This window comes from Elaeis guineensis, chromosome 12 (assembly GCF_000442705.2).
Source record: "Elaeis guineensis isolate ETL-2024a chromosome 12, EG11, whole genome shotgun sequence".
In the NCBI taxonomy this organism is placed as follows: Eukaryota; Viridiplantae; Streptophyta; class Magnoliopsida; order Arecales; family Arecaceae; genus Elaeis; species Elaeis guineensis.
In genome coordinates, this window is record NC_026004.2 from 21,157,809 (window position 1) to 21,446,166 (window position 288,358).

The following is a 288,358-nucleotide window of genomic DNA, read 5'->3' on the forward strand; positions in this document are numbered from 1 at the left end:
GCGCCCACATCGCGAAGACCAGCACGGCGCTCATCGTGTACACCGCCGCCGCCAGCCCCCCCCCTCCCCCCTCGCCACCGCGCGGGGCGGCGAGGTGCGCCGACCAGTTCCTCGACACGCTCCAAGACGAAGATCTCGAGCTCGCCTCCCGCCGGCCGAAGGATCCCGATCGCTCGGTCCGGAGGATGCCGGCGTCGGAAGGGAGGAGCTTGGAGAGGGCGCGGTGGGCGCGGAGGAGGGCGGGTCGTGGGAGAAGGAGAGCGGAGGAGGCGATGCGGGCGTGGCGGAGCCAGTGGCAGAGGGAGTGGAGGGAGAGGGAGACGGTGTTGCAGAGGTCGAGGGACTTGACGGCGCGGTCGAGAAGGTCGGCGACGGGGCGGGAGGTAGCGGCGGTGGCGGGTGAGCCGCCGCGGTTGAGGAGGAGGAGGAGGAGAGGGCGGAACTCGGCGTCGATGGCGAGGAGGGCGTCGAGAAGGTTGGAGAGGAAGGCGAGAGAGAGGAGAGGCTGAGGGTGAGGCTTCTGGGGGGAGTGTTTGGGGGAATCCGGGGGGAGGAGGGAGAGGAGGCGGTCAGCGACGTGGGAGAGGAAGAGGTCGAGCTCGTGGAGTTGGTGTTCTTGGCCTTGCTCCATGGAGGCGACTTGGTTGCGGCGGAGGCTGATGAGGGAGCGGCTGCGGAAGGACATGGAGAGGGAGGACCCGCCTTGGTACTCCGTGGTAACGATTGGCCTGGAGAGAGGGAATTAAGGAGAAGAAATTTGAGGGGAAGCAATATGAGTTCACTCGGAGGAGGAGAAACTGGAGTATGGTTTCAGGCCATGATTGTGTGGAAGGGCGTGGAGGAAATTTTTGGTGAAAGATTTGGATGGCCGGCTGAATTTTATAGTGGGATGAAGGGTAGAGAGAGAGAGAGAGGGAGATTGGCTTGCAGTGGACTGGACCGTTTCCTTGCATTGCAAGCTGACTTGGTTAGCGCTCTGCTATTTTTCTTTTTCTTTTTTTTTTTTTCTGTTTTTTGTAAGGCTGTATTTCTAATTGGACCGGATCAAGGTCCATGGACCGGTTTTGGTCATCAATGCTACTCAGACCATCTCAGTTGAACCGGTCCATAAATAAATCTCATTTATTGATTGGCAACTCCTGTTACTATGGTATCCATTTTTGGTAGAAGCCCAGGACTGATAGTTATAATAACATCGGGCAAAGCTATTGCCTAATTCATTTTTTTTTCTTTTTTTTATTTTGGATGAAATTGAAGGTATGATTGCTCGGAGGAGCAACTACCTCATTCCTCTATTTGATGCAATGGGTTTTGCTAATTGTCCTATTATACTAATCTTGAGCTTACTAGGTAAAAATTTGTACGAGAATGGAACGAAACTTGATAGTATGACTTTATTTTTGAATAGTAAAATAAAATATTAAAAATTATTTGACCTTGATTCTTTTTTAATGGTTGAATGAATCAAAATGTTGAATTATGTAGGCAAACCAAGCTAATCATCATGGTCACTTAATTTAGGACTTTGTTACTAAAGAAAGAAACAACTGAGTTAGCATAAAATAAAAGATAAATTTAAATAACTTTGACTAATATATTGATACATTGGATCAATATTTTGACTTGTGTCAGACTATATTCGCCGGAAAATAAAGCTTATTTGATTGTCAACGAGAATATGCGGACAAAATTTAGAAGATAGGCTGGGATTTGACCAAGATTTTTTTTTTTTTTTTTTTGTCTATATTAGGCATGAACCGAAGCAGATCGGACCGGAGTCACCGGTTTGTCCGATACTACTAAATTTTTTATGTGAAATTTAGGAGGCAAAGACCCGGCCAAAGACGGGACGAACACACCCACTATCCCTCCAAAAATGGCGAGCCAATTGGGCCCGCGATTGCGTCAGATGAACGCGGCTCCTGCCTGACCCCAAGTCTCCGAGCTCGCATACAAATTTCCAAGCGCACTACTCGACCCCGTCCCATCCATTTGTCTCAACCATCACCGGTGGCGGAGCTGACATTAAATGTTGGAGGGTCAAAATAATAATTTATTAATAATTTTTAAATAAAATATTTTATAATAAATAATAAAATAAAAAATATATATATAATCAAAATATTATAAAAATATCAATAAATATTTAATTTTATATATAAATAAAAATAAATAAAAATATTATCTTATATCATTTATAAAATAATTTTGATTGGGTAAAAATCGTAATAATTTATTCAATCCAAAAATAAATAAATAAACAATTAAAAAATAAATAAATATTTTTTTAAAAATTATTATTATTAATAAAAAATAAATATATAAATTAATTATATAATTTTTTTCAAATTGATTAATTTATAATGTATGTGAAATTAAAATATTAAAAAAATTATTATATATATAAATATATAAATAATAAATATTTTTAAATTTTTTTAGAAGGGACAGTATCTCCTTCCGGTCCTTCCTACGCTCCGTTACTGTCCATCACCCAACCGTCAAAGCGTGGCAGAAAAACAATATAAATATCATCCTCATAGAATCTGTAAAATATCATTTCTATGGAATCCATTCATCTGACATTTAGGAACCTTGGCTTTTGAATCGTACCATCGAGTGCTGACCAGCTGCAGCAATTCAAACCGGGTGAGTCCAATACACCAATGCCTTAGTAACTAAGCATTAAAAAAAAAAAAAAACGCTGTTTCGTGTTCTAAATATACAGCAGAACATCTCCTAATGCTTCCGAAAAGTCTAACGGCAGTATTTGTTTCGTGACCAGTAGCACTAGGAGACAACGGACCCTTTCGTGTATTATTAAAATAGGCTAACTACAATACCAAAGCCACATGGTAAGAGCGGACTGGCTCACTCAGTAAAACTCGGCAATCTTTATATGCCACGTAATGGTGGTCATACTGGGTAAATGATTTGGGCCCCGAAACATTACCTAGAATAGTCAAAAGGACGAGCACGCACGTACTGTCCACGTGCCATTGTGAAATCCGTCCGTCCATCCTGAATGGTTTAGTGGTTGGACGGTCAAGATCAGTCGCTGCCGGCGCGGGCCGGCAAGGTTTAGGAACCACCCGACTGTATTGAAAGGGAAATAGGTCCCACAATCAGGCAACCAACCGCTGAACGCATTAAAAAAGATTGGCGATAAAGACCCGTTCAAGAGAATCTAAAGGAGATTGCATTACTTCGAGGCTTTGAGCTTTTGTATGCTTTCTAAGGATCCCTTCTCTTTGTTTATTGCATCAAAATAGCAGAACGGATAAGGTCACTTTCGGCTGTTATATGCTGGAGAGATTGTTCAAGATCTTGTTTTAAGATCTCAGTGATCTTGATAGATAATTGTAGGATATTATAGAATTCTACTAGGCTTCAAGTAGTTCAATGTAATGATGATTCTAGATAAAGTTGATTGGATGATCCCCAAAATCAAGAAATAGTGAAATACCAATAGAAATATACAGAGCTCTTGGTGCAATATAAACAACATGAATGATGGCGAAATATAAACGATATGCCTGAGAAAATTCATACAATCAAAGTCAGATTGGATGAGAATTTTGGGAAGATGTGCCGGCCTCTAATCCATTATAATTTTGGTGATATTATTGGATATTAATAATTTCTAACATGCAATGTTCTTCATGAAGGACTATAATTAAAACTATAATACCAAACCTAAGACCTAATCAGACCGGAAATTCAGGCGGCTGTTTAGTGATGGACAAAGAACTTGATTGTTGCAAGGAAAGTGATTTTTAGTATCTTTCAATCCTTTTTTGTGTAACTTATCAAAGAATTTTTCTCAAATCTTTAGGTAGTCGAACATGGAGGCTGTAGGAGCTATCTTTTATCAATGTGAAAAGAATGAAACCAAGGTTTCTGCCCTTCAGGCTCAAGAAGATGTAGAAGTTGGTCTATCTACTAAAGATTTGGCTACTTTTACCTAGGTATATTGCCCTTCTTCATCAATAAGAAATTTTGAGAGAGAGAAATCTCGAATCAAATGGTTGGCCAAAGGACATCAGAACACTCCATTATTCCTTCGGTCTATCATTCTTCAATGTCAAGCCAATCAAATAACTCTTCTGATAAAAGAAGATAGGAATTGTCAATCCAATGATTCTGATATCAGGGATGCGTTCTTGTTATATTTCAATGATAGATGGAATCCTCACTTGCAGCCTTCTAGTGGTGATCTCCCTCTGTCCAACTACTTCTTATCTGTAGATAATAATTTATCTCTTGCAAGATGTGTCACTGTTGTGAAGATTGAAGCTAGTCTCAAGTCTCCTTCTCCAAACAGAGCCCCAAGTTTCGCTGGTTTTCCTGCATGCTTTGTTAGGTTTCCTGGCCAATTGTTAGGAGTGACGTAGATAAGGCTGTTTTACAGTTCTTCCTAAGATTCCTAATCCCACTGAACCCTCCCCTTTTAGGCCAATAAGCACTTGCAATTATCTCTATGAACTGGTTTCTAGGATCATGGTTAATAGGCTGAAGCCTCTTCTTTCTGACTTGATTTCAGAAGATCAAGCTGGTTCTGTGCCCCACCATTCTATCATAGATAATATTTGGCTTGCTAATGAATGATGCATAAATCTTCTCTAAGTCAACATGGAAAGGAATCCGAAGTCAATAATTTCTTCTCTTACGCAACTATAGTTGGAAATGCTTTAAGTGCATATTGATACTTCTTAAGTTGAGGAGGTTCATGATAGACTGAGATGGGATTTTGCTGAAGGGGTTCTGGTGCACCTTGGCATCAATGAAAAATGGAACTCTTGGGTGAAAGGCCGCATTCTATTCCATTTTTGCTATTCTAGTTCATGGCATGCCAACCAATTATATCTCTTCTGCTCGGCAGGGATGTCCTTTATCCCCATTACATTCATTATTTGTGCCCACACTCTATCTTGGATTCTGCCTCAAATAGTCTCAGCTGGCACTCTCTCTGGTATTTCTTTCAATCAGAACGTGGGACCTATTGCTGATCTTTTATATGCAGATGATTGACTCCTTTTCTTTCCAGCTGATCTCTTTTGATGCCATGAGCTTTTAGATGCATCGTCTCTCTACTGTTTTCTCTCCAGTGAGATGGTGAGTATGGACAAATTCCTTTTTACCTTTTATTTTAAGCTTCAAAGCACTTTCAGCGTCAAGCTTAGTATCACATACTCCTCTACTCATGTAAATATTTAGGTATTAAAAATGTGTGATTTCATGAATCTCATTGAGAAGGTGGAATCTCAATCCTTCTCTTGGAGATGGAAAGCTCTTAACTATGGCTGGACACGTTACTTCCGGTCAGTCAGTACTGATCTCTATCCCTAAGTACGCTATGGCACCCAATTCACCCTTATATGTCGGTAATTGATCATAGAGATTGATTGCTGCAACCTTTTTATGGCCGAACCTAGTGTTTCTGTGAGGGCCCATGCAGGCATGCGTTGAGTCCTATATTGGTTATGCAGCGAGTAGATCTTAGATACTTATACAAATATAAGGAATCCAAATAACATCTTTTGGTTAGTATTTTTGGATGAGGTATTAGATTTTCACAGTTACCAATGATGGCCTACATCATATTATTTTACTCAATTAGTATTTTCACTACAGGTAAATGCAATGGATGCATTGGCAAAGTGGCGACCACTGAGCCTGTGTTCAAAATGATGCTCAAGTTCAGAAGATGTTTTGATGGAGTTAGGCGCCCTCTTCCGCCAAGTGTCTCACTTGGCACACTCTGGATGATTTCCTTCAGGCACTAAATCATGGGAAAATGGATGAAGGTAAGCAGCTGTCTTACCTTCTCTGCTTTGGTGCCTATAGCATCTGGTTCGCAATCGCCATAGCTTTGAAGCTGAGCACATATCAGCCCAAAGAATTGTTACAGATACTATGAATGTGTCTCAGGAAATATGCTCTGAGCCTTTGATCTTCACTTTTTTTCTTTGGCATCTTCGTCTCTATGGGGTTCCTCACCTGGCCTTCGCTGCTCTTCTTCTTTTCGATGGCATCAGCAGATGTACTCGAAGTGAATTTTGATAGTGGAGTTAAGAACAATGAAGCATGTGCTGGTTTTGTTGTTTGGGATTCTCATGGTGGAGCATTTTTATTAGTTGTGGAACTCTCTTGCACTGGGTGTTTGGTCCCCAAAGCTGAACTACAAGGAGCTTGGGAGGGTTTCAGGTTGGCTATTGTACTCCCACAGGTAAATGCTATTCAACTGTAAGAAGACCACATTACTACAATCAACTGGGTCAAGAAAGCCGAGGACAAGGATAGTCCATGCCAACCCATTTTGTTTGATATATGCATTTGACTGAAGGCCTCACTAGTTTTGAAGCTACTTGGTGGTCACTAACACAGTTTTAGGTCTGTTTATGTTTATGGTCCAAGCTCATGCTAATTACTTGCATGTAACCCAAACTTGCTCCAGTTAGATTACATATGGGGATATATAACTATAGAATCCATGATGCATCCACTTTCTCTAGGAATTTGCTCTTGGCTTAGACCTACTGAACACCAAGTTTATACTTCAAGGTTTGACATGGTTAAATCAATTTTCGAGACCGAGCTGGCGCCTTGTTTACAAATTAGATGTGGATTTGGAATTTGAATACAAGAATGGTTTAGACTATAAAGCTTTAGATTCTATTTGTTTTCAGAACTTGCAGTCCAAATTAATTTGACACAACTGGCCTGGCTAAAGGTTTTTATGCTCAGGCCGATACCTAATTCCTCCAGAAGAAATATTTGCCTGAGAAATTTTCTAGGCATTTTCCACTGAGACAGGATTTTCTTTAAGGAGATTAAAAGAACTGGTCCATGAAACAAAGTCACCAACCCCAACAAGAAAGGCACAGCTAGCTGTAAAGGCCCCTTATGGAACAAACCATAGCTCCCCCAAACATTAGGAGCAGCCTTACCCTTGGCAGTAGTGAATTTTCAACTCTCCCCAGTTTTACTTTCCACCACATTTCCTGGGGATGTACTACGGGTGCATAGATAATTTATCCTTTCTCAAATCTCATTATTTTTTGCTTTGACCTACTTAATCTCTCTATAATTAATTCAAAAGCGAATGACCAGCTTGTTCTGGTAAAAGATCCAAAGATTGGAGCAATCAACAAATAAAAAAGCATAACATAACACAATTTGAACGAGGAATACATTTGAGGCAATCTCTTGGGGAATTTGAGCCAATGGAGGGGCAACGAATGCCATCATTGCTGATGTTAGATCATAAGATCCACTTAAAATGAAAGGCTCTGTTCAAAGAAATTGGTCAAGGGGATGCCTATGCTGATGGAGTATTATACCTGCCAGATATTTTATATACATCAGAATAAACAGCTGTCAAGAGGTGGATGACAGGTATTGGCCTTCTGATCCTTCCAAGTGGCCAGCAAACAGAAGTCCTGGCAAGGGGATGGGTGACCCGCTCTCACATCGATAGGGACAGGATCCAATAGACGTGATGAGCCACAGAGATGAGAATTGATTGCATGGTTTGTCTGTCATGAAAACAACCCTTTGTGGATTTGAAAAGTGTGAGAAAAATATAGAGAATGGTATTGCACCAATATGTTAACTTGTGTCACTTCCAATGCATGGAACGAACAAAAAACTCGAACCTAAAATACTAGATTGAATATACTTTTTGAAGTTATGCCTTTTAAGTCTGCTTATTTTACCTTTTCTTGGCAAGAAATTATGATTAGTGTGGCTACCAATAAAAAGTGCGTTTATAAAATTTGAAAAACAAATTGCTTTCATACAGTCCGATGAAGTCATAATTTAGGAAAGGTATGCTGCAAATGCTCACTGGTTGTAGAGTTTGTGATTTGAGTCACAAATCAAACATCTAGACTTTTAGATATAGTATATAATTGAAATATGCATATAAAATGAGTTGATACACAGACTAAAAACGTCAAGAAACACAAAATTATATATATATATATATATATATATATATATATATATATATATATATATATATATATATATATATATATATATATATATATATATATATATATATATATATAATCTAGATTACACCAAAAATTTATATTTTTTCAGTTTGCAATTTGAATTTTGGATAATGAAATTTTGTAGTGGATGTGAAGACTTGTCTTTAAACCTAGAACATTTTTACACTCTGTGTGTAAGGATCCATCTAAATTCAAATCCAATATGGAACTCTTAACATTTGGACCTAAATTCTATATTTCGGAAATTTTGTAGTGGATGTGAAGACTTGTCTTTAAACCTAGAACATTTTTACACTCTGTGTGTAAGGATCCATCTAAATTCAAATCCAATATGGAACTCTTAACATTTGGACCTAAATTCTATATTTCGGATGGGTTTTAAAATATATTAGGAGATTATCAACCCCATTGACATCCCTTAGGACTGCCATATCATTATAAATTAAATCAATAAATTGTTTTTGTATCGTTTGATGAAATGACACTTTGGGAAAGGTACGTTCATTAATAGTGCAGAGAGTGTTACAGGGGCAAATCACGAAATGGATATCTAATCTAAATAAAATAAATGTATCTATAAATATGAGCAAAAAATACATCCTTTTGTTTCACAATATAATGTAAAATGCTTACTATATATATATGGTAGTCTCTCCCTCCAAAGATCAGCCAAAATAAAAAATAAAATAATAAAAAAAACACCTCATATAGTATGCAATGCCTATGAGGAAGACAACAAGGGCTATTTTACCATATACTCCAGAGTGTCTACTGTCTCAAAACCAATCGAGAGAAGAAGAAAGGGATGGAATGGAAAATGTATCACCAGGCCAGACCTGCGATTCCTGACGTGCTTCAGCCAGAACAGGCCACCAAAATATTGAGGTGACATCCATCTGTAAGACATTATAACTAAAGTAATTTTGGAATGAATGCTGACAAGGTTATTGATCAGTCAACACTGAACGTCTTAAAATTTTGTCGTATTTAGGAGAAGAATAGCTCAACAATGAAGGACACTTGCATTCTACCAAAAAAATGAAGCACACTCGTATGTGCAACAATGCAAATATAGCGTAGTGAATTATAACTAAACCTTATTCGGTTGGGATGTACTTAGCTTTTGAAGCTTAATTCCCCACAAAATTGGAAAGGAAGGAAACAAATGAATCATCCCATTAGACTGGCAGAAACCTCACAAAAGTTGCACTGAAAATTCCATTCCTAACAATAAGTGACATAGAAATGAGAAATTACAAAATGCATAGAAATTGTAAACTTAGAAATAGCTCATTGAACAGAAAAGGTAAGATGGATGAGCATAATCAGAACACCTGCAGCTAGGAATAAAGCGGCAATCATATTAGTAGAATCATAAGTAGAAACTGTACGTTCACACAATTATATAGATATATGTCCCTGTAGAGATCACACATAAGATATTTCAAATAAAACACTTCAAATTTAATTGTCCCTCTCCGATAACTAAATTATTAGATTTCGGTGACGCAGTAAAATATAGTTTTCAAAAATTTTTATATGCATTCAACTATTTAAAATAAATTCTAACAATTAAAACATAACTACCGGAATACAAACCCTAGGAACTCCTTGATGATCATAAACAAACAATTCTAGCATGCATATTAATGAGAGATTTGAAATCATATACCAAATATGAAGACAAAAATCTAGTAATAAAGTGATCTCCACAAGGCTCCAAAGTAGAAGTCTTCCAATGGTGATCCACATTGGACAGATCAGGATCCTACCCAATTCGACGTAGTGCTGCAGCCATCTTCACAAATCCACTGCCAATCGTCCTTCTCAAAAATAGATTGCACCACTGCCTGTAAGCCTTCAAAACCTCCATTAGAACTACACTAGAGAACTTTTCTCCAAAGATCTCACCACACAAAAGTCAGATTTTAGATGTTCAACACTTGAACAATCTGAATTTTAAGACAAGCATCACATGCTTTCTAATTTTTTCTTGCCTTCCTTTCTATTTTTTTTCCTTATTTTTTCTTGTCTTTTTTTTTTGAATTTTTTTTATCTTTTTCTCTTCATTCCCATGCCTAACAATTAGAGAAAATCTATGCCTTATCACATAAGGGGCATCCTTTTTATAAGGAATAAAAGGGCACATTTAAGGGACGCCAACAATTGGCATCTCATTGTTTTTCACTGGTGAATTAATTCTAATTAAGAGAGTTTGTTGGGTTTTTAATCAGCAGAAGGACTCTCCTCTACGCACACCTCCCAAGGCACCATCTGATGCCGCCACTTTTTAGGAATTAGCATGGAATAATAAGGAAAATGGAAGGTGGTTAAGGGTTTTAAATGAGATGGACTCTTCCATTCTCATCGCACAAAACATGTGGGCATCCCAAAATTTTTTGGCGTGTGAGTCCCTTCACAAAGGACTCTTCCTTCTCTTCTACGTCTACACATTCCAAGGCACCATTTGATGGTGCGAGAAATAAAAAAACATGTGGAAATAAGAAAGAAAAATTAAAAGGAGTAAACCAGAAGGACTCCTCCTTAACGCCAAAAATAAATAGGGTGCCAATTTATTTTGGCATGTGGATTGGCATGAAGGTAGTTGACTTCATATGGAACACTTTCAAAAAAAATCAAATAAGCCACCTAATAATTTATAGGTTCAAATCTAATCCCATTAGGTTAAGGCATCAAGCTTTAGGATTAGCACAAACACCTTTGCACCAAATCCAATTGAAAACTTAGATTAATTCATTTGCTAGCAATTTATTTAACCCATAGAATTTATAATAAATCTAAATAGATTAGACCAAGATCAAATCTCTATTGTGTGTGACCCATTGGGTTCCATATCTAACCAGCAGTGGACTTAGACTCATGACCTAATCCGATTAGATCAGCCCAAAGGCATCAATTAATGAGAACACTTTCTAATTAATTCTCGAATTAAACTCCTTTAATTCTTGCAAGTCTACAAGTCAAGATTGACGTCTAGCAATATGTCATGACTATCCAGAAGATATGAAATTTGATAAAAATACCAAAATTATCCTTCCGTGACGAGTTATCGTGCAATTCAATCATTCAATCACACAACATTTCAGATAGACCATGGGCATGGAATCATGTGAAGCCCAAATACCTATCCATATGTATCTCGATCAGATAATGATGACTCGATTAATGAATCAGTAGAAATCTTTTCTACTGTTCATCCCTGCTCTGGTCAGAGACTCAGAATCATCATTCTATGAGATCACATAGGATATTTTCTCCTCCTACAAGAAGTGATCGATTCCATATTGACCACTTACAACCTCCATGCATACTTCACCAAATTTAGAATATTTCATACACATCTTAAAATGGCATACTAAGGAATCAATCAAAGTAAAGATCTATATACACAAGGTACCATGGTGATCTCAGGTCAAAAGATCACTTGCACCACTTCTACTGGAGAACCATCTATCGACATGCTGTAAGGCTCCATCAGATGTTCTTTCTGTAGATCAGTTCAGTGAACTCATTCTCTAATGAGCACCTACATCCTTGTATTAGTGTCACCACACAAGTAATTATGAGATTAATCATCCTCTCCATTGAGCATACATAAGATGTACCAATCTTACCGGCATCATCGATTCCCGACACGATGATCCAATGATTGAAAATATTTTAGATTAGGACTATCAAGATTTTAGGTCTCACTGGCATGATCTCATCATAGTCCTAAAATCATTTTTCTAATCTATAAGGTTTATCATAATCATAAAATATGATGCAGTAAATGATAAAACATAATATCTCATAAATAAAATAACTAATATCATGTAAATGAGCAAGAAGATAATACAAGAAAGTCCCTATTACATCACTCATACGATTGGCTTGTAGGACACTATTCTTTCAATCTCCTACTTACACTAAAACAATCGCCCTGGTACCTAATGCCCATGCAATCAAGGTGGCAAACATACTACTGCTGTGTAAAGGCTTAATGAACTGGTCCAGTATACTGTTCTTTATATCAACTCATTTTATGATCTAATCATGAATAAGGTGAAAGTGCCATAGGATGTTTGTGGGTTTCTGATGAGACCTCACCCAACTTAACGATGAACCCTTTCATCGGACAACTTTTCTTAGCAATTTTTACTAACAGCAATTAACTAAGTCCAACATAATTTACTGTTTGAAACTCTTCCAATTTACAGCTCTTCTAGTACTTCTCAAGTACTTTGAGAACACTTCTCAAAGTTTTCAAAAGATCCTATCATAGATCTGCCTGAAATCAATGATTATGCATAGGGCATAAACTACATCAGGCTTGGTACATTAAATATATGGGTAAATAAACCCTTTTACATCCATTCATATTGAACCTCTTCAACATAAAATCTATATACCTAGATTGGGAAAAGTCTAGCATCCACTTAGATCTATCTCTATAAATACCAAGTATATTGGATGCTTCATCCAAGTCTTTCCAAAGAAAACTTTTGTGATAAGCATATCTTTGACCGATTGCAACATCGAGAAAAGCTTCCCAATATGCTGCATGTCATCCACATACAAAACTAAGAAGTTAATAGGATTTTCACTTGTCTTTCTACACACACATGGTTCATCTATATTTTGATAAAGTCTAATATTTTGACTATCTCATCAAAAATAGAAGTACCAACTCCTCAATACCTATTTTAATCTATAAATGGATTTGCTCTTCCACTAGAGACAAACTATCTAGATGGTGTGCGGCTAAAGCAAGCAAAAATCCGGATTGACATTTCTATTAGCAATCAATTGGGTCATACTCATAGATGTTTCAACCAAAATTCATACTTGGTTGATGTACAAAGAGTCCATTTTAGATTTCATGATTTCAAGCTATCTGTCAGAGTCTCTACTCATGACTATTTTCGAATAGATGAAGGAACATCATTCACAATGATGTGTGGCATATTGTCATTCTCAATGACAAACTCATATTATGAATGGTACATTACACACTTTAATTGACCTTCGGAGAGGAGGTGTGTGTCATGATAGTGCCTCATCAGTGAGCACATCAGGTCGAAGATCAACTTGTGGACACTCCACAGGTTATGATGGGATAGTTTGTAGGTCTTGAATTTTTCAAGTTCAATTATCCTCCCACTGTCTCCTTCTTAGATAAATTTTTTTTTTCAAAAAGTGGTATACCTACTGACAAAATACCTTTTATCCAGTAGGATAGTAGAAGTAGTATCACATACTACTCTAAGAATAACCTATAAACTTATACTAATTTGATCTAGCAAAAAGCTTATGTATGTCAACTCTTTTCACATGAGCTGGGCAACCTATCTTTTTTCTTTTTCATATCTCATATGAAGTACTAGTAACAGATTTTGATGGTATCTAATTTAGAACACATGCAATAATTTCAAGGGTATATCCCCAGAAAGAGATAACAAGGTCTGTAAAGCATATTAAGAAACACACCATATCTCATATGAGGTGTCCATCTTTGGATCGAGATATTATTAGCTTTCGAACATCCATATGTACAAGGCCTAATAGCTTGCTCGTCTTTTTTTCATGTCTAATCAATGGGATCTTGGTTATTTTATCCATGAGATAAGATTTACAAGTTCTATATGATTCAAAAATCATACAGATCAAAGAACTCTTTTTTGTATTACTTGTTTATCTTTGACTCACAAAAATGATCAAGTTGGTAATACCAGAGATATGTGACCATCACATATTCTTTTCTTGTTCTCATCAACATGAAGAACAATATCATTGATTGATAGAAACACGAAACCACCATCATAAATCTATGCCATAAAATTTTTAGAAGAAGAGCAACTTTTGCTCTTTATGTTAATTTCAAAACCATGCTATAATAACAAAGAATTAAAATAATATTTCTGATAAATTTAGGCATATAACAACAGTTTACTAGTTTCTCAATCTTGCTAGAAGGTTATATATATAAGTAGGTTCCTTCAGCCTTAGCTTAGATGGACTATCTATCAAAGACAAAAAGACATAAAGTCACCTCTCTTCAACTTTATAGGCCCAGCAATACTTTGCATAAGTGGGACCCATATAAGGTATCACATATCCAAAAATCTAAAGCTGAAGCACTCAATGATAAATTAATTTGTATCATATGCAAACCATTGGTAGATACAACTTTTGCATCCTACTACTGCTTCACACTTGCAAAACAACTTTTACAATTTCTTTCTAATGTTGATCATTGTTGTAATGAAAATTGATACTTTTGGTGAAGATATTCTTTGCTTTTTTCTCCTATGATATGCTAAAGCAAGAATCCGGGAGAGTTAGCAGGATCAAATTCTGGATTAACTCACCATCCATGATAAGAACTTGATTGACTTGATCACATGATTAAGTTAATCAGGATACACTTGACAGTCATACTATCAACCCTCGTCATATCTCATATGCGATTATTTTTTTTTATAGTATCATCTCCGATCAAATCAAAATCAGGAGAATAGAAGACTATCTCCTACATGAGAACTATTCTCAGGTTCTTCAACCAGTCCATGAAGTTCGATCAATTTAAAAAACATCAAATATACCATGCAATGATAGTGAAGATGTAGGTGAATATATAAGAATATAAAAGGACTACTCATGATGATATACACAATTTAGACGAGATTTTTTATCTAATTGTATCTCCCACTATTTTAGCAAATTTCACAGCCCTCAAATATGAAAAACAAGAAAACCTATCATCAAGTTTCTTAGTGAGGTTGAAATTTCAATTCCTCATAAAAAGCCTTGTGGATAGTATAATAAGTTTCTATGAGTTCAAAGGTAGATAACTCTTTACCAATTGTATCTCATACAACTCTCAACATAGCTTTTACCTCTAAAATATTTATAGCCTTGTGGATAGTACAACAAACTATAGTATTTTAGTTAAATCTTATCCTTCAATCCTATGTGGTCATATCTGAATAATACTACCTTTGTGAATAGCACAACAAGACAGCACTACTAAAATATGCCATAAGCATCATCAAATCAATATCATATCAATCTCTATAGCCAGTCTTGTGGATAGCATAACAGACTTACTACAGTTTTTGGCATACTCTATTGATTTAGTATAAGCTAAATACCATTAGCATCATTATGCACCAAGATAGTATCACATCAATCCCCACAGCAAGTCTTGTGGATAGCACAACAAACCTACTATGGTTCTTCACATAATACTGGCTTGTCATGAAGAAAGGCATGGATAGTGTTCTCAACACTTCGCCATTATGACTTAATATAATTTAAATGAGGAACTTAGGTCTCATGCACATCCAAAATATATATAAATACATCATACGCAATTTTAATTTTAACTACCAGTATGTAAGAGCATATAAAGGAAATCAAATGGTTATGGACTTTTGAATAAAATCATCCGACACACAGGATGATATATGGGTCAAACCTTAGGTGCATCATAGATTGAACCATCTCAAGGTCAATCTTAATGCGCCTCTGCTCTCCAAATACCTGGTAGCCTTCATCTCCATGAAGTCTTTCACATATGCTCCACCTTTATCAGAAAATAGAAAGAAATAATTTTTATCTATTTTCAAATAAAAAAAAAATTTCTACAATTTTACATCTATATGTAAAAGTCTCAATCAACAGTTGAAAACAAACAAAAGAAAGGTACAGTCGAAAATACAATATATCAAAGGCACTCAGCCCCTATTGTAACTATTGCAGATACATTTATATAATTAACCAACATGAAAGTATTCATGCATACATCCATCATGGATGTACCATAGTCCATAACCACTCATCATATATTTTATAGTAATTATAAATCATAATAATAAGCTTCTCATGTTATTCTAATTGTAATATCATTCAGGAACATGTCAATGGAGATGTTTAAATATATGGGCATAGGACTCATGTAGAATTTTTGATTCGGGTTCAACTTTTAATCCAATTTTTTAAGTCAATCATTTGTCATCCTTTCAAATTGAGTTGACCAATTCTTAGATTAAATCATAATCCAATTAGATTAGCAAAAGATCCAGTCAACCATAACTCAAGCCCTAATCAAATTAGGTCAATGACAATTTGATCAATCTTAATTAAATATAATTTCTAATCAAATTAGAACTATAAATTTAATTTAATCAATAATTATAAATTTTAATCACATTAAATCAATGAATTATAGTTAAAATGAATACATCAGCAAAAATCCTAATCCATGTCTTGAAGCATCCTTTTCATGATCAAATTTTTTTGGCTCCACACATACCTAAGGTAATAATCATAATGAAAGATCCATAATGATGAATGCCTAATTACATGATGGTCGGCCCTTGGATCTTGGATGAATGCATCATATGCAAGAACCGTAAATCTTGGCAATGTACATCCAATGTATCATTCCAAGGCTCCGCGCATCACATGCACAAGATTTACAATTTCATAAAAAATTAGATAATAGGATCTAACCTAAACTCGTCTCATAAGTCTAAAGACTATGAAATCTCATACCCAAGTTCAATCATAAACTGATAACTTTTATCCTTAACAAAGGATGCATCAAAAACATCAATTAAACATCGTTCAGAAAATTTGATTTTTGACATAAAATGAACTAGATCTAATCCATAACACAATAATAACATGATGTTCGATTGAATCAATCAAGGGTGGCTCTGATACTACTGTTAGATTCTAATGACGCAGCGAAATTTAGTTTTTAAAAATTTTTACATACATTCAACTATTGAAAATAAGTTCTAACAATTAAAACATGACTATCGGAACATAAATCCTAGGAACTCGTTGATGATTGCAAACAAACAATTCTAGCATGCATATAATTGGTGCAGAATTTTGCCGACGTCGGAGAAGCTGGAGTCGAGGGGATCGCGTCCGCCATCGGGTTCTGCAAGGAAAGTCTAAATCGGAGTTGGGGGTGCTCCGACAAGACCCTCCGATGCTCAAGTCAGTACTCTGCCTCAACAGAAATGGAGCACTCGAATGGGATTTTAGCAGAGTTTTGAGATAGAGTTTAGAGCTTAGAGAAGAACGTATCTGGAGATCTCTTTTATAGACGGAGAGCGTAACTGATTGACAGCGACGTCTGTAACTACCTGGTAGTAGGCCGTTCAGGGCCACGTGGAGTTTGTTACGGAGAATAGTGGCATCAGGGGGCCGTTCAGGGCCACGTGGAGTTTGTTATGGAGAGTGAAGTGGTGTCCGTTGTTGCGACTTTTCAGAGAGTGGTGGGGCCACGTGGGATCTGTTACAGAGGGCGGAGTGGGGTAGTGTCCATTGTCGCGATTTGCCAGAGAGTTCGGGCCTGACGGCTGAAGCTCGGCTGGAACGTCTGATGGAGCGGAATGGCTCTCTGTCTCAGTAATCTAAGAGAAGCTCGAATATTTTTGAGATTGCTGACGAATCCACTGTTGTCGGGTGCCTTGGGCGCTGATGCTGCAGGCGAAAGTCATCTGCTGTAGAAGCTCAGACGGAGACTTTCTGTTGGAGAAATCTGGTAGGAGTCCGATTGCTAGAGAAGTCCATTTGAAATTTGCCTGATATGGAAGCTCGTCTGAAGATTGTCCGCCGAAGAGGTCCGATTTCATGAGGAATCCGGCAGAGGGTCGTCCGACAGTGGAGTTCGAATGGCGCTATGGAGGTTCATCCGCTGGAGGAGTCTTGAGGATACTGGGCAAGGTCGAACGTTGGAGGAGTTCGGGATTCAATTCTGTTGTAGAAGTTCGGACGGAGCCCGGCTCTTGTAGGAGTCTGAAAGGAGGCCGCTTATTGTAGAAGCTCGGACGAAGATCGGTTGCCGTGGAAGCTCGGATAGAGACTTCTTATTATAGAAGCTCGGATGAAGTTCGCTTGCAATAGAAGTCCGGAGTAGAGATCCGACTGGTGGAGCCCATCCGTTGTAGAAATTCGTTTGGAATCCATTCGCTGTAGAAGTTCGGCTAGGATCCGGCTCTTGTAGGAGCTCGGATGAAATCCGAAAGGCGATCAACCACCGTAGAAATTTGGATGGAGTCTGGTTACTGTAGAAGTCCTGCTGTTGGAGAAGCTCGGACATTGACGAAGTTCGAAAGAAGTTCGGAGTAAAGTCGTTCGTGGCAGGAAGAAGTCTGGAAGAGATTCAGAGGGTAGCCGATCACTGTAGAAAGTCGGCTGATAATGAAGCCCGATGAGCATTTGGAGCAGTCCGGTATACGAATGGGGGAGCTCATTATTGGAGAAGTCCGGATGGTATTATGGAAGCTCGGACAGCCAGAGGAGTTCAGAAAGACACCGTATAAGGTCGGAAGCCGGAAGAGCCCTGGGAGGGTCGGCCTTTTACGAACTTCGGCTGGGGGTATTTTATACCCAACACATATTAATGAGAGATTTGAAGTCATATACCAAACATGAAGACAAGGATCTGATAATAGAGTAATCTCTACAAGGCTTCAAAATAGAAGCCCTCCAACGGTGATCCACATGGGATATATCAGAGTCCTTTTCAATTTGACGTAGTGCTGCGGCCATCTTTGCAAGTCCACTGCCAATAGTCCTTCTCAAGAATGGATTGCACCACTGCCTGTAAGCCTTCAAAACCTCCATTAGAACCATACTAGAGAACTTTTCTCAAAAGATCTCACCACACAAAAATCAGGTTTTAGATGTTCAACACTTGAACAATCTGAATTTTAAGACAAGCATCACATGCTTCCCAATTTTCTCTTGCCTTTTTTTTCTCTCTTTTTCTTATCTTTTTCTTTAAATTTTTTCTTTCTTTTTCTCTTCATTCCCACGCCTAACAACCAGAGAAAAATCCACGCCTTATCATATAAGAGGCGTCCTTTTTATAAGGAATAAAAGGGCGCCTCCAAGGGATGCCAACAATTGGCGTCTCATTGTTTTTCACTAGTGAATTAATTCCAATTAAGGGGGTTTGTTGGGTTTTTAATCAGCAGAAGGACTCTCCTCTGCGCACACCTCCCAAGGCACCGTCTGATGTCGTCACCCTTTAGGAATTAGCGTGGAATAATAAGGAAAATGGAAGGTGGTTAAGAGTTTTAAATGAGATGGACTCTTCCATTCTCATCGCACAAAACATGAGAGCATCCCAAACTTTTTTAACATGTGAATTCCTTCACAAAGAAGGACTCTTCCTTCTCTTCTGCATCTATACATTCCAAGGCACCATCTGATGGCGCGAGAAACAAAAGAACGCGTGAAAATAAAGAAGGAAAATTTGGAGGAGTAAACCAGGACTCCTTCTTAACGCCAAAAATAAATAGGGCGTCAATTTATTTTGGTGTGTGGATTGGCGTGGAGGTAGTTGACTTCACATGGAATACTTCCAAAAAATCAAATAAGTCACCTAATAATTTGTAGGTTCAAACCTAATCCCATTAGCTCAAGGCATCAAGCTTTAGGATTAGCACAAACACCTTTGCACCAAATCCAATTGAAAACTTAGGTTAATTCATTTGCTAGCAATTTAATTAACCCATAGAATTTATAATAAATCCAAATAGATTAGACCAAGATCAAATTCCTATTGTGTGTGATCCATTGAGTTTCATATCTAGCCAGCAGTGGACTTAGACTCATAACCTAATCCGATTAGATCAGCCCAAAGGCATCAATTAATCAGAATACTTTCTAATTAATTTTCGAATTAAACTTCTTTAATTCTTGCAAGTCCATAAGTCAAGATTGACGTCTAGCAACGTGTCATGACTATCCAGAAGACATAAAATTTGATGAAAATACCAAAATTATCCTTCCGTGATGAGTTATCATACAATTCAATTCTTCGATCACACAACATCCCAAACAGACTATGGACATAGAATCATGTGAAGCTCAAATACCTATCCATATATATCTCGATCAGATAATGATGACTCGATTAATGAACCAGTAGAAACTTTTTCTACTGTTCATCCCTGCTCTGGTCAGAGACTTTCAGAGTCATCATCTTATGAGATCACATAAGATATTTTCTCCTCCTACAATGAGTGATTGATTTCATATTGACCACTCACAACCTCTATGCATACTTCACCAAACTCAGAATATCCCATACACATCTCAAAGTGGCATACTAGGGAATAAACTAAAGTAAAGATCCATATACACAAAAAACCATGGTGATCTCAGGTCAAATGATCACTTGCACTACTCCCGCTGGAGAACCATCTGTCAATATGCTATAAGGCTCCATCAAATATTCTCCTGTAGATCAGTTCAGTGAATTCATTTTCTAATAAGCACCTACATCCTTGTATTAGTGTCACCACATAAGTAATTATGAGATCAATCACTCTCTCTATTGAGCATACATAGGATGTATCAGTCTTATCGATATTATCGATCCTCAACTCGATGATCCAACGACTGAAAATATTTTAAATTAAGGCTATCAAGATTTTAGGTCTCACTGGTATGATTTCATCATGGCCCTAAAATCATTATCCTAATCTATGGAGTTTATCATAATCATAAAATATGATACAGTAAATGATAAAACATAATATCTCATAAATAAAATAACTAATATCATACAAATGAATAGGAAGATAACACAAAAAAGTTTCTATCGTATCACCTATGCAATTGGTTTGTAGGGCACTATTTTTTCATAAATTAGTAACCAAATTGATATGAATAGCATCTAAACAGTAAGTGATCCTTTCCAAAGTCTGCAAACTACTATATACTATTATAAATACAAAAATTGCAATAACCAACTACGTTTTCTTCACATAAAGTTTGACAATCAACTTCAAGTATGTAACTTAGACAAAAGCTATCTTCCTAAAATCCACAAACATTCCTGCATCCATCCTGCGAGAACAAAACAGAAGCATCTTCGCAATTGGCATGATATGGCTAATCTGTATATAAATAAAAAAATGTCCTAATATTAGATAACTCATTTTAACTCAAGAGATCTAATTTATATGTTTTTAATAATACAAATATAACTGCTATCAGAACCATGCATAATTTGACAAAAAGCAATCAATATAAATGAAAAAATAGTAAACCAAGAAAGCATATGATACCAAACGTTTCTAAACTCAGGCTTAGCTAATGCCTCAGAGAAGCAGAAGCACTATATTTAGCCAATCAACTGGATTGCCTGGGCATTGGTCGATGCATTGAAGAACAGGCATCAGAGACTTGAGGTGGTGAAGTAGATGAACAAGCATCAGAGGCAGGTAGTGAAGAACTAGAAGAACAAGCATCAGAGACACAAGGGGTGCTACCCAATATTTTAGACAACGAGTATATATTAATTTTATGACCATCAGATAAGTCAACTAACATTCTCAATACATCTTCATCTGTTTTTAAAGGTATATACATGGCAATAGGATAGCGATGATCTCTATAACATATGTCTATCATCTCGGATGAGTTACAATCAATTGGTTCATCCATAAATTCTTGAAACATGAGTGACAGCTCGAAACAACAGATGTGATCTTTTGGTATCAACCTTTCCTTGCCATGACCATTTTTCCGTTCAAATCATACTGGTTGTATTTCTTTTATTCTAACTTGCCATCTGCAACATGAATTCCCGAACAAATCAATTATTTTTTGCAGACGCTGTTTACCAATATGTACTTTCAATAGAATCAATGTAAAATAAAATGAACTGAAAAAAGGAAATGCTTTTGGTTTACACTCCGCAGCTATCACGCATATGATATGATACTCAACAAACAAACTGAATGCACATGAACCCAAAAAATTCCACCAAGTACCAAAAGCTTCAAAAGGAACACAAAGAGAACAGGAAAAAAAATATAAAAAAGAACATCTACAAAACTAAATTCTAAACAGATTATTCCCTTATAGTTATTGATTCCTAAAATTTCATAGCAAAAATCAAGCAGAGGAAAATATAATAAAATTAAAGCAAGGAAGATAGTAATGGGCTAAGATCTTGAATATATCAATGAGGCATAGATCAGCATGTAATCAACATAGGCTTCAAAAGAATAATGCAGCAATACTTGTACCAGTGCTTATTAAAAATAGGAAAAACCAAAATGTAAATTTTAAGTAAAACAATTAGCATGTCTCCACAAAGCAATTAACAACAAGCCAAAGATCATTAACAAGATAAAAGATAACAGGAGGTAACCATAGGTACTTCAAGTTAAAGAGGTTCTTGATAGCAAACAGCTTAGAAGCTATACAACAAACTACCTTCACACAAAAAGGGGACATTTGCATCCTATCATAGAAGCCACAGAGGAAGCAAGGAAGGAGAAAGTCAACTCTCTAACCTTAAGATCATCACTTCCTACAACATTTCAACAAAATATATGCAAAATTCATATTAGCAAATAGAAAATCTAAGAATGAAATATTATTTGAGCTACACTTAATGCAGTTAGATTTGCCCTAGCAAAAGAATACTATGTCAAACGAAAACCAGGCATCCACACATGTATTTGAAACAAGAACATTAACTGTTACACCACATAAAAACTTAGAAGAACATAGTGAAAATCTATACTTTAGAGAGAGAGAGACCGGGTGGGGAAGGGGAGGGAGAGAGAGGGAGGAAGGAGAGAGAGCCAAAAAAAAAAAAGAGAGTTGGAGGGGAATGGTGAAAGGGCTTGAGATAAAACCCAACAATCATAAACTAAAATATCTTCAGTTTCCATGATGTCAGAATAAAGGGCTAGAAAGACTTCAATGGAAGAGTAAAACACAGAGCATTCTGAGTATAGCACAAATATGTGGAAGCAAGATGCATAAAAAATTAGCTACTACAATCTTTACTTGCTAAAAATTTTGTAGGGTACATGTAATGCCCACAAAAGCAACAAGAAAATAGCAAAAATAACTCAAACCAACATGGTTGAGAAAATATTAGTTGCCGCTGGCCAATCACAGTGCAAATGAACATTGCTGAGCCATTCCAAAAATGAAAAATTCACAAAGCAAGCAACAGATAAATCTACAACCTCAAACCGGAGATTAGCATTGTCCAAGACACATTAATTTCCTATTACATCCAGGTAGGATCAAAAGCGACAAAGAGTAATTCGAAATTTGAATCAAAAACAATGCTCAAGCCACAAGCCAATCTCATGATTAGTTGCATCATAACAGAACAAAACATGCACACTCATATAAACACTCAAAGTTATCTTGAACTGGAGGTCAATAATACACAACTATATAAATTGTTACACGTACTCTTAAAAAGTTAAAGACTAAAAGCAAAGACAGACAAAGAAGTATGGATTAGACTCTCATCCATTAGTCAAAAACTACAATGTGCTTTCATTACCTGTTCAACAAATTAATAAATACATAGTGCATGAAGCAAATCTTATTTGATAAATTATTATTATGCTGCGATGTTTTAACAGTAAACATTCTAATGATAATATTATGGCCATGCATAACTGTGGATTACAAGTTCTTTACAAACAAAACTATTGTCGGGCATGTGCACTGCACATGAGGGAGCATGGACAACTATCGATCCGTTGGATCAAAGAACTTTTTCCTCATTATGTACACCATATGATAAATATATTTCTGCTTATAATGATGCAGTTTTCTTATTTTTCTTGCTTAGGGAGAGTGAGAATTAAAGCAAATTGGATTCCCAAAGTGAGTTCTTATAGAATTGTGGATTGTAAAATGAGATGTGAGAATGGAGCAATAGATGGGAGGCTTCAAGGTGGCTTCTTATGGCTGATACTAAAAGATATAAATGCCCCAGCACCTCTCTCTCACGCACAAAGTGAAGTTTGCTTAATTATGCCTCCCATATGATTGATATCATAATTTTTCTGAATGTTGTCTTCAGCATAGGCCATAACCAAGAAAAGCCAATAAAAATCCCCTTAAATGTGGTCATATAAAAAGAAAAAAAATTAAAAAAGATGGATTCATTAGCTCATGCCTTTGGCATATTTGCTATCATGAATGCCTTTACAATTATGTATGATCTATCAATATTTGATCTGTTACTTTAACTAAGTTTGGTCCGTTATGGAGATCTGTTAGATTTCTAGATTTATTGTTGAAATATGGTAAATTTTAAGTTTTTATGGTGTATATTGTTAGATTATATGCACCAAGAAGTACATCTAAAATATGGTTTTTTCTCTATCTCATTGCATTAATTATTTGACTACATTATGGCGTATATTGTTAGATTATATGTACCAAAAAATACTCCTAAAATATGGCCTTTTCTCTATCTCATGGCATTAATTATTTGACTACACACTTCTCATTAAAGCTTTCATGATAGAGTTCATATTTTGACCATGTATGTGAGTCAAGATAGGAGCCTATATAAGCTTTTAGAGTTTCAAAAGAATTTCATTTAATTGATCCATATCACATACCTTTATCAAGATTTTTTAGGCACCAATGTTAATGTACATTCATGGCTAAAATGTTAGTTCCTCCATTGTCAAAGATTATATAGGAAGTAAAGTTTTAAAATCAACCATGTCTGGGGGCAAGGAGGGTCGCATCACAGATGAGCTTGTGGACTTCAGCTAAAGATGAATAGGTTTGAACCAAGAATTCTTCAGTTTCAGAGCCCAAATTGAATTTGAGTCAAGCCTAGGCTAACCTTGGAATATATGAACACAATTTCGACAGAAACATGCATGCAAGCATACACATATGAGCAAGTGATTATGCAAGTTTAGAGGGGAAAAGATGCTCACACGTATTGATTCCATAAAATGCAATATTTACTATGATAACTAGACATTCCATTATTAAGTTGTTTGAAAGCGTTGACACTTTGGACACTTGGACCCAACACATGACATGACATGGCTAGACACTCCATTTTTGAAGAGTTCTGCTAATGTAAACTTGGCACTTCTTTTAGAGTGTCATGCAGGAAATTCTTAGTTTTAAATGATGGATACTTGAAGTGAAGTGTCATGAAGAGTTTTATGTACATTTCAAGCAAAATATATATATATTTTTTAATCAAGAGTAAACACACTCTAAACAAAGTGTCTTTGATATAAAGTTGTCCAAGTTATGTAAACACTTTATGGAAAATGTCAGTTTATGCAAAATGTCATTATGCTTAAATACAAACATATCATGGTTACCCATCAATTAAGTATCTCAACATATCTTCATTAACTTTAAATAAATCTAGTTAATAAGTCAAACAACCTGAAAACTCATGGATATTCCATTGAATTTATTTGTCAAATAGAATATACAACTCTGATTTTCTCTTTCTTCGAATAAGCATCAGCACAAACACATATTTGTATTGTATATGCACTGTGTCCTCATGCCTAGGTTTCTGGAGAATGCCATGTCCAACATTTTGAAACTTCTCATCCTTGCCGATTGTCTAGGTAACATTGCATATCTATCAAAAATTCTGAATAGGTGTATGTATGATGGAGTTTGAACACATATAGGATTGATGAAACCTAGGTATAGGAAATGTAGTTTAGCAAGTGAAAATACTTTTTCGTATACTTGCACTAATATATTATCAGAATAATGTCTTTTAATCAATTCTACTTCAAAAGCTAATGGCAATTTCAGAATAAAAATTTACAGACTTGCAACTGAACTAGCTAAATTGGACCAACTATGATGTGTATGCTAAGAATCAAATTATAATATGTTAAAGTTCAAAATGTCAATTGGCTGAAAGAACATTATATTTTATAGTATCTGTTATTTAGCTTTTCTTATTGCCAATCATATTAATTTTTTTTTAAAAAAATTTCGAATAGCCATATCAATTCGAATATATATTTTATTCAATCAAAATTTCACGAGATAATTTATTGTACGGACAGAAACTTGATCATGTAAAGCGAACATTTTTCCAGAACTTTTTGCAACAGATGTCATTATAATGACCAGCATTCTATACCCAAAAAATCCAATAAATCAAGTGACTAGGCAAATAACAGTCGTTATTTTTATTTCAACAATGATAATAGAATGACCTAGCAAATTGCGAACACGTCCCCTACAAAATCTGAATAATATTTTACAACCCACTTTATTTTCAACTTTCATGTTCCTGATCAAAGCATCCATGAACAAAAGAGTACCTTGACATGAAACAAAAAAGGACCGCTTTTATTGAATAAGAAATACAATAACATACCTCCTTGGCTAATGGGAGCACACTTGTTAGGCATATAGAGCATAAGCCTCGGCTACTTCCCTCTAAAATCCCATAGCTTTAGTACGTAGAAGAAACCAATCAGAGGAAAAAGCACTTCTTCTGCTTCCTTTTGTTCATCTCCTCCCTCTTCTTCTCATTCCAATCCTCCTCTTCCTCATCATCATCAGTATTTACCCCATCAACGTCGTCATCATCCTTGTCTCATTTAGAAGGATCGAGGCGAGCTGCATCCATAGCCCATCGCATCACCTTCTCCGAAACTCCATCATCACCATTGGTGCCGGCGCTGGCTTCGTCATCGAAATCTCCAAGATTCGGCATCAAATACGGTCCCTGGAACCCTGAATTGTGCTCCGAGGAAGAGCCCTTGAGGGCACCGAATCTCGCCAACAAATCGTCCCCGAGGATCCTCCCCCACTCATCATCACCGCCTTCAGTTGCTGCCGCTGCTACTGCTCCTTTCTCCGTGGGTTTGGAGGGTGGGGGTGGCAGCGGCACCGCGCTTGGAGGAGGGACGATTTGAGGGCGTCGAAGCGGCGGACGAAGTCGGGGTTCAAGGCGGCGGAGGAGGCGGAGAAGGAAGAGGTGGGGCGGGAGGAGATCGGGTGGGAGTCGACGTGGAGCTTGAGGAGGGGGTCGTCCTGGGCGGCGCGGAGGAGAGCCTCGACCTCTGTTTCGGGGTTCGGAGGGGAGCTATCTTGGTTCTTCCTCTCTCCCTTCGTCGAGCCGCTCATCATACGCTGGTCAGGGCTACGAGTCCCAGAGAAACACTTCGAAGAAGCCCGCGCAAATTGAAAAATTGGGTCTCTCGGTAAGCTGGGCAATTTTGCAGAAACATCCGCTTCATTTGATTATTTACGTTTTTCCATGTGCTTCAAGCCACATTTTTCTTTTAAATTAAGAATTATCTTCACTTAAAATTTTCTAATTTGTGCACCATACCACTATGTAATAGAAATAGAAACCCGATCTTATAGAGTTTTTAAATTTTTCATGTAGGATTTATTTACAAGATTTATCATTTTGTATTTTATTATATCTCTTTTTTATCTAATATAGTAATTTAATATATAATTTATTTTTGTATGCTAGATTATCTCTAACAAAGCAAATTCTTAAAGTTATATTTTGTAACAATCCAGAAATGATTGTCTTGCTATGGGATTTTTTTAATATTTTTTCAAAAATTCATATTTGTTCTAACCAATTAATTGCCAACTAGCTTTTTTTAATTATTTTGTTTCCTATAGATTTTGTTTTATAACTATATAGGAGTCAAGAAAGATCAGAGAAATTTTATAAAAATGGATTACCTAATAGATCAAAGAGTTGACCATTGCTCATCTCTCTCCATAACTCTCTCTCTCTCTCCAAATATAAAAAGAAAGAAGACTGCAAATTAGCACTCCATTCTCACTGCCTCTCTTTTTCAACATCCTAGCCTCCTCTCTGACGCTTGCTCAATATAGCTTTCTCTCTTCTATATACTTGGCTTTTGGTTAAAATTAATTTTATTATAATTTATCTACTTAAATCCATCCAGATGTGGCCTACATTAATACACATTATGATTTGTTTTACATATTTTAGTTAAATTAAACTCTGACTAAAGATAAACTTTCAATAAAGTGATAGGGATATATTAGATGGTTTGATAAAGTTGAGCTCCGCATAATCATTATTGATAAAGTCCATCATTCAGTCTTTGTGACTGATTTAGATACCACCTTTGATGGGTGAGGTACTTTATAAAAGAACTTTTACAGACTTAGTCTCCTGCTCATCAAAGAGCTTATGAGATCCTCTCCATTGGATATACTCGGATTAGAATTTGAGAAATCAAGGCACTGCTCATCGACAACGATGAGCATTTAGGATTAGTTTTCTTATAGTTGCAGGATTGCAGATTGCAGATGGATTGAGTTGTTTGAGCTTGAACAACAATGGTTAGAGATATGATTATTTCTGCATTAAAGGTTAAAATATTCATCATTAGTGGTATTAGAGCCACCTTTATGCTATTCTTTTTGGTCCATGATCTTAATAGTATATGAAAAATTTTATATGCCATATGTTAGATTTATTCTTGGCATATTAAAGATTATTGTTTATGAATAGAATGAAGAAGAAAAGATCAATGTTTCTTCATCGGGATCAATCATACATCTGATCTGGCCACCTTAATTGGTTCCTAATGATTGGAGTCATCAAGATCCGAATATGTTCTTGGATTCCATAAAGAATCATGATTTTTATTTATTTATTTTAAAGTTTGTGATTTATTTTTGGGTTTGATTTATTGAATAAACAAATAAAAAAAGGAGGGAAGAAGAGGGCTGGCCGCTCGCTCCTCCTCCCATGCTGGACTCTGATCGACCTCCAACTGCTGCAGGGACAAGCTGATGGTGAGTCCCATGAAGTCGTGGCATTGAGGAACTCTCCTCCATTCAACTAATAAAAAAATGAAGAATAGGAAAGAAGAGAGAAATGATCCGTCAGATCTTGCTAAACTGACAGTTCTCCATCTTGATCGTCGGAAAAGATAACCAGAGTATTGGAGAGAGAGCGACAGACTGCCAATCGGAGCTTTTCCAGCAGTCATCAATCAAATTTTAGAACCCCTTCGATCGATCTCCCATTGATCGAGTGATTGTTAGCACACCCACCAGGAAACCAACGAACATCCTTAGGGAGAAGATGGCAGTCTGCCATACAGATTTTCCGATAGCCGTCGGCCAAGATTGAAAAGGAGTTTCATTTTGGGCCCCCTCCATCGATTCTTATGCATTTGGCCTATCGTCAGCATGTTGACGATCGAAAAAGGTTGCCGGTGGTTAAGGATGGTCAGTGCCTTGTCAAAGGTGAATTGTGTGAACAATTAGCATCGGCCATGGGGATTTTTGGGAGTCATCGAGAAAAAGAGGAAGGAGGAAGAAAGGTAGATTAAAGAGTTTTGATTTTGACTTTCGGGTTTTAACTCGTAAACATGGATCCATCAACCAAACCAATTAACCCTTTTGATAATTGACTGAACCATATCAAATTGAGCTGGTTCAATCTGATTTAAGGGATTTTATAATTTAACCCTCGATAAAGTCCATATTTAATAAAGGAGCTTTTCTATAGTTATTTAACTTAGTTTAGGGATTTTTGCAATTTAGTTCTTAATAAAGTATCAAATTTCATAAAGATCTTTAAAATTGTATTTTGATCTTGGATTATTATTTAGTTTCTATAATAAATTTTATTATATAAAGATCCTCTGATAATTATGATAAGATCTCTGTTATATGGTTTTATTGCAAATTTGCATATTATATGGTTGATTTATGTGCTTTTTGATTTGTTTATATACAAATAAAAAATTATGAAATTATTATCATATTGACCATAATGTTTCAATATCATATTAAAGTTAATGAATCTATTATGTTCAGGAGTAGCCATAGCATCTTGGATATGATAAAAACCATATAAAGACTATAAAATTAAAGTGTAATGGTATGTGAATAAAGTTATAATTAAATCATAAAAATAATTGACTTTACTCACAGGGAGTAGTTATTTTTATGATTTAATTAGAATAAAATGATAATTTAGGTGTTAAGAATATTATTTTTTCTAGATCCATAGATATAATTTTTTTTTTAATACCTATGTTACTGATCTTATTAATAAAGTATTAGTAAATTCTATATGTAATGTATCTCTATCCACAGAAAGATTAGAATTTACTACTAAAATAATATTGATTATTTTAGGCTATAGTTAATTAGTCTCATTATTTGATGATAATGTGAGTATATGTATTTTGCAGTATTAATTTCTACTATTATTGATAATAGTTATTATTGATAATAGCATAGAAAAAAAAAATTTTAATGGATTAAATTTCTTAAAATGAAGAGAATAAAATAATGCTCATATTAAGGTGTGCTGACCTTGATATGGTGTTTTAAGTGAATAAATTTTTATCATTTATGGATGAAAGTACATCAGAGCAAAAGAGCTTTAAAAAAATATGAGCAATCTAATCAACTCATTTTGCTCTACAAGAAATTTAACATAGCACATTAGGAGATTCATCCATTCATATTATAAGGCATGTATTTTCTTGAATATTATAGAGTAGAAATTAGTACAGCTCTAATAAGATAAAAGCCGACATCCATGAGCATATTATGGAGATAAGAAATATCATAGCATAGTAATATGATATTAAAATTTTCATATTAAATATCTTTTTGGTCCACTTTATTCTCACTTCTCTTCCATCAAAGTATGATCTCTTTAAGATCACTTATAAGTATGCACAATGAGGATTGGACAGTTAGTGAAATACTGACTAAATGTGTGCAAGGAGAGAAGAGATTAGAGAATAAGAAAGTAGAGAATGCAAACTTTGCTTCACATTAAGTTAGTGAAAAAGTAGATAAAGAAAGGGTGTACCCAATGCAAAAAGAAAAAAGTATTTATTGTAGCATTAGGTGAAGCCATTAATTAGGTTGTCAAATGATTCTTTTGTATAAAGAAGGGACACTTAAGAAAAAATTACATAAAGTGTTAAGAGTCACTGCAAAAAAAAATATCTTTTACTCTTGTGTATGTTTTGAATCCAATTTATTAAATACTCCTAATTCTATCTGGTGTATTGACTCTAGTACATTTATGCATATTAACAATAACTTATAGGACTTCCTATTAAGAAGACCTCTAACTGAAAGTGAACGATCTATTCCATTGAAAATCAAGCGTGTTCACTTATCAAGATAGTTAGATGCTGCAGGATAGTCTTAAATCCTAGAGTAGGTTTTTATTTTGAAAACTTTTTTATGTTATGTCATCGGATAATGGGGTATATCTTCAAAGAAAGAGTCATAAGGCTAGTAAAATATAGGATATGAGGATCGTTAAACTTCACTATTTTTATGTCATGTGTTGACTGTATAAAGATAAAGTAGGCATACACATTTAAGAAGAATGTCAGGATGAGTAAAGAAATTTTGAAAATTATTCACACAACTATTGTATGCGGACCTTTTTCTCTTATCTAATAGGTAAAAATATTTCATTACACTCATTGATGACTATTCACGATATATATCTATATCTTCTATTTAATAAGGTTAATAAGTTTGAGGCCTTTAAGGAATTTAAAACAAAGGTAGAGAGAATCAAAAAAAGTGATTAAAGTAATCAAATTCGATAAAGATGATAAGTATTATGGTAAATATATTGAGATAGAACAAAGATCATGACTGTTAGTAAAATTTCTAAAAAAATATAATATTATGTATATTCTAATACATAATATCATAGTACGTCAGATCAAAATGATGTTACTAAGAGAAGAGATAAAATACTTAAAAAAATGATTCAGACTGTAAAGACAGCTAAGCATATCTTGAATAATGTTCTTATTAAGGTAGTTCAAAAGATTTTTCATGAGTTATGGACTGGTAGAAAACTTAGTTTGAAATATATGTGTACATAGAGTTATCCAGCTGAAGCGAAAGTTTTTAACCGATAAGAAAAGATGTTTGACCTCATTTAGACTAATTATTTTTCATTAATCATCTAGAGAGGTAAAAAAGGTATAGATTCTATTATCCATCTAGTAAACTACAAATAATAAAAATTAATTAAGCTAGATTTTTAGAGAATAACATGTTTAGTGGGAGTGGAGAACCTTGAAACATTGTCTTTAAGGTAATATCGAGTCTATAAAGCAAACTAAAGTGATAATTTTTATTATTATTTTTTAAGATAATATTTAGGAGGGATTACCACTTTATCAAGTTTCACTGTATGAGATTTCTATTATTGAGAAGTAACTATCTAACCACCATCATAAGCGGATCAAGGGACAGCTCTCTAAAGATATATTAGAAAAAGATTATATGGTATATTTGATAGATATGGATGAAAAAAATATGACTCAGAGATATTCTTACAAGCCATAAAAGGTGAGAACTCCTTACAGTAATTGAATACCATAAAAGCAAGAGCTGAGCTCTATGAATAACAATCATATCTGAAAACAAGTTGACTTATCTGAAGGGTGCGACAAATAAGTTGCAAAAGGATCTATAAAATCAAAAAAAATCCCAATAGAAAGATCAAATGGTATAAAATCAGACTTATGGCAAAAGAGTTTATACAAAAGAAAAGCATTGACTATTCCTTTTTAAGAATTGTTATAATCTTAATAGCTCATTTTTTACTTAGAGCTATATCATATGGATGTAAGAATGGTCTTTCCTAAATAATGACCTTAAAAAAGGGGTTTATATGGAACAATCCGAGAATTTTTATGGTCAATGGATAAGAACATATGGATTGTAGATTAAAAAAATTTAGTTACAGACTTAAATAGGCTTCTGCATAATGGTATCTTATTTTTAATGAGATAATCATTTTTTTTGAATCTAAAGATAAATACTATTGATACCCAAAGGTCAATAAGAGTAAATTCATAATTTTGCTATTATGTGGATAGTATTTTACTTGCCAATAGTGATTTTGATCTACTTAAAGAAACCAAACAGTTTCTATCCTATGATTTTGAGATATAAGATATAGATGAAGCCCTTATATTGTCAACATTAAGATTCACAGAGATAGATTTTTAAGGCTACTTGAACTATCTTAAAGGACTTACATCTCTATAATATTAAGTTTAGGATAAAAAAATATTTCTCTGATGTACTCATATTGTAAAGAGTGATAAATTTAATAGAGTGCAATATCCAAAAATTAAGATAAAAATAGAGAAAATAAGGTTTATAACATATACATCTAATGTTAGGAGCCTATGCATATATTTATATGGGTTCAGTCTCACTTATATTGCATCGATCTTTGGATATTATTAACATAATTCAAAAATAGAGCATAGAAAAGTTGCAAAGAAAGTTATATATTATCCATAGGGTATAAAAGTTTACATGCTTATATACAGACGGTCTGATCATCATGAGTAAGAGGCTATTAAGATTCATATTTTGCTGGATACATCAATAGTAGGAAGTCTATTACTAGTATATCCTTTTACTCATATGAGATGCTATATCATAGATGTGTGTAAAATAAGATTTTGTTTACTACATCTATTATGAAAATAGAGTATGTAGCCTATATAAGACTTTTCTTATAAGCTATAAAGTTATAAAATTTTATCACAAGACTTAGAGTTATTGACTATATTAGCAGATCGATAAAGATATACTGTGATAATTCTATAGTAAGAGTCTCCAATAATATGAAGAGTACAAGCGCTTGCAAACATATTAGTATCAAATATTTTGATCTTCGTGAAAGAATAAAAAAGAACATAGTATCTATGGAACATATTAAAGAAGAGCTGATAATTATAGATCTGTTGACTAAAGATTCATTCTCCGAATTTTGAGGATCAGCTGGATCATATGGGATATAGCTTATTTTGTGATATGTATTGGATACTATATATAAAATCATCACATTAAGTTCATGATAAAGTTTTGTTTATTTATGCTGATCAGCTATTTACCATGTGATAAAAGATGATCAAAGAATAGGCATAAGGTTTCGTTTATTTATAAAATAAAATTTTACATAAATAATTTGGTTATAAGGTACCATTAGTATTGTGATACATGGAGGATTGTATATTGATTAATAATATATTTGTCGTCATGATTTGCACTGATGATTATTTTATAATCAAATATATAATATATATCTTGCAAAAGAATTAAATTTTTTTTTTTAAAATATGACCATATCAATTTTTTAATTATCAGATTCAGATAAAATTTTATAAAAAATTTTCTGAAATACTTTAAAAAATTAAAACGAAGATGCTTATGTTACGTTAGCCCAAGTGGAAGAATATTATTATTTATCTGCTTAGATCCATTCGAATATGGCTCACAACATACATTGAAATTTATTTTATATATTTTAATTGATTTGTGCTCTAATTAAATATAAACCTCTAATAAAGTGATATAATATATTAGATAGTTTGATAAAGTTGAGTTCTATACAATCATCATAGATAAAGTTCATCTTTCAGTCTTTATAACTGCTTTAAATATTGCCTTTAATAGGTGAAGTACATTATAAAAGAATTTTTATGGATTTAATCTCCAACTCATCCGAGATCAAGATACTACTTATCGACATTGAAGAACATTCAGGATTAATTTTTTTATAGTTGCAAAATTGCACATTATAGATTGATTAAGTCTTTTGAACTTGAACAATAATGATTAAAAATATAATTATTTTATATTAAAAATTAAAATATTTAATAGATTTTACCTCTCATTTCTCATTAGCCTTTGACCCTGGTCGACTCTGATCTTACCAGGTCTCGAAGGACACCATCCCCTCCACCAACACCCCTCGACCTCAACCTCTTGTCTCTTCTGCCATCGTCTCTCCACCTCAGCACTCAACTCTCTTTCACCACCACCTTACACGTCTTCCACCACCTCCTTTCCGCTATCGAGTAAAACTCTAATCATGTACTTCTCCTTGTTAGACTCGTCTTCACTTTGCCTGATTCCATTCCAAGCCATCTCTGGTATCTAGTCAGATTATATTTGCTGCCAAGCGACTAGAATAAAGTGAACGAGATTTCCTCGGTTTCCCAGTCCCATGTAATGTTTTGCTGACGGCATGTATGAAACTTCACACAATAAGAAATGATAGGACATTACGACCCACTGCAGAAATGTGGACCACAATTTTCACATATGGTTCCATTGTGATAGATGAGTTTACGGTGGTAGATGCCCAAGAACAAATTAATGTCTCATCCTCTGCCTTTTGGTTCCATGGTGATAACCTCTCGAAGCGTCCGCCTCCTGAAACATGGTCTCATGACGGCACGTGACCGCCACGTCTCTGAAATAGAAATTTCATTCTCATCTCCCTGCCCCCATCGAACAGCAAACGGGTAGACTTCCTCCAATAAATTCTTTCCACGCACGTGTGGCTGCGGGCCTCACGATTTTTTTGGCTTCGAAACCGCTTTCGATTGTAACAACCAAATTAAACCGCGTCCTCTCGTCCTACCTCTCGTCGGACAGCGGATCCTCCGGCTCGAAATTTATACAAAAATATCTTCTTCTACTTCCCTCCGGAATTGCAATCCGTGCAGTCCCCACAAAAATCCACTCCGTTTCACGAATCTCGATAACCGGAAATTTCAGCCACTATTGTCGGTTCCTTATAAGCTAAATACGAAAAGAGGAAAAGTGGAACCCAACCCAGACGACCCTCCCCTGTCGTGGAACAGTCGCAGGCTATCTTCCAGTTGTGGAGTCACCCCCCTCGCTTCGTATCGCCTTTCTCGCAAACGCCCTCCTCGCCCTCCCATCTCACCTACTCCTATCCCAAGAACCCTAACCCTAATTCTTGATTCAAGCTAAGGGCAGCGACGAGGGGGAATTCGGAATCCATGGCGGAATCATCGTCGGCCGGACGCTGAATCAGTCCCCGATAGGGCGGCGATGATGGATCCGCCGCCGCCCGCTGAAGAGGAGAAGAAGGACCAGCTGCGGTCTCTGGCGATCTCCCTTCCCTCGCTGTCCGCACCCCCGCCGCGGCGGGGCACCGCTGGCTCCACCACCTCCTTCCGTGGCCTCCTCCCCAACGGCCCCCCAGCCTGCCCGGCCCCCTCCTCCTGGCTCGAGATCCGCCTATTCTACGTCCGCATCACCCCCTGCGCCGCCGACGCCGTGCCCCACCGCCTCACCCTCTCCCACCTCCGCCGCGAGATGGGCGCTGCCCTCGAGATCAACGGCACCCGCGTCCCCAACTCGGAACCCACCTACCTCCCCCTCCGCCGCGACCGCCTCGATCGCGACGCCGCCGAGGTCACCTACGTCAGCACCGAGGGTGTCCGCCTCACCGGCGCCGTCGATTTCGAGGTCTGCGATGATAGGGGCAATTTGATCATCTGTGGCTCTTTCGAGAGGGTGGAGGCCCCCTGGAGCAATGGGGTCATCGGGTTCGACAAACATTCGGGGTCGTCCGATAAGGATCCGAAGACTGGGTGGAGCATGGATTGCTATTCTGCGGCATCGATTGCTTCCTCTGCGTTCGTGCAGCCAAAGCTTGGGATCTCGTCCCCTTCGATTGAGGTCTATGTGGCTGGATGTTATGCGGGGGTTCCTTTGATTCTTACGCAAACCGTTCAGCTCAGCCCGAGGCGAAAGACCGCAAGGCCGGGAGCGCTGGATGCGATACCGGAGGTTGAAGAGGCCGCCGGGAGGGAGCAGGACAGCCATGAAGGATTGATTCATCGCGGAACATCATCATCGGTAAGTCGATCTTTTTTAAAAAAAAATTATAAATGTTCTATATTTTTCTATTTTCCTCCGCATTTCACATTGCCAATACATGGTGAAACAGCTAATTCGCCTTTTTTTAGTTAGAACTTGCGAATAAATATGTGACTTTTGCACGACATAGGGTTATAAAAAATTGAATTGCTAGAGCATTATATTTTTGGGATAAGAATGTCAATTATTGCTAAACTCGTACTGCTGCAAAATGGGTGTTTTAAAATGGAGTGTCTCATAGCTTCAGCAATTTGTGCACCACCTGAATTTTAAGGAAAAATTTATAAAAACTTGTACATTTAAGATGAATGACATTTTGTAGAAAATTAAATCATCCAAGATTCTGTCATATTCTCCTACTTGAGGACATGATGTTGAGGAAGGATGTTATGAAAAATAATGTCAAAAACATCTGAAGATGGATATTATGTCGAAAAAATGTGAAGATGGATATTTGTTGCATTCTATAAAAAATAATTTATGCATCTTCCAGCAGTTATTATTATTTTTTATTTTTTACCCCCAGGGGGGAATCAAGTGTAAATTACCTAGTTTGAAACACTTCGGGATGCTCCACCCAAGAAAAGAATAGAAAACTCCTTTTGATGGGAGCGGTGCAAAGGCTTTGGCTTGACCATTTTACAAATCCTAATTTGAATACTATTCCATGGATATGAGGTTATTGTGGACTAACTTGACATTGGCACCATTTGTGAGGTGGCATTTATTTTTATTCTTTAATGCATAAGATGATATAATGTTTGGTAGAGATAAGAGGAGAAAATTTTCACTCATTAGGTATTCACCAAGAAGATGAAAGAAGAGAGTTAAAAAGAAATTCCTTCTTCGGATGGTCAAGTGAGAAAAGAAGAGAGAGAAATAGAGAGAAGTGCTTTATTTCTGATCCACATTTTTGATCTCTTTGAAATTGGAGAGATTTGTAAAGAAAGAGATTCCACTTCTCCTCTCCTGTAGCCAAGGCTGTTGTTCTGTTCCTTCCTCTTTTTTTCAGATCCATAGTTTTCATCTCTTCCTTTCTTTCTCTTGCTACCCTACCTTTTTTTTCTCTCCTCCCCTATTTATCTAGACAGGGCTCTATGATGTGTAGCTGGAAGTAAAATTTGAGCAAAGTATATTACTTGAGGTGCCAAATGTGGAAGAGAAAGATCAAGCAGCAGCAGGATGATTACTGGTCCATTTTTGCAGGACTCTATTTATCTGTCAAGTGGTTGTCTAACAATTAAGTGAAAACCCAAGACATGAAGCATAAGAACCAATAGCAAAGCTAGTAGGTTCACCATTAAAAGCCATGGTGAGGGAAGCATGATGGTATATGGCTTGTGAGTAGGATTCATGATGATCTTAATGGAAGGTCATTGTGCATAATTTCCCTTCATTTTGATAATGTAGTAGGAAGTCCAGTAGGAAGGTTCGGATAAATACTAGTATTCTTGATGTTTGCTAAGCTAATTTATTGGCATAAAGGATGGTGGTGCCACAAATTTCATGGGTTGAAGATCCTCCTAGTATCCAGACATGGGTATAATAAACTCCTTATAGTTTGCTTGTACAACTTAATGAAAATGAATTGCTACTTATTTGGAAAATGAATTGCTACTTATTTGCTTTATGTGAAGACACGAATATAACCGAAAGATACTCTCAAAATAAGAGATGAAAAACTAGGAGATGTTTCCGTTATATCTATTGAAATTAGTTTCTAATAAGTTTTGGCCAAGATCAATCCTTGTATCTAAAGTAAAGATTAGGCTCGCTTGGTCTCTTCCGTTAAGTTAATGAAAGGAAGATTGATCTATTCTCAAGCCTAAGAATCCTTGATAGGGACAGAGTTAATTTTTTCTTTAGTTCTTTCTTTTGACAATGATGCTTATTTGATGCTGGGCTTATGTTCTTGTTACTCCAGTTGGGTGCCTTAGTGTTATTAGAGGTAGTTTTTGCATTGTTGGACAACTACAATGAACTTTAAATATTTGGGACAGGGTTGAACATTACTTATAGTTATGATACAAATTTTCAAGTTTGCAGTGCATAGTTTGCAACTTGATAGGTTGGTCTTTCATTTACTATACTGCATCAAGGTAAGTTACTGTGGAGAATGAAAAATGTTAATGTAGGTTAATATAGGCAGGTAAAAAATGTTACGAAAGAAGGCATGCTGGTGGGTTACTGTAACTTTTTTCTTAAAGAATTCAAATATATGTCAATCATTAGATATGATATATACTCTTGCCTGCTTTGGTTACATGTGTTGCAGTGGACACTTAATGGTTTTGGCATTTACGGAGTGGCATGAAACTTTTTAAATTTACAGCATATTGCTTGATGTTGTCATATTGTCTTATTTGTGTTCATATTTTCCAGATGCCCTAGTAGAATGGCGTAATTGTATGATGCACTTCCATGTAACATTCATGAGGAGGATATTGATGGATCACCCATAACAAGTGCCAAGCAACTAATATAGGTTAATCAAATTTTGAAGAAGGATGTACATTCAAAAACAAGTCCTAATCAAAAGGCTAGGTCAATGTGATTGTCTAATGTTAAGATTCCTACCCTTGTTGAAAAAGGAAGATAAGGAACCTATAGACCTGCTAATGAAAGAACCATTCCAGGACTGCTAGGTGCTAACATAACTATCATAATGGGGCTTCCCCACAAGTTGAAATATATATGTTCTTTTATGAGAATTAACTAGATGTTAATAGTTTTCAAGAATAGAAGGTATTTGAATCGTATCTGGTTAAGTTAATGTGGGTTCATTTTGCATGTGCGCCTTTGTAGATTCAAAAGACAAAATAGGCACTCATATTTATGAAATTTAATTCATTTGTTCGGACTTTAGCATGTTTTTTGAGTCATCCAGATGTAATGATTTGGTGTTTTGTGCATCACATAAAGATTTACCAAACTTATTCACAAAAACTAAACTTGGAAGGTAAGTGGGGAAGGAGTTAAAGGTTGGCTAGATGGATTATTAGAGATTGGGTATCTCAGTCATCTATTATGTTGGTTCCCCATTCTTGTAAGATTTTATGTGCATAATTATGACCATATCTTGTTTTCCCTAATTTTTAAGGGGTTCCCATGTGTCATCTTATGTTGGTTCTTCGATGCACCAAACAGACTTTTGCAGTGACCAATCAGGAAACCTAGTCATGAAGTAGGTAGGAGGGGAAGAAGTGTCAAGAAGGAAGAAGTTGTATGATTGCTGATTCAATCTTAAGATTCATGAAACCTGGGTGTATTGGTTCTGCTTTATATTATTTAAAGTAATATATGCTCATGGAAGGGGAGTTTCATATAGAAATATGCATTCTTGGTTCTTACTGCTTGAAACAGTTCTGACCTCTAGTTCCTGAATCTGAGGAAGATGTCTTTTCAAGCAATGTGCACATTAGATAGACAGGGTCTTTAGCAAATTGCAGCAAATAGCTAGATTGAAGAAGGAATATCTCATGATTTTATCCTTTGATGTCAAAAACTTGTCTCTTTAGAAAAGTTATCATAGAACATTTAATTAAAAGATCAAGTTTGATCATGATCTTTATAGCGACATATCATCCATAGCATGTTGAGTTAGATATGCTGAATTACATTTGGTTTTCAAAATATTTAGTGGAGGATTGATGAAGGTCGAAGCACTTTAGGTCATTATAAAGGTGAAGTTCTTATGTGGAGATAGCTACAGCTAACAACACAATTAAGAGCATATGCATGAAAGTAACCTCTAATATGTTTATGAAATAGAGAGTTTTTGTGTGAATGTATGTTTAGTTTACTTATGGTACTTGTAAGATAAATAGACTATATAGATGATACCAAAGGTAGATGCAAAGCCAAAATTTTTGGGAGAAAAATTATGTAGGTTGTCAGGTGGATGAACTGGAGACTGCTTGAAGTTTTTTGGTGAAATTTTGATGCACAGATAATTTTATGTATACTGTACACAAGGTGATATTTTTTTTGTTAACTATATGATGAAATCATATAATGCAACCATATTTTTGGGTTTGGGATGTTGATAAAAATGTGGATGCACATAAAATGATATCATAGAAAAATAAGAGCATTGACATGAATGTTCATCTTATCAGGAAAAACTATAGTAGTTATATGCATGTGTTGATCGAAATTGCACTAGAGGATAAAATGACTAGGAGCCAATCAGGATTGCATGAGCATGTGCATGAAAGCATGAAGATGCCTGGGTAAGACTGGATTAGGTTTATACGGTGAGTTTGTAAAAGATATGAAGACTTCAAGAACATTAATGGAAGATACAACAGAAAATATGACGAAGCTTTGTTGGCTGAGCTCCCTTAGTAGAAACATATGGAAAAGGACTGTTTCAGGAAGAAGAAATAGTACCCTTTTGGAAAGTAGCACAGTGTTGTGCATAAGACAGTGTTTCAGTATGTCTATAGCTAGATGGTGTTGGCTTGTACAGATTACTTTAGTGTCTGATGGGAGGAAAACTGAAATCTGTTACTTTTTTAAATGATCGAGGTTACTGTGGATAATTAAGTTATGTAAGTTTCTAATGGAGATGTGACATGATATCAATTTGAGTAGTTAGATTTTGGAATAAAAAAAGCTGACGGCAACACATAATAGTTTCATTAATATGGGAACTAAGTCAAAAATATGTAAATTTAAATCCTTTTGAAATTTTGTGAAATGTTCCAGTGTTTGAGTAAAAACAGATTATGGTACTAGGTGAGTCAATGGTCTGCACTGGCCTGATCAACTTGAAGGCCCATCCTAAAAATTCCAGGCTTAGGCTCAGATTTCAGACAGTTGGGCTTGTGGGCCAAACAATGTGAAGCCTGGATTTGTTCTGGCTGCGCATTGGCTTAGATTCAATAAAAAGCTTAATTAGGCCTGATTCTAAGCTTCATTCAGATCTTTAAAAAAAAAAAGAAAAAAAACAAATTTGGATTGAATTTGGAGCTGAGCAGGCAAAATGTTTTTTTAATCAGGTCCCAAGATGTCATCTCTCTATATATTTGTTTCAAAAGCAAAACTGATCTAGTGAAGGGTGTATCTTGAAACTTAGTTGGCAAAGTGATGGATGAATGATCCTTCCTTGCCATGTTGTTTTAAGTGTAAAGCAACCTATAAGGTTTTCCCAAACTTGATTAAACATTGGAGAAAGGAGGGACTGATGATTGACAAATAATTGAATCTTTTGCTGTTGTAGGGAACTTCAATAATGATATATTCATTTGTTTTTATTTATTCTAATGAGAGGAAATTTTTGTTAAATTCTACTTTTAATTATTAGCATTTGAAAATGTTCAAAAAACTGGCTTCATAATCCTAGAAATACTAGATGCAAGAAGTTGGACTCCATAGATGTGTTTCAAGATACTTCTGCTCATGTGCTAAAAATAATTTCTTTTATGTAATTTAACTTGGTTTTGATGATTATGTGAAGAGTTTCCACCAATCTAGAAGCTTTGTATCTGTGCTATAAGATGGTGGATATTGGGCTTTGAAGGGGAAGAGGGTGCCGATTCTTAATCCTTGACAAGGCTAACCTAGGGGAAGACCCCCTGGTGACCAAGGCAAGAAGAGTGATTAATTGGTGGATATTGGGTTTGGAACTTTTCTGTAGCCAATGAACCAACTCAAATTACCTACATGCCATCTTTCTGCATGATCAATGATTATAAAAATAGTTTTCTTGCATGTTGTTTTGTTCATATATCATATATTTAAGCTTCTAACATGATCGGACATAATCAAACTGTACAATTTTTTTCAGGTTACAGAAGAAGAGGTTGATGAATGCGATCCAGATATGAAGGTTGGTCATAGCTACTACCCTGAAGGTTGGTACTCAGATGATGATGATGGCCAATTAACATGGTTCAACGCCGGTGTTCGAGTTGGTGTTGGGATAGGCTTGGGAATGTGTGTTGGGATAGGAATTGGTGTTGGACTCCTCATGCGTTCGTACCAGGCAACTACCAGAAACTTCAGAAGAAGGTTCTTCTAAGTTCAACCAGAATGCCCGACTACACTTCTCGCGGTAATACTCCTAGAAAATTTTGACTGCACCATAAGCTCCTTTGGTGTCTCCGGTGCCGGCACAAGATTCCGCACTGACTGTATAGTTCATGGTTTGTTGATCAGCTGGTTTTTCTGTAAACGCTCTGCAGTAGAGCTGTTCTGTGTCTCTGCAATAGAGAGCTGTTCTTTGTCTCATTTGTGTGTGGTCACACTTTGTTTCTGAGTGAGATCGTCCTCGCAGACAGAAAAGTTGCCCGACGAGACTAGCTAGGACTGCACTTGATGGGTTTTTAGCACAGAAGGTTCTCTCTCTTTTCCACCCTGTGGCTTTAGTAAATTTTAAGTCGGATTTAATGATGGACACAATGTCTTATTGACATGTATTTATGTTTAGGGATAATCAGTGAAAATTTTATTTAGTTGTATAGAACACTACCATAATTAATCTATTTTGTTAAATTTATTTCGAAATATATCTCCTTTGTTTAATTATATTTTGATGTCTAGGTTCACTATTCCATAACTATATTGATGTTCAATTCCGCATGAATTGCTGTAGCAGATCTTAAGCTCGGAGAATGTACTGTCAGAAAGGGAGATTACACGGCTCGACTAATTTGGAGAGGTGGAGTCACGATGTATCAGTTTAACTAAAGTAACCTTGCATTTTCTGTCTATCTTTTGAGTCTTTTTTTTTTCCACACAACACGGCCTATCGTCGTCTCATTTCTGAAATTTTGAAGGTGTTAAATACAATATGTTTGCAAATTCGTTCCCTTAGAAGTGAAATGTTTTATCAAAATAATATTAATTTAAAAAAAATATCAAAAAAATATTTTTTTAAAATTATTTATTAAAATACTATCGAAAATAAAATCGTTCTATAATAATATAATTTTTCATGTTGATTCTCCACTCTTGCAGCCAGTTGGAGAATAGATGGATGACAGCATGAGTCGTCCTATCGTAGAACATCTATATGGATCGTTATTTATATGGGCCGTCTTATGATAGAGCGACTCTATAAATCGTCCTATGATAGGGCGTTTTTATAAGTCGCTCTTTAATAGGGCAATTTTGAAACGGTTCATGGCAACTTGGCATGGCCCGACCCAACATGGCATGGATCTAAATTTAATTTTTGAAATTTTTAAAAAATATTATTTGCATCTTCAACTTGGTGAAAATGCTAATTTTGACATTCTCCAAGCATCTTTATCTATTCAAAAATACTTGACTTTTTTGAGATACAAATTCAAATTTCTCCAACCTTGTTTATAATTAACATGGCAGGATATCTTAGAAATAATGAATAATCCCAAACTCCAACTATATAATCTGTATTAAGCTCAACAATTAATTTTTTGCACAATCAAAAAAAACTATAACATATGCATTTAGATTAAAAAAAATTATAACATTAATTTTAAAATAATGTAATTCGGTAGTTGATGATTACAAAGTATTTTAGCTAAAAAAATATATATATAAATATCACAACTATCAAGAGATATATATATCAAGATACTGGAGTCTCCTCCACGTCCGCCTCTTGTAAACACATGTCGCCTCTGGCCGTTGTCATGATGGCTTGGGCACGATATCGACCGGTGGGGAGAGAGATGCTGGCATGCTTGGCCTATCAACATGTGTCTGGCATCTACCTCGAAAAACTCTTAGTCGGCCTTCACCTCTAGCCCTCTCATGCTGATCGACATGCTGCTCATCGGGTCAATATGACGTGTCTCCTAGCTTGCTCATCCTCTGCGATATAGACGCATCATCTATGAGGAGGTCGAAGTCTGAGAAGCCAGGGTATAAGGTATGATGGGCATATGATGAGGTACTCGGATTATCTGTCGATGGTGCAGAGTCTGAAGTGGTCTATCATCTTAGATGACTCGCATAGTATCGACAAGACAGTCTATAATATCAGCAAGTGCTCGATCCTTGCACCCAATAGGAACCAAATGAAAGCCACTTTTTGTCTGATGGTATGGCGATGTGATCCACTGAAATTGTCAGTATGAAAAGAAAAATAAATATTACTCATAGGATAACCATAACAACATAATAAAGTGGGGCAAAAGTAAAATGTACTTACCACAATGTCCATCACGCTGTCCGAAGGATGGAACCTCATCTCGTGCTGCTCACTCATCAATGGCGAGATGAATCGCTTAGTCATGCTCCTATACCACACCAAATATGGATTATAATAATCCATCATGGGGAGCATGGATGGACCATCCACAATCAAATCCTCCCACCGCTTCCATACGTCAATATGCTCCCGATGCTCTCTACCTCAATCGTGGCGATGCCGCCCTCATCGATCAAAACTACGGAGACCGTCACGAGTGCGCATGGTGGGGGGACGTCCTGATGTATGCCAAATTATCGCATCACACACTCCGGACAATAGATCTTCATGATACTGAAGCAAATTAGAGGTGCGCATGTCCTTCATACATACTGATTTGATCGGCATATCTCGGACAATGCGGCTAATATCTCTAGTGTGTAAGGCACCCACACTATTTGATCGTCGCGCTGCTAGTCAAGCTGATCTATATAGTATATGACTGTGTGCGGCATCGGATTGCTAGCACCAATCAGTCGAGTCCTTCATCTGTCTAAAACAAAGTCAATATGTTAGCGTGCTAAAACGTGTAGTCATTTATCATATAAAATCAATGATACCGATTGCATACCTGCATGCTAGTAGATCAGTCTGGTCGTACTGTATGCCGCCAAATGAGCCCTCAAAACCAGCATCATCCTCATCTATCAAGCCATGTCCTACTACATCACCTCCCACCACCGGTTGGTGGGCTCCTACCTTAGGGAGCACTCTATCTAGCCATCCAACATGTAAGTGCTCCCACACCCAAAGCTGTAGTAACACTAATGGTCCAGCTATCTCACGTGCATCTGGTCTAATGGTCCTGCAGAGCTCATGATACAAGATGGCTAAGATAGCGCTGCCCCAACTCAACTGTCCACATGCGTGGAGAACATGTAGTGGGAGTAAATACAACAACTGCACGTGGGAATCAGACTTACTGGTGAACAGATGGCCAACGATAAGGCAAAGAATAAATGCTCGAGCATGCCTCTGCATGGTCTCATCATCTGATAAGTCATGGAATATGTCGTGAAGCTAATGAAATCTCAGCAAAGATCCCGACAACATCGACTCTAGTGGTCTAATTCTGAATAACTCCTCACATAAATCCGACCAGATGAATCCTGCAGTACCAGTGATGGCAGGCTCGTTCACTCGTAATTTAAGAAGAACAGCAACATCCTGCAATGTGATCGTCGCCTCCTCGACGCGCAGGTGGAAAGTGTGAATCTTCTGATGCCATCACTTTACCATGATTGTGATGAGAGCCCAATCCAGCTGTATATCACATACTCTAAATACTCCATAAAAATGAGCCATATGAAGATACTCCCGGATTCTCTCATGTGGCCGTCAGGCATGCATAACGATCGAGCTTCAGTATCTATAGTGTAGGGGCCCCATATTCTCCCCAGAATATATAAGGTCACTTCGATGTTGAGTCTGAAGATACAACACGGTAGGATCTATCAGCCCCGAGTGAACATCGAAATCTGAACCTACCATGTCTAAAGCATAAAATAAAAAGACTATCTTACTGTCAAAAAATATCAAAGATGATAAGCAACACAAATGATATATAGGATAATTTGAAAAATATTTACATGACATGATTACATAACCAAAATATTTTAAAAGGAACACAAATGATACATAAAGTCTGTCTACATAATATGAACAAATACATAAATCAGCATTGTTGGGGGCATCTGCATCGATTGTGCCCAATCTTTTTGTACAATCCATATCGTACAATATTTTGGCACTCCATTGTATCCATATCATTTCGGATCCTTTTCGATTGTAGATGTCCCTTTCCTTATCTTCTTGTGGATGGGTGCAATATGAGTCTAGGTGCAATACACTCAGGCCAATAATGTGGACTCTCTGGAGGATGAAAGGTAGGTGCATATGACTGCTCAGAATGTGCAATAATATAACAGTGATCAACGAACTACTTTCAGTCCAAATTTTCACTGGCATATACAGCAAACAAATGGGAGCATAGGTAATGCAGTAACTGCCATTTCCTACATGTGCATGTGCATATCCCTAAGTCAACTGTCTATATATAATCAGGCTCATCGGAGCTATAATACCTACATCCATCCGTGCCATGCACCAGCATCCATTTACTCAGATCGTCAAGTAGATATGATTTCAGATATTAGAAACAATTGTGTCATGTTCTCTCAATATGTTGCATGCTTTGATCAAACTTTCAGAACTAATTTTGCTTTGCAATTTGATAAAAATAAACCAAAAATGCAGCATCATAGAATCGACCGTTTAGGTTAGCCTCAATATGTCTAAAATATAATCTGCATTGCCTAGAGGTAGCAATCCAATAGGGGGATGAGTTGGGTTCTTATTAAATTTTGACCAAATTTAAATTCTAAACAAGTATATGCTTCGAATTAACTCAATTAAAGTGACTGCAAAGTGTGTGATTCAAATAGTAGCAGATTCAAGATATAAGTATGAAAGAATGCAAGAATTAAAGCTATTCTAAATAAGTAGTAAAATAAGCAAAGCAAGAAGTAAAGCCACAACACAAATGCATAAAATTTATAGTGGTTCAGTACAATCCACACCTACGTCCACTCTCCAAGCTCTATTTGAAAATTTTATTATAATTTTTCTGATACAATATATTTATTTTTTTCAGGCTCACAAATAAATCCAGTTGATTTTTTAGGATCACCAACCAAAATCTTATACCAATAGTTTTTCAGGCTCACTATCAACCCAGTTGATTTTTCAAGCTCATCAACCAAAACCTATAATGTCCTATTATGGGCTTGAACGGACTTTAATCCCAAGTTTCTTTTTCCCAAAAAAATTTGTAAAGAAATCAAAATACAAAATATAAAATTTTAACACAAAAAGAAAAATAAAAAATGAAACTCTTTTGAGCACGGAGAAGAAGCTGGAGCTGGTGATTTGCTCATCGATGTTTGATTTCTTCTTCAAATGAAGCTTGAGAGGATGTGAAAGATAATGAAGAAGATTACTTTTGAAGGCTTGCTGAAATCTGTGCATAACTTTCCTATCTTTTTTTTTCTTTTTGGATATTCAATGTTCCTCACAAAAATAAAAGATTTTCTCTTTAAATCTCTTAATCTCACTTCCCAAATGATTCTCTAGCTTTCTATAACCTTGAAAGTGGCTGAAGAATGAGTTTTGACCGTTGGAGCCTTTGAAATAGCTATTAGGAATAAAAACTAGCTGTTGAAAAAGTACAGAAAACTAATCATTATAGTGCAGTCTCAGGCCACGAATCGACTCTATTTTCATTTGGAGTTGACTCGATTTTCGAGTTGACTCAATTTTTATTTTGAGTCAGCTCGATCTCAAACATGTAGATTCAGCTTTCTATTTTTTTAAGAGAGAGTTGACTTTTACTGTTCACGAGTCGATTCAAGCTTTGTGCCATATGACACCAATGTATCGGAACCGACTCAAAACTTTTTGGAGTCATTTCAAAATCTTTCAACTTTATTCTTTTATATTTTTGCCTCTTAAAATTGAATTTCTCAACCCTAGTACTTTCAAATGATGTTTTATTCTTTTAAATTTATTTTCTTCATAATGAGCCATCCAAACTTGTGAGAATTTATTCTTTTAAGTCTTTTAGTTTGGCATCTTGAGATGATTTCCTTCAAGAATAATTTCTTTATTATGAGCATCAAAGAAATCCTACATTCATTCTTAAAAAATATGATTAATAATTTTTATGCTCAAAATTTTATGATCATCAAAATCAATCATAGGATCAACAATCTTTCTCTTTTTTATGATGATAAAATTTTGAGTATATGTACAATAAAATATAATATATTTCAACCAATTTATAAATATGATCATGAAGTGAATAAACGAGCACTTGTTATAAATATATTCCTTATGAATGTTTTAATTCATCTTAAATTCAGATTTTAGAAATCAATGATCACTCTAAGAATATTTGATACTCATTTTATATGATTATCTCCATTTAAACAAATGAGCTTTCCAAGTATTTCAAACATGTGATCAATTTAAATAATTCAAGCATATACTCAACATACATCTCTCTTTTTTTGACAATATCAAAAGCTCAAGAAAAAGATCAAGAAAAATTATTAAAATCAATTTAAATATAAGAATGTATCAAATTCAAAATGCATCAAATTTAGAAAATGTATCAAAACTTATCTCTTTCTTTTTTTTAAGATATGTTCAAAATATTACTTTCTTTTCAAAAATTAGCTTGAATTCAGATATCAAAGAGCTTTTCTTTTTTTTTTTTAAATAAATTTGACTCTATAATCAGATTTTCAAATAAGTACTTTGGAGCTTTAAGAGGAATAGAACTTTTCAAAGACTTGAATGGTAAAATCAAGCACAATATTTAATTTAATATTTATTATTTTTTTCTTAATAAACTTCTGTTAATTAAATTCAGAAAAGACATATATCGAAAATATATTAAGCAAATCAATGATAGTATCAAAATAAATAAGAGTAACTTTTTCAAATTCATTTCTTGAGTAAAAATTATTTTGATACAGAAAATTTTATAATAATTTCTCAAAGCACATCAAAAATTCTATATTATATTCAAATTTTCAAATATATTTCAAAATTTGAAGTATGTGTCAAAATCATTTCCTTGAGCAAAATGGAAAAATATCTTAAATTTAGTTTAACTCTAATTAATTATCAAAAATGATGAATCAATTAAATCAAGCAAATCAAATTGAATAAGCACATGAAAGCTCAAATTAAGAAAAGTAAAATACAATGATTTAAGAATTTAAGATCAACATTCATTTTTCTCAACACAAATTAATCAGAATTTTCAATCAAATCAAGATAAAGCACTAAAAGCATTTCTCCCCCTGTTTTTGAGATTAGATACTAGAAAATTTATTTTTCTTTTAATATATCAATAATATTTTTCTCCTATGTTTCATAATTAATGCTGCATAATTTTACTTTTCAATTTTTTTTCTCCTTTTTATTTTAAATTAAATATATTTAAATTTAGATTATCAAATTCAAATATATATTCATTTGATTAATTATTTTAATATTTTCTTTCCCTTTATCTTGTAAGCAAGTCCGTCTTAGAAGTATAAGCATCAATAGCAATCAAACATTGGATTCGTTCAAGTAGAGACTAAAACTTCAAAAATTCTTCTTTTCATTACTTTGCAAGGATGTCTACATGAGATGTTTACAACAACAAACATCAAAAAGTCCAAAATGTATAGCATGTACATCTATAATGTAAGTCCTAGCATCCTAAGGATGAAGTCAAAGGCTTTAAGAGGATGGTCCGGGTTGAAAAGGTAACGGTGAGCATTATTTTAACTTTCTGTTCAGCACACGAGTCGACTCCTCTTATTTCAAGAGTCAACTCTTTAATACAGAAACAATTCAAAGGAGTTTCAAAAATTAAAATTTAGCTCAAATTAATTGATAACTAATTTTCAATCGAATGAGAGATATTCAAATTGAATTGAAGGATCAAAAATTAATTTAATAAATAATCAAATCAAAGGGATCAAAAAATAGGAATCTAGATAATAGCTCATGTATTTGGTTCAACTATGAAATTTCAAAATCTTAGGAGTAAACCTAAGATGCAATACAAATCATCACATCAAGTATTTGATCTTTTATGATCAGAATTTCTTATCTTCAAGTATTTAATTCATACAATTTTTTAGGAGAATTTCAATAACTAAGCATTTTAAGGGGGAATGTCAAAATTTAGTTCAATTTATCATTTTTGCAATTAAATAGATCTATGTATAATCATGCTTCTTTTAATTCAAGTATTCAAAGAATGAAGTGATATGAGAAAGCTAAAAGAGCATACTGAAGTTTAAAAGAATTTAAGCTCATGTGAATTAAATATTATCCATAGAAGAGAGCATGTTGATTTTGAGTTAAGTATAAAATCAATAGATTCAAACATTCAAATTATAAGCAATGATAAATCATCAAAACCAATCACTTTCTCTAAACAAATTCAGAAAATATTGATGGTATGATGTAGAAAAAAATTTAGGTTTGACCAAATACCATCACCCATCCATCCAAAGCATCTATTTCCAAGATTTGACTCTTTTCATACCCTTGGATGCTTGACATTTCTGCAAAAATTATTTACTAAACTTTGATACCCAAGTCAACTTGGGTCCACGGGAGTTAGAGCACATGGTTCCTTTTGAAATCTAAATTTGTTTAATTAATGTGTGGTCAATTCTTTTGGTATTAAATTTTAAAATTTTGTGGCCAACTTTATTGCATTTAAAGTGTTTAATAGAATAAATTTCAATTGAAGCTTTGATGAATATATTCTTCAAAAATTTTTATTTTCTAAATGAATTATAACCGATTCTTGCTTTATTGAAAATAACCTTTTGATTGTTTAATATTGTTTGAAGCTTTTGAGATTTATAAGTGAACTTTTCAAGCATATGCTTCAAATTTTTAATCTCTTTTCTTAATTTAGCATTTTCTTTCAAAAGAGAATTTTTAGATTTTAGGAGTTTTTTTTTCTTCAATGTAAAGTTTTGATTTTTTGAATTCCTCCTTCAACTTAATGTTTTCTTCAACTAAAGATTTTTTAGATTTAAAAAATACATCATTTTCATTAGCTAAAAAAAGATTTGATCTTTTAAGCTCTTTATTTTTCAGCCTTAAATTTTTGAATTCATCTATTAAATCATTGAAGGCTTCATATAGTTCATCAAATGTAAATTCAGAAAAATTATCAAAGATTACCTCATCGTCATTGGCCATGAGGCAAAGATTTGCTACTCCATCTTCCAATTCTTCTTTATCGGAGCTTGAAGTGTCGCTATCTCCCCAAATACCCATCATTACTATCTTTTTGCTCTTTTTGGGGTTCCTTTTGAGTAGGAGACAATCTGGTTTATAGTGTCTCCTTTTGTTATATTTATAACATTGACACTTCCTTTCCTTTCTTCTCCATCTTTCTTTTTCTTTAAGCTTTTCTTCAAGAGGAACTTCTTGAATTTTCTTGTCATATCCTCATCTTCTTCACCTTCAACCTCTGACTCATCTCTTTCTTCATAATATGTAGTGGATTTGAAGGCGATGGTCTTCATCTTTGACTCTTCTTCTTCTTCCTTTTGATGCATATTCAGCTCATGAGTCATGAGTGAACCAATTAGCTCTTCTAAGGACAGCTTGCTAAGATCTTTAGCTTTTTGTATGGCTGTCATTTTGGCTTCCCAAGTCTTTAGCAAACTTCTCAAGACCTTGCAAACAAGTTCATGGTTAGTATATGTTTTGTCAAGACCATTTAAAGTATTAATAATATCCATAAATCTTGAGAATATATTAGAAATAGACTCATGTGGTTCTATTTTAAATATTTTATATTTATGAATAAATATATTAATTTTAGATTCCTTAACTTGGTTTGTTCCCTCATAAGTTACTTCTAATTTGTTCCAAATCTCTTTAGCCAATGTGCAAGTTGATATTTTATTAAATTCATGCACATCTAATGAACAATAAAATATATTGATGGCTTTAGCATTTAATTGAGCTATCTTTTTGTCATTTACATCCCAATCTTTTTCAGGCTTGGGAAGGAGCACTCCATTTACATTAATAGTGGGTGTGTAAGATCCTCTAGTTATGATTTTTCACATATCATAATTTAGAGCTTGTATAAAAATTTTTATTTTTATTTTTCAAAAAAAATAGTTTGTTCCATCAAAAAGTGATGGCCAAGATATGGATTGTCCTTCGACAAATAAAAGACCACTTCAGGTTGCTATGATCTTTAGCTCCAAGACCATTAGGTCAACAACTAATAATAGAGCATCTGTTCTGATACCACTTGTTATCCAGGGATAACAACCCAAGAGGGGAGGGGAGGGTGAATTGGATTTTTATAAAATTTTGATCAAATTTAAGTTCTAAATAAATATGTGCTTCGAATTAACTCAATTAAAATGATTGTGAAGTGTGTGATTCAAATAGCAGGATTCAAGATATAAGTATGAAAGAATGTAAGAATTAAGCTAATCTAAATAAGTAATAAAACAAGCAAAGCTAGAAGTAAAATTTATAATGGCTCAGTGCAATCCGCATCTACATCCACTCCCCAAGCTTTTCTTAAAAATTTTACTATAATTTCTCTGATTATAGTGTGTTTGTTTTTTCGGACTCAAATAAATTCAGTTGATTTTTCGGGATCACTAATCAAAACTTTACACTGATAGTTTTCTGATCTCACTATCAATCCAGTTGATTTTTTGGACTCACCAATTAAAATCTATAATATCCAATTTTGAGCTTGAATGGGCCTTAACCCCAAGTTTCTTTCCTCTAAAGAAACTTGTAAAGAAATCAAAATATAAAATATAAAATTTTAGCACAAAAAGAAAAATAAAAATGAAACTCTTTTGAGTGCGGAGAAGGAGCTGGTGATTTGCTCTTTGATGCTTGATTTCTTTTTCAAATGAAGCTAGAGAGGATGTGGAAGATGTTGAAGAAAATTGCTTTTGAAGACTTGCTGAAATCTGTGCACAACTTTCCTCTCTTTTTCTTTCTTTTTGGATATTCAATGTTCCTCACAAAAATAAAAGATTCTCTCTTTAAATTCCTTAATCTTGCTTCCTAAATGATTCTCTAGCTTTTTATAATCTTAAAAGTGGCTAGAGAATATGTTTTGACCGTTGGAGTCCTTGAAATAGCTATTAAGAACAAAAACTAGCCGTTGGAGAAGTATAGAAAACTAGCCATTGTAGTGCAGTCCTAGGCCACGAGTCCATTTGATTTTTATTTGGAGTTACTTGATTTTCGAACCGACTCAATTTTTGCGTCGACTCGATTTTTATTTTCAATCAACTCGATCTTAGATATGCAAAATTCAACTTTCTATTTTTCTGAAAGAGAGTCGACTTCTACTATTCATAAGTCGATCGAGCTCTGTGCCACATGATACCAACGTGGCAGAATTGACTCAAAATCTCTCGGAGTCAACTCAAAACCTTCCAACTATACTCTTTTTATATTTTTGCCTCTTAAAATTGAATTTCTCAATCTTAGTGCTTTCAAATGATATTTTATTCTTTCAAATTCATTTTTTTCATAATGAGCTATCCAAACTTGTGAGAATTTATTCTTTTAAGTCCTTTAGTTTGGCATCTTGAGAGGATTTCTTTCAAGAATAATTTCTTCACTGTGAGCATAAAAAAAATCTTATATTCATTCTTGAAACACATGATTAATAATCTTTATGCTCAAAATTTTGTGATCATCAAGATCAATCATAGAGTCAACAATCGCTGATACCTATATGATGTGGTCCACCAAACAGATTCATCTGAAACAGCTGCTAATATTCTTTTATGCTAATATGAAATTATGTCAATCTTTATATGGTCACGTGCCTCATAATGGCACAAACGCTATAAAAATCATGATCAGCTACTACGACTCTCACCTTCACAAATGACAAATGCTACAGGATAGATACTTTTATTTCCATCCTTTCCCACAGCTATCACGAGAGTACCTTTATATCAGTCATATAGATACATTGCGTTGATACTAATCAGTGGGTGACAAAACTGAAAGCCCTGAATGTATGGATCGAATGCCCAAAAAACTCTGTGGAACACCTCTGTGTTTGCTTCTATTGTAAGAATTTTTGCAAAATCTACCACGGTCCCCTCGTTGGCACGACAAACTGCAGCTAGATAAGGATCCAATGTGTTATAGGACTCTATCGAATTTCCAAATAGCTCGCCCATAACAAATTATTTAGCTATCCATGTTTTTCCGTAAGATACCTCGCACTGCCATATATCATGTACATAAGCCTGATAGGTTGATATGGATATAGATATTTCTCCCTTAATTGATCCTTTAATGATATCGACAATCATACGTGCATCAAGCTATGGATAATCTCGCATCATATCTGTATTCAAGCATGTGTGTGATCCTTTATATACCATAATCTTTCATCGCTGCATCTTGGTCTGAAGGAATGCATGGAGATGCATGCATCAAGTATCAGACTATTTACACATGATGCTCCATTTAACTTTATCTGACTCGATGACTTTGAAAGAATGGTGGATGCAAATGGCATACTGTTTCACAGCACGTTGAACTTGTTCTTTCAACCCGAATACCATTCTCTTTTTTAACTCTTCATTTTTACCAAAAAATGGACATTCTGGCAATGCTCTATGAGATGCAGCCTCATCGTTGTTGGATGCATCAACTAACCCAAATTTAGGAATAAAGAATACCTCGTGTGATGGAACATCTTCTTCTACACTAGACTCTTCACTGTCACTGCCATTAGACTCCGCATCATCATCCTCATCTTCATCATCAGTAAGATTGAGATCATAACTGACAACGACTTCATTTTCGAATAAAGTTGTATCGGCCGTTGCGGTTTCCAATCCTTCAACCCAGGCATGGCATGCATGTGGTTGATTAAGTGATACAAGGTCGTTAGCTCCATGCTCAACATACTCCATGGTAGCTGCTACATAACTAGGACCGATCCCCACATCATCAAATGCGGCATTACTCCACTATTGATACACAGCCTCTTCCCCTGCCATCCACTGATGACTATCAGTTACAGATACAGCTGGGGTGCCATCAAACTCATATCTAGTTTCATCGATCATTGGAGATGCATCAAGTAGAGATCCCCCCATGCCTGACTGTGCAAGTGGAGTAGATACAAGCTGAGACATACTTACATGCTGTTCACCACCACCTGAAACTTCAACCGCTGCTGGTTCGATAAAAATTTTAACTGTCAGAAGCATCTCTTGTAATGGGATGCCCAAGACGATATACGTTATCTGATCATCTTCAATAGGTATAGCCAAATATTGTCCAGCCGTATGAATTGAAAATCTATAAATTAGGAAAACTTCACATTCATTGGGATCCCATCTAGTGACAGCATAGTAGACCCACACAAATTCTTGATATACTGCATTACAATCTACCATAGCCATCCAGGTCCTTCCACTATCATAATATATACCATTAATATCATGACTGATCCTTCAATCTTAATGGAAGATAACAGTGATAAGTCTCAAATCTATTTTTCAAAAATTGCTATGAAAACTAACTGCATAAATATACAAATTGTAAGGCACATTTTTTAAAATGAATCCCTAAGTTTGAAATGCAGGACAGATGCATTTCAAACTTGAGTCCATAAGTTTGACAGGCAGATCTTCGGCAATGAAGAGATCCAACCCATCTTACAATAGGAAAAGTCTTAAATTTGAAATGCAGACGATGGATCCAACCCAAAAACTATAGAGCAAGTCCTAAGATTAAGCTTCCAAAACCTCAAGAAACCACACCAAACAAAACCTAATAAATCCCTCCAATCTCCCTTAGGTGCTCTCTTTCCCCACATATCTACCCAAAAAGAAGAAAAAACAAGAATAACAAGCAAAAAAAAAAAAAAACAACAAAATAAATGTCTTACCTCTTAATACTCCAATGTAGATAATCGAAGATGGAGAGCCGACCGCCCACACACATGAGAGGGAGAGGGGGAGAAAGAGGGAGAGGCTGTCTACACGTATGAGAGGGAGAGTGGAAGAGAGAGGGAAAGGGAGAGTTGTTGCTCGACTGCACACACGAGATGAAGAGGGAAAACCTGATTACTCGACCTCACGCACAAGAGAGAGAGGGAAAGCCGATGGACGCACGAGAGCGAGAGGGTGCAGAAGAGGAACAGAGAGAGAGGTCTCGGATTTTTGAATGGTTAGGCTCTGAGGAAATCGCTACACGACCCAAAATACAAGACGGACGGAAGTCTCGAGTTTAAGAGTTACCTTTTGATAAGATGATTCATATAATCACCCTGACATAAAACGACTTTGTTGTCCAATGCATTCGATCCATCTGACATTGGATGTGATGCATCAGCACAAAAAATCACCTTATGATAGAACGGTTTTGCTACCATAAATAATTTTAAAATAATATTATTTTAATAAAATATTTTAAAATTAACCTTATTTTGATAAAAAATCCAAAATCCTCAGAAGTGAACACGTATCTCCAACAATGATTCAATTAGTATCACCATCACATCTCCCTCGGGATAGGGTAATAGGGCACGTTTTAGTTGCTTTTATAGACATTTATACACCCTGATTTTGTGAGTTATTCAAAATTAATCTGGAAATATCCAACTTTCTAACTTCAAATGGTCCAACTCGTCCTGTTTTTTATGAATGTTTTTATTTGGTTGTCAAACAGCTCCACCTAGAATCTAGAAATCCAAAATGAACACTACCTGAAGCTTCAGCATCAGATAGGAACTGGAAAACTATTATCTGACTCCCAATTTGTACAGGCTTGAAACAAATAGTCAGAGAAAGAATTGAATAATGCCATCAATTTTAATGAATAGAGAAGCAAACAACGAGGCCTGCAGTTCCAAGATATAAAGTTTAGCTGATCTAATAACATGCCAAATGGCCAATCTAGGAAGAGCAGCAAGTACTCTTCTGGTTGACAGGTTGTCCACGAATCTGCACCGTTGGAGGCCTAGCATTGTTCATAGTTGGTTGGCTCGCCATCCTGAAAACAGCAAACATGCATGTTTATAGTTTATGATACATGATATGCTTAACATGAGGTTTCCAACATCCCTACCTATTCTTAATTGCAGCAGCCATGGCCATGAAAGCCTCCTCCACATTGGTTGCATTTTTGGCACTAGTCTCCATGAAAGGGATACCAATTTCATTGGCAAACGCCTGACAAAATGGCATCAGGATTAGATCTTTCTAAGATGTTAGACAAAATCAAATACAATTTCTAACGGAATATCCATAGAAGGTAGATAAAACATGGCATGTATGAATATATCACCTACTACCTTAATGATAAAATTGATTCATCTAACATGTTATTCTTTGCAATCAGCTACTAACAGAAAAAGAATAGATCACCTTGGCTGTCTCAGATGACACAACTTTGTTTGCAGTAAGATCACACTTGTTTCCAACCAGAAGCTTGTTGACATTTTCACTTGCATAACGGTCAATCTCATTCAACCACTGCTTAACATTATTGAAGCTCTCCTCATCTGTCACATCATAAACCACCTGTACATCAAGTGAGTATAAATAATCGTCAGGAAGCCCTTCAATTCCATAGAGTAAGAATAAAAATGATGCGGGATGTATGGAGAAATAACTGACAATAATTCCATGAGCTCCTCGGTAGTAGCTGCTAGTAATTGTCCTGAAGCGTTCTTGTCCAGCAGTGTCCCACTGTAACAAACAGGGCAAACGAAGAGGCTCAACATAAACAAGAAATCTCAAGGTAATTCAGAACAACAATATAGTGATTTTATAGATAGGGTTGGATCAAAATGTGGAACAATTTTGTACATAGGGTCCATGTACATATTTTTTTTAAGAACATACATGGGGTCAATATGACAATACCCCGAACCCACCAACCCTAAATAAGGAATGGACCCAAGAAAACTAATAAGAAAACTAGAGAGTTTCTAATCTAGATATATGATAGCTATACTTCTCCAAGACTATAAGCTAGCTTTCTGTCAATCATAATTCTAATTCTTTAGGACCTGGCAATATCTAATCAAAATCTTTTTTTTTTTGGTCAAACTAATTTATTATTTTTCCAAAACAAAATAACAATAAAAAACTTAAATGTAATTACTAGTCGTAAGAAAATTACTAGCAATGTAGTATTCCGGATCATACTACAAGTTGGAAATAAACAACTTTAAAAGAAAAAGGAATCAAGCATGTCCCTCATATGAAAATCTTGGCATTTGTATTTGATGTGAGCAAGCGAACGAGCGAGCGAGAGAGAGAGCAGCAAGGTTTAATGGTTTGTTCACCCCCTTATTTTACTCGCAGCATAAAAAGCTAGAAATCTCCAATAATTGAAAAGCCCAGCTGGTGTGCTCCAAGAGACAGATGCAACCATTAGCTTTCTTCTATGGTCTATGTGATCAAAAATTCCTGAAAGAATGAGGGCGAACATACTCACCCAATATTAGTCCCAATTAAAACCCAAACCAGTGGGACCAGATATGGATCCAATTAGACCATCCTGACTTGATAATCCTGTTGGATCTTACTATTATACTTTTCACACGTCACCCTGCTACAAGTCCGATCTTAAAATGTTTGGACACTACTTTGCAGAATATACCATGATAAAATACAAGCCACTTCAAACCCTAAAGGAAGCATGCATTTTCTTTTATTTACCCAAGCATATTATTATTATATGTGCCTTCTAGGAAATATCACATCCACATTAATCACATTAAACAAGAATGTCATACTCACGATCTGAAGTTTAATGGTCTTCCCGTCCTGCTCCACAGTGCGTATTTTCTATAAAAAAGAAGACTGCATAAGTATAATTTACACATACTCCATCCAGTCAAAACCATCATCAAGGAAAAAGTCATACTTACAAAATCAACTCCAATGGTGCTGATATAACTCTCCAGATACGAATCATCCTAACCAACATAAAAGAGAATGATTAGTAAGGCATGCAAACAATCACTTTATCGACAATACAGAATGATGCCATTTTAATAAGAAAATAAGACCATAAGTCCTAATATGATAGATGGAAAATCATATAACTCCAATTTTCAAGGCGTGCTTTACAATACAGAAAACATATCGCTAGCATCTTTCCATTCTAGATAAAGTAGCAGTCCGGAACACCAAAGAACAAGGAAAAAAATATTTAAAAGTTCCCAGCAAGAATTTAGACTGAGAGATCCTTTCTTCTTCTAATTAGTGCCTATGACCAGCCTGCATATACTCAACCACATTGATGTTTAAAAGGTCATCGCCATCTACAAGCAAACCAATGGTATGTATTACCATAAAGTGATTCCTGATAGTGGTCGTGTGTGAACACAAGCATGTAAAGTTTTGTAACAACTTCCAAATTTGTTAAGAAGAGATACAAGGCTCTATTTTTTCTTTCTTGGGAAAATGATGAATATGCATGATATTTAAGCATTATTATGCCATTGTCTCATGCATAAAGAAAATCAATGTCCTTCCATGTTCTTCATGATTCAAAAGAAAAATAATCACCACTTAACATACAATTAAGGGAAAATTAACTAGTCTCCTTACCGCAAACCTTAGAAGAAGACATGATTTGCCAACACCAGAGTCACCAATAAGCAGAAGCTTGAACAAATAATCGCTGCAAAAGAGAAAAGCTTCAGGGGTCAATTCTCTGTGAGATCATTTTCAAGACAAATAAGAAAGTAAGGAGATCATCCATTTAACTATTATGAACTGCTATAAAAATTATTTGGTTATACTTTATTTGATTCACCGCATATCATGACGTGCAAACAAGAAAGGAAAAATAATCTATGCTACCAGTTAGTACCATGGCTTTTATCACTGTAATGATGTGGTGAACTGATTGAGATATGCAGCTAAGACCAAAAGTCCAATAAGTAAAAGACTCAGGTTTGTGGCACACAGGAGCAGAGCAAGGAAAGACATAGAATCGTGGATGGAAATCCTAGACAGGACAAGAAAATGCAAGTGTTGAGAAGATAAGGTGATAGAACTCCTCATGGATGGCAAAGAAGAACAACTCATATATCCAACCCAACAAGTTGGGATATATGTAGCCAAAATCAATAGGGTGCTGGATTCACTTTATAACCTCACTTAACTCACTAAAACACCTATTTCATAATGTGTTCATCCATCTTACCATTTTTTTTTCTTGATCTATATCAAAAACAATCTCAGTCTAGCAAAAATAAATTATTCATTATTTTACCATACCATGAGCAGATTCTAATTAATTCAATATTACTTAATTAGACGCTTCAGTTATGCTTCTACAACCTAATTTTGTTTTAAAAACCACTGCTTCACCACACACACCCAAATTCACTTTTGCACCTGTTCTTTATTCAGGTATCTAAAGTTACAATGTGGCTTATTGGCTTCTTTCTATGCTCAGCTTATGCCATCATATAATAAATCTAGCTTGTGCTCTTTTGGGATTTGACCAGCCTCAATGTATAACTGAATAGTATAAGAATCTCTTGAATAAGTATTTTTTATTGACAAGAAACCAAGGACTACATATCACCAATATAGGTTTAACTATATATCACCATTAAGGGAAACATATAACTTGTGAATGCCTTCCTAAAATGATTCGATAAACAACAAAAGTTACAGAATGGTTTCCTCATTAGCAGTAATCTACAGAAAAAGACCCATAATGGTCACAACATGCAATTACAGATGTTTAATTTTCACCAATCTCTAGTCACAGTGACACCTTAAACATCAAACATATATCTTAGGACTTAGATATTGTGATAACTGGACACCTACATCCAAGCATGAATGTTAAAAACCAGTCTGAGATATGCTGCCAAATGGAAGAGTTCATAGAAGTTAGAGCAGCATCTATTCCAAAAGTGAATATTCAAATTCCCAATGGGACCATCACATCTCTTACAAGAATCTATTACTTAAGCTAACAAGTGATACCTTGTACTGCTACGGCTTCCACTATATAATACTTCAAGCAAGCGCATCATTACAGTAGACATAGAATGAATCAAAAGCATAAAACAAGGTTTACAGTATTAGGAACAGTGCCTACATGAGTCAAGAACTGACCATGCTAACACTTGGCATGCAACAATATCGGAAAATACACAACTTCAAAGAAAGTTTTGCAGTTGGAAGATTAGGATATGCTCCTTCATTCATTTATCTATAAACGATCATTTTTTACCACTTTATAGTAGTATGTTTATATGCTTAGTTAGACATAACATAATCTTTAATTCATCTTTCAAAAGTTAGCATCATAGATCATCACAACACTCTGTTCTTAAATTGTTATACCAAATGCATTGCACAATTTTGCTAATTTACAAATAATCATATTCACATGTTAACAACACAAATAAGTGTTCCATTCATAACAAAACTATTAAGGGGGGCATATAACTATGACAAAACATTGCTAATTTTTACATTTAACTGCTTTGTCTGTAAGAAGCCTATATAGGGATGGTACTATGGAAAGCTGATATGTCATCTTAAAATTTTTCTTTTGAATAGTTTCTGATCGATAAATCAGATCTCAATATCTCCAAAAAACAGCAAAAAGAACAATGAAGTGAGCTCCATCCTCCCCCAGATGGAAACAAGATTATCCAGTATGCTTGTGCATGAACTTAAAAATGGGAAAGCAAGCTAATAACCCATACTACTGTTTATCAACCTGCACCATGTGTATGAAAGAGAGATGTACCGGAACAAGGTCGTATGCAGCAATAAAATCCAATGTGAAAGGTTATAGATGAAATCCCATGTAAGGCACTGAACAATTTTGAATGGGGCTGAACACATATGACATGAGTTGAATATCAGCTGCATTTTTATTTAGTTGATATGGAGATGGATATGTCATGGGAAAAAAACTAAAATTTGGATCTATATTTGTTCTAAACAGATATAGGTGTACTATTAGCTACACCATATTTTGTTTGAACTTTGAAATGAATACAAGTTGGATATTAGTCATCCCCTTGTCATACATTGTTTAAAAGAATTAGATGCGATATGGGTATTGGTGTGAGGGAACTAGAAAAGCTGGAAAACATAGAACTTCTACTGGGTAAAGTTTTTCGGTCTAAAAAATGACCTAACAAAAGAAAAACTAAAGTGTCTGAAGGATATCTGGGGACAAAAAGAACCGAAACACAAGCAACCAATTGTCATCCTTAAATTAATAACACCTCCACATTTTTCCTTAAAAAAAAAAAAAAAAAAACACATACATGTTCCCCAATATTGGTCGCAACATTAGAGATCTACAAGCAGATAATTGAGGCTCATGAAAGATATTTCCTACAGCATTTGTAAAAGAAGAAATGAAAGAAAAAGAAAAAACTTAGGTATCATTTGAGATCACTTCTATTTTTCTTATCTTTAGAAACAAAAAAAAAAGAATTTTTGTTCATACTTTATTTCTAAATTATTAAAAATATAAACATATTTGGTATAGTCAACTAATTTTGAATATATAAACATGATCTTGGTGGTTGAGATGGTGATAGTGGTGTGGGAGACAATGGAGACCGTAGTGGTGGTATCAACGTGGTAGAGGCACTAATGATGTGGTGGGAGCAATGATGACGATGATAGTGGTCTGACAGAGACATAGTGGCAGTGCTAATGTGGCAAAGCTGGAGGTGCAGCAGTTGTGGTGGTAGTGGCAAGTTGGCAACAATGTCAGAGGTGGAGGCGACGGCGATGCCGACAATAGTGGTGGTAACAATGGCAACAGTGATGGCAACGATGATGATGGAGACAATGATGATGACAATAGTGATGATGAGGGTAAAGGATATGCATTTCTTGTTTTTGAAAATAAAGTAAGAGTTTCTTACTTTCATTTTTTAGAAATAATGAAATGCCTTTGAAAACAAAAAAATAAAACAATAGCACCAAACATGTTTTTTTGTCTTTATTTTCATATTTTTAAATAAAAATAAAAAATAAAAGTGATGCCAAACAGGCCCTTAGTTAATGTTTGAAGCAAAGATATGACTAAATGAAGGCACATACTATTGTACGTATTAAAACAATATGAAAAAGGAATATCAAAACACTAGCCATATTTATGTGTGCATGTCAATAAACATTCCAAGGCCAGCTATCGTATGTTATATAGACCATATTATCTCCCATTCATGACAGTTCCAAAACAACTAAAGGGGGTGTGCTTGGTTCGCGACCGGAATCGAAATCGGAATGAAAATCAGAATGGCTTAGAATCGGAATCGAAATAACCAAATTCTCCTAAGTGCTTGGTTTGTGACCGGAATCGAAATCGAAATCGAAATTGGAATAAAAATTTGAATCTATAGAGAGTAGGGATTGAGTTCTATATAAATTGGATCATTCCAATTCCATCCCAGAATCGAAATCGGAATGGGATTCCTCCCAACCAAACGGTTGGAATGGGAGTCACCCATTCCCATTCCGATTCCATACCCCACTCCCCCCAACCAAGCACCCCCTTACATCATTTGAAAAGCAACATAAAAGCAAATTGTATCCAATTTATAATTATAGTAACTTGACAACTTATATTAATTGATAAATCGACCACTACCCAGAACCATGTGAAATCCTAAAACATCATTATGAAGCAGAAGTCCCAAACAAAGACACAAAGTTGGAAACCAGTACCTAGCACAACGAAAGATAGAACCCCACAAGCCAAATTGTGATTCAATTGTTTGTAGTAACTCCCAGCTACCAGCTACCAACCACCCAAGAGCCATTAGAGCATTTTCTAGCAAGGCACCATTGAAACCCTTGCCTTCCTCGTACTTCATTCTACAAAGGAACAGCATTTTTTGCCACCCACCTATCGAGCATTAGAAAACTTTGACAAGTGCTTCCCACCATTCAATGGGAGGATTAGCCCTACAAACTTCCAGAAGCCACCATATAGCCACAACCCACGGCCCCAACATGATTAGTGGGCTTCTCTTAGGCTTAGTGGCCCTTAGGCCCCCTCAGAAGAAGAATGGTCCACATTGAAGAGGAAGTAGAGGAAGGAGGATGACTTCATGGCACCAGAAGCAATGCAGAATGGAAATCCCAATGCCATCCATAGTAGGTTCCTTTAGGGTCCAATGGAGATGGGGCAGACTACTTAGGCAAGACCGAAGACCCATCACATTGGGCCTATATTATATAATAGCCATTCCAAGGCTCTATGTTATATAAACTATATTATCTCCCATTCACTCTGGTTCAAACTTTGACACTAAATTTACATCATTCTATAACCAACACCAAAGCAGATTGTGTCCATTCTTATAGTAAATTGATAACTTGTACTAGTTGATAGTTCAGTCCTAACCCTAATACCATGCCAAACCCTAAAATACCACTAGGAAGCAAAAGCTCCAATTCTCCAAATAAAGTTAAAAAGCTGGAACCTTTGCAAGCCAAACTTTGATCTATGACCTGCCATTGTTTGAAGTAAGTAATGGCTCCTAGCCAGTCCAAGAGCCAACAAGAGCATTTATTAGCAAGGCACCATTAAAAGTTTAAAACCCTAGCCCTTGTAAGTTTATTTCATTGTAGAAAGGATCGCTATGTTTCCCACCTCCTATTGACCATAAGAAATGTGGTTCTCATAATGTTTTATTGAAGGACTAGAGGTTTTCAATTGGCTTAAACTATACAAATACCCAGATCTGAATCCAGCAGAAAATCATCAAAGCGATATCCAGATTTGAAAAACTTTTAAGGAAAAAAAAAAAAACAATTTGGATCAGAGTTGGATATGTGTACACATATCTATGTCTAGCAGAATTTGGATACGGAAGTGGATCCAAGCAGATCTACAACCAGTTTTCAGCCCTACCAATGGGGCCACTATGTATCTAAGACACAATTTGGTGCAAATTGGGACTTCAATCCTAACATGAATGAAGACCAATACCATGACATACCCTAGTTAGAAATTCCTGAAAAGCAACATTAAACAATGAACAACCCTCTTAAATTAACACTTATAAAATGGAGTTAGATGACCTAAAACGTCTACTCATAGAGGGGTTCCACCTACGTCGCCTTGACACCTAACTCCAACACTTAGACACTGCCTCTATTTTCCAAGGGTTGTTCATGGTTATATCACTATCTAAAGCTAACTAAACTAAATGAATTCAGCTCCTCAATTAAATAACTAAGAACTGAAATTTCCTTCTTACCTTGACAACTTTGACTGACATAAACAAAGAAAGAAAAATAAATTTTTAAGTGAAAAACAATCAAATAGGATGAGAAATAAAAACAAACCATATCACATATGGAACAAAAACAATTTCAACCGTCATGTTGATTGATAAAAAATTGTGATATTTTATAAATCAGAATGTATACCTTGATGAGGTATTATTCCAATAAGTGAATAGATAAATATGCTAAACCCTATATATACCAAGATTTTAAATCCCATGGGACGGAGGTATTCTAGTATCTCAATGAAATGGGATACCTACTGTCCCATCCTGTCCCGATAGCCATCCCAGTTATACATGCGATAGATATCCTCCATCTCTCTCCCCTTCTTTTGGTCTTTCCTACCTTCTTTTTTCGTCTTCCTTCCTTTCTTTCCTTTCTTTCTTTCTTTTTGTCATCCCTTCATTTTTTTTTTCCTTTTTCTTCTTTCTCTTTCCTTCCTTTCTTTTTCATCTCCCTTCGTTTCTTTCTTTTGCTTTTATTCTTCCTTCTTTTCACTCTTCTCTTTTTTTCAACTTCCTTTCTTTCTTTTCTCTTTCTTCTTTTTTTCCTGTATGGATGGATTTTAGAGTCTTGACCCATCCTAATCCCATTTTCTCACAGAAATGAGATGGAAGGACTAGGACACCCCTTTCCCACTGGGACATAAAACCTTATATATACAACCAATAAATGCAAAATAAAACTAACTAGCACCGGCTAGGTCAAACAATTTCCTCAAAACAACCCAAAACAAGTACACTATCCATTTATGCACCGTGTTCTTTTCAATATGACAAAGCTCCTAAAAATAATTGAACAAAATGCTTCATTTAAAATAAAAAAATTACAAATAGTGCTGCCTCCTCTAGTTAATACCCTAAAGCCTAATTTTTTTTGGTAAAAGAGAGATCAAATTGATGAACATGAATGATGTAAATCTGAATATTAATCTCCATGTTAATTATCCAATATCCATTGAAACACCAGGTTAAATTCTCTTATGTGCTTATTATGTGACCATAAGAAATTTTTTACATCATTTCTACACTATTTCACTAACGAATGTTGACCTGAAGAAATTATCAAGATAAAACATTATTTCTTCTATGACAAAACCTTCAAAGAGACAGATCTAAAACGTCGGTTACACCTTTAGCTAGAAAGTAGCTGGTCGGTGAAATTTACAGCAATAAATGCTGCCACTAAAGTCGAGTACAAGGTTGCATGCTGTAGATTAATAGCACAAAACAGGTTCGGAAAAAAATCTCTATCAATATGGTCAGATTTCTGAAATTGGTATGCTATAACTACCACACATCACAAGCCAAAAGTATGATGCCTTCATAAACCACTTTTAATAAGGGATCCCATTGTGGTATCATGAGATGCTTTCAGTGCAATGAAATTATGAATTCAAAAAATTTTGGATGTACACATCCACCACTTTTTCTAAGGAAAAAAGGAAAAAAAACTTGCACCATATGAGTCCGACCACCATGTACCTAACGTACTCTAAAACAAAAATAAATTGGAGTATTTCCAGGATATGAAGACAACAACTATCGCAATGCAAATTAGGGACAAAATTCCACCATATTTCACTAATACACCAATATAGCAAAGGCATGAAGGCTAAACTCATCGCAACACAATGGATGTCAACCAAAGATCAGTCCTTTAACTAACACGACAAGTATATCCCAATACAATTTGAAGAAAAAATCATCAATCACAATACACACCACCGTCAGTTTCATGCACACAATTAACACAGACAATAATAACCAAGCTGGGTCCTCAATCCAGATTCAAAATCCAATCCCACGCCAGATCTGGATCCAAAACATCCGATCCGGAACGCACAACAGGTCAACGTCCCAAATTAACCATCTAATCCGCCCCTTCCAATCCCATTTCCCAACCGAAAGAGATAACAGACGCCAGATCGCTTCAATAAACCGGAGTAAATCTGAGCAGAGGAATAACTCAGTTGGCCAGATCCTACCCCAACACTAGCGCAGCCGATCAAAAATCGAAAACAAATCTATCTATCTTCGAATCGAGACTTATAGAGGAAAGATACTAATTGGGAATTTGGGGACTTACTACTCCGGATTCATGGAGGGAGATCGAGGTAACAGGTCCTCCGGCGGGATTCGCAATGAGTTTTTTCGCCGGAAAAGGGATGCAGACGATGGAACCGTCCCTCTCTAGGGTTTCGAGAAGAGCAATAGAATCAGGAACGAGGAAAGAGAGAGAAGATGGTGAGAAATCCAATAGCGAAGGGAGACGAGGGGAGAGCATTAATAAAAAAACTGGCGTGCGAGGAAGGTAAGGTTCAAGGAAAGCGTAACGCCGGAAACCGTGCGAGATCAAAACAAAGGACCGAATCACGTATTTAGCCTTGTACTTCTTTTGATAGGCACGCGAACTACAGGCGAGTTGCTACCGTTGCGTGCATAACTTGAACGTGGATAAGCATAATGTGGTGGTTTTTTTATCAGGAATGGGACTTCTGACTTGTGTAATAATCCATTCTAGACAACTGTGTTTTTGCATACATTGATGTGATTTGGCTGCAATTTATTTGTGATTTCGGGTCTTAAGGCTTGGTTATGAGAGTTCAGACTTGTCTAGAAAATTTAAGGCACGTTTGATCGGAGGAAGTTGAGCTCTGGACTTAGAATGAGGATAAGTAACTCACGTTCCAGCTGTTTGTTTTAGAGAGATTTCATTCTCATTCCAATTTGAGGGAGAATAGAATGTCCTAATACTCCAAAATCTAATCCACTTTTACCTAATGTTCAAATTCTATTCCGGCTCGACTCCTATTACAGTCATAAACTTCAATACCGGTCATAAACCAAACATACATACCCCTAATTTCAAGTGCTCTTGCTTAGTCAGGAGAATGGATTCTAGCCTAGATGGGATCAGAGGGTACACGAATAGGGTGGTTAGAGCACCCCCGCTCTCTCATTGTTGCCAAAAATGTTATAGCGTACGTGATTGGACTCTGCCGAAAATGCTGATACCCAACGTAACATATGTGTTCCTTTAAATTGATGAGCATTACATGTAGTAGATAAAAAATGCATTTATGTAGATCAGCCTAACATGTAACTGGTGTACCGTGTTGAGCAGTTTGCACTGAAGTCACAAATGGATAGCTGTATATATCTCCATCCCAACTGAGATTACAAATACACAAGAAGGAGAAGCTACATGGACTGATGGTTGGGCAGGTGCCTGCAGGCAAAAAATTCCGCTCAAATTGCATTGTGATGCCCATAAATTTCTTTACCGCAAAAGATCATGAAGAAATTGTAATCCTCTTTTGCTGCAAATGAACGTTTCGAAATACAACTTCCAGTATGCATCAACTTTGATGCAATTACAACCATCCTATAGGTAGCAGTAAGTAGAAACTATTACTACTGAACAATTGCTGATTGATTGGCTTTTGCGTAAGTTCTTCTGGATCGCTCTTGGAAGTTTGCAAGGCTTCCAAATCCAGAGGAAAAAAAAAAAAATAGTTGAAAGCATTTCTGTCAGCACCATTATTTTCCAAATGGACTGTACTTCAAATATCAGGAAGCATAAACTTGATTTTGGTAAGGCAATGTTTCAGCTCAAGTAAACAGGCAATACCTGCTGTAGAATGAAATCTAAGGCCTGAAAAAGACTTCCATCACATCAATGTTTTGTACCTGCATGATCCTCTTCCAAATTCAGTAGAATAATTACTCTGCCTGCCTTGCATGCTCGTCTTGCTCAGATTTCTAAGTTCCAAGTTTCTGAAGCTCATTCTGGCAACAGCTTTCTGGTAGATTACTCAAATCTGCCAAAGTTTCTATTGCAAAATCAAGGACTTGTCGACCAAGAACCATACTTCAGGTGCAAAAAAAAAAAAGCATAGAGCCATCAGAACATCTTTTAAATAACTTTAAGAATTCCATGAAATTTCTGGCCTACTGATCTTCAAATATTCAATTCAGATTCATAAGCCACTATTTTGTATTCACTCTATATTGCTAGTTGACTATGCATTTTCAATTTGCAGAGCTTTAATGTTTTGGTCCCTATGCAGCAACCATGCTTTCTTGGTGATTGCCTCTTGTGTCATAAGTTGGAAGCTTCTTCACCAGTAATCCCCACAAGAGCAACTGCCATTGCTGAAATGATGAAACCTAGTAGTATCCCTCAGGATAATATCCCGTCCTTCAATCATAGAAATAAACTTGGCAGCATTGTGACAATCTCCACATACCCTGAGGTTTTTGAATACCCTCAGTGTAGTCCCAGAAAATGTGCTAATCAGCCCAAAAGCAATAGCAAGCTTCTCACTATGCCGCATCAGCATCATCTCCTTCTGCTCCTCACCAACGTCGTGCAATGCAAACTGAAGATCTGGCACATAGCCCACTTTCTTCATCTTCTTCTCCAACTCAGATAATTTTTCATGGATCAAGTTCAATTGCGAGTGAACTCTGTCTCCTGACCTGAACTTATGAACGACACCCCTCACCTCGATCCAACTATACCCTGGTGTTTTTATCACCTCATTCTCCTTCATCAACCTCCTCACCCTAGAGACATCACCCCATCTATTCATGGATGCATAAATGTTAGCCAATTGGACATATGACCCTGCACCCCATGGCTCTAGTTCAACTAATTTTTGAGCAGCAAGCTCAGCAAATTCCAAGTTCTTGTGGACCCTACAAGCCCCCAACAAGGTCCCAAACATGGATGGATGTGGCTTAATGGGCATTGAGTGGATCAAGTGTATTGCTCTCGCCAGCAAACCAGCTCGGCAGAAAAGATCAACCATGCAAGAGTAATGGTCTAATTGAGGCATGATACCATAATCCTTCTCCATCGATTCAAAGTACTGGATTCCAAGATCCAGCAATCCCGTATGGTTGCAAGCAGATAAGACCGCGACAAACGTGATCCAATTGGGCTCCACTCCCTCACTCCTCATCTCATCAAACAATGCTATTGCCTTCACCCCATGTCCATGTTGTGCAAACCCAGAGACCATTGCATTCCATGTGACAATATCCTTTCTACGCATTTCATAAAAGATCTTGCACGCATGATCTAAATCCCCGCATTTACAATACATGCTCACTAGTGAAGTACCGACTGTTGTATCAAAACCAAGCGGCAACTTTAAAACCAACTGGTGGATCAACTTTCCCAATTCCAGAGCTGAAAGATTGCTGCAGGCGAGCAGAGCACTGCTCAGGGTCGATGAATTTGGCCTCACCTCAATGCTCCCCACCATTGTCTTGAAAAGCTTTAACCCATCCTCTGACCGACCATTCTTAACATACCCCGCAACCATAGCATTCCAAGACACCAAATTCCTTACAGGCATTCTGTCAAACAGCTCCAGAGCCTTGTCAATCTTACCACAACTCATGTACCCAGATATCATCGCTGTCCACAGCACAACATCATATCTATCCGGTGCTCGCTTGAAGAATTCCTCCGCGGAGCACATATCGCTGGCTTGCACATATCCAGAGACAATCGCATTCCAAGAAACAGAATTCTTCTGATGCATTGCCAAGAAAAGGTCTTGAGCCTCGTCCATCGCGCCATGCCGGGATAGCCCAGAGACCATGGTATTCCAGGAGACGAGGTCCTTGAAAGGCATGGTTTGAAAGAGGAAGCGGGCGCCGCGAAGGTCAGCATTGAGGAGGTGGCAAGAGAGGAGGGTGTTGTAGGAGACGACATCCGGTTGGGGAATTTGAGCGAACAGTTGGAGGGCTTGTTTCAGTTTTCCGGGCTTCCTGCAGTATCCAGCGAGGAGAGAGTTCCAAGAGATTGTGGTTTTAAGAGGCATGGAGTTGAAGACTCTGAGGGCGGAGACCAAATCTCCATTACGGATGTAGGTAGATATTTCTTTGTTGGAGGAGTGGAGAGACTGGGGCTTGGGTTGGTGGTTGTGGGAGCTTGGTTGTAGAGCGGTCGTGGAGAGGGGGAAGTATTTGTTTGTTATTATTCCGCGAGGGAGGATTTGCTTTGTGCTGCTTACGATGGAAAGGAGCATGTATGGTTGCTATTGCCAGAGAGCCAGCCTGCGTTTCTGTTTCCCCAGATAGTAGAAAGCCAATTTTCATCACAATCACCACTTGGAGGCAAGTTTTCTTTTTCTCCCGCCAGTGGAAAAAAGAAAATAAAATATTTTTTATATTTTTAATAAACTAACTATAAGAAAAAAGTCATTAGGATTAAAAATATTAAAAAAAAAAAAAAAAGCTTTGCATTGATTCTTAACCGATGGAAATGTTGGTTTTCTATATCATACATGATTTTTTATTATCCTTGAAAGATAGAAAAATTATTTTCACAAAAAGACTACTTTTTCTCTCATTTGAAATCTCCAATCAAATATCTCTGATAAAATTGGTTTTAGATCTTAAGCCTCACCATCCTACCTTCCTTCAATTTCATCCGCAAGTTTTGTGATCAAGGATTGTTATTGTCAGGACTTGAGAGGCTCAAACTACGTCGGCCTTCTCAAACTCCCCAAATTTAAGGATTAGATCCCAACACCAATCTCTCACCTTAGAGTTGCCACCAAAAAAAAAAAATCTCTCACCTTAGAGTTAGTCTCGCTCTGCCCCTCCACCTTGACATGCCCTTTTAAAACTTCATCCTCCTCTCCCCAAATATTAATTGTGGAGCCCAGCAATCTTAGAGAATTGGAGACTTTGCAGTTAAGAGATTGGATAGTTTTGATGAATTAGTCTTTGTGCTTATGCTCGTAAGATATCGTTCACTTTGATCCATATCAGATGCTACACAGTTTTATCCTATATACAAGATGTCTCACGAGAAAGAGAGAGCCCCGATCCCATATAAGCCAAAATCTTTCTTGACAGTAGCTCCCTAGTCAATGGAGACTCTGTGTTCATGGATAGGAGGCAAACCCTTCCTTTAACACTCATATTATGGTTAAGAGGTCGGATAACTCAGATAGCTCGAATGAATCAGTCTTTGCATCTATGCTCATGAGATATTATCCATTTTAACCCATATCAGGTGCCACACAATTTTGTCCAATATAAAAGGTACCCATGGGGTAGGAAAAATTTCAATCCCATATAAGCCAGAATCCTCCTTTATATGGGATTGAGAGACGTTCTCTCCCATGAGATGCCTTTTACATAGGACAAAACCGTGCGGTACCTGATATGGGCCAATGTTAAAGAGAATCATAAAAGTAATCCAAGAACACACAAAGAACTCAATGATTAGGAACCAGAGAGAGAGTATTATTCTCTCCTGCATTTGTTATTGATCAATTTCATATCCCACAATGATTACAATGGCCTGTATTTATTGTAATAGAAAACAGAGTCAAACAAAGATGCAATTTCTCTTTCATCTCCCTAACGATCTGCCGTCAATCAAGCTATGCATGACACATGTATCTCCTTTCTTTCTCCAGTAACGACCTCCAACAAACAAAACAAACATTCCCACCTATTCTCATTAACTTCTATGCACCATTTCATAACAAATACTTCCCCCCTTAAGATTCTTTGTCCTTAAGAAAAATTTCGTAACAAATACTTTCCCTCTTAAGATTCCTTGTCCTTCAGGAAAAATGAAGGAAACCTGACGCGCAGTTCATTCGCGAACTCCTATGAGGCATCAGCAGGAGAGTGGCCTCTCCAGTGAATCAAAAGCTGTGTGGCTGCACTATTTTTACGCTTAACCATACGTCGATCTAAGATTTCTTGAGGATAATCATCTTGAATGTGAGAGATGGATGGCAAAGGGAAAACAGGTGCAGTGGTTGGAGAGCCAGGTTTCAACTGAGAGACATGGAAGACATTATGAATGGAGGCTTCCGCAGGCAAATTCAACTTATAAGCAACCTTACCAATTTTATCCAACACCTGATAAGGTCCGTAATACTTAGGTTGGAGTTTTTGATGGAGAGTACAAAGGAAAGTCTATCGATACTATTGCAATTTAAGATATACCCAGTCTCCCACCTCGAACTGCCTGTCTGTTCTGTGTTTATCAACTTGCTCTTTCATGCGATGAAAAGCCCACTGTAGATGGTACTTGAGCACAGCTAAAGCAAATTCACAATCTCGCAGATAAATGTCCACAGCAGAGATGTTGGAATCACCAGAAAAATAAGGTAGATGCAACGGGGAAGGTATGCCATACAAGGCTTCAAAAGGAGTGGTCTGGATGGTGGAGTGAAAGGTGTATTATACCAGAATTGAGCCAAAGACAGCCATTGAATCCAGGAATGGGGTAAGTCCCCTGTCATGCAACAAAGATAACATTGCAAGCACCTGTTGACAACTTTAATTTGCCTATCTGTTTGTGGATGATAGGCTGTGGAGAACTGCAATTGAACTCCCTACAATTTGAAAAGTTCCTTCCAAAAAACTTGTGATAGTACTTGGCAGGCCATGCATCTTATACACATTATCAAAGAAAAGTTTTGCCACCTGTTTAGCTGAGAAAGGATGTTTGAGGCTTATAAAGTGACTGAATTTTGACAAACGGTCCACCACAAAAATCACCGTGCGCCCTTGAGATACTGATAAGCCTTCTATAAAATCCATGGTAATATCACTAAACAAAGTAGATGGAAGGGGTAATGGCTGCAGCAACCCAGGAGAAGGAACCAGCTCATGTTTGAACCGTTGACAAATGGAGCAAGTTCTAATACATTCTCTAACTTCCTTGGTCATACCAGGCTAGTAAAGAATTGAAGCAAGGTGCTTCAATGTTGCAGTCACACTAGAATGGCCACCAGTATTAGAATCATGAAACAACTGTATCAATCCTTTATGTAATTGCTCATTCTTGCCCACCACCAATCTTCCCCTTCTTCTCAATTGCTGATTGTTCCAAGTATAAGCTGGATGTGTAGCTGGATCCTCTAACTTGTCCTTAATCAATTGGGACAAATGAGCATCAGTTTGCCAAGTATTGCTGATCTATTCAAACAAAGCAGCTGGTAAAATTGTTGAAGTTAAAACTTGCAGAGAAAAATGAGGAGCCTTAGACAAAGCATCTGCAACTTTGTTCTCAATGCCCTTCTTATATTTAATCTCATAATCAAATTGCATTAGTTTGGCCATCCATGCCTGCTGAGTGGGAGTACGAAGTGTCTGATCCAATAGATACTTTAAGCTATGGTGATCTATCAGAATCGTGAAATGCTTGGATTGTAAATAATGGTGCCACTTCTTCACTGCAAGCAAGATTGCCAGAAGCTCCCTCTCATAAGTTGATAATAATTGATTTCGATGAGATAATGCCTTACTGATAAAAGCAATTGGATGGCCTGACTGCATGAGAACTGCTCCTATTCTATGCCCCGAAGCATCAGCCTCCACAACAAAGTCTTTAGTAAAATCTGGTTGAGTCAAAATAAGAGCTGTCACCCTGGCTTGTTTAAGGAACTGAAAAGCTTCCCGTGCCTCAGCTGTCCACACAAAAGAGTCCGCTTCAATAAATTTGTCAAAGGCTTGGCTATGGATCCATAATTTTTAACAAACCTTCTATAATATCCAGTAAGGCCTAAGAATCCTTTTAATTGTTTAAGATTTCTGGGTTCTGGCCACTTCTTAACAACATCTACCTTACTCATGTCAGTGTGAACCCCTTTCGAAGATATTATGTGACCTAAATACTCAACCTCCAAGCTGCTAAAAGTACACTTGCTCCTTTTAGCAAATAACTGGTGATCCCCCATGGCCTGCAATACCAACTTAAGATGCAAAATATGCTGGTGTTTGTCAACACTGTAGATAAAAATATCATCAAAGAACACTAAAACAAACTTCCTTAAGAAGGATTTAAAGATAGAATTCATAAGGCTTTGGAAGGTTGCAGGGGCATTAGTCAAACCAAAAGGCATGACAGTGAATTCATAATATCCTTCCTGAGTTTTAAAGGCTGTTTTATAGATATCCCTTTCAAACATTCGAACTTGCCAATAGCCAGATCTAAGATCAATTTTTGAAAAAATTGCAGCTGTTCCCAACTCATCCAACAACTCTTCAATTACTAGAATGGGATATTTATCTTTGATTGTTAAACTGTTAAGACTATATAATCAATGCAAAGCCTCCAAGATCCATCCTTCTTTTTAACAAGAACCACTGGACTAGCATAGGGACTTATACTGTTTTGAATAACCCCTGCCTGCAACATGTCTGATACTAGCTGCTTAATTGCATCTTTTCGAGCAGATGCATATTTGTAAGGCCTTACATTCACTAGCACTGCTCCTTCCTTCAGGTTAATTCTATGGTCATGTGCTCTTTTAGGAGGAAGGTTCGTAGGTTCCTTAAAGAGATCCTCATAGGACTTCAGAACTTCTTCCAATTCAAGCCATGGTTCTTGCACTGTAGCCATATAATAGTATTCTTTTCCTTCATTCTCAAAACTGATATTAACTTCTAGTTCAGGTAGTAAACAAGCATACTGACTACTAAGTTGCAAGCTGTTTAGTTGGCCCATAATTGATTTTCAAGCCTCTCCAAGCAATTCACAAGCTTCCCCATTTAATTGAAAAGTCATCCTCAGGGTTTGGAAGTTCCAAGAAATTTCTCCCAATATAGAAAACCACTGAACTCCCAATATCATATCATAATTATCAAGATTTAAGATATAGACCTCTACTACAAACTTGTTCTCCTGCATAAACCATTCAAATTGCTTGCCAATATATTCACAAGGCAGTTTCTATCCATTGGCTACCTTTACTGAAACTGCAACTGCTGATTCTAGTTTACATTTAAGTTTTTGAGCTACTTTGGTATTCAAAAAATTATGAGTACTGCCTGTATCTATCAATATTCTCAACCTTTTGTTTTAACATCTTTCTTTCAATCTCATTGTCTAAACCCCTTCTATTCTCCACATAGCATTCAATGATAACTGCACATCTATCATTTCTTGAATGTTTAGATCAGATGCCTCAATCTCTTCTTCTTCTTCATCAACTAGTTGCATGATATAAGCCCTCTTTTTCTTGCAATTATGATTAGGTGTATATTTTTCTTCACACCAAAAGCAAAGACCCTTAGCCCTCCTCTCGTCCATATCTTTATTGGTGATTCTGGAATTAGAATTTTTACTTACTGGAGGGTTAATTTTTGGTGCTGCAGCAACGGATGACCAGTTGGTCTTTGGGTCCAAGGTTGGTAATGGTCATTGGTTTAATAGACTGAAAACTGGAGTTTAAGTTTTTTTGATTAGTAACAATAAGACAAGGGATGGTTTTATAAATTGGTTTAGGCTTGTTTTGTATAGTTGCTACGGTTATTTCTTGTAATCTAGCTAAGGAATAGGCTTCTGCAAGAGATTTAGGTTTAAACATCCAACAGGCATTTGAAGCTCATCAACCAATCTAGAAAGGAAAAAACTCAGGGCTTGATCCTCTCAAATTCCAGCTTTAGGATATAGTTCATCAAAAGAATCCAAGTAACTTTGCAAAGAGCTTACCTATTTAAGGTTCCACAAGTCAGCCAGAAGGTCTTCAAAAGCATTACTCCCAAATCTAGCTATCAAAGCAACAACATATGTTTCCCAATCTTCATAGGCCACATTTCCCTTAATCTTGATAAAACCTTGGTGCCGTTGCAGAGCTTTACCTTCCAAATGTAATGCTGCAATCTTGACACGTTCATCCACGGGAACACCAGCCACTTCAAAGAAGTAATCTGCCCTGAGAAGCCACCCTTTCAATCCTTCACCATCAAATCTTGAAAATTCAAGCTTTGTGGAATGGCTCCACCCACGCTTGATTCTTCCATCTCGATTTTCCCTCTCTTCCTCTTCAACAGGCCTTTCACCCACTCTCTCCATATTCTGTAAGCTGAGACCAACAATCAAGCTCTTGATCTCATCAAAAGCCTGTTGATGTCTCACTTTTGTCCACCTTCGCAATTGATCTTGTCGAAGCTCCAGCTCCTCCATCATTGCGACCAGTCTTCTTTCTCAATCATGCAATCGAGTTCCTTCCGCCATTGCCAAGGACCGCAAGCTTTGATACCAATGTTAAAGGGAATCACAGAAGCAATCCAAGAACACACAAGAACTCAATGATTAGGAACCAGAAAGAGGGTATTATTCTCTTCTGCATTTGTTATTGATAAATTTCACATCCCACAATGATTACAATGGCCTGTATTTATTGTAACAGAAAGTAGAGTCAAACAGAGATGCAATTTCTCTCTCATCTCCCTGACGATCTACCGTCAATCAAGCTATGCATGACACGTGTATCCCTTTTCTTTCCCCAGTAATCTCCGACAATCAAACAACGCACCGTTTCATAACAGCCAAAGCGGACAATGCTTCATGAGCATAGGCATAAAGATCAATCCCTTCGATCTCTTTATTAGATGTATATCCTAAAAGTTAATATGACTGATACATTATAATAAATCTAGAACATAATTTTATATTTAATATATTAATATGATCAATAAAAAGATTTTTTTTTTCATTCAAGTGTAATGTGTCCTTAATCGTCCATGAAATTAGCTTCGATACATATTCTCAAAGTGTTGAGAATTAAAGATATATATTTAATTTCTAAATACTCTCGGTCATAGGATCATCATGAAGACGATGATGGATCCGGACAGACTGACGTACAAATCACTTTCTTTAGGATAGATGGATCTCTAATCTACTGTGTAGAGACACAGGACGATAAGTGCGGATGGTTGTTAGAGAACAACTGACACTGAGCGTGACCATACGAGAGATCATTTGGATTTCTATTTAATCGTCAGTGATTATCTCGATGCTGTAATTGTGTGACTGGTCTTTTGACTTAAGATGGTACTGCTACTCGCAGTGAGACTGCTGGAGTTTGATTGACACATAAACATGGATCTCAATGAGCCTTTGTAGTGGATGTTGACGACAGTTGGTCCACTGTAGGAGTGGGGTGCGCATCAAGATAGAATCTATCGACCTTGATAGAGAGTAGTCCTATAAGATTTGAAAGGTTAAGTCCAAGAGTCTGTGGCCACAGCAGAGTGATTGATGAAAAAAAAATTTCATAGACATCACATCTGGATTTGAGCTAATCAAATCTATCATATGACTGATGTTGAGGTTTGACGATTTATCTATGACCTGCCATCTAGTCGGGACTCACGATAGAGGGACTGAATCACATGTTAACTGCACCTAGAGGTTCATTTCAGTTCTACTGGATTGCCACTATATACTGCTAGGTGTCACTGGTAATTATGAGAGCTCACTAGGGTTGTTCCAGATCGACAATCTTTGTTGAGTTAGAATGAAATTATTCCGACCCATTGAAAAGAGTTTCAATGATACGATGATAGAGATCATTGTATGTCTCACTACTAGATAAAATTGAACCTATGAGGTTACATAACAAAGAGATTAGGCCTGAAATAAGTAATTGAGCTTATGAAGTATCAATTGGGTTTAGAGAAACTCATTGAGTTCATGGTAACCTTCCTAGCACATAGTTGGACCTAATTTCTCTTTCTGTTGGGATTACTTATTTGATAAATTAATTCTAACTTAATTATCTACTAATAACCTATATGAATAAGATTCATGAGACTTCAATTGTTGGGTATTCAAGGTTATGGATTACATAAATTAAAGGTGCAAGTCCCTTATGAATCTCCTTGATAGTTATTATGGGGTGCCACTTTGATTTGATCAATTTGGACGTGTCCATTAATTAGAGAGCCTTTGATTTTCATATGGGGTGTCTCTTGGATGCAAAAGAGGATGTCTAATTATGGATGCAAGGGTTCCAATAGTTGGCACCTAATGAGTTTCTTAATGTAAGTTGGATAACTTAAGTTAATAGGAATCCTAATGCAAGTAAGACTTGTATTATAATATTGAATAGGATTCAATCCTTATGCTTATTTAAAGAAATCTCCCCTAAGGTCTCTAGAGCATCAAAACTAGTAGCCCCTCATACCCAAAGGCTCTCCCCACGCCCTCTCTTCCTCTCTCTTTCTCTTCTTTTGGATGTTCTATACACTCCTTTCTTGGGACGCGCGTCCTAAGGAGTTCCATGCCCAAAGGAGTTTGGGTACCTCTTCCTTGCTAGTTTCTAGCATCTAGTAGCAGTACATAGCAAGGAGAAACTTTAGAGAAGAGGAGAAGAAGAAAATCAAGGAAAAAGATCAAGTGTTGATCGTGATCTTGGCTTCGTTCAGATTCAGCGTGCTGAATTTTGAAAAATCAAAATTCAGATTATAGAGGACTGTTCCAAACTGATCCCAAATGGATACTCATAGAGGCCAGATATTTGTGCAGCTAACAAAGAGCCTCATCTCTTTCAGATTCAGTTTTGAAAAAAGAGACTGCGAAACAAATATGTGATTTGATCATAATTTGAATTTCAGCATATATCAATTTTAACAGATGAAATACATCCATGTAGTTTTATGTTTTTATGCATGCAAAATTCAGATTAAAAATATTTTAATCTTATTTTTCACTGCAGTGTTTAGAAAATAAAAATTTTGAAATACATATGCATGCACCAAACCCCGAATTCCAACACCCTTGATCCTAATATTGATGGTAGAGAAAGGGTCTATTGGAATAATATTTAAAACTAGATATAATTTTAAAAAAGTAATAAGAATTTTGATTGCAAAAAATATTGTAAATAACTCACGAAAATTTAAAAATAAAAATTGATGATTAAGCAAACCGAAAGCATGCGAGGCACTACCTCAAGACATTCCCACCTGTCGTGAGAAAAGTAATAAAATTTTTTATTATAAAAAAATATTATAAATAACTCAAAAAAATTAAAAATAAAAAATGATGATTAAGCAAATCAGAAGCGTGCAAAACATCGTCCTAAAGCGTATTCCCATCCCTTATATAGAAATATCTAAAAAAACCACCTCAAGATACGACTGGCTCCTTTAGTAAGGAGCCCAACGATCAAAATCTTTAATACAGAATCCAACGATCATAAAAGTAAAAATAAGAGAAAATGCACATGACCATTGGTAATTAAAAATCCAACAATCAAAAATTAAAAGCATGATAATAAAAAATTAAAATATTTTAAATTAAAATATTTAAAAAAATATTATAAAATTTTTTTGAATTTTTCTCCGACAAAATCTACCTTCTATCCGTGAACACAGAGTCCTCCTTGACTAAAGTAGTTATAGTTACTATTATGAGAGAACGGCATCTTTAATTTTACATCGATTGTTAGTCAAAAAAAATTTTATCTTATATGAGATAGAAACTTTTTCTCCCTCATAAGATATTTTTTATATAGGACAAAATATGTAGTACTTAATACAGACTAAAATCAATAATATCTCACGAGCATAAATACAGAGCTTAATCCATCCGGTCCCTTGACCGCAACGGAGACCATTGCTTGGTACAATGATAAATGCTTGGGCTGACAACCAAAAATTAGATTTGTTGCCAAGAAAACATCCAGGTAATATGTTTTTTTAAGCAACCTCGCGGTATCCTACCACCACTACCCACCTATGAGATTCCTGTTTTCCTTCTTTTTTATTGTAAACATGTGTTCTTAACTAAGTATGCATGCCCTTTGGAGTTGTTTGAAATTGTAAATAGATTTACTTTGAGAAAGGACTGATTTTACTCCAACTGAAACACAACCACGTGCTCTCACAAATTACCTTCTTACATCACACATGACCTACAAGTCCATTAGCGCATTTTTCAAGTAGCTGAAGAAATAAAAGATGATAATCAGCTGCATTTAAATTATTAATTTATTGATTAAATAATTAATCAATTTATATAAAATTGAAAGAAATACAACACTCGGGAGGAGAGGCTTAAAAAACTCAAAGTCTCTACAAGGTTATGTTGAAGGAAAAAGAGAGAGAGAGAGAGAGTATTGAAACCCTCCTCCCATGGAAGCCGCTATTATACAACAATAAATATTTTGAGACTAGATATCTCTCATTTGATCTGCCTTGCACCCATAATATGAAAGATGTCGGGGCTTCTAAAACCCTGGTAAAATTGAGAGGTCTGCAATCCCTTTGGGCAGATCAGCAATTCTCTTAAGAAGTGCAAGCCTGTTGTTCCTGATCTTTTGGTCCTCCTGTTGAGGGACACAAGTGCATGAGATTTCACTTCCACCCAAAATGAGGAGAAAAAAAAAGGAAAAGTGAACTATGGTTGTCGAAAGCTGCAACCAGGCATGCAAAGAACAATAAATAATGATATGTTAGCAAGAACTGATCCATGAATCTAAAATTTTCCTATTGACCAAGGTAGTGAAAAGGACTAGCAAGGCTGGTCGATGAAGGTGATAAGGCAGCTGCCTAGGAAGGGAAGTCTCGAATATTTCAAATATGCACCCCTAAGCTTACATGTATGTACATGAACTGCATACACGAGGTATGAAAAGCTGATCTAATTGTGTGTGTGTGTGTGTGTGTGTTGCATCCTTTTTCAGTATAGATTCATTGTCAAACATATAATTCACAAGAAGACAAGTTCAAAAATCACCAAATTTTGTAAGAACTAAACATTAACAAAAACATATTGTCAAGATAATGTTACAATGCTAATAATAATATTATTGATATGTGGACTTGAAACACACAAATAATAACAACAATTCGACTGGAAAAAGCATCCAGACTGCAAACAGGGAAATGAATATAACAAGCGTAACAAGAAGGCTGGACTGCTGTGTGCTCGAGATTGGAAACAGAGGAAAAAGCAAGGAAAGAAGGAATGGCTGAACTGGGACAACAGAGAAGAGAGGAAGAGGAAGGGACGGTGGGACTTGGAAACAGAGAAAAGAGGCTCCTGTTCTTTTCCTGTTTTACTTTCCTGGCGTGTAAAATTGATGCAGCTCCACCTGGAATGGGCTACAAAGATAGATCCAAGTCTAAGTTACCCTGCTAAGTAGTGATTCAACATAGATTTTACATCTTAGAACCAAGCCACTTACGCAACTAGTAACAGAATATTCTCAGCAAGTTTCTTTTACCATTAAATTAGAGTGATGAATCTAGATCATGTTGCCAATAGACCAGGATATATCAGAAGGCAATAAGAAGGAAGCTTACCGCCATAACATAAACATTGTCAAAGAAATCTTCAAGTGGTTGTAGCAACAGTAAAGATGCCATTACAAAAATATCAATATCAACACCTGAAAGATGTACATAGAATACAGAAGCCATGTGAGCATCGCATAGAATACAGAAGCCATGTGAGGATCGCACTAGGAAGCACAGCATAGGAATCAAGATGGTGATGAGAAATAATACCACAATGGCTTTAAGATTATAATTCAAATTACAAAAGGAATTGCAGGTACCAGGATGGATTTTAGTTGCTACAGCCAAGTATGCACTCCACAATGCTCGTTCTTCATTTTTCTCAAATGCAGCCTCATTTACCTATTCAACAATTTCACTTGAGGTTACTGGGCTGGATTTAGATTGTTGTGTTCTTTTCTTTTTTTTTTTAAAAGAACTTTGTAGCTTGTCAACTAGATTAAAAATGATTTCTGTACTGATCAGGATTCTCACACACCCTCACTGATATCCAAAACCAACACTGCCACAAGAATGCATAAAATTATTTTGTGTTGTTTGATTTTATCAGCAGCACCATATTACAAACTCCAAGCCACAGGATAATAAAAGAATGAAGTCTTACTTATACAGTGTTCCAATTTTATTGCAAGAAACAAGAAGGCTTTCCAGATTAGTATATAACAAATTACAAGGAGTTTAGCAAGCAAGAATTTGAAACATAACAAAGTACAAAACGTGATTTTAGATAAGGATAGTATTGAAACTTGAATACATCAGCTTGCATATATGAACTTGAATCACATGAATATGAATTGATCATCTTATGTTTAAAGAAACAATTATTCTCTTAAAACTTCCTTTAGTTGTGGAAGGTGAAGGCAACCAATTAGTCTAGCTTACTTGTTTGCTTTGCAGATATTCCATTTTAAACGTGCCTTGTGTTTTCTCCCAGAAACCAGTTGCATTTTCATAATTTCATGGCAAGAAGAAGGAAGGGCATTCTAAAGCATTATCATTTATAATTTCTTTTTGTCAAAACAATAAGTACTCTGATATTATTTCACTAAATATCAGGTAGTGTTCTTACATTAGCTGCTCCTTTAAGAAGGATTTTTGATCATGGGCAATATGTTGGACAGCTTCATGTGACTATTTCTCTATAGTTTATAAAAAAAATCCATTTATTTTCAACACACTATTGCATCTTCATATAAAGGCTGGACAAGAAAGTAGGGAATCCATAATGATGACCCTATATGTGACTCTTAAGAATGCAATTTGCATAATAATTCACATAAACCTGGCTTAATTAAGACATAAGATCACTTCTTGAAAGCAAACTTCTTTATTTAGTCTCTGTGGTATTGTATCCTACTATTCATAACATGATGATAGGTCATACTATAGAGGTGATTGACATTGCAATATCAATGCCAACTCTTTATGGTCAATACGTAACCCGACCATTGCCTTGACTTATTTATTTCTTCACATGCATGGTTGGGGCCGCATGGGAAATTTAGGCAAGTGTAGCTTGATAAACATTGTCAATCTAGATCTCATCAGCTTAAGCTTTTGGAATCAAGGCATTTATTAGCAAGCCAATAGGTTGTAGACTAATGTAACTGAAGGACCCACATAAGTCGCAATTATTACCTCCAAATCAGCATTGATGTCCTTCCCACGAATAATTCTTGTTGGCCGTGAATACGCTTCAATTACTTTTGGAAAAATATCACCTCTAGACAAGACTTCCATCTGCATTGAGAATAGATGTTCGTGAGCTGATATTCATTACTTTACTAATTAAAATAAAACCTTAAATTGATAACATTCAAGAAATGTTCATATGGATGATTTGAGCTATACACTACTAGATTGCTGTAATAGTGGTAGCTTGATTGACAAGTGGTGCCTAATCACTTAAGAAGTGCCTTTTAAAACATCAAGTAAATGTTTAGTCAGCAAAGTCCATTAGATATCTTCTTTTACATATAGGAGGTGTTTATATCAGTAATACATTTAAATTCTGAGACAGGAAAATTGATGAAAGCCTAGTAAATTCAGCTGTTTATGTTTTATAAATCCAGTACTCAGAATACCCATAAAAAAAAAAAAAAAGAGAAAGAGAAAAGCTAACAAAATGTAATGATTGCATTGCAATTTTTTTTTGGTTTATTTACATGGCATGCATTGCATAAGCTTGAACTTTTGCATGTAAACACATACATATACATAAAAGAGATGAAGCATCCTTTCCAGCAACTATCTACAAGAAAGCCACCTAATTGCTTTTCTCAAATCAAGTACTTGGCTAAATCATACATACTCTTTGCATCCTTCCTCTAATTTTCAATTTCTTCAGCGTTTTTTGTTTATATCTTAATATGTAATATTTTGTTCCCATCAAGAACTCTATTCTTTACCATTTCTCATCATCACTGTCATCTTACTTTTTTGTCCCCATACAGGCCCATATTTTTGTTGTCTCTTTTTACTTCTAATTTTCATAATAATGTTACCCCACATGCATGCATCTACAGCTTCTGAATCATGAAGCCATCCTTTTAATAATTATAAATTTAAAGTCACAATTCCAAACAAGGCTTACGTCTAACAAAATATACAATCTTCCTATATTCTTACATATTTAGCAGTCCATTTTAACCATTTTGACAATTATATCATCATTTAAATGTCAAAAGAACTTATCAATTTTATTTGGCACTCATAATACTTGAAAGTTTAAATAGTAAAATTTGGACTAAAGCAACCCGTAGTGAGAATTCCAAACTTGTATGCTGAGTGTTAAATCTTTAGGTTGAAGCAAGCAGAACACTACACCTCAGAATGCCAGTATGCTACAAGTATTATTCTGTTATCTTGAGCAGTCAAAAAGACTTCATAGGTATTTTTGCTTTTGGTACCATCACTTCCCAGCTCTTGAACCTGTATCTATTGCATCCATGTGGGAAGATCTAAAAAGAACTTCATGGAGGCTTGTACCTTATGAAAGAATGCATGGAATCTTTTAGTTTGGAAGGGAAACTTTGGAAATTGATATTAAGCTAGTCTGTTGCAGCTTTTGAAAATGTAACATAAATTGATAGATAATGATATTTTTCATAGTCCTACTCGGTGATCGCTGAACCGACCCAAACCGAGAAGGTTTGGCCCATATTGAACTATATTGATGCTGGCTCGGGATGGCTTAGCCGCTTAGGTAGGTTCATATGTAAAATCTCTCCCACCTCACCCATTTGATGGTTCGAGAGAAGGCTCTCTCTCTCAATTGCTCGCTTCATGGACGCTGAAGGCTCTCTCTCTCTCTCATTTGCTCGCTTCATGGAAGCTGCCTTCAATAGTAACAAGCCCTCGTCAGTCATCGCCATCAAGGCCCTTGTCAGTCATCCCTATCGAAGCCTTCATCCCCATCGAAGCCCTCATCCGATGAGTCTCTTCCTCTCTCCGTCTCCCTCCCCCCCAACCCTCCGCCCCTCTCTCTCCCTCCCTCTCCTTCTCCCTCTCCCCCTTCCTCTCCTTGTATCGGTATACTCCAGCACAGCACAATACAGACCCATACAGTAACATACTGGTATCCAACTGGAACAAATCACTGTACCATCTCGGTGAACCTTGGTCCTACTAAATTAGAGAAATATATTTTCACAAATCCATCACAAAGAACAATAGCAAAAGAGCATAGCTTAGCAAGAAGTGTTTGAAGGAAAAACATGTAGAGCATGTCTCTTGGATGACCTTATATGTACATGATGAAAATTTGAAAAAACAAAATCAAGACTAATGATGAAGGTTGCGATCTTTTAAAGGAATAGATGAAAAACTGTAGTTTAAAAAGCGGCCCTAGGAAGTTGAAATTAAGCTTAAAAAGTGTCATAACTAATTTGAGAATAAAAAATGAAAACATTGATCCATTTGATGACACAACTACAATTAAGATGAATACTTCTTGCCTTGATGAATATGCATGAGTAAGCCCACAAATTGATACAAAAGAAACTTTAAAATATCAAAATGACCAAAAGTCACTTACTTCCATTGCTGATTGTGCTGCCAGACAAGGCCAATTTGCACGCTCTGCAAGTATGGAATGGACTATTTCAGCACTTATGCCCTTATCCACCTGAGATAAAACATAATCACTAAATATAATTCCAAAACAAAATCACCATACACACACACACACCAGCACATGCTTATCAAAAAAAATAATAATAAAAAAATCAAAAAAAAAGTGGGGAGGGGAAGCTGGAGAGAGAGAGAGTTTAAGAGAAGACAAGATTTGTTGAAGATTTTGCTGGGAGAAGGAAAAGCTGCCATATTTAAAAGAGAGAAAAAGAAAGAGATAGGGACTTTGCTGGAGTTTTCTTTTGAGTGTGGTTTCAATGTGTCATGGAGTTCCAATATGTATAGAGATTATTTTATTTTAAGAGCTCAATTTCATTAAAGATTAAATTTGTTAAGAGGTTTGAAAAAAAAAGTCAAAATTTCCAGGATAGAAAATAAGACTCACAGCAGATGAGCAAAACACACCTTTTATATAGCATATTTAAGAGGTAGGGGCACCATGTCTCCACATTTTCCCACATTGGCTCCATCTACAAAGTCATTTTCATTTTTTTCTCTACTATATTTAATGTGAAGGTTTCTTTTAGAGTGCAACTATAGGAAGGAGCCTAATCACACCCTAAGTCCAGCTACAAACCTCCTGTCATTATAATAGTGTGTGTGTGTGTGTGTGTAGATATATAGATATACATATACTCACGTGGATTGTTCCTGAAAAATTAGTTCAATAGCATTTAAATAGGATAATGTGGTTGTTATTCATCCGCAATCAGGGTGCTTCTTATTATTTTAATGTGAACTTTGCTACCAAATGTGTTGTAAATTAAAATTTTTAATTACTAAATTCAAAAAGATTAGTTAACAACAACTCATCTGCTGACAATGACTAAGCATTAAGAATGATGGTTATTAATTACCCTCTAACCTGGCTTCTGATAATGAAATTCATACTTTGATCTTCATTGGTTAATGAACAGTGGTCTTAGTGAAATTTTAAAAGAGAAGTCAATCCTTAAAATATATATATATATATATATATATATATATATATATATATATATATATTAGCAGCATACAAAATATGGCTGTTTCATTAACATATTCCAAACAGGCAGTACATAACATATGACTTTGATCATTAATCATAGGAAAGAAAAATATCTCAGGGAAAATCAAGTCAACATTCAAGAGGACAACTAACTGATCTAATGCAACTAGAAAACAAGTTACCGTAAGTCTGGAAGCAGCAATATCAGCTAACACCTAGCTTGTTAATTAAGGCAAACATCAATTGGAACTAATGCAAAAGATTATGACATAGGTCCAAATGTCCAATGCAAATACTATAAATGAGATATGCACAGTTAACTGGTTTGATGTTTCCAAGAATGATATATAATCTTCTGTAGTATGCAGCAGCTCCATCCTCTACAACAGAATACCTTTTTTTTCTGAAAAAAAAATGAAGACCACACGTTTACCATTTTAACTCATGATATATCATAGTGGATTTTTTTTTTTCTCAATTGGCTCGACGGAACATAAGCATAACATCCATGCGGTAGAGATCAGAACGTTGCAGGGGATATTTGGATTCATAAAACGAGAGTGCAGTGTCAAATTCAGTAAATAAAGTTAAACCCTGAACTCATGAAGGAAGAAGAATGGAACAACAAGCTGAAACACTCGGAAAAACATCCATTAATGCCTTGGAAACTTCTTAATAATATGCAAATCACCTTTTGCAAATCATCAAGTTGTAGAACATCCAAGTTGTAGTGCCTCACAATGGATTTTGTTGCTATTTCTTTCTTTTCTCCTATATTGCGGTTGACATCTCAACTATATTGAATCGCAAACATATCTTTCTTCCTCAAAAAGAAATCTCTCCATGGCAAAAAGCTGCCCCCCTTCCTCCTCCATTCAGTCATTTAGCTAGGGTAGATCTCTCCAACTATTATAAAGAAATAATAATAAACAAAATATAAATTTCAAGCAAAAACACTAAAAGAGACAATGACCTGTTCACACTAGACCAAACTGTATCCTGCTATGAACATAATTGACAATATCCTTTTAAATGATAGTACAAGTTTTTATTTCTTAGTTTCTAACTCAGCCATAAAAGGATCCCAATAACCTAATCTAAATGTGATCAGAAATCTCTCATCAGAAACAAACTATTAGTTCTGATATAGATCCTCAAAATTGGCTTACAACCTAAATGGTTTTAGATCTGACCTTGGTGGAATTAAATTGTGATAAATGATAATAAGATGAACCTTAATTATCATTTACAATACTACAAATTTTCAGTAATATAAGCCATAGCAATAAAGAGGAAACCATTTCTGAACCAAATCCAGATCACACTGACTCCAAATTTTGCATTGTATTCGTATCTGGTTTGGACCCGACATTTCTTACAGTGATTGTCTCCAGATCCAGAACAAAAATCCCAAAATCTGCAGCAAAAATCTGCCAATATACTCTATAGAAGTAGCATCCAAGGAAAAGAAAGAGAGGTCTAGGAGATGGTGCTTTCGGGGTTTTCTTACATCAGTCAAACAAAGCATGGACATACAATACAATGTGATGGACAAAATCTAGTGCCACTAATCATGATAAACTTGCTATTAAACAAAACAATCAAGGATTGGTGTGTACTGCATGTCGATTGTGTGCTAGCTTGTCACTGGCATGATAAGTCCTTCAGCATGCTAAGCCATCTTAGTGCTTGCATGCACTGACAAAACAACATGCGAGTGGTACCATACCAGTGTGTGGATCAGTGAGGCAATGGCACAGCATGATGCACCATACCAGCCATCACTTAAAACCATGAAATAAACACGATCTTCTTAAAGAAAAGAATGAAACAATAATACATACCAAAATGGGGAAAACACAATAACTATTAGTTCTGATAAGAATAAACATCAAACACGCAAAAAGAAGGCTCGACGCTAGCAAGAGGACCAAAAGCAAAAGCAAGCATCTTAGATGGAAAACTAATCTTTATGTCAATACATACCAAAAGTTGTTCTAATCTCCGTGTGACAAATTGTAGTACCTGATGAAAAAATAGCAATTACAAAGATGCAACAAAATTAATTTTAATAAAACCAAAAGTTTGACTACATCCACTCACATGACTTATAATATTGGTATCAATCTTTATAGGTTGCACATCTGCCACTAGACTCAAAGCACTTCTTAGGTCCAAGTTCTTTTTATTTTCCACTAGTATCTGGACCTGAAATTAAGAGATAAACAAATCAATTTGATGAGAACAATAAGCAAAAGCTATTTAGCCCCCCCACCTCCTTTTTCACTTACAAGGCCATAGGAGATTCTTCTCAGACCAAAAGGATCATTTGTGGAACTTGGTTGACAGCCTGCACCAAATAAACCAACAAGACTATCCAGCCTGTTTGATGCACAAAATTATCATCAAACATTACTATAAGATTATAAAAAACACTAGGAACACTAATAGATAAACAACAGTACAGTTTGAAATGAAAGATCAGAATCTCAGATATTAAGCTTGAGCATGGATAACAGGAACATATAAGGACAAACTCTAGAAGGCCAAGTCCAAGTAAAAATAGTTCCAGCCGCATTCTGAGGGAGTTTCACTGCCATATTACTAGAAAGCCATACGAAAAAGTAAATAGGGAAAATTAAGTCAAAAGCACCACAGAAACTAGAAATACAAAATTATACTATCATAGATTTTTAGCAAATTGCCTCTCTTTACGTCTGTCATAACATTGTCCCCCAAAAAAATTTAAAAAAAATGCTTATTTTGATGAATTAAGCTATTTATTAGTGTATCAATTATTCTCCATACAAGTTAATTATTCTCTATACAAGTTGTATAATGATTGTATATATGCATGTCTTCTTACAGCGAAGAAATGCTCATTAACCCTATGTTTGGTATGAAGGATAGATTGGAGGAAGGATGGATAGGAAAGAAAAAATGGATGAGAAGAGGATGGATGGGTCCATATGTTTGGTGAAACACAGAAGAATGGATGGGAATGATTTCATCCTCTATTTGGTATAGAAGGAAAGAAAGAAAGGATGGATAATATTGTATAATAATTTTATTAAAGTATCCTTTGATAAAAAAATATTATTATCAATTTATAACACTTATTTATACTAAAATAATAAGACAATATATATATTTATAATCTTTATAATTTATAATTATATAAAAATTTATATAAATACTTAACTTTAATTTTAATTTAAAATAAATAAATAATTTTATAAATTAATTATAGATGGATAAATTTATTTATATATTAATTATGAATAATAAATTAATCTATAACTTAATTTATATAGTTAATTAATTTTACATAAATAGCCAAATAAAAAATAGTGAATATAAATAAAAAAGAAGATTGTTGTAAATTTCTAATTGCTTATAAAATTTAATAGCATAGGATAAATAGAATAGGTATTAGGTAAAATAAAAACTATATATATAAATAAAATGAATAAAAACGTGAATAAGTGTTAGAGTTTAAATTACTTAATTTTACATAAATAGCTTAATAAAAGATAATGAATATAAATAAAAAACAGAAGATAGTTCTGATTCTTTACTTCTAATTATGGTAATTATGTACTAAAATTAAAAAAATCATTAATAAAATTTAATAGCATAGGGTAAATAATATAGGTAAAATAAAAAATATACAAACAAAATGAATGAAAGTGAATAAGTGTTAGAGTTTCATCAAAAAAAAATAATGAGGATAATTTTGTTAACATGGAAACCCACGTTTTACATGCTCTATCCTTCCTTGCATCCTCCCAAATTGGAAGGATGCAAATTGATAGACCAAAATGGATAGACAATGCCTCCTTTTCAGTAATCCTTCCAAAAATTTTTTGAATCAAATGATGGGTGGAGGCCATCTATCCTTCCAATCCCACCCATCCTCCCTCTCATGACCCCAAACAAACATAGGGTAAGCGTGTTCTCATGATTAATTAACTATTTGATTGTAGGCCAAGTCAATTCCTTCCTACATTTATCTGGTCAAGTTACATGGTACCATATATAAGCCATTGCAACTCAAGACTTTCATACGACTTCAATGATGACTAAAGGACATATGCCCAACAAAAAATAATTGTAATCCAAGTTGCCATCAACTAATCAATATATATTTCTAAATTCATGTCAAAATCTAGCAACATGCCAGATTCCTAAACATGAAGATTTATATAGACCAAAGTTTGCCATCTTGATAATGGATCCCGTATCGGTACTATCCTGTTACATTATTGGCATGTGGTATGATACGAGACAGCGAGGCATACCGAGTGTCGGTATGATACAAGACTATGTACTATTTGGTACCGACCGGTATAGTGAACCTTTATAGACAATGAGAGTCTGAATCTATCTTGTGATCTCCAAAAAATTGCTCAAGAATATTTGACACAATTTCTTTTGGCTGCTAACAGAGCACATTTGTACCTTTCTGCACATTTGCACCATTCTTTTTCACCGACTACTGTTTAGGCCAGGAAACCTGCCCTGTTGGTTCCCTTCTTATCCCTTTGAAGCAAGGCACAAAAACAGAAATAAGAGCGAAAATGAGATCAATAGGAGAAAACATAAGTTTTACATTGTTTATAGTTCAAACTTCAGAGTGGCGTAAGTTATGGAGGTGGAGTGGAAGCATGACCTAAAAGTGGACCAAGTGAGATTAATATTTGAGGGTGTAACTACTGTCTCATGTCTACATTCAGAGAACTGCTCAGCATAAATCTTATTTTAATGAAAAAATGAAAGCTTTTACCTGGTCTAACCGACAATAAGGCAAACTGGGAATGAATCTATCAGCCACTTTCTGATCATAGACCTATATTAATGACAACCAAGGATAAGACTGACATGACTGGGGCCCTATGCCTTTGAGGATGGATCAACAATGGCTTCTGAATGATAAAATTCTTTTTTGAGGAAATGTTGAATGAAACTCCCAGGAATTTGAATGCATCATCTTGCATATGGTCTATGATTTCTGTGGATTCTAACTTCCATTGTGTTCCTGATAAATTCCACCTCCACTTTAGATTATGCTTTTTTATTTCGTACTTGCATCCTTCAACTATTGTCTTTCTATGAGTTTAGCTTCTCAGCTCTAACATCCTTTTAAACCAAAAAAATTGCTGCTGTTTCTTCATTGGTTTAGTTCAGCAGCACCTCTGTATGTAGCAAACCATATGCACCGATAGCCTCTTGCTTTGTTCTCATGGTATGCGAGTATTTGGTTCCCCAAACAAAAGCCTTCTGCACTAGACAATTTCCCTATTGGTACCTAATTAACTAAGCTTGAAAGAACTTGATTTGAAATCGATTTTAAGCTTGAGAAATAGATTAAACTTGGCCTCCTCTCCTTTGAACAAACTTAATCGAGTTTAACATAGACCGTAGACAAAGACAGGTTTATTTTAATCAGCTTGATATCCCTTAAATCAGGCCATATTCAAATCAACCTTGAATCTAAGTTGATCCAAACTCACTTTAAGCTTGAACAACAGCAAAGTTTAAAACATATACCCATGACATGATCATATTTGTAGAAAAAATAATTAGATGGAATTCATCACTATGAAAGTCTTTTGAGCTTTAACTGAATATGCATTTGCATTTTTTTGAAGTGAATCATGTAGAATATTTACTTTCAAATTGTTTGCAAGTTTGAAGGACTATATGTTTCCATAGAGGTAATCTATTATGGATGGGATTGGGGACTCGTGTGGGCATGCATTTAGTCCACATTGGTTATTCGTTAGGAAAATCTTGGATATTCATATAGGACCAAGGAACCTAAATAATACTTTCTGGCTAGTCTTTTTGGATTAGATCCTGAGTTGTTATAAATGGTATTAGAGCCGATCTAACCCAAAGCCTTTGTGGACTAAGGGATACTATAGCATAGGTTCATTGGGTCTGACCATCAGTTGATCGTGATGTTTATGAATGGATTTGCATGTATTTAGATCCTTGGCGAGAAAGTTATGATTAAGCAGGAGGAGTATATAAGGACTTGTGTAGGCATATATTTAGTCCCACATTGGTTATTCCCTGAGAAGATCTTGGATACCTACCTGGAGCCAAGTAATCTAAATAATATCTTCTAACTAGTCTTTTTTGATGAGGTCCTAGGTTGTTACAGTGATGAAGATTTTCTGAGTTATAAAAAGAAATAGCAGCATATATAATCCAGTATACTCAACCTGACTACTGCCATACAGGGACAAGTTGCAAAATAAGCACATAATTGAATTTTCAGCATTAGGTCAAGGTTGCAATGAGGCTAACAAAACAAACAAAAAAGGTTGGAAAAGAGACTGCTGCCAAACCAAATTTGTGATAGGTAGAAATCTTTATAATGGAAGATCAAAATAATTATACTTGAAAATAGAGTACCTATCAGCTATGGCCAAAACTATTCCAGCATCAGATTTTGGAAGAATATCTCCAGAAAATCTTGGGAGTGTGATCTCAAAAAGGGCATCTGCAATCTTCAACAATGAAAGTCAGTCAGTCCAACTGATAGCTGATAATAACCTGTTGCATTTAATAGAGGTAGGACTCATACATGAGGAAGAAAGGAAGCAAACAAAGAAATTATGGTCGCATGACCCAAAACAGATGGTTTACAGACATTTACAAGTGATCATTGATTAATTAATACTTAAACAAAATGACGTCACTGCAGTGGTCAAAGCTTTTTGTATTAGGATTGGATATTAAAAGTCAGCATTCAGTTATCATCCTGCTTCACAATAACTAACAATTTGATAATGAACAAGAGTAACCCCTAAAGAATTAGCTAGTTTAAATAAAGGCCCAAAAAGACAGTTTCACCTTCAGCAGGACCAAAAGAGTTTGAATTTCAGTAAGTTCAATGGTTTTATTGGTTTCCCTCTAGTTATGGCAGTTTCAATTAGAGACTTTAGAGAGATTTGCAAAATGAAAAACAAATTAAGAAAAATATGAAGAAAATCAAGAAAATTAGATCAGTCAATGAAATGAATAGACATCATTTCAAAAAATAAATTATATTGTTTATGAACTTTAATATGTATTATTTTGATAGTCTTATGATTTTTTTTTTTTGAAATAAAATGTTAAAAGAGTTGTCTAAAGTGCAGTATATCATTGCAATGTAACATAACACCATGAAGGCATGAACATGTAGCAAGCTCTAGGGCAAACCTATGAACTTCGCTAGATTTTGATATTGTTTATGAACTTTACATGTATTGTTTGATAGACTTACAATATCTTTTGCTTTGAGATTAAAATGTTAAAGAACTTATGTCACAATTGCACTGTATTATTGCAATGTAACATGACACCATAAACATGTTGGAAATTTGAGCTCTAGGATACCCAAACCCATATACTTAATGGATTTTTAGATATCCAATATCACAGTGCTTCGAAATGTTCTCAGAACTTGTAGAGTTTTTGAAAAGACTACTTAACATTTAAAGAAATGAAGAAATGCAAAGAGTAAGCAACTTATATATGGTTTAAGCCTATATCACAGAAAATGATGCCAGTTTCAGTTCTAGTCCCAGCCAAAACTGAAATCACTTCCAGTTTTGGTTTTGTGGCTGGACGAAGTCTCATGCTATTTGAATGAGACTTCAAAGGATGATCTAGAGGTAGATCTGGTCACTGGCTAGATATTAAGTCCAAGCCTATGCTTCATAACTTGACAGGAACCTACAATATGTTAGCTCTCCAATGACCAAAATATTGGTCGTTTCCATTATTTTGTGTTGTTGCAATGTGCCACACATCATTATTCATTACATCAGCCTGGCAGGGCACTTTTATACTTGTGTATAGCTAAGAGTTAGTTATGCAACAGTATTGGTTTGCAGTTGAATGTCTGTTATTGATCATAGATCAATAACCCATTCACATCAGGAGTGGGTTTAAATTTAATTGCCCTTTGCAGTGTCTCCTTGTCTATGAATAAAACACCAAGAGGTTGCCCCCTTGGCCATAGGCATACTTATTCATGTAGCATCACATCAACCTTGTACAGCCAACTTGAGGAGCAGGCAATTCTTAGTCAGCATCTGTTCATGAACCTCAATTCTTTTGAATACAACAGAGTAGTCTAAAGTCTAAACACATTTCTGTTACAGCAGAATAGTCTGCCTCTGAAATTGATATCTTATGCATAACATTTTAATCATAAGTAAGCAAATATATATATATATATACACACACACACATACACATATATATATATACATATACATATATATATACATATACATATATATATATACATATATATATGCATTTGACAGTTGTTTGCATACCTGCTCTGAATAACCATCCCTTAAAGCATAGTGGCGTGCCATTATTCCAGATAGGGAAGTAAACTCTGTAACAATAGATGTAGCAAGATCTGACATGGCCAAAGCTGCAGCATCTTCAATGACTGGGAGATTACTTTCATCAACGCCAAGAGCAAAGGTTAATTTACCAACAGTATTTTGGACACGAGACATTTTATCCAACATTGTTCCAAGCTTTTCCTGATTAAATATCATGTTCAGCATATTAAAAGACAAAATGAAACATAATTATTAGTTCAATTAACAGTTCTGCCCCTCACCAAAAGGAGGAAAAAAATGTTCCAGGATATGCCATAACTTACATGAAAGAGAATGCCATTAAGATGGACTCTAAATTCAGAAAATTTCTTTTGAGTGTCCATTCTATAGAAAAATTTTGCATCTTCATATCGGGCCCTGACAAGCAACAGCGACAACAAATTTCTGATAAAAGATTTAAAAGCTTGATAGTTGGCTTATAAACAAGTCACAGCATAAGGAAAGTTGCCTAAAGCCTACTTTGCAGATATAACAATAAAGTGGGGAGTCAGCTGCAATTTACTTTGGACTACATCTGAACTCCAAACTTATTCTGCTTGATTTTTTATCACATTTTCAAAAAGTTCTAAACTTTGCATCAAAGAATCAGTTATTTGCTCTCTGTTGATAACACAATGGACAGGAATCCATAGCTGACCTGAGTACAGCTTCATTCCCCTTCTGGACTGCTGCTTCACTCATTATGCCATTTGCAACCTAAAAGCAAAAACCAACAATAAAATACTGGCACACAAAATGACCAAATGAAGAAAAAAGAAAGGCAGAACATAGTGATAATTTAGTTCTCCAAATGTACAGAAATCCTAAGCATTCTCACAGTGACAAAGAATGGCAGCAGCTTTCCAGTAGATATGTTTCTTAAGGGAAAATATTTCTGGTGCTTTTGCATAACCTGTAAATAAAGTGAACCATTATTATCAGAATGAATCACATCTGTCATATGAATTGTTCTTCAATATTCTTTAAATTGTAGTTTAGGGAACATGACAAATCCAAAAAACTGCCAATTATCTATGAAAGTTTAACAAATAACAGCATCAGTACTTCAGTAGAAATGATGGTTGTTAGTTAATGTCCAATTAATTAACAGTAAATCACTATACACATTACACATGACATCTAAGTTAGTTGTAACTTGTAAGCGCGAAAGGCATCCCAAATATATACACATAAATCATGAAAAGAAAAATAATTTCTTATATCTGCACTGCACCTCCCAATTGTTAAACGCTGTCAATATAAACACACAAACTATACAGTTTTACTAGAATGAACATAACAATAGAATAGATTGTATACAAAACTCAAGAATAACATTAAAAAATCAAAAAACTCCAGAAATGATTATATAATAAGCCTAGTACAATGATTCAATAGTAAAAAAATTAATTTTTCTTTATCTTTATTGAGTGGATAGATATAAGTGATCATACAAGGAAATATGAGTATTATATTCAAGAAAATGTAGAAATTGAACCTCCAAAAAAACAAACCATTTGTCATGCAGTTGTCCTAAAAGTTAAGGTCGCTTTTTCCATTTTCCATTTAATAAGCATGCTTCAGTAAATAATAATGATGGCTATGACAATATATTTGCTGCTTCCACAACTTGAGCTAAGTACTTGAGGTCAACTAAGGGGAACAGAACGCATAACTGTGATTACAAGAAAAGGTTTGTCCTCACAAAGATTCAGAGCAAAGTATCATTCTCGAATAAGCAGAGCTAAATAGCAAACACGATAATACATGGAGCAATTATGAACTGGAGCTTACCCCTGTGGTTGCTAGTGTTACCTGAATATTCTCATCTACCTCCTACCATGTTGGATGGGGATGACAATTTACTCCATCCGATCGGGTACCCGACCTGACCTGTTCCTAATGGGAAGGGTTTTACCCGACTCGTATTGAATCCAAGGCGAATGTGGATAATGGTAAAACCCACCTTGAACTCGACTTGGATATATATAACTCTTCACAGATCACCCCCCCCCACTTTTGTCCTCGTGAGAAAAATTAAACATGTGAAAGGTTACATGCTATGATGCCTAATCGTTAATTTTTTTAGTTGAATGCTTTTCTTTGTTTAAGGGACATTTAACGAACAATATTTTTGCTTGTTATGCTTCTATTATTGTTAAAAAAATTGGTTTGCTATGTTCTGTGTCTTTGCTTCTTATTTTGTTTAATATTATGTGAAGTACTAAGATTTATTTTTATATTTTTTTTATTTGTTTGATATGTATGCAAAAGAAATTGATTTTTGCAGCTTTCCCTGACCCGATCTATCCAACCTACCCCACTAAGCTCAACCCACCCATCTTTGCTACGAGGTTAGTACGGGGCAGGTATGGGTAAAGGACCTACCCAACCCATTGCCATCCCTAATGTCGGATGCATATCCAAGTCAGATATGCATCAGACACTTGAATACTTATCAAAATCTATTTAATTTTTAGAAATTGGTAGAGAGTTAACTCTTCCAACAATTATTTTGACCCACTATAATAATATCTAAAGGGAGGTTTTGCTCTTTTAAGAGATTAGTTAAGAATATACATACTAAAATAATTTTACAAATTGTCTTTTTCCTAAAATCATTGAGTTGACTAGGAAATTTGGAAAAGAAACATGTATATTGAAAAACTTTAACAAATAATATCTTTCAATGTTTTCTTTAATATGATACTTAATTAGTTAATTATGGATAAAAAGCTATCCTTATGCACAAGGCTCCTGCTACTATAGAGTCTAGGGAGGGTCAAATGTACACAAACTTAACCCTACATGCAAAGAGATTGTTTTTTGTTTCGAACCTATGACACCTAGGTTACAATAGAGCAACCTCATCATTGCCCCAAGACTGACCCTCACGATATTTTATAATATATATATACAAGGATTGCCGTACCGGGTTGAACCGCTCGGTACAGGGCATGCCGAACCGTCCCGACGGAGAACCGAGACGGTTCCGGCATGCAAAACGGCACGTGCCGGTGCCAAAGAAGAAAAAGAGAAAAAGAGAAAGAAATAGAGAGAGAGGGAGGGAGGAAGAAAAAGAGAGGAGAATCCGCCAGAGGGGCCATCGGAGGGCCGCCGGAGGGTAGTCGTGGCCGTGGGGCGACGGAAAGCGCTCCCGCGGCTCTGCGCGGGGAACAGGGGCGATCCGCCCCTGTTTCTCGGGGCTTTTTTTTAAAAAAGCCTTTTCAAAGTGAAGTCGGCATGGGTTTTGCCGGCTTCACTTAAGTGAAGCCGGCAAGGATTTTGTCGACTTCACTTTGAAAAGGATTTTTTAAAAAAAAGCCCCGAGAAACAGGTGCGGATCATCCCTGTTCCCCGCGCGGAGCCGCGGGAGCGCTTTCCGCCGCTCGACGGCCACGGCTGCCCTCCGACGGATTCTCCTCCCACTTTTTCTTCCTCCCTCCCTCTCTCTCTATTTCTCTCTCTTTCTCTCTTTTTCTTCCCCGGTTCGTCCGTGTTTTCCTTCGTCGGTTCGCCTCGATTCGAAATGGAACAGAGACGTGCCGTACCATACCACCGGCCGGCCGATCCGGCCACCGGTACCAATTCCGCCAACCTTGTATATATATATATATAGATACACACACATATATGTATATGTGTGTGTGTATGTATATATATGTATATGTGTGTGTGTGTATATATATATATATATATATATATATATATATATATATATATATATATATATCTATATATATCTACACAACACACACACATATATATATATATGTATGAATATGTGTGTGTATATATATATGCATATATATGTGTGTGTGTATATATATATACATGTATATGTGTGTGTGTATATATACATGTATGTGTGTGTGTGTGTGTGTATAGATATATATACATACATATATACACATACATACATACATGTATGTATGTATGCCTCAAATCCCTATATCTCTTTTTTCTCCTCTTGCTAAGTAAGACATTTGGATATGTGCTGAATTCAACTCGTGTGTTCGTGTCCAAGCAATACTTGTGGTCACGCCCCTCCCCTTAGCAACTAGAGATCTTGGGCTCAATACTTAGGTGGCGCATCCTCAAAATTTTGAACTTAAATAATGATAATATGGGTAGTCACCCTTTTTCTCTCAAAAACAATAACACACAGAACAATCTTTTGTCAAATGCAATAGAAGATTGGATCATTTTCTTCTAATCATAACTTGGGTAGTAACCTTACTAATGGGACTAAAGGATAAGATGCCACAAAATGTAAATATAGACCCAAGGATCGCCAACTTGGAACTGGACCATACCAGCCGACCGATGATATGAGCCAGTACGCCCCCATACCGAACCATACCAAGTCCAAACTGATATGGAAATAAGGGATGAACCAAGGAGAAAAAGAGAGAGAAAGAGAGAGGAGGGGAGGGAAGGAACGGGTGGCCAACGAAGACGCCTGTGATAGCTACTGGAGGGCCACAGAGGCTGCCGAAGGGCTGATGAGGCCTCCCTGGCTCTACGATCCACGAGAGAAACTAAACAGAAAGAAAGGGAAAGGCGGCAGGGAGGCCGTCGGGTGGCCATCGAATGGCCCAATCCCCATCCCCCTTGTAGCCGCTGCAGTATTTCGTCAGATTTTTTAAAAATCCTGACACACAGTGAAGCTGGCAAATCCATTGCCAACTTTACTGTTTCATTGGATTTTTTAAAAAAATTCGATACATATTTTGCTGACTTCACTATGTGTCGGATTTTTTTAAAAAATCCAACGAAACTGGGGCGAAGCCCCTATTTTGAACCCCGCAGTAAGTCGTGGGATGGGGCATTTTAGGCTGCCTGGCAGCCACTGCGGCCACTCGACGCCCTCCCCACCGCCTTCGCCTCCCTCTCTCTATATCTCTCTCTTCTCAATCTCTAGTAGAGGACCGTAGAGGTCCAAAGTCTCGACGGACCACCATTGGCCACCACCGGCCTTCTCCTTTCCTTCCCTCCCCTCCTTTCTCTCTCTCTTCCTCTCTTTCCTTCTCCCTTGCTTCGTTTTCGCCGGCATTCCAAATTTAACAACCGAACCACACGGGTTAGCCATCGATACGATTTTGCACACCCCAAACCATTCAGTTCAGACCATATCGGCGAACCATATATAGACCTCTCATAGACTTTTTATTAGAGTAGATCAAACTGTGAGAAAAGTATAGGGTGATGAACATTTAACTAAATATAAAAGGACAGCCCAGTGCACGAGGGTCCTGCCACTATGGAGTTTGTGGAAGATAAGGTGTATGCAGCTTTCTACTAGATGCAGAGAGGTTGTTTCCATGTTTCAAATCCATGACACCCAAGTCATAGTGGAGCAACCTTACCATTGTGCCAAGGCTAACCATTAATTAATGTTTAACCAAGAAGATAGAAGAAATTCAATATACCATTACTCATATAAGACTAACATGTAGCACTATTTGCATTGGATTACCCTATGCATACTCTTTGGCTCTTACCCTACTGTGTAATCAAGTTAAAAATAGGTTATAGGATGTTTAACCAAAGAGTCATGCCACAAGATCATGGTAACTACAAGTGCCAAAAATCCTAATATAGTAGATTCCCTAGTTGCTTATGTTATCAACTGTACTTCTGAAATTAGATGTCTGTTATTACTTTAGTACAGGGGCATTTTTGTCATTACACGCCTTGTTCAGTGGTTGCCCCTGATTTAATAATATAGAAGTGTCCAGTCAGATATGTAACACAATAACTCATCTATATTCACTATTCCACCAGCCCCTCTTATTTCTTATTTTCTCTATTCTCTCGTATATTCATGCCTATTCTCTAATATAAGATGATCTAGATTTCTACTGTTGAAGGAGATAACAGCAAATAAAAGAACAGCACAGCAGGCTGTTCTCTCTAGAGATTGGATGATCTTTATTACATCTAGTTCATGAAAATATCATAATCTGGATTACTGAATATTGGAAGCTTTGTTTCAGTGAACAGGGTAATGATACACACAAAATAAAACAAAAATTCCCAAAGCCATAGGCAAATTGAAAATTAATACTGCATATGCATATTAGGCTAATAGCAAGTCAGAATAAAATATTTCTGGCAAGTGTGATAGCTTACCGTGATTAATATATCTTCAGGAAGTTCTAAGAAGGATTCATCAAAACCTCCGAGTATTGGAACAGGTGCCTCAACAAGATTTACAACCTAAAATCATAATTTAACAAAATTTAATATTCTCCACCAGATAATACAAATCATTGTGAAATAAAAGAAAAGGTACCTCCTCAAGTAAATTGTCCTGCATAATAAGATGACCACCAACACTCATAGCCAATGGAGTTGAGTCACATAAAATTTTTTCTTCGCGCTCCTGTAAATTGAAAGCTCATTACTACTCCCATATATTTAAAACTTGCAATTTATTTAAGAAATAAAATGTATTATTATGTATCTACCTTTTAAAGTGATATAGATGATTGTTCCGCGTTATTACCAAAAGCATGCTTGTATGGGGGCAAATTAAAGAAAACCATGCAACTAAACTCACAAATCACATAATGCTATGGAATGCAAACAGAAAACAATAAAAGTAATGCGCATAACTGAAATTAAACATACATAATTATGTTTCTCATGCTTCATACTACTTATGAAAGCAATTGTAAAATTCAAAACAGCAAGCCATTACAGTATCACATAGACATACCTTGATGTCAATCAGAATTCCAGCATTTTTCACTGTACCCAGGTAAGACTCAGCACTTTCTACCTGAGATTGCAAAACCTTTCACTTAAGGATCTTTCATGATCCAATACAAAAGATATCAAGAAGATAAATGAAATGGTTAATCATTATGTAAAAACCTATAAATCAAAAACATTAATTGTATAAAGCTAACAAAGAAAATGGGCTGAGCTAAACAACACATTTCACAATTTTATTGTTAAGAAAGTCATATTTGTAACAATTTTATATGGAAAGAAGATTGAAATTAATGATTGCTTAAGAAAAGTAAGAGCAACTTTCAACAGTTACTTTTCCATTACGTATTCTATTAACCATGCCCGCTAATATAAAAGATACAAACTAAATGACCCCAATCCCAAACTAATAATAATAAATAATTATAACAAAAGAAAAAAAAATGAAGCAATTTACGCTGTGTTTGGCATTGTTGTCACTTTTTTTGTTAAAAAAATTGGAAACAAGAATGCTATTTTCCATTTTTTCTCATATTTCTGACAATAGAAAATATGTTTGGTTAACTCACTTTTTTTTTTAAACAACAAGAGGGGCAATATGATTGGGGACGAGGGAGAGCTTGATGTCGGGGAGAGAGGCAGCCAAGCGAGCGGTAGAGAGAGGGAGAAGGGATGAGGCTGGCAATGTGGCTATGGACAAGGGAGAGCTCAGCATCAAGTGGAGAGGCGGTCGAGTGAGCAGTAGAGGGAGAGGGATGAGGGATGGGTCCGGCAACATGGCTGGGGACGAGGAATAGTTTGGCGTTGGATCGAGAGGTGGCTCATGAGGCCCGACGAGCTGGAATCAGCCAAGGCGACAGGGTCGAGGGCAAGTTCGGGCAGAAGAAGAGGGCTCAAGAGAAGAAAGCTAAAAACCCACTTTTAAAAAAAGTGAAAGTGAAAAATTTTCACTTCCATAGTTCCACTTTTTTCAAAAATAATGGAAGTTGTTTAAAAAAATAAAAACAAAGTAACCAAACATATTTCTTGCATCAAATTCCGTGTTAAAACTATCAGATAAGGCCTTGACAAACTCAACTAAAGTAATTAATCATTTTGAAAACCCAATATGATTAGATCATGGTATTTCGTACAGGCTCGAACCAGCCGGTACACCCCATACCGTACCTACCGATGGAGAACTAGTCCGATTCAGATCGGATTTTCAGAAAATGGCCTAAACCGGACTGAACCGGTCAGTTCGGTACGGTATCGATCCAAACCGCTCGATACCGGACGGTTTGATCCGGTTCAACCCAATTTTCTTTTTTTTTTATGCCATTGGATGAGATTGTTGGAAGATTCTTAGAATCCCATGAATCTCAAACAAATTTGATAGAATAAGATAAAAATCATAATGATATCATAGAATCAAGCCAAAAAAGAATACAATCAAGCCAAGATGCTGACAATCAAAGGTCAACTATGATCTCAGCAAATAAGAAAATCTATCAAGAAAATTTGTCACAACCAGCAGTACTATCTTTGAATATTTTTTTATGATTTCTCACCTTTTATTGTATAGTTATTTACTATTTTTGTATAGCCATACTTAATTTTTTTTGTGACTCATTGTATTTAAATTTTGACCCATACATTAGAAGAATAACAACTTCTGTAATTGAAATTATTTTCTCCATTTTTTTTCTTCTCAACTGGACCTTTTTCCACATGATATCAGAGCCGGCAAACCCTAGCCATGCTCCACCATAGCCGCCGGCCACTCTCAAAAAACGTCCCACCGCCGCCGACAAGTCCTGAAAGAGGCTCTCTTGCCGCCAGCTAGCCGTTGTCCAACCTCTATCGATTCTTGTTCTGATAATGATCATCTCCGATCTATTTTTTTCTATTGCAATCAGATCTTGGTTCAGTGTATTTCTTGATCTAAGATGGTGAAAACAGCGATGCGGGATCAATCGAAGATAAAAGAAACTCCACATCCGGAGCCACAACAAAGAGTAATATTGTCACCGGCACACCTCACGGGACAGATTATTCCATTGGATCTGCTCTTCCACTTACCATTCACACAAATTTGAATAGTACAAATTACTTGAAATGGTCGCAATCGATCGAATCTGACTCGGCCAACTTCACGAAGAAACAACTGGAGCAACTGTGTCGGTTGTTTAAATCTTCACAATTCTCCACCACTCCTTGTTCTCTAACCCACCAACATAACTCAATTGTGTCATTCAATACCTCCCTTGATTTTCAGAATCCTTAGATTATTGACTTTGGGATTGCGGAAAGAAAAAATGGACACCTTTTGGAAATTGCTAGAGCCCTTCTTTTCGTAACTAATGTTCCTAAGTATCTTTGGGATGATGCAATTCTTATAGCCACATATCTCATTAATCGCATGCCCTCAAAGATTTTGAATTTTAAAACTCCCTTGCATGTTTTCACAAAAATTTTTCCTACCTCTCGAATACCCTCAGGTCTACCTATTCGACTGTTTGGTTGCACGGTTTATATCCATAATCATAATCAAAATCGTGAGAAACTTGACCCGAGGGCCATTGTGTATTTATGGGATATGCATCTAACCAAAAAGGATATAAGTGCTATGACCCCATTTCAAAAAAAAAAATTTGTAACAATGGATGTCTCCTTTTTTGAACAAACTTCATATTTTAACTCTCATCTTTAGGGGGAGAGAGAGAAGATATGAGAAATTCTAGCATATTTGAAAATAAATTCATTTTTTCTTTTGTTCCCCATCATGTGGATGTCCCTACACTTGCATCCGAGAATGAAATTGTTGCTAAAAATGAAAATCCAAATCAGCAAAATGATATTGAAAGTAAAAATTCTGTAACAAACATTGATAAAAATCCTTCAAATATTTTAAATAATGAACTTAAAGGTTCACCTGTGATCCCACCATATATTCATGATCAGAATGAAAGAAAAGTAAACATAGATAGGTGCTTTGGAAAATTTTACTCTAGAAAGGATGTTCTTCAAGGAAAGGAGTCTGAGGCTTCTCTTCATAGTCATGAGTCTAAACCAGAGTAGACCAAGATTTTTCGGATAATTCTTATTCCAATTTTGATTCTAATTCCAATTTTCCAATTGTACCCAATGAATTAAATCTTTCCATTGCTGTTCGTAAAGATATTAGAATATGTACTAAATATCCAATGTCCAAATATATATCCTACACTAATATATCACCATCCTTCTCAGCTTTTTCTTCTCACATTTCTCTTGTGGAGATTCCAACAACTGTGCAGGATGCTCTACAAGTTCCAGAGTGGAGGGAAGCCGTGTAAGAAGAGATGCAGGCACTTGAGAAAAACAGGACTTGAAAAGTAGTGGATCTTCCTAGAGGAAAGAAGACAGTGGATTGTAAGTAGGTGTTCACTGTTAAATACAAATCTAATGGCTCTCTTGAAAGATACAAGACAAGATTAGTGGCAAAGGAGTTTACACAAACCTATGGTATTGACTACATAGAGACCTTTGCACCTGTGATCAAACTAAATACTGTTAGGGTGTTGTTCTCATTAGCCATTAACCTCGATTGTCCAATACAGTAGCTGGACATTAAAAATACATTCTTGAATGGGGATTTGGAAGAGGAAGTTTATATGACTATACCTCCTGGCTTTGCCACAGAGTTTGGGTCCCGAGTTTGTAGACTCAAGAAATCTTTATATGGCCTTAAACAATCTCCAAGGATCTGATTCGATAAATTCACTAAATCGATGAAGAATCAGGGATATTGCCAAGCACAATCAGATCGTACTATGTTCTATAAGTATGGATAGAGCAAGAAGATTACTGTTCTCATTGTGTATGTGGATGATATCATCCTAACCGGTGATGATGTTGCTGAGATAGAACGATTGAAAAGTAGCTTGGCTAAGGAGTTTGAAATCAAAGACTTGGGGCCGGTCAAATATTTTCTTGGAATGAAAGTTGCTCGCTCTCAAAAGGGGTTAGTTGTGAATCAGAGGAAATACATTCTTGATCTCCTTAAAAAAACTGGAATGAGTGGATGTAGATTTGCAGATACTCCCATTGACTCTAATGTCAAATTGGGGGACAGTGAAAAAGACAAGGCGGTTGAGACTTCCAGATATCAGAGATCAGTGGGGAAGCTGATTTACTTATCTTACACAAGACCTGACATTGCATTTGCTGTGAGTAGAGTAAGTCAGTTTATGTATTCTCCTTGGAAAGCACATCTTAATGCGGTTTATAGGATCTTACGGTACTTGAAGAATTCTCCTGAAAAGGTTTGTTTTTCCAGAAATATTTTCAGAGAAATATAGAGGCTTTTACAGTTGCTGATTGGGCAGATTCTTCAACCGACCGAAAATCCACCACTGGCTACTGTACTTATGTTTGGGAGAATCTGGTTACTTGAAGGAGCAAGAAACAGAATGTTGTATCTAGGACCAGTGCTGAAGCCAAATATAGAGCCATGACAAATGATGTTTGTGAGTTACTTTAGCTACAGCGAATTCTAGATGAATTACATCTTCCCATAAATTTGCCTATGAAGTTATATTGCGATAATAGACTACAATCAATATTGCCCATGAGCCAATTCAGCATGATCGCACCAAACATGTGGAGGTTGACCGGCACTTTATCAAGGAGAAGCTTGAAGCTGAAGTTATTTGCATGCCGTTTGTTCTCACTTTACAACAAACGGCCGACTTACTTACCAAAGAACTGTCCTCTCTTTTTTTTTAATTTTCTCATTGGCAAGTTGGGCTTACTTGACATCTATGCACCAACTCGAGAGGGAGTGTTGGAAGATTATTAGAATCCCACGAATCTCAAGCAAATCTGATAGAATAAGACAAAAATCATAATGATATCATAGAATCAAGCTAAAGAAGGATAGAATCAAGCCAAGATCTCGACAATCAAAGGTCAACTATGATCTCAGCAAATAAGAAAATCTATCAAAAAAATTTATCACAACTAGCAGTACTATCTTTGAATATTTTTTCTATAATTTCTCACCTTTTATTGTATAGTTGTTTACTATTTTTGTGTAGCCATACTTACCTTTTTTGTGGCTCATTGTATTTAAATTTCGATCCATACATTGGAAGAATAATAACTTCTGTAATTGAAATTATTTCCTCCATTCTTTCTTCTTCTCAATTGGACCTTTTTCCACAGGAAATTTTTTTTTTTATTATCAGTACGATACAGTACAGTATGGATATTATGATTAGCTATCATTAGATTAATGAATTAGATCTAATTACTTGTTAGTGCATTGAATATTATGATCAGCTATCATCAAGTTAACATAAAAAAAAAACTTGACAATCATAAATGCAATTAATTGATAAGTTGAAAATGAATGAAACAATAAATCCTAAAGTCAACCTTGAGTATAGCTGATGGTGAATTGCGGAGGCTATAAGATTGCTTCCCGCTGCCAAAAAATACAAGTATTAAGGTCAGAAAGATGCATCAGTTTTATCATAACTTAAAAGCAGCTACATATTGTTTATGTCTGAAAAATCATTTTCTAATAAATGTAACTTTGCATATGGAATATCAGACTACATTTCATTTGACGCTTTGGCTAATTTGTAACTTAGAGATGGATACACCACCCTATTTCAAAAGTAACCATCTCCTCCCTTAGTGTATGCTCATCCAAGTTAGGATAATTTTTGGAGGGTTACACCCTGGTTGTATGAGAGACACTCCAGTAGACTGATCCAACTTAAATTGTGACTAATAAGAGACAAACTAAATATGTCAAATGTCACCAGGGTTAACACTGGTATTGTGATCTTTGTTTTTGCTTTTTTGTTTCCCTGCAAATAAGGGAAATAAGACATGGGGATGGATGTTGGACATAGCATTTGCACAGAACTTCTGCCATTCCTTATTTTACTTTCACTTATTTTGGAAAATAAATATTTGCTGCCAAACGATCTAAAGGCTTTACAAACAATTCAAAAAATAAAATGGGTTCATTGTACACATTTGTTCAGTCAAGTTATATTTTTTGTTGGATATTTGAAAACAAAAACTGAAAAAAATAAAAGCAATATCAAATGAGCCCTTAGCACCATATGGTCCATAACTCCATAGCCCTAGAGGACTGGCATCAGGTTGAGTGCCAGCCATAAAAAATGCACAACCTTTCTATGGTACCTTCTCTATTTCAAGTTCTGCTCCATAGCCAACACCATATTTGATGCACAAAGGCTTGAAATTTGAATGATGATGATGATGATATGATCTGCCTTAACTAACAAGAGTTTTACATTTATATCAGGTTAATTTATGGAAAAAAAAAATAAAAGGCTTAAAATAAGGTCAGTGACAGTAGTAGATCTACCTTCAAAGAACTAAGGTAGTTTTATTAGAAGATGACATAAAAAAGGGTCTAAGATTAAAAAAGGGGATTTAAGTCATAGGGCAATGCAGCATCTAAAGTGGACTCCATTTTTCCCTTATGCTTCACAAACAAGCTTTATCCCTCCACTGCTGGTAAGCTTTCTTTAAATAAAAATTTTGATCCAGGACTGAAGTATGAAGCATCATTCTTGACTAGTCAAAGGCCACCATGATACTAATGCTCTAAAATGCCGATCTTTGGCATAGACAAAAACGAGAAGATACCGACATGTCAAAACAAATGTCCTTTTGACAGACAAACATATGTATTCTGTAAATAGGCACCTTGAGCGCTCAAATAAGAATTTTAACTTCTTCTTGGATCAGAATTATTACGAAATCTGTTATTGATAAATACAAGGTATACATATATATTAAGACTGTTTAAGGACATCTAATCTACAAATTGCACCACATGGCATTATAATTATTAAATAATCCAAAGCCAATATGAGGACTGCCATCTGTAATGTCAAAAGTCTACAGAATATTTCCATGTTTGTAATTTTAAATAAATTACTTTAATAATTATCATTCCGTTAATGTAAGTTTGATCTGCTAGGTCAAGGACTTGTATTGATATACATATAATAGCGCAACACTGATAAGCTGCAACAAATGCAAAAGAACAGCCTCTAAGGTCATCCAGTTGGCTTGCCAAAAGCTCACAAACTAGAAACTAAAAATTATATCAGTTCCTGATTTAAATTCAAAGTACTGGCTCATCTATATCTGATTTGACAAGGTCAAGGAGAAGGAGAAAAAGGAGGTGGAAGAATAAGAAGAAAACAAGAGGCAACATCAATGGATTTGCTTGGAATGCAGGGTTCCATTTTTATTGCTGATTTTTGATTTTTTTTTTTTAAATGGTTATGTTTTGACTTTTTCCCTCCCGACAATTGATGAGCATCCAACCAACATCAGCATCATAAGTTATCCTTTCCTTTTTTCTAGTTTTCGTTCTAATTTTCTTTTTCTATATAAGATTTATTTTCCCTGCTTCCAATCTTCTTTCAGTGAGTAATCTGATTATTTTTTTTTTCTTATCACATGGGTGTTACCTATTAGTGTCCACAGTCCACACCCTATTTTGCCTGCTGAAATTAGATTTTTAGAAAGAAATTCGTTTCTGAAATGCATGAGTACAATGTTTTTTTGAGAAATACGTGTTTGTATAATTGTTACAGAATATAATTTTTTTCCTTTTTTTTCTTTATTGAGGTTAGTATGAAGAAGAACCCCAGTATGTGACTTTACATTTATTTGCCCAGTTTTCATAGTATGATCAAGAGATAAATGCACTAAGATTTCATTCAAATATTACTCTCTCAAGAACACTGTCCGCCCAATCCCTCGACAGAAATTCTGGCTCCACCAACTGCTAATACCACCTATAGGCTATTGGAAAATACACAACTTGCATTGTGCAAATTTTGTAGCATAGAACAACAGAAATCAGCCTCTATTTCATAATAGTCCAGCAAAAATTTCTCCTTAGTTTTGATAAAACATCAAGACTCTCAGTGTCAAATCACTGCCTAAGGCAAATTTATAAAATTTAATGCTATGAAACCTAAAACACTAGCTTGTATGTAGGGTAGGATACATTATTTACAAACTTGGAAAAAATTACTAAAGATGCTCTTGAATTCCAAGGATTTCAGACAAAACGAAGCATTATCTAGACATTCTGGCAAGGGTGACATGCATCTAGGTTTGCCTAGGTATCCAACAGTTCAACCTCCAGAAAATATTTCTTACTCTACATCCAATAATGAATTTTCATAGGTAAAATAATAAACTACTCATTCAATAGATTCTCCTCAGAATTCAACATGCCATAAAATTAGTAAACCTTCATGACAACATACACCACCCGATAATGCATTACAAAACATAATCTTATTGTTTGCTTATGGTGACTTACCTGATAATACATAAAGCATAACAATCACATTCAACATGCCTATGAAAGAGAAAATGACTAAATGGAAAGTCATACTAAAAAGCTTTATATGCACAAAAAGTGGAGTAGCAGATCCATCATATATTCAAGATTGATATCAATTTTTCCATGGATGAGTTCGTTAGATTTCTAGTATTGGACTACAATGTTATGCTTTTCCACTTCATTCAGAGTAGTTTCATCTTTTTCTACTATTCTCAGAACCTTTTACTTAGGTTTCCTTATGAAATTCATGGTGTTGTTTAGTGAAACCAGAAGGTATTCTTTAGAACTCAAGATACAGTCTTATTTTCAAAGCTGTTCTTTTTATTTTCCATGATGCATGAATTACTGAATACTGGAACCAAAATAGAGTGGACAATCAGGTCCTGAAACAACACTACAATTGACAGTGAGGTACAAAAGTAGGAAGGCAATAATGCAAAGCAATTGACAAGACAAGCAGAAATGGACAGATCAATTTGAACTATATACATAACTTTCAATAGAATACCTTGAAACTCCAGCAAACGTAAATGGCACAACTATGTCTCCATGCAGAGCCAAAATCCAGCGAATTGGTCGACTAAACATGACCTGCATGCGACAGATGATCAACAGATCACTTAACATTAATCACCACAAGCACAAGGTCTGAAAGAAAAATTCAAAGAAGCAGATAATTAGGAAAAGTGATACACTCGCTCTGTAGTAGATAGATCAGGCATATAAACAAAAGAAACAAACAAGCATAAGAATGCAGTGGTGCAGGTTGTGATTAGCAGACATATTCCTTCATCAGCCACAAAACTGAATGCCAAAAACCATCCGATGATTTGTAAGAATATTCTCTAGTGCCCATGATGCAAGATTGCGAGAAGTTGCCAATGATTCATTGCTCATTCAGATATTGCAATAAAAAATTCAAGTCACAAATTCGTTGATCACCAGCTATATACCGAAACAGGCTAGCATGAATATTCACTATCACCAGTAAGTTACTGAAGCAGGATATTTCTACTTAATTACATCTACTGAAGCAGGGTGTTTCTACTTAATTGCATCCTGAAGTTCAGTTCCAAGACACCGCCGGGAATATTTAGAAGAGACTGGAGAAATAAATATAGTACTTCTGCACATACTAGTGTGGATCTAGAAACAATGTTGCTGTGATAACTAAGGGCCAATTCATCTCCATCACCTTAATGCATTACACAAACCTAGCAGAAAAGTAAATATATAAAATTTCTTCTCACGTAGGTGAATGGACTCACATTTCACTGGCATAAGTTTTATACTCAGGACCTCAGCACTCTCTCTCTCTCTCCCCACTCCCCCTTCATCCACCCTCACCCCAGGAACCAAATCAGATTGCACATGAAGAACCACTGAGACTTAAGATTTTTCTGTATATTAGAGCAAAGGTGAAAAGATATCCAGACCAGAGATATAAGTAAGAATGTGTACTAATGAAAAAATGATTCAGGAGACACCATGCCACTGATATAATCTTCAATAGAACTAAATGGTCGAATGGGATCTGGATTTTTTTTTCATTATACATGTGAGAAATGCACCATCTTAAAAAGAATAATCAAGAATTAGAGTATTTCTCTAATTTAACATATAAAACGGGACTGACTAAAAGACTGGAAAAAGGGTGTTGTGATCTTTACCTGGGAGTTCCAGCGCATTGACTTTGGAAATGAAATTTTAGTTATAATGCTCGGAAGATCTTCAGCTAACACCTAAGAAAAATAAAAAGAAAGGAAGTTTAAAATATTTAGGAAAAGGACACAGTTGGAAAAAAGGCACTAAAAATAGAATAGGAGTTCCAATGACTTTTTGCAATTTATCCAATGGATGACAATGAAAAATAACTTAATAATTCACTGCAGAGATCAATTGGAACAAGTAAAATGCACAAGTTACCCAAAACATTAACCATATGTTCAAAAGATCCTACAAGTATCAATATGCAATGAACTATATGGAATGTATATGTGAAACAATATATTCACATATACATGTAATTAAACTCTCAACTAGATATGTGTCTTGCATGACTAGGAAGGTGTAAAAAAAAATACAAAAAATAAGATAAAATTGATCAACATCATGTATCAGGATACTGACTGATGAGTTTTAATGCCAGTTATTACAATATTTAACGTGCTTCAGGCTCAAATGACCCAGCAGAATAATTAGAATGTCCTCTAAATGAAAGCTAACTGCACTGTATACACAAATGACTAGGATAGGCATCTGAATTTCTAATTCAACACAGATAATTTAAGCATCTCAGGCTGAGTATGACGGCACAGAATGGTAACAATATTTAAGAAAATCTACAAAGAAAATTGTTGATATAAATAGTCAACAAGTTTTGTGTGCATTTCTGTGTGCAGCTTCAATTCCCACCATTTCCTTTATGTTGAGTACATCTACTGCAGTAGCAGATACATGTACATAGAAATCCCAAATTATTAATAATTATTCAGCTGATACCCTGATTTAGTTCACAAAGAGATAAAATTTAGAACCTGTAGAGCAGATCGTGCAGATTTCCTCACTCGAACATAAACATACTCTGTTTTTCCTGCAAGAATATGCACCTACTAAGCACTAAACAGAATAAATTAGTAATATCATGGTTCACTCCACTGGCACGAAGTTCTACAAACCACCCTGTACCAGTGCACTTCACCATACCAAACCGATAATCGCTATGGAGGTGTACTGAGTGTCAGTATGCTGAATGAACCGATACGAACACTCTGGTACTGGTACAGGTACCAAAACTGCTATTGCAAATCTTAGTAACAGGTATAATTGGATCGTGCATACATATAATTTTTGATACAGCACTTATAACTAATTCACAAGAATCATGTTTATGAGTTGAAGATCAAACTTCATGCATTTCCAAATGACATATGAAAGAGACAGAGTGTGCTATGAAGACAAAGTCTTTATGCGCATATACATAATTTTTGAAACAACATTAATAATTGATACAAAAGAATCATATCTATGAGCTGCAAGTCCACATATTTCCAAATGTCAAATGAGAAAGTGCTTCAAAGAACAAAGTCTTAGATATATGTTCCAATGGCATGCCCATAACACATGTAGCTAGGGTAAGTGGGTAACATCTGGGATTTGAGTTCAGTCAGAGACCTCCTCAACATGCAGACCAACACTGAGAGAAATATCCCAACTCCATGCATATTAACATATAATAACAATTCCATACTACATTATTGCTAAGCACAGATGTAATCAATTATCAGCTTCAAGCACTTTTACCAGATAAAATTTCTTAAACAAACTAGTCAAGTAATTCCAAGTTAGCTGCTTGAGAACAATTCACTATTGCTTCTTATTGCTTCTAAGCATAAGACTATATCCTGTCATTAGATCAGTAAATAGAAAAAAGTCATATTTACTTTTTACTGTATTGAATGGCAAAAGTACTGCCATTTATGACCAATACCTGTTGTAATACATGGGAGTAACTGTGTTATTCGTTTATAGGAGCAACATAAGTTACTTAAAATGGGGGCATTACGACTCCACCTGATATGTGTGTGCATGCACACACACATAATTTGACTTTCTGACCATAAACAAGCTAGATTGGGTGTAATAATGCAAAACAAATAAACAACTATAACTATTAAGGCAAATAACAGATAAATCTATAAAACAAGGTCATAGATAGTGGTAACAGACCATACCTTTTTTTTCCATCAAAACAGTACAGTATTGATATGGTACCGATACCTATAGTATGTTAGAAAGCTGATAGCATCAAAAAGAATGAAAAACCATCGGTATTGACTGGTACTGACGGTACAATACCAGAAGCAAATACCAGTAAGACCAGCATAACCAGCACATACTGGTATGGATAGTTCAGTGTCCAGGGACTCATACCAGTGCTGGTCTTGGATCAGAACAGCAAGGTATCAAAAGTACCATCCTCTTCTGTTTTTAAATACATGCTATAGAGCATTTATTGCTGAATACTCCAAACAAGGATGGCTAACTTATAAGAAGAATGTCTTATAGAAGAAACTAACCCATCATTTGTGAATCCTTATCATGTCAAAGTCATCCATGTCTACATTTTTAGTACTACATGTTTCTTAAAGATGTTTTGAAAACCTAGTGGGTAAGAGCTAGCAAAGTAATATAAACTATGGTAGGCATTATTAAAAATTATTCATTTACAGGAACTATAAAGATTCCAACAAGAATCAGTGCCCATACACATCCAACGGTAGCAAACCAGCCAGGTATAAGGTCCAGGTAGCACCTGATGATACTTATCAGATGCAGATGAAAAGAAATTAAAACAACTAATGATAATTATAACACATTACTTGGATACAGTCCTCAAAAGGATAAAGGACACACTATGGACCAATATACTTAAAATGGATCATAGCATGGTAGACTTGAAGAGAAACATTTATAGCAAGTAGGGAATAGACGAGCTTCAATTCCGTAATCTGAAAAAAGGGCATAACTGTATTCACCTTCAACTTTGTTGTATAGATGGTCGATGGGTACACAGTTCTTGCGGCAGAAACCTTCAGCAGCCTAGCAACCAAAGCAAAACATTATTACAATGAAAATAAAGTGGACATGGGAACCCCCAAAGACTATGCTTGTAGATGTATCTTTTATGTTATACTTCTTTTTGTGATAATCAGATAAAGTAAGAAATCATGAACTACAAGCCCTTGACATGATAAATAAAACTTGATACAAGTTTTGCTTCTTTAAGAGCAGGCAACTAGAGATTTTAATAACAAGTCCATATCTGGTACATTTCTGGAAGTACCAAACCATACAAAATAATGAATAATGTTAAAGATTCAGCAGAAAGGTTCAAGAGGCAGAGAAAGGAAAACAAAATAAGAAAGAAAACCTTCTGATCCTACTGATAACAAGAGTGTGGCAAACAGCTGACAACATGATAATGTGAAGGTGCATTAGTAGTATCCGTATACAATATATGCCCCATATGAGGGTGGGGCTTTTAGTTTAAGTGTTGCACCAGCGAGACTGTTTCATCCGTGCTTTGATTAAATTAATCATTAAGTGTGCCAAAAGTTGCCATAGGCACAGAAGTACCAGGTCAGGACCTTTGTAGGATTTCCATCTTGGTCAAATGCCTTCGCTGCAGGAGGACCCCGTATTTCAGCCTCATTCTCTTCTTGCTTAGAACCAAGATTCTCGACCCAAATCTGCAATTAGATCCATGCTTTGCTATTACCATGGATTGCATTTAAGTGATGAATGACAGATAGATATTGAAGGAGGTAATAAATTAAAATATGATAAACTATATGTGAGAGAAATTTTAATGACTATGCTGTCTCTAGCCATTGTTCTGAAAAATTTATGGATTCTTCCATTCCTTTTCCTACTTCTATGATCAATCACAATAAGAAACAGTGGACAACTACAACAAGTCATCCTTAGCTTCTGCCTTCTTTCTTTCTTTCTTTCTTTTCGTTTAGAGAAAGAGAGGCCAGGAGGGAGACCCGCCCCAAATTAAAAATACCCAGGTCCATACACTTGGAGATACACCACCCTGAGGCTCAAACCTGAAACCTCCATCTGCTTGTTGGAGTGCAACAACTGGAGCAATGACAGTTCACATAAGTAGCTTGTACTTTGTCAACATGATTTATGTACATAGTTGACTAGATTCTGTTGTTCAGTCAATAATAGATGCATGATAGACATTAATCAATGAAAATGATGCTGACAAAAATTAGTGTAGCATATAATAGTTGATACTTGATAGCAACACGAACAGGTCCATGAAGCTGAAAGAATAAATAGAAGACAAGGATGCTGGTTATGGTTATGATTATGTCTTCACAACAAAGCTTTCTTACCACGAAGAAACATCTTCAAATGCATTTGATGACAAATCATGCCAAAAAGCATAGACAGAACGTGAAAGAAGAATAGCCAGATGAGATGCGTGGAACCTCTCTTTGTTGGTAAGAATTCAATAAGCAAAAGTTACAACAGGTTTCTGGCAAGAGAATACTTGGACGATTGATTGAAACATCTGCAGCACCAAAATGGAGGAGGAGGAGCAGGAGGAGAAACATAGATCTATGTAAGATAACTAGATACGATTTTGCAAATTTAGAATTGATTCTGGCATCGACCACAAGAGGAACAGGGGGATCCAACAGAATGGCCATACCATTAGTATTCAGTTTCAAAATTTAGTCAGCATCTCATACACAGGTTGGGAGTGTCTCAGACGTGTTTTAATTAACAAAACAAACAAACACAGTTTTCATGGTAACAAATATGAACGACATAATTGTATTTACACAAATAATGACACACTTTAGTGTTATATGCATAAGTACTGCATCATGCATATCGTTTAAATTTTGATGGACATGAACCACTAATGGAGTTGCAAGGACCACAACACCAACTATATAAGGCTGGTATGGAAATGCACATCCATTGGGCCACGAGCAACACTGATAAGGGAGTAAAAGACTAAAGAAAATTGATAAAATAAAGTTGATTAGGAATATATTAGCAAAATCTTGTGTCAATTATTAAGTAACAAGACTAAACAACATGGATTATAATTGCTCGAAGATTAAAACTGGTATTAGTGTCCGAAATCTGAATTATCATACATTTGCAATAATGTAAGTTTTTAATCTGTTACTGGGAATAGCTAAATACTACCTATAGCATGGATGCTAAACTTATGACCACTTCTCTATAAAAAATTAGTAAGTTGGACTGATTGACTGACTGGCATTGCTAAGAAACAGAGGTGATCAGAAAGGACAATCAACTATGTATTCCCATTTGGTGACTCAGAATTATTACCATATATCAAAAATTCAAAATTATTACCATATATTGAAAATTCAAGTCCCTTGCAAGGTATCATAATACATCAAATCTGAGTTATATGCTAAAGAAAGAATTACCACTAGTTTATACTATTTGCCATTGAAGACACTGATATAATTCAGAACAAGAAGGAATTATACTATGAATTGCCAATCAAAGCAGTGCATGGTCCTTGAATTTGGAAAGCACTGTAGCATCTAAAAGCCACCATATTTTTTAGTAGAGATGGTATTCACAAAGTGAACTGAAGCTCCTAGATAAAAATTCAATGTCACTATCATACTAAACATTTACACCCATATTGTTTCTTGAGATACCTTAGCCAAAAGGATATTTTAAGCTCAAAATGTAGCAACATCAGAAAAGAAAGATGCTATTTTTAAAAGATTGCTGAATTGACACAAGCCCTTTACCATTAATGATAGACAATAAATCAGGGAAAAAAGTTGACAGAGTAAAAAAGATGTGAACAGCATGAATTCAAATAATGGAAAGTTGAACCTGATACCACTAGTCGACGTGGCGTCCCGTACGCTAACACTTGCCCATGGTTTAATCTTTGGTTTTCTAGTGACTGCATTACTAAATTTCTAAGCTGCAAGAATTGGAACAAACTTTGAGTCCAACAGCCAATGATATTTTCTCTTTTTAAGGAGGTGAATGAATAAATGTGAATAAAAAAACATATCCAGTTGTCTACCCATACTATCTTCACTACTTTTTTGTTATCAGTCAAACAAAGATTATGACATAAGAAGACAACACAAGGCTTGAAAATTTAATGTGCTAAAGCACAGAATGGCGTGTAGATCATCAAAAAATGTCTTCCAAGCAAGAAAGGAGGGCATAACAGATGCAAGAATCAACTCAAAGAGTGTCCACATCAAAATAATAAGCAACGGAAGCTTTTAAATGCTAAGTTGAGAGGTTGAAAAGGAATTTAGGGACCTTGTCCTGCTGCCAGCATCCTCTGCAGAGAAGACCATAAAAAATAGCACCTTTAATGCTCCAAAGAAGCAATTAATATTTTAGGCAGTTTACTTACGTTTTAGAGTCCTTCGTATATATGAAGCTGTTCAAGCTCTATTTTCTAGTCTCTTTTAGTTATTTTTTTTATAAATCCTCTTAAAAGAAAAATTTAGAAGAGCATTAAGGGGCTGATTGTGCCCTCGGTGAAGGACATAAGGTGTCCTTCAGCCAGTTCTCACTCAAAGATATTAATGCAACTTCTTTTAGGTGGCTGTTGCCAGTCAAAACAACCAAACTGTAGATCCTTTGCATAGTCTCTGAAAGTACTTGAGAAAGATAGGTTGCTGATCAGAATGGGAAATATAAATATATAAGGAATTCAAACAGCCAAGGGGAGTACTAACCTTTCGCTGATGTATTCTTTTTTCTTTTTTCTTTTTTTTTTCTTTAATTTTCTGAGTCATTTATAAGAAAATGAGAGCAAGAATTTTTTTGAGTAGTCTACTTCCCCTCAAGTGATGAATCCCAATGAAGGGGATATTTTAATATGGGATTAGTAAAATAAACCACAGGTTTGGCTGTTCTTCCTCCCCCTTTGTTTCTCTGTTTTCCATTCGAACCCTGGTTCTCTTAGACTTCTGCTGTTTATAAGCGTTCTCAAAGCATCATGTTTTCTCATCCTTAGTTTATGCTTTGTTTATTTTCCAGGACCGTTAAGCCATATTTTCACTCTAGAAGTAATCCAGCATGAGAATCAAGATTAGATCTAACATAACAGATCTTTATAATTATTTAATAACCAGATTAATGCCATTTTTGTGGTGAAGCCAAAAATCCTAAGAAACCTAAGAAATCATTCTGTAGGGCCATTATATATTCTTCAAAGCCAAAAATTGGATACTTAAATCCTTTTTTCCTATAATCATAGTCCAGTTTTCTGAAACTGGATAGCAGGAAAACAGATCAACCAGAAACTAGAATTTCTAGTTCCTTGGTCTACCAGCAATGATAAATGGTTATTCCATGTGTCCAGCATCAAATCAGTTTGTGAATGATACGAAAGCTAGCATCTCCACCTGCTCACTTGCTCCAATTACATCATGAGGTGGCATCTCTTCTGTTCCAATCTCAAGAACAAATGTTCTAGGTTCCATTGTCACCTGAAAATATGTTTAAGATAGAAGGGGAAAGTCAATAAATATTAAACTTGATGAAAGAATGCAAGTTAAAAATTGAAAGGTAAGAATACAAGTTAAATATGATCTGAATTTCATACTAATGGCTAAAAGTTCTTCAATTTCTAGTATGACAATTGGGAAATCGAAAAGGGCATACATATGTGTGCATATGTATGCCTGTATATGAGTCTGTGTGCATGTGAAGATGTGTAGAGACATGGAAGAGAAAAAAGACATTCTGATATTGTGATACCAAACATCTCAATATGCGCTTACAATTATCCACTACATTCATAAGTGTTTTACTTCATTTAGTCCTAAAATTTAAATTGCATGAATTGCCAAGCACAATAGATGCTTGGTCCTCAACCCTCCCATTGTCTCTAGCTTGTGCACATCTTCCTTAGATCAAAGATTCTCATATTCCTTTCACCCCATGCATGCCAGGCAAGCATACATCAAGACTAGCAAGAGGTTCAACCGTCTCAACTTTAAAGGATCCACTTAGATGAGTCAAACACATCACTAGAACATTGGTTCAAAATATGTCTATTTAGCAGTAAGTCATTTGGCATATCTAGATCAAATAGACAAGTTTCCCTGGCATATCAATGCTTCTTTTGGTGTGTTTATTGTCAACCTTGGGTCATTCTATGCAAATGCATGCCAGTACTTAAAGTATGACAAAAAATGATGTACCATGTCTAAATTATTATGGCCAATTCAGAACTATTTGTTCCACTAGTTTCACCAGAAACTCATGACAAGTTGCAGACCACACTGCAACATCATGATAAGGGGAAAGAAAGTCAAAACAAAACTAACCTTTCTCAAGTTTGTCTCAAGAACTTTCTGATAAATGAGATGATTGCCTTCAGAAGAGATGCCCAAGGGATGTCCAAGATTCTCACGTGTCTTCACCCAGAGTTGAGCACATTGGCGAGCAAGACTGTTTAATTAAGCAAAATGACTTCCAAAGTCATCATACTACCTAATTATTTTATAGGAAGATTAACTTAAAAAAAAAAAACTAGATAAAAAGGCTGCAAATATGGAAGCAGAAAAAGACTGCATCACAAAAGAACTTGGCACTAATATTTAGAGTTGTAAAGAGTGATGCAAGAGCGGATATTTTGTTTATCTGAGGATATTCTAGTATAGTTTTGAGTTGTCTTAGAAGTTTTATGTGCAAAACGAGCTAGAGATTGTTTAGTATATAGCTCTAATATACCAACACTGTACCAAGTGGTTACCAATACAGTGTCCAGTATTGAGATGGCGAACCTTGATTCTGAACTAACAAAACTCCTAAACAAAGACCATACTAAGGATGCAAGTTGAATGTAAAACATACCCCAAACTTATGCACTACATTATCTAAAGAAGCTTGGCATATAAATTAACAATGCATCTATTATTTGAAAAGACTAGAAATAGAAATAGTAACAACCATCACTAACAAGCATAACTCAAAATCATAAGTTTGACTCTGAATAGATTGGTCGTATACAAGACTTTAGGTACTGCTATTGTTGGGCATGCTGGTCACCTACCGCTAAGATACATGCTGTCTGTGTAAAGGTGTATACTGTAGTATATTGTAGAATCATAAAGAAACATAAGGATTTATATGGACAACAACTGATGAATGCTACTACCAGAATCATGCCAATAATCATGTGGCATGATATGTACTCTATGGCATGATAACATATAAAGCAAGCACAACTATAAGCTTTAGATTGAATGCTGATAACATCTATATTCATATCTATTTGCAGCTAACTAAACAGAGTTACGACTTAAGATCCTCTATATTACTTAAGATAGCTCAAACTGATGAACATTAAGATGTTTAAAGTACCAAAAATTGGCAGACTTAACCAACATTATTAGGCTTGAACAAGTCTTGGATAGTTGGATTAGATTAAGACATTACACTCTTCTTTAATTATTTAATCATTTTTTGTGGCTGGTTCTTGAATTTCTTTTCTGTATGATTGCAGTTCAAAAGGCTCTATCAGTTATCCTGAATAATGCCCAAATAAGATAAGCTTTACACATGTTGATATTAAATAGAAGTTTTTGAGAGAGTTTCCTCATTTTGATGTTGAGGTTCCACTAGTTCAGCTGGTACAACTTATATCTTCTTCACAGCGGTAAAATATCATTAAGGCATAGTTCAACAAAAAGTATGGCTCAGACTTTAGTCCAAGGAGAGAAGTGTGGAGCCTCCACTTATCCATTTAAGTATGTCTGCTCAACAGAAATAAATGCAATAATTTATCTTTGCAGGCTTGAAATTATTTACTAAACCTCCTGGTCAGTGGAAGGATTGTTCTTGCTGCCTTAAATTCAGAAACATAGGTCCTCAATTAAAATTTTGTTAAACTCCATCCACTCTTTGCACAACTCTTGATTTGCTTTAAAGTTGTAAAGGCATGGTCCACTCCCACCATGCATTTCAAATATAGCTAATTTCGGAAAAATATTGTGAGAAGTTAAATGGGCAAATCAAATGTTTGAACATTATAGTAAATATGAAATGCTTTGGTTGCAGTAATCAGATTTGTTGGACATAAGGTATAGCAAGTTCCAAGTAGCTGCGAGAAAAGATGTGGCAACAAGTCCAAGCTAATCAGACAGAAGAAGGTAGATACTACCCATTTCACAAAACACTGAAGGAGAAAAATAAGTTATTGTCCTTCTAACAATACTAAGCAGAAATAAAAGATGAGTCAATTTGCATATTAGATGTACTCCTTGTTGGCATGTTATTGAAAGATAAATATCTAATATGTACATGCTCCAACTAAGGATTACAGGTAAAATTATGGCAATTCAATTTTAATGTTGTTATTTTGAATTTATTATTGTAAGTTTGGGGAAATAAACCAGGAAACAGCCGCACCTGCGCATACGACCAAAATACCTAGCACGTTCTGTCACACCAATAAAGCCTCTGGAATCTAAAATATTAAAAGCATGAGAAGCCTTCAGAAGCTGATCGTACCTAACAGATTGTAAAGCAAAAGCCAACTTTAAAATCCTTTAACAAAAGACCTACAATCAAACAGCTTTTGGACAAGAATAAGGCAATAATAAGGAATTTCAACTCTAAGCATACGCAGGAATTGGAAGTCCAAGTGATAACAAGGAGCGAGCTTCTTCCTCAAAATCTTCAAAGTGCTTTTGAATATTATTAACATTTGCATGCTCCAAATAATATGCACTCATCTCCTTCCTGCATCACAAAAAAGCCAACATTCTTCTTGTGACTCTACATGTCTATGAGTATCCCACATGTCACTTCTTACTTGACAAGGCAATAACTATTACAAGTCACGTCCCCAATAAAACATGGGGCACCATGATTCCAAGGTTAAATATGGTTGAAATATTCCACACCAAAAAGATATGGATATCAAGGAAAATTTTCAGCATAAATGGAAGTAAACATGAACTCCAAATACAAGCAAATACATTTTGATCTGCAACATCTAAAGACAATAGCTTATAACCAAATTGTAAAGAAAAGGAAACATAGCAATATAGCATACTTGCAACAGCTTCCAGCTTCACACAAAAAATGCAAGGAAAATTAACATCTTAAATGGCTAGCATTAAGGTGGTTCAGTGCCATTCATCAAGACAACAGGAATAAATTAGTCAAGTAAAAAAATAAAAACATATTACCTAATTCGTAAACAGAAAATACAATAAGCAGGAAAAAAACAGAGCTGTAACTTGAGCCCCGCCCCCACAACAACCACCCTTTTATTATTTTTCTCTCACATTGTTATTATGAAGTTCATTTTTTCTTTCTTTTTTATATAACATGGATCAACATCCCCTCACAGGAGTAGGGAGCCAGCTATTGCAACATGCTAGTTGGACACTTGCTTAGATTGATTTCCCTGAAATGGACTTTAGGTTCAATCATAGTTCATATGTCAATTTGGAATCTCTGTACATTCACTTATCTATCCATCCATGCTAGCACACATTTATACATGTTGCATGTAGATAGATGTAACCATGGTTTGTCGTGCCATTGCATACCATTCAAAATGGGGCATACCATACCAGTGCCGAACCAATATGCTGTCTCGTACCATACCGACACTTAGTACGCTGTCTCATCCCGTACCAACCTGTGTACCAACACTATAATAGCGAACCTTGGATGTGACTGTGTAGTATAAACTTCTATGTGCAAAATTTAATTTCCACAACTTGCACAAAATCAAACAGGTGCACGAAAATGCTTTTGAACTAAAACCCCAATGGCGCCTGTGCATAGATGCACACATACATTTAATCTTGGAATCAATTCTAAGGCCCTCTTTGTTTTCAAGGAAAGTACACAACAACTCAAAAAAACAACCCTTGTGCTGTGTTACAAGGTTTTGCGTCCCAATGGAACAGGGGGCATCCCGACCGTCCTGTTCTGTTCCTATGAGAAAACGAGATTGGGATAGGGTTGGGACTCCGAAACCCATCCACATGGGAAGAAAAGAAGAAAGAGGATAGAAAGAAAGGAAAGATGACGAAAAGGAAAAAATGAAAGAAAAGAAGAAGAAGAAAAATGAAAGAAAAAAAGGAAAGGAGAAGAAAAAGAAAAGCAAGGAAAAAAGGAAGAAGAGAAACAAAGAAGAAGAAAAAGTAAGAAAGAAAGGAAGGAAGGGAAAATTAAAAAAAGAAAAAGAAAAAAGAAAGGAAAGAAAGGAAGGCAGAAGAAAAAAAAAGAAAAAAGAAAAGAAGAAAAGAAGAAAAAAAGAAAAAAAGAAAAAAAAAGAAAAAAAGAAAGAAAGAAAAGAAGAAGGGAAGAGAGATGGAGGATATCTAACAAATCAGATAACTGGAACTACTATCGGGACAGGACAGGACAGTGGGACATCCCGTTCCATGGGGAAATCAGGACACCTCCATCTATGAGATTTAAAACCTTGCTATGTTATACCTCCAAGCAGCCATTTTTGTTTTAGAATAAGGGAAGTTGGTGGAGGGACAAAAAAGAGGATGCAAAAAAAATTTTACTCACTTGTCCCACTTAACATGAACAAATATACCATGGTAAAGTAACAGAACATATTTATTGCACAGTTTACCCTCCATTTTGGACTCAAATTATTCTATACATTCCACAAAACATCAATAAGGACCTAAGTTTTGACACAAAACTGATCCTTCAGAAAAGGGATGATCAGTATCTCCGTTATATCAGCAACGACATAATGCATACCTTGTTAAAGGAGAATATGTAAATTTTGTTGGCCCAAGGATATAGGTTTTAACTTTTAAAGAATTTACAAAGAACCAATTCAAACAGATGTGTGATTGGTGAATTTCATTGGTTTATCACCATCAAGGACGACCAAAAAAAAAAGTTCATATTAGTCATGTCTGACATCGCTCATTACTCAATATTGACCCAGTTACCTTCTATGATTGGTATCAACTATCTAGGGATCTGATAATATTGCCAGCAAAAGATATCAAAGTCACAAAATACAAACTTGTATAGGCTTGTCTAAAAAGAAACTATGGAAGCAAGATAAGCAACATAAATGCTTGAGAAGTGAATTTTCAGTAAGTCACTTACTCATTCTCCAAAAATAGCTCCCCATATGTAATGCCATCAGCGTACTGAATTTTCTTGAAATGATCCACCCCCTGCCAAGCATGTCTAGATCAAAGTAAGGTCAGCCCTTTCAAAGGTGGTATACAAGATACGGAGAGAATCTATTGTTGTTTTTGACTAACAAATCTAACCTGAAGTAACATGAGGATCCGTTCAAGACCATAAGTAATTTCCACAGAAATAGGCATCAGTTGAAGACTTCCAGCCTGAAGAGAATAAAGATAATCGACAAATGGCATTATTCAAAAATTTAATACATCCCCTGCAAGCTTGACCATGCACACCATGCTCTCACTCTTAAAGTTTAAAATTAACAAGAAGATAAAGGATGACATTTTATATCTTCATAACAAAATTAGCAATTGCATTTCCAAGAAGAACTACATGCATTGAAATGACAATATCTGGGAATGCCAGGGTTTCTGAAAGCAACTCATAAATGAGTAAAAATATGATGAAAGTGGAAAAAATCTTAGTCTAAAGAAAAATAAGGCTGAAGATGGATATAACTAAAAAGGGAAGATGATACTGCAACCACTGGCAAGTAAGACTTTAACCGACTTAACAGGCTAATAAACCTGCTGAAAGTATGTGAACTGCGTAATTTCCATCCCATCCATCCATACTTCCCAGCCCAATCCCCAAGCTCCAAGAACCTATTAACATTGGAACAAAGAAAAGGGAAAAGTTAAACATAACCAAACATCTGCCAGCCACCCATCTTGCTCCATCAAAGATAGTTTATTTCTATGATTTCATGCATTCAACAACTAGATTAGCAGACAGAAGTTTAATAGATGAAATCATTAACAGAATTCTAATCTAATCTGCACTAGATTATTAGCAAAATTCCAAAAACAAAAAATACAAAGATCAGGCAAACAAACCAAATAAGTCAGAAGACCTTACCGGACTTTCCCAATTGTCCTCCACGAAACGGATGTCATGTTCATAAACATTAATTCCTGAGATGCAAAAGAAGCACAGGAAGTATTTAACCAGCAAAAGAACATGCACTTCAGAAAATAATATGGTTGCTTAACGTGAAATCAGAACTTCCTGACTAAATTATATTCTCATAACCTATACGATGCTTCCGAATAATTTTGTATAGTTTATCAACAATGGATGTTGATAGTTGTCAAAGTTGAATATCTGGATATCAATGCCATACCAGATAAAAATGAGATGATAATCTAGGGAAAATAATAGCATAGGACATAATTTTTGTTGATGGTTGGCAGTTAAGTCATTCATTGTCTTTAATTGGAGATCTAGAGAAGTTCATATAGAATGAAGCAAACATTACGACCGCAATCAAATACAAATGAAACAAGAACATTGACCTAAATTAGCATGGAACTAGTAACTAAATAAACAATGAATAAATTTTTGCCAATTACTTGGTAGTTAGGTTGTTCATTATGTTCAGCAGCAAATATGAAGCCGTGACAAAGAACTCACAAAAAGGATTGACTATCCAATCTCATGGCACCTTGGCTCCCCACACCCCCCCCCCAAAAGAAAAAAAAAAAAAAAAGACCTTTTGTGGAAGCATAAAGACAAACCAATTTCAGTGTTTTTTCTTTTAATATACTTCAATCATACTAGTTACACAATTAATATTTTTAAGTTGTTCGTATTTAATTTCACCTCAAAGTCTGTTTGAAAGCAAAACCAAAACAACCACCAAAATTAGCATTTCATAAATTACAAGTGCTTGGCTAAACTTGTCATTTGAAACAGTGAGAAAACATGCCTAAAAGCCTGATTTACCCAACAATGACGAGTGCACAATCCAGAAATTTGGGTAACCACATCAGACTTAGTTATGAGAGGACCAAAAGTCAAAGCCCTAGAATAAGTCTTGACAAGCCAAAGAGCAGAAAACATCCAGGCCAAACTCCAAATTCAGCTTTGACAGCCAAACTTTAAGTTAAAAACAAATTCTCCTACTTTAGATGAGTAAATTAAGTGGTGCTATGGAAAAAATTGTTAGCCACAACCATTGGCATATATCACTGATAATGGGAAAAAGGTAAATCCTTGTATCAAATATATATACAGATATTGTTCAATGAGAACCCGTTTTTTTATGTCCTTCATTCGTAGTCTCAAACCAAAAGTCCAAAATAAGGAGTTAATGAATAGTGTCATTCAATGAGGCCATGTTCATCAAAGGGTCATATTCCATCTTTCACAAAATGGTTCCTACCATCAAAGTGAGTCTCCTAAATTAGGCATTGGGACTTAAAATAGCAAAATTATGGGAACCATACTTCCAAGATTTATTATTGAAAGAACTCGTTAATTACATTTTATAAAAGATACAGCAGATTAAGGACTTCAGCTTATAATAAATGATGCCTTCAAAGGATCATGCATGTAAAGAAACATGGTACAGATCAAGGATCGCGTGTTCTAATGCTTATTATCCTAACTCCTAAGTCTCTCATCTTCAAGATCTCAATGAAGTTACTTAAGTCTTCAAATCTGCAAAGTGTGGAAAATGATTCAAGGGTCGAAGTCTGCACAAAGCCTTCGTAAAAGTCTTGATATGGTTCTCTTCTCCAGTCACTTTGCCCATGGCCACTATTCTCTATTACAGTTCAAAGGTGGCTACCAGATTTTTTAACAATAACTTAGAATTTGTTACAGAAGGTTATCATAGGTTATCAATCAATGATAACTTGACAAAGGAGGTAGTTATGGTGACATTGGTGAGGTACTTAAAAGAAGTTAATGCACCTTTATTGCATGGCAGATGCTCAAAGTTGCAAACAAAGTTGTAATCGATGTTAGAAAAAATGTGAAAAGGCATCTATCATTGCCAAGGATCTTCATTACACATGAAGAAGTCAATGGAGATATGAAGCTCGTCGACAATGTGGAGACTAGAGATGTCAAACTCATTAGCGATGTAGAGACTATAGACAAGGTTGCTGAAGATAAAGATACAATTAAATGCAAATGCCTACTTTTAAGAGTTCATCCTAGATATGGAAGTTATAGACAAAAATGAGGGATTCATCATGGATATGATGCTAGTGTAAGAAGTTGTCAAAGACGTCGATTGTGGATGGTTGTTGAAGACTTGGCTCGCAAACAAGATCATCAAAGATGTTAGATTGCATTAACAAAAAAAAATTATTAAAGGCATTCACATGGCTAGGATCATTAAAGATGTTTGTACTTTGTTGCAGAAGAAGCTATCAGAGACATTGGCTGCAATGGAAATTTGTTAATGTCATCGGCTGAGATCAAGACTATAGTTGAAGCTGTAGAGTCAAGTGAAGAAAACAGATAGAGTAACCTAGATATTAATAGTGAACAAGACCATTGAATGTATAATTGCAGTTGAATTCATCAAAGACATTGGGCATCATTGAAACATCAATCATGGTTGACAACGCTAATGAAGTTGTCAAGGACAAACATTATGGATGAAATGTTCATTGCAGATATATGTAAACAATGTTTTCAAAGGCATCGATCGGAGAGATTGTAAAAGGATCATGGATAAGACTATTGAAGACATTAACTTTAGGTGAAGTTATTGAATATGTTAACATAAGGACATGGCAAGTGTAGATCACGGAAAAGTAATTTAAGACATGGTGATGCTCAAAGTTGTCAGAGGCGTCAACTTTAAAGTGTCACTGAAAATAGTAGTCTTAAACAAAGTCAATCTTGATTACTATAAGCAAGGCAGCAATGCAAAGGTTGAAAAATTCGCTCCCATCCAAGTTGACATTGTAGGATTCATGAACCACCAATTATCATATAACTTGTAGTATCTTTCTAGAAGCAGTGTAGATGACAATGTTACTTCTTTAAGTATACGACTATTCTCTTTAATGTCCAAGATAGAACTCAAATTTAACCATGTTGCAATTTTATCCTGATCATGCAATCTAGCTTGATCATGACCTTAAATGGACGATATGACATTGTGATGCTTTCAAGATGTTAGCTAGACTCAAAATAGGCATATTTTGATGTCTATAATTACTTACCTAAGATGTCGAAATAAAGAACTTTCAACAACAATGCTAAAATTGCACAAGCAGCAACTTGTGCTATCACTCCAGTGACTAGTAATTGTAAATTCACATGTCAATTTTAAATGTCTCCATGATTTTCTTCAGATAAAATAACTGGTATGCATATTAAATAAGATCTTACCTAATGCAGAAAGGCTACCGATAAATAGATCTTGTGAATTTCCACGATCAGGCTTTAAAATGACCTGAAGGCAGGATTAAAATGTTAATCACTACTTTTTGAAAAGGCCAAATTACTAAAACTTGACAAGCAGCTATGTTTCAAGTAGCCTTCAAGATATCATGACTACCTGAAATTGAGTATGGCGTTGAAGCCTATTAGGGTTGTCCCCATAACGGCTGTCATCAGGTCGTATGCTAGGTTCCACATACCTTTCAATAAAATCCTTGATGTTAATGATAATAATGAATATCAGAAGCTTGAATGTAATACATGAAGCATTTCAATGTATTATAGCCACAAGAGAGATATACCACCATATAGAAAATGCATTATATCTATTTAATAGCAATTCATTTCCAACAGCTCTCTTTCATTAAATGTAGATGAGTATAGTGGGACCATATGGGTGAAATGTTGGTCTCATGCCTACATGCGAACGGTGAGGGTTGATGTTAGGTTGATAACCAATTATAAGAAGCATGTCATACTATGATATGGATCCAGTTTGATGTTTGCAAATGTTCAAGCACTCAGGAGTCCCTGATAAGAAATGTTTGGCAAATGAGAATCCATAAAGCCAAGGCCAGATAGTTGGGACAAGGGTTGATGATTATGGCTATGGCTAGCTCTCCCTCACAGCATATTAACTTCCTGTAGCTAAGAGTAGCCTTTGCTAGTTAAAAGTTATGCCACAATGCCATCAACTAGCTATTCCTAATCCACGCATATGGTTGGACATGCCATGGACAAATAATTGCATAGGATGGATTGGAAAATGTTGAGACTTCAAATACTGGTACTGGAATTTGTACCAATTTTTGGCTGATTCTGTGTATTGACACAGCGTGTATTGGTGCCAGAATCCTGATGGAACAGTAAGGTATTATTCATATCATCCCATTCCAATGATATTTGAAAGCTTGGAAAAGGCATTTAGCTAATGTCAGAGGCTGAATATTAGTCACAGAAGCAAATGCTAGCCCAGGAGTAGATTCAAGCATTGGTGTAGGGAAGTATCTCTCTTATAAATTGTCTAATAAGTAAGCAGGTGGCAGGACAAGTTTCCAAGGGGATCTCATATATAAAATTTATTTGGTAAATTTGCATGACCTTAGAATCAACATACTGGAAGAAAGGGAAATAAATTGATAGACTTCCTTGCACAATGTGCAACTTTTGTACTAGTATGCAATATTTTGTCCCAACTCAATCACAAATTAAATCAAAGGAAATCTTGGACTAGTAATGGCACCATGTGCATATAAGCCTTTTCGTAGGTCCATGCTAATTATTTACACTAGGATATATAAAACTGGTAAGAAGAATAGTATTGGTCGGTACCATGTACATATAAGCCTTTTAGTAGGTCCATGCCAATTATTTATACCAAGATCCACAAAACCAATACCGAGAACCATATCGGATACCAGTTCAGTATAGTACGACATGAATCCCATACCAAGACAGGCTTTCAATACTTCTTCTAACTCCCAGCCATGATACCGCCCCTAAACTAGGCGATATGGATCCGTACAAAGGGGTTCTGCTTGGTTCAAATTGTTATGAACCAATTTGGCTCATTTACCAAATCTAACCTCGACCACTACATCATGGTACCATTTGTATGAGTTAATGTGGCAGACCTTGATTTGTACAATTATCTTTTAGCATTAACAGAGAATTTTAAAGCCCCTAAAAAAAGGGATTATGTGGATTCAAAAAAATTAGGGAAAAGGTGCATATAAAGTTAACTAACCTTTATAAGACCTGAAGAAAGCTAATGCTGTGAAATGATTAATGGAATTTGACTCTGAACTGGTAATAGAGTCCTTCGATGTTACATATAGTTCACCTGGTAGAATCTTTAGAACAATGCCATAATCAAGCATTGTGTAAAATACTATGCCATGCAACATGTGGAAGTCTTCTGTTTTACAAGCACAAATAACCTTCCCTTTCCTCCCACAATTATATCTTAGATGTCACATATTAATGAGTTATTATTCAAGTATAAAAGATGAGAAAATGTATGGTATTCTGACATTTATCTGAAAGATGGATGAAACGATATGTGCATCCTTATTGGACAAATAACAGTAAATTTAGGAATCATAGGAAGCCACTGGCAGAAAGGAATGAGAACAATGAGATTACATGGTCACTAAAACTGGAGAATACAAGACCTAGGCACAAGAAAGCACTCTAGTGCCTATGCCAGAGTCAAATTGGAGGAGCATCTAAAACTAATTGGATAGAACCTGTAAGGGGATAAAGAAGAGAAAGGCTTGTTGCCTGTGCTGCCTATGGTTCAGCCTTTTGATACAAAATATCAAGTAGAATTCAATAACATGACTGAACAGATCCTTAAGACTTTTATGATTAGCACAGTAGTATGATTTAGAATTTACATCTTTTAACCGCGACCACTTCAATAGCGCTTAACTTCATGCAGACGTTACAAGCTAGTATCGTTGTACTTCTATGACATCTCTTCTACAACAAAGGAAAAACAAAAGCATTCATGAAAAGGCAAGGTAGTTTACAACCAAGTGTTAGTTAAGGTGTCCAATTAAAAGCTAGAGCACAACTGGTGCAATGCATATAAAAAATTCATGGGGAGGAAAGAAAAAAAATTCTTTTCACAAAGGATAAGCATGGAATGCATAACTAAATCACAAAAATGTAATAATTTGCATGCCAAATCATACTTACGCAACATTCCATGGTTCTGGACCTAATACCCTTAAGAATGTCAGAGGATTCATAGTCCCAGCTCCAACCTGATAGACCAACAATGTTGTAGCCATTTTATTTTAAAAGAACCAGATATACTGAAGGAAAGCTGTTACAAGTAAATAACAAGACCAGATTCTGTCATGTTTTTCCAGAAACCAGTCATTTACATTAAAGAACCACTATTTAGTGACGCAACAGGCAAACTCATCTTCAAACATGTCTCCATGGCCCATGCAAGTAAATGCAACAAAATTGATCAATCTCATACCCACAGAAAAGTCAAATGTAAAACTGTGCCTTTCATGCACATAAGCATACCATGCTTGCATGCCTTGCCATGCTTGCAGATAGGCAAGCACAATTGTTTCTTCATTTTTCCAAAAGAAAATAGAGGACAACTATGAGATATTACAAGAAACAAAAGAAAACAGAAAACATTACCTCTGTATTGCTACACTGCATTACAGCACATCCAACAGAAGCCCAGTACTCCTGCAGCATAATACTTACAATCTTAGGCAAGCAATGTAGCATATGAAGCTGGAACACTTAATTGAAGACAATTAGTAAGAGGAGAATATATTTTTTTGTTGCCAATCAAAAAATGGCCTTAGTGCCATTAAACATATTTAGCTTGTCGGTGCAGACTTTCCTTCCAAAATCATCATAATGGGATCACCGCACTGCATTTTCCATCACAACTCAAGAAAGAACTTGCAAGAATCCGGGAAAAATCAGAGAAAGTGAAGTGGATTCTTGCAGATCAACATCACAAATATATCCTCAAACATCATAAAAGTTGAAACTTTTCTTGGCCGATTGCACAGAATCGATCTGCCGAAGCTTATCATGTGATTAGAAACACCCCATTCAACGCAAAAGACATCGCAAGAACTGAAATTTAGACAAGATAGCAGCGCACCTGGAGTCGCTGAATGGCCTGCTGGAACGTAAGGACAGAAACCTTGCTGCCAGAGTCCGAAACATAGGACTGAGGATGGGGAACCGCGGAGGTGATCGCAGCGGAGACTCCATTTTTGGAGGATGGAAACGAGGCGCGGCTGGGGGAGGGCTTGCGCCGACTGCTAGGTTTTGGCCTCCAGGCGCCGAATAGGGGGGAGCGAGCTCCTCCGTGGGAAGTAATGGCGGGGAGAGAGAAGGAGAAGGAGAGGAGAGCCATGGGAGGAGAGGAGAGGAGGACGGGAGGAGAAAGGGATAAGGCGAAGGCGGGAATAAAAGGACTGGGGCAGGCGGCTCGCAGAAACTTTTAAGCCTTCTGGCTGAAGGCCACCCGGCAGACGGTGGTTTATAGCGTGGGTTAAAATAACGGCCGCTAAAATGCTGTAAGGGCTGCCATCTAAGCATATGACGGCCGTTATTTGGATGAAATAATGATAATTATTTAATATTTTGTATTGTGCATCTAATGAACATTTTGATGTCAAAACAGCATAGATTCTATCAGCTGTTGCAAAATAGTTTATTAATTAGGTTGGTCATGACTTAAGCAAATAATGATGTCGTTTTCATTATTAATCAATATTTTTTAATGAAAAACTTTCGAAAAGCACGATCATTTTCATTTAATATCTTTTGAGTTTAAAAGATTATAAACAGATCCTTAAAGTTAGTTAAATTGTTCAATTTAATTGCTTACCACATCTAGTATCCAATACCATTAAAACACCATCATAAAAGATAATTTCATCCTTATCATTACTATGTGATATTTAATATCCGATGATTTGCTCAATAGCAAAACACCTTCGTTCCCCTCTCTATATTTGACAGCTCAAGAACCTCCTCATGCAACTCCTTTCCCTCTAAGCCTACCATCTACTAAATCTACTCCCACCTCCTATCATCTCCAATTGCTCTTCAAGTCAGATCATCAGGTCTCTATTCCTGTTCTCAACCCTCCTCACTCCCACCACCTCCTCATTTTTCAATATCTCCACCTCTTTGAACCCCAAGAATGTCCACTACTCTACTCCTACCCCGCCTCTTATTTAGAACCTCAAAAACTCTCCATTTACATCAAAATCCATATCCTCATTTGCACCCTCAGCTCCCTCGAGTTTGGTATTTCCATGATCTCCCTTCTCTCCTCCACCATGCCCGACCTCGACCTTATTGAGTCTCCAAAAGGCTCCTTTTAAGATTGCTGCAACCTTTACCAAATCACCTTCTCTTCCCTCAAGAAGTTCACCTCCACCCTCCTTCACTCCTCTTCTATTTCCACAGTGATACAACACCAGTGACGCAAAACAAAACATCATATTTCATCTGAATAGAAACACTTTATTTCTAAAGTTCCAGATATTTAGAGGTTAAATTTGGCACTTTTAAGTTTAAATCCAACAATATGTCCCCCATCTACATCAACCTCCACATCATCATCTCCTTCCACTCCCTCCTTTCTCTCGCATCATTGACTTGCTCTTCTTTATCATTATATCCTTCCTCGATATCACCACCCACTCCATATTGAAGGTCTCAAGGTGTGCAATATCATCATTATCATTAATTGCAAGTAGGTTGGCCATGAGAAACTCACTATCTAAGGCTTCCACCCATCTACACACTCATTATGCTTCGACATCCTTTGAGTGCTTGTTGCCCATGAAAAGTTTTCTAAAGAGAAAGTGTTAAGTAGAGGTAGGCATCAGGCCATCGGCCCCGACCCAGCATGAACTGGAATGTGCGTGGCATGGCCTACCAAGTACTGTAGCCTGTGGGGTTTGGTAGCCCGTGGCCCAGGCCTGGCACAGTACGGCTCTTCAGGGCCTGGGGCACGGCTCGCATGCCAGCCCATATGGGCCGTGCCAAGGTAATGACATGGCCCATTTACCACGAAGTATTTTTAAAATTTTTATTTTAAAAAATAATTTTTATAAAATAAAATAGGTTAGAGACTTGGGGGATAAATAAAAAAATAGGAGATATTAAATTTTTTTTGTAAAAATAAAAACCACCTTGTAATGGTGAAAGATTTGGCATGGACTTCTATCAGTTTATTGGACAAAAGAGGGAGGGGGGCTAGGCCTGACCTCTAGAATATAATGAGAGAGAGAGAAGGAAATAAAGATAACTCACCTCAACAAATAAAAAATAAAAAGATATAATTTTAAGAAATTAAGAATTGAAAGCAAATCTTACTAATTATCTGTGTCGTTTGTGTCGTTCTCATTATCAGATCCATTATCATGTTCTTCTCTGTCCTGAAATTTCACCTCCGTATCCAGCCAATCTTTGAAACAAGCAACATCTCAACTGTCTCACTCATCATTCTGCTCTTCTTTTCATTCAGAACATGCCGACATGCACTAAAAAGCTGATTTCGATGCTATTGTAGACATCAACACAGCTAAAACATCATATGCAATTGCAAACATAACAAGATATTGATTTTTTACACTTTTTCACTAGGCCAACACATCAAGATTTTCTATTTGATTTTCGTCTAATACAGAAGAGATTTTATTTCATAAATAAAATTCTAATTCGTTGCTTAAAGATGAAGAAGATGCATATGAATGTCTTCTATGTACAAAAAATGAGAAAATAGATGATGAACAAAAGATACTAAAAGTGGATTGTGAAGATGATGTGGACTGTCTAGATCCATGAATCTTTTTATCATATAATACAAAAATATCATAAAGTAGATGAGTTACTTCAACTTTAGATACTTTGAAATTTATGATTCATATATTTATCAATTTTATCAAGTAAAATATATACGCCACTTAATTTGATCCGTAGATCAAATACAGTAGCTAAGTTATGCATGGAACATACCACATCTCAATACTGATTCCATTTAGTTTTTATTTCATGAATAATGGATATTAAAACATCATCACATCTATATTATATAAATTGACCATAAATTATATATACTTGTTGTAAAAATGTACAAGAGGTTGGAAAATAAACACTAGAAAGAGTACTTATAGCATTATAAAAACTAACTAAAAATTTTTCTAATTTTTTTTTTCTCAATCAGTTTCAGTCAAAATAAAGCCTAATCTATGATCATTTATATATGTACTTAATAAATTTTTATATGGATATGCATCATGAATCATTATATATATAGAATTTCAATGGATAACTACATCAAGTTTAATTTTTTTGAAATATTTACCATGGTTTAGACACAATTGTTTAAATTCTTCTAATCGTAAACTTAAAGATTGAATAAAAGATACTATATTTCTAATTTTTGCAATTATATCTTGAACAATATCCGTTCCAGCTTAAATAAAAAGATTCAAAATATGACATGCACATCTAATATGAAACAAATTCCCATTAAGAATAGAATGAAAAGAGTCCTTCAATAATTGGATAGCTACATTATTATTAGATGCATTATCAAATGTAACAGATATAATTTTATTACTAATACCATATGTAGCTGCAGTTTGATAAATAGTATTGAATATTTGTTGACCAGAATGGGGATAATCAAAAGAACAAAAAGCAAGAGTATGCTTATTTAATTGCCAATCGTCATCTATACAATAAGCAGTGATAGAAATAAAAAATATACTATCTATAGATGCAGTTCATATATCAGAAGTTAATGATATTTTTGTATTTAAGATAAAAAAAGTTCTAATCAAATTATCCTTTATTGCTAAGTAATTAGTCATAGCTACTCTTCTAAATGTATGTCTATTAGTTCTTCTGTAAGCAGGTTGTAAAGCAAATTGAACATAGTCTTCAAAATTAAAAAATTCACATAGACTAAAAGATAATTCATCTTTAACTATCTATTTTACAAGTATTTTTCTTTGATTTTCATGATTGTAAGCAAAAATTTCTACAAGGGCACCCTTTTGTATATTAAAAGTGCTTTGAAGATGAGAATCACTGACCCTATGAGACTTTTGATATCTCTTCAAATGGCCAGTTCCTCCAAAACTGACATAATTATATAATTTGACATATTTTTTATATTTTATCTTATAGACTTCATCAACTAAAACTCTATCAAAATTATTCCATAAAGCACCGATCCTCTTACGAAAAGAGGATCTAGCTTCAACAGAAGGAGCTTTAGAAGGAATAGGAAGAGTTTCTTTCTTCTCAGAAATAAGGAGATAGTCGGATTGCACGGCAACAATACTCTCATCATCATAATTTGCCATCTAAATTGAGTAAATATAAAAAAAATAAAAATTAATCCATACCCAGCAAAAAAAAATTAAGTAGAGCCAAAGAAGAAGAGGTGGAGCGAAGAGTTAGAGAGCCGAAAGAAGAGGGCCAGACCAGAAGAGGAGAGCTGAAGAGAGTAGAGCCGACAGAGTAGAGCCGAAAGAGCTGTTTCTTAAACTTCGACCTCCAAAAGGAGGATGCTTTCTGCTCTTGTGTAACTCTTGAATTGCTAAACTATAATTGCTACTTGCTAAATATTGAATGGAAGAGAACGGATTACTAAAAAAGAAAATAAATAGGAGTAGAGAGATTAAAGAGAGAGAAGATTGGTTTGATGAATTGATATGGTGAGAATAAAAGAGGATGGCCCTATTTATAGAAACCTCAAAACTTTTATTTTTTCAAAATATCCCTCAATCTAACCATTTTTTGATTGTTGGAGGGTTAAAATGATCATTTTTTTCAAATATAACCATTATAATCTAAAAAAATAAAAAAAAAAAGATTTAAGCAATTATGGGCCACGCCTGGCCCATAACGGTCTCAAACGGGCCGTGCTTGGCACGGCCCATAATGACCTCAAATGGGTCGTGCCAAGCACAGCCCATTTGGACTCATTTTTAAAAAATAAAACATAAAAGGGTCAGGCCATCAGGTCCACTATCGCCCATCAGGCCCATGGGCCTGACGGGCCATAAGCCATGTCGGGCATGGCTTGTCAGGCCCCGGCCCTAAGGCCGTGCCAAGCCGGAGTCCAATGTAATCGGACCGTGCCTGGCACGGCCCATTTGGTCCATGGCCTGACGGGCCTGGCCCAGTGCCTAAGTCTAGTGTTGAGGTTCAAGCATTTCTGGATGCCAACCAGAGGGTCATTATCCAAATAACGATGCCATCGAGGTCAAGATTAGTACTTCACATGGGGAGAGGGTGTAGATGGCAAAAAACCCAATAAGAAAGAGGCTGTTCCAGATAATGGAGAAGTAAAGCACCTCTATAGCAGCGACAATGATAAGGATATGGATGACTATTTGGTGATGACGGTGATAGTGGTGACAGATAGGATGGGAACTTTATAAGAAGAATGTAATGGTGCAGACTAGGTTGTACAAGGAGAACATGGAGATCTCAAGTTACAAACCAAACATCATATTGATAGAGGAGGGCAATGATGTGACAATGATCGGAGGAAGCAAGAGAATTAGGGATTGAATGCCTCAAAAGGGAAGAGGAAGATGAATTAGAGACTTGCCTTAAAGAGAAACTGAAAACCAAACTTGAATGATCTACTTCAATGGAGAAAAGATATGATTGCTCAAGTCCTAATTTCCTTTTGGTTGGTACTAAATAGATAGTACCATTATAAAGTACCACCAAAGTAAGGGTATTTTAGTCCTAAAAGTCTCACATAAATATCATATAATGGAATCTTATAACCCTAGGTAAATGAAGATAGATAATGGGATCACATTGAACCACTTAACTAACTCTAGGGATATGTTTTAAACCTTTTGAACTCGAGAGGTACTAAGTAACAATAGCTTTAATTTGTTAGCTTTAGAGCCAAGTTAAATTCCTTAGTCCCTCCTACTGTTCTCAAAGCAATGACTTTGGGGCAAGAACACATGTCAGATCACTAAAAAATACTAAAAGAGGAGTTAGAAGTAGAGGTTGATGATGTTGTAAAGTTAGGAATAGCCATCTAATGATCGAAGGGATGGATGGCCATTATCATAGAAAGGATTTCCTACTATTGTCAAAGTCTCGATGATAGTTTAGAAGATCAAACAAAGATCTCCATTGCAAAATAAAAAAGGCATCCAACGCACAAACCTCTACCATTATGAGGTATAGGAAAGGTCAAATATTCACAGCCTTATCCCTACATGTAAAGAGACTATTTATATATTTCAAATTCATGACAACAAGATCACAATAGAGCAACCTTATTTTTGCACCAAGGCTTATCCTCAAATTTCAATCGCAAGGTAACATCCTAAAAAAGTGGAAAAATGAGGCTAATAGTTAGGCATCAACTTAGCAATTATGATATCTTAAGAGTACTTTGCTGACATAAAAACCATGACCTTCAGGCTTGGGTGGATATTGAAAATGTCACCAATGTAGAGAATAGGTGCATAACACTCCCTAACAATACCACCTTCCCCTCCTGCTTCTTTGCCTCTATGATATATTATCTCTTCTTTTACTTTTAGGCTTGTTTGATTCACAAAAAGTAGAGAGGAGAAGAGACAATTCTTGAGAATTAGAGAGAAGATCTCTTGTTTGGTTAGAGTTTTAAGAGAAGAGAGAATGAAAAAAAAAATTTATAAGAATATACTTTTCATATTTCATCAAAAGTGAAAATCTATAAGAGAGGTAGAGTTTACAACTTCCCACAAAATGAAAATTGATGGTACTTTTTTTTCAAAAAATATCTTTTTAAGATTCTTGATTAAGATTTTACAAAATATCAATAGATGGTTAGGATGAAATATTGAATATAATATCAATATTATCCTAACATTATCCTAATATTTATATGAATATAATATAATATTTTTATTATAATATTTATTAGATTTAATATTTATACTAATATAATATTTATTTTAATATTAATATAGTATTTATATTAATATATTAATATGTATATTAATATAATATCATGTTTATATCTATATTAGTAAATTTATTATATTAAATATTAATATAATTAATATATATTATACCATATTAATATAACAATTTATTATAATCTAATGTTATATTATAATATATTAATATTATATTTATATTAATCTAAATATAATTTTATTATTCATATAAAGTTTAGGAACAAAAAGGTATAGTCTTATATCTATTAAGGGTATAATAGGTATTCTATATAGTTTTTTCAAAAAAATGAGTGTTCAATCAAACATAAGCCATTCTATAATAAATCACTTTTTCATGATCAATCAAATATGTAAAAATCCTATTCTTAAGAAATAGCTTTCCAAAAAATTATTTTTTAGGAAGAAAATTTTTTTCTGCAAGTCAAATGAGTCCTTAAATTATGGCAAAACTAAGTATCTCTCGTAGATTAAAGTTGTTAGCCATTCTAAAAGAGCTAAGCAACATTGCTAGGTTCCCCAATAGTTGTTAACAAAGTATCGAGTTTGATTTAAATTTATACTATAACCAGAGGTCTATTGGGATTGAAGGCAATACTCCTCATTCGTCTCTCTCTTCTAATTTCATTACCCTCTAACAATCCAATAGGATAGGCCATGGAACTCTTGTCCAAAGGGCAATGCTCTAGCGAGGCCTTAGATAGAGGCTCAAGGATCAAGGTAACAATTGCCATGCTCTCATGATAGTAACAATTGCCATGCTCTCATGATAGTTAGAGGAATCCATACAATACATGAAAGGAGAGCCCTAGGCTCTCCCAGCACGACGCGCATCAATTTTCTAGCCTGCCATGTGTTGTAAATTTGAGAGGGGTCCTGGACTCTTTTTTTCTAGGTCAAAAGTTTGAGAAGAAAAAGTCAACAGGTTTTGAGGAAGTAAAAAAAATATTTTTTTTGACCGGCATAAAAGAATTTGATGGAGCAGGAGGAGAATTTTTGCTGTCATCCAAGAATGATCTATCATGGTACACCCTGAGTTGACATTACATGATCCAAGGAGAGGAGAACCAAATTGCCGTTGTTGGTGTTGATTAGAGCCATGTCAATGCCATGTTGAATCCTTGTAAGAGATAGAAGGTACTAAGAGAGGAGGGGAAAAAACTACATCAGTTTGGAAGAGATGGCATAGAAAGTCTCTTAATTAAGAGAGTGTTTGGCAAGCAAAAAATTTGGGTGAAAGCTTAAGTAGATGCAGGAGGATTTTGGAATGAGATCAATGAATAGACGGAATGAACAAAAAAGTTGTCTTTTCTGTGCTTCTCCATTGGGCTGATATATATAGGTGCAGAGGGAGATCAAGGGAGCAAGAAGGTTTGAAAATTAGAAAAGGAAGGAAAAGAAACAGTGTATTTTTCATTGATTTTGGGCTGTGCTATTTTATTTTTAATTTTTGAAAAAAAATATTATTTCTTTGCTGTTTTATTACGTCGCTGGAAAGAAAATTGGCACAACACAGTGAGGTCAATTCTATAGTAATATTATTTTTTTTAGTTTTGTTTATCATTTATTATGAATTTTTATTGTCCCCATTAGTTTGGTATGCATAGAATCCAGTAGCTTTTGGATTTTTTTAGGGCATCATATGAGGAACTTCATTCGATTCCTCATCAGCAAAGTAGGGGGTTGCTGCTTTTCTTGGTGCAGCTTTCCACCCCTCAATTTTGAACATCATTTGCAGAGGGAGGGATGGACAAAAGGTTGCTGCTAGGGTTTGGCATCCTTCCACAATGGCCGTAGGAAGAAAGAAAATAAATAGGGTTTAAGAAAAAATAAGGTAGGGTTGCCGTTGATGTGCAGTAGTCTTCCAGTGCCCCAAAAAAAAAGAGAAAAGCATAGTTGCTGCTGCAATGCACTAGCCTTCCAGTGCTCCCCAAAAAAAAGAAAAACATGGTTGCTACTGTAGTGCAATAACCTTCCAGTGCCCAAAAAAAGGAAAGCACAATTACTACAGTAGTAGCCTTCCAGTGCCTAGAAAGTTGGAATTGGAATGTTAGGAATAGGTATAATGGATGATGGAAAGGAGTGAAATAGAGATAATCATATTGGAAGATCATTAACAGATGGTTTGAATAAAATAGGAAAAAGAAATATAGGAAGAAAATAGGTTTAGGTATTTAGGTATTCGACCAAGGAGAGAAAAAAATAGTGGTTAACAGGTCCGTTAACGGGTTTGTTAGTGGATCGGCCATCAAGTTTGAGTTTGTGAGTTAGTGGATGTGGGTTGTAGATTATCGGATAGAGTTAAATGGATTCGGATTGTGGGTTGTCGGGTGCGATTTTTTTGGGTTATGGCTTATCGGATAATCATGATGGGTTATCAGGTCGACGGGTCGCGGCGGTTGGTTGGTTGGGTTGGGTTGGGTTGGATTTGGTGTGAGGGTCAGGGTTTAGAATTAGGATTGGGTTAGGGGTTGTATTAGGGCTAGATTTGTGAATAGGATTAGGATTAGAGTATGGTTAAGGTTTAAGGTTAGAGTTGGGGTTTCACGGGTGGTGGCGGCAGAGAGGGGAAGGTTAGGGTTAGGGTTTCACAGGTGGTGACAGCGGAGGAGGAAAGGGAGGAGGTAAGGCGGAAGGGAGAGGAAAAGCCCACGGATAAGATGGAATAGAGGAAATCGAAGGAAAAAAAAGGTTTAGGGTTGGAGTTGGGGTTTCACAGGTAGCGGCGGCAAAGAAGGGAAGGTCAGGGTTAGGGTTTCATAGGTGGTGGCGGCGGAGGAGGGAAGGGAGGAGGTAAGGTAGAAGGGAGAGGAAAAGCCCACGGAAAAGGTGGAATAAAGGAAATCCAAGGGAAAAAATCATAAATAATTAATGAAAAAAATAGATAAAAGAAGATGGACGGCAGTGAAAGGTATCGGTATGCTGATATCTTATCTTAAAGATGCATAGAAAGGGAACATAGAAGGTATGCCTCACCTTGAAGATGCATGCCGATGCCTCACCACTGTCGCCGCTTGTGGTGGGATTCTGAGCACAGATGATCACCGTTCGCCCTCGATGTCGGCCTGTGGTGGGCTTTCGAGAGCTTACGTAGACATTGCTCTGGAATGAGTTCGGACACAGAATTATAATGCTTTTGAATATGTTAGGGTATGGGGTTTTGCAAGGCTGATACAGGTTGAATCCAAGAAAATGGCGGCTATATTTGCCATAAATGAACTAAAAAATCATTTTGGATTCGAAATTGGCGATGTGAATTATCTGGAGAGGAATATTATGAGCAGATGTATGAGATTGTTAATGCAACTTATGATACTCTTTGGAATAACCATAGGGAGTTGCTACGAAACTACAAACTATCCATTGATTGGTATCGACAGCTGAAAACTGACTATGATACATTGGTGGAAGAAATTGCTTGGTATAGAAGGATGTTCTGTTCAGATGCTGGGTTATCAGTAGGAAAAAATTCTGTTTAGCAGTCTTTGTTAGAGTGTGTTGTTCAGCTTTAAAAATATCTATCCATCTTTCTGATTTTGTTTCTTTTTTTATGTACTAGTATAGTACGATATTTTGTTATGTAAATATATAATGATATTAATATGCAGCGATGTATTTGGAAAGATGGAATATATTATTAGCTATATTTTTTAGTGTATGAAAATATATTTGTATATATTATGTAAACATATGTTAATACAGATATATAATGATGTATTCATAACAAAGAAATATAATATTGATCATATTTTTTGTATACCAGAATATGATCGTGTGAATGTTCTCACTGGTTTTGTACTAAACATTATTTTAACAATAATCATAATCTATGATGAAAAATATGTTAGAAAAAAGAATGGTAATTATATTGATCATGGATAATCACTATCTATTTTTTGTTTGTAGTTATATTTATATTTTAAGATATTTTGGATGGCTCTATCATATTTTTTCTAATTTTTTTTTGTTATAAAAAAAAATGATATTTATGCTCAGAGCTCGATAGCAATAAGAACAAAAGAACGATGAAAACAAGTTAGGGAGATGGTGAGGCAGTTAGATGAATATAGAATGGAGCTGAATATTAATATGATTGAGCATATCAAAATAGTGAATTAAAAAATACAGGATATTATATTTGTAGGATATATCATGAATGAAAATAAAAAATTTTCAGCATTAAAATGACTCTACCTGAAGTTTGGCAATGTCTATTACATTGATTTTAGAGATCAACTGGACCATATAAAACATATTTTTGGTTAGTGAAAGCATTTGTTAAAGAATACATGAAAAGAAATATTACTAGGACAGTTGCTCTATCTTTGAATCCTAATTTCAACCATCATGAGCACATTGTCTCAAAGATCTCATACCTACCAAAAGAAGTACCTAGACATGTTCTTAGAGAAATTAATGAGTCTATCCCAAGGAGGGTCTGATACCTTCATCGTTAGTTTTTTGCATTCAAAATATGATTATTGTAAATATTTTTTTTTGGATGTTGTAATGCACATTTGATATGTAAATGAATGAATGATATTTTCCATATATGAAATTTTATTTATTATTTTCGATCCAATCTCAAATTTAGACGTACCCTAAATCTTAAATCTTAAACTCTAAACCCTAAACCTTTACCATTATTTGGTTATAGATGATTTAAATAAAGCTAAGTTATAAAGTAGCCAAAAAAAATAAGTGCATATGTTATACGTAAACAGTACATGAGATATCCTGCCCTAAAAAAAAATAAAGAAAAATATTGAAGACTTTCGCTGGGAGTCTTCTTCCGTGCGATCTCATCGGAGAGAAAGTCGAATCTGAGAAGGATTCAATCTCCCCTCTACTCTATAAAACCTCTCCTCTCTCCTCCAAAGCCACCTACGGTGAACATTGATGATTTTTCTTCTTCTTTTCTCCGTTGAAGCCGCGGCCTCCCATTATTGTGTTTGCTAAAAAACAGAGGCCAGAGATGCCACCGAAGCTCAGGTAAGGCTCCAACCTTTCTTTCTCTCCCTCTTTCCTTTCTCCTCTGGCTCCAAACCTCACTGTCGGCCGCCAACTTTGTCGAAAATCGAGAAGAAAAGGATGTCTTGTTTTTCAAATGATTTTTTTCATAATTTCTCGTCGGCTGAACCTCACCACTGGCCATCTCTGGCTCTATTGCCGTTGGTCGCCGCTGTCGGATCATCGACCATGCCATCGCAACTCGTCAGACACAAGCCACCAAGCCCCCTCTCGTGTCCCTCCTCTGTTCGGCCAGGAAAAGAAAGAAAAGAAAAGAAAGGAGAAGAAGAAGAAAAGAAAAGAAAAAAAAAAGAAAATTAGAGAGAAAAAGATTTTCTCTCTCTCCTTTCTCTCTTTCTCTCTCTAGAGTCTTTCTACTCTCTTTCTTTCTCTCTCTAACTGCATCACGGATCCTTAAATAAATTTGAGATAAAAATAAGATGACCTAGAATCGCTTCAAAATTCATGCAGTAGGTTGGATTCCAGCCTGACCCTTATTCAAAATTTATAGTATTTGATCATAATTAATTCATATTGAGTCACCTTGATATGATCTCTAATGATCTCAATCATGATTGCTTCTTCTGAAGGATACGAAGATTCTCTCTCCACTTTCTCTCTCATGATCGTCTTTCTCTCTTTAAAAAGATCTATGAATCCTGTATTGAGTCATGCCTTCATCTTCTGGAGACTCATATTGACTCCAACAAGATGACTGGAAGCCGCTTTGATATCCGTGCTGTAGTGAACCTCATTTGGCCATATCAAAAATCTTTCAAATTTATTATTAATGAACCCTATTGATTGATCTTAATCTTGATCCGATCTGTGCTTTATAATTTCTTGATCAAGTTATTTAAATTTGACTCTCAGCTCGGAGATCCTGAATTGTCCTGATATCTGGATGGTCCGACACATTCGATCAATGATCTTCTTTCTTTATGACTTAATCTTATTATATTCATTGAATAGAAATTGATGATGATTTGATATTTTAAATAGGATTAGCTGATTTTTCTAACGAAGTCTGAAGATCGAAGATGAACGAGATAAGTAGATCTTATACTCCTTATTTATTTTTAAATAATCATATTTTTTATGCAAAAAATTATTATTAATGAAATCATATTTTTCATAAAATAAAGATCAGCATATGTGATATGAAAAAGTATATTTTATAATTAGTATTGATTCCATGAATGTGTTTTATAAAAATAGCATGATTATGAAGCATGAATTTTATTATTTTTCCATCAATGTGTATGTATATTTTAAGAAAAGGATATAAAGATTTTAAAGACTCTCGATAGCTATGAACGAATTCCTTCGAGAAGGTCGACATCCGGAGCTAGCATCCATATGAATCATGATCTTGCCAACGGGTATAAACTTAGCATACGAAATAACTTTGTTGATTAAGAAATATAGCTCTATCATGGGTATAATAGTGATCTTAGCATGAATATCTATGAGCAATATTTTGAAATATGACACGAATACATGATAAGAATGATTTATGATTCATGATTATGAAATATACATGATTTATGCGTGTATAATAGATTTATAACTTGTTTATAATATGCTCTATGAAATATTTATTTTTATAATATCTATTACTTTTTAAATATTATATTATTATAAAAAATAAAACTTATGCTTGATTCAGTAAGGAAGCGTAAGTTCTACTTACTGAACTAGTGTAGCTCATATTTTTTTTATTTTTTTTATAAAAAAAAGTTAGAATCGATGAAGGATTTAAACTTGAGAATCTGTATGGCAAGCTTGAAAATTTAGTAGCGAAAGTTTAGTTTATTTTATGATCATGGATTTATAGTTATTTATTTACGAATATTGAGATTTGGGTTGGTACTTGCTTTTGGATTTAGATACTCTGAACTAATATTAGTTTAATTATTTAATGAATAATAGAATTGAATCTTTTATTTGATAGATTTTAACTGATTATGATTGATTGACTTCATATTATCGTGGGCTCCATCTCTCGATAGCATGACCGTATTATGTTTCGGATTTGGAGCGTGATAGTACATATAGGAGACCAATTATTAAAAAGATACAAAATAAATTATTATAGTAAATGATTAATTCTGAGTTAATATAGCATGTGCTGAATTTTAACTATTTTAATTATATCAATCTAATATGTGTATGTATATAAATATATTATGCATATACATTTATGCTATATATGCATAAATGGCAATATATCTGTGTGTGTCTGTGCAAATGTAATATGCATGCATATATATATATATATATATTAACATGTTTAGTGGAGATGATGGTGTTGAATTTTATTTATCTAAAAAAAAATATTCCTTACTTTATTCTTTTTTTTTCTTTTCAAGTTCCTTCATATATTGATATACATCTTTCTATTCGATTGTTATTTCAAGTACCTACATAAATATTTTTATACATTATATTCTATTTTAAGGTAGATTTACAAATTTTCATATGTTCATGTACATACCTTTATATTTTATAGTTATTAATTTAATTTAAAGTTCTTTTATACAAGTATTTATTATATTTATTTGTATGATCAATACTATGTTATATTGCTTTATGTATTTATTTATCTGTTTCTTATTTGCTATGTGGTTCCTATTATTTTTTTATTTAGAAAGATAAGATGGAATGAGTGCAAGAGTTTAAATAGTTTAGGATAAGAAGGATGAATATTATTGCTGAAAAAAAGACTAGAAAGATGACAGAGCCAAATAAATATTCGGATAGTATTATTAAGAAAAAAAAAATGTGTACATATAATTTTACATTCTATTGCTAATAAAGATGAAAATATAGATATTGTTAATCATGGAAGCTTTTTAGCTACAAAATCACTAGAAATATTTAATACCGAGGAAGGTGCAGTAGTATGTGTAATTGAATCGAGTACTACTGCAGCATCATACTCCAAGTATTCCGGTAAGTAATTAATTAATAATTAATTTATTGATCCTATGATTTGTTATGACCATATTTTTGATTATGCATTTCTTATTATGTAGGTTAGTATAGTGAAACACTAGATATTAGAGAACTTAAACACAAATGTCAATATTGTGGTGCTTTATTTTGGTATGAAAAATGTATAAAGAAATCGAGCAACACACCTACACCAAGATTTAGTTTATGCTGTTAAGAAGGAAGAGTACATATTCCATTACTCAAAGAAACTCTTGTTTTTTTGAACAATTTATTGGATTACATTGAAGGGAAAAGAGCTTCAAAATTTTGAAAAGAATATCAGAGCGTATAATTCGATGTTTGCATTTTCATCAATTGGAGCAAAAATTGATAATGAAATCAATACTAGACTTGGACCGTATATTTTTCAGATAAATAGTTAGAATCATCATAGGATAGGTTGATTACTTCCAATTGAAGGGGCAAAGCCAAAGTTCGCACAGTTATACATATACGATACAGAAAATAAAGTGAACAATAGAATGAAAATATTAAACTCAAAAGATGATGCATCTGCTATAGACTATGAGATAGTAAGAGGATTGATTAAGATGTTTGATAAAAAAAAGTCAAATTGTTAAAGCTTTTAGGATGGCTAGAGATCGTTTCAAGGAATAAAATTTTCATCGATACAATTAAAAATGATAGGAAGACGTCGAGGTGATACTACACGATATTGTACACCTACAGGTTCTAAAATAGTAGATTTAATAGTGGGTGATCCCGGACAAGTTGACTAGTAGTATGATATTATGGTTGAGCATAAAACAAAAGGATTAAAATAGATAAGTGATTTATATCCTACCTTCATGTCTATGTAATATCCACTTTTATTCCTATTTGAAGAGGATGGTTATAGGATAAAAATAAAATATAGGAACTACTCATGAAAGTATCCCATTACAAGGCAATGTATAACAATGAGAGAATTTTATGCTTATAGACTGCAGTAGAAAGATAAAAAAGAAAAAAATATTAATTATAGGTGGTAGATTGTTTCAGCAATATATAATTGATATGTTTTTATGTACTAAAGAAGAGAGACTTACCTATATCAGAAGGAACCAAAAAGATTTAAGATCAAAAATTTATAAGGGTATTAAAGATGTAGTTGTGCGGGAGGATGTTGATGAAAATACAATTGGAAAGAGAATTATATTACCATCAAATTTTACAGAAAATCCAAGATATATGATTCAAAATTATCAAGATGCAATGGCTATCTGTAAATATTATGGACATCTAAATCTATTCATTACTTTTACATGTAATGCACAGTGGTCTGAAATTCAAAAAGTTTTAAATATCATTTTCGATCAAAAATTTGAAGATAGGCCATATATTGTCAGCGGAGTATTTAAGATAAAACTTAAAGCACTGATGTCAGACGTTACAAAGAAGCACTATTTCAAAAAATTTGTTGCAGTGTGTTACTATTTATCAAAGCAAAATATATGATATTTATTTTATGATCATAATTTTAAAATATTTTTTTTTCATAATTTTATACACAATAGAATTTCAGAAAAGAGGTTTGCTGCATGTTCATATCTTAGTATAGCTGGATTCAAAATATAAATATTCAACTGTATTGAATATTGATTCCATAATTTGTGCAGAAATATCTGACAAAAATATTGATCAAGTAGGATACGAAATAGTTGTGAAATTCATGATGCACGGATCATGTGGGGTTGATAATCCAAGATCACATGTATGTTAAAAGGATATTGTTCGAAATATTTTTCAAAAAGAAATTCCAGATTAGAACAATAATAGATGAAAATAGATTTGCTCTTTGCAGAAGGAGAAAGAATAGATGTTACATCTTAAAAAATGGCATTTTACTCGATAATAGGTATGTTGCTCCTTATAATATGAGTTTGTTAATTCGTTATAAAGCTCGTATTAATATTAAATCATGTAATAAATCAAGGATGATAAAATATTTATTCAAATATATCAATAAAGGTACAGATAGAATAAGAGCTATAATAATAGAAAATGTATTGGTTGATGATAACACTAGAGAACAATGGCATGAGTAAGTTGATGAGATAAAAATATATCTAGACTGTAGATATTTGTCAGCATATGAAGCTATATGGAGGCTATCTCAATTTGATATTCATTTTAGAGAGCCAACTGTTGAATGATTAGTTTTACATCTTTCATCAATGAATACTGTAATTTTTCATGAGAATCAAAATTTAAAAAATATTATCAATAGAAAAAATATAAATAAAATAATGTTTATAGAATGGATGTAGATTAATGAAATATATGAAGATGTCAGGAATTTAATATATGCTGAATTTTCAATAAAATGGATATGGAATTGTAAAGATAAAATATAGACCAAAAGAAAATAGAAGAATCAAATTGGAAGGATTGTTTATGTACATCCCAGTTCTAATGAATTATATTACTTAAGAATATTTTTGAATATGATTAAAGGATCAAGAAATTATGGTAAAATCAAACAGTAAATGGTATTATATATCCAACTTTTCAATCTGTATGTAATACTCTCAGATTATTGAGTAATGATAGAGAATGACATGATGCATTAAATGAAGCTTCCTGCTGGACAACATCATTTGAATTAAGGCAGTTGTTCATTATCTTAATTATTTATTATGAAATAACTAATCCCGCAAGATTATTGAAAGTTCACTGATGAATTTTTTTAGATGATATACTTTACAAATTAAAAAAATATTTTGAAAATATCTAATTTATATATTTCAAAATAGTAATTGAAAAATCATGTACTTTTTGAATTGAAAAAGTTATTCGATAAAAATTATTATTCCCTTTCGGATTATAATTTATCAATGCTTAACAAAATTATAGCTGGAGAAGTCAATAATAGATTATTGATGAAAGAAATAGATTATAATATACATGAAATGCAAGCAGAATATTCAAGATTATATAAAGATCTAAATGAAGAACAAGAGATTATTTATAATACTGTATTAAACATAGTGGAGAATGATACAGATTGTGTGTTTTCTATATATGGTCATGGAGGGACTGGCAAGACCTATCTTTGGTAAATAATTATTTTAAAAATTTATTCTGAAGACAGTTGCATCTTCGAAAATTGCATCATTACTGCTTCTAGGAGGTCGAACAGCACATTCAAGATTCAAAATTTCAATTCAAGTTGACGAACATTGAACATGTGAAATTAAAAAAGGAACTCAACTTGCAAAGCTAATCAAAACTACAAGTTTAATAGTTTGGAATGAGGCTCCGATAAATCAAAAAAACTGTTTTGAAGCATTTGATAGAACTCTTATGGATATTTTGAAAACAGATAATTTAGATATGACAAATGATCATTAGGAGGTAAAACTGTGTTGCTTGGTGTAGATTTTAGATAAATTCTTTCGATTGTTATTGGTAGTGGTAGGGCTGAAACAATTAATGCATCAATAAGCTGATCATATTTATGAAAATATTATAAAATTTATGTTTTAAAAAAAACATGTGGCTATTTAGTAAAAATATGGATGAGGAATAAAAAAAAAACTTACCGACTTCTGCAAATGGATTCTCGACATTAGTGATGGAAAAGTACTAACATTAAAACTCCAGGATGAAGAAGATGAGGCAAGTTGGAAAGAGATTTCAGATACCTTTCTTTTGAAAACTAATAGAAATTTTATAGAAACTATTGCTTCAAATGTTTATGAGAATTTCAGGGAAGGCTATAACAATAATGAATATTTAAAACAATGAGCTATTATTACTCCTACAAATGAGACAGTAGATAAAATAAATATATATTTACTTTCTTTAATACCAATCGAAGAGCAAATTTTTCTTAGCACTAATATAGTGGCCAAAACATCAGCTAATACTATTTTCAAGGATGTTGTATACCCTGTTGAATTTTTAAACTCTTTGAAATTTAATGGCATTCCAAATCATGATCTGAGATTAAAAATAGGTGTTTCAATTATGTTACTATGGAACATTAATCAAAGTGTAGGACTCTATAATAGAATCAGGCTTATAACAACCAAATTAACATCTAAAGTGAATGAAGCAAGAATTATTATCGAGAATCACATTGGTGAAAAGATTTATGTTAGGATTTGATGCCTCGAGATTCAGCCCACATTGAGCCCACAACAAGGTTCGCGGCGAAAAATGGAGTCCAACGAGACCAAGATCACCTGAATCGGAGCTCGGATGGAGGAGATACGAGCTTTTGAAGTCGGTATGAGAATCGAGGCGGCGGAGGACCGTCGGCGATCGGCGGCGGGCGGCAGTGGCGCGGCAGGCGGCAGCGCGCGGGACGCGCGACCCAGGCCCAGGCCCACGCGGGACGTGCGACCCAGGCCCAGGCTCACGCGGGATGCGCGACCCAGGCCTGTGCGGGACGCGCGACCCAGGCCACGCGGGACGCGCGACCCAGGCCCGCGACCCTTTGCCCCGGTCCACCATGGACCGGGAGGTCCACAGCGGGGCCTGTGGACCGCGTGGGCATTTTTCACGCATTTCTTATGGTCCACGATACTATTTCGTAGACCGGAGCGCGATCCGACGGCATGGGTGGCTTCCGGTCTTGGTCGGACGGTTTGGGATGTGATTTGGGTTGATTAAGGAGTCCTAATCACGATCTAAGTCGTGATTAAGGTCTATAAAAGCCCTGTGACGAAACAGAGAATCAAGTGATTGGTTTTCTCGCACCGTACGAATCTGAGAAGAGAGAGAGAGGCGGAAGCATTGCTGTGAGAGAAGGAGCAGGGCTCCTGGACAGCGGTCGCCAGGCTCTTCAGGGGTTTAGGGGGGTCTCCAAGAGAGAGAGAGCTTTTGTGAGGAAAATTTCAGGTGAGAGAGAATTAGGTGTACAAGGGTTGAGGGTGATGTCTCCTCTTGTAAAATTTTCTTTTCATAGTGAAGTTTGCATGCTCCGTAGAGGCGAGCCCTTTTATGGCTGATCCACGTATTTTGATTGTTTGTTCTTTTGTTTTGTTTCTTCTTTCTTCCTGCTACATCGCGTGGTACTTAAAAGATCTTGAGAGGTGGTGTCCTGACCAGACATCCATCCAACAGTTTATATCCCTCGGATTGTGATGCATATAACAGAAACAAAATAACCATTTATTTTCAAAAGAAGATAATTTTCGATGAGACTCTATTATGGAATGACAATAAACAAAAGTCAAAGACAAATATTGAAAAAAATTAGATTATATTTACCTAAATTGATATTTACTTATGGCCGGCTCTACGTTGCTCTCTCACGATTCAACTTATATGAAGGTCTTAGAGTTCTCATAAACAATGACCAAAACATGTCAGAAATATTTACCAAAATTATTGTATATAGTGAAATTTTTTTGGATTTACTTTTAGGTATTTTATTCTAAGAAAAATTATAATATAAAAAATATAATTTATCTTTTATTTTTCTTTACAATTTATAGACTTGTGCTTACATAAAATATAATTATTTTTTTGAAATAGAGTAAAGAATAAGGAATGAAATATAATTTATTATCACAATTATCATTGGAAAGATGCAACTGGAAAATTAAAGCCAGGGTTGCACGAATATGGGACTCAATGAATCCAAATATCGATAATCAATTGATAAGTTTCAATTGCATTTTACTTGATGAAAAGGTTGGTATATTGATTTTTTTTAATTGTAAGTATCTTTTTATAAACCAAATGCTTTTTGCAGTTCAAAAATATTATTTGTTTTATATAGGGTTCTATAATTCAAGCATTGATCTGAAAAGAGAATATTCCACTGTTCAAAAACTTGCTTATAGAAGGAAACATCTATTCTTTTGAAAAAATCAATGTTGTTTCAAACAAAAAAAAAATTTCAGAGCTGTTGTGCATCAATATATTATTTACTTCAATAGATGGACAAATGTATATCAGATTGATGATGCTACGGTTTCCATACCACTTTAGAAATTTCAACTTATTGGATTTGCAGACTTACCATCTAGAAACTATAATGATATCTATTTAACAGGTAAAGCAAAAAAAATTTATAAGAAACTTCGTAAACTTTAAATAATTTTGCCTTTTAAATCTTTCTATTTATTGTATAGATAAGGTAGGTCATATTACAACCGTTGAATTTTTTGAACAAATAATTGTAAGACAAAAATCAGTCACAAAAAGAAATCTGAAAATTGAAGATTCGGAGTAAAAAATATAATCTTAATTTTTTCTAGCAATTTATTATATGCAAATATTTTTTTCATGAATTTTTTGTATTTTGTAGTGTGAAAAAAATACCCATCACTTTTTGGGAAAAAATTGCCGAAGAATTCAATGTGAAAATAATTCATCAAATATAGCAGACAGGTCCGGTGGTAATTATTTTGATGGACATGACTGTCAGAACATACAAAGGTATATTAACATCTTAAAAAAAATTATTATATTTTGATGATAATATTAAAATATTAATTATATTTTATATGCGTAGAAAAAATATGTTTGTCAAGTTCTTCTGCATCTAAATAGTATACAAATTTCAAAATTCTGAAGATACAAAAATACCGAAGCGGGTTATAAAAAGTCAAAAATATGAATTTATATATTATAAATATTGAAATATATGTCCAATAATATTTAACTTTTTATATCTTGATGCAACACAGGATTAATAAAACAATACCGGTAATTATATTTTTGAAACATGGAGAAGGACCAATTGTTGATCTTATGCATGAAGCTACAATTAATAGAAAAACAATCAAAGAATTGTTAGAATTAAATCCACAAAATTCTCTAGTATGATAAATTTTTTTTTTTAAGAAAATATGCATATCATATATCACAATTTTTTTTTTTAAAGAACAAAATTTATATGTAAAGCAAAACTAAAAGGAATTGATACGTTTTAAGGATGATGGTACAAAATGTATTATAACTGTAAATCTGTAATTAAAACTTATGGTGAAAACTTTTGGTGCAATCATTGCAACAAGAATGACCAGCCTCTAATACTATGGCATAATAATAAAATCTTTTCTATCATATTAACAACTTAGAAAAAAAATATAGCTTTAATATTTTCTATCTAAATAAATATATTTTTATTTTTTTTTGCTATCTAAATTTTTAAGGTATAAATTAAGCACAATAGTCGAGGACAACACTGGCAACATAATTTTTATTGTATTTAAAAAATTAGTTCAACAATTAATTGGCATATCAGCATTCAATCTTATTGCAGATCCAAGATCGAACATAATTATTCTGCTAAATGTTATCAAAAAATTTTTTTGATAATACCTATACCTTTCAAGTTATATTTAGTTTGCAGGACTTTGATTCTGATAACCATAATTTTTAGATCATAAAAATTTTTTAAAAAATAATGTTCAATTTAAAAATACACATGAAACATCTGATTCTGGATCTTCTTCATTGCAGACGAAACATTAATCATGACTTTCGACAAACGTGTTCACTCAAAAATTTTTGACCAACAAACTTCTTGGGAAACATCACCTACTATGACCAATCATCAAACATTTACACCAAATATTTAATATCATATCTATTAATCTTTCAAAGAAATTTACCTATTTTTTAATTGTATAGGGAGTTGGCATCACCACCGCAGAAGAAAAACCACATAAGTTAACTTTGCCTGATCAATTTATTTTCTTCAAAATAATCTCATAAAAAATTATGAAAAATATTAATATACCATTTGATTTTTTTTTTTCAAGCACCGGTGCAGAAGGAACATCTTAAAATAAATAATTTTTTTGTATATTTTTTTGATAAAATTATGTATTAAATCTGTTTGAATCTATAAAAAATAAATTTGAATAATATATGATATAAATCTATATTTTTGATCTCGGTCGCTGCCCAGTGCGACTTCCTTGCTAGTTTTACAAGAAGCTTTGCTTGGTTGGGTCTATAGCACTCTTTTTTCTTATTGCCTCGAATGAACGTAAAGAAAAGACCTTCATTGACCCTTCCTCGAACTTGGAGTGGTAGGGGTCTAAATTTACGTAAGAAGACTATTCAACAATGAGTAACATTGAGGGTAATAGGAAAAGGATAATTGAGAAACTGAACTCTTCGCATTTCATGCTAATTTTAAATTTAAACAATTTAAAGTATTCCCTCTGATCAACTCGTTGCATGCCCTCAACTTTCTCTCTTACGTTCTATGAATTTTAAACATGCACTATGTATATCAGCTTGATAGCGTGTTTGCATGGTTACCAATCATATAAATAAAAATATTTAATCTAGAAGGAAAATAAAAAAGAGAAAAAAACTTGATTCTCAAAAAATATCTTTATTAATTTTTTTTCTCTTTTAAAAAAAAATCCACCAATAATTCCCAAAATAATCAATATTTTTTTTCTAAAGAAAAAATATTGGGTTGCCAAATTGAAATTCTTAATGTTATTTCAAAAAAGACATGCGGCATGCTCTTTACTTTCTCATGCCATGCTGGACCCGGTGTCAGAAATATGATATGGGTCTACCTTTCATTTTTCTCTAGAGAAATATTTGTGCACCTATACGTACCATCCATGATGATTGACTTCCGAGCGAAATCGATGAAAAATTTTTTTATTTTTTTTCGCACTGCATCTGATTTTACTTGTGAGCCAATCACTGCAGGCGGTGTAGCTCAGGTGCACAAAGTATTTCTCTTTTTCCTATTGTACAAGCAATCGAGGAGCAAGTGTTAGCTTGTTGGGGTCTACTGATCCATGTAGTGGACCTTGTGGCCTTAACATTCGGTCTACAGTAGGCTGATCCAAATCTACAACTACGAAATTGTGTGATCCAAATCCGCAGTTGTACCTACAAAACTCTGTTTTAGTATTACGACAAGGGTCATTGTAAAAGGAGAAAATGGCTTTGGAACTTTTGGAGGGGTATATAAAGTCTTCAAGCACGCAAGAGGAGACAGGAGTGTTCGTTAATCACTCCTCTCATACAACCATAGTATTGGCCTTATAAGTAGTCATCAATGGGTTGGGAGTTCATCCACTTCTAATCTTGACAGGAAGCCAACCAAGAAGAGTTCTTTTTGCTACCTCTAGAAAAGATTTTAGGCATCCAAGGGGTCTTGAAGTTTCCTCTCTCCTTTAAGAGACTTATTAAGACCCACTTTTCATTTTCACAACCCCAATGTCAATGTTGATCTGGTGGTTGTTTTGGATTTTATCGTTATGTGTGTCAAGGGTGTTTTCTTTGCCTTTGCCTCCACAATGTCCCTACATGTATCAAAGTTATTTGGATGCTCATGCCAAGTTGTACATACTTTATTTTGATATAATAAATTAACTGCCCATAAGCATCTCCAGGGAACTACTAATTTTATCTCTCCAATATTGGTTGGAGTTTACTTTTTAGTTTCACTTGCTAGATATCAACCTAAATATCTTGCTAACAAATTCCATATTGGAATTTAGTTCTCACAAACAAATGACAATGTAGAGGAGGAAGTTGGTGTTACAGATACCAGCTCTGGGAAAAGGACATCCTCTGTGAATGTCCGGGGGATATAATGGGAGACAGCATGGACCCCCAGTGGACCGCATTCACCAACCACATCCCCTTCTGGATGAGAAATTATTGCATGCACCAAGCAAATCAGAACAAATCCCGGAGCATATGCACGGTGGAGAGTGAGCAATCGGGATTCGGTGAAATACAAGGGTTACGTGGCGTGTTATCCACCGTGGGATTTGTGCGGTCCAATTGCACCTGATACGGCCTTCTGGATAACGACAAGTAGGGCACCTGGTTGGTGCAGCTTTTACCAGTCCTCTTAAGAAAGTTCTTGCATTCTTCGGTTGGCTTAAAAAACTCAATGAGACGTGGAAGTAGTTGGATAAACAAACTAAAAAGATCTTATCATGAATCTTATGTCTAGTACTTGCTTCTTATTTTATTTTGTTTTAACCGATATATGTAATATAACTTCTGGGGTAGAATAAATAATTAAAATTTAAAAAAATTTATCGAATCTGATTCAATAAATTTCGATCGATTAAAAGATATAAATCGAATAGAATTAAATTAAAATTTATAAAAAATCAATTATTTACGATTGAATTCGATTCTTACATTTTTAACTCATATAAAATCGAATCCAATCAAAATAGTATTTCACAAACTCACTTTCATTTTAGGACGGCATCATTTAAACTTCAATACTTCATTTTAAAACATAATGCATCATCTATTTGGATTCATAAAAATATTAATATTGAATTCTTGATAGAAGCACATCAATTTGACACAATTTTAAAGTAAAAACTTACGGATATAGTTACTTTTAAATGAGTAATTTTTTTTTCTATTTTATTTTATATAGATTTAAAAATAAATCTAAAATTTATTATTTATAAAGTTTAGATTTTTTTATATTAAATTAATAAAAAAATAAATAAATTTAAGTAAGACAATATTGACCTTCAAATTAATATTGAACCAATATTAAAGCTCAGACCGATACAATCCATTCAAATTTGTAACAAACTGTCCACTTTAGTTTCAAATAATTTATGCATGATAAACGATTTAAATTTTTTTTAATTTAATTAAATTTGATCGGATGAAATTTTTTTCTCAATTCGATCAAATTCAATCCGTGCTAAATCTTAATAATTTTTTTTAAATCTTTCATTCTCTCTCTTATAATTTTTTTTTTCTAATTGCCAGGTCGCTGTTCCTACCTCCCTTTCATTTAAAAAAAAAGGATAACCATCATGGCTAAATATATAAAATGATTTGACAGCCTGGCGTACATGTGATTAAAATTGTGCCGACATCCCATACTTTAGTAGTCAAATCCCACTGCTGATAGAACATCTCTTTTAGATTCCAATTGCAAACTGGATGAAGTTTTTGAAATCTGAAATCTGAAAACCCAACAACCTTGTTTCCATTTTCTTCTTTCTTCTTTTTCCCTTATTTTTATCATTATTATTTCAAAATATAATCTGCAATTTAATCCCCAAATTCCATATTATGAGAGTTATCAAGTACATGTAATTAATAAATTCCATCATATTGAAGTTTTGAAGAGTGTAATCAGTATTTTTTTTTTCTGGTAATCAGTATTTAATGCAGAGAAATCCTTCCTTGGAGAATTATAACTGTATTGTTGTAGACCCAGAGTTGGAAAGCAATTTGGTTATAGAAGAATGCTTATTCTTGTTATGCTGTCAAATAACCAACCATGCCTTTGCCTCCATGCCTCTTAGAATTTTGAATCGAATTATTTAGTGCAATGGAAATTGAGGAGACTAGGATAGAAGTTGTAGATCTCTCTCATTTTCTGTGTAGAAAATTCAGCTCTATTAATCATCTTTTCCTCTTGTGGAAACAATAAGAAGATGATTCTATCCGGCAAAAGACAACTCTTATGAAAAATTTTGCGTTCAGCACACACCATCTTCCTTCCACTCTTCCGCCTCCTCCAACCAATCAACCAGCTAACATTGGCTTCTAAATAAATCAGCTTCACTCTATTAACTGTTTAAGCATATGCCTTTACAATCATTACTAACAAGAATTTAGATACCACCATAATTCCTCTTGCTATGAAAGATATAATTAAGCCATAAGTTCCCTTGTTTCCAGATAAGATTGGTTTGGACACTGTGAACAGCAAAGCTAGCCCAAGAGCATATGTACAGCCCCATAAAGTGATTACTTTCAGACTAGATAATCTATGTGTATCTTCATGTAGCTAACTCCTGAATTCTACTGAGTCAAGAACCACTCTTTTAATTCGTTTATTGCATTCAAAGAATTCATCAACATGCAAGCTGATCTCTCGTTCAGAGAATAGCAAGTTTAGATGTTTTCTTGTTTGTATGGAAAGAGAGATTGGTTTCACATGAAACTAGTAGAGAATTTTTGAAGGAGCAGATTGATCATAAAGATCAGACCACTTCATCCTCCAGCTGGATTGATTGCCTTATCAATAAGGTTTGGAGTTCCACAAGATAGGCCTTTTTGTCACATTTCATTCATTTTATACCTTCGACGGAAAAATGCCAACAAGCTAAACAATAACAAGTTTTGGATAACAAAGGCAAAGAAAAATGGTATAAGTATGATTAATGCCAGAGGATAGAGCCATGTTGTTATTGTTTTAGATAAGAAATTCCTTTCTCCTGGATACCAGCTAGGACCATTGAGTAATGATTGGCACTAAAAAAGATAAAGGGTCATAGGCTACCATATGATTATTAATCTCCACTTGCACAATAGACGAGAGCTAGTCCCTCACACCTACTTGGACGGTTGGCATGAGCATCATAAAAAGGAAAACAGTTGTTTTAGGTAAAGTGGATGGATCTACCAATGGAGTGACAGGAGATCATAATAGGAGTTGAATCACCATGGAGTTCATGCTAGGAGTAGGAGCACTACATGAACATATCAACTAAAAGCAAGAGCCACTTTAAGTGTTTAAAATTATAATCGAAATCATGCATAAACAACTAATAAAAATATGCGATCAAAATAAACAATTCAGCATGCAGAGCAGGCCGAAGAAGGATTTTTCAACACCTACATAAACTTTATTTGTCCATCATCCATCATAAGGAGTCTTTCTTGCAAAAGAAGAAAAAGAGAAATCACTAAGATTTGAAACTGCCACTCACAAAGAGCATTTGTAAACAATAAGTTAAAAACGTAAAAGAAAAGCTAGCCCACATGTGTGGGTGATAGATAGCTCCATGAATCTGAGGACAGATCATGTTGTTATCCTATACTGAGACCGGAAGTAGACTTGCTTACTAGTTTTCTCCATGCGGCTGAGAAAATAAATGCAATGAAGATGACCTGTTGATTTCGACTTTAACTCAAATTGATTTATAAATAAAAATCTTTATCACAATTACTTAATCAGGTGATGAACAATGATGAGATGTCAATAACTTGATAAGCATATTTAAACAGGCAGAGACAAACAACCCTATTGCCCATAGACAATTTCCTAGCTTCAACAAGATTTATCTTTTACCACATCCAAAATTTACCATTTACCATATTGGTAGAGTGAAACATGTTCATGTTATCATCAGAAGAAAGGACCAAATTATAAAATGAGTAGAAGTAGTCCCCTTTGAAAAGATGACCCTACTATGTAGGTATACATGAGATGCAAAATGCTATCATTGCTGTTGCAAAAAGATACTTGTCAACAGCTTCTAGCAATAACAATTTATCATGTCCAGAATGCAGAAGCTACATCTTGATTGAACAATGAGGTCACATGAGGACAAGCTTTTGATATAGCCGCAGATGTAGCTATCACTACAAATTTAAAGTCTGGCCCGCCTCCTCCCACAACTTTTACCATATGCATCATCCCCCATCGTCCATGGACCACAGACTCACTTCCACCAGCCAATGTACCAACATTAGAGAATCTTAGAACCACACAAATAGTTGCCATCACTGTTGCCTAGGATGGGCCAACAAATAAAACACATTGCACAGAAATCAAAGATAGGAATAATAAAAGAGTTTTCTTGCTTTGTTTCTGATATATCAAAATGCATGAATAAAAAACCAGTTGATCATAAGAGGTAAGAGAAACAAATAATTAAAACTTATTAGCTTAAATGACACTGATTGTTTCTGCTGCCTTCGGTGAAGATAATTTGGTCAGGCTATGCTGCTGAGGTGGTGCAATGCTGAGCTCCAAATTGCCCTTTTCCGGTGGTGGAGAAGCAGCAGTAGACTGAGTTGGATAGTGTGGGTGCAGCTGGATTGAAGGACTGAGGGATACTTTGAGGAAATCTGGGGCACATGCAGTAAAGCTGGCTTGGAATGAAGTAAATGCCTGGTTGGAAATATCTAGCGGAGGAGTGAGAAATAAGGTCGGGACAACCTGGTCCTTCGAGTTGCCGGAGATTCTCACCTGCTGAATTCCAAGATAGAATAGAAAGCTCTTTAATGCCTAAACAAGAAATTCAAGGATCATAATTTGGTTCCCCTACCATATGCTTAACATTGAATTTCTGCTGCTTCTCTTAAGTCTTTGAAAAAAGGCAAGGCTAGGGAGCCCTCTGCAACTTCGGATGCTGCTTGGGTTGTAATAAAAGCTGGGGTTTTTGCCAGCAAATAAAATAATCGATTTTTGGCCATATTTAAGAAAGGGATCTCACAGCCAGTTCATGCAAGTTGTAGGAAAGAATTTAGGGGATTGGTGAACATTTACTTTCACAAACATGTAAAATTTGCATGGACAGGAGAGGGCACACGGAATTTACCAAAGAACTGTCCTGGAGATGATGATTAACCTCTTCTGTAACTACACAGGATTTTTTCAATGACAATGGGAGGGCAGAAGTTTCAGATTCAGGAGCCTGCAAATAGAGTGATTATCACAGTATAAGAAGCGATGAATAAAACAGTAAAATGATATGAACATGGTCAGCCAGTGCTAATAAGCTGAATGAATGAGACTTACTGGATCACTTATTACCACGTCAAAAAGGCTAGATCTGCGCTTCTTTTTAGTGGGATTACTCTGCCTAAGGAAATATTTCTGAGCATGACTGGCTACTTGAGTTGGAGTTCTGGTGGTCACGAAATTCCTTGATATTCCCCTCCAATCCCCCTTACCAAGCATTTTAAGACCAGCTAGAAATGTCCGATGTTCTTCTTCTGTCCAAGGCACACCTAAAAAAAAAAAAGCAGAGTCAATGAGAGATCAATAAAATCTAAAAAAGAAATACAATATCTCATTTCTTGTCAGCCCAACATCCACACAAAGGATGAAAGAGAAAGAATGAACCAATAAACTATGAGAATCTTGGCATGAAGACAATGTGAAAAACATAATGATCTGGTTAAGCAAATAGCTATTTATAAAAATTGACATTATGTCAAAAGAATAATAGAAGGAGGCAAGTTATAAAAACATCCATCCATAGATCTATCTATCTATTTATAGATAGATAGATATAGATATAGATATAGATACAAATAGATAGATATGTATGTATGCATATATTGCACAGCTAAGGCATCTAGAGTTAGAGTTTTTTTAGTACTGTAGAAACCAAAAAAATTTAATTGCAACTGACAAGTTCACATCGTCAAAAATATCAAGCAGATAGATTCACTTCTGTTATATTTCTTACATGGACCCAGCATTTGTCCCCATTCAAGATTTTTTTTTTTTTTTGCCCAAAATCTCTTCAAACTACTAACATCAGAAGTTTCAAGTGCATCCCTTGTTTTTTCTTCTCTGTGTGAAGCAAGTAAAAAAACAAAGCCTTTTTGCCCTTATGGTGATTGAAGAGCGAAAAACAAAATTAACAAATAATATTAGAAACAAAAACCTTCTCTTCAGAAAAAGATGAACACTAATCAGAACAAATAGAATAAGATGCACAAACAGAAGTCGCATCTAGTTATGCAAGTAACTAGGTTTTATGATAAGAAAAGCAATAACAAATTACATAAAAATATCAATACACTTGGTGCTGATTTAAAGCCAATGGCCAATTTTATGAGCGAATTGAAACCACAAACATAATAAATCCACCTTTTGTTAACTCCAGAATTAAACCTACAAAACGATGCAAGAGTTACCAGATGATCAGGGAAAATATTGTGATTACAACATAGTAGAGAAATCCTCGAGAATATTGCCGACCTTGTAAAGATAATTCCAATGAATGCATGATTCCAGTGTTAATAATATATTGTTGCAAGAAGTAGAAATTCAGGACCACCTCAAGATATCAAAAGGAACTTTAAAAAGTTAAAAAATAAGTTCAAAATCTAATTAAAGAAAGTATATACCATTATAACATTCCCAGATTCATTACTAGATTTGCGCAAAAGAGAGAATTTTTTTCTTTTTTTTTGGAAAGATTATAAGCTGTCAACAAAAAAAGATTACCAAGTCCACCAACCTAAAAAATAATTTTGGAAATATAATAAGATTGACCACAAAAATTTCTCATCATTGGATTGAACTCCGATTGAAAAGATTAAATCTTTCACAGCAGAACAACCACATCTCAGCAAGAAAATCATAAAAATCCAATCTTCACTAGAGATTCCCAATAAAAACACTAAGCAAACAAAAACCCATGCATCCAGGCAACATTGAATCCAAATTAACAACAAATAATTGACCGATCCTTCTTCAAAAACATCAATATAAGTTATTCATTAACAATCATTACCAACATAGATCAGTGAGAAGAGGAAAAAAAGGATCCACTAACCTCTCTTCCTCTCCCGGCCGCCCCTTCTCGTGGAGTTCTGGACGAGACCGCCGTCGGAGAGGTACCCATTGTCGCCGGCGCCGCTCTCGGCGGCCGGCGAGGAGCCGCAGGCGGCCAGATTTCCCATGCTTTTACTCTTCCTCATCACTTCCTCCGCCGCCTCCTTCCTCACCACATCCTGCGCCTCCTTCCGGCCACCGCCATCGCCTAGAATCGTCACCCCGAAGAGCTTCAGGCGCTTCTCGCTGCGCGAATCTTGACGAATCCTGCCTCCCTCCATCCTATTCCTCCCTTCCCCTTGTCGCAACGGGAGAGAAGGCGACAAAATTTGAGGCGAGTTCCTCAGCTTTCGTATATATAGAGGAGGCTACGCGGAAAGGCCCACGCTTTTAGGATTTAATTACGGAGTTGCCCTTATCGTTAAGGAGACCTTGGTCAAGCGTGACGTGTGGATCGGGCTCCGGTGACCGCCCGTGAACAGGAAACTTAACAGGTTGTAACGCTGAAACCAGAATAGATTGAATACAGATAAACATCAGTATATTCATATTTACATTTCTTTTATTTTAAATTTATATTTATATTTATTTTAAATAAATAAATATATATAAATTAGGTTTTGAAAGTATAAATATAATTATGAATATAGATCGAATGATTAAACTTGATGATGATAGAATCAAAGATGTTATTTGGTAAATAGTAAATTAAGTTAATAACATGCTAATATAGTTATATATTTTTTAATAAATTTATTAATGATATATAAAATTAAATAAGATTATAAATAAAATTATGTATTTAGATACGGATCGTATAGCTGTCTATCTATATCTATTTTTTATTGATAGATGCATACATAAATATAAATATTAATCAAATACTCAAATTTCTATCCATATTTGGATATATTTGAATATTAAAATAGATTAAAATGAATATTATCTGGTCCAATTAAGAATTAAAAATTATTGGCATAGTAATTATTGTATTCTGCAGTTTTCAATATTAAAAGTTAGCTTGTTGGATTAGGACTGTTGTATTAGTATAGCACTGGAATTGAAACAAATATAGATTGGATATTGGTATATTTATGATCATATTTATTTATATAGATATAAATATAGATATTAATCATATGTTCAAATTTATTTTTATATTTAAAAAAATTTGATATGAAAATATATAAGAACAGTTTTCATCTGATCTATGAGATTATCGATGTCCGGGTGTTCTTACTTCGGCAATGATTATCATCCGACCGACTTTCATCTTTATGCTTATATGATGCTGATAGAAAATTTACTTTTAAATAGTGCTTTACATTATATACCGAATATTTTGAAAAAAAATAGTGTTTTTAAATATTTTGATAAGATAAGATCTGCATAGTCTGCATTATTTAAAGATATTTGGTAGACCAGAGAGCTCCTTAATCATTTATAGCACCACCTATTAAGGGATGACAATTAGACTATGAAATGATTGGCTAATAGAGGAGTCAAGGATAATGTAATGTTCATAATGATACCATTTTAGCTTCAGACTCTACCTAACTTCTTATTGTATATTCTCATGATTACCCATTCTTCTATTCTTTTTGTTTTGAGATTTGCCTCCCCCAGCATAGCAAATAATATTGAAAATAAAAATTTTTATCATAAATATGTTGATGAATTTGAATTTTGAACTCGCTAATTTTTTAATCAATAAAGGTTTAGCAAAATAAGAAACCTTCAACCTCATAAATAAAAAGAGATTAACAAAAATATTTAATATTTATAAATCACTAATTCATCGTGTATTGTAATACAATTGCTACTCGGATAGTTAGTCATTTGTATCATATTGATCCAACAGTCCAATTATCCACTTTCCAGTATCATATGACAGGTCCTCAAGCAAAACCAATGCTCCTTATGTTATAAAACATTGAAATCTTTGAATAAGAAAAAAAAATATAGTGGCCTGCCATGGTGCTACTGAAATTCCGTACAAGATAATTTTTAGTAGTTTTTTAACAATTCCCAATGTGTTCCATTTATTGATGAACTGCCCTTCATAGAAATGCCCGAATCATAAACAATTCCTAATGTGTTCCATTTATTGATGAACTGCCCTTCGTAGAAATGCCCGAATCATAATAATCCGCCGAAGGGAGCGAGGTGGAGAGGTGACATGCAAATGTTGGTATGGTGAGCTACAATGGTGAAGCAGTGGCCTCATTATGCTAATGGGTGGCCATGGTGCATGGCTTGTGCAAGGGAGCAAGTTGAAGAGAGAGAGGGGAAGCAATAGAGGGATGAGATAGAGATAGGATCAGACCATTAATAAATAAGATCAAGAATGTAACTGTTCTCATTGCAACTATTAAAAGCTGTGCCGATCTTTGGTTAACTTTGTAAACAATCTCCTTTACTTTAATACAGCTCATGCTCCTATGCTTACCGAAAAAAGGCTGTGATGATCTCAGTACTTGTCAAAAGTAAAACAATATGAAAACAAAGAAATTTGTTACCTTTAATAACCATTTCAATACCCACATAAAAGGAAGAGGTAGGGTTGTATTTATTTTTTTCTAAAAAAGATAAAGCTAATAATTGACAAGGACCTGGGATAATCGCACCGGGTGGCTAAAGCTACAACGGCCATTAACGGCAAGAGATCCTCTGCCGGCTAAGATACACCGGGTAATCTCATCATGATATCCATGATCTGTAATGACAAAGCTTCCATAGAAACCCACGTATATGGCCTCAATTATCGAGAGAGCCACCATCACCCAGGCCCGAAGATCGAGGCCGGGCAAGGCGAGATAGAGGAGAGGACCAAAACCGAACACGTTTCTCCTTGGCTGGCATTCAGCTAAGATCTGGAATTGGATCCCCCTCTCTCTCTCTGTCCTTTCCTTGTACTGATCATTCTTCGGATAAGATAACTGTTAACCACCCTCCAAACACGGCTAAAGTCTTTGGGTAGTTTTGGTGGTTCAATACGTATTGGTTTAGCCGGTCAACATATGCAACGGATACACCGTTTGAATCCTTGAGATTCACCATAGGACAGCTATCCTTGAGATTTGTGTGAGGAAAGGTGAATCATCCTTTCTTGAGATTTATGTGAAGAAAGATGAATCCTTCTTTCTTGTGAAGGATACAAACTTATATGAAGCAGTAAAACGTTCAGGGTGGAGAAATTGGAGGCTAATTTGGTGATTCAAGCTAAATTTGGTTTGAAGTTGGTCTTGAATTCAGATAATTATATCCAATTAGCTAGTGGTTCATCTTGAGCAACAATATTAGATTTTGAACCTTATCAAAATTGCTGTATGTAACTGTATATAGATGGACTTCACCATGTAAGCAACCATATTGAAGATGATAGTAGGGTTGCAATGATGCATTGATGATAAACTAAAATTGAAAACTGTATTATAATCCTCAAGCGTTGATGGTGCTATTTCCAAATATTTGATGTTGGTAATTCTGTTAGGTAGTGTTCCCATAGTAATTCTTTAAACACCTTTAAAGCTCATTTAGGTAATATGTTAGCTCCAATATTTCCTCCCTGTTTTGTTGTGGTAGTTGCTTTTGAGCGCTATTTCATGCAAATGAGTGGGTCATTCATAGGTAGCCCATATTTAGCTACTTGATTGAAATTTGACTTGAGCTCAAATGATCTGAGCTGGATAATTTGTTTTATGTATCAGCTTGATATAGCCCACATTATAAATGTGCCGATAAATATACTTTTTGTGGTATGTAGATAGATAGATGTTGCTCTTGATCTCCGTGCCTAAGATCGGACAGCCGAGGTGAATATGGCTAAAGTAACACTATTGCTGGAGCTTCGTTCGAGTACCTACAAAAAGTCCTCATCGGAGTATTCTTCGGTGAAGATCTTCTGACACTCAAATCAGGAGATGGAGAACAATGAGAAGAGAGAGTGGTATTGTGAAACTTACTTTGAGGATCTATGTGCCCCTTATTTATAGGAGAGAAATCGAAGTCGTATACATCTCGGAGTCTTGATTGTTCTTCGGATTTGATATGCAGATTGGTTTAGAGAGAATTCTTTTCTTTGTGGGAGGCTCGATCGCGGAGGAATCTTTCTTTATCTAGACTTTTTCAATTTAGCAGAGAGATGAATTCTGTAATATTGGAAGAACATAGCTCGAACATGGATGACCTTAAATAGCTCGTCCGCAGTCGAGATGAGGTCCTCGATAAGGATTGAGGACAGTCGCTATCAGCTCGATATGGTGTGTTCAGCAATCTTTGGGTCTATTGCATATACGTGATCTGGCTAGTTCCCATCTTCCATAGTTTGGCCGGCACCGAAGATGCATCTAGCCGAAGCCGAGGTAGAGATCCACAACAATAGATATATTAAATAGTAATATTTTTTATTAGAAAATAATTCAAATCTTTCTGGTGTTTAATTGGAAGGATCGTCGGATTTTCTTCTATCAGAGCCGCCAGACCAAGGTAGCTGCTCCTCCCTTCTTTTCTCTTTCCTTTTTTGTTGCCCGCATCGCCGTCATGCGGTGTTGAACTGACAAGCTGCCGGCTGGGCTTGAACAAGGGGTTCCCTTGTTTCCATCCCCTTCTTCCCTTTGTTTTGGTTCACTGGGCCCCCGCCAGCCATGGCCCTCGATGGGATATTTCCTTACTATCATCAGGTGTCATCGTGGGTTGCTGGCCCCAAGTCTCCGATGGCTGTGGTTGGAAGAGAAGAGAGAAGATGACACCCTCTGTTTTCAAGAAGAAGAGAGGGAGAGAGAGAACATTCCTTCCTTTCTCTCTCTTTTTTTTCTCTCTCTCCTTGGTTTATGTTATTTTATTTATTTGTTTAATTTATGGATCAAGGGATCCATGGGGGAATTAATAGGATTTAGAAGATTTGTTGGTGGACTTTAGTGAACTCCAATAGAAAGTTCTAGATAGATAATCCCGACACTATGAATTTTTATTTTAATATTGATTTTGGATAGCAGGAGAATAATTTCTTCGACAAGAGAATATCGAGCAAGGTCCTTGACACCTAAATCATAAATTTAATGAATTTAGTTTGAAGACAGTAGAGGTAAGAATTTTTGGATATTTTTCATCTATTTATATAAAATTTATATTATGCCTCAGTGATTTTAATTTATATGGCTTTTGATCGTTATATGCTATATATTTATTTGTTAAGTATATGTATGATTGTGTATGATGTTATATATGATATATCATGAATTATAAAATGGATGGATCTTGAAAATCATGTGCATCAAGTTTTGAAAAAGAATATAATTTTGAATTATGATACCTGATAAGTTTGTAATCAAGTTGTGTGATTGTATGTGGAGTTGTGGTACTTCGAACTAGCTAGTTTATTGTTGCCTTCCCATGAGCTTGATACATGTCTGTAGTAGTTTAGAATTGAGCATTTGTAGTCCTTTGGACTAGCCATTTTATTTTATCATTGTCTAGCTATAGATTTGAAATATGGTTGTGGTAGTTCAGAGTTGAGCATTTGTAGTTTCTTGGATTAGCTACTTTTATTACCTACCTACGTATAGACTCAAAATGTAGTTATGGTAGTCTATAAGACTAGCCACTTTGCTATCCTTTTCACAGATAGTTGTGGTAGTCCACAAGATTAACCATTTTTATTGTCTTACTGATGGACTTGAAATGTAGCTATGGTAGTCTAGAGCCAAGCACCTTGATATAATCGAAATTCGATGTATGTTGGTTGAGAAAATTGTATGATGTGATCAATTTTACAAAAAATATATTCGTTATGCATATTTTATAAATCATGATATCTTTTGACATGTGATTTATACGAGTAACAATCATTGTTAATTTTTCATTATTATTATCATATTGATATTGGTATGTGAGAATTTTTACTGGACTGTCAAGCTCATACTCTATGTTGTACTTTTTTCAGAGATACAAGATGCTTAGTTCGGATGGCTTAGGCGAGAGTAGTTCGAGTTTCAGAATTGTTAGATCATTGGTTAGTTTGATTTTCTGATACCAGGGACATTTGAATGATTGTAATTGAACCAGTTACTTATTTGATATGATAAGTCATTTAGTTGATATACTTGGATATTTAATTATTTTAAATAAATTTTGATTTTATTAGAGGTTTTATATATATTATAGGCCTTACATGATCTCTAGGCCATTGCTTTGGGTTCATATGGCCATGTCACATGATCGACCTAGATGATGGGTTCAAGGTGTGACAAGGAGGTTGGGTGGAAGTCGAGACCAATGGTGTAAGGTCGTTTTGCTTTGGTTCCTTGAGTATCCCTTCGATTTTTGGGGCCGCTCTATCAGTGAATGCTTGATTGTGATCTGAAGGGGAGATGCTAGATTAGATGGTGGATAGCCTCCACAATACTTGGCCCCACTCCCAAGCCCAAAATGATTTTGTCATTTTGATCGAAGGGAGTAACCGATCTTTAAATTGGTTTTTGATCGCCAACCCGACCTTCCTCTCAGATGCTTAATTGCCATTATTAGATGGAGAAAATCTTTGGATGTCATTGATGTGCAAATCTTAAAATTTGTAAATAAAACCGCAAGCGCACGGTGTGCAGAGTAGCACGACCAGCGAGTACGGGTCGATCCCACAGAGACTTGGTTTAAAAATGATTTTCAAATCTATGCTCAAGCGAGCTTTAACAAAAATCGAAAGTCGAAAGTTGTTTACTAAAGACAATAAGACTAAGGATCTAGGGTTTTTGAATCCACTAGATCTAGATTAGGGAATTCTACCTAGAATTTTTTTTATTGATCCTAACGACTACTCCTCTTATTTTTTCCAAGCATAGATTATGAAGGGACTAAGGCCCAACGATAACCCATCAAGATTCTTTACAGGGGAGTAGTAACTAGGATCCCTTAGGATTTTCTCCTCCTATGCACTGAATCAAGCATGAACTATGAAGGAACTCTGACCCAACTGTAGTTCATCAAAAATTTTTGGCAAAAGAGGAAGAAAAAGAAACCCTAAGAAAAAGAAAGAACCCTATGTAAAATTCCTACTCATGATCTAGCTTCATCGCAAACCCTAGAAGGGATGCTTAGCTAGACATGATCTAAATCTACTTGCAAAATTTAAATGGAGAAAAATAAACTATCCTAATTTCATAAATTAAACTATCCTAATTGCATAAATTTAAACTGCATAATTTAAACTAACCTAATTGCATAAAATTAAATTGCATAAATTAAACTATCCTAATTGCAAGAAAAATAAATTGCATAATGTAAAGAGATGAAATTGCATAAAAATAAGATTTTATATAAAAAAAATTTATTACAAAAATCTCAAAGCTCGAGGCTTGAGAAGAGAGCTAAAAACCCCACTATCTAGGGTTACAAGCTTGATCGGAAGGAAGAATACATAAAACAAGGGCCTTTGGGGGCTTTTTATAGGCATTTGGGGGTTATAAGGTTTTCAAAACTTTAGATGTGGGACTAAGAGGTTTTAGAGGATTGTTAGGGGGATTTATGGTGCGCCGATGGGTCCATGATCCATGCCCCTGTTGCTGTGGACCAGACGGCTAACCAAATCATCAAATCAGTTGATTTTTGATCAATTTTGATCTGATTTGACTCGGGTTTGACCCAATTGAGTCTTCTTTCTTCATTCTTCAATTTCTGGGTCAATTTAACTCCGTTTTGCATAAAATTTACGCCGTTGGAATCCTCTTTCCTTGTTCTTTCTATTGATGATCTCTTCTTCTGCAAAATATAATAACAAGTATCAATTTCTTAATAAAGTTAGATAATTTAGATATTAATTGATACTTTTTATGTCAATTTGTGACATAAATCACACCCCCCAACTTAATCATTGCTAGTCCCTTAGCAATGTACCAAAATAAGATCATAATTCAAAAAGATCCTTCCTTTGCAAATTAATTTAAGATCGAAATTCAAGAAGTTTTCTAGTATTACTAAGTAATGAGCTTCGAATTAGAATCGGTAGTCAATCTACTTAGAAGCTTTCTTAGAGTACACTTAAAGTTTTATAGCACTTGTGTGAGTAATAACTAACTTAGTATTTCAGTATTAACTTGTACAGACTAATTGTATCATTTTTCATAACTTAGTTCGATTAATTTTCTATACACCCCAGATTAAACAAAGAACTAAGGTAGCTTTCACACTATTTTTTTTTTTTTTTTTTTTGCTGAGCATCCTGGCCTTCCCACCACCGTTTGATGCGAATCTCAACACTTGACTTAGGTGAAGAGATCCGGTTACTAGGCTTAGGGCAATCCACATTTACTCTGTGTTTTGCATTTTATTTCAGGCAGGTAGCTCTTTCCTTAAATTCAAATTTCTTCAATTGGGGTGTAGAGAAAATTATCTAATTTAAATAATACTCAAATCCTTAATTGACCTTACAATTAACACCTACTTTACCTTGTTAGTGTGCATGTGCAATTGGAAGTGCTAATAGTCTTTAAATGACCTAAGCCACCAAGAGTCTAACCAGCTAATCTTCTCCGTGACTCACTACATTAGCAAATACTTTCTAACTTACTCTTATTTCTTTTATAGATTAATTTATTTCATATATATATATATATATTTATTTTTTATTTTTTTTTACATAATATATTAAATGCAAGAAATAACTCATAGTGGAAGGAAAAGGAAATGATAACACCTGATTTTGTTCAAGCTCTCCCCCCAACTTGACCGACATTGTCCCCAATGGAGTTTATCTAATTTATTTATCCTAAGCAAACTGAAAACAAAGAAAGCATTAAAAATTAAATAAGCTGGGTTGCCTCCCAGAAGCGCTAAGTTTTATGTCTTCAGCCAGACCAAACCTCGAAGCAACTTAATCAGAATAAGTTGGTTCATAAAGAACCATGGCATCTTCAACAGTCTTGACAGGTAATTCCAAGAATGGTTTTAATTGTTGACCATTAACTTTAAAGATAACACCATTACTTGGGTTTTCAATCTCAACAGCTCCGTGTGAAAAGACTTCCTTTACTAAAATTGGTCCTGTCCATCTAGACCTAAGCTTTCCTGGAAACAGATGTAATCTAGAGTTATATAAGAGTACCTTTTGTCCGATATTGAAAGTTTTTCTTATAATTGATTGATTATGAAATGCTTTGGTTCGTTCCTTGTATATCCTTGCATTTTCATAGGCTTCATTTCTAAGTTCTTCTAATTCATTCAACTGAAGCTTTCTATGGTTTCCAGCGTCGTTCAAATTTGTATTTAGTTGTTTGATGGCCCACATGGCTTTGTGTTCTATCTCAATAGGCAAGTGACATGGTTTACCAAACATAATCCTATAAGGAGACATTCCTAGATTGGTCTTGAAAGCGGTTCGGTATGCCCAAAGTGCATCAATTAATTTCAAAGACCAATTCTTTCTATTGGCACTAACAGTTTTTTCCAGGATTTGTTTGATTTGTCGGTTTGACACTTCAACTTATCCACTAGTTTGAGGATGATATGGTGTGGCCAATTTGTGGGTGACATTATACTTTTTCATCAATGTTGCAAAAGGTCGGTTACAAAAATGGGTTCCCCGATCACTAATGATTGCCCTAGGAATACCGAAACGGGAGAGAATATTTTCTTTAAGAAACTTAATGACCATTTTGCTATCGGGTGTTCTACATGCAATTACTTCTACCCACTTTGAAATATAATCAACTACTACTAGAATATATTTATTTCCAAAGGAATTTGGAAATGGTCCCATGAAATCGATTCCCCAAACATCAAAAACTTCAACTACCAAGATTGGGTTGAGTGGCATCATGTGTCGCTTGGTGATTCGATCCATTTTCTGACATTGAGCACAATTTTTACAATATTCATGAGCATCCTTAAATAAATTGGGCTAATAAAAACCACATTGGAGAACCTTAGCAGTAGTTTTCTTAGACGCGAAGTGACCCCCACATGCTTGATCATGACAAAAAGATAAAATATTCATGACTTCGTTATCTGGGATACACCTTCTAATAATTTGATCAGGACATTGTTTAAAAAGATAAGGATCATCCCAAATGAAATACTTCACTTGGGCAAAGAATTTATATTTATCCTGCTTAGTCCAATGAGAAGGTATCTTACCTATGGCTAAATAATTTACAATATCAGCAAACCAAGGTTCAGTAGACACAGACATGAGTTGCTCATCTGGAAAAGATTCATTGATGGGTGGTTCACTAGATGGTGCGACTGGAATTCGGGACAAATGATCTGCTACAACGTTCTCAGTGCCTTTCTTGTCCCTAATTTCTAGATCAAATTCTTGAAGGAGCAAAATCTATCTGATTAAACGTGCCTTGGCATCCTTCTTTGCTAGGAGATGTCTAATGGCTGAGTGATCGGTGTAAACAATGGTGTGGGTCCCAACCAAATAAGATCTAAATTTCTCTAAAGCAAAGACAACGGCAAGAAACTCCTTCTCAGTTGTGGTGTAGTTAAGCTGCACATCATTTAAGGTTTTACTTGCATAATATATCACTCTAGGCAGCTTATTTATCCGTTGACCTAAGATTGTGCCCACAACATGATCGGACGCATCACACATTAATTCAAATGGTTCAGACCAGATAGGAGGATGAATGATTGGAGCTGATACAAGTGCATTTTTTAGAAATTCAAAGGATTCCAAGCACTCATGAGTAAATTTAAATTTGGTATCCTTTGCCAAAAGATTAGTCAGTGGACGTGCTACTTTGCTAAAGTTGGCAATAAACCTTCTATAGAATCCAGCATGACCTAAAAATGAACGTATTTCTTTCACAGATTTAGGTGGTGGAAGACTTGCAATTAGATCTATTTTGGCCTTGTCCACTTCAATCTCCTTTTTAGAAATGACATGGCCAAGAACTATTCCCTGTTTGACCATAAACTGACATTTTTCCCAGTTGAGAACTAAGTGCTTCTCTTTACATCGTTCTAGAACTAATTGCAGGTGATTCAGACACTCGGAGAAGGTTAGGCCAAAAATAGAAAAGTCATCCATAAAAATTTCTAGAAATCGTTCTATCATATCTGAAAACATGCTGATCATGCATCTCTGGAAGGTTGCCGGTGCATTACATAGTCCAAAGGACATTCGTCTATAGGCAAAAGTACCAAATGGACAGGTGAATGTAGTCTTTTCTTGATCTTCAGCGGCTATGGGGATCTGGTTGTAATCGGAGTATCCATCAAGAAAACAGTAAAACTCTTGTCCGGCTAGTCTTTCCAACATTTGATCAATAAATGGCAAAGAAAAGTGATCTTTCCTTGTTGCAGCATTCAACTTTCTATAGTCTATACAGACCCTCCATCCCGTTTGGGTCTTAGTTGGGATAAGTTCGTTTGCATCATTTTGGACCACTGTTACCCCAGATTTCTTGGGTACTACTTGAACTGGGCTTATCCAAGAGCTATCAGAAATAGGATAAATTATTCCACTATCTAGGAGTTTCAGAATCTCCTTTTTAACTACATCCTTCATAACTGGATTAAGCCTTCTTTGGGCTTCTCTTGTTGGTTTAGCCTCTTCCTCTAAGTATATTCTATGTTGAACTATAGAATGGCTTATTCCTTTGATATCTGCAATGGTCCAACCTATTGCCTCTTGATTTGCTTTTAGAACTGACAATAACTCCTCCTCTTGCTTGGGATCTAGGTCTGATGCAATAATTACAGGCAAAGTTTCTTTGGGTCCTAGATATGCATACTTGAGATGTTCTGGGAGGGGCTTCAGTTCTAAAATGGGTGCTTCCTCTATCGATGGTTTAGGTGATGAGTTCACCATCTCAATGATTGGTTCAGTAGGAAGTGTCGATTTCTGATTAATCTGATTTTTTTTAAGTATTTCATTGACATCCTCAGACTCATGGATTAACCAGGGGTTAGACTCTAGGTCGACTTCATCATCACTAATGTCAATGGATTCATAAATACCATCTTGGACTACATTGACATCAGCATGAGAAGAGGATTCCTGTTCTAAGTTAAAAACATTAAGCTTAATGGTCATATTCCCAAAGGATAACTTCATTAGACCATTTCGACAATTGATTTCAGCATTGGCCGTAGCTAAGAATGGTCTTCCTAAAATGACAGGTATATGTCCTTTAGGATTCGCAACTGGCTCAGTCTCTAAAACAATAAAATCTACAAGGAAAATAAAATTTTCAACCTTTATCAGAACATCCTAGACCATTCCCTTAGGGATCCTGAGAGATCTATCGGCTAACTGTAATGTGATCCCAGTAGGTTGAAGTTTTTCTAATCCTAGTTGTTCATACACCGAATATGGAAGGATATTCACACTAGGTCCTAGATCTAGCAAGGTCTTTTTTATATTGGTTTCTCCAATAACATAAGAAATTATTGGAGCTCCAGGGTCCTTATATTTAATTGGCACATGGCTAGATAGGTATGAACTGACACTTGCAGCCAAAAATACTTTCTTTGGTACATTAGTGGTCCTTTTCCTAGTGCAGAGATCTTTTAAAAATTTGGCATAAGTTGGAACCTGATGGATTATATCTAAAAGAAGAATATTATCTTGGACTTGTTTAAATACCTCTAAAATTTTATTTAAATGTTCAGATTTATTGGATTTCAGTCTGTTTGAAAAAGGAGCTCTAGGACTTTTAAGTACTGGACTAGGTGAATTTTCAGTTTCTGGTGCTTGAGGTTGAAAGGTAGTAGTTTTAGAAGGTGACTCGGCAGATGAGTCATCTATATCATCAAGTGCAACTACCTTATTGTCTATTTGTTTTCCTGATCTTAAGGTATGAATGGCATTTACACCATTAACTTGGTTTCCTTGTTGGGGTCGTGGACCATTTTGGTTCCTAGGATTTGGCTCATGTTGGCTAGGTAACCTACCATGTTCTCGTTCACTAATGGTCGAAGCCAGCTGACTTACTTGCATTTCCAGACGGGCTATAGCTTGGGTGTTATTATTTATGAGTTGACCCGTGGTTTGCATAAAGCTGGTATGTGTTTTCATCATGGCTTCTAGGCTTTTCTCTAAAGAGGTAATTTTCTTGTCATTATCATGGAAGCCTGGCGGGTTGTTCATCACTGGGTTGGACCTTAGATTTTGCTGATTGAAATTTGGATTACCTACATTAGGATTCTGGGACCATGAGAAATTCGGGTGATTCCTCCAACCTGGGTTATATGTGGGTGCATAAGGATTGTTCAATGGTCCTTGATAGGTGGCATTCACCTGTGCACACTCATTCGAGTAGGAACATTCTTCTAAGACATGGTCTGGTGCATTGCACCCTTTACACATGGGTGCAGATATTTGATTTACATTGGCTGGTCTCTGTAATTCTAAGGCTTCCAATCTACGTGTTAAGGTTGCAATCTTGGCCTCTGATGCTAGGGTTGGTTGAATTTGATGCATTCCTCCTCTTGAAGGTGTAGCTTTATCAGGTTCCCTAGTTGTTTCCCACTGTAAATTTTTCTCGGCTAGGTCTTCTAAGAATTGCCAAGCTTCAGTAGTTTCTTTGTCCATAAATTGGCCTTGGCACATGGACTCTAGCATGGTTTTTGAGTTTGAATCTAACCCCTCATAGATGATCTGGCATAGTCTTCAAGTTTCTATTCCATGGTGTGGGCATTGGGTCAAAAGATTCTTGAAACGATCAAAGTACTTCCAAAATGATTCACCAGCTAGTTGGTAAAATTGATTTATTTCATTCCTAATCCTAGCTGTTTTATGATGGGGAAAATATTTTTTTAAAAATGTTCTCACAAAGCCCTCCCAGGTAGTGACAGCATAGTTTGGCAGACTATAAAGCCACTTCTTAGCATTGTCCTTAAGGGCAAAGTTGATTAATCTAAGTTTGACCTCATCCTCTGTTAATTGCAGTTTCATGGTTGCACATACCTCCTCAAATTCTCTAATAAATATATAAGCATCCTCTAATCCTGTGAATTTTGGAAGCATATTTATGATTTGAGGTTTGATTTCAAAATTGTTAGCTGTGGGTTGTGGCAACCTGATACAAGATGGTTGGATGGAGCCAACTGGATAACACAAATCCTTAAGGGTCATGGGTTGGATTGGTTCAGCCATTGGAACAACAGGAATTGACTCAATTCTAACTAGACGACCCGACACTCTTCTCCACACACGAGGTGTACGGTTCTCGATGTTTATACAATTTTTTTTTTTTATAAAATTTTTATGTATAAGGAAAAGAAAGAAAAGAGAAAAAGTTCTAAAGAGAAGATCCTAAGGAGTCCTAAATCTAAAGAAAAGTAACCAAATTAATTTAAATTTTAAATTTTTTTTTTTTTAAACAAGTGAATCAATAAATTAAACTCAATCTATCCTAGGGTTAACCTAAATCTAGACAGCTCCTAACTGTTCCAAGATGACCCTTCAAGCCTTCCAAGTGGAGATTGATCAACTAGTTAGCCAGGTAAGTATAAGAGGTGGGAGGTTCACTCATCGTTGCCTTTCTAGACACCAAACGAGTTGGCCAGGCCAGCAACTGAACCAATTTAATAAACCATCCTCAGGGACTTGCCTAGACACCAACTAATCAAACAACTCAAACTTGGTAGAACTCTTAGGGTTCCTTGTCCTATTGAGCTCGAATTCCTTAAGGTTGACGTCTAATTGATTTTAAGATTAAAAGTCTAGGTAATGCAATATGATGGAGATGGTTTTTGGGCTAAGGAAGGGTAATGAAATCCCCACCTTATCTTGTTAATGGGTTGATGCCCTTAGATTAATTATGAAAATGCAAATGCAAATAAACAAGATGACCAAGAATGTAAAAGATTTTAATTTAGAATTTTTTTTTATTTTGATATTTTACTTCACGATTATGAAATGTCTTTTGTTTTGTTTTATATTTTTTTTTTGTGATTAAGTAAATTCAAATGATTAGGTCTAAAAGCAAAAGTAATTAACTAAAAATAATAAAAGAGAAATTAGAAGCGTACCTGAGTTTTTCAGCAATCACCAACTAAATATAGAAACCTAAAAGAAAAAGAAAGAGAGTTATAACGCACGAAGAACAAATATTTGAAAACAATTTAAAATGCCAAATCCCCGACAACGGCGCCAAAAACTTGATGTGCAAATCTTAAAATTTATAAATAAAATCGCAAGTGCACGGTGTGCAGAGTAGCACGACCAGCGAGTACGGGTCGATCCCACAGAGACTTGGTTTAAAAACGATTTTCAAATCTATGCTCAAGCGAGCTTTAACAAAAATCAAAAGTCGAAAGTTGTTTGCTAAAGACAATAAGGCTAAGGATCTAGGGTTTTTGAATCCACTAGATCTAGATTAGAAAATTCTACCTAGAATTTTTCTTATTGATCCTAACGACTACTCCTCTTATTTTTCCTAAGCATAGATTATGAAGGGACTAAGGCCCAACGATAACCCATCAAGATTCTTTACAAGGGAGTAGTAACTAGGATCCCTTAGGATTTTCTCCTCCTATGCACTGAATCAAGCATGAACTATGAAGGGACTCTGACCCAACTGTAGTTCATCAAAAATTCTTGGCAAAAGAGGAAGAAAAAGAAACCCTAAGAAAAAGAAAGAACCCTATGTAAAATCCCTACTCATGATCTAGCTTCATCGCAAATCCTAGAAGGGATGCTTAGCTAGACATGATCTAAATCTACTTGCAAAATTTAAATACAGAAAAATAAACTACCCTAATTTCATAAATTAAACTATCCTAATTGCATAAATTTAAACTGCATAATTTAAACTAACCTAATTGCATAAAATTAAATTGCATAAATTAAACTATCCTAATTGCAAGAAAAATAAATTGCATAATGTAAAGAGATGAAATTGCATAAAAATAAGATTTTATATAAAAAAAAATTTATTACAAAAACTTCAAAGCTCGAGGCTTGAGAAGAGAGCTAAAAATCCCACTATCTAGGGTTACAAGCTTGATCGGAAGGAAGAATACCTAAAACAAGGGCCTTTGGGGGCTTTTTATAGGCATTTGGGGGTTATAAGGTTTTCAAAACTTTAGATGTGGGACTAAGAGGTTTTAGAGGGTTGTTAGGGGGGTTTATGGTGCGCCGATGGGTCCATGGTCCATGCGTCTGTTGCTGTGGACCAGGCGGCTAACCAGATCACTAAATCAGTTGATTTTTGACCAATTTTGATCTGATTTGACTCGGGTTTGATCCAATTGAGTCTTCTTTCTTCATTCTTCAATTCCTGGGTCAATTTAACTCCGTTTTGCATAAAATTTATGCCGTTGGAATCTTCTTTCCTTGTTCTTTCTATTGATGATCTCTTCTTCTGCAAAATATAATAATAAGTATCAATTTTTTAATAAAGTTAGATAATTTAGATATTAATTGATACTTTTTATGTCAATTTGTGACATAAATCAGTCATCAATGTATCGCTTTGTGGATCTTGTCATATTTATGAGGGATGGATGGTAAAGCATCACACCATAATGACTCAAAAAAGAAGATTCGAAGATCGCCTGTAAGCCTGTTAGGGCCCACCACATGTCGTACATTGATAGGTCCCACATTGCATTTCATGGATTAGTCTATGTGGCTCAATATAGGGGCGGTGCAGTGAAGAGTTGCATGATTCGACGGCTTGGATGTGCACCATGTGTCAAATCCAATGGTGCAGGGCTCAAATTTTGGTCATCCGTGAATGATATAAATAGGTCATCCTCCTATTGCTTTCTTTCTATTTTGCTCTTATCATTACATTCCTGCCTCCTACACCAGCTGCTCCCCTCCCTTTCGATCATTGTGGTTGGCCAAGGGAGGACCTTCTCGTTGTTGTCATCTTCCTTAATATTGGTAATTTTTCCACAGCAATCTTTCATTGGTCTTTTCTTTCTATTTAGCATTTCTTGCTTCTCTATCAGTTCTTACTTGTGTCTTTTCCCTTTTCCTAGTTTGGCTCCACCCTTCTTTTCCTTGCTTCTTCGATATTTTGTGTTTGATTGTTCCTTCCTCCCAATGTCTTATGACTGTGATGAGGTTGGGGGCAAAAGCCATCGTGATAGTCGAAATTCTCGATCACTACCCTCCATATCGGGTCCTAGAGCATCTCTTGGACTGCCATTAAGGCTAGCTCTCCGACTAGACATCGATCTCCCAAACCCCAATGCATAGGTAGCCTTATGTGCAGATTTGAAAATTTTTAGGGTTTGAGCAATGACGAGTCGTGTCTTATTGAGGATGACCTGAGAAGGTTTTGTTCTTAATTTTTCATCTCCTCGGCCTTTTGGCTTGAAGTTTCGGATCGAAATGGCTGTGTGACCGATGCCTGGGAGGGCCAAGTTGTTCTATATGAGGAATCTCTCCGAGTTGGCCTTTGACTTCTCTTTCATCCCTTTAATTAGCAATATCTTTGACTTCTATAAAGTTCTTCCGACCTAGATCATCCCAAACTCTGCTTGGATGATCATTATCTTCATCATCTTTTGTAGCTGGCTCGATATTATCTTGAGGTGTTCCCTCTTCAGAGCAGTATTCACTCTGAAGAAGCATCCTTATGAGAGGAGATGGTGGTACTTCTCTCCTTGATCGGGGTGCAAATTCATCACAGGTCTCCTTTCCTTGATCCATAGCTAGAAAAGTCATTTCTTCTTTGTGTCTTCGGATCAGCCCTGGAGGTTCAGCCTGATCTGGGATGACCCCCACTTGTCTTCTAATAAGATCAAGTTTGTCCTTTTAGAGGATGAGAAGGACTATCGGAGCCTGCTCGATGCCGAGGTGTCCGAGCTAAAGGATCTATGGATCGGGCATAATCTATATGATGTCGGTATTAGCCTAACATTACCTTAGGGTATGGTCGACGTTCTTTTTGATTTAGACTATTTTTTTTCTTTACTATTGTCAGATCTCGAACTGACTGTCCTTCTTTGGTTTTGTAGCAATGAGGTTGATTCTTTCATCCATCAAGTCAGCATTGAAGAGGAAGATGAGCTCCTCAAGCGGGGAGTCTGCATCAAAGAATCTAAGAAGTATCTAGTCGAGGTTTTCTATCCTCGCTTTTGCCTTGGCACTGTCTACGGGAATGTCGAGTGTTGACCCATGAAAATAGAGGATGAATCTAGTGGTGGATGAGCCACCACAATCTGTTGAGTTGGTGGCTTTAGGGTTGGCTCAAAATCCTTCCCCTCTTGTCGATCAAACTCTGTCTCCTTTAGTGACAGAGGGGCGAGAACAATCCCCATCTCGCCCTACCCTGCAGCTACCTTTTCCCATGGTACCAAGTTGGCCAGCAAGATCTAAGGTGGATCCTTCCTCATTCGTGAGTGAAGGGGGGCTCGTCACTATAGTAAGAAGAGTGTTGATAGATGATTATGCACTTTGAAATCAACAGCTTGTTTGGGAGCTAGTGAGCTTGTTTGGGAACTAGCGAAGATGATGCTGCTATCGGCCAGTTGATCAAAGATGAAGGCCCTTGGATAAGGTCGTCGGTGCTTCCTACGTCGATCTCCTCAGGTTGAGTTTTTATCTTTTATATTTATTTTTGACTTTTGATAGTGATTGCTAACTTTCTATTCTGTGCAGTAGGTACATGATGTCACCATCCTTGGTGAGGGCTTGGTCGGCTTCAACCGAGTGAAGCTCTTACTGGAGGAGAAACTTATGACGTTTGAGGCCTGTGCGATGGCTTCGAAGAAGCTGAGGCAAACTGCAAGGTGGTGAGATAGACTGCTGAAGAGGCGAAGGAGGCCACCGAGGAAGAGACTTCTTGGGCCAGATTTGAGCTCCAATCAACCTGAGAGAAAGTTGGGACCCTCAAGGGCCTAGTAGCCATCGAGCGCGGTGCCACAAGGGTGTTTCATCGGAAGGTGGTTGAACTCAAGGAGGCTCTAGAGCTCAGAGAAGTGGTAGTTAGAGCCGCTGAGGATAAGGTGGAGCTCATCAAGTTTAAGGCCGAAGAGGAGAAGGTGATGGACATCATCGAGGCCAACTTAAGGGTGTCAAAGAGTTCAAGGCTTTGGCAGAGTTCAAGGATAAGATCGCTGAGGGCTTCTCGATGGTCTATATATACGGCTTCGAGGCTTGCAAGGTGTGCTTGGATCGAATAGTTCCCAAATTAGACTTGAGCCGCCTTTGCCCAAGATCAGCAATGATGAGGTTAGGATACTTTTGTCGGCTGAAGATGAGCCTGGCCTAGCCGAGAACCCATCTTCTAGACCTACCATTGAGGAGGCTGCTGAACATGCCGTAGAGCCTGCACCCGAGGACCTCAATTAGGCTTATATTTTTTGCCTTTTTCTCCTTTCGTTGATAGCAAGCTTCTTGTAATGAACTTCTTCTAATGAAGTGGATTTTTCTATTTCCTTTTGATGCTTGTTTGAATGACTTTAATTGGTTGCTTGCCTAGCCAGCTTAGTCGTAACTTCGATTAACTACTCGTTAAGCGGGGATCTCTGGCCTATCTGGGGCCTCGATGTTAGAGTTATGTCATCAATGATCGATCTAAAATCGATTTATAGAAATTTTGCCAAGTCGCAATCATCATCTCAATTCAATTGCTGAGAGGGTGCTCGAGGAGATTTCAAGGAGGTCTCGTCCGTAATCAATTCAAAGTCGATTTGTGGCAATTTTATCAAATCACTATTATCATCTCAATCCGATTCCTGGGAGGGTGCTTGGAGAAATCCTAATGATGTCTCCTCCATAGTCTATCCGAAGTCGATTTACATCAAGTTTACCAAGTTGCCATCATCATCTCGACTCGACCCTAGTGGGGTACTTGGGGAGATCTCGATGAGATCTCATCCATAGTTAATTTGAAGTCAATTTATGATAATTTTTTCAAGTTGGCTCAACCCGATCCCACAGGGGTGCTTGGGAAAATCGCAATGAGGTCTTGTTTGTAGTCGATCCGAAGTCAATTTGTGGTAATTTTACCAAGTCGCCATCATTATCTCGATCCGATCCCTAGTGGGGTGCTCGGGGAGATCCTGATGAGATCTTATTTGTAGTTAATCCGAAGTTGATTTATGAAAATTTTATCAAGTTGCCATTGTTATCTTGACCCAATCCCTAATGAGGTGCTCAGGGAGATCCTGACGAGATCTCGTTCACAGTTGATCCGAAATCGATTTGTGAAAATTTTGTCAAGTCCCCATCATCATCTCAATCCATCTCTAGTAGGGTGCTTGAGGAGATCCCAATGAAATTTTATCCATAGTTGATCAAAAGTTAATTTGTGATAATTTTGTCAAGTCGCCATCATCATCTTGATTCGATCTCTAATAAGGTGCTCGGCGAGATCTTGGTAAGGTCTTATCCATAGTTGATTTGAAGTCAATTTATAATAATTTTGCTAAGTTATCTTCATCGTCTCCATCCGATCCCTAGTGGGGTGCTTGAGAAGATCCCGATGAGATGGAGGTCCTAACTTGAGTCAGGATATCTCTTTATGACCAGTGCCTTACCAATCACCATTATGGAGATCTTAGCCGTAGTCGAGATATCTCCATGAGGTTGATGCTTTGCGACCTAGTCATCGGGGTCCAGATATTTTGAATCAGATTTTTTTGATTATCGCTCTCCAAGATCGAGGCTGGACTCAGTTGTCTCGAGTGCCTTCTCATGGCATTTTTAGTCAATTCGAGTAGTTGATATCAGTCGAATGTAATCACTTTAAGAAGAGACCTATGGCAAGATTTAAAGAAAAATATTTTATTATTGTAACCAGAAGGTGTCAAACTCACAAATGAAATACTTTCATTGGAGGGGGAAACCAAGTTTCCTGCGCATCATCCCTCTTGTCTCCCGATTGACCTTCTACCCCCAATCACCTGCAAGCCTAAAGATTGCATTGATGACACCAATCATGGGTTGGTTATTGTTGTTTTCCTCATCGAATTGGTGTTGAGGTAGCTCTCTGGGTGCTCGGACCTATCACCTCCGGACATACTTTTCAAGATAGCCTTTCTGGATCAAGACTTCAATCTCATCTTTGAGTTGGAGGCATTCCTCGGTATCGTGGTTGTGGTCACGATATAAGCGATAGTATTTTTTCTTACTCTTTCTTATTGGTAGGATCTTCATTGGTTGGGATCAGTGAAGGTACCTTTGGCCCTCGATCTCAATCAGGATCTAGACTCGAGGGACAGATAGGGGAGTATAGTTGTTGAAAGGGTAAACTAATGAAAACTCCCTAATTAAGTTTTAACTTAAAAGTAGTTTTTCATTTAAGTTTTAAGTAAAAGTAGTTCTCCATTCCAAATATAAATTAAAAGCAGCTCCCCAAATGGTATGAAATGACTGAATTGCCCTTGCAGTTATAAAGCAACACTAAAATAATACTGCGATGTTATAAAATAGTACTATCTTATTGTAATGTAATACTACCTTATTATAAAGAAATACTACTTTATTATAATATTGTACTAATATTTTATAATACTGCACTATTATAAAATAATACTATGATATTATAAAATAGTACTATCTTATTATAATGTAATACTGCTTTATTGTAAAGAAATACTATCTTATTATAATATTACAATAATATAATGTAATATTATCTTATTGTAATGTAATACTGCCTTATTATATTAGTATAGTATTACAATAAGATAGTACTCCTTTACAATAAGATAATATTATATTACAATAAAGTAGTACTATTTTATAACATCGCAGTATTATTTTATTATTGTTTTATAACTGCAGGGATAAATCAGTCATTTTATGACAAAATGAAGAGTTGCTTTTAATTTATATTTGGAGTGAAGAGCTATTTTTACATAAAACTCAACTGAGAAACTGCTTTTAATTTGAAACTAGAACTAGAGATTTTTCATTAGTTTACCGTTGTTGAAATGCCTAGGGGGACTCCTCGGCTTGGAGCTCTTCAATGGTCGGGAGAAATCTTCCCCTAACTTGATTTGCACGAGGTTCTTCCTAGCCTCATTTCTTGTCAAGGACCTTCTTCTCCTAGGCCTACTTTCGCATGACTTAGGCTTCCTCCGCTTATGCATATTTTCGAGCTTGTGCAAGCAGGTTGGTATAGTCCCTCGAGAATGTCTTGTTGAGGGAGAAGATGAGGTACTCATTCTGCAGTCTCCACTTGAGCACCAACATCACCACTAACTCATCGAGATTGCACACCTTAAGTATGGTGACATTGAAGCATGCCCCATAGCTACGCAGTGACTTACCCTCTTCTTGTTGAATCAAGAAGAGACCGTCGGTATTCTTTGGCTAGGTCTAGTTGTTACCAAAGTGGATAAAGAATAGCCTTCTGAACTATTTGAATGAGTGAATGGACTCTGGTTGAAGCCCCATGAACTACATTCCTGCTGACTTTTTGAGGGTGGCTAGGAAGACGAGGCAGAGAAGGGCATCCGAGACACCTGAAGCATCGTGAGGGCCTTGTAGCCCTTCAAGTGTGGTCGAGGGGGTCTGAAGAGCCATCGTATGGCTCTACCGATGGCATCTTGAATTGGCTCAAAATTGGCTCTCCAAAGATGATGTGAGAAAAGAGGGGTCGAGAACTAAAATGCAGACCATCGATCATCTTTTCAACGACTCCCATTCTGAACCTCATCGAGATAAATGCTCGATGTTCCGAACCTTTCGCTCGAGATCTTTTTTTCGACGGGACCTTTCATGAGGTGGGAAGTAGCCCAGAGTAGAGGATCATCACTATCGATCGTCCCACCTCAGGCTATGGTCGGAGGGTGACCTTCGGGGAGCAGAGGTGAGGGTAGACTAGAGGGTGCGTTGGGGTGCCGACTTTGGGCTACTAGGGCATGACCGGTGATTATGTTGGAAAGGTGCCATTTGGGGTGGCAGCTTTGGGGATTAGGATCGCTCCACCATCTGCTAGGGCTGTTGCACCACATATATCAGCATTTGAATCTGTTGGATCAGGGCCTCTATGGATTGTGGGTCGATCAGAGCAGGGGGTTGCACAACAGCAGACACTTGGTCGGCACCACTCCAGTTGCATCGAGAGGATCATCATAGGGAGGTAGTTGAGTTCTGTGCTCTCATCCTTACCATGCTCTCTTTCCTTTTCAATCGAACTGATGGCCCTTCCTCTATCATCAATCTGTTATTGCAAGACTTCAATTCAATGCTAATGTGGTTGAGGTTGGACGCTGATCGGGGGTCGAGGTGCCAAAGGAAACCTGCAAGAGAAGACCACACTCGCTGAAATTTTTCTGGTAGAAGACTCTTCGATGGTTAAGTTAGTACATGCTTGAGAATAGTGAAAGAAAGATGATGGGAGAATGAGAGCATAGAGGAGTTTTCTCGAATCGAGCTTATCTGGGGTCCCCTTGTTGTCTCTTTATATAGAGATAATGTGATAAGCTTCACGCTGGAATTCAGTAGGCCATTTGACCCCTAATTTCTTAGGCTGATAGGCGACAATCTGCAAAACCATTGGGTGAGGAGTCGGCCCACTAATCCAGAGGTCAGGATTGTTAGTCGTGGGTGTTAGATGTGGATCGTGCCCATGTTCTACTAGAAGATTCTAAGGATCTCCCATGTGGATAAATGACCCATGTTCTAAGTTCGGTGCTAAGCTTAGGTCTTGCCTCGGGTCGGTGCTTGCACAGGTCCGTCGGGCTATGCTCTTTGTTGCGAGGAGGATCCTGTCCTCGAAGTTGATAGATGCCAGATTAGGAGGTCGGACAGAAGTCAAGGCTATTGGTGTAGGATCGTTTTGCCTTGGTTCCTTGGATCTTCCTTTGGTTTTCAGGGCCATCTCATCAGCGAACATTTGGTTGTGCTTTGAAGAGGAGATGTCGGATCGGGCGATAGATAGCCTCCACAGCAACGCATTCATCCAAACTTGATAATATATGTGCCATCTTTATACGTTTGAATATTCGAAAGAAATCATGGTAACTGCAGCTTTCTTAAGTATATTTCCCTGTATTTTCTTGAACTTTAATTTATAAATTGCTAATTCTCTAAATTTCCTTTAAGTAAACATCATTTACTAAATTTAGTTTTTAAAAGTGAAAACTATGGCCTTGTTGTACCCTAATCAATGAGTTATTTCTCATGAGTGCGAGTGCTTGCTCAAATTACTATGCTAAAACAATGTACAAAATATATAAGTATGCATTGGTAATATTCACCATTTGAAGGCATCTTTTTTCTTGCAGGGCAGTACAAGATCAATGAAAAGGATAAGAGCTGCGGATCACCCTGTGTATGGATATAGGAGATATTTTAGAAAGGCTTAGGTGCATGGTGCACCTTTAGATAGCAATTTCTACATAACAATTTATAGGATAGTGTGGGAGGCAAATTTGTGACCAGGACGCAATATCAACGAGTTGTCAATGGAGAAAGAGACAAGCCATGGTAAAATCATCCGTATGTCCTCTAGCACATCTGTTGACGCAAGTTTGTCATATGTTCATATAATTGATGTTATATTATTTGGAGACATGCCTTGAAGAATGTACTAGTGCAGGCCCATTATCAAATCATATCATTGTTGTATTTTGGTAAATCCCATGGTAAGATGGTTAGGTGAGCCTTCCATGAGTCCAGCTCATGCAAACTATGCCCTTTTTAAATATCCATGCCTCATGACTTGGTGAGTGCATGCAACTCAAGCCATTCATTTCAAGTCTGCTTGTTAAGCCAATTGACCAAGTTGACCTGCTCTTGCAAGGCATTTTGGCTCAAGACATGTGTAACTTGATATTAGGATTGTCTGTTAGCGCTGCGCAGTCCATGTGCAATCTCCCAAACATGGGTTGCCATGCATAAAAAGTATTAGGACATCTCAATGGCCATATACAATATTCATGCAATGGTAACATATCAGGTTGGATTACTTTCTATGTCATTTTCTCCAAATTTATCAAATGAAGGCATCTACCACATGATCACATGGTACCCCACCATATTTCATGTTAGCATGGCCTCAAGCAGAGGGAGTCCTAAGTTCGCCAACCAAGTTCAACTCGGTCTCCATGTCATTAGACTGGTTAAGTCCAATTCAATACCCCATATCTCTAAATTGAATCTACATTCTCCTTGTGCTTCTATATATCATGCCAAGTATAAAATCCAATACAAAATTATATTAATTTTGTTCATGGATGTAAACTAGGAGTATGCCCTTGATTAAGTCATGTAAAATTAAGTGAACACATCGATAAAATTCAAATTTATATTTTATAATGATTTGTCTTTTTTCAACTTTTGTGAATAAGGTCTTTCCAATGGAGAAGCCTGGAAACATCCTGGAGGCGATTAAAGGTAAGCTGTTGAGTTCGGTAGAAGCCATGGGCCCACGTTCACAAAAAGGCTGTTTCCTGTGAGGAAATTTGATGGGGTCATGATAAAACAATTTTTTTTATGCATCTCATATCTCTCCAAAGGAGCACTTGCCCAGATAAGCGGAATTGTGACCCCAAGATAGGTATACTCGCCCAGGGAAGTCATGACCCCCCTTATTTTTATGACAGGATTCATCAAATTGTTTGCTGCTGCATTTTTTTTTCTTTAATTAAGTGCGGTGCGGATACAGAGGGGTCAAAATTTTACTATAATATTTCTAATATTATTTTTACTAATAATATTATTTTTTTCTTAAAGATCAGATACAAATCATATTCAATGCTGGTATGTCCCAATTCAGGATCTTATCTAAAAAAATTAATTAGAAAATATTATTTAAATTTTTTGATCGTATGTAAATGTACCCTTCTTTATTTCAGCTCTAGCGTACTCATTAGGTTAAAGATTTAAGTTTATTTAATTTCAATCATAAATATCATGATTAGTTCATGATCAATTACAAAGAACTTATGCTGTCATGTTTCCCGGACATGAGTTTCAATAGGTTTTAGTCACCATTCCACTGCCAATCTCAATCCTGATCCGAAAAAACTGACGACCGTATCCATTTGGTTTTTGGGTTTCAAACTAGAATTCGTTTCTCCGATCAACGGCGTACGAGCTTGTATGGTAGAATTTGACTTGCTCGACTAGCCTATAAAACACTCCAATCTAAACTGAGTAGCTTTAAAAAAAATAAAAAAAATCGTATGTTTAGACCAATCCTATGGTCCAGAAATGTCGTGCATTGCGTTCTATGCACATCCGCAAAATCATGAACTTACGGATGAGAATAGTATAATAGAGATTAGGAGTTGGTGGAGCGTCAACTAGCTGATAATATTCTTACTTCTTCCGATAGGCGAGAAGCTTCATAGTTCACACGTACACATCTAAAGCCGAGGGAAAGTGAACGATGCCCTGGAAGTCTCATGGAAGTCGCAGGGAGAATGTACTTTCAAACTTTCGTTTGTCCAAAGATAATGGCCTATTTGGATTGACGTGTCTAAATTGTCTTCGTTGCTGACCACATGAGTGTGGGCACATAATCCACCTTTATTAGAGAACTAAAGCAAAAGAGGTCGTCCCTTTTTGCTAGGATGGCAATCCGGTCCAGTCAACTGTCAAATAAGATACGCCGGGTTGGATATATGATAGGTCAAAAATACGTCAATTTGAACTCGATATTTGTATTAAGCGTATCAAAATCAAAATTTGAATTGAATTATTTGATTAAATAAGAAACCTGATCTGATCTACAATGGGTTTAATTATGAGTTAAATGGATCGGGCATCACCACCCTACTTTTTACCATATTTGGGCACAAGTTTTTATGGAATGGCATACTACTTGGACTAGATTGACTGGCCAAAGATAAAAATAAACACCAAACATAAGAAAAAAATAAAAAAATTATGAAAAAAATAATACTACAAAAGAGAAAAAATTATTTAAATAAAAAGTTGAAATGATGAGTTCAGCTTCTCTTCGAAAGAAGGCTCACATCTCTCCCAAATGCTTCGTATCACAAAAAAAAAATTTTCTACTAAAATAATTGAAACATGAATATGAAGCACGATCCTGGATCCATTTTGTGCTGAAGTTGGCAAAACTTGCAGACTTCATCATAATTTTTTTTAATTTTTTTTTATCGAATAGGAGAACCTTGTCTCCTGTTCAATCTCATATCTTAGAGAAGATAAGGCCGTGGGAATGATCGGAACAGACATTGTAGGCTGGTGAGGAATGGTTGGAGGCCATTTGGGGTGATTGCATCGACAAATAGCCAGACTTATCCGCTATTATAAACCGAGCCTTATCCCTCCCAAAATCCTTCTATTTAAACCCCATCCCTCTTGATTGATCCACCATCGAAGCCCTTCTCATCTTTTCTTCTTCCTCACCTTTGGAGGCCACCAAGTCACTGTGGCCAAATAATGCTACCCCATAGATCCCATTCTCTTCTTAAAAGTTATTGATTTTCTGATTTTCTTCCTCTATTTTAAGTTTGATTAAGCCTCTTTTGCCGCCAAAGACTAGCACCACCAGTTGTGACCCTCTATTGCCACCACCGTCGGTAAGCCTTCCTCCCTTCCCTTCTTTTTTTTTTGGCTTGGTTGCTGCTGCCATAGCGGCAAGGGGCAACATCCCTTTTCCTTCTCTCGGATCCTCTGTGCATAGCAGGACCGCTGCCTCTAGCCACCGCATTCTGGCCGCACCACCACTGTCAACCACCACCAACCCCACCCCTCCTCCTCTCTTCTCTCGCTTAGGAAGTTTTAGAGAAACCCATGGATCGGTATGAGAAGAAAGGAAGAAAGATGAGAAGAAAGAAAGAAAAGAAGAGAGAGAGAAAGGGAGAAAGAGAGGAAAAGAGAGAGAAAAAAAAATATACAAAGAAAGAGTGAGAGAGTGAGAAAAGAAGGAAAAAAAAAGAAGAAGAAAAAATGAAGAGAGAAACCTATTTTCTATTATGGTCTTACCTCCTTAGATCGAATCCATAATCCGAATAAGCTTCGATCGAGATTCCTATTTGGTTGATCTAGTCCCAATAGGCTAGGCCTCTGATTGAACCTAGATCAAGTGGATCCAATCCAAACATCCAAATGATGTAGAAAGAGTATCTTTCTCTCTTTTCCATGTTGGTTGAGTTAGACTAAATAGACCAGGCCTTGGTAGAACCCAAATAGAGTTTTTCTTCCCTTTTTATGATTGATTAGATCATACTTAATTAATCTCATTTTTCTTTAATTAATTAGATCTAATCTAGGATTTTGATTTAGATTGGGAGGAGCATGAATCTAAGGATCAGATTGCGAGTTGAAGGCCATGATTTTTGGTTTTGATTGATCAAAGACGGTAAGTTTCGTTTATCTCTGGAATTTTATTTATTATATTTTATATATTTTTAAATTAAAAATTATAAAAAAATTATTATAGCATTTAAAATTAAAAGTTTGAAAAAGTATGTATTTATAAAATGAAATTCAAAATTATGGATTAAGCAGTGTTATTCTAGAATGATTGTAAAATTTTTAAATTAGATTATTTCTCTATATTGCATGCATGAACTTTTGACTGGAGATCATTTTATTATTTTTAGAAATAAAATATAAAAATGATTAAAAATATTAGCTAAACTATGATCTAGGTCTAGTCTATGGGATTGATCGTTGGCCATATAATTAGAAACTAGTTTCTCCTAGGTCAAATCAGTCAGGATTGATCGCTGGTACATGTTGATGCATCATATGTTTGATTTCAGAATTAATTTTTTTATCCTGTCATGGGGTTAATCGTGGTTGTATGAATCAGAGCAATTCATTTCTAGATCTAGCTAGTGGGGCTGATCACTGATACACTTTGATGGATCACATATTTCATATTCAAGGGCTAATTTCTTCTGGACCTTGTTACGGGGTTGATCGTGGCTTTAATCACTAAAGAATGTGAGAGGATTTTATGTTTTATTATTATAGATATCATATTTTGAAAAAATAATTTATATTATCACATGTATATTATTTTTATTAAATTATTATATTTAAAAAAAAAATAATTTATGCTTGATCCCTGAAAGATATTGATAACTTACTGAGCTTGTAAAGCTCATTCCTTCTTTTCTTCTTTTTATATCCAGAAAATCATATGGGACTTGAGACTGAGTAGTGAGGAGCATAGGACTGTAGATAACATTTCTTGTTTATTTTTAATAAAAATTGATTTAGATTTTATGTTAGTCATCCTTATTAGTTATTGATGAGTTATTTTTATTAAATCAATAAACTAGAAGTTTACTTTTATTACCGCTGCTTGAGTTTGGATTGATATAAATTTATACAAATGAGAAAGCTGGCCTTGCATGTCTTGAGGGGTTAAACCTTGGGATATGCGGCTACCTATCACGTGGTTGGCTCGGCCCTCGAAGTGGGGCGTGACAATCAATATTCTCCTTTAACTTAAAAATAAACTCAAATATATTAAACTTAAGGCTCAATCTAACTAAAAAATGTTAGCACTGAAAGATAAATTATTCTAACTAGAAATGGAATGGAATGCAAAAATAAAATATGAATGGAATTGTAATACAAATAAGACAAGCAATGGACTTCCAACATTTTTAAGTATCAATAGTAGCATATTAGGAGGTGAAAATGTTGAATTCTGCTGCACTTTTCTAGAAACTTTTCCTTCGGCACGAGGGGAATTAGGGATTTTGTGGTTAAGTTGGGGACATGATACCAAATTTTCCCTTGGCAAGTATGAGAAAACTATGAGTTGCAGCTATTTTTGGAAGGTTTGGAGGGAAGACAAAGCATTTGGCCATTTTTTTTATTATTGAAAATTTGGCCCTAAAATATTTTTATATCATTGTTGCTGCTAAAATCGATCGAGATCGGAGAGAGAGAGAGAGAGATTGAGCCTCACACAGAGTTGCTGGTGCTGGAGTGACCTGCAAAACAAGTCTAAATCAGAGGTTGTGGCTTTGACGAGGACTCTCCAACGTTCAAGTCAGATTTAGAGAACAATGAAGTAGCAACGAGCTCTTTGAGAGGGGTTGATTGGCTTACCTGATCCTCAGAGCTCCGATGGTTAATATAGAAGGTTGTCGAACAGCTGGTTATGCAGCTGTGAGATTGTGCTATCCCGAGATTACGGGATCGTTGGACATGTCATTGTGGGTGAGATAATCCAGCCTTTAATTACTTTCATGAGATTGGAGGAGTCAATTATGCCTGAGTTGATCCACTCGGGGTGGATAGCTCAGTTCTGCATAATAGTTGGTGGCTGTGGTGGTGGCTTAGCAATTTGAAGTAGCCTTCGACACCGCATCGATCCGAGTGCTCATGGCAACCATCGATCTGAGGCTCTCACGGTAACCATCGTAACACTACCCCCATACTGCTAAGTCCGAGGATCAGATGAAAGGAGTATTCTAAAAGTGTCTCGGATTGAAGGATGTACGCGCCTTCAAATTGATACCTCTCTGCAGCATTTAAAACATGTGACACCAGCTTAGCGCAGTTGACGCAGACAACTTTGAACGATAGGACCATTCAGAAGATAATCATTTTTTAGAAATTTAATTATCCAATGGTGGCTTTTCGTTTCCTTTCTCTTTTTAAATTTGCGCTTCAAGAGCACCGAAAGGTGATAGCAACCTTTGCATGTTTTGTTGGTCTATTGCGATTCTTGGAGGCAAGATGGATCCCCAGTGCGTGAGGAAGCTTGAATTGATATTAGCTCGTAGGAGGTAGGTTAGAGTTCTAGAGAGGGATGACACCTAGGTTTCGGTCGCTGCATCGGAACCTGGAGTTGGAAGAGATGAGAATCCTACTCCGATCATTGAGCCTGCGATTCTTTTGCTGGCGGTCGTGTTGGCCATACTCGAGGAGACTTCATTAGAGAAAATATTGGTGGAGCAAGCACAAAGAGAGGATGCGAGCAACCACCCATCAGGAGCTTCGACGGAGGAGAGACGAGCGGAGGGCACGACCGATCTTCTTGAAGGGATGCCGAAAATGGGCATAGAGATTGATGAGTCCCAAGAGCCGGTGATGGGTGCCTAATGTATCCCTATGGCTGTGCTTCGCGAAGGTCCCTTGTAGCCAGCATTTTTTGCTCCTTCAGCGATAGAGGATCTCCAAGTTACGGTAAGACTCCTTAGGGACTTTCTTCCTCCATTCGAAGGGCAGCCTTTGGATGGACAGTGAACACAACAATAAATGTTAAGCATCTTCAAATCTCTCATTCAGGTAAAAGGTCTCCATATACTTATTTTTCAATCTTTCGCCACCTGTAATACTTTTGACATTTATTCATAAAATTTTACACAGGTGGGACATTACTTCGCTAATTTTGCTGGCTCCACCTTTGATGATCCGTCTTTGGAACTTATGATAGCGAGGGAGGAAGTTAACTTATTGAAATATCAACTAAAGCAGATGGAGAATAAGAATGGTGAGCTGGCGAAGGAGCTCGACTCTTCTGAAGAGGCCCTCCATGAAGTTCGAGAGACGATTGATCGTCGAGATGAGAAATTGAGGCAGGCTGAAAAGTGGATTGAGGCTCTTGAGCGACAGAGGTCTAGAGCTGAAAGAAGAGATGAGGATCTCAAGAGATAGATTGAAAGTCTCGAGAGACAGATGTTAGAGGTTGAGAAAGACTGCCACCGGATCTGTAATGATTTGGAGCAGCTGAGGAGGATACTCGGGGGAAGGAAAAGCTGAGATCTTTTTCTCTCCGAAATTCATTCTCGGAGGAGTCCCAGCAAGGATCTAGCCAAGAGGGCCAAAACTTTAGAAGGGATAAGCCGCGGAGACAGAATACCTCAGGGAGATGGGCGCTCTACTTTTAAAGTGGTCCAGGCATCTCCAGAACTACCTGTTGAAACTTGGGAGATCCCGTCAGAAGTGAAAAATTTGAAGAAGAAGTTGGAGGAGAGGAAGGTAAATCACAAACTCCTTTGAAGCAAATTTATAGAGCAAGGGTTTTTACTGAAAAATATTGAAAATAGAAAAAATCAGTTGGTCAAGAATGGAGTCAAAATCATAATCCAAGCTTGCAAGACGGTATTCTTCGCGGGCTTTGAGAAGTGTAGAACCATCGTTCGGGCACATTTTCCTTCAAACCCTGTTGAGCCCCTGCAGACCGACTGCCTGGATGAGAGCTCATTGGCTGTAGCGGCAAATAGTGTAGAGAGATTTGCAAGGGCATCCCGCTTCCCTATCGAGGTGAGTAATATCGACACGACCATTTAGACCGAGAGGGATGTCAGCGCTGAGGAAGACTGCATCGTAGATAGCCGCCTTGGCGATGCTTCTAAGTAGTGATTTACGTCTCTTTCTTTTTTTTTTTTGTAATCTGGACCTTCCAGTCTTGTAACAAAATTTTCATAGGAATATATAAATGCATTTAATTTTGATTCCATGTATAGATGGATACAAATCATGCTGTGAGGCATACCGATCGAGTGTCAATATATATTAGGTACCTGGTTGTAACTTGAAATCATAAAACTTAATTAGCATTGTAATTTAAGTAAGTGCATAATTCAAGTTGTTTCGAGCAAGACATGGGCTGAGCCATAATTCGAGCTAAATTAGATTTAGTTAGAATCATAAAATGTAGTATGAATTATAATTCGAATTTCGATCCAAGCCAGATGTCTCATACCTGTCGTACAGCTTTCGAGAAGACTGAAATTCGAATCATTTCTGCACGGGGAGATGTTGGCGCATATCTTTGCATGTCCCTTGAAAGTGGCGTAAAGTGTGATTTGCCTACCACTGACTTTAACTACCAAATCAGTGGTAGAAATTGTATTTGCCAGTGGTTGCCACGTGTCGTGTGTATGTTCGCTTTTCGTCGATTTACGTCTCCTGCAATTAATGTGCTAATGAGAGATGGCTTTTGGAGGTTTTGCTAGTCCAGAAATTATTTAAAGCCCCAGACAAGACCGTACATTGGCTTTGTAAAGTTTTAGATTGTTCTTTTCCTCTTTTGGCGTAAGCACTTCTTTCTTCCAACATCCTCTGCTTTGAGAGAAATGGCCTCCAAAGGTTTTGCCTTTGCACCATTAGGATTTCGATTCAAACTATCTGAGAGGGATATAATAGCTCTTCATTGACAGTACCAGATCCCTTTGAAGTTTCAGTTAGAAGTTTTGGGATAAAACTCTGCTTCTTTTGTTTCACCAGATGATGGGTTGGGTCCATCCTTATATGATGGGATATCACCTCTGAATCAATGCCAGACATATTTGCTGCCAACCAAGTGAAGAGATCCGCATTCTCCTGTAAAAGAACTATTAGCTGGCTTTTAGTTACCTCATCCAAGCATGAGCCGATCTTCATAGTCCGGCCTGGGTTCTCCTTTTCCAGCGAGACATCCAGGAGGTTCTCGGTCGATTGGAGATGTCCTTTAATCAGATCATTACGGGCGTCCAACCCTATCGGAAGCTCAAGTTGGACCTCCGTCTGGGCTGGTTGGCCCTCTACTTGGAGCTTAGCGGCAAAGTATTCTCGAGCCATGGCCTAGTTGCCTTGGATCTACCCCACTCCATGCCTAGTCAGAAACTTCACCAGCAAATGGTAACTTGACACGACAGCTTTTAGAGTCCATAAGTTTGGACGGCTGAGAATTGCGTTATATATTGAAGGGAGCTTAACCATCAGGAAATTAACTTGAATTATCATTGGTCGGGGTTGAGTGCCCACGGTGAGAGGCAACTTGATCATTCTCTCTGGTACCACCAAGCTCCTGAAAAAATTTTGAATCAGGATGTCAAATCTACTCAGTTGGTCAGGTGTGAACTCTGTCTGGATGAAGACAGAAAAGTATAAGATATCTATGGAGCTTTCATTATCAATAAAAATACAGTGTACATTAAAGTCAGCGATATTCGCTGTTACAACCACCGCATCATTGTGCGAGGCCAGGACGCCTTCTGCATTGTGCTCGGTGAAGATGATAGCCTCTATCTCCTGCTCACCCTCAAACCTCGACCGCTTCATCTCCAGGGGCTCTATCGACCTAGACGATCCCCTAGTGATTATGTGAATCTCTCTACGAATGGGTCGCTCCGCTTCCGTCGCCTGTCTCCCCACTTGCCGTTCTTCTTGTTATATTGATGCTGGCTGTGGCTGAGGCAGAGGGAATGATTGTTGAGGTAAAAGAGGTGGCTATTGAACTCTCATCAATGTTGAAGAACTACCCTTCGAATAAAGTGATTTAGCCTCCATTGTCTGACGAGCCTCTCGATCTCATCACGAAGTCGATGGCAATCTTTAGTATCATGGCCGTGGTCATGATGGTAAAAATAATATTTATTGGGGTCACGGTAGTGCTCTAACTTTGTTTGCATCTGTTGAGGCTCAGGCAGCTCAGGCCATATTTGCATCAACACCTCACTCCGAGGAATGATCAAAGGTGTGTAGTTATTGTAACGCCTAGGAGGTGAGAGCTGTCTATCCCTCCTAGGAGGACTTCGAGACCGATGGTTTCGGCCTCCATTTTTCTACCTCTGGAATAGAGATCAAGAGCGTTGGTGGGTTTTCTCTCCCTGCTTTGGGGAGCACTCCTTATTCGATCCTGTCACAGCAGAACTAGCAGGGGGATAATCAGCAAAGGCTTTCTCCGTGCGAGCATACTTCTCCGCACGGACGAGCATATCCAAAAAATCTTGTGGATAAGTTTTGATCAATGATTTTTTTAAGTCATTCTTCCATAGGCTGTCCATCATCACAGCCATCGCGATCAACTGATCCAGGTCACGGACCTCTAGGGTCACCGCATTGAGTTTATTCACAAAAGTGTGGATCGATTTACCCTCCTTTTGCTTGATGGTGTGGAGGTAGTTAGACCGTCTTTGTTGTTGCTAGCTGCTAACAAAATGACCGACGAAGGATCGGCACAAGTCTTTAAAAGAATAAATGGAGGCCGACTTCAAGCTTGAATACCACTACCGTGCTGTGCCCTTAAGAGTCAGAGGGAATTCCCAACAGAGGATTGCACCAGATGCTCCTTGGAGGAGGATTGCTGCTTTAAAGGTCTCCAAATGATCGACAGAATGGATGGTCCCATCATAGACCTCCAGCTGAGGCAATTTAAAGTACAGGAAAAGCAGCTCCTGCACGATCCTCAGGATGAAGGGTAGCTTGCTCTTGAATCCCTCGTAAGACAATGCCTAAAAATTATTATTGTTGAGAATATTTTCTATCTTCTTGTCTAGTTGCTGGTCGAGCACCTAGAACTGCCTTTCGATGTCAAGATCTCGGACGGTATAGGCCTCAGAGTGCAGAAGAGAATGGCGATCAGGGGTTAAATTATGTTCTGATCGTGGGCTTGGAGATCGTCGCCTGGCCAGTTGGGCCCTAGGGTGGCTCTGATGAGTCAGCCTCCTCTCTGAATTTCGTGGAGGCATCCATGGCTTCGATCGAAGTGATGGCTGCAGGATCGAGTTCTGTAAGGGCGCCATCACGGGAACTGCAGGTTGTACCACTAGAGAGGGTGTAAGGGCAGCCTGAGTAAGCTGCGGTGCCATTTAAAAAGGCACAAAGAAAGTTTAGACCGCCTAAATTGCGGTCGTCAGATTTTGAACTTGCTGAAAAAGTTGGTTAAATTGGTCAGTCATGACCGACATTGGCTGGGTCGGCTGGACTAGTGGCGAAACCTTCGATGCCATTGGCTGCACTTGGTTATTGACCTGGCCTACCACCTGACGGGAGGCAGCGACGTTGGAGAGTCGGAGAGATGTTCTTCTAGGAGCCATGATGCGAATGTGGGCCTTCTTCTATCTGTTGCTGTTGAAATCGATCTAAATCGGAGAGAGAGAGATTGAGCTTTGTGTAGGGCTGCTGGTGCTGGGGTGACCTACAAAATAAGTCCAAATTAGAGGTTATAGCTCCGATGAAGACTCTCTAACGCTCAAGTCTGATTCAGAGAACAATGAAGCAGCAACAAGCTCTCTGAGAGGGGTTGATTGGCTTACCTAGTCTTTGGGGCTCCGGTGGTTTATATAGAAGGCTGTCAAACAGCTGGTTGTACAGTTGTGAGATTATGCGATCCTGAGATTGCGAAGCCATTGGACATGCCATTGTGGGTGAGATAATCCAGCCTTCAATCACTCCTACGAGATTGGGGGAGTCAATTACACCTGAGTTGATCCACTCGGGGTGGATAGCTCACTTTGCATAATGGTTGGTGGCTATGGTGGCGGCTTGGCAATTTAAAGTAGCCTTCGACACCGTACTAATCTGAGTGCTCATGGCAACCATCGATCCAAGGCTCTCACGATAACTACCGTAACAGTCATATTTTTGGTCAATCTTATTATTGATGTTTGCTATTGTCACCGTTGATGCTGTTGTTAATTTATTTGTTATGAGTGATCACCATTGGCATGTGCCTATTAATTAGGGCTAATAATTTTCGACACAACCCACTGACACGGACACGACACGACACGTACTTAGACGAGTTCGGGGTTGGAATAAATGAGTTCGGATCATAAACGGATTGACCCGTTTATGATATGATAAATTTGTATCTTAAGTGGGTTGACCCGTGTAACCCATTTTGGCCTATTTAACTAAATATGTTAAAATAGGTTAATGGCTTACACAGATTAAAATAGATTAAAACAAGTTAAATAGATTAAAACAGGTTAACAGATCCTCTTAAATGGATTGTTAGATGGGTCGTGTACCCGTTTGACCTACCAATATGATTATTAATCACGTTAGAGTATATTCGTGTCGTGTTCGTGTTTCACAGATCGACCTGTTTAATTAAATGGGTCATGTTCAGTTTGAACTAATCTGTGTTATATCTTTAGGTCGACACGACCCATTTACGATCCATGAACACGAATTGTCAGTCCTATTATTAATGTTCTTCTTTTTAGTCAATAGTTATTATCCTTTTTATATTTTATTATTTTATACAATACCATTTGTCCTTGTGTTTTTTTTTTCTATTGAAATAGCGACCTTGATATATATAAACAACAGAGTACACAGTACGGTTTGGAGCTTATATAACTCATACAAAACAGTGCGAACCTTCAGCAGCAAACAAGTACAAAATATGAAAAACTGCAGCGAACTAGAATCACCGACATCCCGATTGCCAGCATGGTCCAGCTATGATGAACCATAAGCATCAATATGTGGACTTCGGCATGACAGAATCTCCAGCAGATATGAAGTATAAGATAATCGGTTATAATAATATAGAGTGTTGTGGCCAAAGACTCGGATGAGTTGGCCTCTATATCTGCATGAGTTGGCCTCCATATCTGCACACATAAGGTATCGTCCGTTTTGGCCTTACAATTTTATCCCATATAAAAGACATTTCACTAAGAGGAGAGAAGATCCCTTTCCATATAAGGCAGAGTTCTTTTTGACTCATAATCGATGTAGAACTAAAGGTACTGTCCTTCTATAACACAAAAAAATAATGTAGAAGAGGCTTGATAAGAAAAACATAGAAAACTCCGAGGCACAAGAATGTATGAGCCAGATATGCTGAAGTCCTGCTGGAACATTGAAACAGAGGAAACAGAATAGCCGAAACAGAGAACTACAAGCCCCATCCATCGGTAAAACATAATATGACACAGAATAAAGAAATATAGTGCAAGTTCCTGCGATGAGGAAGCTATAAGATGAAGAAGTAAAGCCACCATGATGATACAGAACTTATGCTTGTGCTTGATGCTATGATTTTTTCTGCGGATGTGTAGCACTTGGTTTATTCATGGTGCATTCTTCATGAATCAACTGAACTTTTCTTGAGCAACCGGTGGATCAACTGAATTTGAGTTTCATATAACACAATCACAAGGTTCAAGATCTAAATTGATGAAGACTATGGAATTTATATCTGACTTATCTAGTTATGAAATTAATTGTTTTGCTCTGAATGGACAATGTGCATCAAATAGACACCACCTAAGTGCCCATACACGTTGGTAAATTTTACTTCTATCACTGACAAGGTAGCATGTCCAATGCACATGAGAACAAAGCATTCCGTTAGTATAATCTTTCATTTGTATTACGAGAAGCAAGACGGCTGGACAAACAAAGTTGGAACTTGGCGCCATCCTATAGGGAGGATGTTGAATCTCACACTCTGAAATATACCTGGTGGAGAAGCTTGAAGAATGGAGAAAATTAACACAAACTACATAGAGTTTATTTGTATTTCTCAGCATTGTCGCAAACTTGCAGTAACGTATCCATGTTTATATCCATCCTGCACAGGGTTAGCAATTGACTGCATAGTTCCACTCAAACTCAGAAGACTAGCTAGAACATTTACTCTATGAGTTAGCTAGTTTACATGATTAGTTAGCTCTTGTTCACCCTAGACTACTATATACATTATTAATTCCATCACACAATCCTCAAAGACTCAACTAACTAAACCTCTGAAATTGGGAAATGTCAGCAACTGAAAGCTGCTTCTTCTCAAATCTAAACAAATACATTTCTCGCAACACTGGAACTCATCCAGTTGTCCAATACACCTGCTAGGACCTGAACACCAATTACACAGTCACATATAAAACTCACTTCAGACTGAGGAGTTAGACTCTAATTCAAACACCAGTCTGTCTAGATTATACTTCCAAAAGCATCCACTAGATCCAAAATTTTTTGATGCCATGATATGCCAGAGTAGTCACTGCCATCTCCATGCCAGTTATGTGATGCCCTGACAGACAAGTGACTGATTGAATTTTTGAACCTAAGAGACTTTAAGATATCAGCCCTTAATAACTTGGCGTTCACAAACTGATGTATCTGGAAATCTCAGCAGATTGGGTGCGAACATATTAGCTAACATAACTAAACATTAAACAATGTCAACAATCCTATAGTGAAAGGTTCCCAAACCACTTATTAAATTTTTGAAAGCATATAAACGAATAGTTAATATGGTATTTAATAGCCACTTACCAAATATTTAAAAGTCTAATAATCATTTTTTGTTAGACTCTCTCTTTCTTTGTTTAAATGTTTCGGTAGTCTCGTGCTCTTCTTCTTCCCACCGAATTCTAATGTTATTTTTATGAACATTTGAAACGTCTTCACACCTTCTGTCTTTTATTTTTTAACGTAAACCTTCTCATCTTTCCCACCATTAAGACATAAATCATGAACGTTAAACCATCTCCAACTCCATCCACTATATATATAGCCATCTACCTGAAACCTTCTCCATCCAAAAATCTTTTTACTCTATATTCCCAATGGCTCTCCTCAAGCTTCTGCTCCCCATACTACTATTAGCCAGCAATCTGTGGGCCATGTCCATCCTCTCTGAGGCCCGGCCCGGCCCAGTAAACATCGCAGCCCGGCTTCAGGCTGATGAAGTGAAGCAGTGCTGGGACTCCTTGATGGAGCTCAAGTCATGCACTGGAGAGGTCATCCTTTTCTTCATCAATGGAGAGACATACTTAGGCCCAGGCTGCTGCCGTGCCATTCGCATCATCGAGCACCAATGCTGGGCTGCCGATGCCATGCTTGCCGCACTCGGATTCACCGCCGAGGAGGGAGATGTGCTCCGAGGATACTGCGATGATGCCTCAGATTCTTCACCTCCGCCACTACCATTGGTGAACTTGGACCTGCCTCCACCGTCTCCGGTGTCTGAGGTCTTGGTGCACTAGATGACCAGCTATATTATGGGTTTATGGACTTGTTAGTTTCCAAGTGCTTGTGATGGAACCATAGTATCATCTAGGCTTGTGGGTTTTTATAGTATTGCTTGTTGTGGTATTTTGCTTATCAGGAAATGTCACCTTACGTATATGATGGCTTATATGATGGTTCTTTTACTAAGTTATGAGGCATGAGAATTCAGTCCAAATATCTGTGCTGTTCTTCTAATTCTTTTGAGATAATGTCTAATCGATGATCCAGATGAGGTTAGATAGGTCATCAATGGTGAGTTGCAAGTAACAACTATTGATATTAATTGTTAATGGTTCAAAGCCTAACAAAATTATTCTGGAACATTAGCTTGCCCGAGCTAGCCCATTCTACGTTGCGCTTGGTTAAGTTTTAGGTTTAGTGTGCGACAAATATTCTTCGGCACGTCAACAACGTCCTGCTATCTTTCAAGAATTTAAAAAATAAAAAATAAATATAATCTATAAGGATATAATTTTTGCAAGCTGACTGCAAGGGTTTTTTCGTGATGACAATACGTGAATATATGGACGTAGATTTTTCTCTCTGTGTGCATGCGTGAGAGAGAGAGAGAGAGAGAGCGCAAATGAACCATAGCAGGTATTTAAAACAAATGTGATCTGAGAACTTTTTGTATGAAGTCAAAGAAAAATCAAAATCTTATGCAGGTCTGCTCTTTTGCATCAAAAATTTACCCTCGCAGAGTTCTGTGCGGGAGATGTGTTATAACCCGGTCCAAATTTTGGCCCACAAAGCCCATAGAAAAAAAAAAAAAACAACGAAGAAGACTCCCATAGGGAGTCTTCTCCTTTCTCCCAACCGACTCCTAATTAGAGCCGGAAAATACCATTGACTCCTCTCCCCTCCAGCCCTATTTAAAGGGAAGAAATCTTTCCTCTCTTCCCTCACTAAAGAATCAAGAGCAACGATGCGGATCGTCGGAGATTTCTCGCAGAAGCTCTTCACTGTGCCATTTCGATTTCTCACCGGAGACTTCACCGGCGTCGAAGATAAGCCCCGGCCCTCTTTCTTCTCTTTCTTCCCCTCCTTTCCATGGCTTTATGCACCCTCGCCGGCCGTCGGGATCATCGAAATCTCTCAAAACGTCATGACCCTGTTTTGCTCTATTCGGCCAAATCTTCTCTCTCCCTTTTCTGACCCTCAGTCTCGTCGTTTGCGGCATCTCACCCTTAGGTTTGGAACCCCACCTCTCTACCTGTCTTCTCCAAAAGTCATGGCCGTCGGTGATCGGCCAATGACCAGAGAAATTCAAGGGAAGGAGCGGTTCCCTATTTTTCATTTTTTTCTAAATTCCCGTCAGTCGAGCCTCACCGTCGGCCATTCCTGACTCTAGCACCATCGGTTGCCGCTGTCGAACTACTGGCCATGTCGTCATAGTCCGTCGGACCACAGGCAACATCCCTTGTGTCCCACCTCTGTTCGGCCAAGGAAGAGGAAAGAAAGAAGAAAAGAAGAAGAAGGAAGAAAGAGAAAAAGGAAAAAAAAGAGAGAAAAAAAAGAGAAAGAAAAAAAAGAAAAAGAAAAAAAAAGAGAGAAAGACTTTCTCTCTCTACTCTCTCTCTTCCATCTTTTCTTTTCTTTCTCTCTCTAATTTCTCTCTTTAAAATTTTCTCTCTCTGGATTATTTCTTTCTCTTAAGATTTTTTAGAATTTTGAGAAGAATGATGATGAATTTAAATGATCCTAATGATGAATTTTGATCTGTGATCGTCGGATAGTATACCAGCACCTACCTTGATCAGACCAGATACCTTTAGATTTTATCACTCATGATTTTATTGAATTATCCATATGGTAATTTCAGCATGATTTGATTAAATTATCTTGATCTGATCGATTGGATTTGTTGAACCATATTGTCTGATTAGTCCAGATTTATCTTCATAGTTCTCTCTCCTTTAAATTTATCTCTCTATTGGATTCGTGTACTCGATGAAAGATTTTCAGTCCTATCACTTCAAATCTGATTTGATCTAATAGTCAAACTTTAAACTATCTATGTCCTAATTGGATTTTGATCAGATGAAATTAGATGATCGGATCAATCTGGATGATAGGATACGTATGTTTATCAATTCTATTTTTCTTAATTATTTATGTCCTTTCTAATTATTAAAATTGATTCTGTATAAAATTATGGATGTTTGATCATGGGATATCGTGACATGATCTACGAACAGAAAATTTTGAAAGAAAATTTATAGAATTATGTGGATTTATTGGAATACTTTCGAGATAAGTAATGCTTCACTTTTTTTAGATTTATCGATAAATTATAATATTATTTTCTGATATGATTTATGAAATGATGCATGAATTGGATGAATGATATTTTGTTATAAAAAATATCTTATTTTAATATATTATGATGAAGCATGATTGAACATATTGATTTCGTTATATATTATATTGATTGATTTTGATACCACATGATTATATATTTTTTTATCAAATTAAAATAAGAAATATGATTTATGAAGAATTTTGATATAAGAATAATATGAATTGACAACCTGTCTATGTGAAAGATCCCACCAATGGGGGCATATACATTGGCAATTGATTTATCCTAAGGATTTATGTCGCCAACGAGACCAGCGATATGTCGCCAGTGAGACCAACGACAAACCGCTAGCGAGACTAGCGGTTCTAAAGGACTTTGCTACCAGATGATTTGTAGCTTACTGCAAGAAGATACGTGGTATTATGACCTTACCACAGAAAAAATATGGTCATAGTTCATGGTTGATGAAAAGAACTTGAGAATGAAAGAAATTAAAATCTTGAAAGAAACTCAAAATTTTGAAAAAAAAATAAATTTAGCATGAATTATATTGCATAATTGAAATTGATTTAAATTGATGAACTCTATATGTTTATTTTCTATAAATGATTATTTACTTTAATGTCTGATGAAATCTATTTAAAGTGATCATTGCTTACTGAGCTGTCTAGCTTATTATCTCCTATTTCACTATTTTTACATATGTCGAGAATTTAAGATGATATAAGATATGAATGAAAGAGTGATTAGAAGCAGAATCTCCATATTTTGATTTTAGATTGGAAGTCTTATTGAATTTGATGTAAAGTTTATTGAACATTGTTGAATTTACTGAGATATTAAAGTTTAAATTTGGATAGTTATATTTTTGATTTAAATTATTGATTAATTATTCCACTGTTGTTTTATGATAGCATGATAAGATGTCTTGCATGCTTATGGAGAGAGTTTTCTATGCGTATGCGGTAGTTGTCATGATCCTCGGCTCGCGATCTCAGATCAGAGGCGTGACAAGATGCATCGGCCAATACCAGCTGACTAGCACCGTAGATCATAAAGGTGCATAGCAGACAAAAGCAATCAGAATTTTATCAAAATTTTATGTTAAATAGAATGACAAACTTAAATCTAAGCAAAAACAAACTTGAACAAAGGAATCCAATAATAAAATAAAGATAAAATTTAACTACGGATGTCTTGCTAAAGTTCTTTCAAACAATGATATGGAGTCGATACCATAGGCTTTTTTTTTTTTTTTTTTTTGGTAAGGGATACCGTAGGCTTTTTGAAAGTTGCTCAGTCAAATTTTGGTGTCACAAAGATCAATTAGAGTGAATTAGTGCGGCCACCAGCCAGAATGGTTTCACAAAGATCCATTAAACTTAGAGCATGTTTAGTTGGACTCTTGAACGAAAATAAGAATAAGTGTCCCCTATTTCAACTATTTAGTTAATTAGGAGGAGTTCCATTCCCTCTATAAATTTAGAGGCAATAAGAATGCTTGAAATCCTAAAATCCAATTCTTACTCTCCTCTAACATTCAAATTCTACTTTAATTTTAATTACTATTTTACATTAATAAATTCATTAGTTTTATAAAGCAAACCAAAAGCACGATCGATTTTGAACTCTTTCGAAGCATAACAACAAAAGTACCACCATCGGTCACCTGCTAATGATCACCACTCCATTCATCTACTAAGCAAACCAAAAGCAAAATAGATTTTGCACTATTCGAAGCACAATAACAAGAGTACTACCATCGATCACCTGCTAATGATTACCACTCGACTCATCTAGAATGTGGTAGTCGGCGATGGGTGCCAAATATGATAATGCTTCAGAATCTATAGCTTCATCTTGATGAAAAATTCAGGTAAATCTCAGTCTGAAATGGACTTGTCAAGGTGTAGGCATGGGAACCGCCTTCAGCTGAAGTGGTTCCGGCGCTCCATCATCTATGGTAATCCGGGTGTCAGACGGATTCGGCTCACTTTTTGACCAACCGAATGTCCAAAAGGACGAGTTAAGAGCCGAAGGCAGTTCCTTCTGCGAACCAAGGAGCCGTTGAGAAGTGAGAAACGCCGTCTTGAACCAGAGTTTAGCGTTCAAGGAAAGAAGATAGGCTCGAAATGCGCATGACCAATGCTAGAACTTTTTCCTTTTTGCTACATGACCAATGTTAGAACTTTACCGAAGGAATTCATTATTGAAACGGAAACGAAATCTTCTAGAAATCTTATGGATTAGTTCCACATTTGTATTGGAGTATGAACCGTGTCTTCATCTTCTACTTAAAAATGTCTAGCAAATAATTGCTTAAAAGTAATCCAGCCTCAGCTTCCGCGAAGTAATCCAGGATAGAACCGAGTTTGGGATGGTCTGGCCTAAAGGCTAACCTATTTCTAGTCCTATAAAGAAATGACACGGGTGCAAAGTGGTCCAGAAGATATGTTTGGTAGAATCATCTATATATAATTTAGCTCTAGTGTCTTGGGGAGCAGGGTTGGCAACAAGCATCAAATCTTATTTTAAGGATCGAGGCCACCAATAAATGTGCAATTTTGTGGTCCAAGTTAGGCCCACTAATTGCCCAAGGGAAAAAAACACAAAAACAAAAACAAAAACAAACATTATAACTAATTCACTAATAGGGGCAAGTCCAACATTATAGCCAGTTGGAGTTGATTCGTGGCAGGGTTGCATTTTCAATCTTGCAAGTTGATTCTAGGTCAATGTTTGAAGCTTTGAATGATTGAAATTCTCTTTTTGTTCTGTCTTTTTTCTATTCTGCTTCTTCTTCATCTGTTTTTTTTTTTAATAATAAAATGAGTGATGGTCTCTTCCGCTGGTTTGCTTTAAAAATAAATAAAAGACATAGCGACTTGGGTCTAAATCTAATAAAACTAGATAAGCTAGATCTAGATCAAGCTAGACCTAGTCTTGACCTCTCTCACTTGTGCAACATTCATGACAATGCATTTCTTGCACTAAACTCATAAAACTCTTAACAAAACTTTAAATTATAAGCCAGAGATGGATTAAAACAAAGAAGAAATTAAATATTTATACACAAATCTACATGAAAAAAATATGTTATAGAATGGTACGCCTATCACCCTCATGCTCTATCAAGCCCCTCAATTGTCCTCTCCCCTTATTGACATTACACATACAGGGTTTATTGTGATTTATCATTTGATGCGATTCATGACGGCTTGGTTAAATCATGCCTTGTCATGCCATGCCAAAACTATGTTGTCATACGCTGCATTGTTAGAGACCAAAAATCCAAATTAACTTGGCATATGTTGTCATGATCCGCAAACATCGTAAAAGATTGCTGAGACTATCTATAGTCATGTCGAGACACCATGTTTCGATGCTTGTAAGCATCGGCAAATGACTTAATAGACAATGACATGACAAGGGCTCCCAAGATTAAATAGGTATTAATCATATATATTGTGGGCGACTTAGGTTCAACGTGTGTACATCCACAACTAATCTCACTATAGTATCCATTATCTGCATGATTGTTACCAATTATATGCTTGGTGACCATTCTTCATGGTTCAACTCGTTATAATTGTCCTTGTAATGCATTTGTAACATGGAACCAGTCGAACTTGTAAGGGTTTCCCTCAAGACCTAATCTGTAGTTTTCTTAGGCAACTAATCATGTTTTAGTCTCCGGCCGGTCGGCAGGAGCCAAACAACTTAAACTTAGAGCGACGGCGGCAAGCATTGATCTGCTGACTTCCATCTTTCTGCTTCCCTTTCCGCCGTCTGACTTCCCTGTTCTCACTTATTCTCCTGGGCTTAAAGGTCGAACCCAACACCTTTTCACCAGTTTGGCCGGAAAATTAGAATTGAATCCAGCCACCGCATACCGGTCAGCAAGATGATGGATGCCTCTATTTCCATCTGACCCATTTTATGATGTAAAAAAGGATTAATTTAAAGTACATGAACGAAACATAGGATTGTTGAATAAATATATTGTCATGGCATAGGTCTTCTATGTTTTGACTTAGAATTTTTACCTTTTTTTTTTTTTTTCTTTTAATTTGGTTAGTTGGTTAGTTAATGTGATCATAGCTTGCGTCTTAGTGAGCATTTGTCGATTGATTATATGCACGTATACATATACTAAATTTGTGTCTTTGAAAGAAAGAGATTGCCAATTGGAATACTAAAACAAAGATCAAGAGAAGGCACTGGAGCTTCCTGGGGGTTTCGTCTAGCTAATCGGTCGCTTCGGACTAGCTGGGTGATAGACCAGTTTGGTGATGGTTGATGGATCTGAATTGTAGATTCATGGAACTGTTGAACCCTTTTTTTTTTTTGATGGTAACATGTTCATTTAAATATCAACGGTATGTCGTCAGGCATGATAAAAACTGGGATTGGCAAACAAGAAAACTTCTTTAACTCGAAAGAATGCAGGAAGGAGACAGGAAATTAATGTCAAAAGCTAGGAAAACCCCTTAAACACCTTGACTTGGTACGTATTAACATAAATGCACCCTCGCCCATTGGTCACCAGAGAAATAAACTTATTTAATGCAAAAAATCAGAGAGCAATCAACCTTATTACTTCTCTTCCGTTGCGGTTAGGTAATTGTGCGTATACGATTATCATATTACTATCACCATGCTAAATGTACAAAACTTGTTATTGTTTGTCATCTTGATGCACAACACATCCTTGTTATAAGGGTGGAAGTACAGTAGTTAGATTCAGCAAGTACTGGTATATATTTGGGTTACACTTAAGCAATGATATCTGCGACTATTATGTGTTCAATTTGTTAAGGTTGATCGCATTTTAATGCCGGTGCTTGCTATACAGTATTTTGTAACTTCATAGCATGTTACCTAATTATTAACTTGTGACATGAATCTCCATGTTATTGATTTTTGTGTTATAAAACTCATTAATTTCTTTTCATAAGCTTAAAACCTCATGTTCAACCCATGAAATGTGCTTAATGAACAAAAAGAAATCATGAAAAGTTCTTCAATTTATAAGTACCAAGTTGTTTGCCTAATACAACAATCTAAGTGGTAAATTCAAAGATGGCTTGAAGTACAAAACAAATTAAATATTTTGCAGAATTGTATACCGGGACACTTAAATTTGTCTATCCTTATTGCGTAACTTGTGTGGTCAAGCTGTTGTCATGCTGAGACAAACTTCAATAGCAGATTTCCCACTGTCTGAACATTGCCTTGTATCATATACAAAAGTTCAGCAGGTAGCTTTCTCCCTGTACCCAAGTACTGGGACACAATCGTATGAAAGTATCCGACCCTGAAGAATGTGTGCATGACCGGGGCACTCCGGTCTATCCACATGACAAAGACGGGCCCCACGTTTGACTTCCATCCAAGACTGCTCTAATGAACGCCTATATATAGCACCGTATCGCGTCCATGGGACTTTTGATATCCATTTCACTCCTCCTCCTACCACCCGTGCTCCTCCGCTATTAACCATTCCAACCTCCCCCCAACTCACACCCTCCTCGTCTTTTGACGCAGTCCTCTCTCCCTCTCTCTCTCTCATGCAAACCGGATCCATCATCGCCGCTCCTCGACCGCTCTCGCTGGGAACCACCCTCCCCCACCATGCTGGCTCTCCCTTCAACTCCCTCGGATGCCGACGAGCCTCCTTCCGACCATTCAAAACCACCGCCACTGCCGCCACCTCCACCACGACCCACCTCGCCAACCTCGAGCGCCTCCTCCAGAAGCAGTCCCCTCCCCCTCCCCTCCCCACTCCCAACCCCGGCAAAGACCCGGATCCCCCAAACGACGGCGGCGGCGGCGGCGGCGGCGGTCTCCTCCAAGCCCTCCACCTGCCACCTCTCTTTCCGTCTGCTCGCAAGCAGCCGGAGGAGATCATGTCCCCCCGGAGCCTCACTCGCCTCCACCGCCTCCTCTCCGACTCTTCTCGCCACTCCCCCCGGAGCACCATCGCCTCCAGGTGGCGCCACTACCACGGCGCCGCCGACTGGGCCGGCCTCCTCGATCCCCTAGACGAGAACCTCCGGCGCGAGCTCGTCCGCTACGGCGACCTAGTCCAGGCCGCCTACCACGCCTTTTATTCCCAACCCGCCACGAAGCCGGATGCGCCCCGGCCCGTCTCCCTTCCCGACCGCTCCTACCGCGTCACCCGCTCCCTCTTTGCCACCGCCTCCGTAGAGCTCCCCCCTTGGGTCGACCGCCTCGTCGATCCTTCGATGACCCAGCGCTCCAGCTGGATAGGCTACGTCGCCGTCTGCGACCACGACCACGAAATCCACCGCATGGGTCGCCGCGACATCGTTATCGCCCTCCGCGGCACCGCCACGTGCCTCGAGTGGGCCGAGAATTTCCGCGCCGGTCTCGTCCCGATCGATGACGGCAATGATAATGACGAAAAGAACGAGAATTCGGCGTCGAAATCGCCCAAGGTGGAATGCGGTTTTTGGAGCCTGTACAAGACGGCGGGCGACCGCGTCCCGAGCCTATCGGCGGCGGTGGTGGAGGAGGTTCGTCGGCTCTTAAATCAGTACAAAGGGGAGGAATTAAGCATAACCGTGACGGGGCACAGCCTCGGCGCGGCCCTGGCGGTGCTGGTGGCGGACGAACTGAGCGCGACCATACCGGACGCGCCGCCTATTGCCGTGTTCTCCTTCGGCGGGCCGCGGGTGGGGAACCGAGCCTTCGTCGACCAGGTGGAAGGCCGGGGAGTGAAGGTGCTGCGTGTCGTGAATGCGCACGATGTCGTCACGAGGGTGCCATTCGGTGTGGTGCCGGCTGGCTTCAAATGGTGGCCGGCGAAGGTTTTGGAGGGGATCGATGGTTACGCCGACGTCGGGAGGGAGCTGAAGGTGGACAGCCAGGCGTCGCCATACCTGCGGCCGGACGCCGACCCGGCGTGCTGCCACGACCTGGAGGCCTATCTCCACCTGGTGGACGGCTTCATGGCGACCAACTGCCCGTTTAGGTCCAATGCCAAGAGGAGTTTGGCCCGGTTGTTGAGTCAGCAGGGGGGCAACGTCAAGAAGCTCTACATGAGCAAGGCCCGGGAACTCCGGGCGGCGGAGCTCGACCTGTCCGCCACCGCCGGCGACGGCGCCAGCTGCTGGTCCAACGTTCCGGGTTGCCTCGCCAGCCCCTCGTCGTGATGCGCGTTGAAGAATGGGCAAAGATCATTGGTTTCTGTACGGACGTACGGATCATTCAATTAATTATTTTTATATACGTAGCAAGGAAGGGATACGAAAAACATTGGGTGGACAGGGTTGGATGTATTAATCACACCAAACATGTACATGAGATTTTTATTTATTTATTTATTTATTTTTTAATTAGTCAATTATACATAATTGAAATATTGCTTATGGACCAGCATTAATTACTGGTATAATATGTCGTTGGGAACTTTTTTGATTGGAGTCCCTTGATTCTTTAATCGTGTTATATTTTGACTACGTTCTTCCAACATTTAAAAAAAAAAAAAAAATTTTGTATGCTGATTTTTGTGAATATATCTATACACATGGTATATAATACATTTGTACCATCAAAGAAAGAGGAGAAATTTCAATCTTGGGCTACAAGCTGGTTCAATGGGATAAGTAATGTCGTCAGGATCTTGAGCTTTGATTTTGGACAGAGGTCAAAGTGATCTATTACTTAATTGAATTGAGCTAGTCAAATATATAAAAATTTTTCTTGTAGTGGATTATCCAAATTCAGTAAAAATTAAGCATGTCTGCCACCCACCATAAAATGTGGAAGTTTAAATTGAGAATTTTAATCAAGATGAATCCATAATTTGAATGAAATATTTAGATATGAATTTATTGCTAGCTACAAATAAATAATCAATGATCAAACAAAAAATCTTCAAAAATTTTCAGATAAAAATCTAAACTTTAATCATTTTTAAATTTAATCTAAAAAATAATACTTAAATATATAATTACTATAATTAAAAACATCTAAACGAGAATCCAATGAAATAATAAATGAATGCTCTAATACAATTAAATGGGGGTAGGTGAGAGAAGGTGGCGCCGGTGGGGTTATTAAAGAGGTTTAGCCTTGAAGAGGACCCGAAGATCAGGAAAAGATGTTCAGGAAGAAGGACAAATGGTGTTTCCTATTATTCAATTTTTTTTGGTTGGGTGCTATGAGTTCCATGTCAGCGTCAAGTTCATGGGGTTGAAAACAGCGGAATCTAGATTTGACTCTATCAATAAAATGAATTTTTTTTTTTTTCTTTTTTGATCGGATCCATGGGTTACCAAAAAATGGATCAGGTCAAGGATTAGGTTAAGTCACCAGTCGACTTCACCCATCTGTAGCCCTGCTGCGTTCCATCAGTTTCAACGCTGTCGGTATTTAGCCCCACGGTGCTCATGGGAATGGATGAGACCGCAATGTTTTTTTTTTTTTTTTTGATGAAAAAGGATTAGACCACAATGACAACCAAGCTCTGTACCTCTTGTTGTTTTTTTTTTTGGGTTACAGTACCTCTCGTTGTTTAGTCAACCATATTTTTGCCCACTCTTTTTTTTGGGTTACAGTACCTCTCGTTGTTTAGTCAAAAGAAAAAAAAAAAAAGATCATGTTGTTCTTTAATGTTCCAACGAATACACACTGCCGGCAATCTCGGCTTGATGTCTGAGTGTCACAGCCTCCATTTGGCTATGGGCTGTCAAAGAGAAATTTTTAATTTGTAACAAAAAAAAGAGAGAAATTTTTAATTATCGATAATATTTTTAGAAACAAGGCGCAGACATCATCACGTAGGTTCATATTTTGGCTGTCTTTGAGGCTGAGGCAGCTGAGAAATAAAGGCTGGTTTCACAACTAATGGTACGGTTCATTGCTCATCCATATTTTCTCGCGGCTAACAGTCAAATACCGTTGACCGATATATCCATACTATATACTTCTCTAGATCGATGGGTTATTTTCCAGCAGTTGAAAAATATCCAGAATTTAATAGCCGGTCTCTCCCTTGAGCAAGCTACAACAAGTAATCCCCGTTAAGTAATAATTGAATTTCCAATCCGCCGACATCCTATTACCATAAGATTTAGTCCCTATGACATGAATATCATTTGAACAATATCAAAATTATCTCTTTAATTTATGACCAAGAATAAATCTTACTGAACGGGTCATTGGTGATGGCCTGGATGAGCCACGGTCGATAGAAAAGAAGACAAAGATGGAGATGCCGATGGTAGAGCTGTAGGGCCAGATGGTGCGGTCGAGGTGAGAGTCGAAGAAGCCGCATCAATAGGAGTCGGAAACTTCAGGACCATCATGTCATAGCGAACATCAAGGAGACCATCAGAGTGGCTCCGATATATGATCTCGTCGAAGGAGTAGCATTTGTCAAAGGGGCTATCGACATCCGAGGCACCAAAGGAGATGTACTAGGCAGAGAAGTCGTTGGCGGGGATAGTGTGCTCATGACGGATAGCCTCATGGATGTTCTCATTTGCTTGACAGCGGTTTATGGAGGATTGGGGCTAGACATCTGGTGGGGCGGTGGAGCAAGAGAACCAACAGGCATGACGGCGGCTAGCTAGGACTTTGTTGGAGGAAAGATTTGGGAGGCAATAATTTTAAGATAATCAAACAGGGAGCTGGAGAGGTTGAGTGATGGTGGGAGGATGTGGCGAAGGCAGCTATGATGGAGAAGAGAGAAAGAGAGAAGAATGAGATGAATTATTCTTCGCTGTTGGATTTATGGGAGAGAAAAAACCCAAGACTAATCTATAGCTAAGAAGCCAAACCCTACAAACGCACCTAGAACATATATTCGACCACATTCATATATATCTGAATAGATTTAATCATTGATAATCAACACCAGTTAGTTAATTTTTAATTAAATTGCTCATCATTAGATTGGTATTTTCAAAATTAGTAGGATAAGCCGTGGAAGAACCAAAGAAGCCAAAAAAACAAAGAAATAGAAAAGAGTCAATTGATAAACTTTATTTCACCTCTTTTCTTTAAATGAAGTTAACCATATTAAATAATTTTGATAAAAACTTTAATGCAATAACTTTGATCCTTACTTTTTAGTATGTGGTTGGCTCGTTAAATTGATAATCTATACTTAACTGTTAGAAAACTAGCAACTAAACAATCTTCAAGTTGAAGGAGATATGGAAAATAAAATATAAAGAGTTTAAACTTTATGCAGATTATGAAATATGAATAATTATATTTCTAGATTCAAGAAGGTTAAATTTTCATTAATCATATTGAATCAAGAGAAATGCACTTTTATGAATGTCGTATATAGTTACCATATCATGGTATACATAGTTAAATAAGTATAATACATAATTATTTTATCCCGATATATAGTTAATCTAATATAGTACACAATTAATCCAATATGATATACAATTAATATATAATGATATATAGTTAAATAAATATAGTACATAATTATTTAATTCTGATACACAGTTAATCCAATATGATACACAATTAATGATCATGGTATATAGTTAAATAAACATAGTATATACAATTACAATATTATGCTATATAGTCAATCTAATATGGTACACAGTTAAGATATCATGGTATATAGTTAATCTAACATGGTACATAGTTATTATATCATTATATATAGTTAAACAAGTGTATACCATTTTGGATTAATCATATACCATATTAGATTAACTATATACATAGCTTAAATAATTGTGCACCATATTCGTTTAGCTATGTATCATGATATATTAATTATATACCATGATGCAATAAATATGTACTATATTGGATTAACTATATACCAATCTAAGATGACTATGTACTATATTTAATTAACTATGATCATGATATCTTAACTATGTACCATGATACTGGAATTATATACCATATTAGATTAATTACGTATCATATTGGATTAATTATATATCAGGATAAAAGAACTGTATACCATATTTATTTAACTCTATGTCATAATATATTAACTATGTACCATGTTGGCATCCAGGTCGAAGCTGAAGGTTCGGTTCTTACAGAGGATGATGTTTTATCCATAAAGGAAGAATGATGACCACTGGCGGCACTGTAGGTAGGACCGATAATTAAATATACCAAAAGAAATAGTCGCATGAAGGGGTCAATGGAGGGTTTCAAGTTAGGGATGGCTAAAATTAGATCAGATATAGATTAGATCAAAAATTTATCAATCTGAACCCTGCTTGTTAATTAAACAAATAAATAATTTAGATTTTAATATAATTATTTTATTAAATAAGTAACCAAACTGGATTGAACTATTCCGACAAGGATTACATGCAAGAAGCCAAAAAGATTGAACTATATGATTAATCAATCAACACTAATGGTTCGACCATTAAATACTCCACTAATAATGACCCAAGAAGGCAGCTCTCCTCTCTCTCTCTCTTTATCCCATTCCCACATCCCATTGCCTTTTTAATCCCCACCACCCAAAGCCCAATACAAACCCCACCCCACCAAAACCCATAGTCGAAAAGTAGAAAAAGAAAAGGAACGAGACCAACTTCTACTTTTAGATAATCTCCTCTCCCTTGATGGGTCTTTTCTTTCCTCTACCCACCCCCTTTCTCTCTTTATCTCTCTTTTTAAGGGCCCTTGTTATTCTTTTCTTTCCTTCTATTTTTTTCTTTTATAGGAAGATGATGAATCGAGCAGACTTTGTTAGGCCTGTATCCCATTCATGATATCCATTGTTGGGTTGGAAGGCAGTAGCCAACAACCACTCGACTGCCATTGCCATTTCACTCGCCACCACTACTGCCCTTGCCTCCGAGTACCACCAACCCTTCTTTCCCACTTTCTCCTTCCTCGGTTGTCCATCCCCCTCCTCTCTCTCAATAGTTTTTCCTTCTACTTGCCGCATGTTCTCGACTACCCTCTGGCAGCCCTTGTCAAGAGGGAGGACTGTGATAGTGCCACCACTGCTACCGGCTGTGTGGGTAGAATTGGCCTAAATTTGGGCCATTAGACCTACTTCTCATCGGTGAGTAGGAAAATCAGGAGATGAAGAGGCGATGGAGAAGAAATAATCATATTTAATTAAGGATAATTTGACCTAATAGGAATTGAAAGTTAAACTTAAATATTATAATGGATCAAAAGTTTTAAATTTGATCGATAAAGATTAAAAGCTAAAGTCTGGTCTACTAATGGATCGAGCATTAAATTCTCCAAAAAATATTGACTTTATTATGTTCCTAAAATGCCCTAACCCTTTCATAATAATATAAAATATTATGATTATATGTATAATATACTATAACATAACATAATATAATATTGTCGCACCTCCGATCTGAGATCGTGGACCAGTGGTCATGGCAACCGCTGCACGCTCATAGAAAACTCTCTCTACAAGCATGCAAGGCATCTCATTACGATATCAATACATCACAACGGAATAAAATTTAAATAATTATATTCAATTTTAATTCAAATAACTAAATCAAATATCTTACATCAAATAAAGTTCTATGATCTTAAATCAAATTCAAATAAATTTTAATTTAAAATAAAATATTAAAATCTATCTCTAACTCACTCTCCCACATCAAATCTCCAAATCAAGCTAATCCTCTGAATCTATAAAAAATAATAAAATATAGAGTAATAAGCTAGACAGCCTAGTAAGCTATGTACACTTTAGCTAGATAAATTTAGCAATAATAATATGTTAAAAATAAGCATGTAAGTTGCATCAATTCAAAATATACTATACTAATAAATCCATACAAATTCAGTCATTTCAAAATTTATTTTTAAATTTATTTTTATTTATAAATCAATTACTTTCAAAACATCATATGCATCTTGACAGCCATGAACTAAATCAAAGTGCTACCGTATAACCCCCATGACAAGGTATCAAAGTACCAGCACATAATCTCCACTAATAGGATATCAAAATACTAGCATATAATCCTACTGATAAGATATCAAAATACCAGCACACAATCTTCACTAGTAGGATATCGAAGTACTAGTATACAACCTCCATTGCTAGGATATTGAAATATTAGTATACAACCCCCACTGACAGGATATCAAAATACTAATGCATAACTCCTATTGGTAAGATATCAAAGTACCAGCATTTAACTTTTACTGGTGGAATTCGAAATATAGTCAAGTTGCGAGTTAAAATCTATCTCAAATCGAATACAAATTCATATTCTAAATTCAAAAAGTCATAAACCAAATGACATCGAAATTAAATCAATACGATCAATCACAAATCATTTGACATATTGAGAAAAAAGATATATTCAGTAATCCAAAATATAATGTATCGAATTTATAAAATATAAATAATTTAATATAAAAAAATATTTTATAATTTATTGATAAATCTAAAAAAAGAGTCACTTTATTTACCTCATATGTATTCCAATAAATCCACGTAATTTCATAAATTTTATTTCAAAATCTTCAATTCATATATCACATCACAATATCCCATTGCTGGACAGCTTCTTGTCGAGACAACTATACTCCTATATATATAATTAAGTTCAATAATCAGAAAGGATATGAATAATCAAAGAAGACACGATGAATGATAGTCATATTCTACGATCTAAATCGATTTGGTCATGATAATTTTATTCGATCATGATCAAATAAGGTGGTTTGAAATCTCTCCACTGGATCAACTTGAACTCAAGGCTACAAAGCTCAGACTTTCCACTGATTTGATAAATCAAATAGAAAAAGAACATCGAAGGAGAGATAAATCGATCAACATGAATATAACCGATCTGACAATCCGATTGATCCGATCAAGGCAAATTAGTCAAATCATAAATGAACTAATGTATATATGGTCAAATAAAAATTATGGATAATCAAATATGAAAAAATTTAATCTGATCAAGGTGGGTGCCAGCACGCTGTTAGATGGTCGTGGATCTAGAACCTTCACTAACATGGATTAAAAATCATCAAAATAAAGTCTTTTACTCAATTAATCTTAGAGAGGTGACTTTTAGAAAGAGAAATTCATGAAAAAAGATGAATAGTCTAGGGAGAGAAAATTTTAGAGAGAGAAAATCATACTTTTTAGAGAGAGAAAATAATAGGGATGCAAGTTCAAAAGGGAGAAAGGAAAGAGAGAGAATTTTTTTTTCCTTTTTTTTTTCTTCACAGGAGAGAGGGGACCCATGTCCCTCTCTTCTCCTCTCTTTAACGGAACAGGGGACTCATGCCCCCCCATTCCTTCTTCGGACAGTGAACTCGCCATCGGTCGTGGCTCTGGCTGATGATGGTTGGGGCCATGGCGACACCATAGGCAACATCCCATCGATGATCGATAGTGGTGAACGACATCAGTAACTCAAAGAAACTCAATAAAAAATAGAGAAAATAAGATCAGTTTGTCCCAAAAAAGATCTGGTGCTTCTCGATCAAAAATCAAGCTTTGATGGTTGGAAGATTTAGGAAAAAGATTAATCTAAAAGTTTTAGATTTTTACCTGACTTTTCGATGGCTTTTTGGTTGTGATTTCTGGCAAACCCTAAGACAAGCTTCCATGAAGAAGAACAGAAGGGAAAGAGGGCCTTTATGGGCGATTTTAGCTGATGACCCAATGGCCGATGGTCAGTGTTTCACAAGGGACACCATCCCTTTAAATAGAAGGGAAGGGGGAGGGGTTTGACTCCTCCTCGATGAAATCTTTTCTATTTTTCTATTTCTTTCTTTTCTTTTTTTTTTTGAAATTTACTTTAAAATGCATGTGGTTGGGGGTGGGATATTATATTCTCTCCTCCTAAAAAAAAATTTCATTCTCAAAATTTTTCTTTCTTGAGTCTCAAAATATTTAAGATTATTTTTACTTTAAATCATAATCATCATTCTAATTTTAAAATCGAATCTTTTTCATAGGATCTTCCAAACCAAATTCTCCTTTAATTACCTTAAAAATAATTTAGACCACTATACTTCCACCGCACAATCTAATTTAAATTCAACAATGTACTTGTATCAAATCTAAGTTTTTAAGTTATATCACAATCAATATAAATTATCATCCCGATATTCTTAGTGTCTACCAATCTACACTCATATCTGATTCTATGTGTTATAATTTAGTCACTTATGCTCTGATACTATATTAATTGTCATGCTCCCAATCTAAAATCATGGATGAAGGGTCATGACAACCATCGCACACTTATAGAAAACTCTCCCTATAAGCATACAAGGTACCTCATCACGATATCAATGCATCATAGTGGAATAAAATTTAAATAATTATTATTTAATTTTAATTCAAATAACTAAATCAAATATCTTATATCAAATAAAGTTATATGATCTTGAATCAAATTTAAATAAATCTTAATTTAAAATAAAATATCAAAGTCTGCCTCTAACTTGCTTTCTCATATCGAATCTCAAAATCAAGCTAATTCTCTGAATCTGTAAAAAATAGTAAAATATAGAGTAATGAGCTAGATAGTCTAGTAAGCAATGATACTTTGGCTAGATAAATTCAACAATAATAATATACTAAAAATAAGCATGCAAGTTGATCAATTCAAAATATACAATAGTAATAAATTCATGCAAATTCAATCTTTCTAAAATTTATTTTTAAATTTATTTCTATTCATAAATTAATTTTTTTCAAAATATTACACGTATCTCGATAGTCATAAACTAAATCAAAGTATCACTATATAACCCTCAATGATAGGATATCAAAGTACCAACACATAATCTTCACTGACAGAATATCAAAATACCACCATATAACCTCCATTGGTAGGATATCAAAATATCAGTGTATAACCCTCACTGATAGGATATCAAAATACTAGGAGATAATCCCTACTAGCAAGATATCAAAATATCAGTATACAACCTCCACTGACAGGGTATCGAAATACCAGCGTATAATCTTCATTGACAGGATATTAAAGTACCAGCATTTAACCTCCACTAGTGAGGTTCGAAGTATAGTCAGACTGCGAGTCAAAATCTATCTCAAATCAAATATAAATTCACATTCTAAATTTAAAAATCATAAATCAAACGACATCAAAATCAAATCAATATATACGATCAATCACAAATCATCTGATATATCAGAAAAACTTACATATTTGGTAATCCAAGATATAATGCATCAAATTCATAAAAATAAATAATTTAATTTAAAAAATATTTTATAATTTATTGATAAATCTAGAAAAAGAGTTCATTACTTATCTTATACGTATTCCAACAAATCCATGTAATTTCATAAATTTCATTTCAAAATCTTCAATTCATAGATCACATCATAATATCTCATTGCTGGACAGCTTCTTGTCGAGACAACTATACTCCAATATACATAGTTAAGTTCAATAATCAGAAAAGATACGAATAATCAAGAAAGATACGATGAACGACAGTCACATTCTACGATCCAAATCGATCTGGCTATGATAATTTTATTCGATCATGATCAAACTAAGTAGTTTCAAGTCTCTCTACTGGATTAACTTGAACTCAAGGTGATGGGGCTCAGACTTTTCACTGATTTCATAAACTAAGTAGAGAAAGAATATCGAAGGAGAGAAAAATCGATCAAGGTGAATATAACCGATCCGACACCCTGATCGATTTGATCAAGGCGAATTAATTAAATCATAAATGAACTATTGTATATATGGTCTAACGAAAATCACAGATAATCAAATCTGAAAGAATTTAATCCGACCAAGATGGGTGCCAACATGTTGTCCGGCGATCGCGGATCTATAACCTTCACTAAGATGGATAAAAAATTATCAAAATAAAGTCCTTTACTCGATTAATCTTAGAGAGATGACTTTTAGAAAGAGAAATCCATGAAAAGAGATGAATAGTCTAGAGAGAGAAAATTTTAGAGAGAGAAAATAGAGAGAGAAAAGCATACTTTTTAGAGAGAGAAAATAATAGGGATACAAACTCAAAAGGGAGAAAGGAAAGAGAGGGAAATCTTTTTTTTCTCTATTTTTTTCTTTTTTTTCTTCATGGGATAGGGGACCCATGTCTCTCTCTTCTCCTCTTTTTAATGGAACAGGAGGCTCATGTCTCCTTGTTCCTTCTTCTGACAGTGAACCCACCACCGGCAGTGGCTTTGGGCCGACGACAGTGACACCATAAGCAGCATCCCACCGACGATTGGCAGCAGCGAATGGCACAGGTAACTCAAAAAAACTCAATGAAAAATAGAGAAAATAAGATCAATTTGTCCCAAAAGAAATCCGATGCTTCCCTATTGGAAATCAAGTTTTGATGGTTGGAAAATTTAGGAAAAAGATCCATCTAAAAGTTTTAGGTTCTTACCTGACTTTCCGATGGCTCTTTGGCTGTGATTTTTGGTGAACTCTGAGACAAGCTTTCGTGAAGAAGAAAAGAAGGGAAAGAGGGACTTTATGGACAATTTTCGGTGATGACTTGACGGCCGATGGTGGGTGTTTCACAAGGGACACCGTCCCTTTAAATAGAGGGGAAGAGGGAGGGGGGGTGCGGGTTTGACTCCTCCTCAATGATGGATTCCGACTCCAATTTGGAGTTGGATGGAAGAGAAGACAAGTCTTTTCTATTTTTCTGTTTTCTTCTTGTTTATTTTTTTTCTAAAATTTACTTTAAAATATATATGATTGGGATATTATAAATATAACACAACATAATATATAATAATATTTTATATAAAAAATGATATTATGGAAAATATACGTAGATCTTAGTAATTTATTTAGGAAGGTAGTAATATAAAAAAATATAGATAATAAATTTTAGAGTTATTTTTCAACATAAAAATAAATTATTTTTCTATCTCAATATTATTTGAAATATTTGCTCAGAAAATATAAATTTATGGATAAATATTTTACCGTCCGGCTCTTGTTCAAAAAAAGTTTGCGGGATGGAGCTTGACATCGAAGTGTTAGAATTATTATAGATATCCTTCACTGAATCATGTTGTTAGTTCTCATATTGAGAATCTTTGTGGTGCATTGTAAAATTGGATCAGCTGAGACTTCTCTCTCTTGAATTTTAGATTGAGGATTTGATCTTGCTAGCAAACTCAATATTTTTGAAATTAAAAGGAAAGCTAGCTCATAGGAATGGATCAGACCACAATTTTTTTTTTTTTTTTGATGAAAAAAGATTAGGCCACAATGACAACCAAGCTATGTACCTCTTGTTGTTTAGTCAACCATATTTTTGTCCACTCTTTTTAAGATGGTAGAAGTGACCTTTTTTTTTTTTCTTTCAAAAAAAAAAAAAAAAAAAGAACATGTTGTTCTTTAATGTTCTAATGAATACACACTGCCGGCACTCTCGGCTTGATGTCTGAGCGTCACAGCCTCTCAAAGACAAATGTCGCGTAGGTTCATATTTTGGGTGTCTTTGAGGCAGAGACGACTGAGAAATAAAGGCTGGTTTCACAACTAATAGTACGGTTCATTGCTCTTCCATATTTTCTCGAGGCTAACAGTCGAATACCGTTGCAAACTAGGGCCCGTCCTTTGACCGATATATCCATACTATATACTTCTCTAAATAGGTGGGCTATTTTCCCATCAGTTGAAAAATATTCAGAATTTAATAGCCGGTCTCTCCCTTGACCAAACTATAATAAATAATCCCCGTTGACTAATAATTGAATTTTCAATCCGTCGACATCCTATTACCATAAGATTTAGTCCCTATGACACGAATACCATTTGAAAAATACCAAACTTACCTCTCCAACTTATGATTAGGGATAAGCCTTACTGAATGGGCCATTGGTGATCGGCTGGATGAGCTACAGTCGATGGGGAAGAAGACATGGATGGGGATGCCGATGGTAGAGCTGTAGGATCAGATGGTACACTCGAGACAAGAGTCGAAGAGGCCGCACCAGTAGGAGTCGGAAACTTTAGGACCATCATGTCATAGTGAACATCGAGGAGACCATTAGAGTGGCTCCGATATATGATCTCGTTGAGGGAGTAGCATTCGTCGAAGGGGTTGTCGACATCTGAGGCACCAAAAAAGATGTACTAGGTGGAGAAGTTCTTGGCAGGGGTGGCGTGCTCATGATATATACTTACCGTATCATGATATATACATAGTTAAATAAGTATAATATATAGTTATTTTATCCTGATATACGATTAATCCAACATGATACACAGTTAATCCAATATGATATACAATTAATACATATATAATGATACATAGTTAAATAAATATGGTACATAATTATTTTATCTTGATACACAGTTAATCCAATATGGTCTATTGTTAATCCAATATGGCACACAATTAATGATCATGGTATATAGTTAAATAAACATAGTATATACAGTTACAATATTATGGTATATAGTTAATCCAATATAGTATATAGTTAAAGTATCATGGTATATAGTTAATCTAATATGGTACATAATTATTATATTGTTATATATAGTTAAATAGGTGTATACCATTTTGGATTAACTATATACCATTTTTGATTAATTATGTACATAGCTTCAATAATTGTGCAATATATTCATTTAGCTATGTATCATGACATATTAACTATGTACCATGATACAATAAATATGTATTATATTGGATTAACTATGTACCAAGCTAAAATAACTATGTACTATATTTAATTAACTATGACCATAATATCTTAACTATGTACCATGATGCTGAAATTATATATCATATTGGATTAATTATGTATCATATTGGATTAACTATGTATTAGGATAAAAGAATTGTACACCATATTTTTTTAACTCTATACCATAATATGTTAACCATGTACCATATTTGCATTCAGATCGAAGCTGAAGGCTTGGTTCTTATAGAGGATGGTGCTTTGTCTGTAAAGGAAGAATGATGACCATTGGCGGCACTATAGGCAATGAAGGTGGGACTGATAATTAAATATGCCAAAAGAAATGGTCGCACGAAAGGGTCAATGAAGGGTTTCAAGTTAGGGGTGGCTAAAATTGAATCGGATATAGATTAGATCAAAAATTTATTAATCAAAACATTGCTTGTTAATTAAACAAATAAATAATTCAGATTTTAATTTAATTATTTTGTTGAATAAGTAACCAAACTTGATTGAACTATTCCGATAAGGATTACATGCAAGAAGCCAAAAAGATTGAACTATATGATTAATCAATCAAAACCAATGGTTCGACCATTAAATACTACACTAATAATAACCCAAGAAGGCAGCTCCCCTCTCTCTCTCTCTCTCTCTCTCTCTCTCTCTCTATCCCATTCCCGCATCCCATTGCTTTTTTAATTCTCACCATCTAAAGCCCAATACAAACCCTACCCCATCGAAACCCCATAATCAAAAAGAAAAAAAAGGAATGAGGCCAACTTCTACTTTTGTGTAATCTCCTCTCCTCCGATGGGTCATTTCTATCCTCTATCCAGTCCCTTTCTCTCTTTATCTCTCTTTTTAAGAGCCTTTGTTATTCTTTTCTTTCCTTCTATTTTTTTTTTTTATAGAAAGATGATAAATCAAGTAGATTTTGCTAGGCCTGTATCCCTTTCATGATATTTGTTGTTGGACTAGAAGCCAGTAGCCAATAACCTCTCGACCGCCATTGCCATTCCGCCCGCCATCATTGCTGCCCTTGCCTTCGAGTACCACCAACCCTTCTTTCCCACCTTCTCTTTCTTCAGTTGCCCATCCCCCTCCTCTCTCTCCACAGTTTCTCCTTCTATTCACCACATGTCCTTGACTATCCTCAGATAGCCCTTGTCAAGAGAGAGGATTGTGATAGTGCCATCACAGTGCCGACTGCATAGGTAGAATTGGCTTGAATTTGGGCCACTAGACCTACTTCTCGTCGGTGAGTGAGAAAATCGGGAGATGAAGAGGCGATGGGGAAGAAGTAATCGTATTTAATTAAGGATAATTTGATCTAACAGGAATTGAAAGTTAAATATTATAATGGATCGAAAGTTTTAAATTTGGTCAATAAAGATTAAAAGCTAAAATCTGATCTACTAATGGATTGGACATTAAATTCTCCGAAAAATATTGGTTTTATTATGTTCCTAAAATGCCCTAACCCTCTAATAATAATATGAAATATAATATATATTATATTATTATTATATACATAATATACTGTAACATAATATAATATATAATAATATTTTATATAATGAAGGATATTATTAAAAATATAAATAAATATTAGTAATTTATTTAGAAAAATAGTAATACAAAAAAAAAATATAGATAATAGATAGCAGAGCTATTTTCCAATGCAGAGGTAAATTATTTTTCTGTCACAATGTTGTTTGAAATACTTGCTTAGAAAACATAAATTTGTGGATAAATGTTTTACCCTCCAAAGAACGGCCCTTGTTCAAAAAAAGATTGCGGGATGGAGCTTGACATTGAAGTCTTAGAATTATTATAGATATCCTTCACTGAATCATGTTGTTAGTTCTCATGTTGAGAATCTTTGTGGTGCATTGTAAAATTGGATCAGTGGATATCACTCTCTATTGAATTTTAGATTAAGGATTTGGTCTTGCTAGCAAACTCAATATTTTTGAAATTACAAGGAAAGCTAGCTTCTTGATTGATGCATGTATTTATGTACATACTAGCTTTAATTAGGTGTTAGGACTCCTATGTTGTCATCAGTTAGATTCTCCTCAGGACCTTGTTTCGATAAAATTTGAACCATTTTAAAAAGGCATTCAGATCCTAGTGACATATGCAAGGAGAAACAATCCCATTAAAACAATGATTATAATGCGATCTAACAGCCCAGCCTGGACCATCTTTCTACTCAGGAAAGGAGATACTAGGTGGGTATATACCTATCAATACTGTCGAAGAGACAGAAAACCAGGTGGATACTAGGTGGATACCTACCAATACATGCATATATGCTTGAGAAATACATCAATGGCTTTAATCCTGACATGCTATTGTATTTTTGACCCATGGCATCGATCGTACAAATAGACAAATAGGGCCACATACGATTCTTTCCCACGAATTGTTTGGGTAACAAGCAAACGACTGACAAACTTGGGTGTGGAGACATCCGTAACGTAAAAAATAATGCATGGAATGCACAATATATTAACGTATTCTAAACAATGATGAAGTAATGCTAAAAGAACATATAATTCTCATAATTTAATGTGTTTCCTCAAATAGTTTGCTACTTGGCTTCTGCCGCAAGATCTGGCTCTCTTCAGACATGGTTGTTCTGCCCAGCAAAACAAGCAAAGGAGTCCACCTCAGCATTGGTTGTGGGGGATGTATGCAATGCTAGAATTTTTTTATCACAATATACGAGACTTGATGTTATTAATGTATTTATAAATGTTAGATTGATATCTCATGTTAGATCCTGTTGATGTCGGATGGTGTCATGGTGGACGATTTTTTGCTAGGCATTTAAATAAGGTTTTATAGGCATACATGACAAGGATGCTTGCATGGGCTTCAAAGCTATTTGAGGTTCTACCCATAGAAAGGCAATTGAGCGAGTCAGACCATTGTGCTCAGGACTTGTTGAATTAACCCTTCTATGAGCAAGTAGCAGAGATGACACGGAGAAAGTTGGACAAAATGGGATTGCACCTGACTGCTTGCAAGCCATCCATGAAGTATAATTCTCCTATTAATCTCCGACACTTGTGTACGTGACCTTTGGGTTGGATGAACATAGGGTAGACCTGGCTTGATTGATTCATACCGTTGGTGAGCTTTAGAATCATTCATGAGTGCCATATGAAACTGAGTCCTCTTCAAAGACTCCATAGTTGGGAGTCCAACAATTACTTGTTCAACTTCATTGTTAACGCTTCCATTTCATATTGAATTAGCAAACTCTCTCAACTTCTTACTTTACGTGCCGGAAAACTTTAGTCTTTCCAGTCATCATAAGAATAATTAAAAAAAAAAAAGCTCATTTTTCTTGGGCTAATTCTATCCATCTAAGATAATGTTAAAAAACTCGAAAGTTGCACCAATGACTAGGATTGGCTAAGTTGGAGAATAGACCGGTAACCAGGTCTTGACTCAACTTTGGCCCAACGAACATTTGACCCGGCAAGGCTAAACAATTCAATCACTTAACCAATTCGTCAATCTTGTTTATTATTCTTGACAAGCAAAAAGTAAAGTAGTTGATCTAATGGCTGAAGGGCGAGGAACTGTGCTTTTTGGCTAATACCTTGACTGGGTCCTACCGTAAGGTTATAAACGACTGCAATTTCTTTGGAGTATGGATGTGTGATGTTGACGAGAAAATGGAGAAAAGAAAATTCTCAAAACCCTCAGATGGGGTTGCATCTGATGGAATGTTTAACTATATAACATTCTCGAGTTAAAGAAAATTTTGGTTATTTGGTGAATATGAAGTTTCAAAGCACAGCTAAAACTTTGACCCTTCGAGGGGAAGAAACAAGTGTAGCAAGAAGGCAAATTTTGTAGAATGGGAAGAAAAGATTACTCTCTTTATCTTCCATGGATTGACCATGATAAATGGAACATAATATCTTTCAACTTTCAAAGAGAAGGGTTAAACGAAAATGCGAAGACGGTGCGTGGAAGAATTTATGAAGTCTATAGGAAAGGATTCTTTTATCCGGTAAATTATATGAAAGGATTTTTTTTACTAAAATAAATTTATTATAGGGGTGAAAGTGATATAGATATTATCCATCTAGATTTATTTTTATATTTAAATTAATCCAGATATAGATAAAAATTTGAGGATCTAACTAATATCCGTATCCGTATCTGTATCTATATTCGTGGAAGAAAAATGAATATGGATATGGATAAATAACTATCCGATCCATATCTGAATATCCAAATCTGTGTATAATTTTATATAATACTTATTAATTTTTTAAAAAATATATAACCATATGACATATTATTAATTTAATTTATCATCTATTTAGTAATATCTTTAATTCTATAGTCATGAAATTTAATATCTAAATTATATTTATCATAATATCTATACTTCTAATATCCGAATTGTATCCGTATCTATTTAAAATAAATATGGATATATATTTTTGCATCCGAATAATATCTGTATCCATATCTATATTCGTTATATAAAATAAATATGGATATAGATATATTGATATTCGATTCGTATCTGATTCGATTTTAATTTTAATTTATTATATCAATTTAAAATAATTTATGAGTATCAAAAAATAAAATATATGAAAACTCAGAAGGAATATCTATCCTAGCCATCCACAACATACATATTGTGTGATTCGCAATATTTGATACCACCCAGCCTGTGGTATTGCTAGCTAATAAATATATTCTTTAACAGAATAGAAAAGGAAAATCACTACTAGATATATTCTCAAAAGAGGAACTTCCACTTTTATTTGTCAAAATTGCAAATAATAGGTCTTAAATAAATGAAACAAAGACTTGCCTATTGGTCAAACAAGTTCATTTTAGGAATAATAAGAAACTGAACTATCAGAAATTTGAAACCTTTTTGAGCTTCCAGTCAATAATAAAATATAATTAGCAAGCAGAAAATATATGCATTGTATTGTATAATTTGCAAATCCGGACCATTAAACTTAATCAAGATACTTTTGAAGAGGTATAAATTGAATTTCAACTAGTCTAGATGCATCTAAACTATGGATCTACAGAAAATAAACTATTATATTACTAAATTACCAGTTTTCCATCCCTATGATGCATGGGTAGAAGACCTTAAAATATATATTATATTTCTAGGAATTTTATAAATAGTGTAAAGTTTTAGTTTGATGGGTCTATTGGTTTTATTGAAAACTATTTGGTCATAAATTCTCCCAAGAGCATTCTTGCTACGAATGGCAATGGGTAGGGTATCGGCAAAATTTATCCTACCTATATCCAAATCCACTTAAAATCTTACTATTCAAACCCATCCGATTAAAATCGTCTGTCTGATTTGTGGCCTGGAGGAGGAGTCCATAGAACATGCACTCTTTCACTGCCTTAGAGCGGAGTTGATTTGGAGGTTGGCGGGCGTTCAGTCATGGGGAGCGAGTAGTGATCCTTGGATCCCCATCTTTCTTGATACTGTCTCTCAGAGTACTAATGATGCTTTGTTCGGTGCCTGTTAGCTAGTCTACATTGCCTATTAGATTTGGTTGTCTAAGAATAGCCTTGTCTTGGACAAGGAGGTGGTTCCTGCTAGGTGTGTCCTTCAGAGGGCTTATAGTCTGGTCATAGAGTATCGCTGCTTTAACTCCACTGAGTTGCCCCTGCACGACCTGAGTTCCTGAAACTCCCTGATTGCAGTTGCAGCTCCTTGGAGGGTTCTTTTCATTTCTTGGGAGCACCTGCACTCTGGATTCATCAAGGTCAACTTCGAAGGCAGTATCAGAGGGGGCAGAGGGGGCAAAGGTGGCTCTGGATACATCATACGAGATCAAGACTCGAGGGTGCTTGCTATGAGGGGCTCATCATTTTTTGAGCCATCCATCCCAGATGCTGAGCTTCATGCTGCTTGGGCTGATGTGTTATGTGCTATCTGAGAGCTGAGGGTTGGTAGGATCATCATCGAGGGGGACTCAAGGACAGTCATCGGCTGGATCGGGGGGGAGCAGAGTATCACGAGATGCACCCACTCCTTGGTGATATCTGGAGGGTGCTTGGTCAGTGCAATGTGGCATCCACTCAGCATGTGTTCCGAGAGGCCAACAGTGTTGCAGACTGGGTGGCTTCCTTTGTGGCTGACCATTGTTGGAAAACAGACAGTTCAAAGCATGTATTTTTTAAAATTTTTATAGCGAAAGTAGTAAATTAAACTATTTAATTTTTTATACATGCTTTAGATCAGATCTAAACTATCTTTTTAAAGATCTATGATATAAAAATATTGCATAAAAAAATTTGATTGAACATAAAAGACTGTATCGATCGTATCGATGCCTTGAATTAGATCTAACGATTAGATTAGATCCGATAAATTCAGAACTCATTACCTGATTATGGGTCGATGATCACTGCTACTGATGAATATGGTAGGAGGTTCTTCCTGATATCGAGCAACCGCACAATGCATCCGGCCTCTATAGGTAGTCCACTTGAAGCCCCGAATAGATCGTTCTTCCCGAGAGTGCTAGCTCGCGATGAAAGATCTGGATGGCTGATGGAGACTCCTTTTTTCAGATCAAATGGACACCTCCAAATCAGAAGATGGAGCTTTCAAGGAGAAGATGGTGTAGAAGAAGAAGAACAAAACTTCTTTTGCTTTTCTCTCTCACAAAACTGAAACTAGGAAACCTTAGAAGTCCCACCCTAGATCTCATGCCTCAAAGAGGATATTCTTCCTCTTTTTCTCATGCACGGACATCCACCCCTCTCTTTGGTTTTTCATGACCCCTCTCTGAGGTTCTCTCATGCCAAATCTGATCTTAATTAGTGCACAAAAAATCAGCTCTTTTGAAAGTGGCGTCCCTTGAAGAGTTTGGATGATCTGGTTCAGGTTCAAACAAGGTATGATCTTATCATGAATTTAAATCAGATTTGAATTCCTCTTTGGGCCAAAATCAATCCACATCTAAGAGACTTAGAAGAGAGTGTGAAAAACCTTAGATTGGCACAAAAAACCCATGCAAAAAATCCTTTTGCGCATGAGAAAAAAAAGGCTGGTCGGTGGCTAGGTAGAATCTCACAAAACTTGGACTTTTCGTTTAAGCTTGATTTCAAACCAATTTGAACTCAAACTCAATCCAACGAAATTCCAATCCAAAGAGGATTAGAAGAAGGCATCACACACCTTTTGGGTGCAAAAAATTCCACACAAAAACCACTTTCATGCATGAAGAAAAGATGGGCGCAATGAAAGGTAGCGCAAGGGGTGTTCTCATCCCATTTGAATTCAAACTTATGTTCTTATCTAATTAGGTTCTTGACCCAACCAAATTAGGTTAGACCCAATTAGATTACCTAATTTAATTAGATAATAAATAGTCTCGATTAAATTCTAATCAAATTAAAAATTAATCGAGCTTGAATCAGGAATCGAACACCCTTAGCGATTAGGTCATCTCATAACCTAATCGGATCAAACCAAATTGAATCCAATTCTATTAGATTTAATCTAAACTTTAATACTCAATCAAATTGAGTTAATTAGTAATCTAATTATTAATCAATCCTCTTAAAATTCATCAACAATTAGTGAATTAATTTATTGTAACTTTTGCATAAGATTAATTATCAATTGAATTGATGATTAAATCCTAAAATGATTCTCAATCATTAATTAGCCAAATGATCAGTCGAAATTTTTTTTTGAATATGATCCTATAGGTTCGAACCTAAGTCGGTAGTATAGAAATAAACTTTCTATAACAGTCAAAATGATCATTTAGCAATGGTACCCGATGTCCAGATAGGTCAAAAGATTGCAAAACATCATTCATGAACCTATTGGCATATGGTTACCGTATAATTCATCCCTTTGACCCTAATGCTCAAGGTGATCTGGAGTTTCACTGTCAACCCTAGAATAGTCAGCTATATTGTGTTTCAACCTTTCAAATCTATCATATGGATTATCTTGACTGAGGTTGTACTAAATGAAAATATACTGATGCATTAACTCCTACTTATTCAGAGGGATCAATTCCATCTTGACTCACATACCGACTTCGTAAGTACTTGACTGTACCCAAAAATCTTTTGTCATTGAATTAAAAATTTAGATAATCCAGTACCAAAGCATAGTGAGTCACTTGCAAGTCACCGTGATGATTTCAGATAGGAGGGATACTTATACCCATATCCTTCGCCAGCTACTCTTGATAGCAGAGTGCTCAGCATTTAGTCACATTCAATGAGATATACTCCTACATCTCATTTGTATGCCATATCAGTATCGTCATACCATTTGATTACGAGGACAACCAATGCATATGACACACAATGACCTATACTCGATAAACATTATCATCTTAGTAATAGCGTATCATTTGATCATGAACTTATTTTAAGAACTCAATGATATATCCTCCTATATCGATTAGGACAGTCCTAAAGACTTCATCACAATAATTGAAGTTCATTAAGAAGATGTATACTACTTTATGATGAAAAAATTAAATAATAATTTTATTAATTTTATCAATTTACATACATCTATACTATTTAGCACAACCGTCAACAGACTAACGATTGACTTTGAGATATAATTTTCAATAACTCCCACTTGGACTAAAATCAATCAGTGCAGTATCGTATATCCATCTTCAGTTTATGATCTTCGAACTCCTTGATACGGAGGGCTTTAGTAAATAGGTCAGTCAGATTCTCTTTTCTGTCAATTTTTTGAAACTCGACGTCACCTCGATCCATGATCTCTTAGATCAGATGGTAGAGGCGTAGAATATGTTTGGTGCGTTGATGTGACTTCAGTTTCTTTGCTTGAGCAATGACACCAGTACTGTCGCAGTACAACAAAATAGGGCCATCGAGGAAGGATGCCACTTCGAGCTCGCTGATGGACTTTTGTAACCACACAGCTTCTTTCGCAGCATCGGATGTCGTGATGTATTCTGCCTCGCAAGTAGAGTCGGCCATGGTGTGCTGCTTGAAATTTTTTCAGTAGCTTGGTCCACTATATAAGGTATAAATATAATCAAACATGCTCTTGTTGTCGTCATAATTCGACTAAAAATTAGAGTATGTAAATCTCATAAATTTTAAATTAGATTCTCCGTAAATAAGTCACTGGTCCTTAATATTTCTCAAATACTTATGGATGATTTTTACAACCTTCTAGTGGTTCTTTCTTGGATCAGACTGGTATCTACTCACTACTCCTAGTGAGTATGCTATGTCTGATCTTGTACATGTCATAGCGTACATTATGAAATCCACTATCGAAGCATATGGAATCCTGCTCATACGCTCTCTCTCTTGAGGAGTTATCGGACAATCTCTTTTTGAGAGAGTAATTTCTTGGCCTATTGGGAGATAGCTCTTTTTAAAATTTTTTATGTTGAACCGTTTCAACACGATGTCGATGTATATGGACTGAGATAATCTAAGCATCCTCTTTGATCTATTTTTATAGATCTTTATCCCAAGAAGGTAGGATGCTTCTCCCAAGTCCTCCATGGAGAACTGAGACGATAGGCAAACTTTTATTCTTTGTAATGCAGGAACGTCATTCTTGATTAAGAGAATGTCATCCACATATGGAACAAGAAATACTATCATAAAATTTTTAGCTCATTTATATATGTAGGATTCTTATCTATTCCTAACGAAGCTATACATTGTGATCACTTTATCAAAATGTATATTTTAACTCCTACTAGATTGCTTCAATCCATAAATGGATCTTTGAAGCTTGCATACCTTAGACTCATCTGTGGATGTGAAACTTTCAGATTATATCATATACACATCTTTTTCTAGCTTACCATTAAGAAAAGCTATTTTTACATCTATTTATCAAATTTCATAGTTCAGATGTGTAGCTATCATAAGTATGATCTGAATGGACTTCAACATTGCCACAGGAGAGAACGTCTCATCATAGTCAATACCATAATGTTGATGATATCTCTTGACAACTAGATGGACTTTATAAATCTCTATCTTCCTGTCTATGCTTCTCTTCCTCTTGAAGATCCACTTACACCCTATGAATTTTTTTCCTTCAGGTGGGTCAACTAATGTCCGTACATCATTGACCTTCATAGATTTTATTTCAGATTTCATGACTTCAAACTACTCATCGGAGTTAGATCTCTATATTGCATCTATGTAGAAGATCGGATCCTCATTGTTCTCATCAAGTTTAATAGGATCCCCATTCCGGACCAAAAAATCATAGTATCTGTTTGGTGGGCATGATACTCTATCAGACTTCTTAATGGTGTATCAATAATAAGTTTTGAGTTTGATTCAGTCAAATCGGGTTCTGTGGATTCACTAGATTGTATTGATTTTTTTGCCTATCAAACTTCATCAAGCTCGATTTTAGAAGTACTAATTTTTTTACTAAGAATTTTTTTTTCTAAAAAGTATTGTTTATTGCTCACGAATAATTTTTGTTCATCAGTAAGGTAGAAGTAATACCCTTTGATTTCTTTCGGATAACCTATGAAGATTCACTTGTCAGACCTAGGTCTTAGTTTATCTATTTTTAAACGTCTGATATAAGCCAGACACCTCCAAATCCTAAGATGTGAGAGTACTGGTTTATGCCCAATCTATATCTCATATGGTATTTTATTTACAGGCTTATTTGGAACTCTATTAAGTACATAGCAAGCCGACTCGAGTGCATATCCTCAAAATGAGATTGCCAGATTCGAAAATGCCATCATGGATCGAACCATGTCCAACAAGGTTCGATACCTCCTTTCTGAGATGCTATTATGTTGTGGTATTCTAGGAGGAGTTCACTGCGAGAGAATCCCATTCTCTTTCAGATGTGTCAGAAATTCATCGAAAAGGTATTTACCTCCTCGATCAGATCAAAGAGCTTTAATACTCTTTTTAGTTTATTTTTCTACCTCACTATAGAATCATTTAAATATTTTAAATGATTCAGACTTATTTTTCATCAAGTAGACATACCCATACTTAGATAGGTTGTCTGTGAATGTAATGAAGTATTGATGCCCTCCTCTGACACTTGTGCTCATTGGTCTACATACATCAGTATGTACAAGATCTAGAATATCACTGGCTCATTCATCCTTTCTAGTAAAAAATTGTTTGGTCATCTTTTCAAGTAGACAAGATTCACAGATTGTTAACAATTCACAATCATTGTCCTTAAGAATTTTCTCTTGGATTAACCTGTTCATCTTGTTCTTATTAATATGACCTCGCCTATAGTGCTAAAGGTAGCCATCCGAAATATCATCTATCCAAGGATATTTTCTCGATATGTATATTACACTAGACCGTGATACAATATAAATTTTATTATTTAATTGTTCGTGCATTACAGTTACACCATTCAAAATGATATCACAAAATTTTTTTTTATTGAAATTTTATAATTTTTTTTGGCCAGAAGGCCTGCAGAAATTACATTCAATAAAAAACTAAGACGATAATAATAATCACTAAGAACAATGATATAAGAATTGAATATAAGTTTGATGATTCTTAAAGCTAGAACTGAAACTGATCTTCCATCTCCAATATTCAGAAATCTCTCACCATCTTCAAAACTCCTACTGATTTGAAGTCCTTGCAATGAATTGTAAATGTTAATAGGACTATCAATATCTAATACTCAGGTCATTATATCACAAATTGAGAAGTTACAAGAAGTTATTATATAATTACCTTGCTTAGCAACCGATTACTTCTTCTTCTTTGGCCTGTTCGGATCAAGAAAAGTAATGTATTGAGGATAGTTTCTCTTTCAATGATCCTACTTCCTACAGTGGAAGCACTCTGTTTGACTCTGATCGGAGTTGGATTTGGACTTCACGATATGATCTCCAGCACTTGGCATTTTATTTTTCTTCTTCTTCTTCCCTTTCTTAAAGGGATGATGCCCGTTTGAAGAAGATGCTCCCACTACATTTACCATCTTTTTGTAGAGTTGGTGATCTTTTTCAAAAATTTACAGCAACTCCAGCAGACCATGATAGTTGACTACAAGCTTCGTCATTCGATGATGACTGAGAAACGATAAGTAGGACTTCGACAGAAAATTCAGAATCATATCTTTCTCAAGTTGCTAGTGTAAAAAAAAATCGAGCTTGCTGAGGCGCTCGATCTGTTCGATCATATATAATACATGATCGATTATCGACAACCCCTCCCCTATCCTGGTATTGAAAATGGCACAACTGGTCTTGTGCCGCTCAACATCGTTGGGAGTGCCAAAAAAATCGTTCAACACTTTGAGCATTTCTTCTGGTTGAGCTTCCTCAAATTTGTGACTGAACTCATCATTCATAGCCGCTTGCATAATACAACGTACCATGATGTGGTCATTGAGCCACTTCAAGTAAGTGTCTCGAGCCGCACTGCGAGCGTTAGGAGAGGGCTCCTCAGGTGCTGGATCGGTCAGCATGTACAAGATCCACTCATCCTCCAAGACTATCTTCAATTTTTGAAACCAGCTATCGAAATTGGGTCCTCTCAATTTATCACTGTCTAACAATAATTAGAGCGATAAGTTGGTGGCCATAACTATAAAATGAAAATCAAAACCTAATTAGTATATAAATCAATTAAGCCTAAAGATATGGACTTTAGTTTAAAGGTTCTTCAACTATTTTAATCGAATTGGTAGTTTTAACTTTCAATTCGAGGAATTATCTTAATTTCTTAGCAGATACTAGAATCCACACAGTTGCACACGGACTCGACTTTGGCCGGCTCACTTATGTGCATGCTATGGGTAGGTTCTTGACCAATTATTTTATCAAATAATTTTTAGTTATTAATTTTGTCCTAGGATCCTAACAGTAGGCTTTGGCCTCCACTGAAAGATTTGATTAGGTCTAACCATTAACATGAACATACCTAAGAATCTAACCATAAATGATCAAACCCGACTTTGGTCGATCATCCTGATCACCCATAAGAGAGACTCGACTGAGTCATCATATTATGAATGATAATTCTAATAGTAGATGAGCACTAGGCCTTTGGGTTGTCCAATGATCATCCAACTATTAGATCTATTATCATCTAACTTAATGGGAGGCTATGATCTAGTTATCTCCATAACTATTTCATTTTTGGAGATCTAATAATTTTAGAAGATTTAATTAATTGAATTGATAGATGAGAAAAGACTCGATCAGTTATTTTCAATCTTTTCACTGACTTCACCAAGTCAGATTAAAGAAGAATATGTTTAATCTGGTCCAATTAATGAGTCATAAATCCTTTCATTGACTTTATCAAGTCATGAAGAGGACTCAAGATAAGTTAAACTTGGGGTACCTAAATCAGTCATACTGATTATGTAGTTAGCATGAGTCAAGCCCAATCATTAAGTGATCTAATCAAAATATAATTGACCATATTGACCAGGTAAGTGAGATCGGTGAGAGGGATATGCCATTAACTTGTCATAGACTCAATCTACGTGAGTAGCTCCTAATTAGTGATCACTGATCAAGATCGTCAAACTTACCTTAGACACCAACTAATTAAACAATTTTAATTTGATCAACTTATAGATTTGGATTCGACCACGGAGCTACAATCAAGATCCATCTTGATCTAATCAAAGATATGAACTTGACCAACTACAACTATTAAAAATTGATCAAAAGAAGAAATTGATCCAATCAAAATTAACTTTTAATTAGATTTGATCAATTACTAACATAGTCCATTATCAATAATTTCTTATCCTAGATCTAACCCAGTTAAATAGACTTGACTCGAGCAACCCATTAATCCATGAATTATGAAATTGATACCTTAGATCTTTGATTCTGAAATCTAGATCGCTCAATTCTCAATTAAGTTTTGGACTAACATGGATTGGGGTTCGGTGTTTAAAAATAGTTTTTAGTTTTATAAAATATTTTTATAAACAATCATCCAATGATCAAAATTCTAATTTCAGATGTAAGATATATTATTTCAAATCTAAAATAAAATTTTAAAATTTTTTTCATTATTCATCATCATGAAAAAGATCGTGCAGCCCCCTGCATGCCATAGGAGAACCCCATCGAATGGATAAAGAGAGTCATGAAATCCTGATTTCTCCTATAATCGGATAGCTATGAGGATCTATCAAATCAGATTACTATACTACTCAAATTTTAAATTAATTATTTAGATCTAATCTAAATAATTAAAATAAAATTAATATCAGATTTATATAGAAAATTCATGTCATAAGAAATCAAAGCTCTGATACCATTGTTGGGAAACAGGTGGTTCAAAACATATATTTTTTAAAATTTTTATAGTGAAAGTAGTAGATTAAACTATTTAAATTTCTATACATACTTTAGATTAGATCTAAACTACCTTTCAAAAGATCTAAGATATAAAAATATTGTACAAAAAAATCTGATTAAATATAAAAGCTTGCATCGATCGTATCGATGCCTTGAATCAGATCTAACGATTAGATCTGATCCAATGAGTTCTGAACTCATTACCTGATCATGAGTTAATGATTATCACTATTGATGAATATGGTAGGAGGTCTTTTCTGATGTTGAGTAGCCACATAATGCGTCCGGTCTTTACAGATAGTCCACTCGAAGTCTCGAACAGATTGTCCTTCTCGAGAGTGCTAGCTCACGACGAAGGATCTGGATGACTGATGGAGACTCCTTTCTTCAGATCAAACAGACACCTCCAGATCAGAAGATGGAGTTTTTCAAGGAAGAGATGGTGTGGAAGAAGAAGAACAAAACTCTTTTTATTTTTCTCCCTCACAAAATTGGAAATAGGAAACTCTAGAAGTCCAACCCTAGATCTACACCTCAAAGAGGATCTTCTTCCTCTTTTTCTCATGCACGGATGCCCACCCCTCTCTTTGGTCTTTTATATCCCCTCTTTGAGGTTCTCTCACATCAAATCTAATCTTAATTGGCACATAAAAAATCAGCCCTTCTTAAAGTGGCATCCTATGAAGAGTTTGGATGATTTGGTTCAGTTTCAAATAAGGTATGATCTTATCATGAATTCAAATCAGATTTGAATTCCTCTTGGGACCAAAATCAATCCACATCTTAGGGATTCAGAAAAGGGTGTGACAAACCTTAGATTGGTGTAAAAAACCCATACAAAAAATTTTTTTATGCATGAGAAAAAAAGGCTGATCGGCGGCTAGGTAGAGTCCCACAAAACTTGGACTCTTGGTTTAAGCTTGATTTCAAACCATTTGAACTCAAACTCAATCCAATAAAATTTCAATCCAAAGAAGATTAGAAGAAGGTATCACACACCTTCTGGGTGCAAAAATTTCATGTGAAAACCACTTTCATGTGTGAAGAAAATATGGGCACAGTGAAAGGTGGCGCAAGGGGTGTTCTCATCTCATTTGAATTCAAACTTGTGTTTTTATCTAATTAGATTCTTGACCCAACCAAATTAAGTTAAATCTAATTAAATTATTTAATCTAATTAGATAATAAATGATCTCATTTAAATTCTAATTAAATTAAAAATTAATCGAGCTTGAATCAGGAATCGAATACCCTTAGCGATTAGGTCATCTCATAACCTAATCGGATCAAACTAAATTGAATCTAATTTAATTAGATTTAATCTAAATTTTAATACTCAATCAAATTGAGTTAGTTAATAATTTAATTGCTAATCAATCTTTTTTTAATTTATTAATAATTAGTGAATTAATTTATTATAACTTTTGCATAAGGTTAATCATCAATCGAATTAACGATTAAATCTTAGAATGATTCTTAATCATTAATTAGCAACATGATCAGTCAGAAACTTCTTTTGAGTGTGACCCTATAGGTTCGAATCTAAGTCGGTAGTATAGGAATGAACTTTCTATACCAATCAAAGTGACCATCTAGCAATGGTACCCGATATCCGGATAGGTCGAAAGATTGTAAAGCATCATTCATGAATCTATTGGTATATGGTTACCGTATAATTCTTTTCTTTAACTCTAATGCTCAAGGTGAACTGGAGTTTAACTGTCAACCCTAAAATAATCAGCCACATTATGTCTCAATCTTTCGATTCTATCATATGGATTATCCTGATCAAGATTTTACTAAATTGAAACACACTGATACATTAACTCTTACTTATTCAGAGGCATCAATTTCATCTTGACTCACACACCGACTTCGCAAGTACTTGACTGTATCCAAAAATCTTTCATCATTGAATTAAAAATTTAGGTGTCTGACATCAAAGCACAGTGAGTTACTTGCAAGTCACCTTGATGATCTCAGATCGGAGGGACACTTATACCTGTATCCTTTGCAAGCTGTTCTTGACAGTAGAGTGCTTAGCAATTGATCACATTCAATGAGATATACTCTTACATCTCACTTGTATACTATACCAGTGTCTCTACACCATTTGATTGTGAGGACAACCAATGCATATGCAACAATCTATACTTGATAAATACTATCATCTTAATAATAGCATATCATTTGATCGTAAACTTATTTTAAGGACTAACGATATGTCCTCCTATATTGATTAAGACAGTCCTAAAAAGTTCATCACAATAATTGGAGTTCATTAGGAAGATGTATACTAATTTGTGATGAAAAAATTAAATAATAATTTTATTAATTTTATCAATTCATATATTTTTATACTATTTAGCACAACCATCAACAGATTGATGATTGACTTTGAAATATAATTTTCAACAACCATTCCGATGATTGGAGTTGGCGACCGGATGATGTCTGCCCTTGGAGCTTGAGGGATGTACTCTTTTCTGATTCCTTAGGCTATACTTGCATCAGAGCTGTGTGATTTGCCTGTTTGTATGAAAAAAAATCCATCCAATTACAAAATTATCCAAAATTCCCAAACCCATCCTATTAACAAATAGTAAACCCATTGGGTACTCGAGTTTGCCCGATTAACCTTTATATGAGTCGGTTATTTAGACACTGGGACTCCCGATCAATTTAAACCCATCCAATCAATTCGAATATCATATAAATTAGAATCTAAAAGTAGTATGATACACCATATCACAAGTTATTCAAGAATAATTTAGCAAGATTTATCGTAGATTATCAAGAAATTGAATCTAAGAAAGGAATGTTTCAAATAGAAATAAACGAATCCAAGCAATGATCTAACATAGGTTAAGGCTTGGAGTTCAAATCCTCTCAACCCCCTATTATGTATATATTTTTATAAAAATTATAAAATATATAATCTTATTTAGGTAGCAAGTATCCGAGGGTGATGACCCCATGATTGATTTTGATGATTGTCAAAGTTTGAGTAATTGTGATTCTAACCAAGTATTTCAAGAGTGGTTATAGACTTTTCAGGTGCTTAAGGTGAAAAAATAATCTAAAGAATAGATCTCCACAAAAATCATCAAGTCAAGGATTTCAAAGAAGAAAAATTAGGTCTTAGACTTGGTAGAGTCGACCCCATAGCAAAAAGAGCCAACCCATTCACTGAAAGAAGGCTTAAAATGAGGATTTTCAAATTTCTAGGGAATTTGAGTTGACTCAGGAGAGTTTGGAGTCGACTCTGATATGAAGAGAAGTACTGGCATAGGGGCCAAATCAACTCGAGCAGAATCTGAGTCGACTCCTTCTCAAGAACAGAAAGCTATTTTTCAAACCCTATGATTGAGCTGACTCGACAGAATTTCGAGTTGATTCGGAGGTGGCAGGAGTCGACTCGAAGATAGTTGAGTCGACTCGAGCCATAGGACAGACATCAACGATTAGTTTTCTGTACTTTTTCAATGGGTTGATTTTCACTCTAATGGCTAGTTCAACCCCTCTAATGGTCCAATCTCCATCTCCAACCAATGTGAAGCTTATTTAAAGATGAAGAATCAAAAGAAAAGAAAAGAAAGTAGATTGAAAGAAGAAATCATCCAAATTTGAGTGAGCCCCATTGAATATCCAAAAGAAAGAGAAAAGAGAAGAGTTTGAGCGATAAATTTAGAGGGTATTCAAGAGTGATCATCCATGATTTTTAAGCATCCTCTCAGCCTTCAAAGAAGAGAGTTCAAGCTTCCAAGGGAGCAAAAACTCAAGCCTCTTCTTTATGCTTCAAAAAGAGTTCCTTTTATTTTTTATTTTTGTACTAAAATTTAGATATTGCTTTTTATTTGTTTACAAGTTTCATTGGGGTGAAAGAAACTTGAGGATAGATCAGTCCAAGCCCATAATTGGATGTTGTAAAGATTTTAGTTGGTGATCTCGAAAAATGAATTGGATTGTTAGTGAGTCTAAAAGACTAATGGTATAAAGATTTTGATTGGTTGACCTAGGACAAAATCAATTAGATTTATTTGTGAGTTCAAAAAAACAAACATACTATAATCAAGAGAGGATTATAGTGAAAATCTAAAGAAAAACTTGAGGAGTGGACGTAGGTGCGGATTGCACCAAACCACTATAAAATTTTGTGTTTGTGTTGTGCTTTCTCTTATTCTACTACTTTTCTTATCTTGCATGCTTTAAATTTCAGCTTAGCATAGTTTAAATCTTGTATAGTCATTTATATATCTTGATTCTACTACTACTCATATTGCATATTCACCACAAACACTCAAGTTAGTTTATTTTGAAGCACATATTTGTCTTAAGTTTTAATTTGGCTAAAATTTTAAAGAACTCAATTCACCCCCCTTCTTAGGTTGCTACCTCTTGGCAACAAGTGGTATTAGAGTAGATGCTCTGTTATTAATTGTTGACCTAGCGGCCTAGAGCCAAAGATCTTGGCAACCCAAATAGAGTTCAATTTCTATGAAGGCCATTCTATAGATCGTCCCCCACTATTAAATGGATCAAATTATAATTTTTAGAAAGCCAGATGAAAATATTTATACAAGCACTTGATTATGATTTGTGAAGAATTATAATCAATAACCCACACACACCCAATACATTGATTCATGATAAAGAAGTGATTCAAATGAATGCTAAAGCTATGAATTTACTTTATTATTTATTAGATATGAATGAATTTAATGCAATTTCTTCTTGTATTTCAGCCAAATAAATATGGGATCAATTGAAAAGAATCTATGAGGGAGAAAATCAAATAAAAAAATGAAGCTTCCAAGAAGAAAAGGAAGCTCACCCCAACATATGCCTTATGGCTCATGAGGATGAAAAGAAGAAGAAGAAGAAGAAATAAAAAAAAAAAGTATCGATTAAGGGGGAGCAAGGCAAAAAAGAGAGAAATAAGAAAGAGGAAAAACAAATCTCAAATCCTTACCTCATGGCTAATGACAATGAGGTAAACATGAATGACTCTTCTAATTTTTTATTTGATGAATTATCAGAAGCCTTTCAAGAGCTTATGGATGAATATAAAAAGATAAAGCTGAAAAATAAAGAATTAAAGAAATTAAATCTTCTTTTAGCTCATGAAAAGAGTAAACTTTTGATTGAAAAAGAAGATTTCTTGAAAGAAAAAAAATATTAGCTGAAGAAAAGAATAAACTTTTGATTGGAAAAAAAAACTATTTTGAAAGAAATTAACTCTTTGATTAAGGAGAAAAATTTTTTTCTAAAATCTAAAAAATCATTGGCTAAAGAAAATATTGAAATGAAGGAGAAAAATATGAATATGAAATCTACACTAAAAGAAAATGAAATTCTCCAAAAAGAAAAGAAAGAGCTTGTGGAAGAAAATAAAAAGTTAAGAAAAGAGATTGAGATTTTGAAATCAATAGCAGAAAAGTTTATTCTTAGTTTTCAAAATCTACAATCAATGGTGAATAATAGTAAAATAGTTTTCAGTAAGACAAAAACTGATTTTAATCTTCTAAGAAAATAGCAACATTCTAAAAATTTGATTGCAAAAGCTTTATCTGAAAATCATTATATTAAATACTTTAAATGCAATCAATTTGGCCACAAAATTTTGGAATATAACTTTAAAAGATTTGGCCGTACATTGGTTAAATAAATTTGGATTCTAAAAGAAATCTTGACCACTAACCCCTATGAACTCGAGAAAGCTTGGGTACCAAAAATCGTGAAATGATTTTACAGGCACACCAAGGATCCAATGGAATGAAGAAAGAATTTTTTGTTTGGATGGATGTCTTGAAAATAAAATTGGATGGGTGATGATGTTGGTAAAATCTAAACTTTTCTCATCATACCATCAATGTTTGTTTGATTGATTTTAATGATCTTTTTATGTGGCTTCATATTATAATTGCTTGATTGAAATATTTTTCATGCTTTGGTAGAATTAGTATAATAGATTGATTTTGATGATGTACTTAAAATAATCACATTCTGTGGTTTAATGACTTATCTAATGCTTGAGTGTTGATTACTATGACTTTTATCTTATACATTACCTAATACCCTATGGGCTTAAATATTTTGAATTCAGTAAAATGTATTAGTCTCCCACATTATGCATACTTGTGAAACTTAACTTAAAATTTGAATGGCTATACATGGGTCACTTTGATTGCAAAATGATAAATTGAGCTAAATTTTGACATTTCTCCATAAAATTTTGAATTACTGAAATTCTCCTAAAATTTGCATGATCTAAGTAATTGGAAGCTAAGACATCCATAAAATATTATGTGATTAATGTATTCCTTTGCATCTTAAGCTAGCCCCTAAGGATCTTTACAATCCCTTAGATGAACCAAAAATACATAGAGCCTTTCTCTAGTTTCCATTTTGAGTTCTCCTAATTTGATTTTTATACTCCAAATTTGATCAACCTTAATTCTCTCAAATTTGATTTGAATAACTTTCTCAATCCTTAATTTAATCTTCAAATTGATCTTTCATTGAATTTGAAACTCTTTTGAACTGGTTTTGTCTTAAGGAGTTGACTCAAAATTTAGTGGAGTTGACTCAGGGACTAAAAAATAGTTTGAAATGGTTCTGTGAGGAGCTGACTCCCAATTTTTTTGGAGTTGATGATTTTTGATTCAGTAGGAGTCGACCCCTGTGTCTGGAATAGATTTTTTGATTGAATTACTTCAAGGCTCTGTTCATCTTTTCACAGTTCTTTTGAGCTGAAATCTTTCTCAAACCCTTCTCTCACCAAAATCAGACCATCCTCTCCTACTAGCTAGTCTGACCCATATCTTAGGATGCTAGGATTCTCTTTTTTTAGTGCATTAGTATCTTTAGCAATCTATATTTTTGATACAAACAGCCCTCATACATTTTGGATGTACTGATCAAGTATTGAAATCATATTTTAACAAGTCTATGAAAATTTGACCTCTTTTGAAAAATTGAGTATAGTTGATGATGTTTGATTAAAAATATATTATAAAACTAAGGAAGATATTGGTGATTAATCAAATTGAAGAAAAATAAAAGAATTAAGAAAATATTATCTAAACATTATAAAAGAAATCATTTTTTAATTTAAATGAAGGTTTTGATCATTCAATTAGCTTTGAGCAAAATATTTTGATCATTAATTTTTGTAATCAATCATTTTTATCCAAAAAAATTTCTTAAGAATACCCATATTTAATTTGATTGATTGATAATGAAAGATGAATTTGAAAAATATTTTTCTTAAATCTTTTGAAGTTGATATCATGCCAATTTTTTAAGAAAGCTGTCATTTGTCTTTAAAGCCAAATATTTAAAAAGGATTTTTTTTTAATTGTTACAAACAACTTACTTTTTTCCTTATATTTTAGTGTTTTATTTTTTTTAGCAAAAAGAAAAGAATAGCTTTGTCTCAAATCTGTTTTTGAAAAGTCTATATTTTTGATAAGATATTATTTGAGACAAATCAGAGAAGTTAATACCTTTTCTAATCCTAATTACTTAATATCTCTTATGAAAAAGGATGAAATGATCTTTTAAAGAAAAATAAAAAATTAGTTTATAATTTGCCTTGAATGATTTGTTGTTATCAATTCAAAATAATTTATCACTTTTTCAAATTCTCAAAATTATTTGAATTTCAAATCAAGTGGTATAAAGAAAAATCTTTCTGTAAGCTATTATTTGATTCCATTAAAAGAAGATTATTTTTGTAATTGATATCAAGAAGATTCTTCTTAAAAAAATTCTCACTTGATATTAAAGGTATCATTCTTATCTTGAACTTTATTATATTATTTTTGACAAAAGAAATAAATATTTATCTCAAGTATATTTTGCATTGAAATATTTTTTTGACATGATATCATTTGAGATAAATTTAGAACTTTATATCTTTTTTTGAACTCAAAGAGGTTAATTACTCTTCAAAAAAGAAAGAAACAATCTCTACAAATTTAAACATATTTTGTGCTTTGCTATGAATCATCTATTCAATTCCATATTTCTGAAATCTCTATCATTATTGGACCTTTAAAGCTGAAAATAATTTTATAACTAAACTTGAGAATTTATTTTTGCAAAAAGAGGGGGAACATACTTAAGGAAATAATTTGATCTTAAAAGGTTATCTAATTGAAAATACTTTGATCTATAACAAATAGGGGGAGAAAACAAAATTATGATCTTCAAAAAGTTAATTGATTGAAAATGTCTTAATTTGTAAAACTATGAGGGAGTAACAAAAATTGTAAAGTATATGTTCACAAATTTTGAAAGAAAAAAGAAAGAGAAAATGTTAATCTAAATTTTAATATGCTTAATTTAAAGGGGGAGACATATAGTTGAAAATTAAATTTATCCAGCATTAATTATGAAAAATAGGAGGAAAAATAATTTTGAAATGTAATAAAAAAATCATGATTAATCGTAAAATAAAACTTTTTTTATGAATTTTAGCATCATGCTTGTTTTGATTTTGTGGATGTATTTGAGCATTTATGTGGTGTTCTTCATATTAATTCATTTTGAGAAATGATTTTCATGTTTTATCTTAAAAATTTAAATGATTTTGTATTGAATTAATGTTGATCTTAAATTCCTAAACCTTTATATTGTTGCTTTTCCTCATTTGAGCTTTCATGTGCATTTTTCATTTGATTTACTTGATTTGATTGCCAAATCATCTTTGATGACTGATTGGAGTTAGAATGATTTGGAAACTTATGTATAAATCTAAACATAATGCTGAGTTTTTTCATGTGCCAAACCTTATAAATTTGGTTTGCATAATTATTCTCAAAATGAATGGGAGTTGAATTGAATTGGAAACACATTTTTACTCCAAGAAATGTATTTCAAAGTCCAACCTTAAAACTCATTTATAGATCTGAAAATGATATTATGTTCTTCCATGTGCCAATCTTATAAACTTGATTTACTTGATTATCCCTAGAAATTAACTTGGGATTAAATATTGAATTTGAAATTATTTTCAAATTTTTTGAAATATGATTGAAAATCTGACTACATTACAGAATTTTTTACTTTACTCGATACAGTCACGATGCATACCTTTTCCAAATTTAAATGATGGATTTCTTTTTAGAAAAGAAGAGAATGAATCTAGAGGAAAATGTTATGTTTGATTTCACTACTTGAATCTTTTGGAAAGCACCATTCCCTTTACACATCCAAAGCAATTATTGATTTTGATTGAAAATCTGAATTATAGAGACAAATTCATTCAAAAAGGGAAAAGCTTTTTAATTTCTGAATTCAAGGTAACTTTAAGAAGATTGATATGTTTTAAACTTATTTTGAATCAAAAGATAGCACATCAAAGGGAGATGATTCATTTGAGTCAAAATTTTGAATTTGATATATCTCTCATTTTGACATATCCTTATATTCTAAATTGAGCATTGATTTGATGATTTTTCTTGCTCTTCCCTTGAGCTTTTTGATATTGTCAAAAAAAGAGAGAGGAATATTGAGTATATGCTTCAAGGTTTGATGCTAGAAATTTGATACTTGAAACTTTAATACTCATTGATTTGAATTGAAAAATTATTTTAATATGAGTATATGGATTATGAGGAGCATTCATGAAGTGTGCATTTATATTTGCATATTTTCTCACTTGATGATTTATACTAGCCAGTTAATTAAAATAATGAGGAGCATTCATGAAGTGTGCATTTATATTTGTGTACATTCTCACTTCATGATTTATACTAGCTAGTTAATTGAAATATATTAATTTTATTTTGCATGTATACTTAAAATTTTGCCATCATCAAAAAGAGGGAGATTATTGACCCCATGATTGTTTTTGATGATTGCTAAACTCTAAGTAATTATAATTTTAACTAAGTATTTTAAGAATGATTGTAGGTCTTTTCATGTGCTTGAGGTGAAAAAATAATCCAAAGAAAATATCTCCACAAAACTCACCAAGTCAAGAGTTTCAAAGAAGAAAAATTAGGTCTTAGACTTGATAGAGTCGATCCTAGAGCAAAAAGAGCCAATCCATTCGCTAAAAGAAGATTTAAAATAAAGATTTTTCAGTTTTTGATGAATTCAAGTCGACTTAGGAGAGTTTGGAGTTGACTCTGGCACGAGAAGAAATATTGGCATGAGGATTGAGTCGACTCGTGCAGAATTCGAGTCGATACCTTTACAGGAACAGAAAACTATTATTTAGATCCTATAGCTAAGCCGACTCGATAAGATTTTGAGTTGATTCGGAGATGACAGGAGTCAATTTGAAGACAGTCGAGTCGACTCGAGCTACAGGACAGACTTCAACGGTTAGTTTTTTGTACTTCTCCAATGGAGTGATTTTCACTCCAATGGCTAGTTCAACCCCTCTAACGATCCAATCTCTATCTCTAGCCAATGTGAAGCTTATTTAAAGGTAGAGAATCAAAAAAAAAAATGGATTGAAAGAAGAAATCATCCAAATTTGAGTGAGCCCCATTGAATATTCAAAAAAAAAAGAAAAGAGAGGAGTTTGAGCGACAAATTCAGAGAGCATTCAAGAGTGATCATCTATGATTTTTGAGCATCCTCTCAGCCTTTAAAGAAGAGAGTTCAAGCTTCCAAGAGAGCAACAACTCAAGCCTCTTCTACGTGCTTCAAAAGGAGTTTCTTTTATTTTCTATTTTTGTACTAAAATTTAGATATTATTTTTTGTTTGTTTACAAGTTTCTTTGGGGTGAAAGAAACTTAGAGATAGGTTGGTCCAAGCCCATAATTGGATGTTATAAAGGTTTTGATTGGTGATCTCGAAAAATCAGCTGGGTTGTTGGTGAGCTCGAAAAACTAATGGTGTAACAATTTTGCTAGGTTGACCTAGGATAAAATCAATTGGGTTTGTTTGTGAGTTTGAAAAAATAAATACATTATAATCAAAGGAGGATTATAGTGAAAATCTTAAAAAAAGCTTGGAGAGTGGATATAGGTGCAGGTTGCACTGAACCACTATAAAATTTTTTGTATTTGTATTGTACTTTCTCTTATTCTACTATTTTACTTGTCTTATATGCTTTGAATTTCAGCTTAGTATAGTTTAAATCTTGCATAGTCATTTATATATCTTGATTCTCATATTGCATATTTACCACAAACACTCAAGTTAGTTTATTTTGAAGCACATACTTGGCCTAAGTTTTAATTTGGTTAAAAGTTTTAAAGAACCAAATTTATCCCCCCTCCTCTTGGGTTGCTACCTTTAAGCAACAGACGGTCAAATTATAAATCTGATCAAATTTGAACAGATTTTAATTTTAAATCCCAAACCCATCCCAAATCTTATAGAGTATTGCAAAGGGGTTCTATCAGGATGCAGGATGGTTTGGGTACTCGAAAAAAATCTGTATGATAGCCATCTCTAATTCTAGCTAAAATACTCACCTATTCACATAGTCACTGAATTCATCGAATGATTCCTTAAACCAATGAAATGCATGAATAATTGTAAGGTTACAAAGCATTAGGTTTTATTGCACTCGCTTGTGATTTGCAAAGGGGTAGAACCTAAAATAGTTAATTTGATCTAAGGAATGTTGGATGTATTGTGTATAATAATTAGAATTGGCCTATTTTGATCTATTTAATAGTTACCTTGGGTTAGGACCCAACATGTTTAACCAATTTATGACCCATCTAACTTGTTTAAAATCCATTTAACTCATTTAAGATGCTTAACCTATTTAATCTAATTTGACTTGTTTATTATACAAGTATTGCAGATCATGTCAAGTTATTTGCTTTCCAAAAAATTAGTTCCGGTATGGATTTTTGACCTTTTTAATAAATATATTAGATTCACATTAGATTTTTGACTTAACCTCTATTTACGCTATTTTGTATCCAACCCAACCTAGTTGCCATTCTAAATAGCTAAACTGATTGATAAGATAGATTTATAGAATAAATTAATTTGATGCATCTCGCATTTAATGCTCTATCTCATGTATTCGAACAAAAATCATATGGGTTGGGTACTATAAAATATCACGTGGGGCAGGCTTCATAGTTTACTACATTCTCTTAATACTAAGAATTAGTCTAAAAATCAAAATTTTTTTCTACTAACAGAGTTATTAGTCCTATGATTAAAAAAATGACATTCTATTTTTTTTTCTCATTTTCAGTATGTATTTTTTAACAATACATGCTATATGACCATATAAGACATACTAAATAAATTGATCATCAAACAAGTTAATACAAACCTACAAATAAATCGGTATATAGTTTTTGAAATATGGAGTTTATAAATATACAGCATATAGCCAGGTGATACATACTGTAAGCTTTTTAGATACATAATCAGCAATGATCTAATATATACCTACAAATAAATTGATATATAGTTTACTGAATTTAGTATTTACCAGTACACAATACATAGCTAGTTGATATACATCTGGCAAAATATTTATCTAATATCTTAATATATATTTTTAGATAAAATGATACATAATTTTTAAAATATAGCACTCATCAGTATACAGTATATGACCAAATGATACATACTAGATGGCTAACTGATACATATTATAAATTTTTTTAAGATATGCAGCAATGATCCAATTGATGCATTATTTATCGAACTAAATATTCATCAGTACACAGTATATGATTAGTTGATACACCTAATAAAATATTTATTTGGTATCTCAATTCATATTTTTAGATAAAATGATATATAATTTGCATGAACTTTTAGATGCAAAGATTTTAAAAAAGAAAAAAAATTTAGAAGAGAAGAAAGGGACTTGAGGAAGACCTCATGGATAGGAGAGATGGCATATGAGGTTTGGAAAAGGAGAAAAAAACTCAGGAGGAAGACCTTGTGGATGGAAAAAATGGCTTAATGTTTGATGAGGAAGATAACGGATGAAGAGATTTGGTGAGGAAGAAAGAGGCATATGGATGGTCACGAAGGGTCTATCTTAGGCATGTATTTTATTTTCTTATTTTTATTATTTTAGTTATGAAACTAATGTGCTCCATTTATAGAAAAAATTCAATCCCTATTGGACTTCTAGGTTTCCTTTTAAAGATGTGAAAAAAAAATATGGCATGAAACTAGGCCTGCCCCATATGGCTGGCTGCCTATAGTGCCCACCCCATATGATTTTTGTTCCATGATTCTCTTTTATAGGATTTCATGTTTTTCTTTTTTTATTTTTTCTTATAAATTCTTGGCTTCTTATGCACCACAAAAGAAAACTCTTGGCCTCTCCTTTGCACATTCGGTGAATTGCAATATCTTTATGCAAAAAAAATAATCAATACAATCAATTCAAAATAAATAAGAACTCTACTTTCTAAATTTGGAAATCCCAAGTTTTTATTTTCTTCATATTTTTTATTGGATACTAATATAATAATTCAAAATTTTTTACTAACTATAGAGTGATGTGACATGAAAGTGTATATGGAGTGAGATAAATTTATTTTTATTATTGTTTTTATTTATCTAATATTATTTTTAATTTTTAAAAATACTTTCTAAATTTACTCATTTTTTTTCTAAATTTCAAAACTTTCAAGCTCAGCAAAATGTTTCTAAATATTGAATTTGTGAACACACCTATATTGTTGAGATCCATTATCAAGCCTAAATCCAACTTAAGATTCCATTTTTAGTTGATCATTAATTTTAATAAATTTAAAACTCTATTTAATTATTTCTTATGTATCCTATTCAAATAGAACTCTATCTCTACTATTACTTTACTTATTTTAGAGTTTATATTTTAGTAGATTTTAGTTTTTGAGTTAAGATAGAAATCAAACTCCCACCAATGTGATCTCCATTTAAAGGGACTATTGGAGTCTCCTTTGTGGTGTGGAAAACGATGGAAAAGTATGAATGAAAGATTGTGGAAGAGCATGGGAAGAGAGAGAGAGAGAGTTAGAGGTGTTCTCTTTGGTGAGGCATGAGGGAGCTTCTTTGTGTGGTTCGATTTTTTAATAAAAATTTTTCTCTCTTCTAAATTTTTTTTTCTTTCAATATTTTTTTTATTATTTTTTAGTATTTATTTTGGATCTTGGGCTAGCATGATCAATCTACTCTGTATAGCATGCCATTCTATATGGTATTAAAGTTATAAATTTTCAGATTGGTGGCACATATATCTATGGCTATATATGGTGTCAAAGCCATAGACTTGAAAAGTGATCGAGTGATTTGTGACTTTGATTAGATTTATTCGAAGAATAATTTTTTTTAGAGCGACAACTTGATTGTTCATGGTTCTTATATTTGTAGCTCAGCATAGTTGAAGAGCTTCTAGTAATTCACTATGCAGTGGTGCAAGTGTTTAGACTCTTGTTTTGGTAATTCAAGAGGTGAAACATTATGGATAAAGCTACAATCTTCTTTATAAATGGGTTCAGACATACAATGCCTAACCTTACCAACATCAATAAGATTATTCTTACCATTACCACTTCTCTTCATAAGTTAAACGACACCTATTATTTATATTGGAAAGCTTTTGATAGGGCTTATTTGAAAGGACATGATTTATGGGATATCTTGGATGAGTCGACGATGATGCCAATAGATGAGATTGTGAGAAGAAAGTGGAATTTAAAATCTGAAAAAGTAATGTGGATTATTCAAAGTTTGGTTGATAAAGAAAATTATCTCCATATTTAAGATATAAAGGAGCCAAAGAATGTATGAGATATTCTTGTGGTTAACTATTCAAATTCATGTAATGTGAGATATTCCAAATGAGAATTACTTGAAGAGTGAATTTTAGTTTTAGGCTTTCTCAAAAATTTTAAAGAGGAACAAAATTAGTTTAAAGATGAAGATTCGAAATAGACAAAGTTTGATTGGTTAAAGACTAGATCAATTTCTGAAGACTCGGAATATGACAATATTAATTAGCTTGAGGGTCAATCAAGTCCAGAAAAAAATCTAGAGTAAGAATAGCTTGATCAAGTGGATATTATATCATATTCATAAAAGATCATACTTGAAGAAATAGTTGATCCTAAAATTACTCAAAAAGAGTCAGAGGATGCTATAGTTGATCTGGTTATGGAGATCTATATTAAGAGATCAAATCATCCAAAAGAATTCTATGTTGAATCTATCCAAGATCTAGATATTTTATATGAATATTTAGTTAGCTATGAGAATAAAGAGCTGACTAATTTTGAAAGATGCTTGGTTGGGAGGAGTGGGGGTCTAAAATTGGAATGAGAATGGGAGACTCCCATTTCAACTGTTTAGTTATGAAAAGTTTCATTCCGATTTTGATTTTGGGATAGAATGGGAATGGCTCAATCTACATAAAACTCAATCCCTGCTCTCCTCTATGGATTTAAATTTTTATTCTAATTCCAATTCTGATTTTGATTCTGATTTCGATCATGAATCAGATGCTTTAAGAGATTTGGCCATTTCAATTTTGATTCTGAATCAAATTTTCATTCCAATTTCAATTCCAATCGTGAACCCAGCACCTCCTTGACATAGTTTTAGACATTAACTAGTAAGAAAATATGTTTCATGGAGATGATTCCTATTATGCCTTGATTTTTGATAAGTTTTTTGAAATATCAGTTAAGTTTGAAGCTACACGAAAATTCGAGCTGTTAGAAGACTTTATACATGAAGATTTAATTTCATATGTACAAACCAACTATATGTAGATATTTAAAATTTCTTAAGTATAGGTATATGAATATGGTCAAAGTTTTATTTTTGATTTTGCTTGGATGTAAATAATGACTGATACTTATAGTTATTACAATCGATAACTTGATACTCGTTGAAATAAGTTGGATGCTCATAGGAATCTTGACATCATGATCATGGAGTTAGTGCTGAGAAAAAGTGTTGGATTTTGATATATGCATCAAAGAGGATGAGCCGTTGAATGAATTAATATTTGATCCAATAAAGAAGTTTCATTATTCAAGTATTAGTTCAATAAGTTGTTATATATTACTATTACTGCAGCAATGGTGACAATGGCTACTATGACATTTTGTGACATTGATAAGTTAGCATTATCAGTATAGATTTTGCAATGAGGGGAAGTCCAACTAGAATTTCATTTTTAGTTGATCATTAGTTTTAATGATTTAATGAATCTATTCAATTATTTCTCATATGTCCTATTCAAACATGACTCTATCTCTAGTGTTACTCTATCTATTTTAGAGTTTATATTTTAAGTAAATTTTAATTTTTGAGTTAAGATAAGAGTCAAACTTCTACTGATATGATCTTTATTTAAAAGGACTGTTGGCATCTCCTTTGTGGTTTGGAAGATGGTGGAAAAAGTATGTGAAACATTATGGAAGGGTGTTGGAAGAGAGAGTTAAAGGTATCCTCTTTAGTGAGATATGAGGAAGCTTTCTTATGTGGCTTGACTTTTTAAGAAAGATTTTTCTCTCTCCTAAATTTATTTTTGTCAAACATTTCTTCACTGTTATTTTTTTTATATTTATTTTGGATCATAGGCTGGCATGATCAATCTACTCCATGTAGCATGTCACTCTATATATATAACCTATTTACAAGAATTCGCACCTTTAATCTTGAAACCCAAATCTTTCACTACTAATTTGGATTCCTTATAGTTACTAATAATATAGTTCTTTTGGATGAGGCCTACTTAATGTGTACAATAAGAATTAGAGAAATATTTGATGAGAAGTACATGAAACTAGCTAGACCTATGAGAATTTGATATTATGTGTGTTTTTTTTTGAAGATTAAAAGGGACTAAACCCGACATCCTACGTGCCTTATATCTATTTCATTTCCTGAGGATTGGCTCTAATGAGAATCAAACATCGAGCCTCTTGCCCAAGTGGCAAAATGTAATACCATCTAAGCAAATGCTTGGTAGTAGATCATGTGCTCGATCTAAGAGAGGTGGCTTTTATTCTACACGCTTGTTTGAATAAAACTCCTCCATTACTAGGATAGCAATTTTAGTTGATCCATTAGATATCTTATCCGATCCAATCCGAATTGGATGGATTTTATTTGACCTGATTAGAATATAGGATGGATATGGATTTTAGAAAAAATATCCAAAGTATGCTTAGATTGGGTATGGATAATGATTTGCTCCACCTTGAACCTGATCTGATATAACCTTAATCTATATCTTCCTTTCAAAATTATGATTATTTTATAATATTTACATGTATCAGACCCAACTCAACTCGACTCGAACCCTCTCATCGATCTGATTTGATCCGTTCTGTATTTTTTCTTGATACAATCTGAGACAGATACAGAATGGATATGATTATGGTTTTTAATTATAGCATGGATATCGATATTTTTCGATCCAACTTGTTGTAGATCTCCATCTCGACCTCGATCAAATTTGACCTTGATACCATCTAAATTGTTAAAGATCGGATCCAATTAAACTTGACAGGCAACTACAATCATTTTAGGGGCACCATGCATATGATGCTGAATCATGAGAGGTAGCTCAATCTCTGACTTTTGTCGAGATAACCTCCTTAGTTTTGGATGAGCTTTTTCAGATTGATTGATCCGAGCTATAGTTGAAAAATTTTCATCAACATAATCTATCTTTTCTCATAAATTAAGAAAGTCCAGATAAAAATGGACTCTTCTGTGATCAGATCACTCCTAAAAGGAAAGAATTCTCGCCCACCCAACCTGTGTGCAAAACTCAGGAGCCAACCAAGACTCCAAGATGTGTACTACTCCAACTCCTCTCTATAAATAGAGGGGAGCAGAGACCCTTGAAGTAAGTTCTCTACTTCTCTCTTCTTCTCTTATTTGCTATCTCTTGACTTGAGCGTTGGAGGGTCTCCATCAGAAAACACACTGGTGGAAACTTTTTTTATAGGTTCTTGGGTAGAGCTCTAGCAATGACCTTCAAAGTATTTCACCTCAACCATCCGACCTTAAGCATGGGAGTAGAAGCAACATTTAGCGCTAGAGGAAGGGTCCTCCCCAACCAATTTTGGGGTCCTAATTTGAGAAGGAGAGAGCTTGTCGAAGATCACCATGAAGACACAAAGAGGTACATTGAATGCATCCCACCGTTCCAACAGAAGACAAGCCAACAACATCCTCCACCTGCAGCATCGATGGTTTCTTAAGATCAATACAATAGCCTCATCCAACAGATGCAGGCTCTCTCAGTCACTGTGAGAGGAATGCAGCAGAACATCAAGCCTCGGTCTGCTCCAAAGATCTTATAGCCAACTAGGGAGAGGTTGGCTGACCGACCTCCGCATAGCCCTAAGGTGAGTGCCAGTTGTCTCAACCGGCCTTACAACCCCATTCAGTGGAAGCATAGATGATCACCCACTCTGCTCTCAAGAAGAGATTCGACATCGGATCACTTCTCTCGTCGTCACCATCCAACTTGGGAGGATGATTTGAAGAGGAAACTAGAGGAGATGTGGCGGTGGATTGATGTATTGCAAGTGCCACAACAGTGAGACACAGATCTGGATTTCAGCATGGATCCTTCATTTACCCAGAAGGTCATGAGTGAACCGCTACCACCCTGATTTAAAATGACATAAATGGAACTGCTAACTTGGTAGATCACTGAAAAAATTTTAAATCTCTCATGCTCCTACAAGGAGAAACCGAAGCAACTATTTATCGAGCTTTTTCTTTGACTTTGAGGAAGGCTGTCCATCACTGGTATTCAAGCTTGCATCTAAACACTATGGACTCTTTTTACCAGCTCAGTCGGATGTTCATCACACACTTCATCAGCAGCTGTCGATAGTACCGCAACTCGAACTTGCTCGTCACCATTAAATAGTGGGAGAATGAACCACTCCAAGATTACATCAACAACTTCAATGCTACGACCCTGGAGGTGTGGAACTTGGATTAGTCTATGGTAATGACTGCACTTAAAGCCAAACTTCTCCAAGATAACCTCCTCTTCTTGCTCAATAAACAGTACCGAAAGGATTTTGTTGAAATATTAGAGCAGGCGGAGAGGTATGCTCAAGTAGAGGAAGCTTGGGACTAGCAAGGAGAGAACTTTGGTGGTGGATCACAGCTGAAGACTGATCAGGATAGGAGAAAAGATTATCGACAAGTGCAGCATCTACACATTAAGCAAAAATCCCATCAATCTCGAGCTCCACCTTGAGGAAATCGAACCAGATCCCATGTAGGGTAATGCCGATCTAGAACCCCTCTATGGAAGTTTCACTATTTCACTCCATTGAACACTCTTCAATCTCAAATACTGATGGAGATAGAATGCCAAGAAGAGCTCCCCAGGCCAAGAAAAATCACTACTCTAGTGCAAGCAAGGAATTTGAGGAAGTATTGCAGGTATCACTGGGACCATGGACATGACATGAACGAATGTTGGTAGCTTTAGGAAGAGATAGAGGTGCTTATCCGATGGGGATGGCTTTAGTGATATGTTGATGAGTGGTGGATCCAAGAAGCACCCCGTGGTGATCCTCCGTGATAAGAGGACCTCTAGAGAGACCGACCTATAGTAGGTGTGTTAATCTCAAAAATTGATTTTGATGAATAGCAAAATGTTTGAGCATATGATTTGTCTAATAGTTTCATTAAGCTGATGTTTCAGATAAATTAGTAGGTATCAAAAGATTAATCCTAAAGGGTCAAACAAATTTGAATGAAAAGATGTTGGAAGCTTAATTGGAGTAAAGGAACCTTGAAATAAAAGAGGAAAAGATCATCAAAAGCTTGGAATCAAAATAGGCTTTAATTTGAAAAAATAATTTAGTTGAGGGAATCTCGAGTCGTCTCAAGTATGATTTGAGTCGACTCAAAATAAAAATCAGAGAAAAAAATTTTGACATGCAAATATTTCAGCTGGCACGACCTCGAGTCGACTCAAATTTTATCCGAGTCGACTCGAATGAGGAATGGCAAAAAAATAATTATCCGAAATAGAAAATTGAAACACTGAATGGCAGATTGAGTCGACTCAAATTTTTCAAATCAAAGTTGCAAGAAAAGATAGAGCACTGAATTTTCGAGAAGACAGACTCGAAGGCCATTTGAGTTGATTCGAGTCCAATCCGAGTCGACTTGAGTTCTAACGGACTCGAGTTCCAATGGCTAGTTTTGTAGAATTTTTAAAATTTTGTAGATTTATATCCAATTGCTCTATTTCAAATTTCAATAGTCATAAATGATTTTTTGGACTTTCAAATAGTGATTTAACACTTCCAAGTATTGATTGACAAGACAAGAAAGTGAGAATTAAAGAAAAAAGTAAAAACAATAAGAAAAAGATAAGAAGCATTGAATAGAAAGTTTTCATTTCTCAACCACCTGAATAATCAAATTAAGAGAGCCTTTTCAGTAAGAAGATAACTTCCTCAATTGAAAAGCTTTCTCAAAAAAAGATTCCACAAGCTTCATTGATAATCATTTGCTTATTAAAGGAGCTTTTATAATTTTATAATTTTATTTTTATCTATTCTACTATAACTAGCTTCAATTAGGGATTGAAGCTAGGAGATAGGCTCATCCAAGTCTTACAATTGGATTGTAAATCAGAGATTGACTTGGGTTAGATTTTGATTGGTGATCTCATGCAAAACCAACTAGATTTTAGATAGTGAGTACAAAAAACTATCCAGCTATAATCTTTAATAGATTATAGTGAAAATTTTCAAGAGGATCTTTGGGAGTAGACGTAGGTGCTGGGGGCACAAACTACTATGAAAGTTATGATGTTTGTATGTTTCTTGCCTTCTATTCTTTCTTTTATATCTTTTATATTCTTGCTTACTTGATGGCATAATCTTCTGCATTCATACACTCTTTACTATTGTGCAAAATTTGCACATATCTTGTTTAAATTTTTAAAAAACTAATTCATCCTCTCCCCCTCTTAGATTGTCTTGCTGGACAACAAGTGGTATCAGTGCTTGATACTCAGCAATATTTGATTCAATGATCCAGAGTTAAGATCAAATAATAATCCAAATGAGTGCCTTTCTTATCGAAGGATAATTAACCAATCGACCATTTTTGCTCAATGGAATAAATTACACTTATTGAAAAGAAAGTATGTGTATTTATATTCAAGTATTAGATTATCAACTTTAGAAAGTGATAATCAAAGATCCACACACACCCACAATTAAAGAGATGGTAATGATGTTCTCAAACTCGAAGATGATTGGGATGAGCTTGATATGAAATTGATTGAATTAAATGCTAAAACTATAAATATCCTATATTATGCATTAGATACTAATGAATTTAATAAAATTTTTACTTATATTTCAGTTAAAAAAATTTGGGATAGATTGGAGGTTACCTATGAAGATACCAACCAAGTCAAGAAGTCTAAAATTAATATGCTTGTTCATAGATATGAATTGTTCAAAATGAAGTCAAATAAATCTATTACGAATATGTTTACTAAATTTATCAATATTATAAATGGTTTGAAAAGTTTGAAAAAATCTTATACTAATAGTGGACTTGTCTGCAAAAGTCTTAGGTCTTTACTGAATACATGAAAATTCAAAGTCACCGCAATCTAAGAAGCCAAGGATCTCAACAAGCTTCTATTAGAAGAACTTTTTGGTTCTATTATGACTCATGAGTTAACCATGAAGCAAAATATTAAGAAGAAAAATAAGAAGAAAAAGATCATCACACGCAAGTCAACCACAATTGAAGATGATGAAAATAATGAGTCGGATGAAGAAGGTGAAGAGGATGATTTGGCTTGATTATAAGAAAGTTCAAGAGGTTCATGAAAAAGAAGCAAAACTTTAAGAGAAGGCCATTTAAGGGAGAACCAAATAAAGATAGGATGAAGGAGAAAGACAAAGAACTTCCTGTGTGCTTTGAATCCAAGAAGCTCGGTTATTTTCAGATGGACTACCCCTTTTTCAAGAAATCAAGCACAAAGATTAAGAAGAAGATAATGATGGCAACATAAAGTGATAGTGAGGACTCAAGCTCCGATGAGGATATACAAAAAATGGCCAACTTTTGCTTGATGGCTTATCAAGAGGAGGTAAGTGCTGAAAACTCTCAAGATTTCACATTTGATGAATTACGAGAAGCATTTTTAGAACTTATGATTAAATTTAGAAAAGCAAGTTCAAAAAAATAAAATCTTAATTTGATTCATGAAAAGGAATAAATTTCAAAAGAGATTGAGTCTCTAGTTTGTGAAAATTAGAATCTAAAAGATAATTTGAAAAAGGTTAAACCCTTTATTGAAAAATTTACTTTTAGTTTCAAAAAACTATAAAATAATTTTAAATGAACAAAGAGTTATTTTTAACAAAGTCAGTTTGGAACTCAAATCTAAAAAAGAACAAAAATTATTTTAGAACTTCTCAGTCAAAGCTTTTTCAAACTATTCTTCAAATGTTACATGCTTTTGTCATGGAAAAATGGGACATAGATCTTATTCGTATGATTTCAAAAAATTAAATGGAAGCATGATTAGAAAGATATGGATTTCAAAAGAAACTATGAGAACTAACCCTAAAGGATCCAAAATTACTTGGATACCTAAAACCTCCAGTTAATTCTCTTTTGTAGGTATGTCTTGCAGTCAAAAGAAGAAAAAGACTTTGGTATCTTGATAATGACTGCTCAAGGCACATGACGATGACAAATCACAATTTATCACTTTTGAATTAAAGGATGGAGGAATTGTTACCTTTGAAAATAATGAAAAAAGATATTTTATTAGTATTGGTAGCATCCATATCTCACCCTCTACCTCTATTTAAAATGTCTTATTAGTTGATGGATTGAAACATAACTTACTTAGTATTAGTCAATTTTATGATAAGGGATATAAAGTAATTTTTGAATCGTTACTATGCATTATATCTAGTTCCAATAATAATGGTATTATGTTCATTGGATATAGACATGACAACGTCTACATGATTGATCTAGATGATCTTCACATAAAGATAGTTAATATTTTGTTGCAATGGATATCAAAGTTAGTGAGACTATCTGATTGTGACGTCATAGATTAGGACATATAAGTATGGATTTACTTTCAAAGCTAATTAATAGAAATCTTGTTAAAGGCTTATCTAAACTAAACTTTGAAAAGAATCAAATTTTTGATGCTTGCCAACTTGAAAAATAAACAAGAAACTCTTTTAAACCAAAAGGTATCATTTTAACTTCTAGATCTTTGGAGTTATTTCACATGGATTTATTTGGACTAACTAGGACCACAAGCTTCGGAGGTAAAATATTTTGCTTTGTAATTATAGATAACTTTTCAGTTTTACATGGGTTATATTTTAGCTCAAAAGAATGAAGTATTTTTTATTTTTACTAAATTTTATCGTAAAGCATCAAATGACAAGAACTTATCAATAGTATGCATCATAGTGACCATGGAATCAAGTTTGAAAATCATCAATTTAAAAATTTTTATAATGAAAAAGGAATAGAAATAATTTTTTTGTATCTAGGACACCCTAACAAAATAGGATAGTAGAAAGAAAAAATCATACTTTGAAAAAAATGGCATGCACTTTGTTGTGTGAAAGTGACCTATCCAAATATTTTTGGATAGAAGCTATCAACATAGTATGTTATATTTTAAATCATATTTTAATTGGATCCATTTTAAAGAAAACACTATATGAGCTTTGGAAAGGTAGAAAATCAAGCATAAACTACTTTCATATTTTTGATTGTAAATATTTCATACTAAATAATGGAAAGGATAATATAGAAAAATTTGATGCTAAGTCGGATGAGGATATCCTTTTAGGATACTCTACATCTAGCAAGGTATATAGAATCTTCAACAAAAAAACTCTTATTGTTGAAGAATTTATCCATGTAGTTTTTGATAAATCTAATGATAAGTATCCTATAAAGGAAGATATTTTAGATGAAGATATAGAAATTTTGATCAATATAATGGATGATCTCACACTAAAGAATAATCCACTTCAAAATGAAGAAGAAGGCTTAAAAAAGAATGAACAAGAAGAAAAGATAGAGGAACCCACTCCAAGCCAAAAGGATGAACTATCTAATGAGTGGAGGTATGCACATAGACACTCGAAAGACTTAATTATTGGTGATCTATCTTAAGAGATAAGAACTCGCTCTTTTCTAAGAAATATTAATAATTATCTAACCTTTGTATCTCAAATTGAACCTAAAACTATTGAAAAAATAGAAAACAATCCTAATTGGATAAATACCATACAAGAGGAATTAAATCAATTTGAGAGAAATAAAGTTTGGACTTTAATTGATAGACCCAATGATCATCCGGTGATTGGAACTAAATGGGTGTTTAGAAACAAACTAAATGAAAATAAAATTATTATTAGAAATAAAGCTAGACTAGAGGCTAAAGGATATAATTAAGAAGATGATATTGATTTTGATGAAATTTTTATCCCGGTTGCTAGATTAGAAGCAATTAGATTGCTACTTGTATTTGCTTACTTCATGAATTTTAAACTTTACCAAATAAATATTTAAAGTATATTTTTAAATAGTTATATAGCTGAGAAAGTATATGTTAAATAGCTATCTAGATTTGAAAATCATGTATTTTCTGATGATGTTTACAAATTACATAAGACACTTTATGGCTTAAAACAAATCCCTAAAGCATGGTATGAGAGATTAAGCAAATTTCTACTAGATAATAAATTTACTAGAGAAAATATTAATAAACTTTATTTTTGAAGAAAAACAATGAAGTCTTATTAGTAGTACAAATATATGTTAATGATATTATTTTTAGAGCTACTAATGAATCTCTTTGTAAAGAATTTATTAAGTTTATGCAGGATGAGTTTGAAATGAGAATGATGGAAGAGCTGAACTTCTTTCTTAGACTTCAAATCAAATAAACAGAAAAAAAAATTTCATCAATCAAATCAAGTATACAAGAAAAATACTCAAAAAATTTAGGATGGAGATATCAAAATCCATTGGTATACTTATGAGCCCCTCTTATAAGTGATAAGTACCATAAATATGTTGATAAAAGCATTAATTTATAAATTAATTTATTTTTATTCTTTAAGAATTGATATTTTTATTTATCTTTTATAGAAAAAATGATTGCCAATGCAAAGAGTCCAATTCACAGGTTAAAAGGACTTAAATTGAGAGCAAATCGGACTCAAAATAGATCCCAAATGGAGATCCAAAGGAGGCTGAAATCCAAGCCAAATTAGGCTAAAAATCAATCCAAATCGAAATCCAAATTGATCCAAAATCGGGCCATCAGATCGCTTGGTGTACCATGGACCGACCGACCAGTCCACAAAAATGAGGCATGGTCCATAGCTCGGTCCATGTCATGGTGCACGAAGAGGTGGGTTGGATTTGCACCATCGGACGGCTGGCGCTAGATCAAAAACCTAATCGAATGACTGAGGGAGCTCTATTCCATGTCAAGCAGTGGTGGCTCACTTCATTTGCATAATCCAACAGTTGTGAATGATTTAAAGGCGCGATCAGACAGTCTGGTGAGCTATCAACTGCCAGAATAAATCAAGAGCTGATCTTTGCACGATCCGACGGCTCCAAATCAATCTAGCACAAGATCGAATGGCTAGGGTGGCTTCCAACTATAATAAGGGCTGATTTGATGAGATCTAGGATGTTTCAACTCGATCAGATGGCCAGAAAGTTGGGACGCATTAGGGATGCGGGATGGAGAAGTTTAACATAAAAAGGAGTCCTAATATGTGAGGAATCAAGAGAAGGGTCATATTTATGACTTTGGGGGGGCTATGAAGGCTATAAAAAAGGGTCCATAGAGTAGAGAAAAATAGAATAGAAAATTGAGAGAAAATTATGGAGTAAAAGAGAGAGAAAGAGAAGGAAGAGTTTGGAGCTTTGGGAGAGAGGAGGTTCTACTGCATCTTCTTCTTCTAATTTTTCTTCAACCTTTCAAGAAGATGGAGTTTTTAATGGTGAGTGAGATCCAACCTATAAGTAGCTAAATCCTTTATCTTCAGAGGAGTAGATGAAGTCCTAAAATTTAAATTTAAATTTTATTTTCTTATTCTTATTGTGTATTTTCTTTTATTATGCAATCAACTATTTGAATGTTGTAAGGCTTTTTTTTGAATAATATTGAATATTTAGCAAACATGAATAGTTTTTATGATTTTATTTACGTGTCTAAGTAGTAGTTTTTATTATTTCATAAGATAGATTTTTGAATAATTTATGACTACATAGAGACGAGCATGATCAAAAGATGCGATTCATACTCAGCGAGAGAAGCTATGCTCAAAATTTAATCATGAATTTATCTTTTTTCAATCACTAAGACTTATAGTTTTTAGTGATCTAGATTATTTTAATTAAAATATAAATTTATGATTAAAGAATAGATTTGAAAACCTGAGGTACTTTTTTTTACTTGATTTTTTTCAACTTTATTTCTATCAAACTTATTTCTTTTATCTTTTAAAATCTTAAAATCTTAATTTTTTATTTTATTTTTTAATTTGAATATAACTCAGCTCTTTGATCCTTGAGGATATGATCCCGACTCATCCTATCTATATAGTTTGAGTTAGATTTTATTTTTGACCATCCACGATAGCAATCAAATTTTGGCATCATTGTCGGAGATCGTTGGCATGGTTAGTTCATAAAAAAAATATTTTTTTATTTTTTTATTTTATAATTTTAGATTTTGCTTGGTGATCCCATGCAAAACTAACTGCATTTTGGATAGTGAGTCCGAAAAACTATCCGACTGTAATGTTGGACAAATTATAGTAAAAATTTTTAAGAGAATCTTGAGGATTGGATATAGGTGCTGGGGGCACCGAATCACTATAACAATTATGGTGTTTGTGTGTTGCTTGCCTTTTATTCTTTCTTCCATATCTTCTATATTCTTGCTTATTTGATAGCATAATCTTTTGCACTCACACACTCTTCATTATTTTGCAAAATCTGCATATATCTTGTTTAAATTTTTTAAAATCTAGTTCACCCCCCTTCTTGGTTTGTCTTGCTGGGCAATAGGGTGAGATTCGAACCATCTCTAGAGGGAGGCTAGGCCATATATCCCCTAGGTTGAGCTGAACTGAAGATAAGGAGTCAAAGAAAAGAAAGGTTGGTGATGAAATTATTTTTTTGGAAGCTGATCTAAAAGGAATATAATGTTTGCATGACGATGCTAGAGTCGTGACTTTAAATATCTCGAATTATGATGTACATCAGATTTTAGTTGACAATAAAAGTTTGATAGATGTTTTATTTTACGATACTTTTGTATGAATAGATTTGATTTCTTAGCAACTAGCGAGGAGGAACTCTCTTCTGATTAGATTCTCAGATAGCACGATTCCCATAGAAGGAATCATCTCCCTCACCATAGTAGCAGGACAGGCTCCAAAATAGGTTGTTATTGAACTGAACTATTTTATGGTGAAAGGCTCATTGGTGTACAATGCTATCTTAGGTCGGCCCAGGTTGATCTCCCTCCAAGCTGTGATCTCAACCTTATATCTGACTGTGAAATTTTTGACTCCCCATGGGATCGACGAGCTCTGAGGTAACCAACAGGTAGGAAGGGAATGTTACATGGTGACTTTGTGGGGAGAAGTACTTGAAGAACGTCAACTTGTGGAGGAACTTGACGTTCGGAATGAGCTAACGAAATAGAGAGGTCAGCTAGTGGAAGAACTCATTCTGGTGCTGGTAGATGAAGTTGACCCAAACCAAGTTGTTAAGATCGGCTCCAATTTATGTGAAGAGGATCGTTGACATCTTGCCTCATTTCTTCGAGCCAATGCAGACATATTCACTTGGTTAGCCTCTGACATGTCGGGCATTGATCTAGATGTCATAGTTCATCACTTAAATATGGATACGAAGCATCGTCCAATCAGACATAAGAAACAGAGATTCACCCCCAAGCGACAGAGAGCCATATAAGAAGAAGTTGATAAACTTTTGAAGGTTGGATTTATTAGAGAAACTTATTATCTAGAGTGGTTAACCAATGTGGTGTTAGTCAAAAAGATGAATGGAAAGTGGAGTGTGTGTATTGATTATATTGATCTCAATAAGGTATGTCCCAAAGATAGCTACCTTCTACCTCGCATGGACCAGCTAGTAGATGCAACCTCAGGCCATCAACTCTTATCTTTTATGGATGCATTCTCTAGCTACAATTAAATTCATATGGCTCCCAAGGATGAGGAGAAAACATCCTTTATTACTGACTAGGGTCTTTTTTTGCTATAGGGCCATGTCAATTGGTCTAAAAAAATACAGATGCGATCTACTAATGGCTCATCAATAAGGTCTTCAAGGAGTAGATCGGAAGGAATATAGAGGTATATGTGGATGACATGCTCATTAAAAGCAAAGCTGTCGAGCACCACATCACTGACTTTGAGAAGACGTTTGCTTTGCTATGGCACTTTCGAATGAAGCTTAACCCAGTAAGTGAGCATTTGATGTCACCTCCGATAAATTTTTTGACTTAATGGTGTCGCAATGTGGAATAGAGGCTAACCTTGAGAAGATCTAAGCTCTCTATGAAATGAAACCTCCAAAGATGATAAAAAAAATACAGTGCTTGATAGGAAGGATTGTAGCTCTCAGCAGATTCCTTTTAAGATCGGCTGAAAAAAGCCTTCCATTCTTTAAGGCCCTCAAGCAAGCAAAGAACTTTCAATGGTCGGAGGAGTGTCAGACCGCATTTGATGAGCTAAAAAGATACCTTGGCTCACTATCTCTCCTAAGCAATTTAGAGCTTGAGGAGGTGCTATATTTGTACCTTATAATCTCACCTTCGATGATCAACTCGATCCTCGTTCGGTAGGAAGCTAAAACATAGAAGCTAGTCTACTATATCAGCCAAATTCTCCATGATGTCAAGATCAGATACACAGAGTTGGAGAAGATAGTTTATGCCCTCGTAATATCCTCCAAGAAGTTACGCCCATACTTTCAGGCACACACCATAACTGTCCTATCCGACCAACCAATCAAGTCGGTACTTTATTGGCATGACACTTCAGGACAGCTGACCAAATGGGCTGTTGACCTAGGAGAGTTCGATATAAAGTACCTCCCAAGACCATCCACAAAGCTCAAGCATTAGCTAATTTTGATCTAGAATGCACCATTTCGAAAGAAAAGCCAGGCAAAGAATCAAAAGCTACAATGCTCGAAGAATATTGGGTTCTTCATGTGGATGGCTCCTCCTCCAACATGATGGGCTCAGAAGCCAGACTAATTTTGACTCACCCATAAGGAGTAGTTGCCGATATGCCCTACGCTTTGAGTTCTCTGCCTCGAATAATAAAGCAAAATATGAAGCTCTAATTATTAGACTAAAAACAGCAAGGGAGATGGGAGTTCGTTGCTTGAGGGTCCATAGTGACTTCCAGCTCATCATTGGACAGGTGCAAGGGGAGTATGAGGCTCAGGAGCCCAATATGATGATATATCTATAGAGGGTAAAAGATCTTGCTTCTGATTTCACCACCATGAATTTCAGCAAATCTTGAGATCAAAAAATGCGAGGGCGGATCTACTATCAAAGCTCGCCACCTTTGGAGCCACCGATCTGAAAAGGAGCTCATATTTAGAAACCCTTGAGTGGCAAAGCATTGAGGAGCCCTCAGTGATACAAATGGACCCCGAGCTGAGTTGGATAGATTCGATTGTTCAATACTTGTAAGATGGGGTGCTGCGAGCTAATCGGAAAGAATTCAGGAAGCTAAGGCATCTCGCACTTTAGTATCTCATGTATGACAGAAAGCTATACAAAAGATCATTCTTCCTTCTACTACTTTGGTGTCTTCGACCTTTGAAAGTGGTGTCCTTCGTGAGGTTCACGAAATAAGCTGCGGAAATCACCTGGGGGCAAGGTGCTTGCTTATAAGGTATTTTGGCAGGGTTATTTTTGACCGAGCATGTAGAAGGACGCAGCCAACTTAGTGAGCAAGTGCGACCAGTGTCGGAAGAACTCCAACATCTAGTGCCGACCTTTAACTACTTTGATCCCGATCACCACACCTTGGCCTTTTGTCTAGTGGGGCATGGACATCTTCAGATCCTTTCCTATCTCTGCCACCACACAGAAGAAGTTTTTGCTTGTCGTAATTAACTACTTCACCAAATGGGTGGAAGTAGAAGTGTTGGCGACCATCATCGAGGCTAAAGTCTACGACTTCAAGTGAAAATCTGTCATTTGTCGATTTGATCTATCTTGAACTATTATCATAGATAATGGGCATCAGTTTGACAAATCGAAATTCATAGGATTCTACAACAAATTTATAATCTCGCACAGGTTGACTTCGATAGCTCATCCCCAAAGTAATGACGAGGTTGAGGTAACCAACAGGACTCTATTGCAAGGACTCAAGGCCCGTCTAGGCCAAGCTAAAGGATTGTGGGCCGAAGAGTTATACAACATACTTTGGGCGTAACTCAATAAGTTCCCATCAGAGAGATCCCTTTCAAACTCACTTTCGAGATCGAAGCCGTGATAACCTTGGAAATTGGTTTGCCTTCACTTCAAGTAGAAGAGTTTGATGAAGAGAGCAACTCGATTAACATGGAGAGCGATCATGGATACGGATGGTGAACTAACAATAGAGAATAGCTCGGTATTATAATTTGAGAGTCAAAGATAAAGCCTTTCAAGCAAGAGATCTTGTTCTCCGGAGATCCAAAGTGTCTCACCCAACTGAACAGGGAAAGCTCACACTAAACTGGAAAGGCTTGTATCACGTTGATGAAGAGTTTGATCAGAAGCATATCGGCTTCGATGGTTGGATGGAACCTTGATCTCTAGGACCTAGAACTCCAACAACTTATGAATCTACCATCCTTAGTTGTAATTCTTATTGAATCGAATAACAAAAGAATTTATTTCTATAGCTCTAAATATTCTCCTATATCTCCAATATGCACTCCTTATCCTCGGACGAGCTAAGCGGAACGTGTCTTCCGAATGTCTCTAATGTGTGCTTCTCGTCTTCGAATGAGCTGAGCATAATGCATTTTTCAGATCTCCAATGCACGATCCTCATCCTCGAATGAGCTAAGTGGAATGTATCTCTCGAACATCTCTAATGGATGCTTTTCATCCTCGAACGAGCTGAGCGGAACATATCTCTCAGATCTCCAATATGCGCTCTTCGTCTTCAGACGAACTCAGTGGAATGTGTCTCCTGAATGTCTCCAACGCATGCTCCTCATCCTCAAATGAGTTGAGTAGAAAGTATCTCCCGGATCTCCAACACATGCTCTTCATCTTCAGATGAGTTAAGCAGAACGTATCTCTTGAACATCTCCAATGCATGCTTTTCATCCTCTGACGAGTTGAGCAGAATGCATCTTTCGGATCTCCAATGCGCACTCCTCATCCCCGGATGAGCTGAGTAGAATGCATCTCTCAGATCTCCAACGTGTGCTCCTCATCCTCGGACAAGCTGAGCAGAATGCATCTTCGAATGTCTCCAACATGTGCTTTTCATTCTTGGATATGCTGAGTGGAACGCATCTCCTGAATCTTCGACCTGCACTTCTAATCCATGGATGAGCTTGGCAAGACCTCCAAACACCTCAATTGCTGAACCACACCAGTGAATAAGCTAAAAGATGATCATAATCACGGTCATCTCTTTATACTTTATCTTTGTATGAATAAACCTAGAAGAACTAGCGGCCATGGTCGCGACTTCAATTAATGGTGCCTTACTAAAATATCGGCTTGAGATCGGGAGCCGAACTCAAGGAATACTCATTTACCTTCAATCAACCAACCTCTACGATTAGGTGAACTTACACCTAAGAAAGAAAGCGAGAATGAAAAGCCGAGATGTGAGAAAAAAGGTGAATTTCATTAAAAGAAGAATTCTTACAAAATCTTTAAGGTTGGTCCAATACAGAAATATCCCAAGAGGAACCAAAATACACAAAATGGACCAACCATTTGCATAGCTTGGACATGCCCGAGCTAACATACAAGAAAATTTTAGGCCCCATCAGGGGCATGGGACTGTCCGATATCGTCAGGATGTGGGAGGACAATCACCATCGGAGATTGAACTGATGCTGCACCTCCGGTGGCCTGATCTCCATGGATTGGGCTGGAGGTCTCCCCGGCATGTGCCTTCCCCTCAATGGCCTCGGTGACTTCCTCCTCTTTGTTGTCTGACTCCAAGGGCTGGAGGTCGAGCTCGGGGAAGTGGCTCCGAACTTTTACCTTGAAATCCATTGGTCCTTATAAGTAGGACTCAAAGGTGAACTCCATCTTGATTGCCTGGAGCTTCGTCGAGGAACAGAAAGCTTTGATCATGGTGACCTTTGCAGTTTCTAGCTTCTTCTCCCACCTGCTAGTCTTCGTAGACAGCTGAACTTCAGTCTCACCTCAAGCCTTGGTGAGTTCGACTTCTCGGTGATTTACCTTGGCCTTTGGTGATTTGACCTCCTCCTTGGCCTTGATTTTGGAGAGCACGATATCATTTACCCTTCTATTGGCCTGACCAGCCTTGTCCTTGGCCTTAAACTTTGTTGAGCTTCCTGGATCACCTCGATGAAGTGGTCGACATGGTGGATGAGCTGTCCAAAAAAAAAAAAAAGAAAAGAATGAGAAGAAGAAGAAGGGCAAAAAAGTTTGAATAATGATGATGATGAACTAAATGGGAGCTCGACCAAGGAGCAGCACTTACCCGGAGAAGAGAGTCATATAAGTCTTGGATGTGGAAAGCACCATCTTTTGTGTCTAAGGCCTCAACATCGGTTGGGGTCATTGCCACCCGAAGAAGGTCTTGGGCGAGTCGATAATTGCCAAAGCCCAATCTATTATCTTGGGCCTAAGGTCAGGCTAGAGCTTCTGGCTCTAAAGAAACTTCAGCTGATAGATTAGCTGGACAAGAAGACATTTGCATCGAAATTCGAGGTATGCTTGAATCTCGATGCGATGAGGAGGCAGAAGATTGGGGGACTGCTTCCCCTAGTGGAATGGACCTGAGGGGCTATGCGAGTTGAGCCCTAGATTAAGGCTTCTTCGTCGGAGGAGCACGACTTGGCCCCGAAGAGCTGTCGATAGTGGGCTGGGCAAGGATGGCCTCAATTTCGCCACATTTTGGAGCAGGACCCATGGCAGTTTTCTTCCTTTTGGCAGCTCGATGAAGAGCTTCGACATCTTCGGCCCTCATGCCTGGATAAAAACTAAGGTCAGCAAAGAAGGAAAGCCGAGGTAAAGAACTCTGAAAGATAATTTACTTACTTGCGGATCGATCGAGCTTAACTCGATCTTATGCAAATTCTCCTCAGAAAGGAGCTTAGAGAGTGGGGGAGTGGCATGGCCAAAGATAAGCTTCAGTACCTCCTCTTTGATGTTGGATAAAATAGGAGCTCTGACTGCTGATCTCTGAGGTCGATTCTATGATGTGCTAATGTCCCAAGGTTGCTCGATCGAGATAAAGAAGTATCTCTTCTTCTAGTTATGTATTGAGAAAGGAGCATCTTGGAAGAGATGACGATCCTTCTGAATAGAGGCATACTACCACCTGGCCTCTTTAGAGTGTTGCTTCAATGTGAAGCATGCCCTGAAGAGGCTAGAGGTTGGTTCAATCTCGAGGAGAAAGCAATGAACTAAAAAAGCTATGTTGAATGCCATGATCAATTCGGTGCTATACAATATGAGCTTATTTGGTATGTATTGAGTCGTTCTGTGATTAAAAAAATGAAAGGATAGCCTAAGTCTGGTCTTGAGGGATTCCTCGTAGAGGTCGATTCAACTTCGAGGCGGAAGAGCTTTGCGCTCTCCAGGACTGGCGACCTCCAACCCAAATTCGGCTGAGATCTAGTACTTTAAATGAATGATTTCTAAGTCCTTTGAGGAGAGGACAGAACCTACCCAGAAGGGGCTAAAGTCGGGCATTCCACTTACTTTGGATTCGCTCGAAGAACATATTACGTCGGATGCCAGGTTCACATCCCTCAGATCATCACCCGAGGTCCAAGTGGATGGAGACGAACTTGATGTGCTCATCCCAAAAAGCCAAAGAGAATATGGAGGATTGACCTAAAAAGAGAAGCAGCCGAGCAAATTTAGGGAGGCAGTTTGGGGTCGGTGAATCGAGTTCGATTGTAGCTGACAATAATTACTTGCCGACGATGATTGCCGGAGTTTATCGAAAATCGCTCAGGCAACTTCCTCTCCTCTCAAAATAGTAGAAACGATAAAAGTAAAAGTGGAACGGTGCCTATTTATAGGAGTTCGGATGGCTCTAATTTATTGACGAATCACCTCCCCTCGCCGATGTGTGCCAAGTGGCAGCCTATGATTGGCCAGGATAGCTCATGCAGATTCGGAGATTCGACAACCCAAACGTAGAGTCGGTTCGCCTAACGACATCGATTTTTGATAGGTGTCGGCTGTTAAAAAGTTGGAAATAATTTGGCGAAAATGGCCTTGACCTTAGATTTATACTCTCTTCGAATGATCTCACAAGAGCTCGGGCTCAAGAGTGGAGGCATCTGTTGTGGATATCTACCTCGACCTTAGGCAAATTCGACCTTGGTACCATCCGAACTGTTGGAGATTGGACTCAGTTAAACTTGATTGGCAACTACAATTATTTTAGGCGCCCCAGGCATACGGCGCTGAATCGAAAGCGGTAGCTCAATCCCTGGCTTTTGTCGAGATAACCTCCTCGATTTTGGATGAGCTATTTTAGATCGGCCAGTTCGAGCTATAGTTGAAAAATCCTCATTAACAAAATCTTTCTTTTCTTACAAATTGGAAAAGTTCAGGTAAAAAGGACTCTTTTGCAATCAGATTACTCCTAAAAAGAAAGAATTCTCGCCCACCGAATCTATGCGTAAAACTCAGGAATCAGTCAAGACTCCGAGGCATATACTTCTCCAACTCTCCTTTTATAAATGGAGGAGGGCAGAGATCCTCAAAATAAGTTCTCGAAACTCTTTTATTTTCTTATTCTCCATCTTTTATCTTAAGCATAGGAGGATCTCTGCTAAAAAATATATCGATAGAGATTTTTTTGCAAATTTTTGGATGAAGCTCCAATAATAGCCTTCAAAGTGTTTTCACATCGACCAACCGGCCTTGAGCACGGGAGTAGGAGCAACACGACCCATATCCAATCTGTTGGCACCATGATCCGTCACAATGAAAAATCCCTTGCATTACTTCCCTTCGAACTTCTAATTCTTTTGGTTATATAAATAAATTAATACTTTGGCATCCAGATCTTGAAGAAACGCAAAAGAAATGATGTGAAAGGATCAGACACGATGCGTCATAGGAGTGCACGTGTCGTGCTGGCCTAGTCTAGCAGGCCTCTCCCAGTCAGCTCGCTGTCTTTGTAGTGGTTTAGTGCAGCACTCTTGGCACTATGGCCAAGCTCTGCTTGTCCAATTTGACCTACAGTATATAGAGCCGACCCTAGCATAATCTATAATGTGATGTAAGGGTTAGCATGGCATGGCTTATTATCTTCATTGATCATAAACTAACCTTAATATTCTATCTCTGAAAATTATATAATTTGTGTTATAGTGACGACTGCACTATTGGGTCCCATAAAATGTATCGATCTTGTTTCATGATAATATCAGGCCAAGAATACATGGGCCAAGATTCAGATTAGCTGAACATTGTTATCTCAATTTGGAAAGTTGACTCTCCACTCACTCAAGTGATTGCTGGTTGGCTTAGACAACAGACATATATGCTTGACAAATTTGCTGCTCTGTTCTCCAGATAAATTCTAATCCTTAGCCCACAATTGGTAGAGTTGTTGGCTACATCCTCTTTTGGTTATCTTTGTCTAGAATGGATTTTAAGGAACTTGGAAAAAGGTTTACTCAGTCGTTTTTATGCTTCTCACGGCTATTCGGTGGGTAAATTAGAAAGAATGGAATTTCAATTTTTTTTTTTAAACAAACATTCATTTCTTGTGACCATAGTCTTCGAAGGGCTTCACATCTTCAATGGCTAGTCTACATCATGTGACTAGGATTTTCTGTCAGAATTCGGAAGAGTTTGGGTGAAGGTCAAAAATATTCCTAAAAATCTTCATAAAAGTTAATATGTAAGAAGTCTGGTTCTTTATTCTCAATTTTCTGTCTTATTCCATCTATCAGTTGTAATGTAACTTTTTAAAATTTTCTTTCCTCTCTGTCATAATTTCTTTTTAATCTCAATAAAAGCCGGATGGCTATCTCTACCTTCCTTTCATTTAAACAAGAGTTAAAACCTCTTGCTGAATGGGCTCACTTGTTCTGGGCTTGTGCTCTTGCTTTATACAAAGAGCAACACGAGACTTGCGGAGTTCGGCCCAAGATATCAGGTCCAATGAGTTGGACTTAGCCCAAACTCCAATGAGGCTTTTCATTCAGATTTCAGTCTGAGTTCAATTTCTCGTCCACTTTATTGGCTCACTCCAATTTTGATGTTATTTCTGGTGCCGAATTTGTTATCCCCATTCCACATTTTATGACAGCAATGTTTCTCTAATCGAACAACTTAAAGCTGCTCTGGAAGTTCTAACGGCTGTGATGGATCTCAAGGCAACAAAGGTATGGATTGACGGCCAGAAATCATTGTCTGGAACTTATGCCATGCCTAGCGTGCGAAGTCATGCAAAAAAAAAAATAAAACAAAAAATAAAAAAATGTTGCTAACATCTCATAATGCTGTCCTCTTTACTGGCCTTATGTATTAGGTGCTGCAGTACCAGTGAGTCTTTAAGACTCTTTTCTTCGTTATTGGAGAAAATATTTAAGTAGCTTGCATGGATGATGGCCCCCCTCACACTGTTGCACCAGTCCTGGACGACAACAAGAGCAGCTAATGTCAATTGGTTGTCCAGAGAATGGGCCCAAATCTACCGTCGAGAGGGAGACTTGAAACTATTTTTTTTAAAAAAAAATTAAAAGTGCACAAAATTTTTACCATAGCACAAGGCAGGAAGAGATTGGTGTGATTTATGAGGCATGGCACGGTTATAACATAAAATACCAATCTTGTTGTGACACAGTTGCATGGTTTTCTTGTGGGCCTCCACGCATTTTAAAGTGTGACGTTAAGTTTGTCGTCCTCAGAGGATAAAATAGAGTGATGCCCGGGTACAAGCACGGAGAACAATAAATGGGATAAGTTGTGAGGCATCCGGTGGAAGCCAACCTCCTCAGCCACACATTTTTGTACCAATAGTCCCCACCTAATTAATTCTCATCATCTGAACTCGTGTAAAGCCTCCAGCCATTCCTTGGTCTGCTCTGCCGACTGGTAACGTGTCAATACTCTAACATGTCCCTAGTGGGGGCTCATGACACAACATCAATCTTGATTACTCCTTCCAATATATGTATAGATATATATTTTGAATGGAGGAATGCAACATTTATATGCATGACATGTGTAGGTGGAAATAGTTTGACACCGCAACCCCAAGACCACAACTGGCACTTTATTTTATTTGAGTTGGTCGAATGTCAAGGTTGATCCCATGCAGAAAAAATAGACCTATGAGGTATAATTATCAACCACATATATGTGCTGCAATACTTGCTACCAAAAGCTTTTGATGAACCATCTTCTTGGTCAGCAAAAAGGACCGGGTGTTGATTAAGTTTCCTTATCATAAATAAAATTGTGAAGCATTAATGCCTAAGGTCTTTAAATATATATTGTTCCCATCACTATGATCAAACAAGTATGAAACTTTTAGGAGGCTTCTACAGTAAGTGCTCCAATGAAAGGAAAACTTGTGAGATTGAACATTTCATTTTTGCTTCCAAGTTTCTAGGAGCCAAACGTTATTGATGGCTGATGTAACCCCATTTTCCTCTCTTAAAGTGGTGTGAGTGGGATATACTAAGTCAAGGGACGGTGATAAGAAGACTCTGAGGACGGGAACGCGTTGTGCTGACTTTAGAACTCTCCGCTGAATTTTGCATCAGTTTAATTACCACACTAAACTTGTGCGACGTGTCCTTTAAACTGCTGTAACCTTTTCATCGGAGATTCGATGAGAGGACCCCAGCTTCAGTGGAGCAATTAGAGTGGTCAAGAGTGGTTGGAGGAGGGAGAGAGAGAAGCCATGGTTGGAAAATAAAATATAGGTAATGTCCCACCACCTGTGATGGGACAGCATTGGAAGAAACACCAATTGCAATTCCTCTTCTACGGGATCGCCGACCAAGTGCATTTCTTATGTTTTCAGTAAATTTTTTCGTGTTTATGGAGTGATCATTTTTGATGTATTGTTATAAGCTAAAATATTAACTACAGAATCGTTGCACAAGGTCATTGTAAAGAATAATGTATAATGGCAGTTATATGGAAGCCATGTTATATATGTATAATACGACAGAAATTAATACCATAAAAACTATTGTAGTATTAGTAGTTTCATCAATGTCATAGTGCCGTTTTCCTTTTCTAAAAAGGATTTGATGATACCATTGAAAAAGGCACAGCTATAGACCAAACTTAAGCTTGACTGGCCTATCATGTGCAAGATAGTTCACACTTTCTTAATAACACCTTCCAAAAGTAAGAGGGGGAGGAAGAGAAAGGTGGAAAACTATTTTATGAGCATAATACTGATCAAATTCAAGTCTACCTTAGACAATCTTATATAAGAACAAGCATATAAATAAAAATAAGACTATATAATTCATGTAGAATAAAAAATGAAATTCTAAGGCAATTCAAACTTATTTAAGCAATAAAATTAAAAATAATAGTGTCATGAAACGAATGATAAATTCCTTCCATTCGTAGCATCCATTGATCTTTGAAATGTACAATTCGACAATGAAATTTGTTATGAGCACAAAATTTTTCGGTCGGGCTACAATCTCTATGATTTCTTGAAGTGATCAACTTCTCCAAGTATCTATCACCATGACGACCGTATCACTAATGTAAAATTCTTTAACAATAAATTTACCTTTTTCCAGCATAATATATTTTTTTTGGATGAAATTTTGTGTCTTGAATGACAAAATCGAACATAATTGGCTTTCTAGGTGTTTTGCATGCCTTGGGCCCTAGGTTGTTTCTACAAGTCTTGATTTGAACAAGTAATATTTGTTGTACATGTGGACTTTTATTAATGCACTAGTAGGATTTTGTCAAACCCAAATTTCGACATTGATAGATCACCTAGAAAAAGAAAAGGAATGAAATGTTTGTCTGATTGGTTTGAACTTGTAAGATTTGTTTAGTCCAAAGCAATATTAATTTTAATTGCACTTTGCTTCCTTGACCTAGTCATTCTTTGCAATTTTTTTCATATAACATCTAATAACGATTTTTGAGTAAAGTTTGAATTAATGTAAAATACATTATATATATATATATGGACTATGCTATTCTTTTCAAGTCCAAAGTCACTAATGGAGGATGCAAATCAAAGATGCATACTATTGATCATGATTTATATTATTAAAAATATCTACAAATCAAGAATCATTTGTTTTAGTGGTCATTAACCTATGCATCAAATAGGTGTAAAAATATGAGTGTGTGTAATATGAAGAAGTACTGCTTCTAAATATTTTTATTTGTATGCCAATATACTTAATTAATTAAGAAACCCATGCATAACTTGTAACTATATCGACCTTCTTATTTGTTACAGTTAAAATCGACTCTACATAACCATGCTTTTAAATTGAATGGATTTCTTTTTTCCTAAAAAAATCATGCAATAACCCACATTAGAGTACATGTGGTAAACAATTTCATATACAAACCTGCTTAACTTTGTAGAAGTCATATTTCATTGCAAATTTTAAACACATGCATAGAAAGAGCTTAAATTTTCTATCAACTGATTTTAAGAAAAGGACACTTTGATCAATATTACACATAGCTGTAGTGGCGGTCGCCCTCTTCTTTCTAGTTAATTTTGTAAACAATTTCAACTTGATGTCCAAAATGCAAATATAAATTTCCTTAACATATAAACTGACTTGACTCTATATAAGTCATATTTCACCATTATATTTAGCACGTGCATGAAAAGTGTTTAAATTTCATGTTAATAGACTTTAAAAATTAATAAAATATTTTTTTGATTTATATATATATAGTCAGACTAGAATCAGATCGATCAGATTTGGACTCAGATCTGATCATATCAAAACTCCATAATAAGGATCCTATATCAATAATCTAAACCGTTGAATATAATTTACTATCTCAAAACTGCTTACACACAAAAAAATCATATATTTTGAAGACCCATGGCCTATACAATAAATAATTAAAAAATTGGACTATGTAAATAAAATTGAATTAGATGTATTTTTTGATCACCTAATGCATAAACTAGAGATCTTTAAATCATATAATTTTTGGTGTGCAAACAATTTTGAGATAGTAGATCATATCCAACGGCTTGAATCATCAATATAGGACCTTCATCATCCAATTTTGATCATCTAATCGAATTTGAGTCCAAATCTGATCGATCTTATCTAAATCTGCCTCTATGCGTGTGTGCGCACGTGCGTGCGTCGTAGTGTTGCCTAATTTTTCCCCCCCCCCCTCTTTAGGTGGAGTCCTATAGGCAACTATAAGCTGCATAGCAAGATTTAGCCCTTAACAATTAACACATCTGTATATGAATTTGGACTTTGTATGATCTATGGGTGCATTTAGCGATAAGAGAGGAGAAATCATATTCACCGAACTGCCCATGCAGATTTTAGATGATCTAAAAAGCTTGTGCCACATTAGCTGGTTTGCCAACAGCCTCCCCCTATATTATGATGTGATTTAGTTCGCAATTCTTGCAAACCAGAAATTATGTCACACCTGCAAGACAGGGTCGTGTTAAGATCCAATAATGAAACCCTAACAATTATGGCCCTCCGGCAAGCATCTTGTGGTCACTAATTTATAGCCAGCAACTTACAGGCTAAACCACCTCCCAGTGTGCATTCAATTGGCCTAGTCCCCACCTTCAGACTCTAGCTAAAAGTGTTAATTAATGCCACAGCGATCTGGTGGTCAAGGAATTGGTTGCCATGGAGTACAATAGCAGGCTCGTGAACTCATCTCACCGTGGCCCCAAGCAAGCGTAGAAGTCTCACAATCTTACTTCCATTCACAAAAGACCGACGCAGAGCTAATCATTGGAGTGATTGGAGCACAATGCAGGAATTCCGCGTCCAAGAAGCCTCCCTCTCTCTATCTCTCTCTCCGCGCCCACTAAGGGCAAGACTGCGTCGTGCGCGTGCCCCACGCTTCCTCCCCCCGTTCCAAAAGTCCAATCGTACTCTCTTGGGCGTCGTCACCTTCCCCAGCTCCCCTCCCTTCTTTTCGGCGCGTCAAACCCATCTCTCTCTCTCTCTAGCATCCAATTACTTCCGTCACCTTTTCTCTCCCTGGCCCACATCCCATCCCTCCCCCACTCCCATCCCCAATCTCGCTCCGGCTATAAATCCCAACAGCAGCGGCAGCAGCAGCAGCTGAATACTACACAGCAGGGGATTCTGTTGCTACTCTCTCTCTCTCTCTCTCTCTCTATATATATATAGTTTATAAAAAGAAACTAAACGAAATGAGATTTGCTATTGGTGGCACTCGTTATGTGTCTCTGCCGACTCTTCGGCGACGTTCCGTGATCACTGGTTCTATCTCTTCTGGGTCTTCAATACGCGGCCCGTCCACGGTCAGAATTGGGAGCCAGTGGATGGAGTACCAGGGTGCCAACAACTGGCACGGCCTCCTCGACCCACTCGACGACGCGCTCCGCTCCGAGATCGTCCGCTACGGCGAGTTCGTCCAGGCTGCCTATACCTCCTTCGACTTCGATCCTACCTCCCCCTCCTACGCTACCTGCCGCTTCCCCAAGGACTCCCTCCTCCACCGCTCCGGCCTCCCCTCCTCCGGCTACCGCGTCACCCGCAATCTCCACGCCACTTCCGCCACCCGCCTCCCCCGCTGGGCCCGCTCCGCCCCCGCCTCCCTCTCCCGCCGCTCCAGCTGGATCGGTTACGTCGCTGTCTGCCAGGACGAGGACGAGATCGCCCGCCTCGGCCGCCGCGACGTCGTCATCGCCTTCCGCGGCACCGCCACCTGCCTCGAGTGGCTTGAGAACCTCCGCGCCTCTCTCACCCACCTCCCTTCCCCCTTCCCACCATCCGCCTCCCAGCCGGATCCCATGGTACAGCGTGGCTTCTGGAGCCTCTTCACCTCCCCCGGCTCAGTCCGCTGGAGTCTCCGCGACGAGGTCCGCGACGAGATTGCCCGGCTCCTCGATGCCTATGGAGGCAAAGGTCACCCCCTCAGCCTCACCGTCACCGGTCACAGCCTCGGCGCAGCGCTTGCGGTGCTCACCGCTTACGACATCACGACGACGTTCCAAGACGCGCCGATGGTCACCGTCGTCTCCTTCGGCGGGCCACGTGTCGGCAACGCAAGCTTCCGCCGCCGGCTGGAAGAGCAAGGGAGCAAGGTGCTGAGGATAGTGAATGCGCAGGACATCATAACCAAGGTCCCCGGCTTCGTCATCGACGACGGCGGGAATGGGAAGAAGAAGGATGGCAAAGAAGGGACGACACTGATCAGCTGGCTTCTGTCGAAGACTGGGTGGGTCTATGCCGACATCGGCCGAGAGCTCCGTCTCCCCGGTCAGCGGACGGCCAATGTGGTGGCCTGCCACGACCTCAGCGTCTACCTCAATCTAGTGAACCAGCTCAGTGCCAACTATCCCTTCCGGTCATTAGCCACGCAAGCAGTGGCCGGTCAGAGATGACCCAGCTCTTTTCACTTTTTCTTTTGAAGTAAAATGCTTTAATGTTTCTTGTACATAGAAAGAATTATTGGAAGGGAAATTAAAGAGCCGGTCGTCAGAGGGAAGGAAGGAAAAGGAGTACATAAAAGGGAAAAGGTCTTGCTTGTTTTGTTATGGTGGGGTTTGGAGGGGGCTTTAACGCGCGGCCTTTTCGAATATGCCTAATGTTTGAGGTGCAAAACTGTACATGATGTACCAGACTTTGGGCTTAGAAAAGGAAGAGTTCTAAATTAAAGGTCACTGAGCAAATTTGATTTCAAAAGAGCTGGTTCGAGCTTTCCTCTTGTTCTGATTGCAGTGCCAAACACCTTAGCTTTCAGGCTTCTTGTCATAGTACTCCAAGGTCATGACTCTGGAATGGAGTACATTTGGCTTCGGTTCGAGTTTCACCATGTGTGATACAGTGATACCAATGTTTACCCAATACTTTGCGTCCAATTTAGGCTCCAAGATCGCATAATACCGTACTTTTTTCCCTGTCGTTTTCCTTTTTCTCTTTTCTATTATTACTCTCGACTGTCTATTAGTCAGCATGAATAGATATGCAACTAGTTGATTGCTAGCTAGCCCCAAGAACTTGAGGTGTTTCTTTGAGTATTTGACTGTCAAATGAAAGGTAAGCATGCCATTGCAACTTTTCTCTATTAGACCGTTCATTGCCAGCATAGCAATAATTTGCTTATGTTTTTCATCCCTTTTTTCTTTTTTGTACAAAAGTTACTTAGAACTAATTTGGCATTACCTTTTTAGAGAGCTAAAAAGTACTTCTTGGAAGGGCAGAAGTTTTTTTTTGGAATGATTTTAAGATATTTGGTAAAAATTTTGAAACAGTTTTTGATTCCTTCAAAAGTTGAATAAAAAAGGTCTACTCTTGAGATACGATGAGGATTTTTTTTTTTTTTTTTTGAAAAAAAGTGTAAAAGCTCATCCAACAGACCCGGGTTTCAGTCTTAGCAACCGATCTTTTAAGAATAATTTTAAAATTATTTACAAGTTGGCAGTACCTTATAGCAACAATTTTTGAGAGTATAATATAATAACAATATAATATATTTGATATAATAATGATACAACATATGCATCATTAACATTGAAAAAAGAACTGTCTTAATTTTTATAATATTTGTACAAAATTTATATTTGAACCCACATGCATATATTGATGTCCGTATCCATTATCTAATCCCACAAAGGCTTTCTAAACTTATCCAAATCTATATCTACCTTTGATATTGATGCGCATATTGATACCCAAACAGCTGGCCCTTCTTCGATATAGATGGTATGATTGCGGCATCACCCTTCTTCCATCATTTAGCCTTCATCTAAGGTTGTCAGTAGAGAAATCAAATTTGTGATAGCAAACAATTGATTTATTTAGCAACATTCTTTTTCTTTTATACCTCTTTGAGAGCTAGGATGAGTGAATGCAAAAAATATCACAATGAAGGTGGGATTAAACCCACAATTCTTATATCAATACAGGAGATTTTACCAATTTGGTCATCTAGGACCCCATATATTTCATATCTTTTACATGTATTTGATGCTTCCTTTTTTTTTTTGTGATTCTATTTTTTATTCTTTGGAGTCATCTTGATTATGAGGCCATGTTTCACAAGAATTTTCAAGCGTATCGTTTTTCCAATGTACAATATTTTGTTTCAAAAGTTTTATATCCCCCCCTTCCACCCCCCACCCCCCCCCCCCCCCCCCCCCAAAAAAAAAAAACAACAATATTCTTACCAATTCAAGAATATTCTAAAGAGGTCCTATGGGTTAATATAATTTTGATGATTTTAGTTAAAAGTATAATCTATTCCCACCCTTCGTTTGTTTTAATTTGTTCGATTGTAAATAAACTACATTCAAATTTTCCATTTATGTTTAAAACAAATCTTAATCATCAACTCGTATAACACTATTATTTGTTATATATATAAAGGATTGTAATTCATGATCACTGATGTTTGATTGTTATTACTTTTTCGCATTATGTAAACATATATAGTTTCCTTCTTATTCTATACTATTTCAGGCTAATGAAACGAGAGGTGGCTATATATTCCACCCTTTTTTTTTCTAAAAAATATTTTATTAAACAATTAATGTAATTGAAGGCAGAATGATTATTCAACCAGTGTATGGATTGTAATTTTCATACCTTATAATATTTTCTTTTTAACATTTAGTCGATAGATAAATTCTAAAATATTTATTTATTTATCTGATGAGTGCATTGGGCAAGCCCCAAGAAACTAATAAAAAAATGGCTACCATCTTGGAAATTAAATGCATCCAGGCATCCGTCGGACAAAATGCATCAGGTCTCATAGGAAGACACGAGTCCATATATAGTTGCCATATGGACATGTTGATATCCAAGTTCGTGAGAAGAAATTATTAGGATGAAATGCAACAGTGGATCCGATCCACTTAAAAGCTGGTTAGAGGGAGCATTTCTTGCGAGAAAAAAATATGAAAAACTTTCCCATCAATCCATATCCCTGCATCTGGTGCCAAGTTTGCAAACTTCATGCTTATCCACGCTGCCTCTTTAGCTCGGTTACCGGTACATTTTTCCCCACTAGGTTACGTAGTTCTTTATTTAGAAATCAATCCAATCAAAATCCCCTACTATAAAATTCTAAAAGGATGGACACTCACAAATAACGAGTTGAACGTTAGCTACTAATTATGATCTTCCCTCTCTATCATGATCTGTGCTCCTCCACCACCTAGACCCCGGTGAAAATTTTTTCCTCTTGTTCTTTGGCTTTTCAACAGTACTTACGTTGACTCTTGTTTTGACCCTACCTGGGCGATTAGGTCATATATGCTGTTACAGTTCTTTCTTTTCCAAGTGAATTTCCCAAGGATGAACCACTTGAGAGGAGAAAACTAATATAAAGAAGCTTCACACTGTGCGAGATTGATCAAAGACATGATGTGTTGCCATAGATCTTCACCTACACATATTAATTTCGTTAGATGGCCTGAGAATCTCCATTTCCTTTTAATGTCTGACATGTTTATTGCGAGTCAAACAAGTTTACCAACTGACATGCTGTGCATGATCAAGAAATCATATTCGTCGGTTAAGTTGTCCCCAAACCTCTCTCGACCTTGATTACATTGTTTGATTGCAAGGGCTGCATCTTTTTTCTAGGCCTCTAATTATTTTCGTTTTTTTTAAAAAAAAAATGTTCTAAAGCACAAGAATTGGCCACTCAATCCAGTCATATGGTTTATCCATTTAAAGTTTCCTAACACCTCCACTTCATATGCAGTTCATACAATTGAAGCCCAAAGTTGCTCGACTTAAATAGGACATTTTTTTTCACATGATGCATATGCTACGTAACCATGAATGGAGGATACAGCAGGCATGCAGGCCATGAGGGAACCCCTAGGGAGGTCTCCTCTCCCCTAATTTCGCCACCATGTGGTATTTCCCTTCAGGAATATATATACCATGCACCTTGGGCTGTGATATTTGTTCACATTTAACACATATCCAACGTCTTTTAAATGCATGCCAAAACCTGACCTTAGTAGAATTGTACAAACAGTATATTCTTTGTATTTCCGGCCCGTACTTCCGTCCCAAAACAGGAAGAGGATAGAAGAAGCTAGCCAACCCACTAGTTCAGCTTTTGTTCCACATCACATTGTATATGGTGAGATCCACTTGCCAAAATATCACAGCAAGTCTCTTTGTCCAAATCTATCCCGGAAAAGGGGGCGTGAATTGAAGTGATAACTAGAGGTCCACCAGGTCCCAAAGAGGTGATGATCTCTTTCCATTTCCACTACGCTAGGAAGGGGAAACAGGAGAAGGCAACAGATCTCCATGCGGAATTTGGTTAGATTATGATCCTGTTATTCTTGTTCTATTCGTTCACATCTTTAGGAAATTGTGATGGGGCCTACTTCCTGTTTTTGGTCACCAATGCGCGGCTGGCCTCTCGAAAGCTCTCGCCGCACTCGTCCAATGCATGATCGCCATGTGGATCTGTGGAGGCCCACTGGGTGACACTGATCAACGTGGGGGCACGTGGAAAAGAGGGCATGCATGCATGAAAAACGAAGCATTCCGGCAGCGGAGGCCCCATCGATGGTGTGCCGTTACAACTATTGGCGCAACCTTCTCTATTGCTCTTCTGTGTGCCCGCTGGCCATGGTTATTTTGATCATGGTATCTTGTGGCTTGAAACAGAGGTGGGTCTACTGGCTGTGTTCGACCAACATATATGTTTTTTTCTTACATTGGAAAGCTCTTTGCGTTTTTCCAGTTAAATATCCTTTTAATTTCTAGCTTCTTTCTTTAAATTCCTTGATAGCTAGTGTACCTTGTGACGTAAGGTTAGAGAGGTGAGGATCCATGTCCTCCTCTGTTTAAAACAAAGAGCCATGTAGGTAGTTCCCTTTCAGGGCAGAGTGTAAAAAACTTATTTGAAAATCTATATTTTTTTCGATAAATATTTCTTAAGCAACATTTAATTTACTCATATTTTTTTATATATTAATAAATGGCTCTAGATCAATATATTATCTATATTTTTTTTGCATTATTATTTTTCAGGATAAATTGCTAAGATTCATCTATATTTTCTATAATAT

At 35.9% G+C, this 288,358-nt stretch overlaps 11 protein-coding genes, 1 long non-coding RNA gene and 3 other non-coding genes across 20 annotated transcripts in view; 5 read left to right on the top strand and 10 right to left on the bottom strand.

Moving 5' to 3' along the window:
- The window catches only part of LOC105054808 (protein ROH1A), a 1,660-nt gene extending 757 nt beyond the window's left edge, over positions 1-903 (bottom strand). The window contains exon 1 of the transcript XR_003802318.2: positions 1-903. This exon is cut by the window's left edge and continues 757 nt beyond it. This is a non-coding gene — a transcript (protein ROH1A).
- A 20,417-nt stretch (positions 904-21,320) lies between these two features.
- Positions 21,321-27,039, bottom strand: LOC105054745 (uncharacterized). Its single transcript, XM_073246754.1, is given in 3 exon segments — positions 21,321-21,633; positions 26,218-26,753; positions 26,756-27,039. Coding segments are annotated over 2 exon segments (657 nt in total). The 5' UTR covers positions 26,976-27,039; the 3' UTR covers positions 21,321-21,633; positions 26,218-26,316.
- An 8,485-nt stretch (positions 27,040-35,524) lies between these two features.
- On the top strand, positions 35,525-43,087 carry LOC105054746 (uncharacterized protein At1g01500-like). Its single transcript, XM_010936331.4, has 2 exons — positions 35,525-36,554; positions 42,367-43,087. The coding sequence occupies exons 1-2, from the start codon at positions 35,742-35,744 to the stop codon at positions 42,598-42,600; spliced, it is 1,047 nt and encodes a 348-aa protein (XP_010934633.1). The 5' UTR covers positions 35,525-35,741; the 3' UTR covers positions 42,601-43,087.
- Positions 43,088-44,074: 987 nt separating this feature from the next.
- Positions 44,075-55,758, bottom strand: LOC114914698 (uncharacterized). The gene is made up of 4 exons (XR_012135689.1): positions 51,523-55,758; positions 45,329-46,185; positions 44,719-45,246; positions 44,075-44,626 (listed from the first exon to the last, which is right to left on the bottom strand). It is a non-coding gene; the product is annotated as an uncharacterized lncRNA (long non-coding RNA).
- Positions 55,759-57,151: 1,393 nt separating this feature from the next.
- Positions 57,152-67,995, bottom strand: LOC105054747 (GTP-binding protein YPTM2). Of its 2 annotated transcripts, XM_010936335.4 has the most exons (8): positions 67,719-67,995; positions 59,940-60,012; positions 59,255-59,302; positions 59,124-59,171; positions 57,993-58,064; positions 57,741-57,896; positions 57,442-57,545; positions 57,152-57,366 (listed from the first exon to the last, which is right to left on the bottom strand). In XM_010936335.4, the coding sequence occupies exons 1-8, from the start codon at positions 67,730-67,732 to the stop codon at positions 57,270-57,272; spliced, it is 612 nt and encodes a 203-aa protein (XP_010934637.1). In that variant the 5' UTR covers positions 67,733-67,995; the 3' UTR covers positions 57,152-57,269. The 2 variants fall into 2 exon arrangements, with proteins under 2 accessions (XP_010934637.1, XP_010934636.1); XM_010936334.4 differs by having other exon boundaries at positions 57,741-58,064.
- Positions 67,996-68,928: 933 nt separating this feature from the next.
- LOC105054749 (pentatricopeptide repeat-containing protein At4g16835, mitochondrial) lies at positions 68,929-71,836 on the bottom strand. Its single transcript, XM_010936336.4, has one exon. It carries the CDS (start codon positions 71,674-71,676, stop codon positions 69,754-69,756), a length of 1,923 nt encoding a protein of 640 aa, XP_010934638.1. The 5' UTR covers positions 71,677-71,836; the 3' UTR covers positions 68,929-69,753.
- A 959-nt stretch (positions 71,837-72,795) lies between these two features.
- LOC109506446 (uncharacterized) lies at positions 72,796-77,794 on the bottom strand. 2 transcript variants are annotated; one of them, XM_073247121.1, is made up of 2 exons: positions 77,118-77,794; positions 72,796-75,090 (listed from the first exon to the last, which is right to left on the bottom strand). In XM_073247121.1, exon 1 carries the CDS (start codon positions 77,592-77,594, stop codon positions 77,118-77,120), a length of 477 nt encoding a protein of 158 aa, XP_073103222.1. In that variant the 5' UTR covers positions 77,595-77,794; the 3' UTR covers positions 72,796-75,090. The 2 variants fall into 2 exon arrangements, with proteins under 2 accessions (XP_073103222.1, XP_019709547.1); XM_019853988.3 differs by having other exon boundaries at positions 72,796-75,375.
- Positions 73,277-74,350, bottom strand: LOC140852830 (uncharacterized). Its single transcript, XM_073246389.1, has 3 exons — positions 74,105-74,350; positions 73,622-73,834; positions 73,277-73,534 (listed from the first exon to the last, which is right to left on the bottom strand). The coding sequence occupies exons 1-3, from the start codon at positions 74,348-74,350 to the stop codon at positions 73,277-73,279; spliced, it is 717 nt and encodes a 238-aa protein (XP_073102490.1).
- A 3,594-nt stretch (positions 77,795-81,388) lies between the features above and the next one.
- Positions 81,389-134,278, bottom strand: LOC105054750 (glycine--tRNA ligase, chloroplastic/mitochondrial 2). 4 transcript variants are annotated; one of them, XM_010936337.4, is made up of 36 exons: positions 133,927-134,275; positions 133,446-133,496; positions 132,981-133,048; positions 130,396-130,477; positions 130,227-130,290; positions 126,951-127,006; positions 126,620-126,697; positions 126,173-126,247; positions 126,003-126,073; positions 123,525-123,641; positions 123,309-123,410; positions 121,223-121,346; positions 120,296-120,379; positions 118,759-118,845; positions 116,486-116,587; positions 115,874-115,937; positions 113,873-113,928; positions 113,006-113,077; positions 111,844-111,926; positions 108,356-108,404; positions 102,960-103,022; positions 102,534-102,623; positions 102,371-102,457; positions 97,074-97,148; positions 96,894-96,952; positions 96,520-96,613; positions 96,179-96,397; positions 94,260-94,354; positions 90,128-90,218; positions 89,940-90,044; positions 89,823-89,861; positions 86,754-86,843; positions 84,356-84,457; positions 82,978-83,059; positions 82,724-82,809; positions 81,389-81,744 (listed from the first exon to the last, which is right to left on the bottom strand). In XM_010936337.4, exons 1-36 carry the CDS (start codon positions 134,182-134,184, stop codon positions 81,646-81,648), a joined length of 3,219 nt encoding a protein of 1,072 aa, XP_010934639.1. In that variant the 5' UTR covers positions 134,185-134,275; the 3' UTR covers positions 81,389-81,645. The 4 variants fall into 4 exon arrangements, 2 of the variants coding, with proteins under 2 accessions (XP_010934639.1, XP_029123339.1); XR_003802216.2 differs by lacking the exon at positions 82,978-83,059 and having other exon boundaries at positions 133,927-134,277; XM_029267506.2 differs by lacking the exon at positions 118,759-118,845 and having other exon boundaries at positions 133,927-134,276.
- A 28,020-nt stretch (positions 134,279-162,298) lies between these two features.
- Positions 162,299-165,360, bottom strand: LOC105054751 (probable transcription factor At5g61620). Its single transcript, XR_012135979.1, has 4 exons — positions 165,037-165,360; positions 163,263-163,474; positions 163,063-163,158; positions 162,299-162,749 (listed from the first exon to the last, which is right to left on the bottom strand). It is a non-coding gene; the product is annotated as a probable transcription factor At5g61620 (transcript).
- Positions 165,361-178,660: 13,300 nt separating this feature from the next.
- On the top strand, positions 178,661-178,767 carry LOC140852996 (small nucleolar RNA R71). Its single transcript, XR_012136073.1, has one exon. It is a non-coding gene; the product is annotated as a small nucleolar RNA R71 (small nucleolar RNA).
- Positions 178,768-198,426: 19,659 nt separating this feature from the next.
- On the bottom strand, positions 198,427-198,891 carry LOC140852831 (uncharacterized). The gene has a single exon (XM_073246390.1). The coding sequence runs from the start codon at positions 198,889-198,891 to the stop codon at positions 198,427-198,429; it is 465 nt and encodes a 154-aa protein (XP_073102491.1).
- Positions 198,892-204,140: 5,249 nt separating this feature from the next.
- LOC105054809 (egg cell-secreted protein 1.4-like) lies at positions 204,141-204,560 on the top strand. The gene has a single exon (XM_010936401.1). It carries the CDS (start codon positions 204,141-204,143, stop codon positions 204,558-204,560), a length of 420 nt encoding a protein of 139 aa, XP_010934703.1.
- Positions 204,561-212,361: 7,801 nt separating this feature from the next.
- Positions 212,362-214,288, top strand: LOC105054811 (phospholipase A1-Ibeta2, chloroplastic-like). Its single transcript, XM_010936402.4, has one exon. The coding sequence runs from the start codon at positions 212,458-212,460 to the stop codon at positions 214,063-214,065; it is 1,608 nt and encodes a 535-aa protein (XP_010934704.3). The 5' UTR covers positions 212,362-212,457; the 3' UTR covers positions 214,066-214,288.
- A 68,138-nt stretch (positions 214,289-282,426) lies between these two features.
- On the top strand, positions 282,427-283,998 carry LOC105054752 (phospholipase A(1) DAD1, chloroplastic-like). Its single transcript, XM_010936342.4, has one exon. The coding sequence runs from the start codon at positions 282,500-282,502 to the stop codon at positions 283,694-283,696; it is 1,197 nt and encodes a 398-aa protein (XP_010934644.2). The 5' UTR covers positions 282,427-282,499; the 3' UTR covers positions 283,697-283,998.
- Positions 283,999-288,358: the final 4,360 nt, after the last annotated feature.

Bases quoted from the DNA above. Each gene is read 5' to 3' on its own strand.
- LOC105054746 (XM_010936331.4), top strand. From the start codon at position 35,742: ATGATGGATCCGCCGCCGCCCGCTGAAGAGGAGAAGAAGGACCAGCTG. The intron at 36,555-42,366 runs GTAAGTCGATCT...AATTTTTTTCAG, and splicing joins ATCGCGGAACATCATCATCG to GTTACAGAAGAAGAGGTTGA.
- LOC105054747 (XM_010936334.4), bottom strand. The intron at 59,172-59,254 runs GTAAGTATGACT...TCTTTTTTATAG, and splicing joins GCACCATTGGAGTTGATTTT to AAAATACGCACTGTGGAGCA. The intron at 57,367-57,441 runs GTAGGGATGTTG...TGCTGTTTTCAG, and splicing joins GCTGCTGCAATTAAGAATAG to GATGGCGAGCCAACCAACTA.
- LOC105054749 (XM_010936336.4), bottom strand. From the start codon at position 71,676: ATGCTCCTTTCCATCGTAAGCAGCACAAAGCAAATCCTCCCTCGCGGA.
- LOC140852830 (XM_073246389.1), bottom strand. From the start codon at position 74,350: ATGACCAAGGAAGTTAGAGAATGTATTAGAACTTGCTCCATTTGTCAA. The intron at 73,835-74,104 runs GTGGCAAAACTT...TCCACCATCCAG, and splicing joins ATCCTTTCTCAGCTAAACAG to ACCACTCCTTTTGAAGCCTT. The intron at 73,535-73,621 runs GTATATCTTAAA...GGACCTTATCAG, and splicing joins AGTTCGAGGTGGGAGACTGG to GTGTTGGATAAAATTGGTAA.
- LOC109506446 (XM_073247121.1), bottom strand. From the start codon at position 77,594: ATGATGGAGGAGCTGGAGCTTCGACAAGATCAATTGCGAAGGTGGACA.
- LOC105054750 (XM_010936337.4), bottom strand. From the start codon at position 134,184: ATGGCTCTCCTCTCCTTCTCCTTCTCTCTCCCCGCCATTACTTCCCAC. The intron at 133,049-133,445 runs GTAATGTTTTCT...TTGGTCTATCAG, and splicing joins TGCAGTGTAGCAATACAGAG to GTTGGAGCTGGGACTATGAA. The intron at 123,642-126,002 runs GTAAGTGACTTA...TTTGTGATGCAG, and splicing joins GAGCTATTTTTGGAGAATGA to GAAGGAGATGAGTGCATATT.
- LOC140852831 (XM_073246390.1), bottom strand. From the start codon at position 198,891: ATGAAGCGGTCGAGGTTTGAGGGTGAGCAGGAGATAGAGGCTATCATC.
- LOC105054809 (XM_010936401.1), top strand. From the start codon at position 204,141: ATGGCTCTCCTCAAGCTTCTGCTCCCCATACTACTATTAGCCAGCAAT.
- LOC105054811 (XM_010936402.4), top strand. From the start codon at position 212,458: ATGCAAACCGGATCCATCATCGCCGCTCCTCGACCGCTCTCGCTGGGA.
- LOC105054752 (XM_010936342.4), top strand. From the start codon at position 282,500: ATGAGATTTGCTATTGGTGGCACTCGTTATGTGTCTCTGCCGACTCTT.